The sequence below is a fragment of the Ruditapes philippinarum genome, unplaced genomic scaffold (assembly GCF_026571515.1).
Source record: "Ruditapes philippinarum isolate M1 unplaced genomic scaffold, ASM2657151v2 ctg752_1_1_1_1, whole genome shotgun sequence".
Lineage (NCBI taxonomy): Eukaryota > Metazoa > Mollusca > Bivalvia > Venerida > Veneridae > Ruditapes > Ruditapes philippinarum.
Window position 1 is genome coordinate 38134 of NW_026865967.1, and position 288358 is coordinate 326491.

Sequence of the window (288358 nt, forward strand, 5' to 3'; positions counted from 1 at the left end):
ATAGCCCTGGGGGTGAAAATTGCCCCCCCGCCCCGGGGGTCATTAATTTTCAATATATACATATAGTAAAAAATAAAAAATCTTATTGTCTGAAGGTACAAGGCCTAGAGCTTTAATATTTGTTAAATGATATCATCTATAGGTACTCTACCAAAGTTGTTCAAATTTTGCCTCTAGTGTCAAAATTAGCCCCGCCCCAGGGGCCATAGGTTTTCCTTATATGTTTTTAGTAAAAACTTAAAAAAATCATCTTCTCTAAATTAACAAAGGCTAGAGTTAAGATATTTTTCATGAAATATTATGTAGTGAACCTCTAGCAAGATTATAGCCCTGGGGTCAAAATGGGCCTGGCCCCACCCCCAGGGGTCATTGATTTTCACTATGTACATATAGTAAAAAATTAAGAAATCTTCTTGTCTGAAGGTACAAGGCTTAGAGCTTTGATATTTGGTATATAATATCATCTATAGGTCCTCTACTAAAGCTGTTTTAATTATGCCCCCAGTGTTAAAATTGCCTTGCCCCAGAGGCCATAGTTTTCCTTATATGTATAAAGTAAAAACTTGAAAAATCTTCTTCTCTGAATTGAAAAATCTTCTTCTCTGAATTGACAAAGGCTAGAGGTTAAATATATGGCATGAGACTTTGTGAAGTGAAACTTTACCAAGATTGTTCAAATTATAGCCATTGGGTCAAAATTGGTCCCGCCCAGGGGGTCATTGATTTTCATTATGTACATACAGTAAAAAAATATAAATATTTTTGTCTGAAGGTACAAGGCAAAGAGCTTTGATGTTTGCTATATAATATCATTTATAGGTGCTCTACCAAAGTTGTTTAAATTTTTCCCCTTGTGTCAAAATTGGCCCTGCCCGGGGGCAGTGATTCTCATTATGCACACATAGTAAAAACAGAAAATAAAACAAATGTTTTCTGAATGGGAGAAAGCTACAACTTAGATATTTGACTTGAAATGTTGTTTGGTGGACTGTATCAAGATTGTTTTGAATTAAATCCTTGGGTCCAAAATTTTGCCTTGCCCAAGGGGACAGTGATCTACTTTCTTGTCCTTTGATGTACAGCAATGAAATTTTGACCATGTGCACAGTTTTAGTTGTAAAATTGAACTTTGATATCAGGTGACCTAGATTTTGATGATGTGACCTACTTTCTTGTTCTTTGATGTACAGCTATGAAATTTGAACCATGTGCACAGATTAAGATGTAAAGTGAACTTTGATTTCAGCTGACCTAGATTTTTACAAAGTGTCTAACTATGTTGTCCTTTGATGTAGTCATGAAATTTAGGCTGTGTGAAATATGACCTTCACCACCAAATTCACTAGACTTGAGTGCATTGATATATTCCTACTCTGATCTTTTATTTAGTTAACAACAGATTTAACCACTAATCTGATATTAAGAATTAGATAGGTCCGGGATCTATGCCTTATGACAATCTTCAAAATTGTATAGAAACAAAAAAATCTGTTCCTACACTACTATTTAGTGTTGTATTAATGCGGTGGCATAGCATTTTTCTCAAATGCAATCTTGTTAAGATATTAATTTGATAACCAAAATGTTTTAAGAGAAACAATTTCGTTTCTGAGTTAATTGCCCTTGAATTAGATTTTTTGCTTTTAGGTCATTTTAAGGGATTTTTTTAATCAAAACATTTTTTGACATTTCTGTCTTCTATGATTTACTCAGGTTTTTATTTAGTATTCATTATGAACATTTCCTCAAAATAATTCCACAATTGACAGTGATATTATTTATAGCTGATTTCAACTACATGTACATATTTTTATTTGTGTCACTATTTGTTTTCATTTTTCCAAAGATCCAACTTTGATATTTTCATGTTGAACTTGTTTTTATCTATATTTTCATGTTGAACTTGTTTTTACCTAGTTTTCTTTTTGCACTTCAGAAGTTAAGTTTGTACTAGTATATTAATAAGAGATGATAGAATTGTAGGAATTTATTTCAATGTATATGCTATATATATATATTACAAGCATGTTTACATGAGATGTAAAATTTTCAGTGATTTAATGCTGCACACCTTCATAGTCATTCTATTTTGTTTTTGTGTTGTTGTTGTTGTTGTTTTTTTTTTTGAGAAAAGTTAGAAAACTTCAAAATGAAAAATTCATAAAAAGAACTAACAATCCACATAAGATACCTAAAATGTTTGAAAAGATGCAAAAAATACAAAAACTATCCCTTAGTCTGATAGTATTAGTGTAGAGGTATTATAATAAAATTAAGCATAAAGCATGTTGATGTTTGTGAATATATATACATTTAAAATCTGAAGTTGATTTTTTAACACTTTTCGTGTTCATCTAGAGATGTGCAGCTTTAAGATTATACACATACTAAAAAGTAATAACCCATCTGCTGAAACTGAAAGTTATTAATGTTTTTAGCTCACCTGAGCATATGCTCAGGGTGAGCTATTAGGATCACTCTTCGTCCGTCGTCTGTCGTCCGTTGTCCGTTCACACTTTTAAAACGACATCTCCTCTGAAACCATAAGGCAGATCATAATGAAACTTCACAGGGATGTTCCTTGTGTGAAGCCTTAACAAATTTGTTCAAAGAATTTAATTCCATGCAGAACTCTGGTTGCCATGGCAACTGAAAGAAAAAACTTTAAATATCTTCTTTTAAAAAACCCAAAGAGCTAGAGCTTAGATATTTGGCATGAAACGTCTTCTAGTGAGTGTCTACCAAGTTTGTTAAAATAAAAGCCCTGGGGTCAAAATTGGCCCCGCCCCAGGGGGTCATTGATTTTTCCTATATGTATATAGTAAAAACTTAAAAAATCTTCTTTAAAAGAACTCAAAGAGCTAGGGCTAAGATATTTAGCATGAAACATGTTCTAATGGGTGTCTACCAAGTTTGTTCAAATAAAAGCCTTGGGGTCAAATTTGGCCCCACCCCAGGGGGGTCATTGATTTTCCGTATATGCATATAGTAAAAACTTAAAAATTCTTCTGTTAAAGAACCCAAAGAGCTAGAGCTAAGATTTTTAGCATGAAACATCTTCTAATGAGTGTCTTCCAAGTTTGTTCAAATAAAAGCCCTAGGGTCAAAATTGGCCAGCACCAGGGGGTCATTGATTTTCCCTATATTCATATAGTAAAAACTTAAAAAATCTTCTTTTTAAGAACTCAAAGAGCTAGAGCTAAGATATTTAGCATGAAACATCTTCTAATGGGTGTCTAACAAGTTTGTTCAAATAAAAGCCCTGGGGTCAAAATTGGCCCCGCCCGGGGGGGGGGGTCATTGATTTTCCTTATATGTGTATAGCAAAAACTTAAAAATCTTCTGTGAAAAAACCCAAATAGCTAGAGTTTAGATATATAGCATGAAACATCTTCTAGCAAGTGTCTACAAAGTTTGTTCAAATTAAAGCCCTGGGGTCAAAACTGGCCCCGCCCCGGGGTGTCATTGTTTTTAAACTATATGTGTATAGTAAACTTAAGAAATCTTCTTTTAAAAAACCCAATGAGCTAGAGCTTAGATGTTTAGCATTAAACATCTTCTTATGGGTATCTACCAAGTTTGTTCAAATAAAAGCCCTTGGGTTAAATTTGGCCCTGTTGGGGGGGGGGAATAATTATTTTTCATTATATGTGTGTAGTTAAAACTTAACATCATGAAACATCTTCTAATGGGTGTCTTCCAAGTTTGTTAAAATAAAAGCCCTGGGGTTTAAACTGGCCCCGCTCCAGGGGGCCTATATACAGGTGAGCGACCTCAGGGCCATCATGGCCCTCTTGTTTCTTTTAACTATGGTTATTATTAAACTATACTTTTGTTGAAAACTATCAATTAAAATTCTTGTCTCAGTACAACATGGCATTTCTCTCAATGTCTACATATAGGCATCAAATACATATACATTAATGGCATTATAATTTAACTACAGTTTTTGTCATTCAGAATTACTCAATATTTAATTGTTTCATAATATTTAAAGGATTGATATTATTTGAATAAAAATTGCATTGATTTGTGTGAGTATACAATTTTATGACATTAACTTACCATGAAATATTCATTGTGTTAAATTATAAAGACTTAATAACAATTATACATGTATGTAAAATTTATTGTTTAAAATTCTTTTAATATACAGGTATGGCGCTTGATATTTTCTGTGATATATTTTCAGAATAAAGTCAATATGTTATATTTTTGTCAATTAATACCATCAAAAAATACCATCTTTCAAAGTTAATATACTTTACCTGAAATGATTTTAAGAAATGATATTCATTGCATATGTACATGTTCAGTATTCATGGCATATATACAATACTCATGGCATATATACATATGCAATATTCATGGCATATTAACATTTGCAATATTCATGGCATATATACAATAGTCATGGTATATGTGCATATACAATATTCATGGCATACATTGTATATCCATATACAAATTCATGGCATATATCCAGATACAATAATCATGGCATATACATGTATGCATATACAATATCCATGGCATATACAATATTCATGTCATATATGCATAAACAATATTCATGGCATATATGCATATACAATATCCATGGCATATATGCATATACAATATTCATGGCATATATACATATACAATATCCATGGCATTTATACAATAGTCATGTCATATATCCAGATACAATGTTCATGTCATATATACATATACAATATTCATGGCATATATCCAGATACAATATTCATGTCATATATGCATATACAATATTCATGGCATATATACTGATACATATACAATATTCATGGCATATACAATATTCATGGCATCTATACATATACAATATTCATGTCATATATACATATACAATATTCATGGCATATATACAATATTCATGGCATCTATACATATACAATATTCATGGCATATATGCATATACAATATTCATGGCATATATGCATATACAATATTCATGGCATATATACATATACAATATTCATGGCATATATACAATATTCATGGCATATATACATATACAATATTCATGGCATATATACAATATTCATGGCACATATACAATATTCATGACATATATACAATATTCATGGCATATATACAATATTCATGGCGGGGGCGTCTGTGGCCGAGTGGTTAAGGTTGTTGACTTTAAACCACTTGCCCCTCACCGCTGTGGGTTCGAATCCCGACAGGGACTTTGGAGTCTTTCATGTGAGGAAGCTATCCAGCTAGCTTACGGAACGTCGGTGGTTCTACTCAGGTGCCCATTTGTGCCTGAAATTACACATGGAAGGGCACCTGAGGTCTTCCTCCACCAGTAAAGCTGGAACGGGATATGACCTATACTGTGTCAATGTGATGTAAACCCCAAAACAAACAAACAATATTCATGGCATATACAATATTCATGGCATATATCGCATATACAATATTTATGGCATATATACATATACAGTATTCATGGCATATTCAAGGCATATATACAATATTCATGGCATATATACAATATTCATGGCATCTACAATATTCATGGCACATATACATATACAATATTCATGACATATATACAATATTCATGGCATATATACAATACTCATGGCATATATACAATATTCATTGCATATACAATGTTCATGGCATATATACATATACAATATTCATGGCATATATACAATATTCATTTCATATATACATATACAATATTCATGGCATATATACAATATTCATGGCATATACAATATTTATGGCATATATATACATACAATATTCATGGCATATATACTCTTTCATATACAATATTTATGGTATTTATGACTTAAACAATATTTGTGGTACATATGGCTAACAGTATTTGGGGTATAAATTGACTTAAATAATTACCATGGTAAACTAAAGAATATTCATGGTATATTGTGACTGGAACAATATTGATGTTTACACACCTATACTTAATACAAAATAATAATATTATACATTGAAGATTATATTTGTGGCTTGATTATTATAATATATGTTTTATCCTTACTTTGTTTGATTGGAGGGTTTTATTCTTTGTTACAAGTTTTTTTAATGTTTATCTTATGTTCACATGTATTTTGCCTGATTTTCAATATTAGTCAAAGTCTGAACATTACCACCAGATACCATGATAGTATTTGTCATTAGAATATTTTATTAGCTCAGTTAAGACTATAGAATTCTTCATTTTTCTTGCCAAGTATGAAGACTTTGATATTATCAGATATTTATATCATTGTTTTTGGTTGTTTTTATTTATTTAAAATCAGAAGAAAAAAACAGCATTGAAGCTGTTTGTGTCAAATTGTACAAGTGAAGAAAGAAATTAGATATAAATATAAGGTATAGTGCCCTTAACCTTTTATGAAAAAGAATTTCTTGTTGTTGTTTTTTTTAATATAATTTTCATAATGGTGGTGACTTTTTATAAATTTGTGATGACTGACAAAGTAAAAGTCATCAGACAGGCAGTTTATCAACCAGAGTTTATTAGGGTGATAAATTATGTGTAATCACTTTATTATTCATTACTTTCATTTCCAAAAAGTCAGACGCAATAATGGTATAAGATATTGTAGTTTTATTTGTTTTATCTATTTACCTTGTAACTGTAATCTATGTACATTAATTCTTTTATTATGTCGATAAATTTTTAAGCTATATAGTTTGTATGTTTGTTTTTTTATGTTAATTTATTCTAGATCAACTTTTGAATATTTATTTAGATTTTTTTTAAGATTATAAACTCTGTATTCCATAGTTATTTAATATTTTGTATTTTAAATTTAAAAAGATTTTTTGCGATCTTTTTTTTTTGTTACCTGACAGACTTCAATGTGTGAAAAATTTAGTGAAAATTATTGACAAAAAGCCTGGTTATTTTTTCAGTCCTCAAAACTTCCAACAGCATTTTAAAATTAATAATCCTATATAATCGAATGAAATAATTAGTGTTCTTATAAAAACAATGATATACATAACGAAATATATGAAAGTATTTTTTTTTTGTAACTAAAGAGAAAGTCTTTCATTTGTACTGGATAAGCCAGTTGGCAAGTTATCATATATTTTTATACCATCATTGAGTGTATTTTCCTCATTATTTGTGATAAACATCTGTTATATTATGTTATACAAATAAATCTTTTTACATCTATTTACTTGATGTTCTTTGTTTTACATCTTTTTATAAAACAAAATGGCAATGTCCTAGTTTGATCCTTCCCATTTATTAGGTAATGTTGATGCTGGTATGTGACAGAAATATTTTATGGATACTGTCACATCCTTAATAACCATATACTGATATTTTACCATTCACAATATATGGGGATATAGTGAAAAAAAACGTTATGGGACGTCACTAGAGTATGAGGTCATGTTGGACAATAATCAAGTTATGACAAAGACATTTACAACTCTGCTATTTTGCTGAAAAATGTTTAAAATAAAGATAGCTGAAAAAATGAAATATGTTTTGTTTGTCTGTGTACTTCATGGGCTATGTGTTCGTTTACCGACCAAGCTCACGGTTGCAATTTCAAATTTAGGAGACACGTTGATACATTCATCCAGTTCGATTGCAGTTGTTTTACCCACGTTCTTTGCTAGTGTTGTAGAAAATGCACGGAGTGATTCTGCTGTCAGAAAAACTGAACATTTTATCTTTCCAGCGAAAGATGTGTTAATCAGGTGTTAGCAGTTACTTCATTTGAAACAACAAGATATATGGAATATGCGTTTGATGTTGTTTAAGCTGCTTTTGTACATAATACAGCGCCTCTATTCCACTTCTTTACCTAACATACGAGAAGCTTTATTTAAGTCGGTTTACAAATGACAAGAAATATTAGCTAATAAGCCATTTACCGACAATGATGGAGACATACTAGTAACACATTTACTAACATGTTACAAATCTGAAAAGTAAAATTAATTTAGTGCTAGTAGCTTAGTCATGAATTATGATTAAAGAAGAATATGCAATAAGATGACAATTTAAAAAAAATATATATAAAACAAAATATAGTGACATGAACATTACATATTTTAAGGGACTTACTTCTATCAATTAAAAAAGATACTACACAGTAGTTTCTCTCTGGAATGTAATATATTAGATCCCAGATTATATAGTATAAAATGAGCTGATAATTAAATTAATATATAATATATGTATGTGGCAAAGTGAGAATAAATACATTAAATTAGTAATAGTTTACATCTAAAATATATACATTATTAAGAATATACTAAAAGATTTAAATTAACTTTATTAAAGTAGCACATAAAACAAAAAAATGCATGGAAAAATGTTAGATAAAGCACATAATGGATAACATACAAAGTTAACTAAAAGGAAGTTGCAATCTCGAATCCCTCAATTGTCTATCATAGCATATGCTCATTATATTGTATCGCTAGAATAAAATGGTATTCAATTTGATGTTCAACTACATGTATTGTAATAATGACATGCACTAACTTTATGCTCTTCCTTCAATAATTTTAGGGTATAAACTATAACACATGATTGGTTATTAACACATTAACTTGTTTTTTTGTTCGTTATCTTAGCATTAACTTCCAATACGTTATTACCTGGAAGATAGGAAATCAGTTACAAGTTTGATAACTTAGACACGATCTGACGTTCAATCAGTTAACGCTGGCAAATTTTCTTAAATTAGCATCATTTTTCGACATCTACCAGAAGGTTTACAAACCGTCCAGGAAATAAAGAAAGGTTGTCGAACTCTTAGGAACTCTATAGATGATTCAAAAGAAGATAAAAGTGGATATTTAAAAATCTTACAATACTTTAGAATCAATGATCGCTTGTTCGTACATTCGGACTTCGTGTGGGTCAATTCTTTTGCATCAAAATTCCAAAAGGGGCTATTAAATTGGCGATGAACACCGCTCAGTTAAGATCGATATTGCAACATGTATCCCTAATTCTTCTGATATGATTTGAAAAAGGTCAAACAGGAAAAGATTGGTATCGTGCAAAAGTAAGCTTACAGAAGCTTAGTCATCATCTTCCATTTCTGTAGCCTGTACTGTTACAATAAGATGTGTTTTTTTTGTCATAAGTTATTTTATATACATCACTTTTCTTAATGATATGTTTCCTTGTAACATATCTGTTTGCCCCAAGTCACGTTGTCTCATGTAAGTCAGTCATTAATTTACCTCAATACCGCTGATAGCGACAGGTGGGAGACCTTGCCAGATCACGTTGTATCGTGCCAACATCGTTTATTTTAGCACGTTAACTGGTGTAGGAGGACTGTTTCATAATATAAATATAAAATAAATGATTCAGCGGGAAAACTGAACAACTATCTTTCCCACAGCTTTTTGTGATATTTAAAACGTTAGTCAAGATATTAATATCTAAAAAATAATTTCTAATTGATATTTTGTATTGCAAAAGATCGTGATGTAGGATCTATTTGTCATCATTTCTATGCGTGCGTGCGTTTGTGAGCGCTGCGCGATCGGGTGTATTTGAATTGGTCACTTTTTTATTATCGAATATGTAATTATGCCCATTTTCTTAGTTTATTCTGAGCTTTTTAATTAGAAAACCATACGTTGATATATTTAAAATAGCAATGAACTATGAGAACACATTTTGTGTGCATGGTTAACGCCTCTTAGTTTAAATTTCATTGACAGTACAGTAAACTCCGCTTATGCCGATATTCAGGGGGCAGACAAAATAATATCGATACCTCCGGATATCGTTATAACCGGAACATGTTACCATTGCATCATGCATCGTTCAGAATATTGACAGCATACAGCGGTTTTCAAATGGTAAATGAAAGCGCAGCTATCCCCCAAATGTCATTTTCGCAATACGAGAGGACATAATCAGTGGTCCAAATTGTTGAAATATTGGACAAGCATATAGATACACTGACTTCACTTCCGAAAGCCAGTTGAAAATAAGTGTTCCTAGAAACAATTTGCAACGTCCTTAGTGCAATTGTACCTGACGTGTGATGATGACATGCACAGAACATACCTGCGACTACATACGTTTTCCAAGGAGATAAATTTGTAAAACAGCAATCATACGCAAACAAGTGTGTTTAGTTACAATCTTTATAACAATCTTTATACCTCTAAGTAGCAAGTAAACGATTTAGTTTTTTATTGATGACGAAACTATAATACCGATAAGTACGATGTTATGGGTTCGTTGGTTAGAACATTCATTTTCTTATCATTGTTATCATATATAGGAAGAAGTTTATCCACCTCCCCCAAGCGCCGCCCCCCCGGGCAAAAAGATAGATAATGGCACAAGTATCACTAATATTCTGATATAAAGATCATTGCATATTTCTATCATAATTTACATTCCTACCCTGGCTTGATTCCACCAAACAATGTTTCCGATTCTCTGGCGTTTTTGATGCATTTTCGTCATCAGAATGGTGATATAAACATAGCTTCTAAATGAATACCTGCCAATAGATCTATATATATTTTGCAAAATAAATTTAGTGCGTCGTGTCCCCGGCCGATTATTCCAGTAAAGATCTTTGTGTCTGGTGTCTCCCAGCGTGTATTTACGTAACTATTCTTCCGAAAAGTTAATACAATGAAGTTACTTTTCAGGAAAAGGTTAAAATAATGCAGAATCCAGGAACATAATATATATCCCCATTATGTTAGGGTAGGTTACCCGTAAGGAACAAACATATATACATGTAGCTTGTTATGCAAACAAACTTTACCTTCTAACTTGTATGCAAATTATCAGAAGGTTTGCCCATCAGTTATTTGAGTTTTAGATGTTTCTAAGAAACACACAGATCTTGGCAAAAAATTTTACAAAAAAAAAAAATGCCTCATAGGCAAAAGAAACAAGCACTTCACTTCGTCATAGAACAATTATTGTATGACAATCATTTTAGATATATCTGCTAAAATATCCTAATTTAAGGAGCAACAAAATTTCTTCAATATTATTTAACTATCGATAGTCCAAATAAGCTGTTAAATTCCATGATAGGTATTCGTGTTTTTCATTGATATGCAAGAAAACTAACTCCTTCAATGCTTAAAATTGAAATGTCATTAAAAAACACATTTTTTTTGTAAACAATAACAATTTACATCCATATTCCTATCGTTACCCGTTGATAATTAGTAGAACTTTCTATTCATTTTGCATTTTTCTAACGTCAGTTCTGGTAAATTTCAACACATTGGTCGTCTATGTACAAAAATAGTAAGTTAGTATCTTATTTAGATTTTTATGAGAAATGATCACATATGGTCTTCTGAAGGACTCAGGTCAAATCTTCATTACAGACTTTTTAAACAAATTGATATTTATAAAAAGAATTGACTGTATATTCCGTACAATATTCTAAATTGAACCGATCGAATATCAGGATAAAATATTTAATATGAGAAAAATATATGCAACATACTGTATACCAGAACTACATTCAACCAAATTTCAGAATGTTCTTTATATGAAATTCAGTTATAATTATGATGCAGAAGACGCGAGTTTGGCACGATTTTCTTGTGTTTTGTGAAATTTTACCACAATATCATTTTAAAAGATAATATTAGTTTTAAATTCACATTACACATATGATATCCTAGTGCCAAAAGTCACAAATCGTTTACAATATCTAATCAAACTTGGTCTGTAGCATTCTTTAACAGATCTTTTATCAAAGTTGCTCAATCAATTTTGTCGGCATCTATATTTCATTAAGGCGCGGCTAGAGCAAAGGAAATGGAAAAACATGTATGTTCCAATCACGAAACTGTTACATTCTTGAGAACAAGATATGTGGTTTTCAATGAGTAAAACGAAACCAATGCATGAATCATCATTAAACTTTTAGATGGAACTTACCTAGAATAAAATGTAGTAGAATAAAATGTTGTTTAAATATAAATTAGATTTCATCACTATATCAAACCGCTGAGGTTAAAAATATCGAGAGTCTATTACATTTACAATAAGCATACATGCAAACGTGTTCTTTAAGCTTTACACGGAATATATGAAGAGACCTATATAAGCTGACCATTATGAAGTGGTCAAAAATATTCATAATGAAATTCATTTTATTCTAGTCTAGAAAACTCAAGGTGTATCGTGAACCAGATAAATATAATCAACCATAAATTGTTTTATACCTAAGGAAGCTATCAATATTTTTTTTGATGGGTTTATAAATATTTACAAGCTATTAAACAGTTAGAACTAATACTTTGTTTTCTTCTCTATACATATAAACATAACAAAACAACAAGATTGTTAGTTCATTCAATCGTTTCCCACGATCGCTTTCTCTTGATGCTAAACTTGTATGTAGGTATATGAGTCAGAGTCTATTTTATACCTCAACATCAATCATATAGTCTATATCAATACACGATCTGATAAGCCCATCAGGCTTGCCTACCTGTATGATCTCCATAGAGATACTATTTGACGTAAAACTGAAAGCCTGTGATGCAAGTTGAGTCAGCAATGTTAAAATATATATTAACACTATTTTGGAAGGGTTGTTAAAATCTTTGTTGCCGTTGCATCGCATCTTATTATTGTACCGAATGACATTTAAAATTTGAATGCAAATGGTTCTTATTATTGTTCAAACGTCTGAATTGGCATATTAACTAGCCTCGGCTCTGAATTAAAGGAAAGAAAGAGGTTTTATATAATGTCATGTCTGAATTCCATGTACTATTTTATTTTACATGAAGATTATATGTTCCATTATTGATAAAATAAAGTTTGCAACGGGAATGTATAAGGTGGTTTCGGGGTGGGGGGGGGGATACAATCTAAGATTGGTATACCTACCCATAGTACAAAAGAACATTTAAGGTAGTGGTTCACATGCTTACTGTTTAAGAAGTAGCTGGAATTTAAAGTAGATTAATTTATAATATCAAATCGGGCGAATTAAGATAAGGTTCACATTTTGTTACATGCGTTTAAATATCCCCGACGTAACATTCGTTAGTGTGGTCATTCAATTGACATTTATTAATCAAGTTATTTGACAGTTCAAAATGATCAAACGTGTTCGAGAGATCACATCTAATAATGCCTTATTTACAGAAAATTCAGTCGCCCTGCATTTCATTATAACCGATGTCACCGTCATTGTGTGACCTACACACGGGGGTGGAAACCCATATGAATCTCAAAAATGAGCATCGGTAAAAATGATATGTGAATTTCCGCTGCACCAGATGTGAAGCATAACATCAGATGTGACTGGAAAAATAGGCCGGTCGCAGGGTAAGTTTTCATCTTTTCAAACATTTATATAAAATTCAATCCTTTTTTTTAAGAAAATCGAAATGTCATTCTACCCTCCTGACTCTCCTCTTTATTACCCCTTGTTGTTTTGAATTTCTATGCAGTCTTCATCGAGATATTCTTTCCGTCGTGGGTTCTGGTGTGTCCAAAACATGCAATATGAATGAAGAAAATGTCACTAAACGGACTAAAAAAAACATAGATTTTACGAAATCTCACTACAGGTCGATGCTAAACATTCAAACAAATCCTGGTTTAAATATTTATTGAGATTTGGCTACATACAAGGGAATCGCTGCTCAAAATTGCATTTGAGCTCCAGATGTGCTGAAGAGATTCATAAGTGATGTAGAAAACCATCTACAAAACTACGGACCTCTTCCATATAATCATTGAATAGCCAATGTATAGAAACAATATAGGTTTTGCATCTTTGGCTGAAAGTTTAATTGTAACATTAGTGTGTTTGATTACCACAGTGACAGAGCTTACTAGCTTATACTAGCATTAGAAATACTAAAAGGCTCGAGTACATGAAAATGTTGACGCAGAGCGAATAGTACTCTTATGAGTACCTATCGTGTCATATAATATGTTTCTTTAATAATGTTTACATACATAAAAATATCTATAACTTTATTATTCCACAACTGTCTATCTGTTCATTGCAACTGACTTTATTTTTCTTTGCAAATCCTTTCTGTGGAGAACATTTCATGGGACTTAATAGTTGTGAATTGAATATTAAGCGTTTTTTCTTTGAATTGGAAAAAGTAATACGTGCGCTTTCTGGTGAATTCTTGGACTTTGGAGTCTGCGATACGCGGAATCTTTTGACACATGGGGACAATTTAAAAGGCGAAAAAAGGATATGTAAGCGCTGATGACTTCCTCTTTTCACGATACACATGACGTTTTATTCTTGAAAGTTTTAAACCTTTCTTTTTGTGCCTAGAAAACGACCCATTTTCCTGAAAAATAACAAAAGAAACGAATTACGAAAGTGTTTATAATTTACAGTTCCCACTGAAATAACAGTTATAAAGCGGAGAATAAGTTTAGTGATCTTTTTGCGTACACGAACATTTTCAGGAAACAATCTATGTGCATTATGAGCTACGCATGTCCGCTCAATACGGTTAAGATATGTTAAAGTTTCTTTAAAACCATTCAAAGAATTGAAGAGCAGGCACAAAATTCAGATAGGCATTGACCCATAGTTGCGACTGTGGGCATGAAGTGAACCATGTAAATATACTGCAGGGACGTTTCTTCATGTGGAAAATAAATATGCAAATCTTCTTTGATCTTTTTTTAAAAGTTTATCACTAACTTTCTTACAGCATCATAACAAATTCAAACACGCTTCACATTACTCTCCTATTAAGCAGACAGTGCAATTGAGTGAATAATTAATTAATTTAGTTAATGCATGGTGGCATAAAAAGGGAAAGATTGCAGTACACACAACGTCAATAAGTCAAAAAAGGCCTTCCCACCATATCTACGTATATTAAAAACCTTTCGTATGCAGCATGTCTTATATCTCTTTCTATATGGATACTATGTTATTCAAGCTCGTCTCGTGAAAATGTGTCTATTTCGGATAATAGTATTTATTACAGAATGATACACAATAGAATTAATTCTAGATTGTTGCAAATTTTTAATGCTATGCACATATGAATCTCTTCAGCACATCTGGAGCTCAAATGCAATTTTGAGCAGCGATTCCCTTGTATGTAGCCAAATCTCAATAAAAATATAAACCAGGATTTGTTTGAATGTTTAGCATCGACCTGTAGTGAGATTTCGTAAAATCTATGTTTTTTTTAGTCCGTTTAGTGGCATTTTCTTCATTCATATTGCATGTTTTGGACACACCAGAACCCACGACGGAAAGAATATCTCGATGAAGACTGCATAGAAATTCAAAACAACAAGGGGTAATATAGAGGAGAGTCAGGAGGGTAGAATGACATTTCGATTTTTCTTAAAAAAAGGATTGAATTTTATATAAATGTTTGAAAAGATGAAAACTTACCCTGCGACCGGCCTATTTTTCCAGTCACATCTGATGTTATGCTTCACATCTGGTGCAGCGGAAATTCACATATCATTTTTACCGATGCTCATTTTTGAGATTCATATGGGGTTCCACCCCCGTGCTACAGTAAACATTAGTTATTTGTGAAATCCCGGATTGATACTAGTATGTTCGTATATAAATAATGTACTGTATTGAAAATATTTAAGACTCTTTTAATATTTACTTACAAAAGTATTAACAGAGGTGTTGCTATATTGCATTTATATAATTTAGTTAAAGTGTTTGTTTATTAAATCGGGGTGTATACTTATTTACAAACAAATGTACTACTGCTGACAAATTTATGTATTATGAGTCAAAATTGCCACTTGATAACAGGGTATCAATTACAGTACTGATTATTGACATTTTGCTGTCAGACGTTCATTACGATTCAATTAGTGCTGAAGGTATTTAAATGGCTGTAGTCAGTTCAATGAAAAGTTCACTTATTTACTTAAAAGGCTCCAGGTAATTCACCCAGTCACTTATTTACTTAAAAGGCTCCAGGTAATTCACCCAGTAACAAGTACATGGACTTTCTAGTACCATGAACATACATAATTATATATTGTGACCAGGTAATGCATATCGTTAAGCTAGAAAATATGACAAAGATATAGTTGATAAGGATTGAGGTAATCACAGACAATGAACTTCATGTAGATCATAAGGGTCAGATTTGTTAATGTGACAAGACTCATCACCTGTACAGTTCAGCCACTTTAAATAGATGGATTTTCTAGTTTATGTACCCAATTGTTTATACATTTGCCATTTTCCGTCACCCTGCTGCCCTTCCAGGACTGACAAAACAGAGGAACAGGGTACATCCATATCCCAATGATAGAAGTGAAATATTAATTCCATGACACTTTCAATAACCATGTCGACATCAGTTTTGTCCACAGGCAAAAGTATCGGACCTGGGAAGAAAAAATATGACCAGATTGATAAAAAAAACAACCTGTGTTCATCTTAAAAAGTGTCAAAAAAAACAACAAAAAAAATGTAAATAATGCTCTTAACTTATAGTATATTTTTAAAGGGGTCATTATATACATTTTTTTTTTATTTTTTTCTTCCCAGGTCCGATACTTTTGCCTGTGGTTTTGTCACCAGTAAATACGTTGTTAATTCTAATTGCATTTTTTATGCTGAATAATCACTACTGCAGTAGTAAACTTTCACAAATATGCAACCAACTTGAAAGCTGGTTCTTAGTAATGTATTATTAAGTGCAGTGAGTGTGGGAGTAAATTGCATAACACTTGGCAAGTTGCCATGCAGTATATATTATAACATAACTTGTTTTACATTAGCTGATGTTTTTACAATTCTTTCCTTGTCAAATTTTCATCAAATAATCTATGTTCAACTAGGTATCAATTCAAAAATATGTGTACTCACAGTAACTACCTATACATGTACTGATTCTTAAACTTTTCTTTAGCAAAGTTTTCATTTTTTTCCAAATAAAGATAGATTTAAAGAAAAATACACAAAATAACTGTTTTAACAGTTTAATCATACCAATAAATTTCAACAAATGTTTTAAACAAATATCATTGACACTTACTGGTACATAATTACAATCATCAATCTAAAAACTTAGATTAACTAGCATCAAATAACAGTTATAAATGAAAATAAACATAAATAAAGATTATTGTTACAGGGCAAATAAGCACAGCCATATATGCCTTAAAAGTCAACATAATACATCTACAACAAAATGTGTTTTTTTTTAATTTAACCAGTATCTTTAAAAAATCCTGGTGTATTAATGATTAGTGTTTCTCCTAGGCTTTATGTTATACATTACAACCAACATAAAACTTGTTAATAACTTTTTCAATGTAGATGTAATTCTTTTTTCCGAAATAATGTGAAACAGTTAACTTTATTTTTGAAATAAAAATCAATTTTCTTTTTACTTCAAATTTTTTGAAGTTGTTTTTCGAAATATAGCTTCACTTAGTTTTTTACCATATACAATAAACAAACACTCAACACTAAATGTGTACCTTCTTTAGGCCAAATATAACTTTGGTGTATATTGATACTAACACAAAAATAATATAGTTTATCACATACTGAACATTACATAGAAGGCAGTTAAGTGTGGCATTATGGCACAAACATTACATTGTATTTGCACAATACAATACAATCACTTATCAGTATTTGACATGAATGCCCATTTAAACATGTTAGCAATATTGTCACATTAATTATCCTCATCATTAAATACTATGATTATACCATGGTATAAATGGGTATTTACATTACATGACTTAATGATATTGTATGTACATATATACACTCTGGTTGATAAAGATTACACTAATCTAATACTGATATGCTGTTTCAAGAGTCTGGTAAACAGTCTGACAAAATTTCTTTAGCACTAGATGTCATTTTACTTGGGAATCTAATGTCAAATTCCACTATTAGATCTCCTCTTCTTGCAGATTGTTTTGGTTGAGGTAATCCTTCACCCTGTATTCTCTTCAACATGTTAGGTTTTATAACTTCATTGAGACGTAGAGGTATATTACGACCATCTATTGTTGGCACCTGAAGTGTTGTTCCACAAAGAGCCTGAAATAGATTTAAAAAATATTGTCAGGTTTAAGGTTTAAACTTTTAAATAAAACATTTTAATTTTCATGGATACTGGTGTTAGTTCTTTCAATTAGTCAAGTATCAAAATGGTTACCTGTATATATTACAACTTGAAACATGCACTGACAAAAATTGTTAAGAGATCTATAACCTTGCAGTGTAAAACATATTAATTTGTTGATGAAATTTAAAGTTTAACTACTTAAAATTGTTTTCACAAGGTTAGTTATTGTGAAGGTAGATCTATATGTATTAATAAATTTGAAAGTTTTAAAAGTAATCAATCTAAAGAAATTTCTTAATTTGTCTAGTATACATACCTGCTTTAATGAAATTGAAGCTTTGTATCTAATATCACTCCCATCTCTTGTAAACATTTGGTGTGGCTTGTCTTTAATCACAAAAATTATATCTGCTGGAACATTATTTGGAGTTTGATCACCTTCCTTTGGAAATGTTATTTTTGTTCCAGCTTTCCAGCCTGGTTTTACATCAATAGTTAAGATTTTATCTTCAGTCCTTGTTGAACGTCCATCTGGATTTAAAACTTTTCTAGTAATTTTCAATTTCTTTGTAGTTCCTTTATAAATATCTTCTAATGATACTTGCAAGTCTCTGACAACAGCAGTGTCTTGATGTTTTCTGCGTGGCATACCATGACCAGGCATGCCACCACCAAACCCACCGAAGTGCTGTCCAAAAGGATCATCGTCAGTTTCCATGGATTCTTGGCCACCTCCAAATCTTGCTTGCCTAAATCCTTGACCACCTGGACCTGATCCAAAACTAAAGAAATTTGCAAATGGATCTTCGTCTCCAAAGAACATTTTAAATGTCTCTCGTGGGTCTCCCTGGTAAGTGTAATGGAACCCTCCAGGTGCACTGCCACCCTGGCCTCCACCACCTCCACCTCCTGCTTTAAGCCCTTCCTCACCATACTTGTCGTAAATTTCTTTTTTGTCTTTATCACTTAAGACATCATATGCTTCCGAAATTTCTTTGAATTTTTCCTCAGCGTTTGGTGATTTATTTTTGTCCGGATGGTATTTTAGAGCCATTTTTCTGTAGCCCTTTTTAATTTCCCCCTCATTTGCCGTTCTCGGGATACCAAGAACTTTGTAATAGTCCTTTCCCATGTTGTCAGTTATCACTAATATCCAAAATCTTCAGCTATACTTATTATATTAAACAACAGTCTGTGTTCTCAAACAAATGACGTTACTGTGTATATAACCGCTCTTTAAAATACAACGGAAAGAGCTGTCACTTGCGCGAACGTTCTAGATTATTCTAGACTATGAACGTCACATCCGGATTTAAACCAATCAGAGGAAGATTTATTTTTAACATCCAATGCAATATCAGCATTCACTATGGAAAACCGGAAAAAAGTAGGTCATTGAAGTAAATAATGACCTTGACACTTTCAGGGAGAAATAATTTTATATGTTCATATATCAGATATAGATTATAAGAGTACTTGAGTTTGATACATGAGAGATCAATTTTATTACAAAAAAAAAATAAACAGAATGACTTATTTTACAATCACATAAAACTTTTTACAAATTAATTTTCAGGCATATTACTATTAGGAAGAGGATAATTGTTATTCCCTCAAAATGGCCTCCACATCAAAAACCACGATGGGATCGGAATCTTTGATCCCTAGGCCCAACATTTCCCAGATAAAGAATAAACAATTACGACAAGAAATGTACCGAAAAATGAAGCAAGAGAAAAGGAAGGTTTGAAGTTACATTTTTACGTCTACACATAGAGTATCAGTAAAGATTAAAGTGACATAATATACGAATGAATTTCAATTCGGATATACTAGGTTCCTATGATATCAAGGGTTCTATGATATCAAGGTATTTAAATTTTCTGTCACTGCTAGTAAAAGCAACACATGATGATGCTAATAGTTGTAAAACTTGCACACTAGATTCATTTTCATCTGCCAATAAATTTAATTTGGTGAATAGTGAATGTATTTGTGGCAAGAAAACTATTTTATAAAACCTTCATATTTGACTACCATTTTCCTTAGTGGTTTTTACACAGTCAATTAAAATATGTTATAAACACATATACTGATATATAGTCTGTTCATATAATTTTAATTTTATAGTAAGTTAACTGATGGAAGTTTTCCACAACTTAACTTGAAAGTTTTGACCCATCAATCCTTACATATCTGCTTTTTTTGGGGATTACCTTGATACTGTAGTAACCTCCTCTGAAATGACCCAAAATGGCAGGCATTGAAAATATTCTTAAAAATGTCATTTTTATTGGTTTTTGAAATAATTTTATGACAAACAGTTCTGGAAAAGGTTCAATTTTAAGATGGAAGAAAAATCTCATTCATTTATGATATTTATCTTCAAATATTTTCCGTTAAACGTTAAGTACCTTGATATCATAGAACCCCGGGCTACAATAAGTTTATTAGTATTTTTGTAGAGGGGCAATCAGATATTTGAGTTTTTCACATATCCTGATAAATGAAGTCAATGCACATTGCTTTTCATAGTTTTTTTTTAACCTTAGATATATACAATTGTTAAATGGGGCTAGACTAATGACTCAGTCATGCCTGCAACTATTTACTAAATAGCACTTTGTGGAAAGAAGTTCTAAATAATTTAGAACTTCTTTCCACAAAGTGACAAAATTATTTCTTCAGTCTTAATCAGTTTTTTGTTCTCGGTTTACTTCTAGGGTTACAGTTAAGGGTTAGTGTTACGGGTTAGGGTTAGTGTTATTGATAAGGGTTAGAGGGTTACGGTTATGATTATAACACATGAATTTTGCTGCTTACAGATTATAAAAGTGCTCAGTTAGATGGTTAAATTGTCCTTTTTCTTATACATGTATGAAATATTTATGTGTCTACATCTTAATATGAAAAGGATGTTAACATCAAATTTTCTTTTCCAGGAAAAGATAAAAGAGAAGAAAAGGAAAATGAAAGAAGCAAAAGAATCTGGAGTTGAGGTGTGATATTTTTAAATTTAAGTAACTATTACCTCATAGAGTTTCATATCTATGAACTCAATTTTATCTTGTACAGAATTTGTTTATATTTGATTGATGAATGGATGTTCATTTTATTTATTCCTATAAAGATTTGGAGGACCTTTAAAAATCATTTTCTCAAAATAAAAATCATAAAACAACTGCTACACAGTCATAAAATACTAAACAAATAAATTTGAGAGTTGAATGTATGTTTCAATTTCATTATAGGTTCCTAAACAGGTCCCCAAGACCATTGAGAACATGAGAGTTCCAGATGAAACCATGGTTAACCAAGAAGATGAAGAGGTATGTCTGAACATTTTCTCTGATTTATAAATACTTTCCAGCAATCAGAAGAAAAGAAATAATTTAGAATTTTTCTTTCTAATCTGTTGTTTGTTAATGATTAATTAAGATTTGTTTTATTGTTCTTGAAATGTATACATTATGATGATGATGATAATGATAAAAAAAATAATTATAATAAAATTTAAATATTAGGCACTGAACGTAAAATGTTAAAGCTCAGTTATGATTATAAGAATTTACTCATTAAATACTGAACATATGCTGGGTTATCCAAAAATATCTCTTGAACGTCAACGTGTATTGTAATGAAATTTTATCAGCATACATTGTAGAATATTATCAACACATTTTGAAAAGAACAGTTAATTGTGTCAATAAATAATGATTTTATATTGCTTTTAAATAAGCACATACACGGCACCCGGCGCACGGTAGAAAAGCGCAGTAAGTCATCGTATATTCTTTGTTAAAAAACTAAAAAATTAACGTAGAAAACCCGCTGAACATCGCATGTTTCTTCAATGATATCATTTAAGTAATTCTATAAAATAATGGACGTCATTTCCGTTTATTTTTGTTGATATCGTTAGAAACTCCAGGCGCCTTTATTGTTTACAACGGGAAAATGACGCACACGCGGTAATTAGAAAATCACGCGATTATAAAGCAATCATAAATTTTTGTTGTAATTTGGGAACGACACCTACAAAAACATTTGATAAAAATCAGCAGACGAACAGAGAAAAGAAAATTTCACGATCATTAGTGTTAAAGTGGCATAAGAAATTTAGTGATGGACATTACTTCGAGAAGCAGTAACTGTCTTTGACTGCGTAACGTTGAAGCACAAGTTGTATGTTAATATTATGACTTTGACATCAATAACTTTTTTGGAGTGCGACGCTGTCACCGACATGTGTTTATGTAAAATTGAATAATGTTGTAATGTATGAAGCTACTCACATGAATTTGCCTGTGTTTATTTGTTATTGTGTCGCCTCTACGGAGTAGTGGCGACATATAGGGATCACTTCTCCGTCGTCTGTCTGTCCGTCTGTCTGTCTGTCCGTCTGTCCGTCCGTCCGTCACAAAACTTGTCCGGACTACTCCTCATAAACTACTGGTGCAATTTCATCCAAACTTTACAGGAATGATCAGTACCAAGTCTAGTTGTGCATATTGTCAGGATTTTCCGGTTCAATGTTTTTTGTCAGAGTTATGGCCCTTTAATAATTTTTAATTTTAAAGTTTGTCCGGACTACTTCTCTTATACCACTTATGCAATTTCAATGAAACTTTACAGGATTGATCTGTAGCTCAAGTCCTTGCGCATATTGCACGGGTTTTCCGGTTGAATGATTTTTGGCCGAGTTATGGCCCTTTGATAAAAAGGTTTCTTTTTCTGTGTGTTGCCAGATACACAAAAGCTTGTCCGGACTACTCCTCATAAACTACTGGTGCAATTTCATCCAAACTTTACAGGAATGATCAGTACCAAGTTTAGTTGTGCATATTGTCAGCATTTTCCGGTTCAGTGATTTTTGTTTGAGTTATGGCCCTTTAATAATTTTTATTTTTAAAGTTTGTCCAGACTACTTCTCTTATACCACTTATGCAATTTCAATGAAACTTTACAGGATTGATCTGTAGCTCAAGTCCTTGCGCATATTGCACGGGTTTTCCGCTTGAATGATTTTTGGCCGAGTTATGGCCCTTTGATAAAAAGGTGTTTTTTTCTGTGTGTTGCCAGATACGCAAAAGCTTGTCCGGACTACTCCTCATAAACTACTGGTGCAATTTTATCCAAATTTTACATTAATGATCAGTACAAAGTGGTTAGTCTAGTTGTGCACTGTCCGTCTGTCTGTCCGTCTGTCACAAAATTTGTCCCAACATGAAATTGGCCATCATGAGGCGACACATGTGATTACTGATCGCTCTTGTTAATTCCTCTAAGCAGTGTAAGAATTTCAAATTAATATCTCAAATATATTTTACGCAACAAAGAAAGTCCACGAAAATTTAGATAACCCCTCGTATATATACATTTTGTGTAAAAATCATGTATAAATAAGTTAACACTATTTGAATGAATACAGTTCTAATACAGAAATAATGTACTCATTGTTAGATTACATGTTTACAAAGTACATGTACTGTATGTTTTATTGTCTGTGTATGTTGATATAGAAATAGGCTCCGTCCGTCCGTCTGTCCGTCCGTCTGTCCGTCCGTCCGTCACACTTTCGTGTCCGGTCCATAACTTTGTCATTTATGAAAGGAATTTGAAATAACTTGGCACAAATGTTTATTATAATGAGATGATGTGTCATGCGCAACAACCAGACCCCTACCTCCAGGGTCAAGGTCACACTTGCTCATTCAAGGTCAACATTGCCTATTTGAGGGTATATGTCGTGTCCGGTCCATAACTTTCTTATCTATGAAGGGATTTTGTAAATACTTGCCATAATTGTTCACAATAATCAGACGATGTGTCATGCGCAAAAACCAGTTACCTACCTTCAAGGTCAAGGTCACACTTGGAGGTCAAATATTAACATAGTCTGTTACAGGGTATATTTCGTGTCCGGTCCATAACTTTGTCATTTATCAAAGGAATTTGAAATTACTTGGCACAAATGTTTGTTATAATAAGACGATGTGTCATGCACAACAACCAGACCCGTACCTTCAGGGTCAAGGTCGTACTTGCTCATTCAAGGTTAACATTGTCTATTTGAGGGTATATGTTGTGTCCGGTCTATAACTTTCTTATCTATGAAGGGATTTTGAAAATACTTGCCATAATTGTTCAGAATAATCAGACGATGTGTCATGCGCAAAAACCAGTCACCTACCTTCAAGGTCAAGGTCACACTTGGAGGTCAAATATTAACATAGTCTGTTACAGGGTATATTTGGTGTCCGGTCCATAACTTTGTCATTTATCAAAGGAAGTTGAGATAACTTGGCACAAATGTTTGTTATCATAAGACGGTGTGTCATGCGCAATAACTAGAACCGTACCTTCAGGGTCAAGGTCGTACTTGCTCATTCAAGGTCAACATTGTCTATTTGAGGGTATATGTTGTGTCCGGTCTATAACTTTCTTATCAATTAAGGGATTTTGAAAATACTTGCCATAATTGTTTTTAATAATCAGACGATGTGTCATGCGCAAAAACCAGTCACCTACCTTCAAGGTGAAGGTCACACTTGGAGGTCAAATATTAACATAGTCTGTTACAGTGTATATTTGGTGTCCGGTCCATAACTTTGTCATTTATCAAAGGAATTTGAAATTACTTGGCACAAATGTTTGTTATAATAAGACGATGTGTCATGCGTAACAACCAGACCCGTACCTTCAGGGTCAAGGTCGTACTTGCTCATTCAAGGTTAACATTGTCTATTTGAGGGTATATGTCGTGTCTGGTCTATAACTTTCTTATCTATGAAGGGATTTTGAAAATACTTGCCATAATTGTTCACAATAATCAGACGATGTGTCATGCGCAAAAGCCAGTCACCTACCTTCAAGGTCAAGGTCACACTTGGAGGTCAAATATTAACATAGTCTGTTACAGGGTATATTTGGTGTCCGGTCCATAACTTTGTCATTTATCAAAGGAAAGTTTAGATAACTTGGCACAAATGTTTGTTATAATAAGGCGATGTGTCATGCGTAACAACTTGACCCGTACATTCAGGGTCAAAGTCGTGCTTGCTCATTCAAGGTCAACATTGTCTATTTGAGGGTATATGTTGTGTCCGGTCCATAACTTCCTTATCTATGAAGGACTTTTGTAAATACTTGCTATAATTGTTCACAATAATCAGATGATGTGTCATGCGCAAAAACCAGTCACCTACCTCCAAGGTCAAGGTCACACTTGGAGGTCAAATACTTACATAGTCTGTTACAGGGTATATTTTGTGTCCGGTCTATAACTTTTTCATAGATCAAAGGATTTTGAAAATACTTCGCACAAATAGTCACTATAATAAGAGGATGTGTCATGCGCAACACCTGCATCCCTACCTCGAAGGTCAAGGTCACACTTAGAGGTCAAAAATTAACATAGTCTGTTATAGGGTATATTTTGTGTCGAATCTAGAACTTCTTCATAGTTCAAGGGATTTTGAAATAACTTGGCACAAATAGTCACAATAATAAGCCGATATGTCAGGTACAACACCTGCACCCTTACTTCTTAAGGTCAAGGTCACACTTAGAGGTCAAAGGTTAACAGAGTCTGTTATTTGGTATATTTTTTGTCCCGTCCATTACTTCTTCATAGATTAAGGGATTTTGAAAATACTTGGCACAAATAATCACAATGATTAGATGATATGTCATGCGTAACATCTGTGTCCCTACCTCCAAGGTCAAGGTCACACTTAGAGGTCAAAGATTTACATAGTCTGTTATAGGGTATATTTTGTGTCCAATCTACAACTTCTTCATAGTTCAAGGGATTTTGAAAATACTTGGCACAAATAGTCTCAATAATAAGACGTTATTTCATGCACAACACCTGCTCCCCTACCTCCAAGGTCAAGGTCACACTTAGAGGTCAAAGCTTAACATGATAGATTTTTAAATCCCGTGTTTCATTTTATTTTTTTAACAAATTTATTGTTACATTTGCAGATCTAGCATTGATCATAATTTTGGACTGAATGTCCTGAGATCCATACCTCAATCTTTTGAAATAGCACAATTTTATGCTTCATATAAAACTCCCGGGGCGGGGGACGTTGGTAACTCTGTTACAAATTCTTGTTAAGTTTACATTGCTGTAGTAAATTAGAAAAAGTTAATAACTCATACCTAATCTTGTTCTTTCACGATAATTTTACAGGTACAGCTTGATGAGGCACAGGATGAAATGTCATCATATTTCAATAGAGAGACCACACCCAAAATTCTACTTACAACCTGTGATAGACCTGGTCCTGTATGTACTTTATCAACTGAAATGTTGATCAGATTTATCAAATTATATTATTAACAAACTATGTAAAACTAAAATACTCAGAGCCTAGATATTTGGCATGCAACAATTGCCTGGTACATCTTCACAAAAGTTATTTATGATAAAAAAATGACCTAGTTGTTAGGAAAAGGGATAACTTAATTTACATACACTCACATATAGTAAACTTTGAGTACGTACATTATAAAAAATCTCTTGACTACAATACCTAAAGCATATTTATTTTGATTGTAGCTCCATCTTGAAATGTACTACAATAGTTATATACAAGTTATATTAATCATGACTATGTGGTAAAAACTAGCATAAGTACCATAAGAATAAATTGAAATAAAACATCCTTTGGACAAGTTTCATGAAATGATCTTTTCCCTAATTAAAAGGTTATTTTTGATTTCTCTGAGTTAAACAAATTTGTATTTTAGTGCATTAAGCCTGCCTTTGCAGTGCTCATTTCTTTCTCTTTTAATGGAAAATGGAAATATTGCTGTCACTTGCTAGCTTCTTTATGATAAGGCATGTAACGATCTGATTTTGTCACATGATTGTGATGCTTGCTTTTTTTCCAGAGGACTAATAAATTTTGCAAAGAGTTAAAGAAGTTAATACCAAACACAGAGCTATTGTACAGAAGGGGTCTAGATCTGAAGAAGATAATTCCACAGGCATTGTCAAAGAATTTCACAGATCTTATTGTTGTCAATGAAGATAGAGGAATTCCCAGTATCCTTTCTTTAGAATAAATTGAGATTATTTTGTTCCATCAGCATAGAATTTTGCTACTTGGATCTTAAATTAACAAGCAATTATCATAGTATTGCAAGCAATCCATAAGTCCCCTACCGGTAAGAGCCCAAGCAACATTCTGAAGGGCCATTGGCCATTCACTTATGTTCCTATTTTAAGTAAATTTGTTAAAAAAGTTATTTAAAAGTAATTACAGGAAACAGTTTTTATGTACAGACAGACAGACTGAAGGTCACTCTAAAGTTATTTTTTAGACATCCCTGTTATCAAAATATAACATTTTTAAAATCCTATCATGATTGAAGAAGTTGGAGTAAAAATTACCAATTTCTCAAAAAAAAGTCTAAGTTCAAAAGGGGCATAATTCTGGGAATAGTCTTGCTAGAGTATTGAACACTCACAAATGTTGAGTGATAATAAGAAACATTTATATGAAGTTTGAAGTAGATACATTCAAAAAAAGAAGTTATTAAAAAGAAACAATGTTTTTTTCATGAAAATTTTAAGTTCAAGGGAGGTAATTCTAACAAATTTTGTGCTAGAGTTGTAAACTTTGTCACATATGATGTGGTTGATGACAAGCAACTTAAATTTAAAGTTTGAAGAAAATACCTTAAGAAAGAACTTATAGTGAAAAAACTTAAAAACTAGAATCAGAAATCTTGAAATTCAGTCTATTTGTTGCCATAGCAACCAGAATTTTCAACATAGGAAAATAAGAAAAGGATGTGCATAATTTTCATACTGCCATCTACCCATATGTCAAGTTTCATAAACATATTTTCAGTACTTTTTGTGTTATCACTGGATCTAGGTTATGTGTAAAATTTGCCATATTTTCAGTCTATTTGTTGCCATAGCAACCAGAATTTTCAACATAGGAAGAAAAGAAAAAGATGTGCATAATCTCCATACTGCCATCTATCCATATATCAAGTTTCATAAAGATATTTTCAGTACTTTTTGCGTTATCGCGGGATCCAGGTTATGTGTAAAATTTGCCATGTTTTCAGTCTATTTGTTGCCATAGCAACCAGAATTTTCAACATAGGAAGAAAAGAAAAAGACGTGCATAATCTCCATACTGCCATCTATCCATATATCAAGTTTCATTAAAATATTTTCAGTACTTTTTGCGTTAACGCGGACAGACGGACGGACAGACGGACGGAGGGTAAACCTAAAGTCCCCTCCGGTAAACCGGTAGGGGACTAATAAAATCAGTCTCGTAGGATAAAACTGGATGCTATTTTAAAATAATAATAAAAAAAAATGATACAAAACATATATTTTTCTGGTTTATGTTATGAAATGTGAGTAGGGAGTCGCCTGCCAATGGTGAAGGCAAAGGAAAGATGGAATGTGACTCTTTAATTCACCTGAATGCCTTTCCCTATAATAGAATTACAGATTTTACTTCTTTAAGAAGATCATCTTTGAAAGACATGTAGAGATAATAGTTCTGTTCATTCATCTATCAGTTGATCACAACAATTATGTACATGTTGTATATTTGTGATTGAGTTGTCATACCTTAAATTGTTGTTATAGATGAAATAAAAGACAACTTTGAACAGCTTCAGTTCAGAAACAAGAAGACATTTTCTGTTGTGAATGATTTTCTTTTCACTCTTTCGGTTTGTAGCAAAATTGCTCTAAATCTATTATAGGTGAAACCATGACATTTTGTCAGTTGAGTGATTATTTATCAGAATAAAGTTGTGATGAAATGCTGTAAGTTAAGTGACATATTTTAGCCTTAATCAGTACTTTTTAGATGGTCTTGTAATATCACGTTTACCTGATGGACCTACAGCACAATTCAAGGTGTCTAATGTCAAATTGACTACAGAGATTAAGGTAAAGTTGTTAAACTAGAATTTTTCATACTTATTTGACCTTTAATGTATGCAGTTGGAGAAACAGATATGTTTTGACGTAAATCTTTTGTTTTTTAATAATCTATAAGGATTTTAGTCTTTGGCAAATATATTACTGAAGATGTATGAAAAACAATTCCATTCAGCAACTTATTTCTACTTGCTTTATGCCCTTTTTATAGATACAATGTATTGAACTGTACATTCCATCTATACTGCTAACCTACTTTTGGAAAGAAGGAATTATCGTAACTTTACCTTTGCCAATGACTTAATTTTACAAACATTATGTTACTTACCAATAAAGAAGCCATGTTCCTGGAATGTGACATATTCAATGTATCATTCATTTCCATCACTAATTTCCCGTTAAGCACAATATGATTTACCTATTTTGGCATGTTGGATACCAGTATTTCTAAAGTTCTATCATACTATCCATACTTACTGTCAAATACAAAGGCCATTATCCTGGCATTTAGTATTTTAGCATAATTTCTGCATTTATTTTTTCCCTCATCTCTCCCCTTCATGATATGGCGAAATATTTCAAGTTGGTGTCAATCGCGGATTCCCGCTTACAAGTCAATTCTGAAGCCATGATGATTGACCGGGCACATACTATTTTTTTCTGGAAAGTGAAAATGGCTATAGATGCACTGTCGAATTACATACTTTTGTCAATTTTTTAAATAATATTGACCGTGATATTCAACATGTATGTTATTATTTTAGAATGCAGGAAAACTTTCTAGTCATCAACCAGAGGTTATACTTAACAACTTTAATACTCGCCTGGGTACATCTGTTGGAAGAATGCTGGCATCAGTCTTTCCACATGACCCAGAATTTCAGGGCCGTCGAGCTGTGACCTTCCATAATCAGAGAGATTTTATCTTTGTCAGACACCATAGGTATTGTATTTTAATTTTCAATAATCTATGAACAAAAGTTAAAATTGTCAGTATGGCAAAATAATGTATTCATCAATGAAAATATTACCAATTTCTTGGCAAGCTGATAGATATATCTCATGAGGGATTTAATTGTATGTGAGACAAGGATATCTGTTGTTCTCATGGTTTAATGAAGTATTTTGTTTATGAATTCACACTAAATTATTATCATAGATGTATGTCTATTATCTTATATTACATAATAGGCTCATACAGCTCTTCACCACCCTGTCAATAATCATGTCTTTCCCTACATAAAATATTTGCTTAAATCATCATTTCTTAATACTCCCATCACATTGAAAGGAACTGAAATCTTGTGATAACAAATAAAAAATCTGATTGGTTTATAATACAGATAATTTGTAATTACAGATATGTTTTCCGTAATGCAAAGAGGGTAGGCCTACAGGAGCTTGGACCTAGGTTTACCATGAAATTGAGGACATTACAGAAAGGAAGTTTTGATTCCAAATTTGGAGAGTACGAGTTTATACATAAGGTATTCTATCATAAAATTTCTTTACAGAAATCATGAATCTTATAAACATAAATAGAAAAAAAAGTTTGTTGGACCATATCTAGATAATAATGGTATAAAAAAGAATTAAGTGACCCGAGGGCCACAATTTTAACAAGGTTTTATCATGTTGTGTGAAAGACTTAAAAATTTTTTCTATCTATTGCACAATGATTAACAGTATCTTTCAACCTTTTTCGATTCTTTCATAATTATTTCTTTATGAAAATGGTTTATATATCAGTCATACTAAAGAAAAGACAATATTATTTCATTGGCTACTTTGAAGTTGTGAAATACCTTATGTCTGTTACATAACATGATTACATAGACAAATGATAACATGATAAAACATATCATGTCAGAATCAAATAGGATGGTACTATCTTGATTTAAACATTTTATTGCTCTTTTTTCGGTACATTAATATTAATATAAAAGTAACAAAAGGGTTGAACCACGAGTTCTTACAACATCAGCAAACGGTTCTTTCCAGAAATATGGAATTATCTAAATAATAATAAGACAGTATCAAACAAAAATGGCACAATAGGATGGCACTAATGAGCTCCAGAACAAATCAGTGTTTGTTACAGTATATGTACTTATAGTAGCATATTGACAGGCGATTTTACTTTAAATTTCTTTTTAATGATTTACAAAACATTTATGTTTAACTGTATTATATTTCCGTTATTTCAGCGACATGAAATGGATACAAGTAGAAGGAAGTTCTTCCTTTAACAAACAATTCGTGAAATGTTATATGGTGTATGTTTGATGAACGAATGGCTATGAATAAATGTTTACAGTTTCAAATCTGTTATGTATTCTTTAGTTCAGTTACATTGAAAATAGACACTAAATTATTTGCTTTATACTAAGTTTATTTGAAGTAAAACATAGAGAGCTACTCATCATAGAGTTGGGTGTCCAGATTTATACTTTAACTTTCTGTACAGTAAAATATTATTTTCTCAATCTTCAACATGGCATCAAGGATAAGAATTCTGTCGTCATCATCATTTATGTAAGAATTACTACTCTCTGCAAACCTTGTTAGTGGTGGCGTGCCAGAGTGATTAACACAACAGACTGGTAATCTAAGAATTACTGGCCTCAAGGGTTCAAACTTTGTCAGCGGCAAGCTGTTGTTTCCGTGAGCAAGAAACTTTACATTTTCAAGTACTGGTTGGTTCCAGGAACAGATTAGAGAGTTTCAATAAGCTTATCACTTCCAACACAATCAAACTAAAATAAAATAAATTAAACCAAAGAGGGCCTTGTTACTGCCCAATGGGTATGTACCCATGAGACAGATATTCCGATCCAATGAAATAACTCTGTTGTTACCAAGGCAACCTGTCAGGAACCTAAGATCTATGCCAGCATCATGAATAAGCCTACTTTTACAAAATAACTGCATACTGCACATATTTACATGCACCTTGTGTAGTGTTAGTGGCTACAAGTGCCTACGGACTTTCATAGACTTGCTTATGGGACATTTATTATGCACCCGAAGGGAGAGTATGTAGTCACCCCTTTGTCCGTCTGTCCATCTGCTTTTCTTTTCCGGGACATCTGAAACAACAAGAGGGATCAACATAAAACTTTGTAGATAGATGAATCGTAACTCTGCCTTGCTTTATTTTGGAGTTATTGTCCTTTGTTCAGTTTTTATACTTTGAACTATGTCTGGGACATAACTCAATACTATAAGAGATGTCAACATGAAACTTTATAGGTAGATAGATCTCATTGGGTAAATGTGCAGTGCAAAGAACAGTAACTCTGTATTGCCTTAGTTCGAACTTATCACGCTTTGAACTTTGTCGGGGACATAACTCTGAAACTAGAAAATCTATTTGGGGAACATCATCCGGATCTCAACTGGCTCTTGTTAGACTGGCTATAGTGGTATTCAATTATTGGAGTAACATTTGATTATTTTGTGTTTATGTTTATATTTTAAAAACCCAAAATGAGCGAATAATGAAAAAGAGCCATCTATATACTATTCAAATTGTAAGAATATAAGAACATATGCTATAAAAGCCAGTCTATCCATTTTTTTAAACATTTCTACCCAGTATAAAACATTTAGTTGATGATTAGTTTTTTATATAAATAGCTATATGATAAAGGATAAAATGAATACTTTTGAGCAAAAAAACTTACTGAAGTTATGATCGAATCTGAATCAACAGATACCCAGTCCACCTGCTCTTCTGTACATTATTTCAAGCAATGTGGTTGCTATGGTTACAGAAATGGTAAAAACAATGAATTTTGATTCTAGTATATTAACAAGGTTCAGTATTTGATAACTCCAGTTAACATAAAATTTTGTTCCCATTGTTGATTTCTTCAAATTTGCACAGGCATGATTCCTTCCTGGTTATTTAATATGGGTTGGAAGTTGAGAATCAGACAATTATACTGGTAGGTCACTGCCAAGTAGAACCACTGATCTTGCTGGATTATTTCAAGCTCTACCCTGCCTTGCAGCTGTTTTTAGCTGTAATAAAGTAGGTTTTTTAATGTAACCCGTCTATAACCAAATAATTCCCCTCTTGATTACCAAATAACGTTAGCTTGATATCTAGTAGAATGATGCATTCCATTGAATCCTCTTTGACCCTTGCAAGATCTGTTAAAGTTGTTTATTCCAGTTTGCCGTATGACTAGAATTTTAACCATGTAGTTATAAACGTGCATTAATAACTTCCTTTAACATCTTGATCATTGCAAAGGTTTATAATTCTAAAAACCATATGATTAACAGAATAAAGTACCTTTATCCAAAAATACAACTAAAATGTTTATTTCAAATAATTTTATTTCAATTTATACATTCAATGTGGTTAACTTTTTTTTATAAAAAAACTTTCTATAGTTAGCAGCATATCCAAAAACAAGAGTCTGTAAAATTCTAGCATTACACTTATTTGTGATCTTTACTTAATAGATACTTAAAATATATGAGCTGCGTCACAACAAAACCAACATAATGTGTTTGCGACCAGCATGGATCCAGACCAGCCTGCGCATCCGCGCAGTCTGATCAGGATCCATGCTGTTCGCTTACCAACCCTATTACAAGTAGAGAAACTGATAGCAAACAGCATGTATCCTGATCAGACTGCGCGGAGGCGCAGGCTGGTCTGGATCCATGCTGGTCGCAAACCCACTATGTTGGTTTTGTCGTGACGCGGCTCATATCTGCAAACATTTGACTCTGCCATCCTAATTTAGGCAGTTCTAAAATGTGTATAAAATTTGAACTATGATTGCACAATATTTGTCATAAACAGAAACAAACTACACACATACACACACACACAATGCCCCCTGAGATAAGTGTTTTAGCTAGGGATGGCAACGAGTAACCGGTTAACCGAGTACTCGATCGAACGTCCGAATATCGGTTAACAAAATTGATATTCGATTACTCGAAAAAAATATTTAATTTCTACTTTTTTGCGATTTAGAAAGATTAGTTCAGAAATTCGGAAATGTACACGTATCTGTATAAATACTTGCATGTTAAGTGCAATCACAACATCCTTGCAGAGGTGTGAAAATGTTATCGCAAGTTTAACGAGGCGACGCGTATGGGATTAAACACAGTCCTGTGTCGTTTACGTCATTCGGCCTCTTATGATATTTAATCACCTTTAAATATTAGACAGTTTGTAGCCGAAACTTGTTAATTATAAAAACGTAAATATATACGGAATTTTTAGTTGTAGCTTTGTATTTTGCTACGAGCAGCGATGGAAGAATATATTATTATATACCTACACATACTAATAAATATCTCACGAGACCGAAGGTCGATCGAAATATCAATTTTCCAACATTGCGAGTTATGAATTATAAATGATTTTCATTATACTACACTTCTATAAGAAATTTCAGAAAATGAAATGTAGCTGTCAAGAAATAAATTTATGACCGACGGATGAATACGTAATTTTTGCAAAACCGGCCACGCCTTTTATAATTTTGGTTTCCGTTTCCAATACACAGCTAAGATCGGAACCAACGTCAAAAGTAGTCCGTCACTTCCATATATGGTACAGTATTTGTCACTAACATAATATGGAATTTTCTAACTGTTGAAGCGTGTTTGCGCTTCAAGTTCATCCTGTATTTTAGGGAGAAAATGTGTAGGTATATAATAAATGCTGTCATTGACATTTCTTATGTTTATATGTATTTCTTGCAGTCCTATTTATAGTTACGAATTCTATGAATTAAAATAGAAAACGAAAGTAGCATGCAGACGGTGTTGATATTGTGTGATAAAACTTAAAGATCATTGGAAATCATCCGAGTAACCGAGTACTCGATCGGAAAAATGACCGAGTACTCGAGTATTGATTTTGGTATTCGTTGCCATCCCTAGTTTTAGCACTATAAAGGACAAAATGCACAACCAAATTCATAAAATTAAAAATTTAAGAAAAAAAGCATGGCTTAAAATTTTCCAGATTTTTTCAGTATTCGTTAAAATACTACTGATAAGTGTAGGAGACACAAGTAAAATTAACTTTTCTATACAAGCATTTTAAAATAAAGGCAAATAAAATAATCTCTCTCTCTACAAGCACAATAAAGGCTATCAACTTTATAAAAACTTTTGCAGTTTTAAAAAACAAAGCAATTTAATACAAATTTGTCTTAAAAATATGTGAACTTCAAGAAATCTATATAATACAACTGTTAACTTCTGGTCACAGTTAAAGGAATAAAAGTTAATCAATGAGTGCTTAAGAACAAACCTACGCCAGGATGCCTTTGCAATGTACCTACAAAATCAAATATCTAACGTATCAGTTAGTACATGATGCATGACAACCTGTAGGCAAAGAAACACCATTTTAACACTCCTTGATCTTGACCCAGTTAATCTCAACCCCATTCCTAGAATAAAACATTCATGCAATGTACATACATGTATTTGCCTTTTATCAGTCAATACATGAAGCTCTATGAGAAATAATTTCACAAAAGGACAAACAAGCAACTACTTGTATATACAATCTCATACAAAAACAAATAAGTGAAAAACAAAAATAATAAACAATAATAAATGCAATGTTAAGGCAAGTAAACATTGTAAATGTCCAATTATATATAAGAAACAAATAAATTAACTAAAACCATGTCTTCATATCTCAACAGAACCAATCATTAAACAAACACATTAACATTGGCACATTTTCTCTCTTACCATTTTCTAATCTGTCCTATTGAGTACAAAGTCAGAATTGTACTTCCCTTAGAATAAGACACAAAGAGTCAGTGCCCAAAGGTAGTTCTCTACTTATGAGTTAGTTCCCTTGGTGTCAATGCACAATTCAGTTTGTGACAATTACACAGAAACAAAACTGTATGTGACTGACAAATGCCTGATGCACTCTTTAATTTACACATTTAAAGAGTTGTACTTGTAGTAAATAATCTCCATAATTGTGACTCTGTTTCATACAGATCTGGTACATTATCACTTAATCTCAAGTTAGTATCTATGGAATTACTGAATTGTGTTTTATAAAATAAAAGAGTGCCCACACAAAGATTCACATTCTGTTCACATGTTTATACATGTCAAATTGGAATAGCACAGGGGTATCACAATGTAGAGATCATCTTATCATAGATAATTTTACGATAGAACTGTCTTTGTCTTTCAGTGTTGTACTTTGTGTCTTTTTCTTCTGTGTATCAACAGCAAAACATTTCCAAAGTCTAAGAGTTTCGTCTGCTCCAGCAGACACAACAGTGGTACCATCTGGTGACATTGCCATGTGTAAAACCCTAGATGTGTGACCTGAATGATATAAAATTTATATTAGAGTATGTATATACATATTTCTAGAATAAATAGTACTTTGATTTTCTTGTTTTAAGTTAAGGTGGAAGGAGTGAACATCTGGGGGGATTTTCCAGCTTTCCTAACAGTGTCCCCGCTCTGTGTGCTTATTTCAGGCATTGAGAGGATAAGTGATGTGAAATAAATGTTATACCTAAAAACACCAATCAGAATCCACAACAAATCTGACACCAAAGAAAAAGGAAGATAAATTTCTCATTTCATTGTTTGTTTCATTTTACGCCTTTTCCCAACAGTATTTCAGTCATATAGGCGGCCGGGTAGTTTCCTAACCATTGTTCCTGGAGAGTTACACCAGTACTAGACTTTTTTCCTCCATGCTAAACTACCAAAGCATCTCCCGGGGATTGAACCGACGCCAGAGAGGTAACTGGATTAGAAGTCATCGACTCTAACCCCTCAACCACGGAGGCGGTTCCTTATTCCTTAAAACAGTAACAAATGTTCATTATCAAAGAAAATAAACATTTCGCTTATTCAAAAGACTGCTTTGATTTAATTATTACACAAAACATTTGTAATTGGTAGGGTAAAAAGTCATGTATACATTATTTCCCTTAACACAAAATTGGATAAAAAAATTCCTTTGAATATTAAGTTATGCCGGATTATTGAAAATTTATATCAACAAATATTTTGTTTACAAGATCGTGATTTTTCATTTTTCATAGGATAAATATATTTCCAAGAGACAAATTCAAGATTTGCAAATTTAATCTGTGAGTACCTGACAATTGGATACCCACTTCAACCATGTATGTATCATGTATGTTTCCCTAATAAAAAACAAAACTGGTGTACATATATGTGTATCATTATTGTATTTAATTTTACCTGTCAGCTCAGCTACTTTTGTCATGGCCGGGTACTTCCAGATAGTGAGTTGATTAAGGGCAAAACCGTGACTAGTTATTAATTCCTTGTACTCCTTTGACCACAAAATAGCACACACCTGTAAAGTTTTATAATAACATAAACGACCATACATGCTTTTTATCATACATCAATATTATTGTGCCATTATTTATTTTGCAGGTTGAATATCACCATTGGCCCTACTCTGCCATGTACATGTATTAATCTCTTACTATAAGTTAATAACCATTGACAAAAAGAAAGATTAGAACAAGAGGGCCATGATGGCCCTGAGGTCGCTCACCTGTATATAGCCCCCCCCCCCCCCCCCCGGGCCAATTTTTACCCAAGGGCTTTTATTTGAACAGACTTGGTAGACACCCATAAGAAGATGTTTCATGCTAAACATCTAAGTTCTAGCTCATTGGGTTTTTTAAAAGAAGATTTTTTAAGTTTTTACTATACACATATAGTTAAAAACAATGACACCCCTGGGGCATGGCCAGTTTTGACCCCCGGGCTTTTATTTGAACAAACTTTGTAGATATTTACTTAAAGATGTTTCATGTATAATATCTAAACTCAAGCTATTTGGGTTTTTTCAAAGAAGATTTTTAAGTTTTTGCTATACACATATAAGGAAAATCAATGACCCCCTTGGGGCGGGGCCAGTTTTGACCCCAGGGCTTTTATTTGAACATACTTGGTAGACACCCATTAGAACATGTTTCATGCTAAATATCTTAGCTCTAGCTCTTTGAGTTCTTTAAAAGAAGATTTTTAAGTTTTTACTATATGCATCAATGACCCCCTGGGGCGGGGCCAATTTTGACCCCAGGGCTTTTATTTGAACAAACTTGGTAAACACTCATTAGAAGATGTTTCATGCTAAATATCTTAGCTCTAGCTCTTTGGGTTCTTTAAAAGAAGATTTTTTAAGTTTTTACTATATGTATATAGGGAAAATCTATGACCCCCTGGGACGGGGCCAATTTTGACCCCAGGGCTTTTATTTGAAAAAACTTGGTAGACATTCACTAGAAGATGTTTCATGCCAAATATCTAAGCTCTAGCTCTTACGGTTCTTTAAAAGAAGATTTTTTAAGTTTTTACTATATGCATATTGGGAAAATCTATGACCCCCTGGGGCAGGGCCAATTTTTACCTCTGGGCTTTTATTTGAACAAACTTGGTAGACACTCATTAGAAGATGTTTCATGCTAAATATCTTAGCTCTAGCTCTTTGGGTTCTTTAAAAGAAGATTTTTTAAGTTTTTACTATATGCATATAGGGAAAATCAATGACCCCCCAGGCCGGGGCCAATTTTGACCCCAGGGCTTTTATTTGAACAAACTTGGTAGACATTCACTAGAAGATGTTTCATGCCAAATATCTAAGCTCTAGCTTTTACAGTTCTTTAAAAGAAGATTTTTTAAGTTTTTACTATATGCATATAGGGAAAATCAATGACCCCCCGGGCCGGGGCCAATTTTGACCCCAGGGCTTTTATTTGAACAAACTTGGTAGACACTCACTAGAAGATGTTTCATGCCAAATATCTTAGCTCTAGCTCTTTGGGTTCTTTAAAAGAAGATTTTTTAAGTTTTTACTATATGTATATAGGGAAAATCAATGACCCCCTGGGGCGGGGCCAATTTTGACCCTAGGGCTTTTATTTGAACAAACTTGGTAGACACTCATTAGAAGATGTTTCATGCCAAATATCTAAGCTCTAGCTCTTACGGTTCTTTAAAAGAAGATATTTAAAGATTTTTCGTTCGGTTGCCATGGCAACCAGAGTTCTGCATGAAATGGAATTCTTTGAACAATCTTGATAGAGCTTCATACAAAGAGTATTCCTGCCAAGTTTCATTAACATTGGCCTTGCGGTATCATAGAAGATGTCCTTAGAATATTTAAAATGTGGACGGACGACAGACGACGGACGCCATTTGGTTGGCCATCCTAAAAGCTCACCTGCACTTTGTGCAAGGTGAGCTAAAAACAAACCAAATCATCCACCTATTCAAATGTGTTTCAAGGTAGATTTGTGCATCATCAAATTATTCAATACTATTTTAAAATTATCTTTCTATTAAAAAGCAGATACATGAAAATCAATGTTACATATAACTAAACAGATTTTATTTCTATAAAATATCCGTTATGTTAATTATGAAATTATATTTTCCAGCATTAGGATTATACTTTAGCCAGTTTGAAAGAAAGGTAAAGCTTAACTCTTTGAACACTAGAAGCATCAATGACTTGCCATGTTAGGACATTCTGCATACATGTGTTGTTTGTTTAAGAAAACTCAATACAGGCTTAAGCTAAATAATTTTGATTCTGAAAACCTAAAGACTGAAAATATGACAACAGTTCTAAAATGATAGGAAGTCAAGCCCAATACACAAAATTTAATATAGTAGTTAAAATCTACAAATTTTTACCTGAGATTTTGTATCGACTGCATTTAAACAGCTACCATTGCTCACATTCCAAAACCTGATATGTCTGTCTGCAGTACCTCCTCCACTAGCTAGAACATTATGTTGCCATGGACACCAAGACACTGCCTGAAATACATGCTACTGTTATAAGTACATGACACGTATTTGTAAAACTTTGTTTACCGAAATGCCAATTATTTCAAAGGACATATCATTTGCACAGAACACTTAAGCTGTCTAAAAAACAGCAACTTCAACTTTATACATATTACATTAATAGAAAATTATGACTCCTACACCATGTAATTTTCTTGAGAAATTAAATCATTGAAATTTTAATAGAACAAGAGGGCCATGATGGCCCTGAGGTCGCTCACCTGTATATAGCCCCCCCCCCCCCGGGCCAATTTTTACCCAAGGGCTTTTATTTGAACAGACTTGGTAGACACCCATAAGAAGATGTTTCATGCTAAACATCTAAGTTCTAGCTCATTGGGTTTTTTAAAAGAAGATTTTTTAAGTTTTTACTACACACATATAGTTAAAAACAATGACACCCCTGGGGCAGGGCCAGTTTTGACCCCCGGGCTTTTATTTGAACAAACTTTGTAGATATTTACTTAAAATGTTTCATGTATAATATCTAAACTCAAGCTATTTGGGTTTTTTCAAAGTAGATTTTTAAGTTTTTGCTATACACATATAAGGAAAATCAATGACCCCCGGGGCGGGCCAGTTTTGACCCCAGGGCTTTTATTTGAACATACTTGGTAGACACCCATTAGAACATATTTCATGCTAAATATCTTAGCTCTAGCTCTTTGAGTTCTTTAAAAGAAGATTTTTTAAGTTTTTACTATATGCATATAGGGAAAATCAATGACCCCCTTGGGGCGGGGCCAATTTTGACCCCAGGGCTTTTATTTAAACAAACTTGGTAGACACTCATAAGAAGATGTTTCATGCTAAATATCTTAGCTCTAGCTCTTTGGGTTCTTTAAAAGAAGATTTTTTAAGTTTTCACTATATGCATATAGGGAAAATCAATGACCCCCTGGGGCGGGGCCAATTTTGACCTCAGGGCTTTTATTTGAACAAAATTTGTAGACACTTACTAGAAGATGTTTCATGTCAAATATCTAAGCTCTAGCTCTTACGGTTCTTTAAAAAGAAGATTTTTTAAGTTTTTACTATATGTATATAGGGAAAATCTATGACCCCCTGGGGCAGGGCCAATTTTGACCTCAGGGCTTTTATTTGAACAAACTTGGTAGACACTCATTAGAAGATGTTTCATGCTAAATATCTTAGCTCTAGCTCTTTGGGTTCTTTAAAAGAAGATTTTTTAAGTTTTTACTATATGCATATAGGAAAAAATCAATGACCCCTTGGGCGGGCCAATTTTGACCCCAGGGCTTTTATTTGAACAAACTTGGTAGACATTCACTAGAAGATGTTTCATGCCAAATATCTAAGCTCTAGCTTTTACAGTTCTTTAAAAAGAAGATTTTTTTAAGTTTTTTACTATATGCATATAGGGAAAATCAATGACCCCCCCCGGCCGGGGCCAATTTTGACCACCCCAGGGCTTTTATTTGAAACAAACTTGGTAGACACTCACTAGAAGATGTTTCATGCCAAATATCTTTAGCTCTAGCTCTTTGGGTTCTTTAAAAGAAGATTTTTTGAGTTTTTTACTATATGCATATAGGGAAAATCAATGACCCCCTGGGGTCGGGCAATTTTGACCCTAGGGCTTTTTTATTTGAACAAACTTGGTAGACACTCATTAGAAGATGTTTCATGCCAAATATCTAAGCTCTAGCTCTTACGGTTCTTTAAAAGAAGATATTTAAAGATTTTTCTTTCGGTTGCCATGGCAACCAGAGTTCTGCATGAAATGGAATTCTTTGAACAATCTTGATAGAGCTTCATACAAAGAGTATTCCTGCCAAGTTTCATTAATATTGCCTTGCAGTATCATAGAAGATGTCCTTTTAGAATTATTTAAAAAAAAATGTGAACGGACGACGGGACACGGACCCCCTTTTTGGTTGGCTATCCAAAAGCTCACCCACTTTTTTTGAACCGGTGAGTTAAAAAACAAAACTTTTTAAAACCCTTTCTCAATTCTTTTAGATTCCTATGGAATTTGGAGAAAACATTTTTTACAATCACTGTTTATGTTACCTTAACAGCAGCAAGATGCTGTGAGAATGTGTGTACTGGTTGTACAGGAGACTGTGTTGATAGAGACATCTGTGGTGACCAAACATTGAGCAGGTTATCATTACCACCACTAGCCAGATATTTGCCGTCCGGTGACCATTTCAGACCACATACTTCCTGTGTGTGACCTGATAAAGTTCCTACATGATGTTGAGATACCCGTACATCATGATGATGTATATTACCATCTCTTGACCCACTGCAAATCAACAATATCGTGTGAAACCAAAAACTCACTATTACATATTAATATAATCATAATATTTACAGTAAAAAACACACTTTTTATTGATAAAAAATTCCCATACAATCTGCATATTTTATCTTCTGTTACACAAATTTCATGCAAAGAAAAGCTTGAACATTTTTTTATGTTAACATCAAAGATCTGTAAAGGGCTTCAAATTCACTAGATCTTTTATGTCGCATTTTTTATGAACGGAACTTATTTTAAGGGTTTATGAATTTGCTGTTTTGTCTAAATTGCAAAAAGTACTTTAATTAAGTTGTAATTTTTTATTCCTTTGTTTTTACAAAATAATCCTAAATACACTTGAAACATACACAGCTCTGATATTCCATTAATAAGATATACATGTATGTAATATTTGTGTTAATAAGACTAACCTGCTGAGTATATAGGAATTCCAAGAAAGAGATCCTACTCTGGCAGCATGTCCACCCATGTTACGTAATCTCTTTTGTTGTGCTACATCCCACAACTACAGAAAAACAATGAAATCATGAAAAAACATTTTTGCATGTACCTAATCGTAAGTTTATATGTACTGTCAAAGCATGCCATTGCTACAAATATGCCATAATATTTGAAAATTGTACTATATATTGAATATTCTTTATACAGGGAGTATGGTATATGATTAATTTTTTATTCGGCTAATTGGGTGAAAACATAGGTCTATTTTTTAAGCGCAATATGAAATGTAAGGGCATCCAATTTTCTTATTCTGAAATTAAAGTGCATCGGTACTGATGTGCTAAAAAACATCTGGGGAACTCCGTGATTAATCTTTAATTAATCTGTGGGATTTAAGATTTTAAGCCTTTTCTTTTCCAAAGTAAATGTACCAGATAAAGCGGTCATAGAAATGGGTAGAAATTTAGAATAACGGCAAGATTCGAGCAATTAACTAACTTTTATTCAATACAGATTTTTTTTGTGAGCATATATTGTCTTATTAATAATCATCAAATTTTCTTTTCCCCGGGTCAGAAAGACTGTTTGTTACCTGCACTTCTCCACCACTGGTTCCTACTGCAAGAATATTGCCCTCAGTAACCCAGGATACAGCACCAATATACTCTTCAGGATTATCTAACTGTAATAACTGAGTTATGTCACCTGATGAAGCATTCCACAAATACACATTGCTACCAAGAGCCACTGCCAGATGATTGTTCACTGACCAATCTAATAGATTCAGATCTGAAAATAATAATACAACGTAATTAACATAGTAACTACATCTTCAACTTTAAACAACATCTTTTACTTACTCTGTCTCTCTCTGTTTTTATTGATGTATGTCCTGCTAGTTTATCAACTGGACAGGATGCAAATCATTTAACAATAAGGTTATGATAAGAGTTTTAAAAAAACAAATGTACAGAAAAAAGTAACCCAACAGTGTTGAAGATTAGAATTTGTATTGTCCTAGTTACAAAACACTTTTATAATGAGGAACCATAGAGAGTCCTGATGATTTTGTTATATCTGAAGTGGAGGTATTTACTCTGAAAGCTAAGCTGAGATGTATATACTCACAATAATCATCAAGAATTTCTGGAGCATCTAAAATTCTCTCAGGCACCTGTGGAATGTTCCGTAAAGTTTTCTTTGCTGTACTGGCTGGAGTCTTACATGAGCTGTACAAAACTTGCAGATTGTTTGAATGTCCTACAAATGAAAGAAATGAAACATGTAATTCACCATTCCTTTAAAAATCTAAGCATATTAACACAATTGGTAAACATGGTAAAATGGTCTATCTAGTCAAGTAGGCAGATTATCATAATGTTGGAATAGAAAGCCAAGCTTTTGGATATACATGTATGTAGTAAAAAATCTTCTAAAACTACTGTCAAGTGATACATTTGGACAATTGGAGAATTTAAATAATAAAATATTTCATTCACAGCTAAAGGAACAAATCTTATTATAGAATCAAAGACAGCCAGTTTATTGTCCTCATAAAATCATTACCTTCTGGTGCAGATGGTGCCTTGGCTTTATATGAAATAATTTTTTTGTTGTTGAGATCACCGTTGAGGTTTTCACTCATGACTTTCTGGTACTCTAGTTTACTTGGACTCATCATCTCTGAATCTTCTGTAGTCTGCCCTTGATTTGCTTCCTGCATAATCTGAAAGTGACCGAGTTCAAACTGTGTTGTATTCCTGTTGGGTATAAATCTATCACCACCATTGGGTGTTTTGGCTCCTTTACCAGGCGTCTTTTTACCTAATAAAAGCAAGTAATTTATTGTAAAACATTTTGTTTATGTATAACTTGTAGAGGTAATAAAATGTATTTAGTACAACAAAGAAATAATATCTGCATGAGCTAATAAAGAACCCTCCTGTCAGAAAACTGTTCATGCAGCAGACCAGTAATGCTGAGCAAATTAAGACAGTCAGTTACAATATCTTTTTTTATCTTTTTTTATTATCAAACATGATAAATGAAAACCTGTTTGCAATAAATATTAAAATGCTGTAACAGCGAAGGATATTTTAATATACATCCATTGTTTTCAAGTTTGTCAGTACTGAAATATGCATTTTAATGCTATTTGATTATTTAAATCAGCATCACAATTTGCTTTCACTGTATGAAAAATTGTTTGATAAACAAGAACAAATTAATTTGTGATACAGGTATCAAAGAAAAAAAAAGAAAAATGGCATTGCAGACCACGAAACAATACATGTATCCCTTTTCACAGAAGGAAAACATACCTCCTGACTTTGGAGTCTTGTGACCACCAGATCCGCTAGTTGAAGGTGTTTTAGCCATGGATCTATTTGAACTAGCACTTTTCATTGGCGTCTTTGAAGTTCCACAGCTTACATTAAGGCTAGCATTAACAGACTGGTTCCCATCTCCATTATCTTGTTTCCTCTGCCATCTCATGGCTGGACCCTTCTGCATTGGACCATCCATTCTTAGAGCACTAGAAAGCTCCTTTTCTAAAGCAAACTGTGACATTGGTAGATATCAGACTGGTAGATATCCACTTAAAATATATATATGCCTGTTTTCAAAACTTCAATCTGAAACAAGAAACAAAAGGTCTATTTACTGAATGTAAGACACCAACTATCCGTGTAAAACTAAAAGAAAAAACCCTGTATATCGGTCAGTCTTGATTGCTTATTTCTGTCAAGTCATACATTGCTTGGGAGTATCATGTAGATGTAGATGACTTCTACCTGTTATTGAAAGTAAAATATATAGTCTCCCAAGAAAGGTACAGTGTAGTCCAACTAATTGTACTGTGCGACGAGACATTGTGCTATTTTCATGTCTGGGCAATATCTCACCTCTAAAAGCGAGATTCTGCCCCAGGAAGAAAATATCTCAAAATCAAGCTTTGGCACGTCAATATATTTTGACTAGGTACAGTGACTGAAAGTGATTTCGTTTATAATACAATACATGGAATCATAGCCAACAAATTGTGCGCCTGGGCTTTTTATTATATAGACAATGGTCGCCATTCGCCAACTATATAATAGTGAGCTAGAAGGGCCTGCTCGCAAAGCAAGCTTTACAGTAACGCGAGTACCTGCTAGATAGTAATGGTTTTGAAAACTTTCGTCGGAAGAACTGAATTGACACTAGTCCTATAACATAAGACGTTTCCGTTCGTACTACGTAAACTCCAACGTCTTATCGACTTCTTCATAAGTTCCTTTAGCAAAACCCGTCCACATGTATACAGGTAAAATGGCCGAATGTATATACATGTAGCGGTGAAAGTGGTATAAATTGTATTGGATTGGATTTATTTACATTCCAAGGTGAGTCATTTATTTTTTTTTGCTGCACATTGATGCAAAAATGTTTTAATTTACTGTCTGCATATCTTTTGACTCAAAATATTGTTTTTGTAGTAAATTACTACGGTTTATATAGCGCTTCAAAATCGCTGCGCGTTTTGCTAAAGGAACTTATGAAGAAGTCGATAAGACGTTGGAGTGAACGCAGTACTAACTGAAACGTCTTATGTTATAGGACTAAATTGACATATGTATCGCAACTTTTCAAATTACAAGATAACGATAGAGCCAGGGAATTCTGACTGAAAACAGATGCATAGACTGGTGTCCTGCACACTTTTATAGGAACCATAATAGGACAGGGAACCAGCATAAACGGAAGCAGTGTATAAATTAAAATACTGAATGACAGTTTTAAGACAGAAAATGTAAAATGAAAATGAACGATTATTTTTTACTATTTCAAGATAAATGTAAATCGAGCTCGCTATGAGGCATTGCCTTTGTCATATTATCAGTTTGTAAAATTGGTTGGTCTTGCACTTGAAATAATAAGACTTGTGTTTCCACATCAAAAGTTATTCAAACTCAAACTCTTGATATTCAGTTAGTTTATACTTCCCAGTTCAAAAGGTTTAAAGTAATTATACATGTTTCTTTGTATTTCAACAAAATATGCTTAACTAGTTTAATCAATTGATTCGACATAAAATGCAATTAACCTGTAACTTCAGAACGCATCTCGCGAAAAGCTATTACAATTTGAATATACCCACTTTCTACCATTTAAAATAATGTTCTTTTTGTTTGAATTGTTAAGTTTTTATAAATTCATAAGTGCTCATTCAAATCATTATTAAAAAGATAAATACATACAATAACTTCAACGGCAGAATATAATTGTTTTAAGTAAATCGGGTTTTAACTTGCGACAGTTGTTTTCAAATTTTCTTCAATTTGATTGGTCAAACATGACGTTAGAAAAATTTTGATTGGATAACCAATGACAACAAACCATTCTCGTCGAGTACGGGAATTTCTTTGCTTGTCTGGTTTACAAAAAATGGGCTTAAAGTAAATAAGTTAGTGGTAAAAAAATAAAACCGTTCTAAATATTTGGCAAGATGGCAGCTTCCATGTATAGAATTTTACTTAATAGATTAATTCTTATATTGCTGCAGTTTTACATTGTTGCGGGTTCTCAGAACGACTCATTTTACTCATTTTCCGTGTTAGATTCAGAACAAAACAGCATTTCCTTCAAAAACTACATTGGAAAGGTTCGCTTCTATATTTTTAGAAGAATGAGAACGATTCGCCCCGCTAACCTTTCGCCCCTAAGATTTGTACCATTTTGCATACACGAGTTAATAGTTCAGACCTACATCAAAATTTAAATGATACCCAAATCATGGAAAAATAATTCACAGGAACTTGAAATTTAATCAATACAAGTTACAACACAAAATATATGTTTAATATGAAATAAGGCAAAGCCTATGAACGGGGAAGTCGTTAAAAAATTCCTTTCATTCTTTCTGTTTTAAAGGTGTCATTCGGTATTACATGCACCGCTTCCGTTTTCACTCGGAACACTCGACGTTTATTATTTATCCGAAAAGTTGAGATTTGTTCCGTTATCGGAATACCCCGCCTATTATCATTGAGTTACATTGTAAATGGCGGCGCCCGACTAGAACTGACACTGAAAATTTCATTGATAGGTATAGAATTCTATATATTTTTTAATTGTTTTTTATTTGATTTTCTTTTAAATATACACGTTTAGTCTATAGCCGGGCAAGCCAAAGCCCGGACTCGCTTTGCGGGCCCGGTCTTTGACTTCCCCGTAATATGGCAAAGCCTTAGTCTACATGCACCACTTCCGTTTTCACTCGGAACACTCGACGATTATTATTAATCCGAAAAGTTGAGATTTGTTCCGTTATCGGAATACCCCGCCTATTATCATTGAGTTACATTGTAAATGGCGGCGCCCGACTAGAACTGACACTGAAAATTTCATTGATAGGTATAGAATTCTATATATTTTTTCATTGTTTTTTTATTTGATTTTCTTTTAAATATACACATGTAGTCTATAGCCGGGCTTCGCGGGCCCGGTCTGTGACTTCCCCGTATTAGTGATATAGCCCTTATATCTATATAAAACACACAGTGTTTTTTATATAGATATAAGGGCTATATCACTAATATACGTATATTTTGTGTTGTATTGATTAAATTTCAAGTTCCTGTGAATAATTGCAATCTACATCAAAAAATCTTGGATGAGTCCCTTTAAGATGGTTAAACAGTTTATTTGTTGGGTATTTAGATACATCAATTTGTTAGGTATTTATAGCCAATAGTATAGTATACCTATAGGCAATACTAAGGATACATCAAGTCCAAACGATAAATCATTATTTTTTATTTTAAAAATCTAAATGGCCTAATGTCATTTGGTATGAAGCAGTGTCTAACAAGTTATTATTAGTTATAAGTTATTATGCATATTGCCCATTTACAAAAGTTATGGTCAGAAATTGTTTAACCCTTTACTTCATGAGCATATTGTGAAAAATGGCCGTTTTCATTGAAAAGCCTCCTGTTACAATAAAACTGAAAAATGTTTCATACTTACCAGTATGAAACTTGGCACAAATGTTGACTGGACCATAGCCTCTGTAACAGCAGCATGCTCAATCTTAAATTTCCTGTTACAATGGCACAGAGGGACGTCTCAAAATTACCAAAAATCACTATTTTGCATTGTTTTTTCCCATCAAAACTGATTTCAAAGTGCTGCAACTTCTCAGTGGATTGAGATAGAGTAAAAGGCTTTTCAGTGTTGGTTACATGTTACCTTACGTATCGACCTGAGACCATTTTTAGCCTGTCACATGTCCAAAATTTTCTTGGTGATGATGGGGGTGCCAACCTTCAAACCCCAAAACAGAAGGGGGCACATCCTTTGAACAGTGTTTTGGGAATTTTTTCACTGTTTGAGGCCTCAAGGGGGGGGGGGGGGTTTGTGAAAAGCCGTCAAAACACCTACAGGGCCAAAAAACCCTTTTTTGTAGTGGCCGAATATAGGCTGCTTCCCCAACCAAATTAGCCTCTTTTTTTCCCCAGATTGTTCCTCAAAATTCCCCAGTATTTTGAAATTTCCCATAGAATTTAGAACAAAATTAAATGGTGGTGTTGAATTAAGGTCTTTTACTGCCTTATTAGTATTTCCCAGTGCTTTTTGCTTTTCTATTTTGAAGAACTTGTTAAAAGTTTGAGTTAAATTTGATACCCCTTTTCCAAAAGTATGCCAAAGTCACGTATATTTTCCCCAAGAAAAAGGCTGAGGCCCCATCCCCAAAAATGGTGTTTTGGCCCTGACCTATATGAGGTAAAGGGTTTACCTTTGGAAACTTTTCAATCTAGTTTATGACTATGAGCTGATGTATTTTATGTGAAATATTAAAGAAGTTTTTCAGACATTGTTTTTGAAAATGAAATTGTGATTATTAGATCATATGCAGAGCTTGTATGGGCTTTTAAGATTGAAGTCTGCAATCATTTAAAATGACTTTTAGGTCGTGTCTTGCATAGGTCTCTACCAAAAATTTGTTTGAACGATTCTGATCCATTGCATGTCTGGGTCACAGAAGTTTAAAATATTGATGAAATCCATTAAAATTCTAGATCTCAAAAGTTGCAAGAGAAAGAGCTTAGATATTTAGACAAATTTTTCTGATAATCAAACTTCAATATAACCTCCATTATTTCAAACAAACATTGACATTATCTTTGTTAAATAACAAATTGTAATATACATGTATTTGAATTATCATTATTATTTACATTTAAAGGTAACACTGGTTGTCAATGTTGCCTCAGAATGTGGATTCACAGATGCTCATTACAAGTCATTGATTAGACTTAAGAATGTGCTGCAGCCGACAGGAAAGTTTGAAATTCTAGCATTTCCATGTAATCAATTTGGCTATCAAGAACCAGGGGTGAGTTTGACTTCTGAATTATTGTATTACATTGTATTTTGAATTTCAGACAGATTGATTACTACTGTCTTGACTTTAAAGGTCCCCCAGATGTGTAAGTGTAATGTGTCATTATGTGTATAGTATTTCAAGAGATTGGATTAATTCTACTACATGTACAATACTTTTGTAAGCAATTTGCTTTGACTTCATTTGATAATTCATATTACATGTATTAAGGTTGAGAGTTTACTTCTTATTTGTGAAGGCAAGATACTTATTGTTTACACGTTTTCCAAAAGTCTAACTTGCAATCATTTAAATGGAAAATTAAAAAATATTGTATTATTGCCTGCTATATTGGTGACATTTCTTTTGTATGGCCCCATCTGTCTGTCTGTACAAGGTTAACCAATTAAAACCAGCAAGTTGGATCTATCTTCATACATTCTTTATTTTATCATTGTAGAGTGATGCTGATATTCAGAAGTTTGTGATGGAGATGTACCATGTTAATTTTCCAGTACTTGGCAAGGTAGATGTAATTGGAGAAAATGCTTCCCCAGCCTGGAAATATCTCACCTGTATGTTCTCTCTATCAAACTTGTGTAATTCAATTTCATTTAAAACTTTGATTCCAAATTTTTAGAATTCAGTTTCATAACTTACTCATAAGTTATTGTTTTAGAACTTGCTGACTTGTTTTGTTGGGTTTTAAGTCATATCAACAGTGTTAAGGTTTAGAGCTTATGAATGAAGGTAAAGTTCTAACTTCTGTATGCCACATATGAGTTTTTTGCTTTAGAGTTTCTGGTTTAAAGTTCAGTTTTATATTTCACATATTTGTTTTAGCATTATCATATAACTTTCTTATAGTTATAGTTTAGTTGTGTACCATACTATCTCTCTTGAATTTTTATGTTAACAGGTCTTCGGGTTTTATACCATTAATCCAGCTCTTTCCTTTATATGAATTTCTTTTCTTGCGATTCTGGGGTTATTTATGTTGATTCACTTGGATGTAGTATTTTGTGAAGGACTTTGTGTAAGAATCATAGCAGAGTTCACATATCTGAATTGTTTAGAGCAGCGTTTATTCACCTTTCCTGTATGTTTTATATGCAGCCTCATTTGGAACAGAACCAAATTGGAATTTCTGGAAGTATTTAGTGGATGAGAATGGGGAGGTGGTAAATGCATGGGGACCAAGAACTTCTGTGGAGGACATATTTCATGAAATTAAGGAAAGTATAGATAAGATTGGCTACAATAAACCACCATACAGAGGACATCATCATGATGATAGTCTATGAACCCGTGAATTGTTAAGATAAACTTTATTCTACATATGAATTGGAAATCAAGATTATTTTTGATAATATTTTCACAATATGAATATTTTGTGTTGAATGATATTTGATTTGATATAGAATGTACGATTTTTCATCACAGATAATAATTTCAAAAGACCAGTTTATTCTATACATGTTTTAACAATGGCTAGACTTTTTGTGCCATATTACTGTACAAATATATGTATACAAATATTTTTACGCCAAATGAAAGACACTTTAAGACTGTATTGTGAATAAGGAAGTTTTGTATGTTGAAATAATCAAGATAAAATAGGCATTGAATAAAAAAGTTATTTGACAGTATTTAATACAAAACAGGGATATATTTGGATAAGTAACTTAGCTGTACAAACAATGATTATTAGAAAAGCCTAACAGACTTACTGATCTTAAGTTTATCTCCACTATTAAAAAAAATGTCTGTACACAGTAAACACATACCTTCTAGAAAGAATGGTAAGAATGTGTTTCCTGTCAAAACTTCAACCAATTAATTTCATAAAGTCGAGCGGCGTCCACAGCAGAGTGGTTAAAGTTGTTGTCTTCAAACAATTTGCCCTCACAGCTGTGGGTCAAGTTCTGATGGGACTTTGGATTATTTAACATGAAAAAGCTACCAAGCTGGCTTACGGAACATTGGTGGTTCTACTCAGGTGCCTTAAATAATCCACAGCAGGGCACCTGACGTCTCCCTCCACCAGGAAGGCTGGAAATTTGCCATATGACATATACTATGTTGGTATGACATATTACCCAACAACAACAAAACAAAAATAAAGTCAAAGACCGTATTATATCATTAATTTTGTTACATGTGTGATTTTGGTGCTGCAGCAATTGTCTATGCAAGTGCATATTGCTTTACATTTTTGTTTTATGTTCATAGCATAATGATTATGCTATTTGAATAGATTAAAATCATTTTCTGTTTACATTTTTCTACATTTTTTAGCTCGACTTTTCTATGAAAAGGGGAGCTATCCTACTCGCCCCGGCGTCGGCGTCGGCGTCGGCGTTAGCGTTAGCGTTGGCGTCACACCTTGGTTAAGTTTTTCGTACCACCCCACTTTATTTCAGAAGTATTACAAGTATGGCTTTGAAACTTACCATACTTGTTCACCATCATAACCTCCATCTACAGACAAGAGTACATAACTCTGTCAAGGTTTTTGACAGAATTATGGCCCTTTTTTGACTTAGAAAGTGTATTGAGCTTGGTTAAGTTTTTTGTACCACCTGCACTTTATTTCAAAACCATTGGAGGTATTGCTTTGAAACTGACCATACTTGTTTACCATCACGACCTTCATCAACAGACAAGAGGACATAACTCTGTCAAGGTTTTTGACAGAATTATGCCCCTTTTTGACTTAGAAAATACATTGAATATGGGTAAAATCCACTTATTGCCTTAACCCTTTGAGATATTGCTTTGAAACTTTTAATGCTATTTCACATCATTACCCCCATCTGTACGCAAGAGAAGGTAACTCTGTCAAGGATTTGTTTTAAAAATTAAGGCCTTTTTATCGACTTAGAATCTTGGTTAAGTTTTTTGTACCACCTCACTTTATTTCAAAACCATTGGAGGTATTGCTTTGAAACTGACCATACTTGTTTACCATCACGACCTTCATCAACAGACAAGAGGACATAACTCTGTCAAGGTTTTTGACAGAATTATGCCCCTTTTTGACTTAGAAAATACATTGAATATGGGTAAAATCCACTTATTGCCTTAACCCTTTGAGATATTGCTTTGAAACTTTTAATGCTATTTCACATCATTACCCCCATCTGTACGCAAGAGAAGGTAACTCTGTCAAGGATTTGTTTTAAAAATTAAGGCCTTTTATCGACTTAGAATCTTGGTTAAGTTTTTAGTACCAGTCCACTTTTTGACTGAACTGTTTGAGATATTAATTTGAAAGTTGGAATACTTGTTTACAATCATGATTCCCAAACATGTCCAGGAGAAGGTAATTCTGTCAAAGATTTTATTTGAATTATGGCCCTTAACTGTCAATGTTTTGTATTATAGGCAAGCACTAAAAAAGTCGAGCGCGCTGTCTTACGGACAGCTCTTGTTCATATTGTAGTTTATGCATGGTTTGTGAATATGTTTAAAATAATTATCAGTAATTTCTTTCAGATTCTATCATTGACAGAGCTTTTTGCTTTTTAATTCCACTTGCTGCATCTGTACTAAGACTGTAGATTTTACTAACATAAATTAGGAGATAGGAATATTTTATTAGAGAAGAAAATAGATTTTAACATTTTTTTTTATTTTGGCTAAATATTACTCATGAAAAAAACGCTTCCCAAAAGATTGTTTTTTTTAAAATTGAAATAGTGGTTAATTTCGACTAATAGTCTCTCAAATACTTGTGTTAATCAATGTTATATTATTTTTTTATATATATTGATTTGTTGACGTCAACGACGTCATTTCCTGTATACATAACATAGTGTAAAATAAGACAGGTAAGAAGATAAATATGTGATTTATAAAAATAAACAGAAACTGCTTGAAAAAGAGGGGTTTAACCCCTCAAAACTTTGGAGGTAGAAAAGTAGATAAAATATATATTATTGTTGAAGATTCTTACCTTAAATTGCAACTTTTTTTACAAGGAGTTATTTAGCAAAAGTTCTAGTATATGACATTTTTGTCATTATTGATATATGTTTTTGTTCAAAGTATTTTACACTTATTGTTTTACTTTGATATGTGCCAAAACTTGCTTTTTTCTAGTCCCTGAAAGTGTTAGTGAGTACATTTTTATACATTGTACATTGAAGTTTAATTAGATCTGGGAAATAATATAACAGGACAAACAACTACCTACAGGATAAGTGGTCTTATGTTTGCATCCAACTGACAGCTGATCCATCAATAAACGTAGTGTTCAGATACCATTACATGTATATTTAATTATAATGATTGACAGCTGATCCATCAATAAACATAGTGTTTAGATACCTTTACATGTATATTTTATTATAATAAATGACATTGAAAATTTTTTATGTTGAAAAAAATGTCAAAACAATGAAAATACTAAAAGGCTGTTAAAATCTTACTTTAGTTGGGTTTTATAGGGTATATTTGTTTGTTTTTTAGTGAATATGCTATATATGACACTGAGAAATTGCAGTATCTTCACAAGTGTGAAGCGCGAGGGAAAATATTTCTCACTTTGATGTTACATATATATAGAATATGTAGCATATTTACGAAACACAGCTTTAAAGTTCTAAATTCTGGGTTACTGTCCTGTTGTATTATGTTCTAATTGAATCACTACAAATTGTGCAATTGAATTTATTCTTAATGTCACTTTACATTACAGTTTTACACTGCTTTACTATGATTGTAATTTGTAATAAAACTTAAAATAATGAAAATAGTTAGCCTTATTTATTTATTATTTAGGAAATAGATATCAATTCTGAGTGCATTGTTGTAGAATAATGCACGGTTTGAGTTCAAATGCGTAGTAATATAATCACGAAGGCCGATAGGCCTGAGTGATTAACTACTAAGCATTTGAACGAAAAACGTGCATTATTATACAATAATACACGAAGATAACGTGCATTATTATACAATAATACACGAAGAATTAATATCTATTTCCATTCTAACACGTCAGGAAAAAATATAATTATTATTATAAAGTTGGACTTTATGTTTGGTGGATCAAATTTGTTTTCGCCTCAGAGTTTCCAATAGATACGTTCTTTAAAGGCTGTTTCAGTGGGTTGAAAAAAACTGTCGTTCAATCTTCCGTGTGTAGAAACATTTTCAGAATAACGAATTTTGAAAACGTTGATAAAACTTAGTTTGTTTATTTTATTTCACTCTATAATTTTTCAAGCGAAAAACAAATTATTAAAAGTGGAATAAATGTTAAACTTAACTCGTTTGCGACATTAAAATAGCGTTCTTGATTCAATTGTTTTGCATGTGTTGTTTGGCGCTACATTGTGACGTCACGTAAACAACACTTTAAACATCTGTACAGCGTTAACGACTGAATTAAAGATATTGGTGTTCGGATTCATTTTCTTAGTTAGACCATTTTCTTTCATTCTAGATAGTTTTTACAACAAAATTCGACAAAAAATGTTTTTATTTATCAGATTTTTCAAACAAAATGGCGCCCTCAATGTGAAAATACATGGGAAGATAATAAGAACGGCGAGTGCATTGTTGTAGTATAATGCACGCTTCAGGCCTTCTTTGTATATGTAGAAACAATTAAATCCGATAGTGTTAGAATGTTTATTTTGTAAATGTTGCGATAGATCTACTTGAGTTAACTCTTAAACTAAACAAGTTGAATAAAACTTGTTTTAATCTGATATTTGAGAAAGCATTTTCCAGGAGATATAATATCAGTGATATGGATATTTATTACCCTTCCAGATTTTTTCCGCCTTTTTGATTGGATATTGATCACCCGAAAGAAATTGATATTACCGAGCCAGACGGGTAATATACACATTAAATTTCCCCGATGGGTACCCCACGTTGTAAACAACATGCGCCATGCGATGCGCGTACGGTTTGATTTTATGCGATATAAATTCCGATTTACAAGCACTTTTAAACTGTCAAATGATAAATATTTACCAAAACAGAGTAATGATACATATTCTCGTTAGTATAGGAAACAAATATGACCTTTTGAAAGCTTGATATTAGTTCCAAAAAAGTGCGTTCAACAGACTACTCCTTTTCTCTTGTTTACATCCGTTATGTTCGAAAGAGAATACGTCATGTATTTATGTGACGTCATGTTATGGTAAAGGGGTATCCTACAGGGAATCTTATTTCGACGTTTCATTTGAAGTAGCAATGATTTATTTTAAAATCGTCTTAACTCGGCACGGGAAGGGTGATAAAATTATTATTTTGGTTTTGGAGTGATATATGTGGATATATATTACCTGTCAAGATAAAATATCACCCTCGCCTAACGGCTCGGGTGATATACAATCTTGACAGGTAATATATCCACATATATCACTCCAAAACCAAAATAACATATAATATATAGGCCTACCGTATATCCTCAACATATCTGATCTGATGAAGTTTGTAGGAAATAGACACAAGTCTACAATATGTTGGTTTGTCCAAGTGAGATTGTATTAGCTCAACTATTATATTTATAGATGTTTAGAGACATCCTACTTGCCTAAGTGACTGTGAATAAGTAAGTGTTGACTTTGGTCAAGTGTCCTTTGTACCTCCCAATTTTAGCTTGACATTTTTTAGAAAAAAAGGTATTGTTACTTTCATGGCGTCGTTGCTGTTGCCATCCGCAAAGTTTAACCTTGATCATAACTTTTTAAGTTTGTTTTCATACTTTGCCACAACAACCCTTTGGGTAGACAACACTAACCTTGACCTTCATTTATAAATGACCTTGACCTTCAAGGTTAAATGTCTAGATTTTGCTTGATTTTGCTATTAGTGTCTGTAACTTTGTTATTTTTGAATGGATTAACCTTTAAGTTGACAATGACCTTAAGGTCAAGGCATTGAAATTTCATTTTTTTTTGCTGAAACTGGCTATAACTTTGTTATTAATGAATGGATTGACTTCATTATAAGGCAAAACATTCTTTAGGCTAAGACCTTCATGAATATCAAACTCAAATGGATCTTTGCTCATTATGACCTTGACCTCAAAGTTTAAATTATTAAATTTTAACTGATTTTTGCTTTAATTGACTAAAACTTGGTAATAAATAAATGGATAATAGTCAAACTTGAACAAAACAAAACAATCTTTTTGACATGCCCTTCTTGAAGGTTGAATGACCATAAGCTTTAAATAACATTGACAAGGTCAAATTATTGAATTTTGGTTATATATTCATCATTTTGTTATTTATGTACGGATTTGATTTATATTTGGACAAAGCATACTTGCTTCCAAACAAACATATTGAATAATTTAGATGTGACCTTGATCACAAATTGACTTTGACTGTGAAGGTCAAACTAATGTGACATTGACCTTTAATTGACCTTGACCATCAAGGTCAAATTAATGAAATTCTCTTGTGTTTTTTTTGTAACTGGCTATGACGTTGATATTTATAAATGAATAAACTTCATATTTAGACACAACTTCTTTTAGGTCAGGATCTTCATATATATCAAATTCAAAGTGACCTTGACTCATGTATGACATTGACCTTGAAGGTCAAATTATTGAAATTTCACTGATTAATGCTATAATTTGCTGTAGCTTGGTAATTAATCAATGGATTATCTTCATACTTGGACAAAACAACCTTTTGGTCAAGACCTTCTTAACGGTTGAAATGATCTTGAGCTTTAAATGACCTTGACCCTCAAGGTCAGACCTTGACCCTCAAGGTCAGACCTTGACCCTCAAGGTCAGATTATTGAATGTCAGTTGAATTGTCATAATTTTGTTATTTATGTACAGATTTGATTTATATGTGGACAAAACAACACTTGTGACCAAACGAACATGTTGTATATATAATTTAATTATAAATAGGCTAGAATCACTGTAAAGTGTATTGAAACTGAGGGGCGTGGGTTCAAACCCCAGAAGGGACAACTTTTTTTTTCTTTCTTTTTTTTCTTTTTAACATTTTTTATTAATCTCTCAGATCCCTAATGGAAGAAAAAAGTGTTTTATTTTAATTATATAATTTTTGTAGTTATTTATTTACTAAATAATGCCAAATTTAATAGCAAATATGATACCAGATATTTTCAAAGTTTAATAAAATAAAAACTACACGGTAAAAGTATTTATATTTTGCAAGACCAAACAATATACATTTTAGAAAATTTAGGCAAACTTTGAAAACAGCCCCTCATTGTGGAAAATTTTAGGGTTATTTCAAAAAAGACTTTTACACATGGAAATGGTCAAATAAGTGTTAAAAGTGGGTGGGGTAGGGTTACATTTTTATACATATTTAAAACATTTCGTTTAAAAGCAATCATTTTGCTTGATTAATTTGTTACCTAAATGTCATTATTTGTTTCTTAACAATGAGCAATATACCTTAATGTACTGTAATGCAACAGGAACAGGACACTTAAGTCTTCTAGACACTTCATCCCCCAAAATTATGAGAATACAAGTTTTAAAATATTGTAACTTCTTTTAATTAAAAAAAAATGTAAGTGTTCTGAACCACCTGAAAAATTGACATCTGAGACAAATTTGAGATTATATGTGTACCGCTACGTTTTAGTGGTCGTTAACCGTCGCCGAGCCGGGAAGCAGTCATTTGTCAACAAATAATGGCGGATAGTGGAAAGTACGTCATTCGTTAAAATTGATGATTTATGTACATTATTGTTAACGATTCCAGTAAAATCATATCAGAAGTAAAGATCAGTTAGGGTTGAATATTTCTAGAGATTTATACAAATGCACACTCTTTCATTTTAAGTATATAATGAATTTAATTTTCTTTGTCAGTGAATAATTTATTTCGGATAGCAACTACTGTCCTGAGACAGAGAAGAAAGTTCTGCATTGTAAAATTTAGGGAACATGACAATACCCCGCGGGTAAAAGCAATCCCATCAAAGAATAAAATTGTGATCAAAATCCCTGCCATTATGCCAAAAATTACCCCCCCCCCCCCTTAACTTTTTTATGTAAATTTCATTGGAGGGCTGTCTACTTTATTACCAGTTATATCAATGGGAGAACTTGCATCTGCAGTGTTATGTTTAGATGTGAGTGCTTTGCCAAAGATTGTTGCTCAGTCACGCATATGGTAATTTTTCTGGTTGCAAGGGTAAACAAACAAACGCATACACAAACTCCAGGAGAGCTTTAGTTCTAGTATTCTTGCATATCAGACAGGATTATCTACCTTTTTGGCGGTGCTAGAAAACCCTGTCTAACACCCCCCATGTAAGACAAGTTGCGTGCTTCAAATGACGTCATTGCCGCGCCTTTTATGAATGAATTGCGTTCTATGGATGACATCATTTTATGTTATGAATGAAGTTTGTAGGTTCATACGCTACTATAAGAAAAAAGTGCGTAATGAAAATATCAGTATATTTCTGTTCCGAGGATAAATGACATTTAATATGCAAGAAATAGAATCAAACACTGGCTGCCGGTACAGACGGGAATATCTAGCTCTCGGGTAACTGTTTTGCGGAAACTCGGCAGAGCCTCGTTACCGTCGTAATCAGCTACGCTCGAGCTAGATATTCCGGTCTGTACCGGCAGCCTGTGTAAGATTCTTATACTCATTCACTCGGTAGCTCAGTTCCTAAATTATATTGGAACTTAACCATGTCCAGCCTTTCCCCATCCTAATTCAATGCAGGAAGTCAATAATACAATGAATTAAAATAATCACTCAAAAATAGTTGGCTACATTCCTATTATTTCTTGTCATGCATTTACCAATTAGATAAGCTGTGTTATTTTGGCATATAATTGACAGGCTGACCCATTGATTGTAGTGTTAAGATCATCATTAATTGATACAATTTTTAAAAAAAAAATAAGATAAACTTTCAAAACATTACTTTAAGACCATTTAATTTTAAATACAAAAGGACTTCTTAATATAAAACCTTATGCCAGTTATTACCACAGACACAAAGATACCATTTCACATCAATCAACAAGAGAACCTTTTCAGTGACGTTTCACCTTACATAATACTAGAGGCAAATAAAAGGCCTCTTCCAAACTTTATGCAGTTTTCCCAAGTCAAGTCAATTTTATTTATAAGTCGGAATCATATAACAATAAATACGACTTATATGTGCTAAATAAAAGGTTTTATTTTACAACAGCTTTTCAGTTTCCAAGTAAGCAATATTTAGTGATCATTTTCCCCAAAATTAAGAGGCAACGACATTTTACCAATTAAGTGAGTAAACTGACTATCTTATTGGAAGAAATGATAAAATATTGTTTATCTCCAGTTGCTAGTTGCATTATATTATGTCCCAGTTCATTTTTTTACAATTTCCGTTTAAAGATACTTACGTCTGGAGTTTGTTTCTTTAATTTACTGGTACATGTATATATGTAGTATTTTGAGAAGAGGAAAATATATGATGTTCCAGATCATATCATAATTAAAATCATGCCAGTATCTCATAATGTGAGTTGCCAATTATGCAGTAAAATTGAAAGACCACACAAATTGTGCATTAGTAGACTGAAATAGTTTGTTTTTTCCTCAAATGTAAAACTCCAAGATGTGTCAGACAGCTGTTTCTTGGGTTTATATTTTTTCCTGGTAAATGAGTTATCATACAGGTACATTTAGTGATACTTTGAGGAAGCCTAAAGAGAATCTCATTTCATGTGGATCTCAAACCCATAACCTCTAGATTTGCAGTTTGGTGCTCTACTATTAAACTACTAATTGTACCATTCGCTCCACCAAAATGTAATTATTTATTTAAGAAAACTATGCTTTTAACATCATGATAGAATTGATATATCTGAAATTTATCTAATGATTATTTATATGTTTACAGTAATTCAGATGGAAGTGGCGGTGGATGGTGGGGGAGCTTTATTGCTTCTGCTAAAGAAAAGGTAAGACAAGTCACTCTAACATTGTTAAATTTGTATTATGAAATAGTTAAAGAAATTAAAATATTAAATGATAAAAGTATAGAGCCTGGTTACATCACAAATATGTGAAGACAGTACTCACCAGGTTTCACAGGACGTTTAATTATCAGATATTGTATTATACAAATGTATATTATTGTTTACAAATTCATCAAGTTGTATACATTTTACATCACATGGATACCTATTATATGAAGTTTTACATATTGGACACATTGTATGATAAATTCTAATACAAGAGTTTATAATTTCCCATAAAAATTAATATGTTGCTTTGATGTAACTATGATCAATTCACAATTACAATTACAATTTATTTTATATGTATTTATATTCAAAGGCTTAGAATCAATAGTGAAATTTTTCTCATCTTTTTCAGTATTGCTTTATTGAATTAATTAAGCTGAATATAGATTATACCAGAATTGTGATAAAAGCACCAAGCTTATCAATGTATTTCTGGATTGATTAAATATGGCAAATATCTGAACAACATAAAACAGATATTGTTAATCATTACAGTCTGGGAAAGTATATGAGATGGTGAGCAATGATTTATCAGAATTTACCAACACCATGCAAGCTGACACGAAACAGGTGGTAGAGAAAACAAAAGAAACATTAAAGGTATTTCCATGCTGCTTTTATTTTGTACGTTGCCTATGAGTCAACCTGATTTTGTGAAGTTCTCTTGTTAACAATATCAATAATTTGAAAAGGTGTGTTTGTGCAATACATTTGTAATTTGAAAAGGTACGTTTGTGAACATGCTTGGAGATATTTCTATGATTTTTATTTAAATGCTTGCAAAATATCTAGAATATAGCCTTCCTTATTCTATAGAAGCATGATTTAATTGCTCCATATATAGATGTAGATATAAAGTTGTCAATGAAAATATCCTTTCATTTTATATTCACTAGAAAGCTTTAATATATTCATTGATGCTAAGTAGGGAAATGTTCTTTACCTTTTGCATTTGATGACACCCATTCATTTTGAAGTCATGAGGTCATTACCATAAAAGTGATAGCATCGTAATATTAAATATGCAACTGTTGTTTTCTGTTTGCATTTTGTAGACTAGCGCAGAGGGTTCTGATAACCTGAATGCTACAGATAAAATGAAGCAAAGTTTTCACAGTCTGATGTCCGGTATCACTAGGGTGCTTACAGTAGAGCCCGAAGATACATCTCCTCCCAAAAAGTCTGTGTCACAACCAGGTACTGGCATATTTGATAGGGCCAAGGTAAGTTATTTAAGATACACACTTGTATTTTAAAAGTAAATTGTCTTCAAAAATATACAGAAAAATTATATCAACAATAACATACTGCTCATTTAGGATAATCATAGAGTGACAAGGCAGTTGTGTCCAGTATAATGGTGTTAAACTATTGTGGTACTGTTAGACAAGTTATTCGTCCAGCAGGATTTGCAATTATTGAAACACATACCAACTGTCTGCATAGAACAGGTGGTTCACTTGTTATCTTTTCAAATTTCTAGTTGCAATGCAATGTTTTGGACTGTATTCTTCTCTTTTTTTAATACAAAATTGACAATTTAATAATCTTTTGTGTATTTTTGTTTTGTTTCTTTCTTGTAAAGACTCTAGAAGAGTTTGTTTGTTTTATATTTTTATGCATTTTTCTTATGTTTTCTTTATAAATTTTCTTATTTCTCATTTTTGTTGTAAAAAAAAAGCATTATATTGCATTACATCTATTTGATTTTGTCATTTACAAGATGCCTGTATTACACAATGAAGAATATTTTGTCATTCTGGTAATTTTTATTAATTTTACTATCAAAAGTCAATGTATTTTAAGCCATATCTAGCAAGTCGGTGCGACCATATACTCAAAGGAATGCATAATCATGTATGTACACACATTGCATTAACTATAGATTAGTTGGCACATACTTGTGCACTGTACTTATACTATTTGTACTAAACACTTAGCTGGACAATAATTCATTGTTACCGAATATATTTTTATGTAGTTTAATATTTAGACAATATAACAAAGCTACATAAACTTAGGTATGGCGTTTAAATTTACATCTGATGTAAAGTTGGAAAAAGATTGAAAGAAATGAGAACTTGTGAAACAGGAGCTCATGACAAAATGTTTGATCTTATGCAATCCCAATGAATTTACAAAGTTTGTCATCCATTTATTTGTAAATCTACTGTTATATTTGCTTCTTTTAGACTCTTATCTTTTCATACATTGGTTTTAAACTTTTTTGTACACATGAAATGAAACATCAACATCACATTATCATAGAAAGACAGTAAATGGAAGATTTTTAGCTTAATAATTCAAGAATAGTAGACTCTCCTATTTATCGCAGCTTTGGCATACAACATAGTTTTGCTGTTTCATATCTCATAATCAGTTGAAGATACTCACTTGAAAGCACATGCCTTTAGTTAAGTAATTGTAGGTCAATGTCCAAGACCTGTAACTCTAGTGGGAAGTTTTACTAAATTGTAGCCCTTTTTAGCTCACCTGTCACAAAGTGACAGGGTGAGCTTTTGTGATCGCTTTTCGTCCGGCGTCCGTCCGTCCGTCCGTCCGTCGTCCGTCCGTCGTCCGTAAACTTTTACTTTAAATGACATCTCCTCATAAACCACTTGGCCAATTTCATCCAAACTTCACAGGAATGTTCCTTTGGTGGTCAGCTTTAAAAATTGTTCAAAGAATTTAATTCCATGCAGAACTCTGGTTGCCATGGCAACCGAAAGAAAAAACTTAAAATATCTTCTTTTAAAAAACCCAAAGAGGTAGAGCTTAGATATTTGGCATGAAACATCTTCTAGTCAGTGTCTACCAAGTTTGTTCAAATAAAAGCCCTGGGGTCAAAATTGGCCCCGCCCCAGGGGGTCATTGATTTTCACATATATGCATATAGTAAAACATTAAAAAATCTTCTTTTAAAGAACCCAAAGAGCTAGAGCTAAGATATTTAGCATGAAACATCCTCTAATGGGTGTCTACCAAGTTTGTTCAAATAAAAGCCCTGGGGTTAAAATTGGCCCCGCCCCAGGGGGTCATTGATTTACCCTATATGCATATAGTAAAATCTTAAAAAATCTTCTTTTAAAAAACCCAAAGAGGTAGAGCTAAGATATTTGGCATGAAACATCTTCTAGTCAGTGTCTACCAAGTTTGTTCAAATAAAAGCCCTAGGGTCAAAATTGGCCCTGCCCCAGGGGGTCATTGATTTTCCCTATATGCATTTAGTAAAACCTTAAAAAATCTTCTTTTAAAGAACCCAAAGAGCTAGAGCTAAGATATTTAGCATGAAACATCCTCTAATGGGTGTCTACCAAGTTTGTTCAAATAAAAGCCCTGGGGTCAAATTTGGCCCCGCCCCAGGGGGTCATTGATTTACCCTATATGCATATAGTAAAAACTTAAAAAATCTTCTTTTAAAAAACCCAAAGAGCTAGAGGTTAGATATTAAGCATGAAACCTCTTCTAGTGGGTGTCTAACAAGTTTGTTCAAATAAAAGCCCTGGGGTCAAAATTGGCCCCGCCCCAGGGGGTCATTGTTTTTCCTTTTATGTATATAGTTAAAACATAAAAAATCTTCTTTTAAAAAATCTTAAAAGCTAGAGCTAAGATATTTAGCATGAAACATCTTCTAATGGGTGTCTACCATTTTTGTTAAATTTAGGGCCCTGGGGTTAAAAAATTGGCCCCGCCCCGGGATCATTGATTTTCCTTTTATGTATATAGTAAAAACTGAAAAAATGTTCTGTTAAAAAGCCCAAAGAGATAGAGTTTAGATATTAAGCATGAATTATCTTCTAGTGAGTGTTTACCAAGTTTGTTCAAATAAAAGCCCTGGGGACAAAATTGGCCCGCACAGAGGGGGTGGGTCATTGTTTTTCACTATATGTGTTTAGTAAAAACTTACAAATTTTCTTAGAGCTAGAGCTTAGATATTTATCATGAAACATCCTCTAATTGGTGTTCCACAAGTTTGTTCAAATAAAAGCCCCTGGGTTAAAATTAGCCCCGCCCCGGGGGCCTATATACAGGTGAGCGATTTCAGGGCCATCATGGCCCTCTTGTTATATTTAGTTTATCCAAAGCTTTTGCATATCATGTAAAGTGTTCATTTGAAACCTCTCAAAATGCTTCTGCGTCATAATTGTAGGTCAAGTATTGAAAATAGTCAAGTGAGCTTGTGCAGAAGCTCTGGTTTATTTTGTAGTATCATGTTGAGTTTTACAAAAAGTAGTTGTGAAGTTTGGCATTGAACAATGTCTCAGTAAAATTGCAAACTTCATATTTTATGTGAACATTTGCTTTAAAATGAGTGTAAAAGAAAGGAATAAATGCACTGAAGGCATGTTTGTTTAAGAATGATTAGGAAAATATTAACTATTTTTGATTAAAGTCATTTTTGAAGTTTTAGTTATAAAGTGAAGTTAAGATACTTTGTCAGAAGATGCAGAAGATGCAGAAAAAAAATCCAAGTACAGTTGTCAAAGACTTTTGTTGCAATGTGTATAAAACATGACACTATCTGTGTATTTGATTTCAATGCATTCTTCTTGATAATATTCATGTTTTAAATTAATGCATATAGGGTAAATTTCATATTTTATATTAAAGGCAAGGCTGCGAGCTATCCAGGTAGATACAGGTACCTACCTACAAGAACCAAGTGGACCTTCAGAAAAGTATGCTGATTGGCTGAAAACATTTGACCTTGACACACATAAAGGTGATATCTCTGAACTTCTTGTAACTATGGTGGAAGTGAGGTCATTATATACTTCACTGGTAAGCATGTTTTTACTTATGCATCCACTGAAAAAGTGGAGAGTAGGAATATTTCCCATAGCCAGTAGATAAATGGAAACTTGCTATAACAGCATTTGCTATATCTGAAGTTTACTGTATTACTTACTAAAATAAAACTTGACTGTAATGAAATATGTATCAGTATGTACATATGCCACTGTGATAGCACATGAAGCCAGAGCATGTGTACACATTACTAGTTATTTCTTTCAAGTGACTTCTTCCTGACACCTCACTACCTGGAAAAGAAAGCATGAGCTATATTACAGATACAAATGTAATAACATTAGTTCAGTCTGTTGACCAGTGTTTTCTGTTAGTATGCCATTATAGATAGATGGAAGTTTCTATGTGAACTTTTATTTGAAAAACAAATCAAGTAATTTTTAAATTAGAATAAAGAGTAAAAATGAAAAATATCTAACTTCAGTAAACAATTATTAAGGTTTTAATATTTGGAGAAATATGAAGATGTTTGGCTTAGTTCTATAATTCTTGAAATATGACTCTAAAAGTTTAGATATAAAATAGGTGCCATCTGAAGTGTCACACCAGGATTTTTGGAGGAGATATTTTTACAAGGTTCATCAGCTGAAGATGGATGAAGAAAGAAAACAGGCACTGATGAAGAGAGCAGAGAGAGTAGATGTGAAAGAAGATACAATAGACTGGGATGATGAAGGTATGTTAGACATGATTAAAGTTGAGGATGGGTTAGAAAAAAGTCTCAATTAACTTACATGATGAGGGTAGATCAGAACAAAAATCATACATTTGTGATTGATTTACATGATAAGGGTAGGTTATAAAGAAATCATAATTGATGTAATGGTGAGAGTAGAACAGACTAACATGATTGATGTTCAGAAAGAAGTCATAATTGACAGTGTATTTGAATGTATACATGAATTAGAAAGGAATAATAACAGACTGTGATAATGACTGTAGGCTACAGAATGTTGAATAAAACAAAATTATGTGAAATTTGTTTTTTACTTTAAGTAAGACTCTTTTAGAAAGTTATGATGTATATGACACTGTGAAATGTTTTTGAGTTGGATGAAATGTGAATGTATAATGCAGAAACTTGACATTATGGTTTTAATATATAAAAAGTTTGTAAATTATATTTCTTTCTAGGATGCTTATTACTCAAATTATTGTGCAGTTCAGCTCTTCTGAATGGGAATTTTTAGAATGGGAAATAAGTTTGTACTCACTTAATCTGTAATATTTTCTATAAATTTGAATGTCAAACACATCCATCAATCTGTCTATTAATATTTTTGATAAAGGGTTGTCAACTATTTGTATTCATTGAATTATCATTATTAAAGTAACTGAGGACAAATGAATTTTGTTACACATTATTTGCTCATATTAGATGTGTCTTGGTATATAACTGTCAACAAAGTTATCAGATATCTGGCTATCTTTCCTTGTGCTTTACATTTTATTTCAAGAAGAATCATGGAGTGGTGATGAAGATGCTACAACTAAGGAAAAGTCATCTCAAAATGAAACAAAAGAAGACCAAGAATCAAGATTGCATCCGGAAAATTCTACAACTGTACAAAAAGATAAACCTATTGAAGATGAAAAAACTCAAAAATCTGACTCCATTGTTAATGAACAAAAACTTCCTGCTCAACCAGCAGTTGATGGTGGACCAAATGAAGTAAAATTAAAACAAGATACTAATGCGGAAAGTACAAAAACTGAACCAGTTAAAGAGGAAACAATCCCTATTCTTGAACAAACAGAAAAAGTTATATCAGAAGGGTTAAAGCATATAACAGAAACTGTTAAGACAATGGTAACAGGGACTGATAAAGAGTCCGATAATTCATGTGATAAACAAGATGTAACCAAGTCTGACAGTGCAACAGAAAAGCCATCACAAACTGTTGACAATACTCGAGAAGATGTAAAACAAGAATTAGAGAATATACAACAAAAAGAAATCAGTGCAAATAAAGACAGTGGATCATGTGATACAAAAACTGTAACAAAGGAAAACAGTGAATTGAAGACTAAGGTTAAAGGTGATATGATTGTTGTTGGAGATAGAATTTCTCCCTGTTCCGAGTCAAGTGATGCTAAAGGTAATTATAACACAAGTTTTCATTAATACGATAAAGTTATTTCTCTAACTATAAAGATAATGTGATGCTTTATGTAAATATAAATGCAGTTTTCCTATATATAATGCGTTAAAGTTATTTGTCTTAAGGCATAATCTGATGTTATTTCACATTATGCTTTCAAAGTTATGTCTTCAATTTAAAATAAAGGGAAAATGTGATGCTAATGGTAATTATAAGATACTTTTCATTTATATTATGTGTTTCATAAACTTAAGGTATAATGTTGGTCAGATTGAGCAAAAGTTTAAATAGTGTTTTTTTTATTCTCATTGAGTTTGATAATATTATTGGCTAAGCTTGTCAGGCAATGACAGTATAAGCTCATAGATTACAAACACATTAATTGATATAACACCAGTAATGATGGTGTGACCTGGAAGCAGACTCATATGATTTCATAAAGCTTTAAGCCTTATTTAAATGACAGTGGAAAAATATAGGGTTAAATTTATTTTGAAATTTATTATGCCCCCACAGAGTAGGAGCATATAGCGTTGCACTTGTCTGTCCGTACGTCTGTCCGCACTACCGAATAAGGATAGTGGGCCATCTAACTGTAAACAGAACAAAAGAGAACAATAGAGTTCATTCCGTAACAATAGAGTAAGGGGCCATTGGCCCTCTATTAAACAATAAAAAATAACAAAAGAAATGGCCCCTTATTCCATTTCGGCCGGACGTCCGTCCGTCCGTACGTCTCGAAATCTTGTGAATGCAACTCCTCTTAAACCGGATGGCAGATTTTGCTTAAACTTTCAGGGATGAACAACCTTTATATGTAGATGGCAGTAAAGGAAGGAATTTTCGCTGCGACCAAATTTAACAGAATTATGGCCCTTTGTTGATTTTTTCACTATATACTATGTAGAAATTTTGTGAACGCAACTCCTCTTAAACCGGATGGCAGATTTTGCTTAAACTCACAGGGATGATCAACCTTAATATGTAGATGGTGGTAAAGGAAGGAGTTTTCGCTGCGACCAAATTTAACAGAATTATGGCCCTTTGGTGATTTTTTCACTATATACTATGTAGAAATTTTGTGAACGCAACTCCTCTTAAACCGGATGGCATATTTTGCTTAAACTTCCAGGTATGAACAACCTTAATGTGTAGATGGTAGTAAAGGAAGGAATTTTTGCTGCGACCAAATTTAACAGAATTGTGGCCCTTTGTTGATTTTTTCACTATATACCATATAGAAATTTTGTGAACGCAAATCCTCTTAAACCGAATGGCAGATTTTGCTTAAACTTTCAGGGATGAACAACCTTAATGTGTAAATGGTAGTAAAGGAAGGAATTTTTGCTGCAACCAAATTTAACAGAATTATGGCCCTTTGTTGATTTTTTCACTATATACCATATGATATAGAAATTTTGTGAACGCAACTCCTCTTAAACCGGATGGTAGATTTTGCTTAAATTTCCAGAGATGAACAACCTTAATGTGTAGATGGTAGTTAAGGAAGGAATTTTTGCTGCGACCAAATTTAACAGAATTATGGCCCTTTGTTGATTTTTTCACTATATACCATATATATGTTGTCAGTGGGGGCATCCGTGTCCTTTGGACACAGTTCTAGTTTTTTATAGCCTTGTGCATACATGTATCTGTATTAGGCAGTATATAAAAATGAATTTAATGGTGGTCTTAAGTGAACATTTCTGTAATTTTAGAATCTAGTAATGATGATTGGGAGCAAGATTTTGATGTTGATGTCACACCAGAGGATTTAGCTGCTGCCAGTGAACTTGCCCAGAAAATGAACATTTCTGCTTCTGATTATAGTAAAATAACAGGAGAAGAGGTTTGTCATTGACCATATCTTTTTAAGAATGTAACAATGCTATACATGTGTTGTTTTTATTCACCAAGAATAAGGGTAGTATATTAAAATACTCAATGCAACTTTGTGTCATGAATGGCAAGGTAGATCAAGATGGATCTTCATTTTTCTCCTTGACTCTCTTGATAAACTAGAAAGCAAAGCACTGGATGACTTGTATTTACCAAAGAATCGGTATACCATATTCTTGCAGGATATATGGTTTTAACATCTGCAAATGGGGTGGAATTGACAATAGCTTGCATTAACCACTGCTGTCCATTAACAGGGTTAAATCTGAGTCTGAACATTTTTAGTTTTACAGTGCTTGGTTATGTTTAAGGTTTTCCACGACTCTTGTTTTTCCTTTTCAGGAAGATGATTGGGAAAATTGGGACTAAAGTTATCATAGTGCTTATACAAGTGTAAAGGAAAATGGGACTAAGATCATCATGGATTCATGCTGTCATACGGTTAACTGGCTAAATACTTTGTTGATTACAGAAAATTTGATTAGTTCATCATAGTTCATATTTCAGTTGGAATCACAGTCATTTTGAATGCAAAGTAACATGGACATTACATCATCTTGATGAACATACTAGCTACAATGGAAAAATTAGGACCAAATATACTTTGGGATTTGATACATCATATATATAAAACTTGTGGTGGATTTGTTACATTAGTATGGTCCCATTATCATCCTCACTAAATCTTTTAAACTGGGTCTTGCTAAACGTATTGATTAGGTTATTTGTTATCTTGGTTATTAAAATATATTTTTTATATGACATGGCGTACAATGAGGCAGGCAGGGGAAAGATGTGGTCAGGATGTCTGCATGTCAAGGATAATGGTTGCAAGTCCTACTCTGATCACAACCATGTTTCCTCATATAATACTGGTTAGTTCCAGGAAACTGACTGTAGTAATACAGATAAGCTTCAAGCTTTGAATTTATAAGTTCAAGCAAGTGACACAAATGCAGTATGCAAAATCTAGGATTCTCACAAAGAATAAAAGGTCTTTGTTGATACTTGTATCAAAAACTTGATTTTTGGCTTAAATAATGAATATATTTTATGACTAATGGAATTTACTTGTCAACTATGACAAACCTAACTCGTAAGAGTTGTGAAATTCTGACTTAAAACAGAAATATGTTATAATTATTGACTATACAACTAAATAAATGGAACTGAGTAAGTCTCATCTTTTATCATGTTAAACCATGTGTGTTGCTATAGAAATAGGAATAAACATATTAATAGATTTAAAATGTCATGTTCAACATTAATTCCAAACTTATGCAAATATTAATCATTTGTGGGAATTTACTGATAGACATATTTTAATTTTGCAATTGAAATAGGTAAGTTATGTATTTTGTTGAAGTTTTGTTGTTTTTAATTCTATGTTGAGAATATTGTTTGAAGGTGATGTGGCCTATATGAGATAACACTGTGAACATTAATGAAAATAAATTTAACCAAGTGAACTCCAAGTTCCACAGTTAAATATGATTGTTTGAACTGATTTATTAGTATGTAAGGAACTAAAGTAGTTATATGTTCAATTTGTTGTATTTTTTGTTCTTTATTTATTTGCTTTTGTAAATAGAATATACATGTATTGGGTTTAACACCAGAATTATAGGATATATATATTTACATATAGTGATATACATGCAATACTCTGCTTTATGACATTAACTTACACATGAACAGGTCTTTTCCTGTTTATTAACATGTTAGTTATGTGATAAAATTTTCATTTTCAAAGACACCAACTATATTGTAATTACCACAAAGAAGCAAAGAGATTTGTAATATTTTCTGAATATATGTGCTATTGATGAATATGATGCTTGCAAACTGTTATATAGTCTTATTTAGGAGAAGGGTAAACTAGTCTGCAAGAGCAACAGAAAGGACAGAAAAGTTTTTCCTTTGATGTACCGGTATACTCTAGCTTCTGCCTTCCTATTATGTTACCCCTTGTAGTATATCTAGTTCCTGTTATAGTTATATTTCACCCAGTGCTATATTGTTATTGAGTTAAAAGGTATATAAATTTTTGATAATATTCTGAAAAATGTCTGGGAAAAAAGGCTGTCATGTCATGCATACATGTTTTTAATTACATTTCAACCAACTTTAAGCACCAATGTAAGAGAATATTTCATACTTCTTATTCTTACATTTGCTTTTGTTAACAATTAAAATTGTCATGTGAAATACTAGTATATTGTCACTTAACTTGAAGTGGTGTCATGGCCGAGTGGTTAACACTACAGACTTATTTGAAGCAATCTTAGGATCACTAGCTGTATGGGTTCAAACCCTGTCATGGGCAAGCATATTACTGGAACAAGTCAAGAGTACTGTATATGTATTTGCTATTAGCTTCTTACACAATTGAAGAAAACAAACAAAAACTTCTGTATAAACTATCAATTAATATTAATGCATAATTTTTTTGTTCCCGTAAGGCCTTTAGAATATGCTTGAAAAAATACGACTGTATTATAACTATATAAATTATATGGAAAGGTAAAAAATAAAAATGGAATCTACTTTATGTCTTGTTTTTCTTTCACTATCTCATACACTGTGTTATGAAGTCAGATTAAAAACACCACAATGTCTCCAAGAGCATACTAAATTATAAGGGATTATCTATTAGGTAATCTTCCTGATTTATGTCATCTTATACTTTTTAGGAAAGCCAAGTTGGCTTGTTGAAGACCCTGGTCAAATCTTGCTGTTATTGGATATGTATACTAAAATGCATGAGAAGTGGTAAATTATATATTTCCCCATAGTGAATGGTTCATATCATTTACTGATCATTGACCTTTTACATCTGGACCACACACAGTAACAGGAGTATAGACTCGTTTTGTAAATCCGAGAAAATAAACACACTTTGCCAGATATTTCTTTAACAAAGATCTTAAAGAGTTTGTCAATCATTGAATCAGTGACAAAAAATATTGATGATGTTGCACGCTGATACCAGTCATATGACACATCTAAAAACATCGCCAATGAGAAAAGAGTAAATAATTTCTAGCCAGTATGACCTTTATATAAATGACCTCAAGGCCATGCATGCAAGGCTAGAGGTCAATGCCAGGAACTATGACATAATTGAGATGAATTCACTATGATGAAAGGTAAAATGTGTAAGAAAATTTCATAATTTGTTTGACTTAAAACATATCAAATTATTTTTAAAAGAATTTTGAAGTCTTTTTACTTCTGCTCATTATGTTTAGATCTGTACCTGCAGACCTTTTAATGTCTACACAACACTGTTAACCAGACAATATTCCTTTTTCAGGACACATTCACACAGCCTTGCTTTTACAAAATGACATACATACCATTTATGTAAATCTACAAAAACTAGGTGACCCCCAGGATGGGGCAAATTTTTACTCAAGGGTTATGTAGTTATTTTTGTACAGGTCCACTAAGCAGTGCTATATGCCCAATATCTAAACTTTGGGCATTGTAGTTTCAAAAACTAGGGGCATGATAAAAATCAGTTTTGTGGAGTTAATACAGGCAATGCTACATGCCAAATATCTAAGCTCTGGCGCTGTAGTTTCACACAGTAAGACTGAAGTATTTATATATGTCTATATAAAACAAGTGACCCTCAGGGTGGGGCCAATATTGACCCCGAGGGGCATGATTACAAGCAGTTTTGATAATTTCCACAAAGCTCAATATCTAAGCTCTGGGCATTGTGGTTTCACACAATGAGACTGAAATGTGCTTTTCTATATAGTCTATATAAATAAGGTAACTCCCGAGGCAGAGATCTATGTTCTGCACATCATCTCATTATCAGTTATATTTCTCTCTCCTAAATAGTTTTAATTTTTCTATCGATTTAAAAGATACAGAGCGGATACAAGATTGAAATTCATACATTATGACCATAACCTTGACCTGAGGAAGGTCAAAAACTTTCGCTCTGCCCATTGTCCCATTATGGTTAACATTTCTGCCAATAAGTGTCAATTACCTTCCATCGGTTCAACAGATAGAGAGTAGACACAACGTTGCTAACAAATGGACACTCAGACTGACCAGGTGCCTATCAATATACATTGAAATTCTTTTTGATGTATAAAATTATCTGTGAATTCAGGCTGTTGTTTTTTGGATTAAGAAAGAAAATAGAATGTAGGGTAAAGATAAAGCACGACAACTGAATAAGCTTCTCACCTTTTTAATACAAATGTGTAATAATCATACATTTATATGAAAATATTGCTGTAGAAAAAATAGAACACAATATGGTTAGAATATACATAACTAATGAAAGAATAGAAAAGTCTGACAAATAGAAAATATGGAAAATTGTAGACAGCACAATGAGGGAATACATAACATTTAGAGAAAGATTAGAGTTTTATAATTAGCTTTTAAATATGAAAACTATGTGAGTAATATACAAGTATTACAACATTTTTGTTACCCTATGAGTAAACATTGGCTAATGCCAGGAGTAATATACTAGTACTCAGCATCTCAACCCAGTCTGACAAGAGTCTATACTGTTGTTTGCTTTATTGCTTTATATTGAAAGATTTTATATTAAAGTAAATTGGTCTTAAATAAGATGGCACATAATAAAATATTTTAGAAGAAAATATTTTTGTGTAACATAAAAATGTTTCCTCGTATTGAACATTTTCAACATTTTTTTAAAGAATATCATCCGAATGATACATTTCAGTTGTTCTTATTAATATTTGAAATATTTAACAATTAACAGTTCTAACTTGAATGGAATGTCTTTCATTACATTGAGAATAAGGTTAAGAAAGAAACTTCTAAATGTTAACTATGTCTACAAATCAAAATATTACCCCACACTTATCTGGGTGACTTTATACCCGGTAACTTAAGAGACATCATCTTTAGGTCTTAATAATAAATTCTGTTGGTGATAAAATGTGACTTCCAGATAATATGTTCATTAAACTGACCTAGTAAATAATTAAATTATGTTTGCTGTTACTTTTTTAAGTTTAATCTTTAAAATATAAATTGTTTTCCATGTTATTTTACAGGTGCTTAGAAAAATTCACACAACTAAATCTATTACAAAAGTAAAACCAGACAAAAAGTCTAAAATAAATAAGAGCTGTCACTCGGACAGTACACTCAACCATTTCAGTATCGGATAGTAAATTCTTTATAAAGATACTCATGTACATTGTGGGCCTTGGAAAATGGCCTACAATTATGATCCTTAAAACAAGAAATTAGTTAAATAGAACACACAAGAAAAACTTTTACAAGGAAATATCTAATTTCAGAAAAAAAGTATTACTCTGCAACTTTTAGTTATAGTCTTGAACCATGACGTTGGAAGCAAAACCTTAATCAAGTGTTACATCAACTTATAAGTAATCAGATTATTAAATCCATTGTGCTTTTAATAGTCAAAAGTAAAAATTAAAACCTAATTTTTGATAAAATGTTTATCCTCCCAAACATTATCTTGAAAAACAAAGAGAGCATAAACTCACCACTCATAGAAGAAGTCTGTTTCACTAAAAACATTAAAACAAACCCTTAAGCAGCAACAATAACAAGCTCAAATCATCGGTAATTAGCAGTTACATTGTACACAAAGTTATGTCCCGGATAAATGCAGATGAACAGTTAAAAAACTATATGCTATCCTTCTGCGGCATAAAAAGCCTTATTTTCCAAAGTGGAGTGATGGACCTAATCAATTTGTCATGAACACAAGCAAAATTTGTACAGTATGAATCTATGTGAATGTGATGCAATGTAATGAATGTGTGCCAGTGATAGAAAAATCAACATTACATAATACATGTAATAACCTAATATAATTACATACAGAGTAAGCTTTTGACTGTTTTTTTTTCTTCTTTTTATAAATCTTTTTATTTTGGAAGACAAATGTATCAGGATGATAGTATACAGTTTAAAAGTTATACAATTGTACTTGTTTAAAATGACATAATCTGCATATTACACTGAACAAAAAAATTAAACAGCTTTTTACCTGTGCTGTTATATGATAACAAAATTCGTATAAAATCACTATCATGAAAATGAAAATCTTCTGTTCATTTCCCTATAAAAAAATCTTTAAAATATATATACCGGTACTACAGATTTAACATGATACCTAAAACATATAATGATATATGTGAGCATTCACTTGTCTCTATGTTTCTCTCTTTACATACAGAAAATCAAAGAATTCTTATAATAACTTATGCAATGAAATATTGAACCCAAATATAATTAAAAAAACATGATTTTCACCTAATCAAGTTTTTTACATTTTAATGACTTCTTGTTTTGGAAGAGACTATAACTTTAGTAATATTACTGTAAAATATACCAAAAATCTTAAAACAAATATCTACATTCTGTTTCTGTATTCTATTTATCTATGTCAGTAATGAGATTTATTGGATAATTATAGAAGTAACAAATGTGAAAAAAATACACTTGAAAATTGGTAAAAAGAAAAATATTTACTTTGTGTGTATTTAATGTTTTTAAAATGTCATTTAAACTAACATACAGTAAAAGCTCATGGTTATTTCACACATATATACATAATATCATACTAGTTTACAAATAATCACTTAGTCTTAAATAATCACAAAATTAAACAGGGTTCCAAATTTTACAATTTCCTTAAAAATTATTCAAATTTACCTTTTTAGAAATGACAAAATATTATCTTGCCTTTCAATATACACTGTATTAAATTAAAACAACAAACCATGTCTTATCAAACCTTCTGGAATTCTTCATTTTACCCTCAACCAATGAAGAAAAGAAAAAATAAATAAAATACTAACTAAACTATTGCTCATCATAGAATACCAGACTTTACACTATATATAGGTTGTTTTTGACAAAGCAAAAGTGCTATGACCACTAACATTACAAGAAATGTCTGTTTCACTCTGCGAGCTCCAAGTACTAGTGTTGTCCGAGTATGGCTTCTTTGATAAACCTGAACTCCTTCTCCTTTGAGGTGTCTTCGACTCCTCAGAATTTCTCGACACACTCAACTCTGAACCCGTTGATAACTTAGGAGTACTCATAAATCTCTTCCTACTAGAAAGTTCAATACTCAGTCTTCTATCTTGCCCGTATATTGGTGAGAATACTGGAGTGTTTTCAAGAGCTTTCAAAGGCTGTCTTATCTTTCCTTCACTCAAATCTGCTGTAGTTTGTAGTGAGTTATCTGATTCCTCCCAAGGAATTGAATCCGTGTAGGAATGCTTTGACGTTTGGCTACTACTCTCGTCCTGTAGAAATGTTGGAACTGAGAAGTTAAGAGGAGCCTTACCAGCAAGCTGCAAGTAATTTCTCGGTGATCGACTTACAGAATCAGATAAGCCAGTCATTGACAACATTCCTGTATCCCTCGTCCATTGAAATGACGACATATTTTCAACGTCACTAACATAGTTTGATATATTGGACTGCCTTCTTGAGCTTTTTCCAGAATTTGAACTTGAATCAGTGCTTTCTACCAAACCTTCTTGGTTAGAGTGAACAAACTCATCAGTTTTGTAGTCAATTTCATTTTCAATGTTATATGTTTCATCACTACCACTGCTAGTTCTGGACAGTGGACTTTCTACACTTTTCCTTCCCTTTACTGGTTTAAAAGCACTATTGAATCCTGATGTGTTTATCGGTGATTTAGTCCGTGATAATTCCTGTGATCTCAAACTTTCATTTTCAAACACAGAATCTTGGTATATATCACTATGTCTATTGTTAACAAGATTGAAAGTTTTGTCTCCTCTTCCAAGAGGTCCATGTATGTCATCAAGCATTACAGTATCAGACAAACTCTCTGGTGTGGCAACAGGACAAGGACCCAACAGGTGATCTATGTTAACATAGTTAGTATCCCCTGACAGGGAGTTGATGTTTTCATACTCTCCAGTCAAACTGTCCTTACTTTCACTCTTCATACTTCCATATATTGCTCTTCTTGCAGTTATACCAGATTTTCTGACCTTGAAAGGTGACTCTGTATATTCACTGAGATGTGTTTGCCCTAAACTGTCAATATTCTCATATTCTGAAGGTGCAGCACTGATGTGAGGCTTTCTGAACTTGTATGGAGAATCATTGTATTCAGTAATATTTACTGGAGACATCTTCTTCTTTGGAGGACCATTCTTTGTACTTAACTGATACAATTTTTTTGGAGCAAGTCTTTCAATATCATGAACCAGTCTTTCCTTCATTTCCTTATCTAAACTGGCTCTCCATTTATCCCTGCTAAACATGTCACTTCTAGAATCAGATTCAGGGATACAGTCTGCAATATTGCCATCATTTAACTCATTAATGTTTTCATAATTAGGTATTTTGTCTTTATCAAATGTACGATTGACATCAGATTCATTCTTCACACATGATGCATGTGAAAATTCATTGTACAACTCTTGTAATCTATTCTTCTCTGGTTCATTGTTATATAGATATGCTGAAACAGTTTTACTTCCGGACAGATTTAAACTCGAGTTTGATGCATTTGAACTTTGTTTTGTGTAGTTATTAATGTTTTCGTAATCATGAATGCTGTTTTGCGACTTGTCTAGACTTCTTCTACCCTGCATATTGTAGAACTGGTGAGGCAGACTTGCAGTTAATCCATTATCTGAATGATTTAAACTATATCCATCATTCACTGGCATATATGGTAAACTTTCTGTTTTTCTATCAATCATATTGTCTGAAAGGATTGAATGATTTGACCTCTTTAAAGTGTCTGGATCAGACGCCATTGAAAAATTTTCTTCAGATGTTCGTGTGCATTTACTACTAGACATATCGGAGAGGAGAGCAGACAGACTTGACTTCTCCATGTAGCCATTGTTTGACCCCTGCGATACCAAAGAAACAGTGCATTTAGATTCTCCTGATTTGTTATTCAAATCCTCATTACTACTAAGAGTCGGGTCTTTGAAAAACCTTCCTCCTGAGCCTGAAGACCCTGCTGATGATGAACGACGTGACCATCCAATGGGTGGAAGAACTGGAGAGTCTACATTAGAATTCTCATAAAACAATGAAGAAGGTGGCATAATTACATTAGCTTTCTTCGGTCCGATGCTGGTGATAGGTGTTATGTTGTCTTTTAAATCTTTATCATAAACATGATGATTTTCATCAATAACTGGAGTTGAGTTTTTAAATTTTGATGAATCGGCATAAATATCATCATCTAGACTTACTCTTTTACTTGTAACTGCTCTAACTGAAGAAGGTGGACAGATAGATGAAATTTCATTCTCAACTACTGGTGTGGAATGAAACTTGCTTGCATTTATGTCACAAAAATGACTGTAGGCTGGACTTGTAGTGCTCATGTTTGACTCTTCACTTTGAAAACCACTAGAAGTCAGTGACCTATGACCCGAAGCATCATTTGTAGAATGGGATGAAGAAAGTCCTCTATCAGATGAAGCCAAACCTCTGTCTGACAAATATGATGACTGCCTGTCTGAAGGAGAATATTCCCTACTGCTATAACTATCTTTAGATTTTGACATAGAAAATTTATCTGATGAAGAATTTTTCAATGAATCATAATTTCCATGTGACCTTTTCCTTTTGTGAATATCATCTCTTAAACTTGGTGTACTCCGGTTCACATCTGCTCGAGTATCTGATCTATTTCTAGAGTTAGAGGAGCAGTCTGGAAGTTGAAGAGAAACATCAGAAAATGACAGCATTTCAGACTGATTCACAAGGTTACTACTACCACTGAGTGATTCAATGGATTTATCTACACCATTCTTGAAAACAAAAGAATTTGCTGTCTCAGAAAATCCACTGTTATCTTTGCTGTTGCTTTTATTTTGTCTTGGAGAAATGTTGTCTGAATTCAAATTACTGTACGAGAGGGATAAATGTGTTATTCCCCTTAACACATCAGGTGTGACTTTAAATACAGGATTTCTCTCCCCTGACTGATGTAAAGTTGGGTCAGATCCAGTGTTGTTCAGAAGTGATGTCTGCCGTAATCTGCCTTCAGATTCTTCCCACAATCTGCTTGGATCAAGTGGTGAGATACTTGGAGGACCTAATTCCCCTAGAACGAGATGATTAGGTGAGTATATCAAAGATTTAGAGGAGTCATTAGATGTTCTTGTTTGATTCCAGTTTAAACCAGAAATATCCATTTCAGACTTGTTTTGTTCCATTCTTCCATATTGATTCTCTGGTGACAGGGAGAACTTTCCATTTTTACTTGTAGGGGTATTCTGTTTGAGTGTCTGATTGAACAAAATGTCACTGATGGAAGAATTTGAGACAAAAGATGGGTCCAGTTTACACCGTGCAAACATTTCTACAAGATTATAGTCTGGCATAGAATGTTCCCTATCAGAAGCTCTACTAACTCTGCTGAAATCCATTCTGTCTTCTGTTTTGTTCAATTCTGATGCAGACCTTTCCCTGTAACTTCCATGTTCTTGGTAATTTGACCTCCCTGAAGTATGACAGAAGTACTTGTATATTAGAATGTTTTCATTTAACATTTTTCCTCCTTCTGTACTATTAAAAATAACCGATAAATCATACAAAAACACTTATCTTTGAATAATCTTATATGAAATATATGTTATGTGTATGCATAGTCTTTACTACAAAATTCCTGTTACATCAAGGGCCGTCCATAAGACAGTGTGCTTGAATATTTTTAGTGCTTGACAGTAAGAAATGGGGCATCACGCTGTGAAAAGTAACCTGAGAGTTGTGTTAGAAAATCACAGAGAACAAAAGTGTGAAGTTTCAACCCATTCATTTCAGTACAGAAACTAACTTGCACGCATAAGCTTAACCAAAGTGTGATGGGGACACCAATGCTGGGCAGTGTACAAAAACTCTTTTCTTCAAATAGTCGGGCTAAAATTCTAAAAACAAATTCTTACCAAAGAACATCATATACATTTCTTTAGAACAATATATACCACTGCAATCAAAGCATACGGATTACATATAGAAGTATTGTTATATTTTACCCAGTAATGGTTTAGCAGCACTATTACTTCCTGTGGATCCTAATGGGGAAACATGTACATCTACAGGTGTCTCCCTACAGGACACCTTCCTCTGTATACTGATGTCACCGCCCTGGTTCTGGCTGTTGATTGTCTGGTTTCCCGAAGGTTGTAAGGAAGGATCTAGGTGACAATCTGGATGTTCAACAAGACCTTCCTTACTGAGGTCTAGAGAGGCACTCAACCAGAGATTGATTCGAGCCGACGTAGATGAAACATCAAATATTGATGGATGGTTTCCCTTTGAAGATGTTGTATTTTTCATCTATTGTAAAGAAACAAAATAGTTTTAAACTACTGCTTTTACCTTAAAAATACAACTTTATGAAACTGATAAATATTTGTACAATCAAGGACATTTTGTTTATTCTTGAAAAGAAAGTCACATCAATGCAATGTTAGTGTATCTAAAAGTGAGTATATAATGTCTCCTGAAACAAAATTTGTTGTTTTTATCTGTAACTAAATATTACCGGCTTATCTTGCTGAGGTTTCTTGGAAGCCATGCTGGGCTTATACTGGTGTGGAGCAGTGCCAAATGCCAAATTGCCAGGCTTGAGGAAATCTGGTTTCTGACTTGGAATTGGTGCAGGTCCACTTGGATGACAGCATCCATAGTACAATAACATAAATATAGTTCCTAGTCAAAATAAAAAAAATAAGTAACTAAGCATAAAAATAAAGTATACTGAAGAAAATGTAGTCCCTTCAAACAAATGAAAATTGACAAATCTTGTTCCTTATTGACAATATCATAACCCTCCATTTAAAACTTCAAACCTTTCAAGCTAGACTTAGTCAAGTAGAAGAATGTGATTTTCTAACATGAAAACTTTGCATTGAAGTCTTAAGGTCCACCTTTTTATGACCCTGAAGACACATATTACGTTTTAGTGAATACCTTCAATAGTCTTGAAAACTAATTTGTCAACTTCACAAAGAGCCATAATTCAATAAAAATCTATACAAGAGTTAAAGGTCTTAGATAGTGACTTCCAATTATAATCCAAAAATAAGGGTGTTTCAAGTTATTATACTTTTAGTAATTTTGAAATTTATTTTGCACACACCAGATAAACCAAGAATTTGCAAAGCTTACAAATGGCCATTAATCAGTCAAAATCTATGCTAGAGTTATGGGCCTTCAAAAAATGATTGCCAATTCTGGACACTTGTAATAGGAAACATAAGTGCAGTACCTGTGATAATTAAATTTCGAATTTTCTCAAATTGAATAAGATTATAAATTTTATATATTATCAAATAAGAATAATACATACTAGAGTAACTTTGTAAGAAATTGTACCAAGAATAAGAACTCATTCAAATTATATTACAATGGATTACACATGTCAATTATTTTATTTTATTACAATGTTCAGTTGGCTTTTAAGTTGCATCACAATTGTAAGTTATGGCTTTCTAGCTATACTGTTACAGGCAGATTCCAGTTGCCTATCTGGCTATCTTTGACTAGTAACACCAACCTTGTGTTAGCTAGCTACCTATGTTAAAGGTGATCCAATATTTCCAACGTGAATAAGTGCAAAACAAAATCTACAAAATTATATAAACAGTACCTAAGCCAAAAGCTCCAAATACCACTGAGAAAGCAGTGACATCAAACCAGATCGGTCCACTGTGTGATTTGCACATGTACCAAACAGTCATGTAAGCTGCAGTCTCTATCAATGCTAGGACATAGTAGAACACCATTCTGTATCTAGAATTGCCATCTTTTAAGTTCAGGAAACAGAATATGTGTATAGCCGCAGCAACTACAGTGAATAGACGACGTTCACATGGCGTTGAACCAAAGTCTGGTTGTAGCTTTATAATCCAGACAAACATTACCACAAAGTGGACACCTGTATTTTAAGCATAAATTACATGTTATATCATCTTATTTCAAATGTAACTATTTAAAATATTTTGATTAAGACCAAGTTAATGCACATATATACTATACCAAATTTTTCTTTTAAATGTCAAATTTAAAATATTCTCAGTGGTTTAACATTGTTTTATAGATTGATACTCTTCACTTTATCAAATGAGAAAACAGTCAAACTTATCTACTGATAAGAAATATATTCCATTTAACTTAATGGTATGCCAATATATCCATGAAAGCCTGGAGCCAATAAGAACTCAATAAGTAATAAATTCTGTTTTACCTAATGGTATGCCAACATATCCATGAAAGACTGTAGCAAATAAGACTATAGATACAACACGAGCAGTGACCATTCCTGTCTGCCATATCAAATGTGTTACCATGGAAACAAAGCTTCGCTTGTAAAACTTCTTGTATGCCAAGTGTAAAGCATCTGTATATGCTGTTATTGACCATGACACAGAAAACAGAGAAAACACCATTGAAAATCCTGAAATAGAGGATAAAAATTTACTTAATTAACAAAGCTTTTGAAGTTTAAAAATGAATATTCATTTTGTATGTGTTTGTATCCCATATAATATTTTAGGTATACAAGTTAAGGTATCCACCTGGAGTAGCAAACACAGTTTTATTCTAAATATTTCACAGATATAACACATGAACATGATATCCCTTCCAGTTAAACAGTTGTTATCTGGAATTTTTGGCAAGTGAGTTTTTCCAAGCTAATCCCTGGTAAAAAACAAACTTTTACCATTATAGCTTCTTAGTACATCACTGCTTAAACCAGTTGCACTTATTTTTGAAGTTGTAACTTGTAAGTGTAAAAGTTTGTATCCTGAGATTTGCTGGAAAAAAACCCATATATTCAATTATTACCAGATTTATTTATTAGGCCTAGAACTGTTTCCTTCATGCTTGTAGCCCCAAGCAAGGAAGACATATAATGCTGATCAATTTTAAATTCAATGCTGGACAATTCACAATTCCATCACATAGAGGCAAAGGTTTAAATCTCTTACCAGCAAAAATGAAAAATCACTTATCAAATCATACAATGTCAAAAACAATCAAAAACCAAGAATAATACTGCGCACATAGCTCCTCCACTCACCAAGAAGTGTATTGAAGTTCTGTAGGTTTGACAATACTATGTACAGTTGTAGCACTAACTGTGGAGCAGACTCTATAAATGTTTCCACCAATCGTAAGATGCTGATGTCATTGATGGCCCTGTATGCTGCACCTAGATCCTCGCCATTTCCAGACTTCCGGGATTTACGTCCAAGTTGGAACACTTTGAAATACCTACAAACAGAAATAGAATACAAAATGTACATACATGTTAAAAGTTTCTTCTTATTAAAGTGAATGGTCCATAATGGAAGGTTTGTAATACCATAATTTGCATAAATAATTATGTTGATAGTATTTATTATCATATGTGGCAACAAACTGCAAAAAAAGAATGTACATTGATTTTGTTTATAAGAATGAGATTCATAATCTAATAATTATTACTTATCAACAATTTGAACAAAATGACTAAGTAACTTGGGGAAAAAAATTAAGTAAACAAGAGAACCGCTAGGCGGAGCATTATATGCCCGAAAGTGTGTTTTTTTTAGTAAGGATGAGGCATTTGTAAGACATGGGAATTAGCTGTTCATCCTATAAAATTTTACAGCTGTAGGTTGATTAATACTTAAGTTATTAATTATGACCTTAACCTTTGACCTTGTGACCCCAAAATCAATAGGGGTCTTCTACCTTACATGGACAATCATCCTAAGAAGTTTGAATATTGTGGGCCAATTGGAACTTTAATTATGCTCTAGAAACTGTTTTCAGTATTCAGGTAAAAGTGACTTTGACCTTGTGACCCCAAAATCAATAGAGGTCTTCTACCCAATATGGACAATCATCCTATGAAGTTTGAATATTGTGGACCAAATGGAACTTAAGTTATTCTCCGGAAACTGTTTTCAGTTTTAAGGATATAGTGACCTTGACCTTTTGACCCCAAAATCAATAGGGGTCTTCTACCCAATATGGACAATCATCCTATGAAGTTTGAACATTGTGGGCCAAATGGAACTTAAGTTTTGCTCCGGAAACTGTTTTCAGTATCAAGGTAATAGTGACCTTGACCTTTGACCCCAAAATCAATAGGGGTCTTCTACCCAATATGGACAATCATCCTATGAAGTTTGAACATTGTGGGTCAAATGGAACTTAAGTTATGCTCTGGAAATTGTTTTCAGTATCAAGGTAATAGTGACCTTGACCTTTGACCTTGTGACCCCAAAATCAATAGGGGTCTTCTACCTAATATGGACAATCATCCTATATTTTCAGTATTCAGGTAAAAGTGACTTTGACCTTGTGACCCCAAAATCAATAGGGGTCTTCTACCCAATATGGATAATCATCTTATGAAGTTTGAACATTGTGGGTCGAATGGAACTTAAGTTATGCTCTGGAAACTGTTTTCAGTTCTAAGTATATAGTGACCTTGACCTTTGACCCTTTGACCCCAAAATCAATAGGGGTCTTCTACCCAATATGGACACCAAACTAAATTGCTAACGGACGGACGTACGGACAGACAGACGGACACCAGGGGGTATAACATAATATGCCCTTTTGGGCATATAAAAAGGGGGCATGATTTTGCACAGAATATCTGCCCCTTTGAAATTGTGTCACATTTTAATATTCAACAAGAATATATGTATACCTAGTTTGAAAAGGAACAGCTTTGATTTTTTCTGAGAAAAAAAAGTAAAGCTAAGAAATGAGTGTATAAATAAGATATATCAAATGCTATTTTTACAGGAAAGACATTTATTACAATAGTGATATCTTTTTAATTGATAAAAACTAAATCATTCAAAATTACAAAATTATCATTATGTCCATTAAGTATAAAAAAGTAACTCACCTATGGAGAGGTGCCAGGAAAAGAATATGTACAAAGAGCGAGCCAACAGTGAGTGTTCTGTCGGATACATGCCAGTGAAAGCTGAACACTTGCATTAATAGAGCTGCAAGTGCCACAAAACACAAGCTCAATGACCCCCATACTTGATGTCCTTCTGTGAAGAAATATACCAACAGGGCAATATCTGCAAAAGTAAGAAATGCTATTTCTCTCTCAAATCATATGCTTTTCAGTGTTTTAGAGATTGGGAGTGCAAAAAACATTGGGGACTATGCTCTCAATCAATCCTCTACTTTTGTCACTCATCCTTTTAATACTGAAGTTTCACTTTTTTGGTGATTTTACTCTTTTAGCTAAATACATGTACATCGGAAACTATGCATTAAGAGCTTTTGAGTAATACATGAAATATTTGAATGCATAAAATTTCCAAATCTGTGTTTACATTAAACTTGTGTACTGATAATTACTGCCGATGTAGAAGATAAATTGAATGTTTGCAAAGAAGTTAGGGTGTTTATTTATTTTGATTTGTGAATATGATTGCCACAGCCAGGTGATAAACCCGATTTCAATTATTTTACACATAAGAAGAGAGCCTTTATTTAAGATGACACATCATGTGTTAAAAAACACTTAGGTCTCATAGCACTTTAAATTTTGCATCTATTGTCTAGCCAGATTAAAGGATTAACATAATCCAGACATAAGATTTTGCACTTGGCATTAAAACTGCATCAATAGGCAGGTGGTCAAGCATGAAGGTATCAAAATTTAGATTTTGGTGGTCAACTCATCCTGTGGTGACTAAGTCCTATGGTCAACTTGTCAACTGCTCATCAGCTATTTTTCTCCTTCAAATAGATGATAAATTCTTCTTTTAGTATAGTTAAAGACATTTATGAAGTGGGTTAACCGTTACTAGAAAAATCCCAAATCTGAACACAACTGAAATACAAAGACCCTTCATGCCTAATAATAATATACATGTATATATATATATTAATTACTGTAAATATTTACATGGTAATTTGCCCTACAATATTAAAAGCTACTAAAAGAGATATTTAAAAAAAAGAATACATGGATACCCGTTTTTGTTCCATTTTAATTAGAGGGGTTGGTTGATAACTGTTTGGATAAGGGTGAATAATTCTATTGTCAACATTTAGAAATTAAAGTAGTGTCAATATTAATTATGACTGCAACACTGAGTCAGTGACCGATTTTACCAAGACTTAAAGTGATATTACATAGAAGCCGGTCTGGGCTACCATCGACGTCTATAAAATGAAAATTCCTGGCACACAATTTGTTGGGCTACATTTAGTCCCCTTCACATATACTTTAATCCCTTTCACACTTCCTTTGTTCTTTAATTGACATATACTACTTTGATAGTTTACCATTTATGTTGAAAGTTACACATGTATACATTTCTGTATATCAATTTAAATTATATAGCTGCATATTTATCGATTTTTTTTATTTCTGTGTATTAAACATGTTATGTTTACATGTTGTAATAAATTTAATTATAATTATGTTTAAATGTTATATATATATATATATTATTGAAATACTTACTCTATCAATAGACTGATAGTTCAGCAATTTGTCAATATTAGATTGTGAAAAGGGGATTAAAAAATTGAACAGTGGTTAAATTAAAAAAAATAGCCTGGAACCCCGTTGTATCGATCTATTTACCCATAAATCACAACTGCAGTTAAAAAATTTAAATCTCCCTGAATCTTTATTTTGTATCATTTATTTTGATTCTTTTGTCATAATATTTACATGGCAAACATCACTGATATATAGTTTTAAGCTTTGGAATATACGGATATTTACAGACATGTCAAACAGGTTGAAGAATTAGGTCACGCCATTATATCGATGCATTGTGAGAATCGCTCAGTAAGTCAAAGTTTGGGAAGCCTGACCCATCTTTATGCTAGATTTTTCAGTCAATTAGAATCAAAGATGTCTGTTTTAAAATGTCAGCATAATTTTAGGAACTTTCAACAGACAGTAAATGTGTATTTAATAAGAACACACTATTTATAAGTTTATTTATTATCTACAAAGTCTGACGGTACTGGAAACATGTTTATGATCATTTTTACGGCACAAAACGAATGCGAAAGATTTTCGTGACACTGTAGTAAATGTTAACAATCAGAAGGTGGCGTATTTTGCAAAAAATCTTAAGATTTGTAAATAGATCGATACAATGAATAGCACGATACAATGGGGTTCCACTATACATGCTATTTTAATCGGTCCCATTTTAATAACCTTTCAAAACTTTAATGCCGCGATAGACGAAAGAAAAAAATGCTCAAAACGGCATTTAGGTTTAGAAGACAAAACCTCAGATATATAAATCTTATATTTAGCTCGTTGACAAAACCAATGCAGGCAACACTGCACGGGCCACGGCTTCCTGCATACACAACTAACAAATTATCAAACATACTGTACACGTAAATTACCTGTAGCAACATCTGCAATGTAAGTACAAGTTGAAATGAACGCTAAAAAGTAATCATAAAAAGTAAAACGAGGCATTTTAAAACATTTTCTGAGCAAAGGTTTCACATTTTACACACACGTCATGCCATTTTCGCAAGTATATTTTGTTTTTGAAATTGGCGGATATCACGCCAGTTACCGTTAAAAACGAGATTATCAATTTTGGAATTTGAACACCACTAAATTGGGAGTTCCGATTTTGGACTGACAGAGGCCGGAGACCGTTAAAGATGTTATATGTTGAAATAAATTTGTAACTATTTATCTAATTGGTAACTATTTATCTAATAACCATTAATTCTTGTGAATGATAAATATTTTTATTTGAAACAAGTCGACCTTTGGATGTATCAATTTCCGATTGAATTATTCAATTTGATAGGTTGTCAAGATTCCTATAAAATTTTAATGGTAACTTTTTTATTGCTCGCCATTCTGTTCCTTTGTTTAGATCACCTTTAAAGTTATTTTGTGCAATATAATGAACATGGTTCAAAAGATGATACCCAACCGAATAATCTCACGAAGTTAATATGCCAATGATATCGTTGCTGTCAATTTGATTATATAGGGATGGAATTTTGAGTTTGGAACTGATGCTATTTAAAGCTTGTTCGTGGAGAATATACACATATTTCTTGTTGATGACTTTTTCTTTCCTAGTGTGAAGGACTTGGCATTTTGATGATTTGAATTCCATGTCCTACACTTTTTGCCAGATTTGCACCTCATTGAGATCTACTGTACCAATAATTATTTTGAGTCTGAAAAAGAGTTAATGGTAAATGAGTAATGATACAATCTAGGAAATCATTTCTAAGATTTTGTTGTTATGCCATTTAATGTGATAAATTGCATGAGTGAGTTATTGGCCTTGGAATTTTCTTCTTTTTTTTGCGTGATAGGTGCAGGATATGTTAATATTTACATTTGTTCAAATAGAGAGAAATAAAGATTTGTAAATGTTGCAGGCTCGGTTTGATTTAGCCTGCCGTGGACGTTAATGGAAAGTGCAAGTTACCATCCTTGCCCTCTAGCATCAGTTTTTGCAGAATTCAACATTTTACATGAACTGGTTGTTACATTATGGGTATATTTATTAATATGTGCACAGAGCGAGCACTTGTAATATTAAACACAGACACGTATTGCTAGTTCTATCGTTTAATGACCACTGAATGTTCCAAGTATATAAGTGGCGGGAAGACAATGGACATGTGCATTACAGTATAAGATATTATTAAGATTAAACAATATACAACACTGGTAAAATTTGGAATTTTAAAACATCCAAGAAAATAATACGTGTGTCTCAAACGAGAAAACAATGAATGTATTTTTGAAAGGGGATCAGAGGTTATGAAGCCTGCAAATTAAACTCCAATGACCAACCAAATTTCCATTTTGGAGATCATTTAAAAAGTTTCTGGCATTGTGGCGTGTGCAGAAAATACATACAGTCCAACTTACACTTCTGTAAAAGTAGAGAGGCTTTGAATCATTCAAAGAAAATTATATAAAATCGTTATCACAACTTGGCCGTGATGAACGTCCTTCATGGTTACATCTGCATTCATATAAAAGATATGTTCTGGTATGTCACCAAATATTAACTTTTTTATCAAATAAAATGGATCAAAGATATACAATAATTTGTATCAAAGATATATAATAAATTGTACAATACAGTTAATGCAAAGAACAACCAAGTTGGTTAACCTAAACGGCATATACTCGTATACCGTCAATTTGTGAGTATTCTTAGAAGAACCATGCGAATTGTTCCCTGTTCATATACATACATTTACACAGTGAGTGTTTTAGCATTCTTGTCGGAGGTATTAAAAATTTACATTTTCACATAAATAAGTATTGATTTTCTGTATATTTAGCATTTTCACATGACATTCCATACATTATTTTCACCTAGTCAAACATGTACAATCCACGTTATGCACAAAGAATGCGTACTGACTCAAAATTATGAAGTTTCCATATCTACATATTCAGAATGATGAGTGAAGTAAAATGATCAGAAACAATAATTACTCATATTGTATAGAGATCTGCTAATAAGATTCTCTTTTCCTTATTTATATAAATTAATGATTATTTCAATCTATCAATGATAATGTATTGATAAGAATAAATATGGGGAGGAAAAGTCTGCACATATAGCTTAAGATCTTCAGCGTTCCCCGTTATTTTACTGTGGCAAGACGTCTACTTCAGAAAAAAAGTTTAAAAGCGGCTTATAATGTTTTGGAAGCCAGAACTAGTTTCAGTGTATACCTTGTAAACAATGATCTATGATACAAAAAATATAAAATAAGCACATTGGAAAGATGCATCATGTGATTACTTTATCATTCAAAAGATTCAAGCAATAGTATCTGTGAAATCCAACAAGTAAATGACGAAAAAGACATGGGCGGGATGTTTGATTGCAAAATAAACAAATTTAAGTACATGTAGTAAAGTGAATAAAGCAAACAGAAAGCTAGGACATATAGTAAATTTATTTACGTATATGAACAAAGAAATGTTTCTTCAACTTTATAACTATCTTGGAAGGCCTCATCCTTAATATAGCTCCGTAAAATGGTCACCTAAATTAAAAAAAAGATGCAATCTCCAAAGAAGAGCTACTAGAGTACTATGTGAATTATCTGGCAAAGAATATAGCGAAAGACTGTTACACTTTTGCATCCCAACCTAGAATACAGAATAGAGCAGATACATGTATGATAAACTCGTACAAAATAATTAACAAAATTGATAAAAAAAGACACTAGAAAACATACATTCAGTCATGGAGTTGTAGATTCGTGGAACACGTTAAATCCCGAGGTCGTATATAGAAGCTACATCATTGAATTCATTCAAGGCAAAATAGAATAGCTATGGATTTGTTCAAAATATGTTCAATGCAAAGTGAATTATCAAACCCAGTGACCAAGTTAAAATAATCAGATTGGCAATATATGAACCTGTCGCGTTCAAGTAGTTTTTAACTATTAATGATATGTGTAAATATAATCTATAAAGATGTAAATAAACTAAATCTCGTGTATATAATAAAAATTGATGTAAATACAAATAAAACATTTACAATAAGATGGAAATCCTCACAAAGGAGCTGGAAGAAAATTAAAAAAACAACGACAACTCCAAAACGGCCCAACTTAGCATCCTTGAAGATGTTCAGGCCTGAAAAACTACACGAACTTCGTGAAAAAGAGAGAATTGTCATTTAATTCTGACACACTCACGATTAGTTCTGGCTTCCATAACTTTATATGTCTTTTTTATTTTGACGTTGTGCGACAGTACTTTAAAACCTGTTCGCTGAAGTATCGACAAGACGACCGTCGAAGATTAATCACCGGAGACCGTCGATAAGTTAAATAGGAGTGTTCGACCTAAAAACAGACTCGAGCAATTGCATGAAAACACACGTTTAAAAGCATTTTATTTATTTGTCATTGTACTTTTATGTTTTTAGTATCACCTATTAGGGTTGATTTTTAAAAATAAAGTAATTTATTTTGCTGTGGTATTGGAATGAATAACAAATATTGCTATTGTTATCAGTTTTCGCGATAATCAAATTTGTTTATTTTCTAAATATGAGATTACCTCCTCTACCCACGATAGGAGATGTTGTTCGTCTGCATAAACTTTCAGCTGTTAAAAAACTTTCACAGAACTTCATTATGGACATGTCACTTAACAGGAAAATTGTACAGTATGCTGGTAAATTGGATGGCTGTCACGTATGCGAGGTTGGCCCAGGTCCAGGGGGTATTACAAGGGCAATTCTAGAACGGGATATCGCTCACTTACATGTCATTGAAAAGGATCGAAGATTTTTGCCCGGATTAGAGGTATAGAGTTTTAATTTTTGAAATTCTATCCAGTGTCCTACATGTATATTCTATCCTATCTCCAATATCCTGTCCTATAGCCTTTCCTATCTCCCTTCTTTTATCCTATTTTCTATCTCTTATCATAACCAGTATTATGGGACATGCAACTTAATTCATCAAAATGCCAGGTTATCTAAATCACAAAACGAAAAACAGTCATTCCAACACAATACCTCCTACATAACACCACATTAGAAACAGTTTCATCTGCAAAATACCTTGGCATTACAATATCAAATGATCTAACATGGAACAAACAACAAACACATAAACAGCATCACAACAAAGGCGAATCAAACACTTGGTTTTCTACGCCGAAACATCAAAGTTCACTCAGAAAGGTTAAAGTCAACCGCATACAAGACACTTGTCAGGTCCCAGCTCGAGTACAGCTCCACGGTCTGGTCCCCCTACACAGGAACTCTCATTGATCAGATAGAGTCCATCCAGAGAAGGGCTGCTAGGTGGGCCAAATATTACTTCGGCCGTGTGTCAAGTGTCATTGACATGTTGACTTCCCTTCAACGTATTGACCAATGCCTGGTCGTACGTCTCCCTAAAATACCTATTCTGTTTTTAACCTGTTTTAACAATATACTCATTTCCATTACTTTTATATTCTTTTATTTCAGCTCTTTGACTAACATTCTTGTCGGTCCCCAGCAGGGGTTTGACTATAAAGGAAGATAGATAGATAGATTATATATCCTATCAACATGTATCTTATCTTGTCATGTCCAAACCTTTCCAATTTTATTATATCATATCCTATATTTATCTCATACATGTATGGTTTTATCTCAGATCCTTGTCCTTGATCCCCTTTCCCTTCCCCTCCTACCCACTCCTTTCCCCTCCTTACAGTTTAAGGAATTTGCTTGTCAGACTTGAGTCAAATTTAATATGATTATGTTTTGACAAAATAGGAATTAGTTTTCATAGCTTTTATAGCTGGGCTTTTAGAGGATTAGTAGAGCTTTAGATAGTGACTGCCAATAGTAGGACCTTAGATAGTGACCTCCAATTATGTTGGCATCAGCATAACACTTGGTTACAGTTTTTCATGTAACATCATATCCCAATAACCATTTATGATATTTGCATACACATGTAACTTCACAAACATATTTGATTATATAATATTGTTAATACATTTGTACCTCTAATGGTAATGAAGATTGATGTTGCACAAAAACTTTTCTAAATTTAAACAAGGATCATAATTCTGTCAAAACCCATGAAAGAGTAATGGACCTTGGAAAGTGACCTACATGTACATAATGTAACATTTATTATCCTGCAAACTTGTATTAAGTTTTAAGTAAATATTTTTAGTTCTTCACCTGAAACTTAGTACATGTCTTTGAGATTATAATTGGAGGTCTCTATGGTAAGGCCCACTACTCTGACATGGCCCATGACTCTGACATGGAATGTGCCTGAATTATGGCCCTGTGTGAATTTAGAAAGATTTTGGTTTAAGTTTTGCTTGCAATATTAATCTTTCATAAAACTACTGATTGTATTCACTTGAAACTTGATTTATGCTTTTGCATTACCATTCATGGTCACTTTCAAAGACCCAATAGTCTGGCATGGAATTTTTATTAAATTAAGGCCCTTTGTAAACATAACAAAATTCTTTGGTCACTATCCAAGACTCATTACTATGTTATGTACATTATTTGTATTTTGTGAATGAAATCTTCCTCTTTGTTAATTCCTACATTATCCAAGCTCTGATTATGCTATCACACATTGGAAATAGTCCAGCATGCTGTTCTATTAAAAGCTTTTGTTTTGTTTGCATTTGCATTTATTCTGTATAAAGTTTACAGCCTCTTAATAAATAAATTTAGTAAATGCTGATAGCTATTAAAACCTTTTGATCCGTTTTCAAAAATTAGCTGTTTATGTATTATTGAATGTTAGAATGATAAAGGTAGTTTTTAATAAGAGTAAGGACTAAGGTCATTTTTCTTGTAGCCATACATAATATACATCTGGTTATGGAAATTCCTACATAACTACACAGACAAAAGGAAAATACATATTTTCTCTAATCAACTCATATGTAGGTTCACCGTTGCCATGTAACATTAACAGTTATAATTTTACATGGAACTGAACCAGAAAAAAGTAGAATAAAATGATCTTTAATTCATGAACAATAAATATATTTAGATGTTTCATGCTAATAAAGTATACTGTTTGAAGCATCAACCATTTTATTTCAAACATCTTAAAATGTAACCAATGCACTTCCAGTATTTTCTCCACATGATTCCAATATACATCATTATTCATAGATCCCTGACCTGTCCAATTCTTATTATCAAATTAGTGGATACAATAAAAATTTCACCACAACATATTTGTTAACAAAACATGTCAATGTTTGTGGGTAAATTTATTGTTATTCAAATGAAAGGTCAGAGTAAGGATCTATCAATTGAATCTATTCTTATCAATTTAGCCTTGTTTTCATTTCCAGAGTCCAAACCTGTATTTAATGCATGTTGTACCTAAAGTAACTGTATCTTTAACTGTAACTGCACCTTGTCCAATATAGGTTAGAAATAATAACTAGCTGTCCTTTATATAGAATTCTGCAGTATTGTACTGAACAATGTACATTTTGTATAATAACCTCATAATTTTTAATGTTGTAGATGCTTGCAAATGCATCAGGATGTTTGACTGTCCATCAAGGAGATGTTCTAAGATTTGATATGGGCAATCTTTTTCCTGAGGAATGTGTGAGACCCTGGTCAGATAATGAGCCTCATCTTCATATCATAGGAAACTTACCTTTCAATGTGGCGACACCTTTAATATTCCAATACATGGAAGCTATATCAAACAGAACAGGGGCATGGAGATATGGAAGGACAAGAATGACATTGACATTTCAAAAGGAAGTAGCTGAAAGAATGGTTGCAACAACCCATTCAAAACAAAGAAGCCGTTTGTCCTTGGATATTCAAAATTTATGTGAAGTTAAACTGAAGAAAATTATACCTGGTATGAAAATTTTATTGACTTTCTTTTTTAAACTTGAAATTTTTCTGTTATTTTTTAAATGAAAATACACATATTATATCAAGATCTAATATCTATATTCCACACCATATGACACCCTTAAAATGTGTATTGATGTTATATTGATATGCCTATTTTAAAGAAAATAATAATTCTTTTGTTTTTATTTGTTTGGGTTGTCAAACAAATAATGGTAGCTAAATTTCAGACCCTGATATGGTTATTTGCAAAATCCGCAAGTAGTCCATCACGAACTCCTCGAAGCGGTTACTTCCCTTTATAAGTACACTAACACCGAAAAATTAAGGGGAAATCACTGCGTAAAGATTGTCAAATGACAGGCGCTTTAATTTTCTAACCTTATGATCATGTCATTTTCTGAATAGGTAGTGCATTTGTGCCTTCACCTGAAGTTGATGTAGGAGTTGTTCATCTAGTTCCACGTAAGAAACCCCGGATAGATCTACCCTACAGATTAATAAAAAAAGTGAATAGACACTTATTCCATTACAGGCAAAAAATGTGCAAGAATTCATTGTGGTAAGCAAAAACTCTTTTCATATTTAGATATATAAAATTATAAATTTAAGTTAATATATTCACATTCACTTAAGTATCAATTGAAGGGTCTCTATGGTTGAGTCACCTCTGAGACATTTGCCCCTTTCCATGGAGACATTTGCCCCTCTCCTCAGAGACATTTGCCCTACTTCTCTGAGACATTTGCCCCTCTCCTCGGAGACATTTGCCCCTCTCCTCTGAGACATTTGCCCCTCTCCTCTGAGACATTTGCCCCTCTCCTCGGAGACATTTACCCTCTCCTCTGAGACATTTGCCCTTCTCCTCTGTAGGTCAAAGAAATGTCAGATTCTTTATGTGAGGAAGCAGTCAAGCTAATTTATTCCAGGTTGATGGTTCTAACCAGGTGCCCACTTTTGCCTTAAAATGTGTAAAGCTATATCTCAGTTTACAATATTTTTGTTTGAATTTTGAAAAAGAATAATTCCAAAATGCTTGTATGAAAGAAATATGTTAGTATTTTTGCCTTTTGAGGAAAAGTGGCATGCATGAAATCGTTGCTAAATGGCTAAAAACCTACATGTACTTAAAATAGCAGCATAATATTTTGTTCCTGAAAAATTTCATTCTGTTTACATACACTGACACAAACTTCATGTGTGTTGAATAACAGAAACATTTTAAGCAACAACTCTTACAAGAATCAACCATAAGATTATTGAAACAGCATAATTTTAATGTTTTTAATTTTAGTTCAGTTAACATACATGGAGAGGCTTTTCAGCTGTTCATTAAGTATAGAAAGTATGGTCCATTTAGTTTAAGATGAATTAATGCTTTTTAAACAACTTCTGTTCAGAGAAATAAAATATATCCTCATAAAAAAACAATGTATTGCTTGTTTCCTACAGAGATCCTTCATGTCCAAATAAATTGGCCAGTTATTCAAGCAAATAGAAAATAAGATTCTAAACAGTGACCGTAGCATTTCTTTTGAATAATTTTATTAAAAATGGTGATATATGCCAGTGATTATTTTCAAGGCCAATTTGGGGTCGAAATTCAGCCCCATTGCCCTCTCCAGAAAGTATATATGTTCCCCTATTTCTGAAAAATAAAATCCCCTATTACAATAGTGAGACTGAGTAGGACTTTAAATAATGGTATTATATCACAGCTTGACAAAATTGGACTGTTTTATCTGTTTATAACTCTCCCCTTTTTCCCTTTCACAATACAATTTTCCCTCTTCATTGGCCCTGCCACCATTGTCCTAAAAGTGAAAAAACAAACAAACAAAAAACACAAAAAAAACACAACACTGTATGCATTGCATTGCTTTCGGCTCATACTTTGAGCTTTAAGCAAATTTTATTTTGGTAGCCTTATGTTTAGCAGCAAATGTTATAAATCACAATTTGACTGTTGTAAAAATCTCAAAACATCTTAAAGTTTACAACACTTTATTTTTCAGTACTTTATTTCCGGCAGATCAACCAGAACTTGTGATAGAACTATTGGAGGACGCAAATATCAACCCTGCTAAAAAATCAGTAGACTTTACAATGAATCAAATTGACCGTTTGTGTCATTCATATAACAAAATATGCCAGCGCTTGCCTTACATATATGATTATGAATACAGAGACCCTAAGAGTTTAAAACACTATAAAGAATTGAGTGAACTAGAAAAAGAGTTACAATATAGACCTACATTTGATGATGATGATTTAATAACTGACAGGGATTTATTAGATGACAACGATTTAGAATTTGATCATGTTGAAGAAAGTGAAACTATATAATATTGAAGAGCTAAAAGATGGACTAAGCTGATCTGTTTAAAGGCAACAAGTTTTTGCTAAACTATAAAAGCTAGTGACTTAAAAACTTCATAGGATGATAGATCTCATTGAAAAGAAGTGCAGTGCACCAAAAACCAGTATTCTGTACTTCATGATTTTTGAGTTATTGCCCTTTGTTAATTTTCATACTTTACTTTTATCTGTCTTAGTTTTTTATACACATTACTTTAATAATTAAAGAAATAAAGGGTTTGAAAATAATAGGTCTTACATGTAGGGTTTTTTTTTAAAAAACAGTTGCCATATTATTATACAGATAAGCTTGCCAGTATTATCAGTTTCTGAAAAACATCAGACTAACTTATTGTAAGTCAAGTTTTATAATTTTACTAAAAAATATGTTCGCACTCTTTTTTTAATATTGACAAAGCATTGGTGAAGTTTTTTTGGTTTAATTTGGATAATGTTTATCAACTGTTGTTAACTATAGTGAAATGTAATAAATTACTTAGAAATAAATTTATCTAAGATGCCAGTAACTGGATGTGCATTTTAGCCTTCTCTTTAAAGTTCTATATAGTCTGGTTTGTTGTGAAAGGAGCTTAAATATTTTGTGTAAAGGTTATATGCATATTATCTTATGATGTGCTTAAAATGAGCTTGCAAGTTCTGGATATCAATTGGCATGAAATGTATGGTAAGTAGTAGATAAATATGTTGTTTTTAAATCTAACCTTAAATTCTATATAGGTTAGAAAATCTTTGATCTTACTAACTTTTAATGTTTTCATGACTGAATTAAGTATATATCTTAGATTGTTTTATTATTGAATTAAGTGAAACATAAGGGAGATAATGATGTTAGTCCTCTATCAATACAGGAAATGTGATTATCTTTCCTGTATTGGTTTAATGGGTTATCATCAATATTACAGGAGTGAGAGGTCAAAGGTCATGGTACAAGTGGGTGGATAGCATTATGTAGCAAAAATAAACTTTAAAAGTAAGTTTCAACTGCTTATCATTGACTTCATTCTTTTCTAAATAGTTTTCTTGTCTCCTCATTTGGTCATGTACAGTTTGTACTAATTACTGTATAATTTGTTTAATCTAAAATAAGGAAGATAATATATTGTAACTGTGTGACTTTGTACTGTTTGAAATCATTTTACATTGTTTATCTTCTAGAAATTCTCCACATACGTAAATACATTGTTATACTATTGTTTGAGCATTGAATTAAAAAAGTATCATGCTATTTACCAGTTTTCCATCCTATAGGATGTTTTTATTGTATCATAATAATTTAAATTGAAATTAGGATGTAATTTTACCATCTATACTGTTATACTGAGTTGCATTTTTATTTCAAGGAATCTTTGGCTTTGTTTGAAAAAGTGAATGTGGAATTTACATTCTTTTTTATGTTCTTTTTCCCAAAGTTAACTGTGTTGCTTCGGGTATAACTTGTTCAGTTTTTCTTTTTGTTCACTTTTTGTTCACTTCATGCAATTAAAGGGGTCATTCTTATCATTTTACTTTGTGTATAATTTGTCTAAAGGTAAATAATATTATATGTTGATGAATTATTTCAGTCATTTTACTGTATAATTTCTAGGAATAATTTCTTAAAATTTTTCTTCTTAATAATTTTGATAACTACACATTAACTGACTTTATTGATGTTTTTTTTTTAAAGATTTAAGACTAGTAATGTAATGATATTATGTTATTTTGTTTAGATAATTGGTCAAATAGATACAGAAGATGAGTGGTTCAGAAGAGAATAAAGATTCCATCAAATGTGTCTCAATATCTGACACACAGACCTGGGAGAAGGAGAAAAAGTTTGTGGTATGTACATTTTGTTCTGTCATATGGGTACTGATAAACTGTATTGTGTTTGTGGGTTGTCATATGGTACAGATTACCTGTATTGTGTTTGTGGGTTGTCATAAGGTACAGATTACCTGTATTGTGTTTGTGGGTTGTCATATGGTACAGATTACCTAGATGTATTGTGTTTGGGGGTTGTCATACGGTACAGATTACCTGTATTGTGTTTGTGGGTTGTCATATGGTACAGATTACCTAAATGTATTGTGTTTGTGGGTTGTCATATGGTACAGATTACCTGTATTGTGTTTGTGGGTTGTCATAAGGTACAGATTACCTGTATTGTGTTTGTGGGTTGTCATATTGTACAGATTACCAGTATTATGTTTGTGGGTTGTCATACGGTACAAATTACCTGTATTGTGTTTGTGAGTTGTCATACAGTACAAATTACCTTATTATGTTTGTGGGTTGTCATACAGTACAAATTACTTGTATTGTGTTTGTGGGTTGTCATATATGTACAGATTACCTGTATTGTGTTTGTGGGTTGTCATATATGTACAGATTACCTGTATTGTGTTTGTGGGTTGTCATATGGTACGGATTACCTGTATTGTGTTTGTGGGTTGTCATACGGTACAAATTACCTGTATTGTGTTTGTGGGTTTTCATACGGTACAAATTACCTGTATTGTGTTTGTGGGTTTTCATATGGTACAGATTACCTGTATTATGTTTGTGGGTTGTCATATGGTACGGATTACCTGTATTGTGTTTGTGGGTTTTCATATGGTACAAATTACCTGTATTGTGTTTGTGGGTTTTCATACGGTACAAATTACCTGTATTGTGTTTGTGGGTTTTCATACAGTACAAATTACCTGTATTGTGTTTGTGGGTTGTCATACGGTACAGATTACCTGTATTGTGTTTGTGGGTTGTCATATGGTACAGATTACCTGTATTATGTTTGTGGGTTGTCATATGGTACAGATTACCTAGATGTATTGTGTTTGGGGGTTGTCATAGGGTACATATTACCTGTACTGTGTTTGTGGGTTGTCATACGGTACAAATTACCTGTATTGTGTTTGTGGGTTGTCATATATGTACAGATTACCTGTATTGTGTTTGTGGGTTGTCATACGGTACAGATTACCTGTATTGTGTTTGTTATAAACAGTAAAGTTATATTGTTTCCATGTTTTTCTAGTTGTTTCTCAGTAGAGTTGTAACATAAAATGACTGTTATTTAACCATGTTCAGAGTTTTAGTGATTAGTATTTGAAATACTTTGCAATGTAGAAAGTGTAGTTTTTCATAATGCACTTACTGACTATTTTGTTGTGATATTGTTGATATAAAAATTCAGCAAGAGTTAATATCTAACATGTATAATATTGTATACAATAGCTGTTTCATTATACACATTTTTACTGAGTTATTTCCCTTTGACTTTTATACACAAAATTATACCTGCTTAAAATATTATTCATTGGCCATAAATATCTTTTTAAGTGATTGTGTTAACATGAAAAAGTTTATAGAAATAAATAAAACATATCTGATGTCAAATAATCAGAGAATAGGTTGTGACAAAATTTTATTTGCCTCACAGAAGATGGTTTGTACAGCAGTTTTCAAAATGATTATTTAAGTTTACATTACTTATGGCTTACTGAACCAGAGTCTGAGACAATAAATAAATAGATGAAAAAATTTTACAACCCTAAACTAAGATTTCCGGTATTTTATTGGTCTGAAACCTGCACAGAAAGTAAACAGGCCAATGAAAATCCTGAGATTTGAGACAGAGCTCAGAAAAGTGTTCCATTTATCAATAAAAAAAAAATCAACAAAACTGAAAGCTTTGTATGCCGACAGTAATATATATTTTTTTCATGAAAGCTAGTACATGTATTATTTTTTGCTGGACTCTTCCATGAATAGGGAGAGTTATTGTACCCACTTTTTCAGTGCAAGTTTGTATCTCCAAACTACTAAGGGAATGGATTGATACTGTGAGGCAAAATAGGAGGTCACTTTCCAAGGCCCATAACTCTAACATGGATTTGACAGTATTATGGCCCTTTTTGAACTTCTACATTATCATCAAGACTCTTGTTTTACTATAAAGCATTGAGAAAAGTTGAGCACACTGTCCTCCTGACATCAAAATACAAAAATATTTCATTATTTATTGTACTTCTATATCTAATTACCTTTGAAGTAATTATATAGCACATGACAGCCGCCTACTCTATCGAGACAGACTAATTTAAATATGTTATTTCCTGATTTCATATTAAAATTTTAAAGTTTATATTGAAGGACATTTATTGTGACATTGCGACAATTTAGCTGCAGGTTCTTGTTACATTATATTTAATTGAAAAGAAATTCATGTATTTAATTGGAAAGGATTTTAATCATATTCTATACTGTATTTCACTGAACTTAATTGAATTTTTCTTCTCCCATGCTGAATTGAATTTTTCCTTCCTTGTGCTGCAATAAAGTATAACTTGCTCTTACCAACACTTGTTTAATTATATAAGGACATACTGCATACTTGAGTGAACATTATAACAGAGTGCCAGGGTATGAGCTTTTGATTAAATTCATATACACAAAGGTGATGTCATGTACAAATAGTGTTTCTTGTGAATATATGCAAAATGATCCGTGCAAATAATCCTTGCAATGTTCATAAGTTACTATATACTAGTATGATAACCTCCCATAATTGACATATCCCACTACTAAAAGGCCTTGTCCCAAGTGTTGGTATCATAGCATAATTAATTTTTTACTTTGTTCAGTTTCTTCAAAAGATCAGCTGTTCAAAATTAAACTAAAGAAAAATAAATGGTTTAATGCAAAAGTAAGTCTGTTATAACCATATTTTGTAGGGAAAAACATTATACGAAGTAATTAACGTTGTTGAAAGGAATGAGTCTTTATTTTTGTCAGTTTCTGAGGTATTAGGAAGAGTGCAAGATTTATTTCTCACTTTGTTTTTTAACATCATATTTGTAGATATCTGCCCAAGAGCCATAACTTAAGCTTGAATTTTGACAGAGATTTTCACCTTGACAGAGATTTTCACCTTTGTGAACTTTGAAAGTATAAACATTTATCCATTTGGATCAAACTGCTGGTTATTCCTTAATATTCATACCTCGCAAATAGTACAGATTGAAAGTAGTCCTAACAGTAAACACATGACTTTTAATGTAACAAATAGACAAAATAGACAAAAACTAAGGGTGTAATCTTCATATAATGTATATATTTGCCATCAATTGGAAAATAAAAGTCCATAATTATTAGAAAAATAAAATCAAATGATAATGAAATTCAATTTGAGAATGACGATAAAATTTACCTAATTTTAGTCAAGTTTTACACAATATAATGAAATAAACTAAAAAAAAAAAAGATCCAAGCATTTACTTACTATTTATTGACATTTATAAGTTTGTTATAAAATATAAATACTGTTTCCGTTAATCTATGTAGTCATGCTATTGTGTTTGAAGTTTTTATCCAAAGTTTGACAGAAAGGGTTGTATCCTGTTTGCTGTTTAGATTTATTATTTTAATATAGAAACAATTAACAGTTCATATAGCATGTTCAAATTTAGGATGGTAAATGTTTAATTCAAGGACACTAGGTTATAACCTTGTCATTGCTTCCTACTCACATTGGAAAAAGTTCAAATTGGCTTGAATATGCATTATGAAATATGAAATGTTTCAAGTTATGAAAACAATGCCAAAATGTGTGGTATGTTTTAGAACAATAGGCACTGAGGAAGTATACTAACTTTCCTTGTCATCCTTTTTATGTGCTGTGTTTGGAATTTTTCTTAACACTTTATATAGTAGAAGAAGGAAAGGGGCTTACCGTAACTTATGGCAGGGTCAAGGGAGAAAACCCATGAAAACATTTTACATAAGGTAATTTGATATAATTTTCCATAATATGGATAATTTCTGATTTTTTTCCCCAAATTATTGTGTGAATTATAAATGATGCTTTTATAAGTACTGTTTTTTGTAGTTTGCAAAACAATTTTATATGATTTATAACTTATAAGTTATAACTAATAGAATATTCAATTCATTTGGTTGGATAATGACATATTGTTGAAATAGTAGTGAGGTTTAAAGTCCTGCTTTATAATTATGTCTCCCAAAATTTTTGGGAGACATATTGTTTTTGCCTTCACTGTCTGTCTGTCTGGTTGTCCGAGCAAACATTTTGGGTTTAGGGGCTATATAATGGTAAAGAGAACAAAAAAGAACAATAAGTTCATTCCGTGATCAAAGGGTTTATGGGCTAGTAGCCCCTAAACAGACAACAGAAAATAACAAAGAAAATAACCCCTAAACCCAAAATGTTGGAGCGTCTGTCCCCATAAGGCTTGTCCCGCCTTCATAGGTCAAACTACTGGTGGGATTTCAATGAAACTTCACAGGATGGAACAGTACCATACCTTATTGTGCATATTGCCAGCATGTTCTGCTTCACTGCACTAAATTGCCACAAGAGCTATAAATAGAAAAATCTTGTCCCGGTTTCACAGGTCAAGCTACTGATGGCATTTCAATGAAAACTTCACACGAGTGTTCAGTACCATCCCTTGCCATGCATTTCGCAGGCAATGTTCTGCTTCGCTGCACAAAATGACTGCCAGAGCTGAAAATAGAAAAATCCTGTCCACCTATCACAGGTCAAAATGTTGGCAATTTCCACCATAATTTACAGGATACATAGTTTTGGGAGACATATGTTTTTGTGACAAAAAACCCTTCTAGTTATATTTTCATTTGTCCAAAATAAAATGGTGCCTTATAAACAACTTTTAAAACAACTTTCAAAATTTTTAGAGAAGTTGAATACAATAATGGGAAATATTGTATCAACAAGAGAGGAATATGTACATTGTGTGTTGTAATCAATATACAATTTTCTTTGTGTTCTGTGTTTGTATTTGGCATAGTGGTAACAACTAGAACTTTATTCATTTGTTTCTTGTAAATGTCATCTGGGGATCTGAAAACATTTTACAATATTAAGATGGAATTAAAAATGAATGACCAGGCCTGAGGGGGCAGTGTCTGTTTCCTGAAGGTGTTGTTAACAGTTCATCATTACAACCTTATCAAATAGGCAAATATGTTACTCATTTTCTTGGTTAAAGTTCACATTTAACTGAAATGTTGTAGTAGTTATTAAAGCTTTATATTACATGTTTAGTATAGCATTGATGTTCCCACTTGCATATAAGCATTTTTCTTTAATAGCTGATCAAAAACTTAGCCTGCCACATCATTGTAAGATAAGATAAGATAAGATAGTTTATTAAAGTCTCATCATCATGTACAATATTAAAACAATACAAATATAAAACCTACGACATTATACATAAATGCCACTCATAGATGAGTTATAAGAGACTATACATAACTTTACAACAAAATCTAACATACTGGACATATCTACAAATTTACTTAAAAATAAAACCAAGTAATTTATCTTTTTTTTTTTTAAATTAATGTAAAGTGTTGAGACAACCAGACTGTATTTATTTTGTTGAAAGTCTGTGTAGTTTGTGTTGATATTGCTGGTTGTAAGATTTGAATGGTTTGTTTCTCTCCATCTATTGTTTCAATTGTTACAGAGGCCATCTGCTGCACTGGTAGCAAAATCTGGAATGATTCACTTTTAACAGAACTGCACAAAACTTAAATGATTGTTTAATATTATGATCTTTTATTTTCCCTCTATTAGCCTCTTATAATATAGGGCTCAATAGAAAATGGAAAATCATGCGCGATTCTTTTATGTACAGAAAAGCGGCTCTTTAAAAAATATAGTGTAGAAACAGTTTGCTTGTAATTTTTGAATTTTACCTTGCTTAATCTTTTTAATTATCTCTCTTTATAAAGCTTTATTAACACTTTTGCTTATTAAGCCTTTATTTATTCATCTTATTGTAAGAACATTAAAACTTTTTGTAAAGTAAGGGGTCATATGGTCAAGGTCACCAGTGCTAAAAAAAAGATTTTTTACACTCTAGCTCATACAACCTCTGGTTTTTAACCGATGTCTTTTATGTTTGGTGGGTAAACAAATAGGTAAACTTTTTGTGGAATAAGGTTTCAAGGTCAGGGTCTTTGTCACTAAAATAGATTTAAAACCTTTTACTTCTACAGCTTTTATTTATTGACAAATTTCTCATATAAAGGTTTGTAATAACTGCTTATCTTAGGTGGTTGGTGGAGTAAATGGTCAAGGTCAAGGTTACTAGATTGATAACAATAGATTGTTTAACATTTTCCCTCATGCAGACTTTATTTATTGACTGATGTCTTTCATATTTGGTAGATTCCTTGATTGGTCCTCTTATTTCGTGTGGAGTTTGGGTGTCACTGAGGTTAAGGTCACTAATGTGAAAAGTAATTTTCAAAATTTTTATTTATTGACTGATATACATTGAAATAAATTGATATATATATATACAAGTATGGGGAGCACCCAAAGCCATTTTGGCACTATTTCTGCCAGTTTTTCTTTTAATATATCAAAATTGAAATTACTTTGTTATTTATTGATGGATTTGATTTATTCGTGTACTAAACAACTTTCAGAGTAATTCAGAGTATGTCCTTGACATTTGAAGGAAATTCACAATCTCTATCAATGTCTTAAAAACTTTTGATAATAAGATAAAGTTAAGACTAGCCAGTGGTGGTTTTAGGAATCAAAGCTGTATGCTGTGGGTATTTATCACTATCAGTGATTGTTCTAGTTCTTATTCAATGTTTTTTTTACTGCATGTCAGATGTTGGAATATTTTAAGGTAAAGTTTATAGTGTGCTAATTTGGAGAGTTCTAATAAATCATAATTACATGTATTATAGAACATGATATATCTGTTGGCACTAATTACATACTAACATATACAAATACATATATGGATCAATCAACCAAATTGAGTCACCTTTTCTAGTGAAGGTGTCAATTTAATTTCCGTTTTGGGAAGTCAGTTCTCAAATAGAATGTAGGTTTAGTCATTTGTCAGTAAGCTGTAAGTGCTTGCTGTATGATGTATATTTATTGGCTTCCTGCAGTCTATAAAAACCCCCACAAAACTTGAAGAAAATCCTATCACTAGGCTATCTGACTATAAATGTTTTAGCTCGAGTCAAGATCACAGATATTTGAGGAATAAAGTAGGTTAGAAATAGTCAACACAATGGTAGAACCTTTATAATAGGGGAGGATTCACTTAAAGATGTTTCTTGAAGTGCAATTTTTAACACAAAGGCAAAGAAGGAAAGTTTTATCTAATGCAGTTAATTTTGTAAAACTTTGCATGATTAAAGAGAAAGATAATTAATGTTTTTGTTTCCATTATGTTTCTCAATAATCGACAATTCTCTACACAAGTTTTTTTTATTATTTTACCATTCTAAAAAAGTGCACTACCCCTGGAAATGTCTTTGATGGAACAATGGCCATATGTCAACCTGTAGACACAAAATTTTTGCAGTTCTTTTACCAAACCTGTATGTGAATAACATTCAAACAATAAGTACGAAAATAAAATTGTTTTGTAGAGCTAATGTTTTTAGGTCTTTCTATTAAAATCAATTCTGAAGTTCTGGACTCTCTTAGAAAATACAAAAAGCAATTTGTTTTCACCCATTGTTCTTTTTCGTAAAGATGTTAATTTATCAAAATATATCATAGATATCTGGCAAGTGGACATCTATTGTGCATATAATGCAGTTTGAAGTTGATATGGTTACGGTCAAGGTCAGTTAGACTTGAAATGAATTTGTCTAGTTTTGCTCGAAGGCATTGGCAATCTTTTAAACCTAGTCAGAGCGGAGCCATAAAGTGTCCATCAGCCTCAGTGGCATTCTTCTGTTATGATTTAATAAAGTTATATCAGATCAGAAGCCCAATGTTGGGTTTGTTATCTAATTGATAAATGGACATTGGCTGATGCATTGTAAATGTAATTGCATGCCATTGTAAGTAAGGATTTGTTATCAGGGGTTTATAAATGTTTAGGTTCTCTGTAGGACAACAATACAAACATTAAAGAATATCATTGCAGACAGTGTTTGTAGTGAATGTATCAGTGACATAAGCAATTGAATTGTTCACTATTTTAGGAGCCAATTCTAGCAATGGAATGCAACTTGAGTAATTTATCTGTCAGTCAATGTCAACAATATCATCTGTTCATCAATGGCTACTGTAAAACCTCTGGATTTTCAATCAGCAGACAGACTGGAGATTTCTTTATCTTCAGCAAACATAACTGTAAAAGGTCTGAAATTTGAATTAACTCACTCCTTATATAACATAGAAACTTCATTTTCCTTTTAAATACATGAGTGTGAAATCTGGATTGAAAACATATGCCAAACATTTTTTATCTGTTTTTTATTGAAATTCAAGTTTTTGTTAAACCAGATGACTTAGAAACCATTATACTTTATTTCTTAGAAACCTTTAGGCATTTCTTCCAATATTATCTACTTTATGCATTTAAATGTTTTAATTTCAGTTCTATTTTTAGACATGAAAATATTCCTTAGATGTCCTTAACTAAATTGATTCAATGGAATTCAAGACAGTTTTGTAAATCAGGAATCAGTAGTAAGCTTGAAAATGAGTTATAATTTGTCAACGAAAGAATAATGAGCAAAAAATATTTGGAACAGGCAAGTGGTAATTAGGTGTCTACCAGCAATAATTAGGGGATCTAAATTATTCAAGAATGTTCATTTGACAAATGGCTGGCTGCTAATGTTGTGCTATATCTTATTGTTTTGACTGAAGTTAATGCACCAAATATTTCCACTTTTGCTGAATTTTAGCAGAATTTGCTGTGACAAAAATATTGTAAATATGCAACAGTTAGAGAAACATTGTAAATTTCAGCTGTCAAGGGAAGTTCAAGTTGATGAGCTTGCTAATAAATTGGTGATGATGTCATTACTTAAACTTGTTTGGTCAGTTAATGGCTGGAATGGTCAGTTAGCCACTAAATGGGTCAGTAAGTCACTTACTAGTATTAGGTCAGTTCGTTCATGGGACAGTTAGTCACTAAATGGGCCAGTAAGTCACTAGGTTAGTTGGTCAATAGATAAGTCAGTTAGTCACTAGATGGGTCAGGTAGTCACTGGATGGTCAGTTAGTCACTCAGTGGGTCAGTTACTAGTCACTAGATTAGTCAGAAAGTCAAAGATAGGTGATCAAGATGGGTCACTTATCATTAGATTGGTCAGTTATGTTATTATTGCGCTAGAATTTATTTATTTACACTTACGAAAATGTCATTTTAGTCCCTAGAAATAAAAAATATATATACAGGCAAAGAGTAATTATGAGATAGAAGACGAATAGCATCACAAAATCTGTATCTCTACAATGTTTGGGTACATGAAGAAGCAGAGAAACAGAAAAGCTAATTTATATATTGAATTTTAGGATTTATGAGAGCTGGTCAGTAACTTTAGATATATATTTTACCTCTAAGGAATATAGGAGTTTATAAAGATAGACAAATCAATATTTAACTGTCATAGTATGATGAGGGCAATCGGTGATACTGTAAGAGCAGCTAGAGATATTCAGCAACAGTTACTGCAGTATTGTAATTGCTTTATTTCCCAGGTGCACTAAGTTTAATTGATTGAATTCAATTTAAAATTTGTACCCAATTAGAACATAGATCTATACATAGATTGAACTGCTGAAACAGAACTGCTGGTACAATTTGAATAATTGTAAAATCCTAGCTTACAGTTCAGCCCTGCAATAAGGACATATCTGTGGTAATTTGGTGCCAAAACAAAACAACAGCAGAGCAGGGACAGATGAAAGGTAATAAGTCAGCTCAATTTCCAGATTTATCCCCTGCCATTTACTGAAGGTGGTGTGGTGGTGGTTGTCTGTGGTGCATAAGACATAAATTTATATGAACCTTTATAATATGTAACCTACAGTACAGTACACTAGAAGAGATAATGACTATTGAGCCACTTGTAAATTAAAAAAAATTCAGTTACTCAAAATTTGTATTCCTATTTTATTTAAGAACATTTGTATTTCTCGGTGCATTATTTATTACATATTGACTTCTTATCTACTGGCAACAATCACATGTTGCACATGATAAATGTTTGATATTGAGAAATCATTTATGTTTTATTATTAATAGAAACATTTAATGTGTTTCTGTTAACAATTTTAATTTAATGTGATCACACTAGCCATTTCCATGCTAAAATTGTACATGTATAATGGACAGGCTTGCATTGAATTTGAAATTAAGTCTGTTAAAGGCACATTATACCTCATGAATAATTTGTTTTTCTCCTTTAGAAGTTACAAACTTGTATTTAATAATTATTTTGATAGGGATTTAAAGCATACCAGATGCTTAATTTATCACTAGAAATTATTAGAGTTGAAAGTGAAAAAATGTTATAAAGCTGGCAAAAAGAAAGAAAGTGGTATTTTTACTGTCATACACTGTAACTGTACTTATTGCCAATGAAACTAAAGAAGTTAAGAACATCTCTGAAACTATAACATGACACCGAAAAAAAATAAAATTGAAAATTGAATAAAAGTTATTTTGGGACTAAAAGGACCTTTAATGTAACAGAGTTGGATATCTGAAAATGCTGAAATGAAAGAACGAACTGTCTTGTGCAAACTGACCTTGCTGTTAACTGCCAGCATAGGTAAGTGATTAACACTATGAGCATAGGAAAGACTAGCTAAAGGAAAGTAAATAACACTGCCAGCATAGGAAAGGCCAGCATAGGAAGGTAATTAACACTGCCAGCATAGGAAAGGCTAGCATTGGAAAGTAATTTACACTGCCAGCATAGGAAAGTAATTTACACTACCAGCATAGGAAAGACCAGCATAGGAAAGTAATTTACACTGGCAGCATAGGAAAGGCCAGCATAGGAAAGGCCAGCATAGGAAAGTCATTCACACTGGCAGCATAGGAAAGACCAGCATAGGAAAGTCATTCACACTGGCAGCATAGGAAAGACCAGCATAGGAAAGTCATTCACACTTGCAGCATAGGAAAGGCCAGCATAGGAAAGTAATTATCACCGCATATATTCAAAAGGACATCATAGGAAAGGCCAGTAAAGGAAAGGCCAGTATAGGACTGTAATTAACACTGTCAGCATAGGAAAGGCCAGCATAGGAAAGTCATTCACACTGGCAGCATAGGAAAGGCCAGCATAGGAAGGTAATTACCACTGCCAGCATAGGAAAGGCTAGCATTGGAAAGTAATTTACACTGCCAGCATAGGAAAGGCTAGCATAGGATGATAATTAACACTGCAAGCATAGGAAAGGCTAGCATAGGATGGTAATTAACACTGGCAGCATAGGAAAGGCCAGCATAGGAAAGTAATTTACACTACCAGCATAGGAAAGGCCAGCATTGGAAAGTAATTAACACTGCCAGCATAGGAAAGGCTAGCATTGGAAAGTAATTTACACTGCCAGCATAGGAAAGTAATTTACACTACCAGCATAGGAAAGGCCAGCATAGGAACTGTCAGCATTGGAAAGTAATTAACACTGGCAGCATAGGAAAGGCCAGCAAAGGAAAGTCATTCACACTGGCAGCATAGAAAAGGCCAACATGGGAAAGTAATTATCACCGCATATATTCAAAGGGACATCATAGGAAGGGCCAGTAAAGGAATGGCCAGTATAGGACAGTAATTAACACTGTCAGCATAGGAAAGGCCAGCATAGGAAAGTAATTATCACTGCAAATATTCTAAAGGCCAGCTAACACTGCAATATTCAAAAGGCCAATATTTAACTTCAATAATGGTTGTAAAGTCTCTGTTTCTGTTACTTTAAACAGATATGTTTTTTTTCTTCGATTTATAGCACTACTGGGTAAATATTGATAATGAAAAAGGAGATAAAACTGTCAATATTTATGCATGATCTTCTGCCATGTTTAAGAAGTTATGATCTTGTACATTAATTTACGGATGTTTATGATATTTAAAGAAGGCAGCTCTCCTAAATCTGTATTTGATTAAAATGGGTTTGTGATGAATTTCATTGTAGAAGTTAGTGATGTAATTTGTAAGTTCTATTTCCTGTTATGTTCATGATAGAATATGTTCACCATCTACTGTAAATATTTGATTGTTCAATAACTTGATGTCATGGTTCAGAACTGTTCACTATTTAGGGGAGAAGATGTGTAAGCGGCATGTTAGCTCAGTCTGTTGAGCCGCGGTACAGTTTTCAGAGGGTCCCGGGTTCGAGTCCCTGTGAGAAAAATGTGCATCCTAAGCGGGACTTGAACCTGGAACACTGGGAATACCGTACCGCGGCTCCACCAACTGAGCTATCCGGCCATCTTCTCCCCTAAATAGTGAACAGTTCTGAACCGTGATATAGAGAAAGAATAAAATAAGCCTTAAACATTTCCCATTGCAAGTAGATGACTCCTGTTGACTGTGAGGTCATTAGGTCAAAGGTCAAGGTCTTTTAGTAGAAAATCCCAATCTGCTCCTTAACCTTGAGAAGAAAAAAGCATCATTGGTAAAACTTGTTAGGGGCATTGCCAATGGCCCATTAAAGACCTTTTAAGATTCATTAGGTCATTTGATCACAGTGACACTTAGTTGGTATACCCTTGTCCACTCAATAGCTTGAGAATGGTCAAGCTTAGGTTTGTTAAACTTGGTAGATACATTGCCCATGACCAGTAAAAAGTGTAAAGTCATTGTCAAAAATGTGAGAAGGAATAAGCAAACATGAAACTTGGTAGGGACATTGCAAGTTAATGACCCCTATTGAGAATGAGGTCATTTAGTTAAAGGTCAAGGTCACAGTGACACTTGCATAAAATTCTTGTTTTATCAATAACTTGTTCAGTTGTATTCTGTTAGTTTTCATTGAGTCCTTTTACATTTTAACATTGTATATCTTACAATAGCACATACTTACTCTTGTTCCCAAGTGATTTCCCTATAATACACTTTCAAAATTTGGCATGGCTTACCTGTTTTGGCAAGTTTGATATAATACTTATGTTTTTCTACATGTACCAATGGCTTTAAACTTTTCACATTGCCAAGAATCTAGCAAGTTATATAACTGTGGTGCCTGTTTTGGTAGTTATCTCCCCTTAATGCACTTTGTCTACCTATTTTGACAAGCTTAGATATAATATATGTACACTTCAACAGAAAAGTATTTTCTTCTTTTCTTAGTTTGTCTTTTACCGTATATCCCGAGCATGTGTGTTCACAGAATTTTTTTACTGTTTCTAAAAGAAATTACCTTTAGATTTCAGCCTGCCATGATGCAGTGGGTTCCAACAGTTTAAAGGATACAAGATGCAAATATTTTTTAAGCTTTAATGGGCATTTGATATTTCTAGAATATGATTATCTCTATACTAGTTTTTTACCATAAAATACTGCTTCCTGGGTTTTACCATGATATAATATTGCTTGCTTTGCGGAGGTCTAAAAAGGTTTAAAGACCTAGTTCTTCATAGAGTAGCAAATAACAAACATCCGTGCATAATTTTGTCTATCAAATACATTACTTGCAAGAAATATGACTTAGGCAAAATATGTGCATGAGAACAAACATTCAGAATTGATTTATAGATGCCAAATGAATATTATATACCTTCTAATAACAGCCCCTACTACAATAAGTAGTCCCCTACTATAATAAGTAGTAATTATTTATAGATACCAAATGAATTAAATAACAGCCCCTACCTCAATAAGTAGAATGATTTATAGATTCAGAGTGAATATTATATACTTTCTAATAACAACCCCTATCCCAATAGGTAGATACCGAGTGAATATAATACACTTTCTAATAACAACCCCTATCCCAATAGGTAGATACCGAGTGAATATTATATACTTTCTAATAACAACCCCTATCTCAATAGGTAGATACCGAGTGAATATTATACACTTTCTGATAACAACCCCTATCTCAATAGGTAGATACCGAGTGAATATTATACACTTTCTGAAAACAACCCCTATCCCAATAGGTAGATACCGAGTGAATATTATACACTTTCTAATAACAACCTCTATCTCAATAGGTAGATACCGAGTGAATATTATACACTTTCTAATAACAACCCCTATCTCAATAGGTAGATACCGAGTGAATATTATACACTTTCTGAAAAACAACCCCTATCTCAATAGGTAGATACCGAGTGAATATTATACACTTTCTAATAACAACCCCTATCTCAATAGGCAGATACCGAGTGAATATTATACACTTTCTAATAAAACCCCTATCTCAATAGGTAGATACCGAGTGAATATTATACACTTTCTGAAAACAACCCCTATCTCAATAGGTAGATACCGAGTGAATATTATACACTTTCTAATAACAACCCCTATCTCAATAGGTAGATACCGAGTGAATATTATACACTTTCTAATAACAACCCCTATCTCAATAGGTAGATACCGAGTGAATATTATACACTTTCTAATAACAGCCCCTATCTCAATAGTTGATGCCAAATGTGCATAATATACCTTCTAATAACAGCACCTACATGTACCTCAACAAGTAGAATTGTTGGTGTTGAGTGAATATGATATAGCTTCTTAATGCTTTCTTCAGACAATAGATAAGGCAACTGTTTCTGTGAATATACTTAATATTTCTTTTGGTTTCCTTATAAGATTAAATTTTTATTGAACACCCAAGTTGAAAAGAAGTTGGACTAAAAGTTTCATTCTTTTCATTGTTAGTTACGACTAAAAGGAGTTTCAAGAACCTAGCAAACCTTTGGATGAAAGATTTTCATGTTTTTTTCTGGTAAAAGCCTATAAAAGTGTTTGCCTTAAGTGTTTGACAGTAATGGAATTTTCCTCTCATTTCACACCAAAAATCAACCAATTTCATGAAATACATGGTAATCATAGATTACATGATTGGATGGTTTCTCCGGGAAAATTCTGCTGGTTTGTTATAATGGGATACAATCCAAGATATTGATGAAGTCTGGCCTTCATTTGTATACCTACTTTATGATAATCCAAGTGCTAGTAATTAGAAATACAGTAATTACCACTTTTATTATCCCCCAAAAAATATCACAGAAAAAATATAAGAATTATTACAAAGTTTTTACAGTCGTGTAATTGTCTCCAAAACGACAATAAGAAAAAAATATTCACTAAACATGGCATTTGCCAGAGAAATCATATTGGTGAACAAAAGTGTACTTTGACATTTTCTGGAATATGCAATGAGGTTGTTTTTTTCCAAGCTTTATGCAAATGAAAACAATTGTTTGTTGTTTGCATGCATTAACAGTTGAGAATTGAGGAACAAAGGCATTGGGGTGTAATTGTATAACTAATTCCTTTTAACATGGATTTTATTCAGAATTCGCACTGCATCTAGAGGGGTTCTTAAAGTTTGCAAAATAGTGGATAAAAGTTGTTTTATTGCATAAAGTATATAAACAGAAAATGTTAATCTTGTTTTAAAATGTAATGACAAGCTTTTTTGCCATTTGTATTTATACTTGAGATAACCATTATTTAAAGAGAAGTTGGATGTTACTTTCTAATATATAATATATCTGAGACACTACAGTCAGGCAAATTGCCCACTGTGACGACATAGGAATAGCCTGTACATTTTTCCTAGCTGTGAAAAAAAGTTGATCATTAAACAAGAATAAATATATATAAAAGATGTATCCTGCATGACTTATATTTTACAGTACAGTACACAGCAGCAGATGGTCTTTGATTTGTTTATAGTTCCGCTGACTGCAAAACTTTGTAATAAAGATGCTCTTTTATGTGTTTATTTTTTCCTGTTGATGTAATCTGGGCATATAGATGTTGTATTATTCTGCTTAGCTTTGAGTTTCGGGATTTTAATACAGATATTGTGATACACGACAGACAGGATTTCCCAGTTAAGTCAATTGAAACGATGGCAAATATGTATCGTACCGGATTTCATCTAACTGAATAAATTCAATCTTATGCAGTATCAAACTGCAGTATTTCATCTGAGAGGAATATATTCTCTTCTTTGGGAAAATATTTATGTAACTTTAAGAGGACTGCATGATAAAGCATTGGACTGGGTTACATTATGTGATTGGCTTACTGTCATACAACAATTCTCAGTGTGACTGATTAAATTTAGCAATGGACAAATGAGATGAAATGACTTACTAGGAAATTGTTTGGAATCTATAGATATCATTATATCAGAGATTTATCACTGTGACAGATAGAATTTATACACAGAACCTTTTATCGTATCAGAGATTTATTATATTTAACTGATAAGAGGATTTTAAAAAAGTATTTAGAGATTGATGTTCTACAGAAGTTAAAAAGGATACATAAGTGCTTAGAAGTTTGACAAATTATTTCGGTGCAAAAATGGAGCTGGGACGATTTCAGAATAAATGCTTATGTATAGCTATTTTCATGTTGGATCGTAACAATTTTATAAGGCATTTTTACACTCTTATGATATAATTTGGATATAATTAATGATATAAAATGTTTGCGTTTGAGTCTATGTTAAGAAAAAATCGTACTATTGTGACAACAAGTATTGAACATATTACAAAACACGAGGAGAAGTTGTTGAAGTTTTATGGTGGATCGCCACACCGGAGCCGTTTAATGAAATTATTTAAAGGTAGTTTATCTCTGCAGGTTTACAAGGTGGTTGTCAACAGTGGGGCAAAGTCGTGGTTCATTTTCCGACGATACAATGAGTTCCATACTTTATTTGAAAAGGTAAGTTTAATTTTTCATTTTTAAATATTTTTATTTACATGTAATACAGTAGAACATTGAAACCTTGATCCCCTGAAACCTCAAACACATAGGTCCAAAACATGAAACACCAGGTCCAGAAATCTTGAACATTATATTGTAATATAAACAAACCATTTAGGAAACCAAGTGAAACTTTACATTGCATTAAATTTTGTAGTCCCAATAATCATTCTGTAATGATCAAAGAATGATGGTTCTAGGGTTTTAAGTACTACTGCATAGTAAATAGCTATAGAAATAGTCTGGTTGATTGTCCAATTCTAATTTTAACTAGATAGCTGGTTGACTGACCATCAGGTTCTGAACCTATATTTAAACAAAAGCATTGATATTAAACAGTTCATATGACATGAAGTTGATGCAGTTTGTATAGAACTGCTTCACCAATTGTGAGATAATAGGAATAAAGGTCTTTTTTATGTATAATCCATCAGGTTCATTAAAAGTATTAAATTTTAGTTTGTAGAGTGCTGGGGTAAAGCATGATATTTCAGCTATAACTATGAAAGATTTAAGACAATTTACTGGGAAAGTATTGAAATAGGGCTATCATAGAAAAAGAAAGATCTGGGACCTCTTAATATTCATGTTTAGATAATATGAAAATTATTCAAGTTTTTCACTACTAGGTCTTGTATAATGATAGGGAAAAAAACTCAGAATATGCAAATTATGGTTGCTATAACTTGTAAAGTAGTAATGATGTTTGACAAATACAGTTAAGTTGATGAAATAATATAGGTATTTATATATTGTTAAGACTTTTAACAAAAATAATAAAAATTATACATTTGTTTGATTATTTTTTATATAATTATATGCAGCTAACACATTTGCCTGAAAAATGCAGTGGAGGGCACATTAAAGGTCTTCCTCAACAAGAAATGCTGGAAAATAGCCATATGTCTTTTTTGTGTTGATGTGACTTAACCAAAAAAGAAAAAAACAAAACAATATTGTTTTTCTTTTGTAAATATCCAATAAAATAATGTTACATATTTTATTAGAGATTAACATATTAAATGGACATGTTGTACAAGTTAAAACTTGAAAATCTAATTATTATCCGATTTTCTGAACACTACTTTAAAGAATTTGAAATACAGTGTATAGTTTTATATTTATTGTTTCTTAAATTGAATTATACTGAAGAAACACATTCATTAATCACCCATTTTAAGTCAATAAGAACATTGAAAATTCATAACAATCGGTTAAAGAAAATGTTGTTGGAATGTTCAAACATGTTCCAGAGTATTTTGGAGAAACAATGAGAAATGGTCACTGATACAAATTACAGGGACCATTTCATAACTCAAGTTCTAGAATTGTCCAAGACTTGTATTTCTTGAGCTTTGTTTGACGTGTGCTAGGACATCTTTCTAAAAATTTAAACCAAGAAAGGTTGTTGCACTTACTGAGGAAGCAAATCTAAATTATGTCTCTGACTCATCAAGTATTTTCATTAAAGAAGGCATTGATTTGTAAAAAGTTGTGTCAGTTATTATGAAAGTCAATGCACCTACTCAATATTATAAAAATGTTTAAGAAGAAGTTTAAATATGCATTATCAGATCTTTTGTAAATGTTGAAAAAAGTTTAAAGATTCTTTATTTGTTTTCTACATTTATAAAAAGATCTTATAATATTGCATGTTTCAACATTTTTTTCATCTAGAAAGGGGAGACAATTAGAATCAATGAAAACATAAAATGAAAGGCAAAAAAGGAAACCAGAGTCTGTTCATGAGGGTTAAGGGACCTTTCCAGTTTTTTGTAGCCGAACATTTAGCCACACCTTTTCCATTCATTGCTAGGTCAACTGCTCACAAACAGTATCAGAAACATAATCATGTGTTCAGGTCAACCATTGACTATGTATGAATCTCAGTGTAGCAATTGGATAAATTTACATAAAACTGTAAACACTGGAAAGATCCAGAAAAAAGTGCTTGCCCCTATAGCACTTGCTTAAGCAATATTTACTGTTTATTCTTAAACTATTGAACCTATATTCCAAAGGACCATAAAAAATACCAAAAATGAGATAAACTTTTTAGTTTTCTTTTGATTACACAGTACTGTTAGAAAGTCGAGCCTTCCTGGAAAAGATATACCAAGTTTAGTGACTATTTTTATAAACTTTCAAGAGAAGAAGTTGTTTAAATTATACTTTATGCTATTTATCACTGATAGCCAAAACTAGAATATGCTGACAACGATATTTGAACAATCTCGTGATTTGAAAAGCTTTTAATATTAAATTTGTTATCATTTCTGGTGTTTATTGGTGCTGTATTTTCTGCAGTTATAGACATAGAAAGGCTGCAGATATTGATTTCAATGTCAGATAATTAATATATCACTTTTCTAATTACTTTGTGAGCATTCCCCCAGTCTTAAAGTTAATTTAAGAAATGCTTGTCTTCCTTTTGCTATCCTGATTAAGGAACAGCATTTTGTAGTTTAAGTTTCTGTCAGCAATGAAGCCCATAACTAGATGACACCTGACAAATGTATCTTTGAGACTTTTCAAAATGACATAAGGATTGTAAAGTATTTTATTACATGCTGTTCTGTAGATTATTGAAACATCAAAATTAATTACATTTTTGATAATATCACTGTGAAGTTATCATATTATAAGTTTATAGCTGCAGAACTGTATAATTATATGAATGTGTTTGAAAAGCATATAATAATGAGCCGCGCCATGACAAAACCAACATAATGTGTTTGCGACCAGCATGGATCCAGACCAGCTTGTGCATCCACGCAATCTGATCTTGCTCCATGCTGCTCTCTTACAAACCCTATTACAAGTAGAGAAACTGATAGCGAACAGCAGTAATCCTGATTTGACTGCACGGATGTGCAGGCTGGTCGCAAATGCATTATGTTGGTTTTGTTATGGCGCGGCCTATATCATAAATGGAATGAAATTTCAGCAGAAAAACACAACATGGTAATTAGAAAATGTACAGAATTACAGTAACTGGAAGCACTTAAAACTAATTTTAACATTTTGTGTGTTTATTTGTCAAACCGAGATATTATAAAATGATTCATTTCAATGTTTTAAAAGCAAAATCTTTATTTATAGCAAAATTATACTCAAGTTTAACAAGCTATTTTAAGAATTAAAATTAACGTTTTGCAACCATCAAGTAATTTATAAAATTAAATGATTTTTAATGAATGTAAAATGTAGTACAGACACAGATTAAATATTTATGTAAAAAAAAATTGTGATTGATATAGCTTCTTTACTTTTCAACATATGCAATTTGAATAATCTGTTAACAGCTCTCTACATAAGAATATGCTTTTGGCAAATATACATTGTTAATGCATTTTTGCTTAAGGCCAGAGCTCTGTTCTTTGTGCTGAGTTGTTAAAAAGCAACCTTTTCATGTTATGTTAACTATTAATGGCAAGTTGACCTTGCCATTTGAAATATAATGTGTATTTTCAAACAAAACTTATAGCTTAAAGGTGGGAGTTTGATATTTACAAACTACAAATGTTGTTGCCAAGTCACCTGCCTGAATGGCAATAGGTTGAGATTTGTGTTTGCTACGATTTTACTTATTATAGTTTCTTTACCATACTTGGGTGTATGTTACAAAAAATTGCAAAATGGAGAAAATGATAAATAATTTTTGCACAGAACTGGTTCTTTCTTTCTGTCCTGCATTCTCCATCCATCACCATACTTCTTAACCTTTTACCCCATGAGCATAATTATTGTGAAAAATGGCCGTTTTCATTGAAAAGCCTCCTGTAACAAGTTCAAACTGCTATGAAACTATGGAAAATGCTTCAATACAGATGAAACTTGGCACAAATGTTGACTAGACCATAGCCTCTGTAACAGCATGCTCAATCGTAAATTTCCTGTTACCATGGCAACGCGGGGACGTCTCAAAATTGTCAAAAATCACTATTTTGCATTGTTTTTTTTTCCATCAAAACTGATTTCAAAGTGCTGCAACTTCTCAATGAATTGAGATTGAGTAAAAGGCTTTTCAGTGTCGGTTACTAGTTACCCTAAGATCGACCTGAGTCCATTTTTAGCCTGTCACATGTCCAAAATTTTCTTGGCGATGAGGGGGACTACCGCCCCTCTTCAAATCCCCCGAACAGAAGGGGGTACATCCCCCTTCTGGCAACCCCCTGATATAACATTAAGATGGGGGCGGCGCCGAAAAAGTGGTCACTTTTTTTAACAGCATTTCTCATTGGGGCCTAAATAGGGCATTTTTTCACTGTTTGAGGCCTCAAAAGGGGGGGGGGGAAGCCGTCAAAACACGTCTATATCAGGGAAAAGGTTAAGAAAGACTAGTAACGTTGTGCTTCTTGTGCCTAAAATAATGTAGAGAGAGGTACCTGAGGTCCCCCTCAATCAGTCAAGGTGGAAAGGCACATTTTGACATTTACAGGGTCAGTGAGACATAAAACTCAACCAATCACCCACATTTTGACACTTACCTAGATATTCTGACACCTTTGGACTAAAAAAGTTTGCCCTGTTTCTGTGGACTTCAGCCAAGATTTTATGGATTGGATGCCAAAGTTATCTGCTATATCACATATTGGTGTAGGTGTTTGAACAAATAATAAATCAAATAGCTAGTGTTAATTAACAATGAAAGGATGTTTCCTATCAAGTTTTTTTATAGTAGAGTTCCAAAAATATTTATGTAAGATAGCTATTATCGCATCTGTATATCATTGCTTATTCATATTGGTGCCCATCTTTATCAGAAATGTGTAAATTCATTCTTAATATTTGACAGCCTCCAAGACATAAGTCAATGATGCCATATCTGATAAACTGAATTCAGGGGAAGTAACTGTTTTATAAAATCAAGACTTTATCAGTCTGTACTGATCATAATGTTTAAAAAGAAACTAAAATATCATGGAATGTTTACCCAAATATGAAAATCTAGCTTGATGTTAATCTTTTTATGCATACAGTTTTTCAGTCAGTTTTCATCCCTTAATACCGGTATACTTTGTCATATTGTAAATGCAGACATACCATTTAAGGTTGTAGGGCTTCTTTTGCAAAAAAATTGTGTTGAAAATAGCTCTTGTCAATTTTTGTGTTCTTCCTCTGTCTGTCCTATGATTACTTTTGCACAATATTTCAACCAATTTCAGTAAGTAGTATGATTAATATTGGCAGCTATAGCCCTTGATTTGTCATGACTTTCTGAATCTTTCTTTTGATTTCCCTATTTCTAAGACTGGAAACACATCACAAGTTTTCACTGTAAGCTTGCCTACATGATTGTTATTAGTCCCCTACCAGTTTAACCGGAGGGGACTTAAGGTTTACCCTCCGTCAGTCTGTCCGTCCGTCCGTACAAACCAGAGCTACATTATGGGGTTTGGTCTATTGTTCTCATAACAATAGATGTCTTTGATGTAATTCATTCCGTTTCTCTTGTGGGGTTATTTTCTGCATTGTGGGGTTAAAAAGAACAAAAGAAATAACAAAAGAAAACCCCATAATGTAGCTCTGGTAAGAATGTCCGTCCGTCCACAAAACTGGATCCCGCGATAACGCAAAAAGTACTGAAAATATTTTTATGAAACTTGATATATGGATAGATGGCAGTATGGAGATTATGCACATCTTTTTCTTTTGTTCCTATGTAGAAACTTCTGGTTGCTATGGCAACAAATAGTCTGAAAATATGGCAAACTTAACACATAAACTGGATCCAGTGATAACTCAAAAAGTACTGAAAATATTTTTATGAAACTTAAAATATGGGTAGATGGCAGTCTGGAGATTATGCACATCTTTTTCTTTTCTTCCTATGTTGAAAATTCTGGTTGCTATGGCAACAAATAGCCTGAATTTCAAGATTTCTGATTTAAATTTTTCCAGCTTTTTCTCCACAAGTTCTTTATTTCTTAAGGTGTTTACTTCAAACTTTAAATATAAGTTTCTGGTCATCAACCACATCATATGTGACAAGGTTTACAACTCTAGCACAAAAATTATCAGTATTACCTCCCTTGAAAAAAATGTTGTCTTTTTTAAATAACTTCTTTATTATTTTTAAATAACTTTTTTATTTCCTAATGTATCTACTTCAAACTTCATATATATGTTTTTTATTATCACTCAACATTTTTGAGAAGGTTAAATACTCTAGCAAGACTATTTCCAGAATTATGTCCCCCTTGAACTTAGATTTTTTTCGAGAAATTGGTATTTTTTACTCCAACTTCTTCATTCCTTATAGGATTTACTTTAAAATCCCACATCATAATAATATGACAAGGTTGTATAAACATAATTTCCTTACTAGGCAAAGAAACTTAACACATTACTGTGATATAGACAAACTTAGAACTCAAAAGATTTAAGTTTTTTCATTTCATTCATTCACTGGTAAAATTGAATGGCCAATGGCCCATCAGAATGTTGCTGGGGTTCTTACCGGTAGGGGACTTATGGATTGCTTGCAATACTATGATAATTGCTTGTTTTCCTTTTTAATCTTGAAGTAATTCTTTTGTAATGAATTTAACAAATAAAATGATAGTTTTAAGTATGTATGCATGTATGACAAAAGTTCAAATAAAATCTATGTATGATACTTATAAGTTTGTCAGGAAATTAGAACATGACCATATATCAGAAGATTGTCAGCAAGACATAACAAGATTTACAAAGATCAGTTAATTTCACAGAAACATTTAAAGGTCAAAAGTTTATTTTTTTTGCTTAATTATTATGCTTCGTGAAATTTTGCTCTGTTAAAAAATCATATTACTTATTTAGTTTAGATAAGTGCTATTAACATTTTTTGAGTTTTTTTTTAAATTCAAAATATAATTAACCTTAGTAATAATAGAAACATTTAAACTGGTTCAAGGTTGCTCCTGTAGTTAAATGTTTAGGGCTAAGGCATTACTATAGCTTTTAAAGTTGAAATCTTTTAAGGCCCATTATGCATCAGAATTGCTTTTATTTTTATTTGTCAAAAACTTTTTATTTTTGGTACCTTGTTACAGTTTCCCAAAAAATACTCATTTGTCATATAGATAAACTATCTTTCTCCTTTTGTATTGTTGGCAATTGGTATAATTATAGTGAATAAGTATTTTATATGGAACTCAAAATACTACTTAGTTTACATTTTGCTATTTATGAATTTAAAAAAATTAATTAAATATGGATTTCTGAGGCATAATGTGCCTTTAAGACAATAATTTACAGGATACAAGACAAGAGTTCATCATATTTATCATTTTATCTTGACATACAAAACAAAACAATATATTTCAAATTTGATCTTTATTTTAGAATCAGCAGAGGATTTATCAGACCAAACAAATAATGGTAGCGAAATTTCAGAGTCTAATGCTGTTAATTATAAATGCCGAAAGTAGTCCACTTTTTTGAAGTGGTTACTTCCCTTTATATGTAACACTAATGCCGAAAAATTCAGGGGAGATTACATGCGTAAAGATGGTCAAAGACAGGCACATCTATATTCAAGCAAAATAATTCCCGAATGTTCGAATATTTCTAATATTGTTTTATTGTATTTTCTGATTGAAAATAAGTAAATACAAAGCGGACATTCAATCTCTGACACAGAAGTTTACGAAAAACCTAACAACAAGTAGTTCTCAAAACAGCTTTAAACTAGCAATTTAAAATAAAGAAATATTTTTATTTTGTTACAAGTATCCAACAAATTACAACACATTCAAAGATTAAAAATAGCTTTGGCTTATAGAATTGTCAATAAATGCACAATCACAAATTACGCGGATGAATATGATTTTATCAATGAAAATACTATTTTTAGCGATGTCGATTACCGAATACTACACAAACCGAGTAGTGGAATATATAGATTCTACATGTCGGACTGCTTGGGCGAGAAGATTTTCGCTAAATTATTTACTTTAATTTTAAACAACAGGTTTATCCTGAACAAAATACCTCGAAATTAATAAGGATTACAAACCCGAAATGCAATGGAAGTTCTAAATTTAGAATGACTTGATGTTATTCAGACATCGTTTGTATAACTTCTCCGTGGTGCAGGGGTAACGCGCTCCCTTAGTGAGTGAGAAGTCTGGAGTTCAAATCCAAGTCGAGGAAACTTTTTTTTTTTTAAATTCTTTTTTAAGTGTCTTTGTTAAGGAAGTAGCCATGATATGCAAGGATAAAGTGTGGCTGTCGTAAAAAATGAACATAAATGATTTTTTGATGCAACTCTAGTTATGTAGAATTCCGTATGTATCAAACTCTGGTGCCTTGAAAAATGAATTATAATACATAAAAATAAACTTATACAGGAAAATACATTACAGTACGATTTAGATTGCAAAGATCAGAAATACCACAGAACTTGCAGCCCTTTGATTCTTTATAAATATACATGCTTATAGTAAGCTCCAGGATTATTTACATCTGTGATAAACAACAGTTAAAGTCGTTACAAGCCCTAATTTAGATAGAATAATATGGTTTTTTCAGGCCGTTCACATATAAATTCAACGTAGCTGAAGAGTTTTCACGCTCGCTTAGGAAGCGAGAGGCCTGGAGTTCAAATCCCAGTAAAGGCAACTCATTTTTTTTTTCAAATTGTTTAAGTCAAATAAACATTGGATTGAATATCAGTGTTGCAATCAGTCTTATAGCCAATTTACTACAATTAAAACGCTGGAAAGCATTGGTGGCACTATACATATAATCTCACAACCTGTACCTTTCTTACATTCTGAGACCCAAACAAATTCAGCGCCTTCTGTGCTTTGATTATGTATAGTAATGTTAACCATTCACCATTTGTCATCTTGTACGCATGTCTTATCTTGAGTTTGTAATTCCATAACAAAGTTTTTAAAAAGGCCTGTAAAAGTATTCAGATAGTTCATTGTTTGAACAATGAATAATTGATACATTTTTTCTGGGAGACAAAATTTTGTGTGTATGCTGTAAAACATTATGTCATTTATAATATAAACAAGATAATTTCCTCTGAGACTCTTACAAATTTATCTACATTTGTACTTAAATTGCTGAGGAAAGAGGTCATAGGATTAACAGACATTTGTATTTCAAGTTTGAATCTCAAGTGTGACAAAACGTTTTGCCATTTGATGGTTACATATTTAAATATGTTTGTCTTGCACTACTAAAGGAAATATTAATTTTGTCCTTCATTATAAATGATGATAGGCCTTATGTTGTTTTTTCCTCAACCAATGTCTAAAGTCATTTTCCCCCCCCTGCTAAAGGTTATTTGTCTAAAGCCATTTGTACGCCTTTATATAAGGTAATATACATAAAGCCATTTGTCCTTTGCTATTGAAGGCAACATGTCTTAAGCCATTTGTTCTTCAATACTTTTGGCAATATGACTAAAGCCTTTTGTCCTACACTGCTAAAAGCAATTTGTCTGATGCCATGTGTCCTACACTGCTCAAGGTAATGTGATCAAAGCCATTTGTCCTGCACTACTGAAGGTAAAATGTCTTCAGCCTTTTGCCTGCCACAGCTTAGAATAACATGTCTAAAGCCATGTGTCCACCACTGCTCAAGGTAATGTGTTCAAAGCCATTTGTCCTGCACTACTGATGGTAATATGTCTTCAGCCTTTTGCCAGTGCCACAGCTTAGGGTAACATGTCTAAAGCCATGTGTCCTTTACTGCTGAAATTGATATGTTCAAAGTCCTCTATTAATTATGGTTATATATCTAAAGCTATATGTCTTACTCTGCTGAAGGAAATGATTGTAAAGTCTTATCTGCTGCAGAAAATGTTAGTAAAGTCATGTTACATTCACTATAGGAGTAATTTGTCCTCCTGTGATAAAGGTATTTGTTGAAGCCATTTGTTCTTCACTCTTAAAGATAATATGTGAAGATCCATCTGCCCTCCACTGCTGAATGCCATTTGTCAAAATCTTTTGTTTTCCGTTCTTAAAAGTATTATGTTTTCCACTCTTGATGACAATTTATATTAAGTCATGTGACCGCCATTGATGAAGGCAATATGTCTTAAGCCTAGTGTCATCCATTTTTATAGGAAATATGTCTGAAGTCCTCCATTGATGAAGGCATGTTTGTCCTCTATCTTTAAAGAAAATATGCCTTAAGCCAGAAGTCCTTCATTGCTGATGGCAACATGTCTTAACCATTTGTCAAGCTTCAGCCTTCTGATTATGAACTGAATTGCTGAGACAAACCATTGTTATATTCTTGACAATTGACAAAACTGTCAGCTTCCAGTGACTTTTGCAAGTGTTGTTTGAGTAGAATTATTTGATGCTTTAGAAATAATATCAGTCATAACTAAAGTACAGATAGTGATATTTCAAAATAATTTATCAAAATTATTCAGCACCAAATGTCAAGATGATATGTTGCATGCTTGTTATTTCAAAGGTCAAGGATATATTTAGCTATTGGACTAAAGTGTATTTTAAGCTATGGTATTTAATCAGGTAAAATATTTGGCTCACATTTTAAAACCATTTATGATGCATGCAAGAACCATAGCACAAACTGGGACAGCAATAGAAACTTCAGTTATCAGCATCTTCACATCATTCAGAGTGTAGGAGGTGGTGAGGGGGTGGGGTTGACATTTGTCAAATGTTTGAAGTGATGATTATGTACTTAGATATGACTATGCCCATTGCTGAAACTCATTCATTTGTCTATATAATCAAATATTATTTCTATATGATAGCTACTTTATTGACCTTAAATTCTGGTGTTTTGTCAAAGAACTTTTTTAACTGTAAAGCAAGTTTAGTGTCTTTGATTGCTCTTAACCAAGTCAAAACTATTTCTAAAAGAGGGAACTCTGTATAATCAACGCCATTTACTATAGTTTAAGCAACATGTTTCAGATTCATGCTAACTTTCATGAAAATTTTAAAAATGTATTTAAAAGTAATTCTTGTGAAATGAACAAAGATGTTAATTTACACATTGCAAAAATTGTGTTTATAATCCACATAAATTACCACAGAGGTCAAAGTATGCAAAACTGGCCCTTACTACATAAGTAATGCAGCAGAAATATGGTGATAAACACTACTAAGTCAGTCATTAATCACACATATTAACATGTAAATTATTAATTGAATGTGAAATCTTTTTATGTGTACTTTTCTTAAAATCTTAGTAAATTTTTCCAAAGTTTGATTTTCTTGAAATATTTTGGCTGACATCTGGAGGCATGCAGCTTAAAATTTCAGAGGTTTATGGTTTAGAAATTACACATGTAAATATAAATTAGTTTTGGGAAACAAGATGTGATCCCTTCTTAAATCTCCATGATATTGCACATAATATTTCTTTGCACAGGAGCTGCTGTTTGGATTCTAGCTGCAACTTTTATAAGAGTTAGTTAATTTTGGTGAGATAAGTTACTTTTTGCATAGTCGAGCATAAATCAAGGTAAAGGTGAGTGTTCTACATTTCAGATTACAGTAGACTGTCTTATCTTTCAGTAAGAATTAATCTTATCTTTTGGAAAGTTTGAAAAGGAGATTCCTTTTCTTTTAAAGTATTATGTTAGGTTATGTAAAAAAGTGTGTTTTTTTTTTATCAATTTCTTGAATTTGAATTAGTAATGTGAAAGTTGAAGACGAGGTTAAATGAACAGGAAAAGACTTGCAACCTGTATCACATGATCAATTTAATGCATTTTGATTGGATAAATTGTGATGACAGTTTATTGCCTATGGCAACAGTGCACTGACATTACTTTATGTTAATGAACAAAATTCATTCATTAACAGCGTGAAAGGTGTACACTAAGAAGTCATACAAAATTTATACTGAGACAAGGTTGTTTTTTATATACAAAGGTAAAGAATATCTAAAAATGGAAAAATATTTGTCTTGTTTAAAATTTTTGCTCCTCTTTTGAGGTTTTAGTAATTTTGAACAACAGGATATTGTTAATATAACTTTCTTTTATTTAAATATCTTTGTAAAATTTTGGAAAGTGGATTTATCATTTTTATAATTAAAAAAAGTGAAACTTTCTTTCAAAAGTAAGATAATGGAGAAAGTAGAATGGACAATCAGAAATTCTCTTGTGAAAATATTAAAGTATGGATATATTATGAATTGAAAGTGTTGAAGCAAGTCTTAAAAGTTTCTTTCTTCTATTATCATATGTTGAACAACCAGTGTTTGTTGCTTTATATAGAAGGCTATATTGAAATTTAAGATATCATATATTGACATTTCAAGGAGGAATGGAATTTTACTTATGCTTATGATTTTGTCAAATTATGTGTCTTGTTATCTGCAAGGCATGGTAATGTTAAACTAGACTTCTACATTGATGTTTCAAGTCCTCAAAAATGTCAAATCAGTTGATTGTACTGTCTGTGAATCTGTGTGTCTGCAAGTTTTGTTGCTGGACTAGAATCATTCTGTATATTTAGAATATGCAAGTAAAAATGTAGGAGTTACTTAAAAGAACCCCACTGAGATCAAATTGCCTAAAACATAAAATTTGAACTTCTTACATAGATCAAGCGAGACACTTTTAATGGAAAAATCTGCAATGGGTTATACAGCAATAATAATGGTCATGATTAAATGGAAAATTGATTTTTTGTGTGTGATTCTTTGCCTAATTTCAATGAAAAGCATTGCAAAGTTTTCATTTTTGGGTCATTTTGCACAATAAAAATGTTGATTCTGGAAAAACGGTTATTGGCCGGACCTGTACAAATGGTATACAAATCTCAGAAAAATATTGCTTGTCCAGTCATGTCCAAAAATCTCAGTGAAGTCCCTTTCAATATTCCATCTTTATTGCTCTTCTGTCATTGCTTAATTGTGGAATTATATGATATTTAACCCTTTAAAATATGAAAAGAATAAATTAGTTTCAATGACACAATGACAGTTTTTATCATAATTAAAAAGAAAAAGTGTCATAATCAGGTTTTCAGTATAGGAACATTATCAGAAAGCCAATGAAGTTTGTTGAAATTACTAAGATGTTGGTTTCTGTCCGAAAGGTGCACCTGATCATACCAATGTGGATTTAAAAACTGGATCATTTTAAGAGGGAAAAGAAGAAAATTAAAGGATAGAATATTTAGGCCTTCTGGTCATAATAGTATTTCCAGGAAATGTTACAGTTAGTGGGAGTTGCTTAACTTAAAGACCTAAATATAAGATTGCTGATCCCTTAATTCTTTAAGTAGAAAGTTGATGGCCAATTATGACAAGGCTTAGAAATATATTATGTTGTGATTATATAGATAATCTTAAGTAAGTATGGTATACAAGTAGTTTAGTGTGTTAAGGAATATGATTAATATGATATATGTAAGAAAAGAATCAAACAACGGATGTGGTCATAGACAGGAATATCTAGCTCTCGGGTAACTGTTTAGCAGACATCAGCAGAGACTCGTTACCGCTGTAAACGGTTACCTTCAAGCTAGATATTCCGTTCTGTACCGGCAGCCAGTGTCACTGTTTGCTCCAGTTAAATTTCTGCTATGTTGATATAATATATAAATGCATATAGTATGTAAATGATAAACAAGTAAATATATAAAGCAATAAAAATAACCAAGTATCATAATATACCACTATAATGGAATGAATAGATAGAGGATATTCAAGTTTTTTCTATAAATACATGATTTATTTTCATCGAGTGGTATGAAAACAAATATTTCAAGAGTGGCGGTAGCCACGAGTGAAATATGGTAATTTTCATGCCACAAGATGAAAATAAATCATGTATTTATAGAAAAGAACTTGAATTTTCTGTTTATTATATACATTTTTCTCTTTTTTGCGATAAAATTTGAAAGACTTTCCCTTAAATTATGTGTACTTGCAGAATTTAAAAGAAAGTAGTCCGACAAGACACTAGTGAAAATACGGAAAATATGTTTCACTGCAGTGAAAAATAAATAGAAAATGAAAATATGCATTTTATTTCATCAATATTTCTCAATATTTCATTTATAAGTATATAATAAATTAGTATAATGAATAAATTAATTTGTTGTTAATAAGATTCTTGTTTGTAATAATATGCATCAATTAGCATTTCAAATCTGTAAAGAAGATACAAGATACAAATTAATATTCATCTATATATTAAATATGTAAAAAGGTTCAAGGCCATTAAATTCCAAAAAAAAATGTTTGAATTACAAAATGTTGACAATATGCACCAGGGCACTTGATGTTGAAGCTTCTGTGAAACTGGCAATAAGAAATCTTAGTTTCATCCACCGCATGACAAAGTTAATCTGCCTCTATTTTCATCATAAGGTTTTTTGAAAATTTGATACAATTAAAGTTTCCAGATTATATTATATGCATTGGTAATTACTGCTGAATTTGATGATAATTTTGTTGACAGCCAAGTGTTGATCAAGTTATTTAACCAGGGAACAAACCAGCAGTTTGAATCCCTCTAGGTATGATAAATTATCTAATGGAAGGAAATTGTCCTAAACTAGTTTATGGATACATCTAGTTGATGGTTGGTTGATACATTGTAGTTAATTATCTGTCTTTTTGTGACTAAAATAATGCAAGGAAGCACTTCTAGGAGTCTATTGGTCAGCAATTAAGCTAGAAAATTGTCATATTATATGATTTGTCTTACTTGTCAGAAATAAAGTCTTTTAATGTTGAAACACCAACTAATCATAGAAATGTGTTGAAATATCTAATTTTTTTCAATTTATGAATTATTGAATATTTATTAAAGAGTTTTATTTCATGAAAATTTCATATAATACTATTAAACATTTAAATGTGATAACGATTTGAGCCAGGTCAGCTTGTTAGTCCCCTACCGGTTTACCGGAGGGGACTTTAGGTTTACCCTCCGTCCGTCCGTCCGTCCGTCCGTCCGTCAGTCCGTCCGTCCACAAAACTGGATCCCGCAATAACACAAAAAGTACTGAAAATATTTTAATGAAACTTGATATATGGATAGATGGCAGTATGGAGATTATGCACGTCTTTTTCTTTTCTTCCTATGTTGAAAATTCTGGTTGCTATGGCAACAAATAGACTGAAAATATGGCAAATTTTACACATAACCTGGATCCCGCAATAACGCAAAAAGTGCTGAAAATATTTTTATGAAACTTGATATATGGATAGATGGCAGTATGGAGATTATGCACGTCTTTTTCTTTTCTTCCTATGTTGAAAATTCTGGTTGCTATGGCAACAAATAGACTGAAAATATGGCAAATTTTACACATAACCTGGATCCAGTGATAACACAAAAAGTACTGAAAATATGTTTATGAAACTTGACATATGGGTATATGGCAGTATGGAAATTATGCACATCCTTTTCTTATCTTCCTATGTTGAAAATTCTGGTTGCTATGGCAACAAATAGACTGAATTTCAAGATTTCTGATTCTAGTTTTTAAGTTTTTTCACTATAAGTTCTTTATTTCTTAAGGTATTTTCTTCAAAATTTAAATATAAGTTGCTTGTAATCAACCACATCATATGTGACAAGGTTTACAACTCTAGCACAAAATTTATCAGAATTACCTCCCTTGAACTTAAAATTTTCATGAAAAAACACTTTTTTTTTTTTAATAACTTCTTTTTCTGAATGTATCTACTTCAAACTTCATATAAATGTTTCTTATTATCACTCAACATTTGTGAGTGTTCAATACTCTAGCAAGACTATTTCCAGAATTATGCCCCTTTTGAACTTGGATTTTTTTTTTGAGAAATTGGTAATTTTTACTCCAACTTCTTCAATCATGATAGGATTTTAAAAATGTTATATTTTGATAACAGGGATGTTTAAAAAATAACTTTAGAGTGTCCTTCAGTCCGTCTGTCTGTACATAAAAACTGTTTCCTGTGATCACTTTTAAAGAACTTTTTCAACAAATTTACTTAAAATAGGAACATAAGTGAATGGCCAATGGCCCTTCAGAATGTTGCTTGGGCTCTTACCGGTAGGGGACTTATGGATTGCTTGCAATACTATGATAATTGCTTGTTCTTTCTGTGGACATTTTGTGAACTTTCTGTGGACATTCTGTGTGTTTTCTGTGGACATTTGTGTATTCTGTGTACTTTCTATGAACATTTTGTGTACTTTCAGTGGATATTCTGTGTACTTTCTGTAAACATTTTGTGTACTTTCAGTGAACATTCTTTGTATATTCTGTGTACTTTCTGTGGACATTCTGTGTATTTTCTGTGGACATTCTGTGTACTTTCTGCAGACAGTCTGTGTATTTTCTGTGCACATTCTGTGTATTTTCTGTGCACATTCTGTAAACTTTCTGTTCAAATTCTGTGTACTTTCTTTGGACATTCTGTGTACTTTCTGTGGACATTTTGTGTACTTACAGTGGACATTCTGTGTACATGTACTTCCTGTGTATTTTTACCAGACTGTCAACAAAATATCTCATGTTTAATAATAGAAAGTTCCAAATTTATCATACAAACTTAACAAAGTAAACCTCAAGTTATTGCTGGCCAAGCTGAAAGGAATGTGGGATCTTTGTAACATTATAAACAGAAGAACCATTGTTTTAAAACAACCTGCTCAAAAGTGTAATTAGCAAGTGTTTGTTTAAGACTCTACAAAAGATTTGAATTTATTTAGATAAGATTGAAATAATTCAGACTGGGTGTTTTTATTAATTGATAAAAAATGATGATAAATTGATATATGTCATTAAATTAAGTCCGTAAAAAGTAACAAATCATCTTTAGATTTATCATCATCATCATTGAATTGCAACATCTTTAACTATCTTGTACATTTTAGTTAATGCCTTAAGGTTTGATCACACTGAATCACAGGACAGTGTTGAATATGGCAGTCTTTGACAAAGTGTGACTGATTGATGTATCACAATATTTGTTTGAAAGTTGATGTACATCATTTTGTCTTATATGACTTGGGGATTATACATTCTTTGCCAACACACGGCAACTGACATCTCATTTGAGTCATATGTTGTGGCAACCTTGCTTTAATTGTGTGTCTGCAGTTCTTCGCCGAGGCAAAACTGTTTGCCCCAAAACAAGTTGCTACTAAAATCACACATGTACACAGATCGTACCTTGATATAATTATTATTTGTGTTGTCTTGTTAAGTGTATGGTATATAATCAAATAAGGGTAAAATGGGAGGTCATTCTCAGTTTTGAATTTAATTCAACCAGATACAAGATCACTTTTACTTTTAGTCTTTCAATTTCTACAAGCACAGTTGGTTGACAGTATTTTATTAAAGAAAGTATACCCCCTAATATTTTGCACAGTTTTGTTCAATTATGTTACTAAACTTTGGCACTGTCTTTTCTTTTGTATTAACTAGCAATGTCATCGGATGTACACAAAATGCATTGTCATCAGGCATTCCCTATCACTACTTTCTTGAATGTGGATATTGCCTCCTATTTTTTGAGCTGTTTTCATGGCATCTTTGAATTTACTTAGAGCAAAACTCATTAAATAGCATTAATTGCATTTTATATACATGCATAAAATCAAAAGGTCAAGTATGGATATACCAGTCCAAGGCCATTGCACAAGTACCCATGCTGACTTGACAGGACTTGTTAAACAGTCGAGGCATGTCATAAAAAAGACAGTAAAGATGATGGGTGATTTAGAGCATCATTTAAAAACAGATCAACTATTGCACTTACTATCATCTAGTCAGAGTTTAGAGTTATGTAATGATGAAATTCCATGTTGCATCTACATCATTAAATCTTTTAAAGAACATTCGAAGATAATCCGACCAGTTCAATCACTTGTTTTGCAAGTATTTTCGTCATAAATGTATTTTTTATTTTGATGATTTCTTTGCCAGAAAGCCTTTTGATTGTCTGATTATGATGAAGAAATGTTGCAAGCTACTCTTTTTTTCACGCATCTGATTAACACTTGTTTAACAATGCACTTGTGTGCATGAAATACCTCAAATAGAAAATAATGGGACCTTTTATTATGTTGTTGGAAATGAACAATGCAGCAGTTAGATGATGGATACATGGAAATTCTGACAGTCTTAAATGTTACATACGTATGATTTAATGATGTCCTTCATTGAGGTCAAGCCCTTAACGTATTTATCTGTTCTGTAAAGATTTTGAAATGAATATAGTTAAGTTTATACACTTTCCATAAAGAAAGTTTTATGTCATCCACTTTGACATAGTTAATTACTCTGTTCATACTAATTAGGATAAATAACAAATGCACCTGAATGTATAGGGTCTTTGTTTTGTCTGAATTCATTAAATATTTTATGCATTGCAAGATGTTTTGATTGGATGGTCCGGATTTTACGTTGGGGCCTATGAAGTTTATAACAGGATACATGGTCCGCAATAAAAACCGCAAATTTGTAAAGTGACTTGTTTTTAAAAAAGTTTTTTAATTCCCGTTAGGTAACAGTTGATCGTTTGTAGTCATTTACAGAAGCGCTGTAGATTATCAGAAATTCAGGTGAAATTTACATGCTTACCTAATTTACAAAACCTGTAGTCACAATAACAGAGACTTTATTCTTTGTTTGTTATTCTATAATTAGAATGACATTAAAAATAACATAATTATTTTTATTTTGTCATGATTTTCCTTGAAATGATATTGCATATCGTCTAAGTGTTGACAGCAATTGATCTTTCATTATAACAGTTGTGTTATTGTGTTAACTTTCATTGGTTTGAGGTCTGAGATTGTTCATGTTTTATCATATCATATAACTATGTTAATATTGTCAAAAAGGCAATTAGAATTGTTCAGAAACAAAAAATTAAATTGATATGAAACTTATATGAATAATTATGATTTCTTAATGCATTGATACCAATATTCTACTGAGTATTTGAAATTTTTAGACTAGATCTAAAATTTATTTTTCGAGGTAAGTTTTTGCTGAATGGACTATTTCGATATTTTTGCTGAATCTGTATTTTGTTATTAATTGAAACCAGAAGTCTCTGTAGGCTTGGCTTATCAAGAACTAACATTCAGGATGCTGGCTGAACAAAGTTTTCTATAGCTGTTTTCAGTTGTTATGTCTATAGGTAGAAGGTTCTCTGTTAACTTGGATTTTAAAGAAATTTGGAATGTTAGTTTTGTGAACTGAAAAGTATTTTATTTATATCTATTTTAAGGTCAAAATTAATGTAAATTAACTTAAATATTTTATTTATATCTATTTTAAGGTCAAACGTATATGTCCCGAGGCAAATCTGCGATTGCCGGGAAAGAAAATATTTGGGAACTTGGATCCTGAATTTATTCAGCAGCGGAGGGAAGGCCTCGATGATTTTATCAAGAAATTAATTCAACACCCGAGACTGTCTCAACAGTGAGTAATAGATTTGTTTACCTTTTTAGCTAATCTTAGGCTCTAGCATCTTATTTGATATGCCACAGTGATGGATTTCCTGATACTTGTGTGTTATTAGGAAGCAAATTTATTTCATCCCAGCAATTTTTCATCCTGGTCTTATTGTATTAACTAAAAATGGCATGATTTTTTTCAAAGACCTCCTTGAACAACTGCTAGCAAATGATGAGAGTACATAGAATGTATATAAAATGAGGAAAGATGTGTGTTGTAAGCTGAATCAAATAAAAGAGTTTCTGTAAAGAAGACTTATACTGTACAGAATTAATTATTTTTTTTTTTGAGTAGCCAAAGCCAGTAAAGTGCATTTGTATAACTGTAGACTAAAAGTGTAAAAGTTGTATACATTCTAATTGAATGAAGTTTTAGAGGAAGCAGAAATACTCTGTCCATTAACATACAGTAATTATATTCTTCCAGCACCTGGGCAAATTTTTAACAGTGATTTAAATAAGTATATTAAATACTTTATTTGTGTAGTCTCTCAATTGCACCAATAAAAACTGCATAATACTGTTGATGCATACAGATTTGTGGTATTTCTTCAACCTGGAGCAGCATTCTTTATGATTTTTGTATGTTTTTTTATGTGGATGTCAGTGTGTTAAATTTGATTTTTTGTTCATATAAAAGGATAAAGCAGTATATTTTTTCAGAAAGTTGACATGTCTAGAGAGAAATTGATTATACTTGTATCCCTTTGAGAATTTTTGTATGGTAATTGTTGAATATCTTTAACAAAATGTTTGGTAAGAATTGCCTTCAGTCAAGATATCAAGTTTAGAGATAATCTTAAGGCTTTTATAACACCAAATAAAAAAGATTGCTTTAATGTAATTTAGCTGTCTAAAGATGGTATTGACGTCACAGTGTCAGGTAATTGTCACTTTGTCCTGCAATGTTGACCTAAACAGTTAATTTATTGCTATAATATCATCAACACACTTGTCTTAATTATTATTATTATTATTATATATGTTGAACTAGATATGTTTATAGTTTTACCTTGGCCTAATAAACAAATTTAGTTTCTTTACAAAATTACACAATAATTTATAGCAGTACAGAAAAATTAGCCTATATATACAATTTCCCTAGATTCAAAATACTTGAATGCGTTTGCTGTTTGAGAAAAACACTGTTTTTGAACAATCAACCAAGAACTGTGAATGTACACTGGAGGATATAATAATTTCCTGTTGCAACTGTTACCATTTTATTAATGCAAAAACAGTTTCAATTTTACAATTCAAGGTCACAAACTCTATAGAACAAATAAAACATTTACTCATATCAAATTTAGATGAGAATGCAACATTGTAAGCTTGTAATTCTAATCAGCAAACATCATGCAAATGAAATAAATGTTATGTTTTGAAAAAAATGGCTGAACCTGGTGCATGCATTACTATGATGCGATAAAGATTAGGTATAAATAGCAAACTTGTAACTAGATATAGAGACACTTTGGATCTGGCAAATGTGGGATTTTTCTCATCTAATCTGCATCTATTATGGTAAAAGTTTTTTTGACACTGCTGTGACCATATAAACTTCTGTTTCCATAGGGTCTCTTTGATATTGCTTATAAAAGTTGTGAACATTCTAAGGATATCAGTTTTCCACAGAATGTGAAGGAATCAAATTCTTGAGTTATTAAAATGACCATTTTAACCTGCATATTTTATTGATAGACGAGCATTATAGCTTTTATTAAAATCTTTTTTGTGGGAAACAACATTGCTCAAAACTTTGGTTTTTGGCATGTATCATTGCCTTGTGGATTTTTACATAAGTTTATATAATGACATGCCCTTAATTGTGAGTAAAAAAAATGCTCCACCCAATTACTTAGTTTGCATAAACATATACAGTTAATCTTTAATTTTCTTTCTCCAAAACTTTAGTGCCCAGGGCTTATAATAAGATATGTGTCATGTAGCATCACCTTGTACCCCTCTACAAAAAAATAAATTGTATAAATGATGATGCCCCAATCGTCAAAATGAGATGTTTTTTCTAAGAAACAATATTAGTGTTGCTTGACATGACAGTGACCTAACTTGTTCAATTTAGTTTGTCAATTGTTATCAGTCAAAAATCCTTGTTAATGAATCCAGGGAAAGAAAATCGTAAAGAAGCCTCGACTCCTTCACTATTTCTGTGACAAGTTTTATCACCATGGTGATAAAAAAAATAATATAACTACAGAAATATATTATTGTAACAAACCATTTTGATTTTTTATGACTATAATTTTTTTTCAGCTGGAAAAAATACCAATAATTTAGAAACATATACCTTGTCTTGCAGATTAAATAAATTGCTAGTTAGCTGGTAAGAATTACTTATTGGCATTGGTTACAAGAATTCTGTGCAGCATTTACGTCATTGCTACAACAGAAAACTCGTACCAATTATATATGATCATCTCTGGTTTGCTTTTCTGTCAGATTTACTTATAAACAAATTGTTTTGAAAGTTTTAAAAGTATTTTTTTGCTTTCTCTAGGTCTGCATTCTATCTATTACTATAAAAAGTTGTATAAAATCATGTAAAATGTAAGTTAAGGAGGAATTTACAGGAATTATAGAACGAGGAAATATACTTCAGACAATGTTTCTTTCTCATATATTTGCATTGATTTCCTGCATTTAATTTTAGTTAGACCTGTATAAATGCTGTTTTTTGTTGTTTTTTTAGGTTTTTTTTGTTCAGACAAATCTTTGTCAGAATAATTATATTACAGACTTGAGGAATTAAAGGAAAAAGATACGGGGAAAGTTTTCATAATGTCTACCATATCATTGATTTAAAATAGGCTTAAATGCTAACTATAATTGTATCATGATAGATTTTTTAGTTGACAGTGGTTGATAATCAATTTGGGTATGTGCTTTATATTGTAAAAGTTTACTTAGTCAATTTCAAATACAGCTTATATATGGTAAGGAGTTGAAGTTAAATTTATGCCTTGATTAAGTTGTCGTTAATCCCTCAAAGTAGACGTCCTTAGTATGTTTTCTGATAAGAAACATTTAAAGTGGAATAGAACTCTGGTAAATATATGTTTATTTATATACCTTATTTTATTTCAATGTTGTGTGGTGATATTTAGTGTATGATATCAGGGTCATTAGAGTTCTTTAACAATATAAATGTACTAAAAAAATGAGATTTATAGTCATTTATTGCTGTAAAATCAACAGATGTTTGAATGTAGATCATGGTGTATAAAGGGAAGTAACCACACTGGATTACAGCTGGAAGATTGAATCTTGGAAATAAATCATTCTGGTAAATCTTAAAGATCACACTTAGTTAGGTAACCTTTTTTTCTCTTGTTTGTTAAAAGCTTTTAGAACCACCTTAAAGTAGAGGCAATCAGTATGATTTTATACCACTTATTTTAGTATAAATACTATCCAAAGTAGATAGAGAGATAGACTACTTAGTAATTCAACATTTAAATACCAGGGATCATTAAGCTGCTTCTGTGTTTTTCAAACATCCTTTTCCCCACCAGCAATGTTTGTGTGTTAGAATAGCAGAAGACATTTTGTTAAAATACCAGAACATAATTTACTGTGAAAGTATGTTTATAGAATGATTCCTTCTGTTCTTGCTGAATATATTTCAAAGATTCATTATAACACTGTTAAATCTCAGTACAAGTTACAATAGTTTTGTGCTTATAACGTTTGTTTATGTTTGATTTTCATGTCTTGAAAATATTTTCCTTTACTGAGGCATATACTATTGTGATATATTATCTGGTCAATAATAAAATTATTAATTTAAATTTTTCACATAATAATAATATATATTGACAATTTATAATGGTTTTAGATATGGAAGTGGTTTTTGTTGTGTCTGCTTTTAGAAACTGGCTTTTTCTTCAGGGAAATTTACAGGCAATGAGGTTTGATAAATAACAGATGTCTATGACTGAAATGGTGTCACATATGATTAACAATAATTTATGATACTTGTGGTGTTCAATAATGTTATAATACTTTTATACAGCAGTCTGTAACATACGCCAACAGCCAGTCTGAGAGACATAAATTACAATGTATTTGTGGTGCCTGTTGATTCACTTAAAGTACAAGCTCCAGTCTGATTGCATATTTTCAGCACCATTTATAATATTATTTATTTGCTTCCGTTTGTTATTTAAATGGTTTTTGAGGAGATAGAATCTGCTGTCTGAAGAAATATTACAAATCTGAGAAATGTTATTCATTCTCATTTTATATAACTATTGAAGACAAATAATGTAATGTTGATTATCTATCATAGAATAGGTCTTTCTACAACCTCTCGGCAAACTTCAATGTAATTATTTACTTTCACTGTTTGCTAGAAGGTCGTAATAATGGACAACCATCTGTTCTACCATTGTCAATAATTATTGAAAGGTTCTGGCTTAAATGTTTTGTAATATAAGATCAAACTTCAGTCTTTCTCTCAGTGTTTTATTTTAGTCATGACCAACATTCAAGGTAGGCGTATTAATTCTAAAAATGAAAATGATGCAATTTTACTGATGGCAAGAAAGTCATAATAAATTAATACAAAATGTGCTATAATTTTTAGCTCGACTTTTCTATGAAAAGGGGAGCTATCCTACTCGCCCCGGCGTCGGCGTCGGCGTTGGCGTCACACCTTGGTTAAGTTTTTCGTACCACCCCACTTTATTTCAGAAGTATTACAAGTATGGCTTTGAAACTTACCATACTTGTTCACCATCATAACCTCCATCTACAGACAAGAGTACATAACTCTGTCAAGGTTTTTGACAGAATTATGGCCCTTTTTTGACTTAGAAAGTGTATTGAGCTTGGTTAAGTTTTTTGTACCACCTCACTTTATTTCAAAACCATTGGAGGTATTGCTTTGAAACTGACCATACTTGTTTACCATCACGACCTTCATCAACAGACAAGAGGACATAACTCTGTCAAGGTTTTTGACAGAATTATGCCCCTTTTTGACTTAGAAAATACATTGAATATGGGTAAAATCCACTTATTGCCTTAACCCTTTGAGATATTGCTTTGAAACTTTTAATGCTATTTCACATCATTACCCCCATCTGTACGCAAGAGAAGGTAACTCTGTCAAGGATTTGTTTTAAAAATTAAGGCCTTTTATCGACTTAGAATCTTGGTTAAGTTTTTAGTACCAGTCCACTTTTTGACTGAACTGTTTGAGATATTAATTTGAAAGTTGGAATACTTGTTTACAATCATGATTCCCAAACATGTCCAGGAGAAGGTAATTCTGTCAAAGATTTTATTTGAATTATGGCCCTTAACTGTCAATGTTTTGTATTATAGGCAAGCACTAAAAAACTTAAAAAATCTAAAAAAATTCATTCCTATCCACTTGTTCACTTTACCATAAATTATGTCATATAAACATTGCTGTAATATTCAAGGGTATCAAACAACTAGTTCACTTTAAAAATACAGAGATTCTTGTATTGCCTTTTACTGCAAAAACTTTTTTTATTGGCAAGCAATAAAAAAGTCGAGCGCGCTGTCTTACGGACAGCTCTTGTTCTTTAAACTTATCAGGTACGTATATTAACGTATTAACGTATATGTTAATATACGTACCTGAACTTATTCAGGGGTTTTCCTGTTTTGATTTTGGGAAGAATTTTCTAATATTGCTGATTTTGAAAGTAAAAAGCTGGTGTGAGTTTGAATTTTTTGGGAAAACTGCATGATTTTAAAGAAATTTCTGTTGGGAAGATGCCTTTTAGAGGCCTTTGCTATATAAGGTAGAAAAAACCCTGTGATTGGATTTTTTTACTCAGAAATGAATTAAGGAAATATATTTGTTTAACAAATAAGATTAACAATACTTGAATGTGACAATTTCTTGTCTATTGTTATTATATATGTAGTTTAGATAAAACATGTTTCAAATATATTTCATGAACAAATTTGCATTTGGACATTTATTGCTCTGCCTTTTGAATGCTTTTGTTTGCTTTTGTTTGTGATAGATATTTTTGTCTTCATTAAAAACATGTGTTTAGTTAATGCAGAATTTGTTTTAGTTTGATTGTGTAGAAAGCTAGAGTCATTCTCTAATCTGCTCCTCAACGAACATTAGTCCTGAGCTATGAGTGTAAAGTTTTTTTGCTTATGGAAACAATGCATTGCCATTGACCTATTATTGAAACAGTCCTTCAAAACTATGTCATGACAGAACAATAATTTACTTATTGCTTGTTACCTAGAGATACTTTCGTAACAGTTTTGTAACACCTTGTTATACACATGTTCTCTCCATTACAAACATACACTGATTAATTTTTGTTCACATTTTCAAAATGTTTTCACAAACAAACATGTATTTGAGTTGTACAATTACATTAACGTTGTTACACTGGAATGTTAAAATCAAAGCTATTTTTTTTTTGAAGCAATGGTCCTAACTATGGAGCTATTTTCTGCACATTAACATCTTTAAAAAAAACAACAAAAAAAACAACTTAAACAGCTTTTATTCCTATATAAGAGCCACCACAAACAGGGCCCACACTCAAAAAACACAATAAACAAGGTTTTTCAAAGGTCAAGGTCATACTTGAATTACTCATTGTGTAAGTTTAGATCCTCAAAGCCATTCATTAATATGTTATGGCCAATTTTTGCAAAATACAATTATTTTACCATAAATGTCAAGATCATAATTATGAAGGTAAAGGCCAAGTTAAGCTGACCTTCTCGAATATATATTTTCCTATAGGTTGTTGTCCAAGAATAAATACAATATAAACATTTATAACAAAATTATGACCAAATTCAATAATTTGACCTTGAAATTCAATGTCATTTTAAAGTGAAGGTCATGCCTGAATCACTAGACATACAATGTTATTATGAATCAAATATATCCTTTAATAACAAAGTAATGGCCAATTTTAGCAAAATTCAATTAATTTACCAATAAAGTCAATATTATTTAAAGGTCAAGGTCAAATGCAGTTTGGCCCTTTAAAGGTTATATTGAACACGTTGTTATGTCTAATAATGAAAACAATACATCCATTAATAACAATGATATAGCCAACTTATATAGTCAATTTTAGCAAAATTCAAAGAATCATTTTATTGTCAAGGTCAAATTCTTTAATATGATATATGCATGAAGACTTCATGACAAGAAGTTTTATTATACATATAATTGGTTGGGTGGTTTTGGAGAAGATTGTGTCTTCAGTCTAACCGAAACAGCAAGGCATCCAGTTGGACAGACAACCTTAACCAGTAAACTTTGGTTTTGTAGGGGGTTTATTAAGTTATTATACTTGTAAGCAGATCGGAGTCAGTCTTCAACCAAACTTTATTATACAGTAAGAAAAAGGGTATTAAGTATGACAGGAAATATCAGTTTTCAGTAGATATACTACATGTTATATTATATGTTAAAGTTTCTAATTACTGGATTTTTTACATGGTCATATTGCAGGTATGATGTGTGAATGTTGTCAGGTTAAGTGATGGTTACTGTCAGTATAATAAACAATCAATCATATATATATATATGTAGATATATGATGGTCAATACAGTTATTTGTCACATGATATCATGTGACTTATATAGCTTACCATTACCTTGTGGTCAGTGATACAAAAATCAGAAAAAAGACAAGATACTGGTTTATTTTATGTCATAATTGTGAATAATGGATCTAAGAAGATAACATTTAAGTGTAAGTATTATTACATAGTACTTTAGCATTTTAGCAGAGATAGTTAGTTAGTTAAATTGTCTTTAGTAAAGATGCAATGGACATTTATTTTGTGTTGTGATTTTTCTTTGTTTTTGGCTGTACTTTTGACTATTTCATCAGTATTTAATTTGAAAGTGTCCATGAAAAATAATGAATGGTCTTGTCCAAATTGTACCAGTTGATCTTGGTTTGCACTGGTTTTGTCACTAGCTTTTGATGCTGCCAGCAGGCTTAGGGTGAAACTTAAACATACTCAATTGAAAATAAAACTTGGAGCCACTCTCACACATCTGCTTCTTGAAAATAACCAGTACTGGTACATGTATTATATGAGGAAACATTTTAGTGACCCTAGTAAGGTTCCAGGATCTTGTGATCCCTGTGTTTAGAGGAAAACACCTTGACCACTTGTCCACCTCTCAGAATGCATTCAAAGTCAGTTGCATCTGCCTATTTAAATTTATTAATACAGTCTGAATCTAAATTTTGCTTCAATTTAAAACAGTTGACTAGTTACTGAGCCGCTGGTTATGGTCACTTAATTGCTCCCGGTTTCAATATATTCAGTAATTCCTTGCTAAATGTTTACATTAAGAAGAATTTTTGTTTTACCAACATATATTATTTACCACATCCAAAGGATAGATAAAAGAAATGGTCCCTCTGTTTCTGTTTACAGTCATATCTCTCTGTTTAGAGTCATATCTCTGTGTCTCTGTTTACAGTCATATCTCTAAGTCAGTCAATTATCACTTTGTCTCATTTACAGTCATATCTCTCTGTTAAGTCAGACATATCTCTGTGTCTCCATTTACATTCATATACATCCCTGTGTCTTGGTTTACAGTCATATCTCTCTGTTTAGGGTCATATCTCTAGTAAAAGTAATATCTCTTTTCCTCTGTTTAAAGTCATATTGCTGTATCTCTGTTTAAAGTCATATCTCTCTGTTTAAAGTCATATCGCTGTATCTCTGTTTACAGTCATATCTCTCTGTTTAGAGTCATATTGCTGTATCTCTGTTTAAAGTCATATCTCTCTGTCTCTGTTTAAAATAATATCTCCCTGTTTCTTGTGTTTGGAGTCATACCTCTATGTTCAAAGCCATATCTCAACATTTTAAATTAAACAAATTAAAGTTAAAAATGAGGCATGTATTTATGTATCATTCTTACAGTTTAATCCTTTCAGTTTTCATCTATTTGTCAATGTTTTATATGGTTCTTATCTGCAATTATAGGTCTCTTGTAAAAAATTTCATCTTACATTCGTGATTATAAAAGAAACTTAAAAAAATTGTTAATCAAGACTAATTTTCAGTATGTATATTTTACAAGTTTCTCTAGATTTAAAGGCCTGAAAATAGGAAAAACTTTTGAGGTAATTTAAATTTATTTGTTAAAGACGAAATTAAAATATTTTTCTTGGCATATATAACAATCTTTTATCAAAGAGTAATATGTTTATGTTTTCCCAACTTTGTCATTGTATATCATGTATACGATCCCAAAATGTTTCCTGGTATGAAATAATAAGAATCATGACAATCTCTCCCAGACAGTTCCCTGCTGCTTTATTTTGACTGTGCTTCAAAAGCAGTGCTTATGTTACCTTGAACATTTCCTGGCTGGTAATTTTGACAGTGTCAGCTCAACATATATTATCTACTCATATTTTTTTGACATGCGAAAGTTTGGACATACATACAATAGATTTGTTATAATGGAAGTTTGAAGCTTGTTTGAACCATGGTTACGACTCTAGTTAGGCTTGAATATTTTAAGTTTTTGCCGAGAGGCAGACTTTTTTTAGAACTAGCCCATCTCTTCCTCATTATTCAATAAAATACCTCTCTGATTAAAAAATCTATAGGTTTAAGAGGATGGTCAGTCAGAAATCTAAGGATATTTATATGTACATTGTACCAGTATTTTTACAGCTGGTCTGAGGTCAGTTGACTAATCTGTCATCTGTACTGGTGTTAAAGCTGATAGTAAATTGTTTATGCATTTTCCTTAAAGGCATTCAGGGTTTTATAATGAATACTTATTATCATAACTTACCTAGATAGTGGATGATTATAAGTCAATGCATTAATAATACTAATACATGTATTGTGATAGGAACATGAAAAAGTTTCACTAGGCTATAAGTTTGTTATTTTAATAATTTTATTAACCCTGGTGACAATGACTTATTTATGCCACCTGCAGTATTATGCAACCATACACTTCAACAGATCTTCTACTGTTAGCAACTGTGTGATAGCACTATTGTCACAGGGTGAGAAAAATATGCAGCCTGACCGGGACTGGAACCCGGGAACGTCGGACTACCGTTCCAATGCTCTACTGACTGAGCTATCCGGCAGATTACACATCTTCTCCCCTAGATAGTACACAGTTCTGAACTGTGACATGCTTCTCCGAAATATTGAAATTGGTCCTCGAATTTCACAGAGTTTCAGAGCAATGCTAATTAAACTCTGAGCTATATGCAGTCACGGTCCCCCATTGGGTGCCAAATGTCACAGGGTGAGAAAAATGTGCAGCCTGACCAGGACAGGAACCCGGGACCCTATGAATACTGTTCCGCGGCTCTACCAACTGAGCTATCGGGCCTCTTACACATCTTCTCTCCTTAATAGTGAACAGTTCTGAATTGTGACACTATGATTTTGAAATTACTTAAATGAACAAAGAATAGACCAAATTCAGGGATAGGTCTAGGATTTTTTACCAGAGCAAGTTGCAAAACTTTGACAAGGGGTATGACATATCCAAAAAGTGGTAGACATTATAGTTGTTTTTCAGAGTTTCAGAGGTGTCACAAGTTTGCTGATATTCACTAGTTTCACTTGTTGTATAATTTGCATGATTTTCGCCCACATTCTAGCCAGATCACATCATGGGGTTCATAACCCCTACCTCCACAGCCACCCCACCCCATTCTTAATTCAATGAATGACAATTGGTGCAGATATAACAGAATATTAACTGCTGAGGGAAGGGAAGTTACTTTGTGTAAATTGAATGCAACAAAAAGAAGAGAGACAACTTTTCTGAACAAAAAAGTATTATAACTTATAGAGGTTGTTTCCCTTGTTTAGGCATATATGCATACATCTTAATTAATTTACAGATTTAATTTATGAATGTAAATAAAATTATGTTATTCATAATATTATTCCATTTTAATAATTTTTTGTTTAAAGCAGCACGCCTCCAGATTCATGTTTATTATCATGAAAATTTTGGATATGTACTTAAAAGTAAAATATTGTGAGGTGAACAAATAAAGTAATTTACATATTGCAATCGGCACTTTTACAATCCACGAAAATTAACAAAAGTAGTCAAGATATGCAAAAACAGCCATTATTGCGTTAGTAACACAGTAGAAATATGGTGATAAAATACTACAAATCAGTTTTAAACCGCCCATAACATGTAAAATATAACTTGGATCTTGACTGTTTTTATCTTTCTTAAAAGTTTAGTGCATTTAATTATCAGCGTACAGCTTTAACATAATTTTTATTTGTTTGTAATATTTAGCTATACAACTTTGTATTATTATCACATCCAAGGGTTTTTACTGATGTTGTTTTTTCAATTTATCAATTTACATTAATATTTTACAGTATGGATTTCAAATTCTAACTTCTGGTGATTTTATTTGGTCTTTCCTTTCATTGTTACAGTATCAGTGGTAAGGAAGAAAGAATGTTTCTTTTTCATTACTTTTAAAATATATGATTCAATAGGATTTCTGAATCTATCTTTAAAGGGACTCCAATTAAAAAAAAATTGGCATGACTGGATTGGAATTTTGTTCTTCAAATTTTTATTTCTATTCTCTAGTGGTCACATTTTTGACCCAATTATTAAGAAACCTTGTCAGGATGCTTGTTTAGTCAATTGTTTGGATGAGTTCGAACATGGGTCATCTCGGGTGGAAAACTAGGTCACAGGAGCTAAAAATAGAAAAACCTTGCGAACAGTCTAGTGGTCACATTTTTGACCCAATCATCATCAAACTTTGTCAGAATGCTTGTCTAGTCGATGCTTGGATAAGTTTGAACATGATTTATCTGGGATGGAAAACTAGGTCACAGGAGCTAAAAATAGAAAAACCTTGTGAACACTCTAGTGGTCACATTTTTGACCCAATCATTATCAAACTTTGTCAGGGTGCTTGTCTAGTTAATTGCTCGGATGAGTTCGAACATGGGTCATCTTGGATGAAAAACTAGGTCACAGGAGCTAAAAATAGAAAAATCTTGTTAACACTCTGGCGGTCACATTTTTGACGCAAGTGTCATTAAACTTGATCAGGATGCTTGTCTAGGTACTTGCTCGGATGAGTTCAAACATGGGTCATCTCGGATGAAAAATGAGGTCACAGGAGCTAAAAATAGAAAAATCTTTTTAACACTCTAGTGGTCACAATTTTGACTCAATTGTCATCAAACTTGGTCAGGATGCTTGTCTAGGTAATTGCTCGGATGAGTTCGAAATCGCATGTGAAACTAGGTCAACGGAGCTAAAAATAGAAAAATCTTGTTAACACTCTAGTTGCTACTGTTTTGATCCAAGTATCCTGGAAATTGGTCTGAAAGTTTGTTTTGATGATTTCTAGGTCAAGTTTGAATATGGGTCACCTGGGTAAAAACTAGGTCACACTGCCATACAAATATGGATAATCCTTGTTAACACTGTAGTGGTCACATTTTTGACTCACCTGTCATGAACCTTGGTCAGAATGCTTGTCTAGGTAATTGTTCGGATGAGTTTGATGGGCCAGGTGAGCGATCTAGGGCCATCATGGCCCTCTTGTTCATATTTTTAATGTGCACAAGGTGATCTATATAAGATTTTCAAATGTTCTGTTATCAGTTTTTTTGGACCTTAGTGTAGCCCCTTTAAATGGTATATTATTGTGCTATATGGTCATTTGTTACAAGTGTATTGAAAATGAAACTATTGAATATACATATATTATATTTCTGTTACAATACTTGGTAATGATGTGACAAGGACCAAACACTTTACTGTTCAAGTCGAGGATGTTGATACTAAATTTCCCTTTAATAAGCAATGTACATGGGCAAGTCCATTTCATTAAATTAGTGATATAAATGTTACATGACTTGATAGGTTGAAGCATTAAAGCACTCCTCAAATTAGCTTGTCATACAGTAAGTGACAATATCATGTCCATGGTATGCTTTTTGTTTTGGTCAAGTAGGTGCACATTGCCTATGGGATATTGGTAATGTAATTTGGCTCACTGGTCACAAACTTACCTCTATTGTTCCCTCTGGCCTAAATTTACAGTATCTAATTCTTATATGGCTAGTTAATGTAAAAAAAAGTGTCTGTGAAGTAGAGCATCTTTTTCTCACAGATATGTCAAGTGTTAAATGTTTATTATTTAATTTCTTTTCTGCTCTATGGATGCAATAAATCATATTATTTGAATCTGCATAATGCTTAATTGTTAAAGTTTTGTGTGTTTTATGTGAAAATATTTTATTATTAAACAGAACTTGACAGCAGTTATTGTGCTAAAGGTTGACAAACTGTTAAACTGTTTGTTTATTATTATCAAATAAGAAGATAATAATTTGATAGGTTACTGCAGTGAGAAATCAGCTATATGGATTGTTAAATAATGATAACAATTTATTCAATTGAGATTAGATTTTTATCATACACATATGGCATGCTCAATGTGTCAAAAATATTAAGATATAAATCTGTTCATGGGGATATAAAACATATGTCTTTTGTTCAGACATATTCTAATATTTCACAGCTTTCAGTTTTAGAGATGTTTGATTAAAGGTGTTTTTATTGATAACTTAATTGAACAATTACAAGATTAAAGAATAGTGTGATATAAATAGCTTATTGACGAGTGATTGTTTACATTCCGCACGGACATGATTGGCGTCCGCGCCGAAGCGCGGCGCTCTTATGGAATGAGATCAGATTTTGTGAAAGGGCGACAGCAACTTCTCGAGCCTTTTAGTCGGTCATAATAAAAGCCGAAAATTCCGATCGGTATGAGGGTGCTTGATTATTAAATAAGAATGAAATGTCGCGATATGTTACTAAAAATGAATTTTTCGCAATGCAAACATTTTTCAAATGAAATAACCTTTTCCGTCAATAAATCGCGCTCTTCGGGGTTTTTTATTTATCATTTTGTAGTACACAGTCGGTTATCATGGTATGTTATTGTTGTACATGTATCCTAGAATGATCAGTTGATGACCTAAATATTCCAAAAACCTATTTATAGATATATCTGTTTATCAACTCCTATCGGTAAATGCCGGTCTCTCCCGGTCTATTTTGACCAGGATTTACTAGTGACCGGCGAATAGTACCACAGGTTTTATTGTCCGGTCTCTTCCCGGTTTTGGAGTAGATGTTGATATCGTTACAATTAGAAAAAACAACAATAGCATGTTTCATTTTATCTATATGAGATAAAACAATAATATGTACACGGATTTATATGTAATATAAATCCGTGATATGTACAATAATTGAGAAAAAGGTACATTTTTTTATGGTATTAAAATGACCATTATCAACTTTGAAACATTTTATTTAATTATTAATTTGTTATCCGTGTTTAGTAAAGAATGCCGAGGAATTATTCAAAGTTACAAATTAGATTTTATGAATTATTCAATTTGATCGATAATTTAAAAAATGATAAAGAAAAATACAATGTACATGTACATGGTTTAAGAATAAACAATATTATATATTGAAAGATAAACCATAATTTACTGACTTTTTCCAGTTAAGCTTTGACTTATATCGTCGGTCAATATGACAATTGAATTCTTAAAATTTATTTTACAATTTTAATAAAAAAGAGTAGTAAAACTCAGTATTAAAATAGCACATAAAACACAAAAAAGAATAAAAGAAAACAATATTCATAAAATTTGTATTTTTTTTTAATTAAAATTAATAGATATTACAATTATTGTATAATAAACAATTATGCTTCAACATGATCAACATGGTAATATAACCAGTGTCATATTTTACTAACTTAAAGTGTGAAACAGATACTTAAGGGGGTCTTCGCTAATAGCGATAACATAATAAGGGACAAATGTGTGGTACGTGTTGATCATGCGTTACACATATGGATTATAAATGATTGCATACATGTATATCCGTTGCTATTAATAATCACGATCATAAAGAAATAACAAGTAATATTCTAATCTCTAGCAATGCCAATCAAAAGTTCATAATGAACAATGTCTTTCGTCCGCTCATTCATAAGTGGTATACATTTCTGGTAGTTTATAAGAATATCTTGTCATCATATGTGTACTAGTTCATCTTCACTTGCTGCATTTCTTGCTTGGACGCCCTTTGATGCTTTGCATCAATGCTTTTCTTGTATATTACTACTATATAGTTTACAATATAAGCTGGTAGTTCATACTCTACGCTATTCATTCATACTATCGGTTTAAGGTAGACTAGACGGTTGTGCAGCTTTTAAGGTTGTGTGAACAAATTACAATTATCGTGTCATAATAATTTGTTTTAAGGAAATTAAGAAAATTCTTCTTGTGATAATTAATAATGGGATATTTTCAATATGGATCGGATTTATGAAATAAATTGTAGAACAAGTTTAAGAACTATATTTGTTATAAAGAACTGCTGTGATTTAAGTTTAAGTTATAAACATTCTTAATGAAGGAGATATTTAAGAGAAATAAAAAGGAAGGGACTGCGTCTAAAAGAATGGGGGACCGTCCAACTCCTTCAAATCTATTTGGACGGTTGATGAAAAAATTTATAATTGTGTAAGTTTTTACAATATTATTTCCATACTTTTATTTATATTTATTTTTACTATTATGTTTTGGACGATTTTTTATTGTTTCTTTTTGTTGAGGAAACTTTAATTTTGGTTATTGTTGTTAGGACAGTGAGACGGCATCTGATGACTGAAAATTAAACTTTCTACAGATTTTATTATACATTATGACATCTCAAGCCAATGTGTATGAAAAAAATCCACTGTTTTGATTTCTTTTTTAAAGTTCATGAAAATAATTCAAATAGTTCAAAGGTATACATAGATTATCGTAGGATAGAATGCTTTTAAATTAGGATATCTGTACCCAGCTACCAATATTCAAACATAATCAACAAGTTAGATCAACAGGATATATTTACTCAAAAAGTTCAAGAGCAAGTTATATGCCATTATTTTATTTTATGAATGAACCTAAAGGAATGATCATTACCCACACCCCCTATTACTCAATGAATTGTTAACATAGCCAGACAGAATAATTCTATATCAGATTTACAATCTGTGAATGAAACATTTAAAAACAAGATTTGATCAATGCATCTATTGTGTTATCAAGATTTTTTGTGTAATATATCATTATAGATTGTATTAGGTGATTAACTTTTATTTGGTCATTAAAGTTTGTTTATTCATTCATTAGGTATTTGATACTGTTTCATTATTTTACTGTATAACATATTCCCTGAGTCTGAATGAAATTCACGTCATCAAAACTTTTTGATTTATTGTAAATCAATTTGTCTTTGAAATCATTATAAACATCATCAGTGTTGTTATAATTAATCATCATCATCATCATCATCATCATCATCATCATCATCATCACCATCATCATGATCAGCATCATCATCATCATCATAATGTGGTTATCAATCATCATCATCATTCTGATTATCATAGTCAATTATGATAATCTGTGGTTATTGTTATCATTTAAATTGTTAAAATTATCGTCATCATTATTTTTAAATATTCATCATCATTGTTGTAATTTTCGTCATCATCATTGTTTTAATCATCATTACCATAGTTGTAATTATCATCATCATCATGTTCAGTCAGGACTGTAATTATCATCATGACTGTAATTATCATCATCATGACTGTAATTATCATCATGGCTGTAATTATCATCATGACTGTAATTATTATCATCATCATGGCTGTAATTATCATCACTATCATAGCTGTAATTATCATCATTATCATGGCTGAAATTATCATCATCACTTGTTGTCACTTCCATTATCATTATCACCAACACCATGCATTCTATCACAATCATTTTGTGATGTATTTATAAGCTCTTTACAAGATAAACTTTGAAACAGTGGAAACCTTGTCATTTGTAATAAAACATTATAAAAGTAAGAAGGTTTCAGTTAATGGATATTTTTGACAGTTTTTGATAGATAAGAAGATAATGATTTCAGTATATCAGACTTTAATATTTTCCTATTTAACAGCTTGTGACACATTATGTCTGCTTTTCATAATGCTTGAAACATTTCAAGTTTTGATGACATATCAAAAGTTGTTCTGACAATGTCATGTTGCATTTTGATATAACATAATGCAAGAAAAATAATTAAACAGGAAAACTAGTGGGTTTTACCAATTAGATGTAAGAATGTAGAAAATACTTGAGATGTGTAATTACTGCCTGTACTGAATTGTATGACGAAAGTAAAAGTACTTATGTCAAACATTCATATGAAGTATACAAAGAGCAATTCAGTTTAAGATTTCTATTTACAAAGATAAAAGGCATTCTCATAATCCTTTGTTTAACTGACTAATAAAAACTTTTCCCAACCTATGTTTCTTTAATATGTGGCCAATGTTGACCATGACTATATTCAAGTCAAGTGTCATCAGGATAGCTGAAAATTTTATTTTTCAAGCTTTGTTGTAGTGAACACAATTACTGACCTTTTAGATATGAATGAAAGTAAAATGATGGACACAGTGAACAAACCATGAAATTGTTAATAAATTCCTTGTTTCTGTAATAATAAATTCCTTGTTTTAGCATTAAAAAATAGGCATCAGAATGCATAAAAAATGAAGCAAAAAAATTGTCATTCTTTATATAGGATGCTTCCATTTGTGTGTCTTATAAATTACAAGAAATTAACAACTTGTAGTAGAATGATATAGAATTCATAATTTGTATAAAATACAATAACAGAATGATATTAGACAGATGGTATGTATCCCACTCATCTTAACACTCTTACTTGAATTCCTTGAAATTATTTTTAGTACCATTGAGAAATCAAATTAGTTTGTCTTTGTAAACTGTTGAATGAATGACTTTGAGAATTTTAAGCTAGACAAAAATACAGTTTTCCTCTGTAGAGTTATTTTAGGTACTAAGTCTCTATTAATAATAAATGAGAGAAAGTCCGGAGTGTTTTGTAATTTGTTAACCTATCACCTGCAGGTACCGGAAGTGATTAGCTTATATTGTCAACAGTGAGGTGCCAGACCTAAGCCTGCTCTTCCATGCAGTCAAGCTCTATACTGTCAATATTCAATTTATATACTTTGTAGTTGAAATCCCTTAAAGTTTGAATAGACTGTTCCAAATTCAAAGTAGGGCAAATCCATTACTTGAATTGAGGTGGTTAAGGGGTTAATAATAAAGTACTTACTATGATCTTTTATCTTGATATTGGCCTCCATATAGGACATTAAACATCATATGAGTACCTGTGTAGTAGGTGGTACAGTATTATATCTAGATTCCAATTGTGAATAATAAATGATGACTTATGAAATTTGAGATAATAGTTTGATGCAATGATTGTGTCTCTTTTTAATACTTTTTAGCTCGACTATTCGATTAGAATAAGTAGAGCTATTGTAGTCACCCGAGCGTCGGCGTCTGCATCGGCGTCGGCGTAACCATCATAACCCCAACCTGTAGACAGGAGGAGGTAACTCTATCAAGCATTTTCACAGAATTATGCCCCTTTTTTGACTTAGAATTTACGTTAAAGCTTTTGTATTAGTTCAAATATTTTCAAAGTCCATTGACATATGGCTTTGAAACTTTGCACACTTGTTCACCATCATGACCTCAACCTGTAGACAGGAGGAGGTAACTCTATCAAGCATTTTGACAGAATTATGCCCCTTTTTCGACTTAGAATTTACGTTAAAGTTTTTGTAATACTTCAAATATTTTCAAAGTCCATTGACATATGGCTTTGAAACTTTGCACACTTGTTCGCCGTCATGACCCCAACCTGTAAACAGGAGGAGGTAACTGTATCAAGCATTTCTTTTTACTATCAAGCACTAAGAATAGTCGAGCGTTGCTGTCCTACCGACAGCTCTTGTTTATCCTTTTTTGGGGGGAGGGGAAAGGGGGGGGGGGTGTGGCGTGGAACTTTTGATGAATGATACTGTGATATTTAGTATTGTAGAAGTTTTTCCCTAAACAAAAGTTTACAACACTAATATTGACTGATTAACTGAGAGAATTTGTTTATCAATGTTTACAAAGTAATATTATCGACAGTATTTAGAATATTTTAATATTTTACATTCAGTTTATGAATTGGTTAATTAGGGTGTGCCCACTGAATGATATGTTTATTAATGTAGTGCTTTATTTGCACTTTCAAGCATGAATGAAGTCATGTTGTTTATTTAACCACCCCTTTTTGTGAGTTTTTAACTGGATTATCAATACAAGGTTTTAAGTGGTTATGAATATCATATTAGTAATGGACAGTTAATAAAGGGTGTGACATGTTGTTATTCTGCAGTGAAACACATGTACAATTGTATATAAAAATTATAGGCGGCAATTTAATAGATATTGGTGATGAATCCAAATTAAGACTAGATTCTTCTTACCAAGCACATCAATAGCCATTACTTAATAAATGTATTACCTGTTATGTAAAGACTTAAACTGCTTGGACCAAAACAGATCAGTTTTTGCCACCGGTATAGAGCCTGACCAGCCTGCACATCTCTTTAGTCTGACCCAACTTTATATTGTTGGCAGAACATTTTGATATCTAAAAAAATTGATAATGAACAGTTCAGAAAATGCAAGCTGAGTAAGTCAGAATATTAAAGGCATATTATGCCTTAGAAATCTTTTTTTTTTGATAATTCTTTTAATAGGAATGTCAAATAGGTGTTTAAATGTTTTGATAATGGATTTAGAACCTATTAGATGTTTAACAACCGAAGAAAGTTGCACTGAATGTGCAGTAATGTGTTGCAAAAGTAGGAAAATGTAAACAAAGTAGTAGTTTGACTTCCACAAAAAATATTCATTTACTATAACTATACTCATTGCTATAAACAGAGTAAAAGAAGTAAAAGATAGTTCATCTATGTGGTAAATGAGTATTGTTTTGGTTTTGGAAACTGTAACAAAATACCAATAAATAGAAAGCTTTTGAGAAATAATATTTAAGCATTTTGGAGGCATAATGGGCCTTTAAGCAGATTAGAGGTTAAATCCTCATAGTTTAATCCTCATAGTTGTGGGTTTTAAACCCATCTGCAGGGAGTAATGTGAATTATTCCATGCTAATGGGCTCTCTGAGCTTACAGGTTATCAGCATGACCAAGCCATGTATTGCGAATGTGTTGAAGTATATTTGGGTAGTATAGAGGGTCTTGGGGGTGGCACCCTGGGGGTAGGGCTTGGTCCCACGCCAATAACCTATGTCTGAGCTTGAAGGATGATAATTCAATTCAACTGCCTGATTGTTTCTGAAATAATGAAAAAAAGAGAACATGATGTCTTCCTTCTGCAGAAATTTCATATTATCTTTACAGTGTCAGCATTGTATATGATATTGTACTTTATAGAATGACAATTATTGCAAGGTTGCATTTTGAAACAAGTTTTGTTTTACATCCCAAGTCCCATTGTATGTAATTAGTCTGCCAACTGATTAGTCTACTTCATAATGCATATTAATTAACAATTAACACTAGCTATAATGTTATGTTAATGTGATATTTTCTGATATTAATGCATAATTTATGTACCAATAAAACATTAACCAGCTAGTTGCTAGGACTTGATGGGGGTGAAATAAGAGTTGAAACAGTGTCCAAAAGTGTAATATTTTGTGAATTACATGTAGCCCAATGTTACAGGTATAGATGTTGTTTGCTGGACTTTTAAAAACTTACCAGGGATTTATAAAGCTGTAAAACACAACATTACTGTTTCTTTAAAAGTTACAAATAATGTTGCAAAGTTGTATTGACACAAGGAGCTGTTGTCTGAATATTTGGTTAACACAATTAGTGTATATTAAATGTCACAAGTAGTAATGTTATCAGGTTGTCTTTTTTCTCTTTTCAGTCCTGAAGTGAAATCTTTCCTATCATTAGACAACCCAAGAAATGCCCCAGACTCTTCAGATTCTGACCTCAGTATTGATTCCAGTGACAGTATGGTAAGTCAATATATAAATTAAGTGGTATATAGCAGTTTGACCTAGGCATGGGTGTGTTATTGGGCATTTAAACATTAAAAGATGACACTTTTTCAGGCTTGAAGCTTACTGTAGGCAAGTAAGGGTAAAAGAAAGAATTTTTGTAAACTGAAGTGATCAGGTAAATTGCTTGTGCGTTTCCTAAATAAGCAGAAATCTGATTAGTACTGGCATTAGAAAATCAGATTAAGCCTGTGTGTAATTAATTCAGTGTCTGTTACACTCTTCAAAACAGAATAATTGTTTTAAATGGGATTTTCCTCCTAGAATCAACACTTTAGAAAACAAATTAAAGAAATTATCAATGAAATGAAAGTCTTAATTTAAAGCTGTATTTTAAGTGTAGTACTACATTGATTTTATATCCCAGTTTTAAAACTTTAAAGCCAGTAGATAGCTGTTATTTAAGGGGAATGAAAATCAAATAAAAAAAGGAATACATGTAAACTAATATCTGACTAGATAAGTTACTAAGTTACAATGAAAGTTCAACAATAAATAACTTAAGTTATCCAAATGATAATGTAGTCATTCTGTTAACCTACAAGTGCTTAATTATGCCTACTTGTTGCACATGGACACTTTAGTACTTTTATTTTCCTCTTTATTAAGTATAATTTCTTTTCTTATTGTTGTGAAATGTGGTCAGAAAGTCACAGATGTTGAGGTTAGCATGCAGGACCTATGTGCTTGTGATCTAAGGGTCATTCTACAGTCATGGTGAACCCTTACCACACATAAATACATGTATCGTAAAAAGACTTGTACATTAAAATTATTCATCCTTTTTAGGGAAAAATTTCATAATATGTACTGACTAAAACATAGCTACCAGAACAGACCATGATCAGATGACAGAGATGTGCTGGCTGATCTAGGGTCTGTACTGGCTATATTCAGTTGCCACCAGCAGGCTTAGTGTTAATACGGGGAAGACAAGTCGAAGGGGGCCCAGGCTTTGGCTTGCTCGGCTATAAACTGCATGTGTTTAATTAAAAGGAAATCAAATAAAAAACAATAAAAGAATATATAGAATTCTATACCTATCAATAAAATTTTCAGTGTCAGTTCTAGTTGGGCGCCACCATTTTCAATGTAACTCAATGATAACTATAATAAGAGGGGTATTCCAATAACAACAGTTGCAACCTTTCGTATTAATAATAATCAAAGAGAAAATGGAAGTGGTGCATGAAATACCGAATGACTCCTTTAAAACTGAAAAATGAACAATTTTTTTAACTGACTTCACCGTTCATAGGCTTTTCCTACTTTCATATTATCTGTACTGTTGTACAGTAAAGTATTTGCTTTGTTTATTATGGTCATATTTCCATTATTCATATGAAATAGTTACTTTAGAAAGCTTTACTTGAAATAAATTGATTCACCTGAATACATCATGATATTTGGTCTATTATCTACGTTACACAAAATGATTGTTCTTTGGTCATCATGGTTTAATATTATGATACTGTTTCGAGCAATGATATCATTTTGAAGCATTATCAGTCTGTTAACGAATAAATGGATATTTTTTTATCAGATATTATGAATTTTAAGTAGCAGTTATAAAATGCATGGGGTATCAATTTTGAGCTGTGTATATTAAAATATGTGATACTAATATTTACTTATAATAAATTACTTATTGGCAGTGATAATTGAATTTACAGGACAATATATATTCCACTTATATAAGCCAATAATTTATGATATGACACACTTATGGCAAATTCAATATTTTGTCCCAGGATTGAACTAAAAGCATGATTTAAGTAAATAAACAAAACAGTCAAGTCCGATAGGATAGTAAGAGCCGATAACTGGAACATTTTTTGTCATGAATGTAGTCCACAAAAACAGTGAGATGATAACCGATATTGTTCTATTTTTCTTAACTCATTGTTTAATTTTTCCCAGGGAAAATGGTTCTTTTTTATGTTGTTTGTTTGATTTAGTCACAGTTCTTTGTTAAAGAATACATAACCTTGACATCTGTAATAATTGTCTGACAGGAAGTTGGATTTCCGTAATTATTGTCAAATGTGAAAAGCATCAAATTCTATATGACACTTTAGAAAACATAAATGTAAAATTATGTTAATAGGTGTTAAACTGTAGAAAGGTAAGCAAAAATAGATGAACCAGATATAAAAAATGCAAAGCCATCCTAATTTAAATAATCTGTTGCCAATATAAGTTTGCATTGTGCTGAATACAAGTTTAAGTGTGGACAGTTTGGTCTGTATTTGGTCTCATGAATATTTTATTGGGTATTTAGATAGGTTTTAGGGTTGCTTTTGTAATGAAGATACATTGTGACAGCCACTTGAGAGTAAAAGTCCCAGTTTGAAGGACAATAAAGTCAGCTGTAACAACTATTATTGTCACTTTTATGGGAACAACTTTTACCATAGCGGGGCATAGTTTGATGAAGTCTGTCTAATAAATGTAGATCAAATTTTCGGAATGCTTCAGTTTCTGTACCAAAATAACTGTAACCCCACCAAACTGACCTCATTTTGTAACCCTTGTTAAAGACATTACCTGATGTATTTTATATCATTTATAGCCAATGTAAGAAAATTTTGTAAAATTTTTAATCATTGCTATTAACTGAAGACAGCAGATATGAAATATTCTTAATGAACTTTCTGTATTACAGTCTATAGGTACATCAGTTGTCAATATTAGGACTATTTACATTTTGTTAAATTTTAATCGGTCAGTAAACACTTGTAAGATTAATTTTATTTTTCTTTCTTTTCAGAGTAATAAGGACAATAACCCAATTAACCTTGGACCCAGTGAAAAGAAAAGGTATGTCCAAAAGAAATTCGGTATCAAAATTGTGTTATCTTGTTTAAACAAATGTTACTAAATATAACATAACGATTTTTTACTTTAACAAAATAAACATGGACTGACAATTTGAACTTAACCGTTAACCGAACTTGTATGAACCTTATAATATGAAACATGCGCAGTAAAAAATAAAAATATTTACATACATGTATTTACAAAAGTCTGATCTGATTATGATTTATTTACAATTTTGTTTATTGTCCATATTTGTCTTATTTTGCTGATTTTGTTTCAAATTTTTTTTTTATATTTATACATTGTTAGTATTGAATTTTTATGAATAATAGAGAGTTTTACTATACACAATGAGAAATGGACGTAATATACTTGTGTTAGTGGGTGGGTGTTGAGAAAGGTTAAAGTAAACTTGGTATTTATCACAAGATGGGTGCACCCTATCTTAACCATGAAATTTGTTTACTACTTCATTGAAGCTGAATCACAATTTGTTGTTAAATAAGATTTTATTGAGATTTTTCTCTGTTTCGCCTGTTTTCATTCACTTAAAATATATTCAGTATAATTTCACACCCACTTAACTTTTAATTTCTTTTTGATTATCAGTTTCGATATCTATTGAATTCATTAAATAATAATATACGTAAATGTGAGACGTAAACATTTACGCCATGGCAATAGTAATATTGTTATTGAACCATTTGTTATTTGAGATTGAGTGATTACAATCTTAATGATATTGTATATAATATACGTGTGCATCTTTTATATTGTAAAAAGGAATGCAGTATGTTACTTTGTGGAGGAGTAGAAAAAAACACCAGATGGCGTTCATCAAATACGTATATGAATGTGAACACGTTTCACTATAAAATTAACATATCTGTTTATATTGATACATGATTAAATTGTTTGACATTTACCTGGCAAACACTTCTTGCTGTATTCATATGTCTACATGTAATTTTGTGATATTGTAAGATAAGATTTTGTTTATTTACAGTGTTAAACCCAGCGACTTTGAATTCCTGAAGGTCATTGGCAAAGGAAGTTTTGGAAAGGTAAAGCATGTTCGTAATTTGAATCTCTTACGGTCAAGGACAAAATCCCCAAATAATATAAGTTCAATAAGAAAGTCTATATGTACATGTATTTCATCATCTATTCCATAACACGTGAAAATAAACAAGCGTTTTATTCACATATTCAACACTGAGAAATATAAGGCAGAAAAAAATTTGCAAACTGTTCAAATATTATTCCTTTTAAAGAATAGACCTATATAAAAAACTCTTGTTCATATTTACATAAAACACATTATAAGTGAATAAGCAAACATGTTGTCTCTAGAGTAGTTATATTTATGGGTGATATATGACAGAGATATACCAGTATAGCACATGACATGTCATATTTAGGTAAAGAAGGAAAAACATTAGTTGTTAATTTTATGAAGTATTCCATTTATAACACAGATTACTTAACTTTATAGCAGCGGAAATTTCAAAGTACATAAAAAAAAGTGGGAGTACACGTTATGATGTATCTACAGTGCACATAAGTGACTGTATAACTAAATACATGTAGGTTATTTATAATTGAAATAATGTTGATAAAACAGTTGCATAAAAATCATTGGCTACATCACACTGATAAACTATATCAGATGCCTCTGCTATATGCACAGTTGATACGTAACTGTTTTACCAACAGTCATTGTGACAAGAAAGTATCAACCATGAGTTTTATCCTTTAGTCTGCTGAATTTATGACATGGTTTTGCCCAGCATTGAATCTGGAACAGTCCATTCACATTTAAAGGGGTTTCAATATTGAAATACAAAAATTGACCTACCAACAGTTTATGGTATACAGCCAGTACATGAAGGCAGGCCTGGCTATAATATTACTGGTGGCAAAGTCTGATCACTTTTTCCAGTGTGACTACATGTATTTATATTAGCTATGTGGACATGTCATTTGACCACAATATAATATTACTATTGTGGTTTTACTGAAGAATGTGGTGGGATTTTTAAATTCTCCCTCTAGTAATATGACATCATAATTAATTTAATTACTTTAATGGTGGGTTAACATTAACTTTTAATGTTGGGATAACTATCCAAATGTTGCACCCTAAAACTCTTGTAAGAACTGATTACATTAATGTACTGGAAAAATATTTTCAATTTAGATTGTCTTTTAATCACTATTTCAAAATAACAGTCACTAGAAAACAATAGACATTTAGAATTTAATTGACTGAAACAAGAATGGATCTAAGGGGATCGGTTGCCTAATGGTAAAGGTGTCTGCCTCTCCACACAGGGATCATGGGTTCAAGCCCTAATCAAGTAACAACCATGTTTCTTCATATGAGACCAGTACTGGTTGGTTCCAGAAAGCAGACTCGAAAGTGATTTATATAAGTTGCAAGAACTTGTTTTGCAAGCGAGCTTAAATAAATATGTTTAAACCAAACATTAAGAATGAGCAAAGTTCATAAATAGTGCAGTACTTTTGTATATATTGTGACCAACCAAATATGGCTTAATCTAGTTTAAACTTACTTTCTTATCATGTTAATGACCTTAAATAGTTTACGAAACAAACAGTCAAGTTCAAAAATTTGGTCAAGTCTGTGAGTGAGATAAATCCTTTATGAACAAGAATGTTGAAACTATTCCACTCATTCATTTACAGATAATTTCACCACAACTTGACAATTAATTTTATGTGTCTAAAATTCTTAAGATGCATTTTATCTGTTAAGGCGACTCTATATTTTCAGAGATATTAAAATATTGAAATGAATTCATGTTGACTAGACATCATTAACATTAATTTACACTGTGTTATTATACTCCTAATTGTTTACAATTTACCAAACTGTCATTCGAATATTTGACAATTTGACAGTGTTTATGTAATGTCTTATTTATATCTTACTTCCTTCTATTTTGGCAGTTTAAAATTTTTTGTAATGATGAAGTAGCATTTTGAGTATTTCAAAATGATATTGTTGTTTACTGACATCAATATTAGACTAGAATTAAAGCCACAGTATGTCAGAGCCTGTCAAAAACATTATGTATTTGTTAGTCATGATCAAAGACTTTATGTCTGACACCCCGGTCACATATTCACGGAATACGCCCACGGAAGAGCCACGGATTAATTCCGGCATCGTCCGTAGCTACCCGTACTGGTCAGTAGCTCTCCGTATTGTAACCGTAATCAATCGTAGTAGTCCTTGTATATCTGTAGCGATCCTTGACAATTTTTGAACATGCACAAAAATTTGCTACGGAAAAATCAACCGTAGCGTATCCCTGCTAGTCCGTATTAAACCGTACTGACACGTACTGGTCCGTACGAAAGCCGTACTAGTCCGTACTGATTCGTAATCCACCAACTTGTCACGGATTTCCATGGTTTGGTACGGAGAACTACGTGTTTGTACGGTTACCCTACGTATAAGCTACTGTTTTAATACGGATTAATACGGCATTGTCACGGAAAGCCACGATAGTAATACGTTGCACTACGGAGAGGCAGGGAATAGCACGGTCTTATACGGTTTATTGCGGAACGGTACGAAATGGTACGATCCACCACTGTTTAGTACGGATGAATTAAGTATCATGTACTTTTTCAAGGGTATAAATACTATCTTCTTGTTAAAAACAGACATATTTGCGAGAACATTCAATAAATGATAATTAGAATTTACTGGCTGCAACTTTATTTTGAAATGGTTCAAAATACGGAGGCAGTGGTCGAGCTGCTTGATGACATGATATGGGTCAAAATATATTAATATCGTACTAGAATTCATAAGTAATAGAATATCATTTAATGTTACATATTTTGCAAACATTGGATCGTGAAATTGGAGTAAATATGTACATAAAACGAAGTGTCTCATAAGCCTAGGACGCTGGCCCTTAAGTGATAATAAGATTAATTAACAAGCTTTTAACATATTGTAAAACATTAACATTCACGATAATTAATGTAATTATAAAATGAACAGCAAACGTTAAAATTTAAAGAGAAGCAGTATTGATCAACATTCATAATTGATTACTAGTCCATATCTTATCAGGTAACAGAAGACAGACGCGATGGTGGACTAGAGATGGGCTTTTACGAAGACCGCTTCATGTTTAGTATGAGGCTCTCATGTCCGTACTTGTTATTTTAGAAATTCACTTTAATCGGACCTGATGTGTCTCGGGGGTCGGACGCGATTAGGCCGAATCCTCTCCGTCAAAATCATTGAACTCTGCAATCCGTTTTCTAGGTGTTCTTGTCTTGTGAGGCATTTTGAAAATGAGCAGGCAAGAGCTTGTTGACGGATGAATTAGGTCCGTATAGATCCGTGGCAATTCGTTCTTCTCCGTATCAATTCGTTCTTCTCCGTATCAGACCGTACTTATTCGTACTGACCCGTGCTTATACCGTAGCAGACCGTTGTGTATCCGTAGTGCGCCCGTCCTGATTCGTGTCGCTCCGTATTAAACCGTGTCGGTCCGTAACAATCCGTGTCTCTCCGGGGGCTTTTGGTGGTAAATCCGTCGGACTCCTAACTCATACCGTTGTGTGTCCGTACTGGAACCGTAGCGGACTACTAAATTTCAAATTTCCAGAGTAATCCGTGAACGATTAGACCGTAGCTCTTCCGTGGCATTATCCGTGAATATGTGACCGGGGCATGAGGCAAACATAACATGGTCTACAGTTTATTAGTACTAAATGCCAAATTCTAAGGTCTAATGCCAGTAATGGTCAAACAATTAACAAAGACCAATTACTTAACGACATGTTAATAACATGGCCTGTCATCTGCAGTCAGTTTCATGCTATGTATTAGGCTGTATGCCAACCATGGTCAAAGTACAAATTTATATGCTAATAAACAATTAATAATTATCACTTAGTATTTCATATGTTTAAAATTTATTTATATTATGAAAGTGTTGGAAATACAATTTCTCAGTTTAAGCAGAAATATTATATGTTGAATGCTGGCTGATGATTTACTATAAATCTGTTTATAATAACTGGATTATAAGTTATTACCAGTATCTTGCTGTAAGGAGATATAATTGAGCCACATCACGACAAAACCAACATAGTGCGTTTGTGACCAGCATGGATCCAGACCAGCCAGTCTGATCAGGATCCATGCTGTTTGCTTACAAACCCTATTACAAGTAGAGAAACTGATAGCGAACAGCATGGATCCTGATCAGACTGCGCAGATGCGCAGGCTGGTCAGGATCCATGCTGGTCGCAAATGCATTGCGTTGGTTTTGTCGTGACGCGGCTCATATAATTGTCTGTAACTAGAGTCAATAGTTCATATCACTTTCAGACTTCTGTATTTTCTAAGAAAAACTCATCCTCCCACTTAAACTTGAAATAACATCACCATATATAGCTTAGTAAGTGAAGTATGTAATTGTCTTTATGATTTTGAAATAGGTTCATGACAAGTCAACAAAAGATAATGATATTTGATTGAGAATGGCAGGCTCTTATTGGTAATCCTCGATAATACCATGTTCTCAATATATGTCGATTTTTTTCTGCCAGTTTGTGCCAGATCTTGTATGAAATTATCCAATCACTGACCTCTTGGCCATGTAGCTTGTCCATTACATTATTGTTATATTAGATCATTAGAGTATACAGCCCAATGTACATGAGAAGTATGTCAGTTTCGATAAAACTGTCTCTTTAATACTGTCTAAAATTATCTCCCTATCTGTACATTAACATGTACATGTATGTCAGTAGTTGATACATGTACCTACAGATTATATAAATAATAACAATGTAAACAATGATTGCTATTGACATTGGCTACTTGATAGTAGAACTAAAAATCACTTACATGTATGTCTAAGAAATATTAAATATTAAGTTGGAAAAAAAACAAAACATAAAATTTATATACAATGTATAATTTTCTTGAAATAACTACCAACAACAAATTAATTTTTGTATTGAGTCAGTGAAATCATAATTGATCTACGGTATATTAATGTTTACACTTGTAAATCTATGGTAAAGAAACTGCTTAATTTGAAGAAGCTTTTGTAAGTTATTTCAACCTCAACTATGAAACGAAATCTCTACCCCATGGCATTCCTGTAACCACAAAAAAGAAATTTAAAAAAAAAAGAGAAAAAATTCTTGTTAGAAATGACTTTTAATCTTTGAAGGAAAGAAAAAGAGAGCAACTTTACCACAAATAAGAGAGTTTTTAACCACTAACAAAGAAGTTTCACACTGAGAAATACTTCAAGTAACCTAACCTTGATTTGATGAAACTAAAGCGATCATAAAATTGATATTTACATGAGAATATGAGCATGTTTTCATGATTAATTAAACCATAAAAAACATGATCAGAGCTGTTGCTATGATGATATTAAAGTAGGATAGTAAAGTACTTTATTTAAACTCCTTTACAGTTTTCATTACATTTGAATGAACTTGATAACCTTTTGTTTTGGCAACAGAAATATGTGAATGAAAAATTCAAATGGAAATATTGAATCATCCTTTGTTTATGTTGAAAGAAGAGTGTTAACCTTATTTAAATATATCATTGAAAATTGATGCACACTGTATAATGCCACACCTGCTTACTCAATATAAACACTGAATGTGATAGGAAAAAAAAGAAGAAAAAAAAGAAAAAAATGGTATAAAGGTAATATACAGGTGTAAAAATATATTAAGACACTTCAAAACCTATTTATGAATACCGGTAATCATTTTTTGGTGCCCATGTTGAATTTTACCTTATCAATCTCTTTACAGTAACATTTTCTTCACAATAAGAACTTCTTTGTACTAGAGAAAGTGATTTGTCATGATTTAAAAATTTCACAAATGCATGTATGTTTTTATAATTAGGATATTTCATTCAATCTTAACAAACCTGTATTTTCATTTGTATAAATTATATATACGTTGCATTTTCAGGTATTGCTAGCCCGACACAAGAATGAAGGGGGCGTGTATGCAGTCAAGGTGTTACAAAAGCAAGCTATCATGAAACGGAATGAAGTAAAACATATCATGGCAGAAAGAAATGTCCTGCTCAAAAATGTTGTTCATCCATTCCTTGTGGGACTCCATTACTCATTTCAGACCCCAGATAAACTCTATTTTGTCTTGGACTATGTGAATGGCGGAGAGGTAGATTTGATTTCTTAAAATTAAATATAATGTTTAAAGTAATATTATTTTACTCATTTACGAAACAAATGTTAAATTTATAAGACCATACATGTATTGCATGAAGTAGCTTAAAATTGTTGAATATTTTTATCAACTTGGGCGTTTCATATTCTGAATCCTGCTTTACTCATTGGTCATATTTTATTTAACCCTTGTATGACTCTTTAACTGAAACTGCAAAGCCTTTTCAATCAGAATAGAATCAAGTTACTCTGCACATCTATGCAGTTTGACCAGTCACAAAACTGACTTTACAAGTCTATATTTCGACCTTACCAAGTTTAAAACACTGATCAATTTCTAAAGCAAAAATATAAAACTCGCTATAATATTATTTAATTTCATCTTTCTAAATAACAAGAAAATCTTTAGCTTTTATACAAGGTGGCAGCAGAATGTTCAAAAATGCATCATGTTTATTGTAATTTCAGTTATTCTTCCATTTACAACGTGAACGTTATTTTCCGGAAGTACGGGCAAAGTTTTATGCAGCGGAAATGGCAAGTGCAATAGGGTATCTTCATTCCCTCAACATTATTTACCGTGATCTCAAACCAGAGAATATTCTCCTCGATTCTAAGGTAACCATTTTATACAAAAAACTATATATAAACAGAACTTGTCTTTTCTTTGTAGGCTTGAAACTAAAAGCGTGAAAGCAGTCCATAGATTACAAAAATTTGCTGTTCAATTGTTCAAACATTCAAACTTCCCATTCATGCAAGACATTGCATTCATACACCTTGTGGGTTTTTTGCTGATCTCTACCCATGAAATTTGGACATAGAAAATAACAGAACAAGTTATTGTTGCTGGTGTTTTTAACATTTTTTGGATAAAAAAACCGTAAAGATTAAATGCTACAGCATGAATTTGAGTTGGACAGTTGGTGACACTGTCATGTTTGCAAGGTGGTATAAAAAGTTAGAGATAGTGGCTAAAGTTTAAATGAGTGTGACAAATTAGTATTCAAGAATACACTGTTCCTTTCTTACTTAGTTCATACGCATTTATTTTACATTGCTTGTAACTATAATTCATTTACATAGATAAAATAAATCCTGTTTTTAAACTTCTAATTTTAGAATTTACAAAGACAAGATAGATTGCTGATGTTGTCATTGAATAGATTATTTAACAGTTTAAGCAAATGCATTTAATTTATACTGAAAATAGAAAATGTCATTTATGTTGTCTTTAAAGAAATAACTAATCTTTAGGTTAAAAAATAGCGACAAAATGAGATGTTAGGTACTTAAACATTGCATATTATCTACTGATTTCTTAGTTCTATAGTCTACAAATATATGTTCAAACATTTGAATAATAAACATGTATAATTTTGAAAAATTATTCATTTATATTTCTTAACATTTAAAGACCTTGAGGTTAACCTGTACATAATGTACATGTCTGTGATAAAGCGTTATATGTGACAAGCTATTATGCATAATTCAATAAGATTTCAGTCTAGTCACAACTTAAAGAAGTAAAAAAAAATGTCCACAAAAAAAAAAAATATTTTGCAGAAAAAGAAAGATATTATTTTAGTCATATACCTCTGCCTTTTTTGTACTAAGACATAAACATTTTGAAAATGTATTATTCCATGCAGAAAGATAAAAACAAAAAGCCAGCAATATGAATAACTTATGATCGAGTAAAATAAATTTTGCTCAATTAAATTTCATTGTGCAAAAAATCTGCTTTATAGCTACAAAGTTTTATTGCATGACATTTAATTTTAGAAACTTCTACTGCAAAACATTTCAGGAAATGAAATCCCCTGTGAAAAATGATTATTTGAAATATGTACCGACTAAACATAAATCTATCAATGTATTATAATAATGCTATCGTAAAAACATCGTCAAAATGCCAATCTTGCTTTAACAGCATCTCTATTAAGAAATGGAAAGCTATTTTCATGCCCATAAGTTCATTACAGTTTGATTGCTATTGATGTATTAGTGAAATGAAAGTTTTCAATTAAATAAGCAAAATGTTGAGATAGTTTATTTCTGTTCTGTTTCACTTATATATCATGTCTAGTTTTAAATTATTCATGAGGAAATGCTTACAGTTCATGCGGGGAAAGTGTGATATTATAATATACAGTCTATGTGACAGTCTGATATCTTTCAAGTAACGATGACCCAGATATCTAAATCTTACATTCGATTATATCACTGCATTACATCGACCCAAATATTTAAATGTTACATAAGATTTTCTTTTGGCTTTGTCAACCAAAGTTTGACATGATCATTTCCTGCCAGTAGAAAGGTTTTTACAAAAACAATAATGATTATTTACATAAAGTTTAATGTACACGTAAAATATCAAATTGCTGTATACAGCATAATAGTTACATTAATCCATACGCCGATAATATCTAAAATGGACTCCAGAAGTTCAGACAATGATCTCGGAGCATTTGCCGGGTGATCTTGGTCTGTGCTGGTTGCATCCGTTGACACTAGCACACTGTGGGTTAATTAACATAAGTAATTGTTTGGTCCCATGCTTCTTGTACATGCCCTTTATCACCATCACTAGGGCATTATGACATGGGATACCAATACATCCTTTTGTATTATATATTTATGCTAATAAGCATAATATAAACTGTTACTGAAAAATTTCCTGTCATCCAAGGACAGATGGAGAGGAAGTCTATTCTTTAGTTTAACCTAGGATATCATGTAACATGTATATATTTGAATTAATTACCAGCATGTTAATGGCCTATAAAACACTTTTAACAATTGTCAAATAAATATATGGTTTGTACTTAGATATTAACATCTTGAAATTATTTTACTTCATATGGAAAGATAAAAACAGTTTAAAGCTGACGCCATTTTTTTGTTTTCTTTTGGAAGGAATAAATTTTACTTTTGATCATCTCTCCATATTTACCTGTAATTTAAGCAGGTGACAATGAAATATTCTTGGACAATGCAAAAGTGTATAAAGTATATAGCATTTAAAGCGTGGGGAGGAGCTCTGTGGACATTGGTTTATATCATTATATGTTCATTGACATTAAATCACTGGCCACTCAATGCTGTGGGTTTAAATCCTGCAGGACTTTTAAATTGTTTGCCATATGAGGAAACTTTAAAGCTAGCTTACAGAATGTATTGGGTTTTATTGCCTGAAAAAAAATCTATCCTGTTTGTTTGGGTTTTTTTATAATCAATTTAATTCTATGGTTAGGAAAACTTTGACAACCATAATTATAAGAATTATCGAACTGCCATGATATCCATGTGATATTGTTTCAAATTTTATGTTAAAATGAAAAAAATTACATTTTCATAGCGATTTAAGTTTGTGCAGATTGAATGATTGACAATGTTATTTGTTTGCTTGAAAATTTTTTATGTTTGGTTGTATCTGAGCCTCAAAGTGGATCAATTGCATTTGAAGTTAACAATCAGTTACAAAAAGTATGAAGTTTCCAAAATGAATTAACAGACATTTATAACTCTGCAAGATGTCAGCGTGAGGCATTGATCAGTTAAAATACTTTGATGTTTTTTAATCCAAACTCGGAACAAATTCCTTGATTAGTTGGTTACATTTTAGAGAAGAACAGGAAATATCCATGAACTTTTTAACGGAATTCTAATTGAAACAGTTTAAGACTCCAAAAAAACTTTTACGGTAATTACAGAAAAACTATTGATTTATTTAGAAATCAAGAACACAAATATAATTAAGGAAAATAAGAAAACTTAGAAGAAAAAGAGAGATTGTCTGATTGTGACAGTATGAAGGTAAAGAGATGGACAGAGACGGTCAACATAAGACAGTTAAATGACCATGGTTAATTACTGATGACATATCTTCCCCTGGTTCCCCGTTACTTTATTACGTTATAAAAACACACAGACATGACTCTTTTTTTACTTCGCATTGAATACTCTTAAAACACTTTTGTCATATAACTGTCAGTAATTTTTGTTTTTTGTCCACTAAATATAGTACTGTAGTAACAGTAGGTCAAAATGTGAATATTTTATGACAGGTTGAACTCTCTTATTTATTCGGACCTAGATCGTTAATGATAAGCTTGAGGGCCCCCATTTTACACCCCATTTTACCATGAGAAGGTGAAAAACATTTAAAGCGTGGGGAGGGGCTCTGTGGACATTGGTTATGTTCATTGACTTTACCAGCCACTCAATGCTATGGGTTTAAATCCTGCCTTTAGATGTTTTGACATATGAGGAAACTTTAAACAAGCTTACAGAAAGTATTGGGTTCTACTCCGGTACCTGTTTGTGCCTGAAAAAAAATCTGTCCTGTTTGTTTGTTGTTTTTTTTATAATCAATTTAATTCTATGGTTAGGAAAACTTTGACAACCATATAACAATTATTGAACTGCCATGATATCCATGTGATATTGTTTCAAATTTTATGTTAAAATAAAAAAATACATTTTCATAGCGATTTAAGTTTGTGCAGATTGAATGATTGACAATGTTATTTGTTTGCTTGAAAGAATTTTTTTATGTTTGGTTGTATCTGAGCCTGAAACTGAATCAATTGCATTTGAAGTTAACAATCAGTTACAAAAACTATGAAGTTTCCAAAATGAATTAACAGACATTTATAACTCTGCAAGATGTCAGCGTGAGGCATTGATCAGTTAAAATATTTTCATGTTTTTTAATCCAAACTCGGAACAAATTCCTTGATTAGTTGGTTACATTTTAGAAAAGAACAGGCAATATCATTAGCATGACAAAACTATTTAATTGAATTCTAATAGAAACAGTTTAAGACTACAGAGAAACTCCTAGAGTTACAATTAAAGAAAAGATTTATTTACAAATCCAGAACACTAAAATAATTAAGAAAACAAGAAAACTTAGAAGAAAACGACCAAGTGACTGATTGTGACAGTATGAAGGTAAAGAGATGGACACAGACGGTCAACATAAGACAGTTAAATGACCATGGTTAATTACTGATGACATATCTTCCCCTGGTTCTCTGTTACTTTATTACGTTATAAAAACACAAAGACATGATTCTTTTTTACTTCGCATTGAATACTCTTAAAACACTTATGTCATATAACTGTCAGTAATTTTTGTTTTTTGTCCACTAAATATAGTACTATAGTAACAGTAGGTCAAAATGTGAATATTTTATGACAGGTTGAACTCTTTTTATTTATTCGGACCTAGATCGTTATTGATAAGCTTGAGGGCCCATTTTACCATGAGAAGTGAAAGATAATAGTTTTATCATGCCTTAATGCAGAATCTTTGCTGTTTAAATGAATGAAATGGCCGGTCATTGACCATTTTTGACCACTAAAGTTGTATTACTGTAAAGGTAGTCTTGTTAGTGATTGTTTTATTTACTTGGTATTTGGCCTTAGTAAGGTTTGAAAGTCCAGAGAATGTATTGTCTTCATAAAAAAAAAAGAGAAAAAGATGAGAAAAAAAATAAATCTAAAATTTAATGAATTTACTCAATTTATGACAGATTGTATTTTTGAATGAAATTTGAAAGAGTTGCATAATTATGTAACATTAATCAAAATAAAAATGCTTACTTAATGATTAAGGTTTACAGTAAAATCGATGTTATGAAACTTTTTCTGAAAGGTCAAGTTTAATGTTGAAGTTTATTTATATCAGTGTTTCTTTATTTAGAATAAAAAAATGCTGCAGGTGAACTTTTATGTTGATTTATCTTTTTGATTGTTTTTCTATCTTTAAAATACATGAATAAGCTTAAATATTGCTTTTCATGATGAATTGGATTAAAGGTTTTTACACTTTGAATGCTTGCAGCAAAATAAGGTTACAGACCAGTGTCACCAGCCTATAAAGACAGGACAGTTTTTGCATTGTTGCAGTCCGACTGGGCTTTGGATCGTTGGCTTAGCAATTTTGAAATTATTATTTTATTACATACTTGAAATATAAAAAAAAAAGTAAAAAAAATATTTTTTACAATTTTTCATTTTTTGTATTGTTCAGCATAAACAGTGACTTGGCAGTAAGTTAAATTATGCCGCAATGGAGTTGTAATTCAAAAGTTACAATAAAGCATTAAAATAATGAATCTGCTTGCAACATAAAAGCTTTTTTTCTTCACTTTTTTTGGAAAATATTTCACCAGGACAAAAAAATTTTTTTTAAATGTTTGATTATATCTTGTTTTGGTAATGGTTATTCAGCAGAAAGAATTTTGCGCTATATTGTCATAATATATCTTAATATAACATGAAAAAAATCCCATTTGGGAATGAGTGAATTTGGTACAGTGACATTCACTTGGTGCCTTATTTCTCTGGAGTTCAGTTTTTTTGGCAAGCATAATATTCTTAGAATGTTGATATACACTTAGTTCATCCCTTAGGAACCAGCCTTTCTATGTCAATAGTTTTCTTTGGCTCCATTTACTGTGAAAATTAATCATTATAGGTAAAAACTGGAGACCATTTGTTACTTAAGTAGCATGGGAATGAAAGTTTATTTACAAACAATTACTCAATGTTTTGTAGGTGAAAATTGACTTGTCTGTCCCAGATATTGTATCAGGCTGACAATTCATGTAAATCTTACGCTGTAGTTTAATCAACTGAAGTTGAATCAGTTCAGTTAAGCAAGATTATAAAGTGGCGAAATTTTGATGAATGCCAAGATAAAAACTTCAAAAGAAAAAAAAAAATCACCTTTTAGGCTTCAACAGTCTTTGTTGATAAATTTGTTTAAGTACACCAATAAGTTGACTGAATGTTTGAAATCATTTAAATGTTAATATATCCTAGAGCCAGTGCTTGTAAGTCAAGTTAAATGTTATATAGTATGTGCACACAGATATGCTGGTGATTAATTGTTGAATTTTGTTTATATATTTTCAGGGTCACGTAGTTCTTACAGATTTTGGTTTATGCAAGGAAGGTATTGAAGGAATGGGAACAACAAATACATTCTGCGGAACACCAGAGGTATGCATAACTTCAATACTGTATATAGTAGAACATTGTAAACTGTGACACATATTGACCTTAAGGCAGTAAATGTATTTCCTTGGTGCATACTTGTATAAGAAATAATTCACAAAGCAGTAATTGGGAGTTAATTGGCCACCCATTACTACAAAGTTTCCATATAAGCTATTGTAGTATATGTGTAAAATCCTACATGTATGATTCCAAGACTTCTAATCCAGTTACCTCTCTGGTGCGGGTTCGATCCCCGGGAGATGCTTTGGTAGTTTAGCATGGAGGAAGGTAATCTAGTACTGGTGTAACTCTCCAGGAACGTTGGTTAGGAAACTACCCACCTATATGATTGAAATACTGTTGGGAAAAGGCGTATTTAATAACAAACAAACCTACATATATGATAATATATATGTGTATTATTTATATTGACTGCCTTTGAGACCTTGCTGGTCCTAACTTCCACAAATCCTGATTTGCCTGATAGGCAAGAATTGCATAAACAAGCAATTACTACTGTAAGAATTAACCTATTATGACTCAAAAGTGGTGAAGAATTAAATCAGGAAGGAAATACATCTTTTTTTTTTGGAAAAAAAAGAGTTTGTTATGCATCGGACATATTTCTTGTTGGGCTATATTTTGTACAGAGAATATTGTAATATTATATTGCTTCTTATCAAATGTTTTTTATTTACATTAAAACACATTGCTAGCCATGGTCTTATAAATCAGACAATATGTGTTGTGTCTAGTAGAGTTTATGCTAACATGCCAATATTTTAAAACCATTTGATTTGAAACATATTCTCTTGTTAGCAATAACTGTAAATACAGGCAAATGCAGTCAAGGTCACTATCAATTTTTTATATAGATCTTTTGTAAGTTTTAAGACTAATGATCGCTTTTTAAGTTTATAGTTAGTACAAATTTGGCATGGGTCATTAGATAATTGTAAAGCATTGATTGATAGTAATTGATCTTATTATATAGCTTATATCACGTCCTTTGTCTTGCTTACAAAGATTTTACTTTTTATGCAATATTATATGAAGTACAAGGGCACTTAATTTATTTTGAGTTTCTTATCGGAAAATGTTTGACGTCAATTGTGTTAGGATTTGACAGCTAGAGCGAATGACAGCTCTTATTATAATTATTATTAACAGGACATGAATTTTAAACAGCTATTGTGGTAATATAACTGAATAAATCCTGCTCACTAACATTTGTATGATGTCAACTCCTAATGATTATATTATAAGAATAAGAAATTACTTGTTAAAACTACTCTGCTCTTAAGTGGTCATAGTTTACCAAGTAAACTTTAAGTTGAAAAAAATAGTACCGAAATAACATAATAGAATAATGGTATCTGATACTGCCTTGTACTTAATTATTCATGTAGATATGATAATTATATTTCAGTATTTGGCTCCTGAAGTGTTACGTAAACAACCGTATGATAAGACGGTAGATTGGTGGTGCCTGGGGGCCGTACTGTATGAAATGATGTATGGACTGGTAAGTTCATAGGTCCTCATTTATGCTTATGAATTAATTTTCTTTACAAGCCCACAATTTGTCATAAACTGAAATGAAATTATATATTTTAACTTAATATCGTTCTTTAACGGCAGGTACAGTTTACCTACAGAACTTTTAGGCAGAAAAATCATAAATATAACAGACAAATCAATAGCATCTACTATATTTTTACTTTCATTTCTTTTAATTGTAAACTAACATGCTATTGTTACATAGCTAAATCAAACCAAACTGTGTTTTACTTGATTTAGAATCACTGCCCTCAACCTTTGTAACATTTTTCTGAACTTATATTAAAAATGCAATGTAAAATCTCCTTTGCAAATGACTTGAAAATGTTGAAGTTGGATTTGAACCACAAAGTGGTCTGCTAAATTTTGACATGTTTGCTGTTGTAGATTTTAGTTATATAGCTGTATATTTTGATATTATTTCCAGCCGCCATTTTATAGTCGGGACACAGCAGAGATGTATGACAACATATTGTATAAACCTTTACGTCTCAGGACAAATGTTTCTGCTTCAGCTCGATCATTGTTAGAAGGGGTATGTATTTATTTGAACGGTTTATTGTTACCTTTAACTAATATAGAAGCAGTCCAGTCTGATTGTCTGTGTAGTCAAATCAGGCTGTCCCCTGTTTCATGTATAATTTTAGCATTTTGATATGAAAGCCATACACATAAAAAGTAGGATAAGTCCTTTATACAAATATTATATAGCATTAGTGCTTATATCCAGTTGCTGGCAGTAACAATCGCAGGTCTATACCACCAGTGTAATGTTAGGTCAGTGTATATCTCTCACTATTTGATCTGATTAAGACCTATTTGATCTGACTAGACCAATTGTCGGCAGCTCCCTTATACTGTACAACCTTTATACAGCAACACCCTTTGGGAGACCAGCAATTTAGTTGTAGCCAAGAGTTGTTGCTCTAGTGAAGTTAAGTTTGTTGTAAAGTCTTTCTTTTGGAAAGGGTGGAAAAAATTGATAATGTTATTGTAAAGAGGTAATTGCTGTTCAGGGGGTTACTCTGCTGAGGTAACATTCACTCTGTACTCCTTCATATTAACAACAGACAATTCCAAACTCATTGCATAACACAAGTCCATGACACAAAAGCAGGAAGACAAGGTTGAGATAATTTGTCTGGCTTTTTGTTTACACATGAAATGGTTGTCCATCATAATAAGATTTGAGGGATTCTGTATTTGGAAACAGTTTTAATTAAAATCTAAATTCAGACAGGCCTACACTTCAGACTTATTAAAAAGACATGATATTCTAAATTAGGTAAACTCGGTAAAGTTTAAGGCAAAAAAAGTTAAGGTGTGTTTCAAACATGTGTTTAAATTAGAAAAATGTTGTAAACAGTCTACTTCTAACTTGTCTTTTCTATTTTTGGTTTGATTTTATGTTCTGAAAACTTCAAGGAAAACTTTTTAAAAAAATTCACAGTATTACATGTTGTTTAAAAGAATAACATCAGATTTTTTTCTGTGTAAAACTAATTTTAAGTTGTCACTGTGAAGTAGATAAATATTGTGTTAGGCAGTGTTTGACGTAGTTCAATTAAACATACATTGAATCCATGTTCATATATTCAAGATTGTTATTACATTTTGCATTGTTTAAATATTGGCCTTTTTGGCATTTGAAATAAATTTAATCTGTTATCTATGAAAATAATTACAATTACAATCTAAGAGACTGAAAGTGCAATGTTGGCTTTACTCAGATTATTGAAGATTCCGATTCTTGAACTTAGTTAATGACTCAAGCTAAATACCTTAAAATTTTCTGAATTGACTGATATTGACTGAAATACAAGGTACCACTTGCTATCAATAAAGCTATATATCTGTTGCAAAATTTTTTTTTTTTTACTTTTATCTACATACATGTAATTTGAATTTTGTGATGGTACTTTAACAAAGAGTTGGCGTCTGAATATACTGATAAAAAAAGCATAATGTTTTTTATACATTGTAATAATACAGTCTAGGAACACCCACATACACAAGACACCTGCCAGATTTCAATTTTAATTTATAATAGACAGTATGTTATTTAGTTTAATAATAATAAAAAAATGATAAAAAGCTTTAAAGGATTTATAATTAAATTCTGAAATTTATTATTATTACAGCTGTTACAAAAAGAAAAAGAACAGCGCCTGGGTGCCAAGAAAGACTTTCAGGAGATCAAGAGTCACAGTTTCTTTGGTGATATAAATTGGCAGGATTTAGATGCCAAGAAAATTGATCCCCCATACAACCCTAATGTGGTAGGTATTTTATATATATTATAAATTGGTTTTCAAGAGTATTAAATCAACAGATTGTCAGAGGTGTTGTGACCTAATGATCATGGTCCTTCTCTGAGTCATTTTAATGTTTCCTAATATGAAATCAGGACTTGTTAATTTTAAGAAATGAACTCTAAAGTGATGAAGTATATATTACCAAAAACTTCTTATATAATCTAACAAAGAGCAAAGTGTTTGTTCTCATAAATGTGTATTTTTTCACTATCTACATTCTGTCAAATGTGAAATCTGTATTAGCAGAAGGCAACACATAGTTTCTTTATAAACAAGATGATATAGATTTTGTAAATCAGACAAATCAAAATCAAGTTAAATAAAAATGTCCCTGTGGTGTCCCGTTATGATATAATTATTCATTTTAAGTAATGATATTGTTGGTTTATTTTATATTGTTTAATGTCTGCATAATAAAGTGATTGTTTTTGTACTTCATGAAAACAGTCTTTTTTTGTACTACATGTAGATCTATACATATTACAATTTCCCCTGTTTCAGAGTGGACAGTTAGATTTGCGGCACTTTGACCCTGAATTTGTTCGAGAGCCAGTACCAGGTATGTAGAATCAAATATGTTTCAGTAAATCTTTGTTCAACAAATTACTATTGCACATGAATTTATTTAACAAATTACTATTGCACATAAATTTATTCATTTAATCTATACCTTGAGTATAATGATAAGACAAAAATAGACAAAGGGAGACAATTTTATACATTGATGATAATTTTCAGTTTTCTTATTTCAGCTTCAGTTGGGAAGTCCCCTGGCTTAAACAAGATGGTTAGTGCAAGTGTTATGGAAGCAGACTGTATGTTTCAGGGATTTTCTTATGTCCCACCAGCAGAAGATGCATTTAGCTGAAAATATCTGGGACCAGTCTAATTTTGTGCCAGTCAGTTTTATTGCCAAAAATTAGAAAAACCAGTCTTACGCCTATGCAAAATTGTGCTAAAAGAGACAGCATTATGGGTAAAGTGACAATGACACTCTTTTGCCAAAGTGAGGCTCATGGAGTTTTAGTTTTAAAAGGAAAAGCATGAGAATCAAAATGATTAGCATTTTGTGATATTGACATCATATGTGATGATGCAGTTAGTTGTGTATATAGAAATGTTCTTATGCTGGTGAACAATGGACAGATGAGCAAACTATTGACAGATTTATGTTTCTTCAAACAACAGATTTATTTTTAAAAGTTAATTAGTCATATCATGATCAGATGGTTTTTGTTGTTGTTTTGTTTCTTTTACAAAGTTTTTCTGCATATTTTCCCTTGTGTTATGTTTTTTTGATATGCTGTGATTTTGTTTTAAAACTGAACTGATTGAAATCATAAATGATAACACACATAGTGTCAATGTCTTTCAGAATACATCAGCACACAAATCACTCATTGTTCATGTCAGAATGTAATAATCGCCTTTATAATGATACCAACACAAAACTTACATTCTGTGAGGCTCTCGTAAAAGCATTGTATTCAAACATGTATTTTATTATTACTATTACATGTAATTCTGTTAATTTTGAATAGAAAATACTAGAGATAATGATACAAGTGGAACAAACAATCAACACAGAATAAGTTTTATTTAAGTTTATTTAGTGATAATAATAATGATGAAATGAAAATATTAAATATTTTTTACCTTTACTAGAAAAAGTTTGGGGTTTTTTGTCAAAGAAAATTTACTTTAATAGACATTTTGTACGCATTTGACTGAGATATTATCATATCAGGTTTATATATCACCTACTATGTTTAAAAGTTAATAAGACAAATAAAGGAAATTCAGTTAAACGTTAGCAAGGATATCCCTTTTTGTCATTATTTCTATTGATTATCAAAACAGCTGTATTATGTGTTATGTTAACATATGCTGAATAATAATCTTCATGTGTTATGTTAACATATGCTGAATAATAATCTACATGTGTTCAAAATGAAAACATTTTAACATTTTTTGAAAAATGGCTGAATAATGTTCATGCATGGTGCTATTTTTAATGGCATTGTTCAGTGTACAAATGTTTGATTTAAAGAAGAATTAACTCACCTTTTAATGTTTTATTCTTAGCTAAATTGTTACAGTTTGTAAGTGCTTAATTAATAATTCTACTTGTGAATTAAAGATAGGGAAGACATTTTATATTATTGTCCACTTTTCTTTCTGGAAAATAGCTGATAAAATACCTAGGCATAGTTATGGCCCTTTAGTTTTTAAGAAAGGGAGGTTGATTATGACATTCCAGATTCATTCACATTTTGAAATACATTACATTCCTGAAAGATCATATTGTAATTATATTATTGTGATGGTAAACAATGTTTATGGAAACACATACCTCATTTTAAACTATAATGTTTTATTGTATATATAAGCATCACATTGTATCACATGTGTGTACTCGTGTAGTCATCATGTAATCATCATATAGTCATCATGTATCCAGTTTGTATGTGTGAAATCTGTATTACATGAATACATGGTTTTATATGGGAAAATTATGAGAAAAAAATTACATTTTAAATATTCTTCGTGCAAAAAAAATATAGATAGCATAATATATTTTATTTATAAAAAAACATTTTTTAATGAAAATTATCCCTTTTATTGCAATTCAATAATAGATTTGAAAGTATCTTTGGAAGACATAATTTTTTATAAATTACTTTATTAATTTTAATAAATTTTAAAAAATTATTTAAAATCTGTTTGTCAAAAATGGTTTTGTTCACAAAATGTAATATATGCCACTAGTTAGTGTGTGTAGTGGCTTGAGGGGGTTATATGTGTATCATCTTTTAAAAGCATAATTGTATTTGTTTAATTATATGTACATGTATGTATATACGTGTATCTTGTCCAAATACTTGCAATGCAAGCATATTGCATAGAGATGTACAACTAATTGTGAAGTTTTTCTGAAATTATCCTTATACATTTACATACAGTTGTTTGTTTCACACAAGAAACTAAGTAAAAACATCCATCTTGAAGATTTTTCAAGCTATTTGACTACAACTTTTTTGCAAAGTGGAACATAAAGCTTCGTATTGTTTATATGAATTATTGTAAAATCCATTTTTTTCAGTTAAATGAAAGTTTAGATATATTTATTTTATAGAAATTACATGTACCATAAGTTCAACAATGAATTCAGTGAAAGTCACCTTTGAAATGCATTAGGCTTCTAGTTGTGAGCTGTTACCCAAACTTAGTGGTTAGTGGTTAGACCAATGCTTGGTGCATTACTTGTAAAAAATGACAAAACATTGATAACATAACTTATGAAAGTTAATGTTTCTAGAGTAATTTATGCACAAATTTGGGGAAGTGTCTACATTCCAAACAACATGATGTTTTACATTGTTGGCCCTATAAATAGAACAAGTAAGACAATTGTGATTAAGGTATAACTAAACCAATACTCAGCATATTGTTAACGATCTGTTTGGATCTTGTATATATAAAAAGTTTTTGTAACAGTATACTGAATTAAAAAAAGTAAAAAAATATTTAATTAATGACCTTCATTTTCTTATACAAGTACCCATTTAGCAGCAGTAATGCAGTTATTTTTTTCCACTAGAGTTACTCCCCTTTATCTTCTGTGGTAGGGTCACATACCCATGCTGACCCTAAAATATTAGATGGAGAATTATAAACTGAAAGTAAAATGTTTTTTACTCAAATGCTTTTTTAGTAGGATATTTTATATTAAGTTTACGCCAAGCATTGATCCAATCATTCAACTTAGAATTTGAAAACCAGAATTTTTTATCCGATTTTATCACTTGCAGTGTTCAATTCCGAAATATTTTTTAGAACAAGGGTTATAATTTGTTTTATTTAACTTGTTGACCATTTTTAACTTGTTAATGTATTTTTAACTTGTTAATGTATATATTGTTATTAAGACAGTAGAGTATTATAAAATCTGTTGTATGATAAAATGAACAATGCCAGTCTCTCACTGTGTCAGAACTGGCTAAAATATGCTAGAAATAAAATTGATAAAACTAAACTGTTTGTTGTTTTCCTCTTATAGATATATATTATTAAAGTTACATTAAATAAATATGTAAAAATATATTGCCGTCGGCCTAAAAAACAAGCATTATACAGTTTCATAAACCTTTTTAACAGTTATGTTGTAAATCTCATCAAATATTGTTCATAAATTAGGATTTTAAACGGAAAACCCCACGGTAACACTAAAGTTCGTATACGAATTTTAACATGCAAATGAAGACTATAATCAGTTCGTGTATGCGCTACGTCACATTGTTATAGTTGCTATCCGGAACACAGTAAATATGAGATTTTCTTGTGCAAACACACTTTAACCGTTTTAACTTCACGGTGCACTAGGCCTGTGGTTCAGAAAAAAGTAATCATCTCATAAAAAGGATTAAATTTGTATGAAAACATCCGTTACAATGCGGAAATATACCGTTAGATTAGAACTGCTGCACATAGTCATGTTTGTTGATTTAATATTGATGTACGGATGAACCGAGGGCGGAGTTTCTCATGCAAATAGAAATAATTATTATTGTACTTCCGATTTTGCCACAATGAGGTTGCCCATTCTTTATGCTTATAAAACTTATTTTGGTTGTCTTAACACCAAAATAAAATCTGGAGTGGATATGAAACCCAATTTATTAATAAAATGTCGCCATTTCTGTTTTATGAAATTTATTTAATGTAGCTTTAATTTATATGAATTTTAACAGTTAACTTTAATTTTTTAAAGCACGAGTGTTGTTTAGTTTTAAGCTTTAATACCTCAAGCTTTAATACCTCACTAAACTAAGGTAATAGACTAACCTAGCCTTCATGAAGGATTTGTCTATTTAAAACAAGAGCTGTCAGAGGACAGCAAAGCTCGACAATCCGAAAAAGTTGTTGCAAGGGAATTTCATTGAGTATAATAATGCTTACCTATATGAATACATAAAATTGTCCTAAAAAGGTACAAAGACTTGTTACAAGATGTTTTATCCGGTAAATCACTGCTTTATTATTATGAATGCATAAAAGTGTCACAAAAAAAGGCACAAACCCTTCAGTAGTTATGGAGATACCAGCTTACATGCAAAAACTTAACTAAGAATTCCTAAGTCAAAAAAGGGGCATAATCAGAGTTATTGGAATTGTGCCAATCATCTTAGATAATCACAGAGAACAAGTGTGTGAAGATTCAATCCATTCCCTTCAGTAGTTACAGAGATACCAGTTTAAATGCAAAAATTATAAGTCGAAAAAGGGGCATAATTATGCAAAAAAAAGCAAATCAGAGTGATAGGACTTGTGCCAATCATGTTAGATAATCACTGAGAACAAATGTGTGAAGTTTCAATCCAGTCCCTTTAGTAGTTATGGAAATATCAGCTTACACGTAAAAGTTAACCACAGGGACGCTGACACCGACAAATGGGTGACTGTATTAGCTCGATTATTCTGCAAATAGTCAAGCTAAAAACCAGATTTCAGCAGTAAAACCCTTCAAATGGTTATAATGAAATAGCAATTGCATGACCTACATTTCAGAGCAGGCACTGGCAACTGTGCAGTGCTCCCACTACAAATAAAGGGGTTGTTAGAAGACCCCTCTCCCACAAAACTAAAACTTAAAATCATTCAGTGTGATGAATGCCCTATGAGTGCTTTGATGAAGAAAGGGCAATGAAATGTTCTATATTTTTGAGGTGTTAAGACTAGGAAGGTAAGGCAGTTTTCAAATTTCCATCTAATGATTTCTAATCCATTTCATTGTTTCAAGATAAGCTCTGAACAAAATTAGAATTTTGGATTAATCTTAAAAGTTATAATTACAGCTAATAAAGTTTCCAGTAAATCCCTTGTATAGCTTTTGAGTTATGCTCAAGACAAGAAAATTGCAGAGAAGGGAGATGATCCAATAAATTAGGACCAAGTAAAGTAATGAACCTGATTGTTCATACTAATTGTTCTTAGACACTGAATTTTACATTGATATTTCATGGGTGCAAGCTAAAAATATCAGAAAACCTGAAAACCCGGAATTTAGTATTACTTCAATTGGTTTTATATAGAAAATAGAGAGCTTTCAAGAGAAGAAAAAACCTGAAGTTCAGGCAAATGCCTGAAAACTTGTACCCATGAATTATTTTAGTTTGACATGAATTTTAGCTCAGTTGTGAGGAAAGCTGAAAACTAATAGTCAGCTTCCTGGAGCTTACAAATACTTTTATATGCAAAAACATGGGTCATGACCCCAGAAGTGCTCAAACCCATGATCCCTGTGTTGAGAAGCAGACAACTGGGTCATTGCTTTCCTAAGACTGAACTTTCAGCTGATATTTTTCACTTTTCATTTATAAACATTTTTGTGGTGTAAAAGGTTTTCTTAATAATATTATGGATAAAGCAAAGAATGTATTATACATTTACTATTAATTATATTCTTGTTATTTTTTTCCAAACCAGTATCAAATAATTTGGGTCTCATCCAAGAACTTGCACCAATAATATTATCATTATCTCAATCTTAATTGCATTAATGAAAAGACAAAAAGTTTTTTTTAATTTTTTTTTTTTGAGAAATTTTGACCCTACCTCCATGAAAGATTTTTATATATTACAATAATTATTTAACACATGTTAGCAATAACATTTACTTTGATGACCATGACCCTATGTTGGTCCATTGAAAGGAAATCCAGTTAGCTTTCAAAATAAGCTACTGTCTTAATACAAACTTACATGCAAATATTGTTCCTAAATAAGTTGTAACTCTTCATGCATTTTTTTACAGCCCTTTCACCTTTTTCAACTTCCACTTAAGGAATACAAAAACTTTTGTTGCGAAAATATTGTGTCCGATGACTTAACTTCATCTCACTCAATATATAAACTTGAAATATAACACTCAAGTGGTTTCATTTGATCAAGTTTTTTTCATGGAATTACTTTATAACATCCGAAACTATATAGCTGTATACCTATATCACTTATATATTTTTTTTCAAAGTATCAATTACCACACAGTTATGAAAATACTCAATTCAATTACCTCCCTTTTATTTAAGCATCCACCTTCATAATTGCATGGCTTTATGCAACTCTTCCTCGGCAAGTAAAATAAAAACCAATATTGTAAATGTAATATTATTTGCATTCACATCACTCTATTGCTAACTTTTCTAAGCTAGAAATCTCTTAACTGTATTACAATATAAGAAGGTAACATTAATGCATTATAAGCATCTGTATTACAAGGCCAGTTTATAAAATATTTTTTTTTTAAATATTTTTTTAAATGTAACTTAATCCAATATAACCATCAAATTGTGAACTTAACAATAATTTGGATTTTTTTAAGTGGGGTGCAGATACACAAATAGCAGATGATATACAGATAAATGACCTATATTTAAAAAGAAAAGAAAAATATATTTAAATTTTAAGAAATGTATGAATCCTCATAATTTAGATGAAACTTTGGATGCATTATCTAAAATATGACAACATTAGCAATGATTTATTTCTACACTGTTACTATTGTCCAAGATAAGGAGAATTTTCTTCATACTTTCACAAGTTATAGATTATTATTGTAAATAGCAAGTGTAAAAAACTAAATTAGAATTAATTGACACATATACAAATGAAATACACATAATTCAAAGATTTTTAAAATAAACACAAATTTTGAGGCATGCTGATTTAAGATGTGGTTTTAGACATTTCTGTTCGAGTGGTTTTTTACCATTTCCGTTCGAGTGTTTTTTTTAAGTCATCAGTATTCAAATAGAAATAGCATTGAATTTGTTCATGTTGTTTGTACAGAATTTATTTTAGTTCCATAGGAAGCTTAGAGTAGCTTACAGAAATACTTTCAAATCTGTTCCCGAAAACTAAACTGTAGATCTAATGAGCAATGAGTAGTTTCTTGCTCAAGGAAATAACCTTTTAACCCTGACAGGCATTGAATTGTTAAATGTATATACTAAACAATATAAATGTCATTGTTTTGTAGCCATATACTCTACTAATCTATGTTGTTGATTTTATACAGTCCTAAAGTTGAACAATAAAATTGACCAGTGCTTGCCCTCTGGAGTGATATAAAGAATATTAGTACAAAATAACACAACATAATTATGGCCTATAATTTATACTCAAGACAAACCCCTTCAATATGCATATTAAAAAAAAAAAGAAATACAAAGACGAAATATAATTTTTTCTGTGTTTTAATATAACTGAAACAAAAACATATTTCCATATGATAAGACTATTAGAATACAAGAGCCATATATACAGCCATTTTCTTTAACTACATTTCATTACAACCATTTCAACATATAAAACCCAAAACAAAAACTGTCTATCCGCAGTAAACCAGTCTAAAAGAATTATTGAATCAATATTTGAATAAAAAAAAGTCTTGGACCCAGTCTATTTAACAATAATAATATTTCAAGAATTCATGTCATTGTGTAATTGTTCACTTTTATTGATATATTGCACACAAATTATATGCCGTCTTTATTATCCACATAATATTAAATTTATGTTTAATAATAAGTTATAATCTAGGCAAATATGATCCTTCATATTCTGTTCCTGCATAGTGCTGCAAATATTTTTTAAATTAAACACCAAAAAGCACAAACAAAATCCTTTATAAATCTTGGAAGAAACCATTCTATGTAATGCAGATACATACATTTACCCTACACAGCTGGATTTGTACAATGTACATGTCCTTGGAATTTGAAATTAAAAGGATTTCATTATCATAATAATTTATGAACATGTACTAAACTTAGCCTCCAACAGTATAATAGAGCCAAGTCAGACTGCAGGGACGTATAATACACCGGTACACTGGTCTAATATAAAGACTTGCAGTTTCAATTCCAGGATTGTAACAGTTAAACTAAATATACACATACAAAAATGGCACTTATGATATACATTATAAAACTGAAATTATTAATATACCTAAATTCCTTCTTGCTAAATCGACATCAATGTATCTTACAATAACAATAGCTGTCGGTAGGACAGCAGGCTCGACTATTCTAAGTGCTTGATAGTAAAGGAGCCTTGATAATGTTAAATTTTTTAAGTTCACAAAAGGGCTAATTTTTTTTTATAAATTCATGTTATAGGCCTTAGAGAGAGTCTAATTATACAGTATTGGCTTGACTATTCGGAAGGTAATGTCACAAGGGTGTTTTATTGAGTATAATAATACTTATTACCTATGAATACATAAATTTGACAGAAAAGGTACAAAGGCTTGTTATTAAGATGTTTTATCAAGTAAATCACTGCTTTATTATTATGAATGCATTAAATTGTCCCAAAAAAGGCACAAACCCTTCAGTAGTTATTTAGATAACAGCTTACAAGCAAAACTTTACCATGAATTTTTAAGTTAAAAAAAGGGAGAAAAATCAGCCTAAATGCAAGATAGAATTATGGATCTTTGTCAGTGACCTACAATTATGACCCTAAATGCATATGTGAAGTTTTAAATAAATATCTTTAATAGTTATTGAGATATGTAAAACTTGCATGTAAACATTAACCAAGAGACTAAGTAGAAAAGGGGATATGAATCAGCCTTAATGCAAGATAGAGTTATGGAAATTGGTCAGTGACATACAATTATGACCCTCCAATTATGACCCTAAGTGCATGTGTAAAGTTTCAAGTAAATATCTTTAACCTTTAACCAAAATTTCTAAGTTTCAAAGGGGCAAATAATTCTGCAAATATTGCAGGCAGAGTTCTGCAATTTTGCAAACTGATGTCCATTGTTACTATAAAAAAGTATTTTAAATTTCAATTGAATATGCCAAGCAATAATTGAGATATTGTACGCAACTTGTCAACCTGATGTCACGGGGGGGAATCACGTGACTTTGTATAGTAATACCCACGAGAAAATGGCGACTGCTGAGCCCCGGTAAGTACCTTATTATGTTAAATTAAGGTGACAAACGTTTCTTAAATCAAAACAAAACCTAGCGTATCATATGCGCGTTAATTTTCTTCAAATGGCAATACAAGATGCATTATCCTACGTTTTGTGGTTTTTGAGAACATTGTTTGAATTGTGTGAAAATTGCACATTCAGCGATAGTAATTCGCACGAAGCGATATAATTTGGTACCAAAATAAAGGAAACTAAGCCTTCTTTTTGCACTTAAGACACCAAATCAATCATTTTATTGACATCTGTTCTTGTAGAATTCCATATAAAATTTTGTTCGAAGGTCTGCAGCCTACAAATGTTCTTTACAAGTGTTTAGTAAGTAAAACGAACAATTTCTGGATAGTAAGTTACACGAAAACAAAATAGTAAGTTTCACGCACAGTTTCCAATAGCATACTAAAATGTGACGAAACTATTTTATAATTATTTGGTTTCAAATTTGCAAGTGTGTTCCGTCTACGGTGACAGAGAAAAAAATATCGAGAGAGTATTTTAATAATTATTCATATTATTTCATAATACATGTATTCATATTCATATAATTTCATAAAAGATTACTTAACTTAAAAAAAAACTAAATTGACATTGATACTCAATAATGTATGTTACACTTGGCCCCTTTTCACGTTAGACTGGACCCACATCCGTTATCCTTAGAACTAGCTATATAAAGAAATAACTGTACAGAAGGAAATATTACAACACCATCATTTACTTTTCAGTTACCTGCAATTTGGACCAAAAACGCAAAGGAGAAGAACATTCGCCATATCACATTGATATTTAATGCCATCATAAAACTGGTTATACCAAGTTTTTATTAAATTTATTCTTTTATACACTGGCAGATTTTATAAATAAACCCAAGAAGTTTTGTTAAAACGTTATGTTTTACTATACGCTTATTTTCTTATCATGTGCAAATGTGTTGCGTCGTAAACTCTTACTTTTTATGATATTCAGGGCGTCCATGGCCGAGTGTTTAATGACCCTGATTTTTATACACATGCTTCTCACCGCTATGGATTATAGTCCGACCAGAGTCCTTGAATTCTTTCATCAAACTAGCTAAAAAAAAACATCGGTGCTTTTAGCTCAGGTGTCCCGACATTGACGGTGTGATTTGAAACCCAGCATCTAAGATTGTTTTATGTAAATATTTTTTTACTCCACTTGCCTTCACTCTAAAAAGTGTAAATATCTTTGACCGTTTGATTTCAAATATTCGTTTTTCTTTAAAGGTCAATTATGCCTCTTAAATGATATCATTTTTATTTTTTTAAAAAATTCTGTTTATTTTTGGTATCTTGTTACAGTTTCCGAAAAACATACTCATTTGCTAGATACTCAAACTACCTTTTGCATCTTTGGTTCTGTTGGAAAATGGTATACCTTTAGTGAATAAGTATTTCGTATGGAAGTCAAACTACATGTACTACTTTGTTACATTTTGCTACCTTAACGACACATCACTTAATGTTCAGCGCTACCTTTTTCAGCTGTAATAAAATTCTATCATGCGTTTTATCCATTATTTAAACATTATGAAACACATGTTTGACATTTCTAAAGAATTAAAACAATATGGATTTCTGAGGCACAATGTGCCTTAATCATAACTTGTATCACTGTATCATTGTTTTTTTTTTTTTTTTTTTTTTTTTTTTTTTTTTTTTTTTTTGTTTTTTTGTTCTTGCGAATTCTTCAATATATTTTCATAAATTAAGTAACATAGTGACTAAATGTAACAATTACCGCCATATAAAAACATCAGCATTCAGTTAATAAACCATCATCACCGTACCAAATAACAAGCAATTATATTTGTTTCATCTTTTTTTTTCTAGAAAAAAACTTACAGTAACTATGAGTTCGGCAAAGACACACCTGAATGTCAATAAAATGATTGATTTTGTGTCTGCAGAGGTCAATTTTTCCTTTTATTTTGGATTATATCGCTTCGTGCGAATTACCTATCGCTGAAAAAGTGCAATTTTCAAACCAATTCAAACAATGTTCTCAAAAAACCACAAAATAGGATAATGCATTTGTATTGTCATTTGAAAGAAAATTAACGCGCATAGATACGCTAGTGTTTTGTTTTGATTTAAGAAACGTTTGTCACTTAATTTAACATAATAGGTACTTACCGGGGGCTCAGCAGTCGCCATTTTCTCGTGGGTATTACTATACAAAGTCACGTGATTCCCCCCCGTGTGATGTACATTGTTACTATAAATAAGTATTGTAAGTTTCAATTGAATATGTCAAGCAATAATTGAGATATTTGACTTTACAAAAACTCTAACCAAAATTTCTAAGTTAAAAAGGGGCAAAATTCTGTCAATATTGTAGGCAGAGTTATCCAACTTGTCAACCTGATGTACATTGTTACTATAAATAAGTATTGTAAGTTCAATTGAATATATCAAGCAATAATTGAGATAATTTGACTTTACAAAACTTTAACCAAAATTTTAAGTTAAAAAGGGGCAAAATTCTGTAATATTGTAGGCAGAGTTTATCCAACTTGTCAATCTGATGTACCTTGTTACTATAAATAAGTATTCGTAAGTTTCAATGAATATGTCAAGCAATAATTGAGATATTTGACTTTACAAAAACTTTAACCAAAATTTCTAAGTTAAAAAGGGGAAAAATTCTGTCAATATTGTAGGCAGAGTTATCCAACTTGTCAATCTGATGTACCTTGTTACTTTGAATAAGTATTGTAAGTTTCAATTGAATATCTCAAGTAATAATTGAGATATTTGACTTTACAAAAAACTTTAACCAACGCAGATGCTGACGCGACTACAATAGCTATCATATTCTTCGAATAGTCGCGCTAAAAATTATTAAATTTTATATAATAAACCTATTCCAATATTGCTCTTAAAATACATTTAAATCAAACCCTGAAGTAGCACTTTTATTTACCTGATTATTTAATATCAATATTATGTTGTAACTAAAGGTTGGACATGAAGTGATTACAATGCAAGACTCAAGTAGGCAAAATGGTTACTAACTTGACAAAAGTTTATAAATAATATGAATAGACAATTAAAATCATCAAATATCAAACAAACATGACATTCTTATAACATGTTTTTCCATTTTAACAAGTTTTCACCAATGTTGCTCGCTTGATGGAAGTTTGAAACCACTTCAAATCATTCCCCTTATAACAGTTCTTCATGATTTCATTTTATTTGCTACATTTCCATAAAACGTCTTAAATTGCAAAAGCAACCAACAAAATTTAAATTCAAGTATTTTTATAACTTCTTTTATAAAAATTACTATTCTAAATAATGTCTTCATGATAAATTACATGAAATTCCTAACTATAATTGTGTACCAACATTAATAAATAATAACCATTATTGAATAGCAATCAAATGTCCCATTTGATTGTCCCAATTACAATAATTACTTGCAGGTTACATTTATATTGGCAATAATTTATATTTTTTTCCTTAAGTCTTTGAACAGCAATTAAGGCTGAAAAAAGCAATAAAAAATCATTAAATTTACCATGAATTAGTTCAATTACGACCTAAATATATAGATCTATTTAAAGGGAAGTAACTACGCTAAGAATGTACTTAAGACTGTTGTTGGTATGTAACATGCTGGACAGGTGTTACAGTGTGTGCAAGACTAACTACATTCTTAATATCCTGTGGAGTCAATTGGACAGCTGTGGCTCCATGTGGGTGCTGTATTGTAACCACACCCTTAAATTCTGCCTGATTTAAATTCAAAATATTGCCACCACTGACAGAGTTATATGCCCCTGCTGGTACAGCCGGTATAATTTGTGCGGTCTGACCTTGAGAAATGTCTACATTTAAAGCCTGCAGCTGTTGAAGTGGTATTGTGCCAGTATTATTAGTTGGTAAGTTTTCAAGAAACCTTAACGTTTCCATGTAACTAAGTAACCGTGAGTCAACAGGATTTGCCATCAACAATTGTGTCTGATTATTCTGGTCTGAAACAGAAACATTTGACTGACCCATGTTTGCAACTGGTTGCGCTGTGGCAATTTGGTATTCAGGAGGTTGTTGTAATGCAGCAGCAAGACCATTAGCACGAGTTAGTTCTATTGCCTGTGTTTCAATCTTGCCAACTGATAGCATTGTTTGGTGTTGTTGTGGTTGAGTCTGCTGTAGTTGGATATGCTGTACTTGCTGTTGCTGCTGTTGTTGCTGTTGGTGATGATGATGTTGTAGATTGGACGGATTGCTCACTGCTGTTATGAACATATTGCTTTGTAACTGCTGAGCTATGTGTTTATATTCAACATTTGGTGAAACCTGAATCTGACGAACAATAGTTTGCTCTGGTTGAGAATTATGAAGAACATATCCCTTTTCATTAATCTGGTACTGCATAGGCAAGGTAGAGTGTTGGACTGTCGGCATTCCTGGAGGTGGCTGAATGCTATTCATTGAAGCTGCAGCAGCTATTTGGTTAGCTTGGGCTTCTTGTTGTTGATGGTGTTGTTGCTGTTGCTGTTCTTGTTGTTGCTGAGCACTTGCTGCAGCTGCAGCCTCATATAGTACTGCAGGTATCTGTATATCTCTAGCTGCACCATGATTACCAGGTGTCTGACTTATGGCATATTGTAGGTTTTGAAGAATGGTTGCAGATGTAGCAGACATATTACCAGATTGGCTGGCTGCAGCAACACTACTCATCAATTGTTCTTGTAGGTCATCAGGTTGCATTGTAGGAATGGCCATTTGTAATGGCACCATTGTTGGTTCTATTTGTGTGTAGATCTGCCTCTCCCTCTTTTGTTTTGATGGAGAAGCCGTCGTGCTGTCTCCAGTACTTCTCCTTTGTCGCCCTGATGTTTGATTATCGCCTGTATGTGTTGTTCTTAAATGACGAGTCAAGTGATCCTTTCTACCAAATCTTTGGGGACAAAATTGGCAGAGGAAATCTTTCTTTTTGGTGTGAGTAATCATATGTCTTTTTACATCTTTTCTAGTGAAGAATTTTTTTGAACACTCAAAACACTGATGCGTTTTTTCAGTTGCATTTTTAGCAGCTCTTGCACCAGTATGCACTTTTAAATGAAACAGAAGTTGTTCCTTGTTTTCATAGTTTTTCTTGCAAATACCACAAGAAAGAGTTTCACCTCTATCAGCAGCATGGAAGGCCATATGAGTCCTGTATGAAAAACTATAGGAATATTCCTTCCCACACAGTTCACATTTCCAGATTTTCTTATGTGGATCATGAGTTATCATATGATTTTTTAAATGATCTTTACGATTAAAACTTTTGTCACAATATGAGCACTTATGATGACGTGGACTAGTGTGTATCAGTCGATGACGTTCTAGTTTAAACTTTGACAAGAATCCTCGTTCACAACCTTCAACATCACATATAAAAGGTTTTATACCAGTATGTGAATAAACATGTAAATAATAGGCTGCCTCAGCTTGAAAACTTTCACCACAATGTGGGCAAGGCGTAGGTGCTTTGGAAGACTTTGGACCTCGTTTCTTTTTTGGTCTATCTTCAGTGATAACAAGTTTCTTTTCCTCAAACAATGGATCGTCATCATTGTTAGCATAACTTTGATCCTCAATATCATTATGACTATCGTCTACATCGTCATCATTGTCATCATCAGGCAAGATGTGATATGGATTGTCTATTTCTAATTGAAATTGTTGTTGATTTGTATGATGCTGGGGCTGTTGTTGGGACTGTTGTAGTGGTTTTTGCTGATGCATCGGTTGGACAGTATGCTGTACGGGAACTAATATCACATTATGTTCAGTCTTAACAAACTGCTCTTCATTCTTTACAATGGCAGCTTTTGTCCTTGGTCGACCTCGACCTCTTTTAACGGGTGGTGAGGTTACATTTGTGTCAGCACTCGTACTTATGTCAATGTTTGCCTTTACCTCTAAACCTTGCTGAGATTCCTTAACTTTAGTTTTCTCCATTTTTGCTCTCCATGTTTTTGTAGGTTTAACATATTTCCTTGGGCGTCCTTTCCGCCTAGCTTTGATTTTGCTTACACAAAAATGGTTTTCCATTTCTTCTTGATCAGAAAACTTCACTTCACACTGAAGGCACTGCAGTTTATTGTCATCAACTACAAACAAACATAAATAATCATTATTTATCACATATAGTGTTTACTACAGATATTTCTATATTGTGATTCACTGGTACTGATACTTAATTACTTCCTAAGAAAAAGTACTGGTACTGCAGTACTAAGCTAAAATCTAGTACTGGTACTGCATAACTTAGCAAGTAATGGTTCTTAAGTAATACACCCTTAGTACTGATGCAGCTCTGATTGTGAATATAATTTGACAGACACATTAAAAAAAATGCTTTCTATTCAAAATCAGTCAAATATGTATAAATACTTAATTCAACTTCAAATTTTTATTGCAATTAAGCATATACATACCATAAAGTAAAATAAAACTTACATGTAAACATTGTAAAATACACATGTAAACATGGAATTTTCAAGAAGATAAGATATACAACTATCTAAAATAATAATAATTGTACAAAATTTTTGCAGTTATTCTTAATGAAATTAAATACTATTTTTTAGCTTGTTTTCATTTTACGCCTTTCCCAACAGTATTTCAGTCATATAGGCGGGTAGTTTCCTAACCATCGTTCCTGGAGAGTTACACCAGTACTAGACTACCTTCCTCCGTGCTAAACTACCAAAGCATCTCCCGGGGATCGAACCCACGCCAGAGAGGTTACTGGATTAGAAGTCATAGACTCTAACCCCTCGACCACGTAGGCGGTCCTAGAAATGGACAGTTCTGTAACTTACACTGTCTGATAACTGGTTCAGTTGAAAGCATCCCTTTATTTATAGATTTTGCATAATCTTTCGAGTACCACACCTTTAACTCTGTGTTTGTCTGTATTGGCTGAAATTCAGTAAGTATGCAACTATATACAAGACTGTAAAAGCTGTTTTGGTAAACTTTCATAATAATCAACAGGAGACACTTGATTGGGTGTTGGTGATGGTGTCTGTCAATAAATTGTACTTGAATGAAAAATATTAAACATAATGACTGTATATACAAAAGGCATAAAGCTCAATACCATTTACTGTTCTCCCTTATCAACATTTTACTGAAACCTTAAAGAAGTTAAACTGTTTCTGGAAAAAAACTTTCAAATGCCTATACTTTCACAATACAGTAAAAACTAAGCCCTAATAAAAGTGAACTATAACCTCATTTTCAACATAGAAAATCATTGTTACACTTTCCAGTCTTCCTTACCTTTAAAGACACAAAATAAATTTGGCCATCTTCTTGGTATGCAATGAGGTTTTGTTCTTTTACAGATGTTGCTGGTCGCACAAATATCATCCAGTTAGAATGGTCCTCATCAGTAGTATCATACAACTCGGCACACCCATCATCTGTTAGCACCTATAATCAGCATAAATTATTATGATAAGGAAATGATTCAAACAAAGTTATTTTTTAACTTTTAAATTTACCACTTATCATCATAACCCTTGTCCAGCTGTATGCTTTACATAAATCATTGCTGTTCATATATTCACGGAACACGAGGCTATTTCTAGAATTATATGCATGATCAAATATGATGTTTTCATTAACACAAAATAGAGATCGAAAATGCCACTTGTCCGCTAGTAATTAAAATTTGTTGCAGGACGAGCACAAAAAGTTGCCTGCACACCTGAAGCTACTTGTCCTGCTCTGAAAATATTATTTTAGGCCTGCAAAAGCAGTATGAAAACCATATTGGGAAAATTAACAAGAGCTGTCCGTAAGACAGCGCGCTCGACTTTTTTATTGCTTGCCAATAAAAAAAGTTTTTGCAGTAAAAGGCAATACAAGAATCTCTGTATTTTTAAAGTGAACAATGGCCATGAGCATTAAGATATTTAGTGAAGAATTATTTTACTGAATTGTGTGATACCCTTGAACACTGCAGCAAAGTTTGAAATGTTTAAGTCAAAAGAGGGCTGGTAAGAAAGAAAAAAAAACTAGTTGTTTGATACCCTTGAATATTACAGCAATGTTTATATGACATAATTTATGGTAAAGTGAACAAGTGGATAGGAATGAATTTTTTTAGATTTTTTAAGTTTTTTAGTGCTTGCCTATAATACAAAACATTGACAGTTAAGGGCCATAATTCAAATAAAATCTTTGACAGAATTACCTTCTCCTGGACATGTTTGGGAATCATGATTGTAAACAAGTATTCCAACTTTCAAATTAATATCTCAAACAGTTCAGTCAAAAAGTGGACTGGTACTAAAAACTTAACCAAGATTCTAAGTCGATAAAAGGCCTTAATTTTTAAAACAAATCCTTGACAGAGTTACCTTCTCTTGCGTACAGATGGGGGTAATGATGTGAAATAGCATTAAAAGTTTCAAAGCAATATCTCAAAGGGTTAAGGCAATAAGTGGATTTTACCCATATTCAATGTATTTTCTAAGTCAAAAAGGGGCATAATTCTGTCAAAAACCTTGACAGAGTTATGTCCTCTTGTCTGTTGATGAAGGTCGTGATGGTAAACAAGTATGGTCAGTTTCAAAGCAATACCTCCAATGGTTTTGAAATAAAGTGAGGTGGTACAAAAAACTTAACCAAGCTCAATACACTTTCTAAGTCAAAAAAGGGCCATAATTCTGTCAAAAACCTTGACAGAGTTATGTACTCTTGTCTGTAGATGGAGGTTATGATGGTGAACAAGTATGGTAAGTTTCAAAGCCATACTTGTAATACTTCTGAAATAAAGTGGGGTGGTACGAAAAACTTAACCAAGGTGTGACGCCAACGCCGACGCCGACGCCGGGGCGAGTAGGATAGCTCCCCTTTTCATAGAAAAGTCGAGCTAAAAAATTAAATTTTTAAATAACAGAAATGCATTTAGAAATCATCCATAGCTTTTATTATAGTTCCTGTTCCTATATACAGTAAATTCTCTCTATTAAGACCACTAACGGGTCTGACTCAAAGTGGTCTTAATAGTGAACTGGTCTTAATAGTGAATAAGTCACTTTAACAGCTGACGAAGTCCAACTTAACTTAATGTATACCTTGTATAGTTTTATGCACATGGTAAATGTACTTAATTAAATGAGTAAAAAGAAACACATTTTTTTAAACAAAAAACATTTTTAATGCATGATAATAATTATTATACTGTACATCATTAATATGATGAAAACATTAATTTACGACTTCCACTTAAGAAGAAAAATATGAGGTATTAATATAGTATGACTCTCATTATGATTTATACATTAATTACTAGCGAAATAAAGCACACATGAACTGATAATTTGGTGTAATTAGCAATTTTTACCATACTTGCTATAAATTGTGATGCACAACAAACAATTTTACATGCTATTTACTTGTTTATCACATCCTAATTACGCTGACAAATTAATCGTTCTCGCACCATAGCTGCTTAGATTTATTAGCCAGAAGTGGTATAAACTGATCATGTTGACGCTTGAATGCTAAAGATACATGGTAAAGCAAGCGTCTAATCAATTGATGTATATTAATGACCTCATTTGACCCGGTGTATTTGTTTACGCCAGAGGGAAGATTAGGACAATCAATTGGGGGGCAATTAACACGCATGGTCGTTATACAGGTTAATGTTTTGATAAGAAATACACACAAATGTCTGGCAGAAGTGGTCGTTATGCCGGATTAGAGACGTGGTCGGTATACCGGTCATTTTTCTCAATGAATAAAGAAGGCAAATATTTTGTACTTTTAAAAAGTGCCCGTAATAACGGCGTGGTCCTATTTGTGACGTGGTCGTTAGGTGGCATTTTACTGTATTACTGTTTTATTTACCTTAAATTCAAATGACATGTCTTGTTCCATACTATCTTCTAGCTCTGTATCAGAGGTAGCATCTGTCGCAGTACTGTCACTAACATTAACATTGGATGTGTCACCAACTCCAGAATCCTCAGTTGATTGGCCATCAGCCTCTATGGGCGGACCTAACAATAAACTGCCGCCCGATTGGTCAGTTCCAACTGAATGTTGTAATTGAGTTGCAGCTACAAAATCAGCAAAGTTCAAGTGTTGCTGGACTGATGAAAAGTCTGGATGTCCGCCATATGATGGATATTGCTGGGCTAATGAGTGCAGATTTTCCTGTGTAAGTTGAATACTATTGGGTGTTGATGGAAACCCAATGGACTGTAAGTCTTGCAGGCTATGTTGTAACTGATTAAGGCTGGCATGATTATGGATGGGACTTGAATGGAGAGGAAGTTGATTAAGGCCTCCCTGAAGATTTAGAAGTCCACCATCGCCCATCCCTGACTGACTGATTGACTGATTATTTACTGACATTAACTGTTGTGGTATACTTGATATTGCCACATCATTCCCTATAGAGTTATTACTCTTGGTCTGCAAACTACGGACACTAGCAATAATTGGTGACTGTAAATCATTTGAAGATTGATTTACATCTGAATTGTCCCCATTTTGAGTAAGCGTTGAAGTTTCCATTGACTTCTGCATTGCATTTTTCTTCTTCCATACTGTGGTTTCTTTCTTTTGCTTAACTTCAAGTTTGGATTTAGAAAGTATAGGTGCATCCAATGGACCAAATTGTGACCTCACAGGAATTACACGTTTAGAAAACACAGCAGTGTCTGAAACACAAAATCAAATTTCTACGGTAAACTTCGGTGATGATTATAACTAATTAAACACTTTACAGAATTACATATCACCGTAGATATGAAAATTACATAGAACTAAAAATACATTTCTTTTGTGTATATCAAAATATGAAATTAAAAAAAATAATTAATAAATGATATTCTATGAATGAGTTTTAAAAGTCATTTCCTATATGTATTGCAGTGAACACAGGGCAGACAATACTGTGTTAGTTGATGTATTTACTTCAGAAACATTTTGCGAATGTCAAAAGTGGACTGTTTATGTGCCGAAATATTTGCAAAAAATACTGTTTCTATGAATTCTACGAGTCTTCAGCAACTGCATAAAATAGACCTCATCAATGGTATATTTTAATTTTATCAACCTGGTTTGTTATCATTTCATTGTGTGTTCAAATGCTAGTCAATTATAGATTTATTATTGTAATAAACAGACGTTTTGTAACTGCCCTTGCATTAAAACCGGAATGCATCTGTGTCACACATTTTTACACTACATAGGGCTAAACAATGTCTTCAAATAGAGACAACTTATGTGTGCTCATAAATTTGTGAAAAATTTTCAATTTGCAAATGGCAAATATTTCCATGTCATATATAAAGAACCACTTCTACAATAATTAAGAAAACTTACGGACAGAGCCATTTTCTTTCACAGACTTCAAAGTAAGAGATGAGGGGAGTGTAAGGCGTGCTCTTGATGGGATAATAGCATCCTGAACTTTGTGTAATACTCCATGTTTCTTGCACATCCCTTCATGACTCTTGCCACAGTCACCACACCCTGAAATTATAAATACATGTAAAACACTACAGTAAAGAGATCTCCTTAATTTCTTTTTTTCAAACAGGATTTATTCATGTAATATTAAAATAAGTCTCAATTCCTTAGTATGCAAAGTGTCTGTAATGAAATCAAATAAACTTTAATGACAAAATTAACTACAACTGGCTTGGGTGCAATACAACTTTGTTCAGTACTTGGCCACAGATTTTTCTATGTTTCCAAAGAAGATAATAATCAAACAAGAAACATGGCAATGCCACGAAACCAGGTTTTCAATTATCACCATTGTAGATAAATATGTTGTATTTGAAATACAAATACAAGCAACAAACAATGTATATATGTGCAATGTAAATCATGAATAATGTAGGAGGAATTGCCACAGAAGAAGTGTTCACTATATTTTCTGTATAAGGAAAAAAAACAAAAGGCCATAATTAGGTCAAAAATTATCCAATCACAAAACCCCGACAATATGCGTCAGGGCACTTGATGACAAAGCTTCTGTGAAAGTTTGAACAAAATCCGTTGAGAAATGTAGGAGGAGTTGCGCACAGAAGAAATTGTTCACTATATATTCTATATAAGAAAAAAACAACAAAGGGCCATAATTAAGTCAAATATTATCCAATCGCAAAACCCTGACAATATTTGCCAGGGCACTTGATAACAAAGCATCTGTGAAAGTTTGGTCAAAATCCGTTGAGAAATGTAGGAGAAGTTGTGCACGGTAGGAATTGTTCACTATATATTCTAGATAATGAAAAATAACAAAGGGCCATAATTAGGTCATATATTATCCAATCACAAAACCCCGACAATATGCGCCAGGGCACTTGATGACAAAGCTTCTGTAAAAGTTTGGTCAAAATCCGTTGAGAAATGTAGGAGAAGTTGCGCACAGAAGAAATTGTTTACGCCCGCCCACCCGTCCGCCCGCCGACATACCTCAATCTAATAACCAGGTTTTTCCTTCGGAAAACCTGGTTAATAAAAATCTTTAATGGAATAAAAATCTTTGATGGAGTGAACAATCATGACAACATGTTTGAAGTCTCCAATGGTCAAGGGTACATTTATAAAATTGCATTGAACTTAAAAAAAATCATTGATATGCCAATGAAGACATTTAATAGGATAGCCCAATTATAAAAAGGTCAAGCTAAAAGTTTTTATTAACAATGTTATAACTAGGAAATTAGTTCATACAAATTAAGTCATACCACAATTTCATCCTGTTCCAGACAAAGTGGCATGCTATAGTCTAGTAAAAAACTATAATGTGAATTCATGTAAAAACTGTTATGTGGAACAGACAAAACTGTTATGTGGAACAGACAGTCATTTCTTAGCCAGTAAATTTATTATTCTTACAATACAGGCTTATTTTCTCCTGATGTTTTATCAGCTGAAAATTTTTTTATAGTCAATCAAAAGAATTACCATATTAATATAGCTGCTATTACTTATGTCAAAATTGAAGTAAATTTTACTTTGTACATAATAAGTGTTTAATACTTGATAACAATTACAAGAAGTCTGGTTTCAAATTATGCAAGTTAATGTACAAGTTACTATCATATGCTAAATAATCAAATATAAGATTTGTAAATCTACCTACACAATTCATCAAAAGAGCTCATCTTTCTTCAGATCATTGGTCACACGGTAATTCAACCTGAAATAAGGCAAGTCATTTTAGCTATATAAAAGAACATACATATAATAATCACAGGTAAACTTGTCTAATAATCGCAATTCCACATTTCAAGATGGTTTCCATTTAGGCCAATGGAAAATTATAGAAGCCCAATAAGATGTAACCAATAGTGCACATCAAAAGTTTTAGTGTTTGTATTTCAAATGAACAGTTACAAATTTACTTTGGTTAGTCAGCTAGGTAACTTAAATGTACAACATCAGTCTGGTATTTTAATCAACTGTTTTTTTTTTTGATGTTTTTTTTTTTATAATTGGAACACTAATTGGTTAGTATTCATTAGTAAGATTTTACCAAATTAAATTGGTAAAAAGACACACCCATTTAATTTTGTAAATGCTTAATAATTAACTCTCACCTTAACACAAAAAACAGTGACCAAATATTTTCAACTTTCTATATACATTGGTACAAGTTAAAATATCAGAAAAAAAACTTAAATACACAGAATTTTGTATAAATTATTACTTCAATTGGTTTTATGTTTATGTAGAAAAAGACAGCTTTTATGATTAGGAGAACCTGAACTTCAGACAAGTGCCTGAAAACTTGTACCCATGCATATAATTATTAACTTGTATTGTATTTTATATTTAGCAGAAGATGAAATCTTCACATTGCATAACAAATTAGTAGGCAAAAATAAGACAGAATTTAAAAGGCTAACAAATTTTTCAGCTCATGTTTGGTTTCCCGAGCCCTCAATATATTAGCAGTGTTTTTGTTTTCCTTTTGTAATGATTGAACATATTATTCTTTTATACTCCTGGCTTCTTCTTAAGAAAATTCTTTGAAATCATGCAGTTTCGAATTAAAATTTTAATTAACTTCAAGTTTGTCTTCCCTTTTTCCAGAAATACCATGTTACCATGTTTAAGTGAATTTAGGCCGGGATTCCCCTTTCAAGGGAAAATGCCTTGAATGGTCATATATATATTATTCACCATGCAAGTTTATTTTTATGGTTCAATTGTTCAAGTCAATTAATTAATTATTATAGTCAATATTGATTATTGCCAGATAATTACACTATAATGTATTGCTTTCGACTGACAAACAGCTCATAACTCATAATCTCATTATTGATGGAATTTGTTGCCAAAAATATGGTGAGAGATCTCATTGTTATTTTATTAAACAATGACCTTCCATCTAGTATAGATATTATCAATTTTCAAATTTAAATAAAGTCCTTTGAGTTTGAACATCTCTACCTGCCAGTGTTCAAGAATTAAAACTAAATCTCTGTAATATAAATTTAAATGTGTGAAATTGATCTCTGAAACTAGGCATTTGTCACCAGTGGCAGTCTAACTCAATGAATATAGTATGAATAATGATAAATTTAAACAGCAATGCAGTTTGTAATTCAAACACTAAAACACAACAACAAAAGTCAAAGAAAACTAGAATTTAAAATAGGCCTCCTCTTAAGACTTGAACTTATTTGTTTACAAACACCACGTGAAACTTACCCAGGGCCAGAGTAAGGGCAAAACATGAGGGGCCTCTTCCCCCGTCATGTTTGCAAAACACTTTAGTTTTAAAATGGAAGATAAATTTACAATTTTCAATCACAATTGATTCAATAGGTCTAAATATAATGGACTGACGGTCGAAACACCTTTAAACAGTTTCCGTATCTTTGATTAATTAAATGACAAAGTCCATTATTATTGTCCAAAATATTTGTTGTATTTCTTTCAAGATTCACGTATTTGGCCCCCAGAATTGAGCAACTATCGCGAGGTGCGCGAAGGGTCGAGGTCATAAGTTTTTCGAGCTGTAAACGTGTCAGCTTGAGTAGAATGACATGCAATACGTAGCTAAAAATGTGTATACAATTTGATACAATTGTATAGAATAAAAAATACCTTGAAGATAGACAAACTATAGCTGTTATAACCGAGAAACTTGATAAAGCAAGTAATTTGTCCCATTGGAAGCCATTGCTGATTTGCATTGTGGGAAGGACTTTCCCCGCATTCCCTTTACGTCATAGAGGGAAATCCGACAGCTATGTCAACGACTGAGGAGATTCGACGCCAAAATTTTGAAAGATTTGAAAGGAACAAGAATGATTTCAAACAGCGTATGAAAGATGGTTCAGAAAAAAATCCTTGTTATGAGGTAGTGTTTTACAATTATGTATAAGGTTGTCATCATTCGATAATATTGTGAACAAGTAAAGAGGTCTTCATACTGCAGGGAATCCCTCCCTTGCCAAAGGCAAAATTATAAACTTATATAAATTTCATCTGATAACCGGTTAAGGTCTGTCGCAACAATTTTATTGCTGTCATGTTGGAATATGGGCTGCGACTAGGGGATAGCGGTGAAAGTCAACTGGTCCCAAGTCAATCCGGCCCCAGGTCCTGTACCAAAATTCATCTTAAAATGTCTTTTAAAAGTGTGTTCACTGCCATTTAGGTGGAAACAAATCAATTGATCTAAATGGCAGTGAACCCACCTAAGACTTTTTAAGATGAATTAAGGGATTAAGTGTGATTTAAATAAAGTATCTTATTTGCAAATTAATCAAGTAACAAGAAACATGGCAATGCCATGAAACCAGGTTTTCAATTATCACCATTGTAGATAAATATGTTGTATTTGAAATACAAATACAAGCAACAAACAATGTAACTATGTGCAATGTAAAACATGAATAATGTAGGAGGAATTGCCACTGAAGAAGTGTTCACTATAATATTATGTGTAAGGAAAAAAACAAAGGGCCATAATTAGGTCAAAAACTATCCAATCACAAAACCCCGACAATATGTGCCAGGGTGCTTGATGACAAAGCTTCTGACAAAGCTTCTGTGAAAGTTTGAACAAAATCCGTTGAGAAATGTAGGACGAGTTCAGCACAGAAGAATTTGTTCACTATAATTACATTGATAATTCTGTATAATGAAAAACAAGTTACAAAGTAGACATGAAATAATATATCATATCTTTTTTAAATTACCTCCAAAGATGATATGACCTTTGACTGCCAAATCAAGTTAAAATCATGTAAACAGGATTTTCAATGTTAATGTCACTGTGACCTTGACCTTGACCTGCACGTCATCTTGATGTGGTAAACATTTGTCTGAAGTTTCATCAAAATTCTTCAAAGGGTTGAAGAGTTACAGAGCGGACAGGATTTTCAATGTTAATGTCACTGTGACCTTGACCTTGGAGCCAGCCATGCGGAACATGCGTTCTGCACGTCATCTTGATGTGGTAAACATTTGTCTGAAGTTTCATCAAAATTCTTCAAAGGGTTGAAGAGTTACAGAGCGGACACAATTTCGTTTGACGCCCGCCCGCCCATCCGCCCAGCCGCCCATCCGCCCGCCATACCCCAATCTAATAACCAGGATTTTCAAAATTGAAAACCTGGTTAAAAACATGTACATGTATATATTTTGAAACAAAATTGCTCATTCTATTATAGTTTGTAATTGATTGCATTTTACTCATAGACATCAGTGCAGTGATTTACCTATTGTGCAGGATCCTGTCGTAATATACCCCTAAAAGCTTACTTGGAGCACAATTCTTATGCATTTGCATCCAAGTGGAGGCATAAAGAATATAATGCTGGCCCCATAAATCTTGCTTGACATCATTAAAAGTTTTTACTTGATTAAAAAAAAAAACGTTTCAGTGTACAATTTTTTTTATTTATAATTTATAATAAGTAAACATTTTCATTAAATAAGTGGTTGGGTTGTTGAAATTAGCTGTAGGATATCTTGAATTATTGATCCGACCCCCACTATACTACATGACTGGAACCCTTATATTACAGAACCTGCATTCATTGGACCACTGAATATTGACAGTGATCATGATGTAAATCCCAGAGTCTGACATATTATTAAATATTTGTTCACTTGACATTTGTATGCAAATCTATTCTTTGCAAATTTAAAAATCCATGAAACTTTGTTTGTTCATGTTTAATTATGATCATAATATGATTTATTAGGAATTTATATTCAAGTGGTTAAAAAAAAAAAAAGATCTCTTAACAAAGGATCAGTACAAAAATAAAGTTGTAAATTCTATGTGGTATCAGTTGTTGCTAATGTTGTGTCCAAATATGAATTGTTATTTGACTCTAAAGGTCAAGGTCATTCAAAGGCCAATGCATACTTTAAGTGCTTCACTTGATGGTTTTATCCTAGGTGGGGCTTAATTAGCCTTAATCCAGGCAAGGAATCAAATCATGCCATTAATTACAAATTATTTAAAATCATGGAAAAATTTTAATTCAATGATTTAGCCTTTAATATCAAGGTCATTTTAAGGTCAAGGTCATATCTGAATTGCTCTATAAAACAATTTCATGTTCTAGTAGTTTGTTCATTAAAAGCACATTTTTAAAAATATTCTATAACTTTACTATAAAGGTCAATGTTATTAAAAGGTCATGGTCAGGTTGATCAGCTGAAAGTAAACACAAGAAAGCTACTTAAGGCCAATATTAGCAAACTTCATACAATAATTTAATGGTCGGACTGATGGATAGCCTCAAACTAGTATTTCCCCCTTATACAGCTTTTGTTGTCTGTTAAGTACAATACCAGCAAGGGTTGGGAATAATGACTACGCAAAATAAGCTTATTTTGTTTAAAATTTGTTTATTGTCGTCCATTAAAGAAAGGGTTTTATGCATTAAGTGAAGGAACTTATAGGAATTTCCTGTAATTCTTTGAAATGTTCCAGGCAATTAATACTGGCAGTCATTATGTTAACCAGCAATCAGTAACTGTTGTCATCTGAATTTCTCTGTTTTGAATATTTTGTATTGTTTGACCTCATATATTTTAACTGGAAAACACATAAAGGGACACTATTGAGGTTTTTGACATGACAGACATAACCAAAAAATGCTTTTTCGAGGTTTGAGTACCATTTGATGTAATTTAGGACTAGTGTGCGGATTTTCTGATCATTCCATCCCCCTGTGTTTTTCAGAACAATATATGTTTTGCGCATAAAGACCCAAAAATGAAAATCATTGCAACACAATTCAGGCTCAAAATTGCACATAAATCAGTACCCCATATAATTCTGAGTGTATTTCTTTATTATCCAAAGCAGATATTTCCCTTTTAAGTTGCTTTACTTGATCTATGTAAGAATTTCTAAATTAATGTTTTTAGGCTTTTTGACCTTGGTGGAGCTCTTAAGATATCACCTAGTACAATTTTCAATTATCACTCAGCCTCACGGTCTCTATGCAAAGATAATTAATTAGACTCTTTCCTTGGTATAATGTAGCTTTTTTGTAGTAAGTCCGCGAATCATCATCATATGAGCCGTGTCTGGATATGAGCCATGTTGGTTTTGTCGTGACGCAGCTCATATGCTTTTTGACACATTTGATAGCACAACCTGAGACATATGACATTTTATGGCTTAGGCATAACATAACATGGATTTTATATAAACGTATTTTATGCAAACAGTACATTGATCAAAACAATAATTTTTACATTAGGCATAAAAAGTATGTAATGAGAGCATAATGATGATGATTGCATTAAGATACATAAACAGTAATTTAGCAGGATTAAATGAAGTGTTATTTGTTTAATTATTTTAATGTTATATTTTCAGGAGGGCCAGTTGACACTTCGCTGTTTACACAATACAAAAGATAAAAGTGAATGTGAAGAATATGGAAAGAATGTAAGAATGTGCAGGTATTTTTGGGTAAGTTATTTTTTTTTCTTGATTAGCCATAGCATTTTTATGCCCTGGGCAAATATTAATTGAACAATCCATTTGTCTGTCCCCACACTCTCTTGAAAGTGAAATTATGGGATGATGTCTGTGTTAAATTCTGTGCAAACTTGAACTGTGGGTAAAAATTTGCTTATGGGATGAAGTGAGCTCAAAGAATATCAAAGAAATAACCCCATAAATTATACATGTATAGGAAAACACATTTAAGTTTCTTTGTGTATTTTTGCCTTGTATTAACCATGACGCTTGGGTCAATGTTGGCCTGGCTCCCAGGTCAATTAAATTGATATTGTCTTGTATGAGGAAACACATTTCAGTCTTATTTTGTAAAACTAAAATGCCAAGAGCTACTTAAAGATATTTAGCATGACATAGCATTACCTTGTGGATGTCTGCAAAATTGATATTAATCATGACACCTAAGGTCAAAATTGGCTCTGCCCAGGAAGCCACTTTGCTTGTATGGTAAAGGAAAACACATCTTATTTTTTGTGGATAAATATTATGCCTCTATATCTGGCATATATACTGAACCAAAAAAGAAACTTTTGCAAAGTATGTGCCAGTTGTTCAAGGGTACCACTTAGATGTACACACATATATACATGTAGTAGCTTGTAAAACTTGTTTTGTTTGCAAAATCGGTCAGCTAATCCCCGTATAAAAGCCCGATATGTTTATTCAACGTAAAAATCGAGTTTCAAAAGGATTGAAAAACTGTACTAACATATCTACATTCAAACTTGGAGAAAATTTCTTTTTTGTTTCAGTATAGCATTGCCTAGTAGACCTCTGTATTGTAAAAAGTGCCTCCAATATGGAGGTCATATAGTATCATACGGATGATTTGAGACAAGTTTCTTGATTGGGTCTCTACCATAATTGAAAGATTACTTTTGATTACTCAAACAAAATTACGCTTGGGCATATATTGCCTCGCCTTTGCAGTGCTCTTGTTTTGTAAATAAGTTATCATAAAATCACTGTAATTGACATAAATCACAAAATTTTCTTTTAATTAGATATATGTAGGAATATTTTGAAGTCATTCATGGTAATTTTCGGTCTCAGTTTTGATCAGGTTTTAATAAAATTTGCGAAATAAAATGTTAATTGATTTTGAAATTAAAATTGAATATGTTTCATCATTGATCATCAAAAACAAGAGTCCTTTGATTATTTAAGATAAATTATGAAAAAGGATGAAAGTTTATATAAGAAGGACCTTACAGTGGTGAATTTCTTGAATGGATTGTCTAGCTTCTGGTTTTGGAACTGCTCATTGTTAATTTTTGGTATATCAATAGCTCTTGGTGGTAACAAAGGGTAAATACTTTTGGTTCCTGCAGGTAAAGGAGTAAATTAAACTTCTACAAAATAGATTAACTTTTTGTAAACTTTCTTTTTTCAACTTTCTTTTTTCAGAGAACAGTCATGAAAGATCGAAAGCGTAAAGGAATCATGCCAGTTCTACCTGCTGTAGACGACAGAGAAAAAGTGATGGAAGAATATAAACATTTACTAGAAAATTCCTGACATCTTAATACTGCCTTTTTATAAAAAAAAATAATTTAAATGTTAAATCATGTGTTAATTATGTTTGATGTAAATAAAATGTTTTTAATGATAATTTTGTTTGAAAATTTAAACACATTTGGATTATTGTCCTTGAGAAAAGATGTCAGACTCATAAAGCCCTTTTTACTCGACAAGTCCATGACTCATTACTTGTTAAGTCCTGAACTCATTACTGGTTAAGTCCAGTTCTCATTGCTTGACAAATCCAGGATTCATTGCTTGTTAGTCCAGAATTCATTGCTTGTTAAGTCCAGGACTCATTACTTGTTATGTCCAGGATTCATTGCTTGTTAAGTCCAGGACTCATTACTTGTTATGTCCAGGATTCATTACTTGTTTAATCTAGATTCATTACTTGTTAAGTCCAGGACTTATTACTGGTTAAATCCAGGATTCATAGCCTGTTTAATCCAGGAATCATTATTTGTAAAGTTTAGGACTTATTGTTCCCCACCCTTTTCGAAGAAAAAAGGGGGATATAGTAATAGGCTCCGTCCGTCTGTCCGCACTACAGAATAAGGATAGGGGGCCATCTAACTGTAAAGAGAACAATAGAGTTCATTCCGTAACAATAGAATAAGGGGCCATTGGCCCTCTATTAAACAATAGAAAATAACAAAAGAAATGGCCCCTTTTTCCATTTCGGCCGTATGTCCGTCACACTTTCGTGTCCGGTCCATAACTTTGTCATTTATCAAAGGAATCTGAAATAACTTGGCACAAATGTTTGTTATAATAAGACGATGTGTCATGCTCAACAACCAGACCCCTACCTCCAAGGTCAAGGTCGCACTTGCTCTTTCAAGGTCAACATTGTCTATTTGATGGTATATGTCGTGTCCGGTCCATAACTTTCTTATCTTTGAATGGATTTTGTAAATACTTGCCACAATTGTTCACAATAATGAGACGATGTGTCATATGCACAACCGGTCTCCTACCTCCAAGGTCAAGGTCACACTTGGAGGTCAAAGATTAACATAGTCTATTACAGGGTATATTTTGTGTCCGGTCCATAACTTTTTCATTTATCAAAGAAATCTGAAGTAACTTGGCACAAATGTTTGTTATAATAAGACGATGTGTCATGCGTAACAACAAGACCCCTACCTCCAAGGTCAAGGTCGCACTTGCTCTTTCAAGGTCAACATTGTCTATTTGATGGTATATGTCGTGTCCGGTCCATAACTTTCTTATCTTTGAATGGATTTTGTAAATACTTGCCACAATTGTTCACAATAATGAGACGATGTGTCATATGCACAACCGGTCTCCTACCTCCAAGGTCAAGGTCACACTTGGAGGTCAAAGATTAACATAGTCTATTACAGGGTATATTTTGTGTCCGGTCCATAACTTTTTCATTTATCAAAGAAATCTGAAGTAACTTGGCACAAATGTTTGTTATAATAAGACGATGTGTCATGCGTAACAACAAGACCCCTACCTCCAGGGTCAAGGTCACACTTGCTCATTCAAGGTCAACATTGTCTTATTTGATGGTATATGTCGTGTCTTGTCCATAACTTTCTTATCTATGAAGGGATTTTGTAAATACTTGCCACAATTGTTCACAATAATGAGACGATGTGTCTTGCTCACAACCGATCTCCTACCTCCAAGGTCAAGGTCACACTTGGAGGTCAAAGATTAACATTGTCTATTACAGGGTATATTTTGTGTTTCCGGTCATTTTCATTTATCAATGTTTGTTATAATAAGACGATGTGTCATGCGCATCAACCAGACCCCTACCTCCAGGGTCAAGGTCGCACTTGCTCATTCAAGGTTAACATTGTCTATTTGATGGTATATGTCGTGTCCGGTCTATAACTTTCTAATCTTTGAAGGGATTTTGTAAATACTTGCCATAATTGTTCACAATAATGAGACGATGTGTCATGCGCAACAACCGGTCACCTACCTCTAAGGTCAAGGTCACACTTGGAGGTCAAAGATTAACATAGTCTATTACAAGGTATATTTTGTGTACGGTCTAGAACTTCTTCAGGATTTTGAAATAACTAGACACAAATAATCACAATGATAAGATGATATGTCACGCATAACACATGTGTCCCTACCTCCAAGGTCAAGGTCACACATAGAGGTCAAAGATTTACATAGTCTGTTATAGGGTATATTTTGTGTCCAGTCCATAACCTGGGATTTTAAAAATACTTTACACAAATAATCACAATAATAAGATGATATGTCAGGCACAAAACATGGGTCCCTACCTCCAAGGTCAAAGATTGACATAGTCTGTTATAGGGTATATTTTGTGCCTGATCTATAACTTCTACATAGTTAAAGGGATTTTGAAAATACTTGGCACAAATAGTTATATTAATAAGACGATATGTCATGCACAACACCTGCACCCCTACCTCCAAGGTCAAGGTCACACTTAGAGGTCAAAGGTTAACATGATAGAATTTGAATTCCGTGTTTCATTTTACTAGTATTTCTTTAATAAATTTATTGCTGCATTTGCAGATCTAGCATTGATCATAATTTTGGACTGAAAGTCCTGAAATCCATACCTCATAATTTTGAAATTGCACAATTTTATGCTTCATATAAAACTTCCCCGAAACTTACAAATTCTTGTTACTTGTTAAGTTAAGGACTCATTACTCGTTAAGTCCAGAAGACGTTACTTGTTATGTCCAGGGCTCGTTATTTGTTAAAGATCCTGTATGTTGTAATTGAGGTTGTACAACACACTGAAATTAAATTAAATATATGTATATAATTATGCTTATAAAACAATTTTCAAACATCGTAGAATATGTTAAATATGTACTGAAGCATAATTCTTTACATTATATAAAATTTCACTCAAGTGTGGTAACAACCTTACTTACAACATACAGGATCTTTGAGTCTTGGGCTCATTACTGGTTAAATCAAGGACTCATTACTTGTATATCAAATTTGAATAAATTATGGGTTGTCTGGGGTCAAAAACCAGGTCACACAGTCCATATAATTAGGGGAAATCCTTGTTGACATAAATTTGCACAATTTTAGGAACAGATGTAACATTATGATATCAGTTTAACCTTTTCCCTCATATAGACGTGTTTTGACGGCTTTTTGCCCCACCCCCCTTTTTTAAAGCTTCAAACAGTGAAAAAAATGCCCTATTTAGACCCCAAACACTGTTTTTTTCGTTTGACAAATGTTGTTAAAAAAAGTGACCACTTTTCGGCGCCACCCCCCATCAAGGAGGTCAACAGGGTGTTGCCAGAAGTAGGATGTGTTTGGGGGTTTGAAGGGGGGGCGGTAGTCCCCCTCATCGCCAAGAAAAGTTTGGACATGTGACAGGCTAAAAATGGCCTCAGGTCGATCTTAGGGTAAGTAGTAAATGACGCTGAAAAGACCTTTACTCTATCTCAATTCATTGAGAAGTTGCAGCATTTTGATGGAAAAAAAACAATGCATAATAGTGATTTTTCGCAATTTTGAAAAGTCCCCCGTTGCCATGGTAACAGGAAATTTACGATTGAGCATGCTGTTACAGAGAGCTATGTGTGCCAAGTTTCATCAGTATTGAAGCATTTTTCATAGTTTCATAGCAATTTGAACTTGTAACAGGAGAGCCTTTTCAATGAAAATGGCCATTTTTCACAATATGCTCATATGGGGTAAAAGGTTAAAGGCCCATTATACACTAGAAATGCTTGTTTTTACTGCTTATGTTCTTTTTTTCTTCAAACTTTTTATTTTTGTTGTACTTATATAGTTTCAACAAAAATACTCATTGCCCAATTTCCAAAACCATCTTTTTCTTCTGTTGCTTTTTGGCAATTAGTACAGTTATGGTGATGTTGCATGGAACAGAAGCAAAAGATGGATCAAGTAAATGGCAAGTTAGTAACTTTTTTGAAACATAATAGGACACCAAAATAAAAAGCTTTTGATTGCTGGGGCATAATGGGCCTTAAATATTTAAATAAATGACCTTGAGGGTTAAAGATTGGACAGCTTTGATTCATATTTTGACTAACTACCACCTTGGTATAACTGTCAGTTGGAGGAATTCAGGTATGACCACTGTCAGTTGGAGGACTTCAGGTATGACCTTGACCTTCAACATTAATTTATTGAATTTTTATCAAAGAGGCCAAATCTTAGTTATTAATGAATGATTTGATTCATATTTGTCCATAACAACACTTTGTACACAACATTCATGTGATGTAACTCAAGTATGACATAATGGTTTAATTAATTGACATTGACCTGGAGGACAACTTTTTACATGAAATTCATTGACATTTTGTAAAATCTTGAAAGACAAAGTTTTTCTCCTAATACTGCACAGACTTGACTTATATTTGGATGCAATGACATGTTGGATAAAATCATCATAGTGCCTTAAGTAAATATTATTAAGAACTTTAATTGATCTTTAACATTTTTTTTACGAATGACACAACCAACATGTTGAATAATTCAAATATGACTCTGACCTTTAAATGACCTTGGCCTATATATATGAAATTTTTAAAAGTTGTTTTATTGGAAATTGGATGTCTTAAAAAACATTTTGAGTGATAAAAACATTTTATTTATAAAAAATAAGTGGGCGTGGTCATATGCACATGTATATAATTAAATATTTTTTAATATACTAGTTTACCAAGACACACAGGTGCTATGTTCTATATGGGCTATATACTATAACGTTATATACATATATAGGCCGATTGTGTAATATTTGATTATGTGACTAGCGCCTGTGGTCCAAGACACGCACCGACTGCCTGTGGTTTACAGTTGTACTTTCGTTTTCACACTTGAACTTTCATTTTATAACGAGGCCAAAAAGATGGCGGGACAACAGCCTGAACTGCGGGTATCTAAGATATCTGAGGAAGAAATAGACCAGCTTACTATGCCAAAAGCAATGAAAAAGTGCAGAGAATATAAGATTTCTTTGGGAGATAACAAAGAACTTGACAAAATAAAATGGCTTATCAAATTTCATCTGTTATGTCAAACAAAAAGACAAGCGGTGAGGGCGTAATTGTCTACTTTCGTTTTCAATACATTGTAATTGCCAAGATTTTTTTATGAAAATGCATAAGTTATTATTATAACGATAAACGGATGAAAGCTAAAAGTAAATCTTAAAGACATTTCTCACCTATATAAGAAATAATCAAGGGTAATTAAAAACGAAAGTTGAAACACCTGTTCTGTATGGAATTAGTGTAACTGTATATTTGTTTAGACATATGCAGTGTTTATCCATATAAATCTTCAAATTTTACTTGAAAACAGAGGATTATTACTGATAGGCGATACAGAAAAAATAATAGTTATCATAAGATTGCTATCCACATGGGTTCAAACCCCTTCAGGGATGAGCTGAAAAACATTACCAGTGTTTACACTCATTGCTCAGTACTGGTTGGCTCCAGGAACACGTATACATGTCTTTATTTAAAGCTTCCTAAACAATCTAATTCTGTATAAACCAAAATAGAAACCCCTGAACTGCAAAGTAGAGAAATGCTAAATTTAATTATATATCTATTTCTACATGTATGTTTGTTTTCAAACAAAATTATTTTTGACATACTGAAATATGATTACAAAATGTATATAACTGAAGACATACCACATCTCTTCATCGAGGCATTTAATACCTTTAAATGTATCAATTGTAGAAGGAATCTTTGATATCATTGTAATATGCTTAAATTGTCATTTGCTTAAATAATATATTTTCAAAATTATCAATAAGTAATCTGTAGTAGTAATGATAAATTCAATTTCATTTATATTTGAAAAATTATATTCTCTGCTTATTACAGGAAATAAATTTTCTTTCCGTAAGTGGAGACCATGACAAGACACGAAGGAAAGCGTTGTCTGATTTGTATGATGAAACCATTAATTATGCTAGCAATGTGATTAAAGATAATGATGATCCAGTTATAGAGGAGCTGAATAAAATGTTCCCAAATATTTGTGAACGTTTGGATCAAGAGAGGAAAAAAATGTTGAGTGATGTAGCGCCAGTGCTTGTTTTAGGTATTTTCATTATTTTGGACACATACTTTTCACTCTAAAATGCACCCTCTATGAGTTTATCGAATAAAATTTTGAAATCATTACTTCTAAATATTCTCTTTTAAGACTAAAGTGTTATCCTAGATTTTAATCTACATTGTTCTTAAATTCCATAATTCTCTAAAGATAAGTCTATCATAAATATAAAGAAGATCCATGAATATAAACAAAAGGCTAAGGGCAGTCAGTCTTACCTTTTGCAATATTAAATACCAAGATTAATAATTCTCTTACAATTTTTTTCCTTTTTTTTCTATTTTTTTTAGGAGAAACAGGTTCTGGGAAGTCATCGTTTATCAATTTATTATTAGGAGAGGATATCCTGCCATGTTCATTGCTAAGCAACACTCATGTGATCTGTGAGATACAATACTGTGGGAAAGATAAAAAATCATGGGCTGAACTTGTAAAAGCTGGTAATATGGAATGTTCATATATAATTATGTATTTCAGCTTAATATGAATATCTAAAGGAAATTAATTTTTTATTAATTTGTCAATTTTGCTATTAACATGAAGCTTTTATTCATGTAAGCATAAATGTTTCAAATGAATGAGTTAAAATTCTCTAATATATATACAATTTTGATATACAACCAAATTGTAATATGTGGTTGATAAGATTATATCTGGTTAGTATAATAATAATTTGAGGGTTGACAGCAAAAGGTCCTTCTTTATTTCATATAAGTTACTGCAGATTTGCAATGTGATCACAATGTTAAGAGCATGTGCTAGGGTCGTGTAATACTTTACTTTTGAAGTATCAGCCCACAGTAAAGGCCCAGTCATACTGGAAAAAGAAATTTATGCTTGTGAGTTAAAAATACATCGTACCACCTACTATATTGGTGCCTAAAACAAACCATCCTATTGATTGCGCAAGGTGGGACAGACATACTGTATGTGTAGAAATATTCGCGGGCTTTAGTGTAGAAATATTCGCGGGCTTTAAATTTTCGCCATCTTCGCGGTGACATTCGATCCGCGAGTTCATGTTCAGCGCGAATATTTCTACACCAATAATTTCTTAATAGTCATATTTTCGCGCATCTACAGAAAAATGTATATCTGTGTGTTCACGGCTGCCATAAGTTTGGAATCCGTGGCGCTTTCAAGAGGGCTTTTACTGTTGTATAAACTGTATATGTAACATTCAGTTCTGTATATAAATCAGTTTGCTGGTGTATTATTGTTTGACTGACATGATTATCGGATTCTTGTATAAGTATATACATGTTTGAACAATACCATTGCATCACCCTATTTATTTCATAACCTGAGTCATAAACGTCTTGGCATCTAATCAGATTATATTTTGTTTTTTCTAAAAAAACAATACAAACAACACATACATTAACGAATTTAACTGATGAAAACATGGAAAAGAAAACACAATTACTCATTCAACATTTTAACAAAATCAGTGAAAAGATTATGGTCTCATTCAGTGCTGTTTAAAACTGTGAAAAATCAAGCACGTTAACGGACATTCATATGTTTGCCATAATCTGTCCGCTAGACAAATTGAATGTCTTTTTTCTGTACAATACCGTATTGTGTGACACCAGGTGTTGAAAATAACTGTGAAGTCCCACAATGATTACAGTAAAAAGTATGTAAAATGAAAGAAGGCTGCTTGCGAAAACCATTGCCTTATCGTGTAAGAGTAATTTCCCTCATTTTTTAGCTCGACTATTCGATAAGAATAAGTAGAGCTATTGCAGTCACCCGAGCGTCGGCGTCGGCGTAACCACTTATGTTAAAGTTTTTGTAATAGTTCAAATATTTTCAAAGTCCATAGACATATGGCTTTGAAACTTTGCACACTTGTTCACCATCATTACCCCAACCTGTAGACAGGAGGAGGTAACTCTATCAAGCATTTTGACAGAATTATGCCCCTTTTTCGACTTAGAATTTACGTTAAAGTTTTTGTAATAGTTCAAATATTTTCAAAGTCCATTGACATATGGCTTTGAAACTTTGCACACTTGTTCAACATCATGACCCCAACCTGTAAACAGGAGGAGGTAACTCTATCAAGCATTTTGACAGAATTATGCCCCTTTTTCGACTTAGAATTTATGTTAAAGTTTTTGTAATAGTTCAAATATTTTCAAAGTCCATTGACATATGGCTTTGAAACTTTACACACTTGTTCACCATCATGACCCCAACCTGGAAACAGGAGGAGGTAACCCTATCAAGCATTTTGACAGAATTATGCCCCTTTTTCGACTTAGAATTTACGTTAAAATTTTTGTAATACCTCAAATATTTTCAAAGTCCATTGACATATGGCTTTGAAACTTTGCACACTTGTTCACCATCATGACCCCAACCTGTAAACAGGAGGAGGTAACTCTATCAAGCTTTTAGACAGAATTATGCCCCTTTTTCGACTTAGAATTTACGTTAAAGTTTTTGTAATAGTTCAAATATTTTCAAAGTCCATTGACATATGGCTTTGAAACTTTGCACACTTGTTCACCATCATGACCCCAACCTGTAAACAGGAGGAGGTAACTCTATCAAGCATTTTTTTTTACTATCAAGAACTAAGAATAGTCGAGCGTTGCTGTCCTACCGACAGCTCTTGTTAACCTGATGGGTGTACGCGAATTTATGATTTTCGGCAGTCACCTCCGCGAATTCAAAATAGCGCGAATATATGTATGTACCCCCAAAATGGACCTTTCCGCGAAAATTTGCTTCCGCGAATGTAAATACACATACAGTAAAAAACATGGCTCATTTTCACTGCTTTAAACACTTTTTTTTAAACAAATTTTTTTTGTAACAAATCTGAGAAAAAATAATTGTCTCAGATATAATACTTGAAATTGAATTTCAATGTAGTTTTTATGTAGAATTTGAATATTTCTTTTTTCCATTGTTGGTATGAAAGCCTTTTAATTTGACGAGAGAGATGAATATTTTCTTATTTTTCCAAGTCTGTATAGACTATATACCTATTTTTTGTGTGTCCGAGTATAATCTGTTACTATTGTATTAGCACAGCATAAGAATGTGTTTGTTATTTCAGGTAGCAGCAATGAAGTTACAAAAATTGAGGACCCTGGAGATGGTAAATTTACAGAGATGTTAGCAGAGAGAATACAGGCTTTAGATGGCAATAAAAGAGCAGTGTATAGGCTTGCAAAGATATACCTACCATGTGATATACTTAAAGTAAAATATTTGATTGTTTTCCTAGTTTATTAAGTGTTAATTTATACTCAATCAAATTAAAACCACGAAACAAGTGATAGACTTATAAATCTTTATTTTTGGCATAACTGGCTAAGAAACATCAGACCAAATGAATGATTATATGATAAATATAACTAAAACTGGAAATAAGACATAAAACATGTTAAAACCATTAAGTCTGGTGTAGTCCGAGCCAGTATGCCTCCTTCTTTCTTGGTATTGGCTTACGAGCCTAATCCCCAAAAGAACATGGATGATAGCAAAGTGTTTGCAACCATCCAGTGTTTATGCCCAAGAACTTTAAAATACATCAATATGAGTTATATACATGTATGAAATAAATGTGATTCGTATGTAGCCCTTAATATGCTACATTTGAACAGTAAAAAATTGGCGTATTCTAACACTTATATGGATAGAATTGAACAGAACACAAATGGGATTTTCTCATAGCTTCTGGTATGGTTAGAATTGAACTGAACACAAATGGGATTTTCTCATAGATGAAAATTTTAAGGTATGTGAATAGCTGTTTTTTTTAGTATTTAAACCAGAATATTGTTTGTTTAACTAATTGAAGAGTAAGATAAAAATGTAGTTTCAATGTTCTTTATTTTCAGTCAGGTTTGATGATAGTTGACAGTCCCGGTATAGGAGAGACAAAGGAAATGACAAGCATGGTTCTCAGTTATATCCTCAATGCTGCAGCATTTATATATGTCATTGACAGTACCAATGCTGGAGGTATGCAAGCTAGGGTAAGTTTAAAATACGTCAATGACTGTACCAATGATGGAGATATGCAAGCTAGGGTATGTAAACTACTTCATTGATAGTACAAATGTTTGAGATTGATACTACAAATGTTTGAGGAATGCAAGCTCGGGTAAGTACCAGTGCTGAAAGCAAGCATTGTAGGGTTATAAAACATCATTCACAGAACCACTGTAGAGGCAATGCAATCTATGGTAAGGAATGTCATTGTCAGTACCAATACTTGAGGAATGCAAGGCATCGTAAGTAATTACATTGTTGACAGTACCACTGTTGGATGCATTCAAGCTTTGGTGAGTTAAATACATTGTTGACAGTAGCATTGTTTGAAGCATGCAAGTTAAGTTAAATAAAAAACTTTAAAGAAAGTACCAGTGCATGGTCCGTGCAACCTATGCTATAATAAGTAAAGTATATCACTGACAATACCAGTGCCTGGAATCATGAAAGCTAGGGTAAAGTAAACTACATCATTGACAGTACCATTGTAGAAGGCATGCAAGCTAGGGAATGTAAACTACATTATTTTGACAGTACCAGTGCTGGAATGCATGCTAAGAAAAAGCTGGAAACAAAAAAAAACTTGTTTTATATTGTACTCTCTGAATATACTTTTTACAGGTCAAAGAGTTGGTGCAGAAAGTTTATAGACAGGCGATGGAGGACCAGAAACTATGCCGTCCAGAGAGTGCCATCTTTGTTTGCAATAAATGGGATGAGGTATAAACACTATACATATCTTGAACATATCAGTCTTGCTAAGAAAAGAAGCAAATACTGAAATGATAAAACATAGGATATTTAATATAGATAAATGTTTTAGAGTCGCCCCTTGAAAAAGATTAAGATTAGTATTTTGAGGCGGCCCCTCCATTATCGATCATTCAGTCCTGTGATGTTTTTAGCATGAACGCAACAGAAAGATCATCCTTAACAAAATTTTTGTAGCAGCGAAAGTTGTCTTTTTATATTACTGTAACACATATCTGATTATTTTTACACTATGATCTTGCAAAATATTGACAATCTGCTCAGACATGAGTTATTTACAATTAACCATTTAAACTGGTACACAGGTTAGTAGTAAGGACAGGGAAGATGTGTGGGAAGATACACAAAGAAAAGTAAAGGAAGCCTGGCCGGAATGTAAAGAAAATCAGCTGATACGGTTCTCCACTCTAGAAGCATTGTTTATACAACAGAAGGGAGGCCTGGCACCAAAGTTTGAGATTATCTTGAAGAATATTAATGCATTGGTTCCTATAGGTCAAGAAAATCTTGTTCTGAAAGGTTATAGGTAAGTTATTCAACAGTAAACTGTAGTCAGACTTATTTTACTTATTGTTTTCAATAACATGTTTACATGTTTTAGGTTTAAACATTATAACTTTTGAATATGATATTTTTATTTTCATTTTACAATGCTAAAGGAAAGTTGAGATAAGGAAAGACCATCCTAGAAAACAAAATTTTGTTTAAAAACAAGGCTTTATGAAACTGTCAGTGTGCAATTTAAATTTTATTGAAAATTTATGTAATCAGATAATAATATTTTTAAAGTCCTTACAAGAAAATCTTTGCAATTGTTATGGGAACCAGATCAAACTGTAAAGAAGTAACTTGATTTGAAGAATACCCTTTTTGCTTTAATTTAATAAATAGTTTGATGAGATACATGTAATGTTTAGTTAGAATTACATGAAGCAGAAGAAACATTTGACTTTGATTGTTTTTGCTTCCTAAATACCAAGGTCATTGTCATGAAGACATGTATAACAGTATTATACAGGAAACCTTTACAGTATATGAATATCAAATAATGGATTTGCCTTTGGCTTAACAAGCAAACAAAGGCATTGCTTAATAGTACTTAAACTTATATGTAATTTGTGGGAAAACATGAATTGATGCTATGAAATTTTGTGAGAACATGTTAAACTATTTCTTTCAAGGTTATTTTGAATTTTTAACTGAATGCTTTTGTAAAATTTAGAGAAAATGGCACTGATAACTTACGTGTAACAAGGTTTAATTAGTCCTTGATGAAATTCGTTCTACAAAATAGTTAACAAATGCTATGCTATTGGTTTTAAATAATGCCAATTTATTCTCTTATGTGTTTATTTTATTGCCTATTTATAATGCCAAATACTCTCTTATTAGTTTTAAATTATGCCAAATACTCTCTTATCATAAGCTATCCTAGTCAGTAACATTTGGTGAAAAGAATTGTCTAGAAATAAAATACAAATAATCATAATAATTTCAGGTACTTAGAATGGTTTATAACAAGAAGTATCACATGTTTTGGTGCACATTTGTCACAACTGAACCTGTCACAAGAGGATAGAGAACAAAAACGGAAAGAGACAAAAGACCGACTGAATCAGTTGAAGTCAAGGATATCAACTTTCTTTGATGAACAGTTTAAAACATTGAAAACTGATATAGAAAATATTGCTGACAACTTGAAACATTTCATCACTGAAAAAAAGAACCTAGCTAAAGTTTGCAAGTATGTAACTTGCAGGAGATTAAAATGATTTATCACAATTTTAAATCTTTGACCTCCATTTGTACAGCCATTCAAAAGGTTTTCTGTAATTTGTCTGGTCATCTGACATATTAGACAAATTTGAAGCTGGTCTGGTAATTATTTGGTCAGTGAATGACCAATGTGTCTGATTTATTTCAGCATCTAAAGATGAATGTATATAGAATGTGTTGTGAGACATGACTCTGTCTGTCAGACAAAAAGATAATGTTTGAGTTACACAATATCTAGCGCTTTTACTTAGTCAACTGGAAGACAGTTTAATAGAAATTTAAATCTTGTGTTATATAAGTCATCAATTTCATAATATTGAAGACTATTGTTTAACTGTAGTTTTAGCAGTATTTAAAGCTCGTGTAAAATAGGGTACTGAAATTCTTGTAACATGAATATTTTAACCTTATCACAAACAAAAATATTGAATGTCAACAATTCACTTTGCAATGGTATATAAATTTTAGTAATACTAAAATTTGTTACTGCTTATATCATAGATGCTATTAAATATTTATAGTGACTTTAAAATTTTCAGGTTTTCTGACAAAGAGCTTCCCAAGAGAAAGACTTGGAATGAAGCAGCTGTGGAGGTGAGACACAAAGTTTACGGAAGCATGCGCACACTGATCAAAGAATGGGAATCTAAAGAAACCCAATTCGGAAACATAGCTAAACACATTGAGGAAAGTATTGGAAAGGAATTTCCTGCCTTTGATAAGGAAATCTATCAAGCTGAGAAGTTAATGTCTCAACCGCAAAAAACACAATCACTGGCTACTTATGACGATGAAATCGATTTGGTTCCAGAGTTTATCCAGAATAAATTTGGAGGCCTAAGTCTGGGTACTAAAGTTGCTTTAGGAATTGGACTTGCTCCTGCTCTACTTGTAGGAATGATTGTAAGGTTACCAGTGTTTGGAGTTCAGGCTTTTGAGAAGTTTTACTCGAAATACAGTCTTGACAAGGACTTTAAAGAAGCTTTAGGAGATAATGAGAAACTCAAAGTAGTGTGTGAAAAATATGCTCAAAGGACTGTTGAAAACATTACACATAAAATAAACATGAGACAGATCATTGAGGAAGATATGCAGCCTCTTATGACTTATTTGAAACAACAACACAATAGGATGGAGACACAGATTCAATGTGACCTTGACCTTCTTAAAAATCTTAAAGATGAAGATCGGAAAGATGAAGATGTGAGGAAAGTTTATGAACCCATGAACAACAAATTTCTGATATTACGAGAGTGCCTGAATCATTTCATGCTCATACATTTGCCAGCAAAATTTGCGTCTTGGATTGAAGAAGTTCCGTTTGCAGATATTCAAGTCTGCAATGATAAGTTGATATGTGAAGGGTTGGAGGCAGAGATATTTGAGGCAAAGTCGAAACCTATGAAAATAACTGAGGGCAAAGACATTGTTTGTGTGCGAGCAGCCAAACAAGAAATTAAAAGAAACAAGATGAAACAGTTCTTAAAAATTCTGGAAGCATACAAGTAAGTAAGCTTAATAAAATTTGATATGATATTGTTGATGTGTCCCATTTTGATGTGTCCCATTTTTATCCCACAGTTATCATAACTTGTGCAATTATCATTTCTTTAATTGAATCAATCTATAGAAAAGTGCTAATGTAAACCTGTATGAATTTAGTTTTGAAATGCATATATAAAATTCAAACCTATATTGTTTTATTTTTTTCAGAATAATTAAGAAGGAGAATATTGCCAAATGTTATGGTTTCTGGAATCCTGGAGTTGGGAGTGGAAAACTCTACCAGATTCTTGAACCCCTTCAGTGTAGTCTCCGACAGTATACCACAAGAGTTGACTTCACAAATAACAATGACAACAATTGTGTACGCACTATGATCCAGTTGGTGAATGGCCTAGACTATCTACATGACAAAAAACTCATACACTTAGATCTTAGTATGGACACAGTAGCGGTATGTTTAAGAAATAATATAGGTCTAAGCGGTGTTTATCGGCTATTAAACACCAATTTGGAGTTTTGATGCGTAGGAATTGACCAAGAAGGCGCAGTCATGAGTGCTTAATTTCTTTTCATCAAAATGGCAAAACCGGTGTTAAATTGCCGATTAACACCGCTCAGACCAATATTGCTTCGATTCTAACAAGACAAAATAAGGTAGATCACTTAATGCTATATTTTCTAGCGGAGATTCTTTCCGGTGACGATTTTCGTATAACGCTGTTCTATTTCACACTCAACTGTTGCTAAGATATAGAAATTATTAAACAAAAGAAATAACAAAAAAGTTATTTTATCAAGTTTTCAACAATTAGAATTAACTTGTCAGACTGGAATGTATTGTGTTTACATAAGTGTTTGATCAATCATTCTTGTCAGTTTAAAATGACGTCATTATTTACGAATGAGTTGTATACTTAGGATGACCTCACTGCGCTGCTTACTAATTGGTGATGATTTGTCATATAAATTTTATGAACTGGTATGTCCCACAAAAATATCATTTCATGTATCCAAATCAAGGTCACAGTGACAAGTTAAATCTTTGGGCCAGCAGTTTGTGTTTAGGCCAGTAATTGTTAAACCATTCTATGAAAGGGGATATTTATGATTTGACAATGGTTTGAACCAGCAAATTTGTGTCTGCTCTCTTTTTAACTACACGAAAGATGTTTTCCTAGGGTCAGATCTTTATCTGTGTAAGACAACATATAGACTCCTCATTTCAAGACGAGTGCCAACTCGAATTTAAAAGTGAAAGCGGTTTTGTGTCTGCTGTATATATTTTGAACTGCTTGAGGCATATTAACTATATTTTTGTCAAATGTTTATCACATTGGGACAACATCCAAAACTCACATTTAAGAAACTCTATTACTCAAGGTCTAAGATACCAGTCAAAGATTTGAGTCAACAAATTTGTGCTCTCTAATGAAAGGCTTGAAAGAAGTTCATGATTCATAGGTTAACTATTCATCGTATTAAATGGTCTGCAGAACCTATATTCCTGTAATTTAGGACAATACATGTTTCTGAAAAAGTTCATGTTAAAGGGCATACAGTTGCCCAAATAAGATATTATTTTGGTTTTCTAAATTTGATTTGGACATATTTCACCCAATCTATGGACTCTGGTTAGTAAAACTTGGACCTAACTGACATCATGTGAATTGTGACTTTCTTATCAGTAAGTTTTGTTAATGCTTTATTTATAGGTTGATGCCAATGGTCAAGTCAAGTTGACAAACATAAGTCCAGAGGTGAGAGTAAATCTTGAACCAGTTGTCACAGATGGAAAAGTTTGCCTTTCCAAGTATATTCATCTTGAGCCAAAATTCTTCCAGAACAAAGATTTGGTCAAATACAGGGTCAGGGATGATATGTATGGGGTTGGGATTATAATGTGGGAAATGTGGGCAGGGCAGCCTGTTGTGGAAATAGGAAGGGAGTATGAAATTCCTGATGAATATTTTAAAGGGTCATCAAAAGAGTCTTTAACAGATGAACTTGAGAAAAGCGGATCATCTGGGAAATTCAAAGGGATGAGTGGCAGAGAGCAGAGAAATTCTGGCAAAAGTAAAAATGAAGATAATGACTTTGAGGTGGTTGAAGATGAAAAATGGTTCCAGAAATATCTAGAAACATTCAGACCAAAGAAAACAGAGAAGTTTAGTGATGAAACCGACCAGAGATTACATCTTTGTAATGAATGGTGGGGCACAATAATCTATTGTCTTGATGGGAATTTGGATGCAAAGAAATGGCTGAAGAGTTGGAAAAATTATCCAAATTTTCCTGAAGTGTCAATCCATTTCCAAGAGAAGCATTTTTCAAGTGATGGTAAGAACTAGAGTTAAGAGTGAACTGGTACAGAATTCTTTATGACCTTACATGCAATAACAACATTGAAAACTGGAGCTATCTCTGAAGGGAATAGTTATAAATAGACCTAGTTATTGTCTGGAAACCATTTTCTATTTTTAATAACAGTGATCTTGACCTTGACTCTATCTTTACATAAGCTTGCTATTTACCAAGTTTGATCATCATATCTCAATCTAACTTTAGTTATTAACAAGAAACCATGAAATGGACAGAGCGATCAACAAGCTCCTATATATCCCAGAAAATTTTGTTTAGGGATATATATATATTTTATTATTTCATGCTTTCCAGTGTTTTATTGTAATATATCAGATGATTATATTCTGATAAACCACTAGTGAAATTTATGAAATATAATTTTCACTGTAGCCGGACTATATCTGAATGCGGATGAAAAGAAAATCATAACTAAATGGAATAACAGGCAGAAATTAATGCCGTCGTGCGTAAATTTTGCTTCTTTAGGAAAAGAAAGTCGATGTCATCATACATCATGTTAAAAAACGTAACAAAATTAAAGAAATTTAACAGACCTATATTTCAAAATTGATTATGTGACGGCATGATGTGAGGACGTCACAAAGGAGAATGCGTGACATTACGCGGCAAAACCAGTAAAAAAATACTTAAAATCACTTAAAAAGCATGAAATAAAAAGAAAATTTATTTGTTTTACATATAAGATTGAAAAATATTTCATTCGTGAACAGCAGCTATTATATTTTCACTCGTGGCTACGCCACTCGTGAAAATATTGCATCTGGTGTTCACTCAGTGAAATTATATTTCAATCTTACATGCAAAACAAACAAATATCCTCTATATCTTGTAATATGAGAAAAAGTTACAGTTTTTAGCTTGCCTGAGCACATGCAGTTTATTGCTCCATTGATCTTTTGGGCCTGATGGAGATTCAATTTTTATGTTTTCTTCTGTTGCCCACAATTACTTAAAATCACATATACACAGAAACTGCTTAGCCAACGTTCAGGGAATGAAGCAATACAAAAAAAATAATAAAACAACTACATTGTATATTCCATTAAGTTATATATCAGTGGTTTTATAGAGACTTGTGATAAAAACACTGTCAGATATTACAAGGTCATGAGATATTTGGCATGCAGCGTTGTGGAATGGACCTTTATTGAGTTTGTTCAAAAAATGACTTAGTGGTCAACATTGCCCAGATCTAACAAAAGTTTCAAATACATAAATTATGCCCCTGGGTGTCAAAATTAGCCCTGCCTTTTTTTGTAGGACACTTTTTAAAGAACTTCAATGTCTAGAGCTTACATGTAAATGTTCAGCAGTGGTCCTCTACTGATGAACAAATAAAAATATCCACAAGTTTACAGTTTGCCCAACAGGCCACTTATTTTGCCAATAAAGATAAATATGTGATACTTTTGGCATGTTTCATTGCCACATGAATTTATTGCCAAGTGAGCCTCTACAATGTGTCATTGCCATGTTAACTTGGACAATATTTCATTGCAAAGTGTCAGAATACAATGATTAAGTGCCAGGTGAACCTTAACAAAAATTATAGGAATTATATCCCTGTGGTTGCACTTGGTACAAGATCCCTGGGTCACTGTTTTCATAGACATTTGAATCATCTTTTCTGAAAACATTATGCCTAGAGTTTAGCTTTTTAGCATGAAGAATTAGGTAATGGTCCTTTACAGGTTATATTATATAATATACGAGTACAACTTTCTTGGATCTTAAAAGGCCATGCCTTGGGTTATTTTTGCTATGTAAAAGCAAAAAGTTAAATTGTTATGTCCAGTGTACTTATACATTTAAAGAAAAATGGTTATGTTTAAATCACATTTAAGTTTTGGTGTTTGGTGTACAATTCATTTCCTCATTATGGTTAGCATGTGTGCCATTGTTTAATTTCAAAATTTAGCATTGATTTTAAGCCATTTATTCTGACAAATTAAGACCAGTATTTGACATTTGTCCTCTAAATATGACCTTGACCATTAAGGTTCATGTTTGGTTCCTATACCTGACATACTATCTCATCATACTCAGCCTTTGTTAAATCATTATTCCAAAATCACCCATCAAATGGTAGAATTATCGAATATATTGTTTACACAGTCTGTGTTAAACCAAACTTTTACCATTTGACCTAAGTTTTATTCTTGGTACTTATTCATGATAATATGTCTCATTTTACATTACATTGGTGTCAAGTGATTTCAAAATGACAAAAATACAACAAATCACTATTCTGACAGGTAACCAAAACCGGGCTACACTAACTAGGGGGAGTTTAATAACAAGAAAATCATAATTTATTTTCATGTGTACAAATTATTTAATTTTTGTATAACATTTTCATCTGTAGTGAATAGTTTTAACATGTCAAGTTCTAATGGGTGCATATGCCCTGGTATAACCAATGAATGTAATGGCTCCCCAAGGTCACAGGAAGTCATACTCTTCAGGGTGGAGGTACAAATTGTCTGTGTGTCTGCTCCAACTCTGGCCACACCCACACATATACTGTCTTCATCTAATACTGAAATATTTATGCATGATTTTTAATACATTCCAAAATTTTCTATCAAAACCAACTATTATCATTTTTAAAATCATCTTAAAATGTTTTTAACTATTTTTATGGGTGAACATTTTTGTTAATGTTTATCAGTTTATTGATTCATTTACATGCAGATAAATTGTGACATACATTTTATTGTGAATTATTTAATAATGCTTTTTGTTTTAAAATGAAATTATTTTATATTATTTACATAAAAAATATGACATACTCAATGTATGTATTTTATGGTATTTACAGAGCTTGTACATTCCATGTGATAATATATGTAGCTTTTATATTGCAATAAAGTTAATCAACTCTATCAGTATTTGAATTGTGCATTTAATCTAGTTTGGATGATCGATTATAGGTCAATCAAATTGATACATATTGCCGACTTTTATACCAGAATCCTATGTACCGCCTTTAATGAAGATAAAAATTTTGACACAGATGGTAAATATTTATGATTGTACGCCAATATTATTTGTCTCAATGTTATTGTAGTAGACCCATTGTTTTAGAAGCAGTTACATAGAAAAATAAATTCTATGTTAACCTTAGTTGAAAAAAAGAAAAGAAAATTAGCCTAAATAATATTAGACACTTTAAAAATTAAATAATTTTTTGAGATAAATGTTCCTTTTGATGTAGGTCTAGACCAATGATCATTCGCTAACTCTGAAATTTTTCCCGGAAAATTATTCTATTTTGTGAACTAAGATCCAAAACTGAAAAGCATTTTGCAGTGCTTTTCACTCAAATTGCGCTAAGAAGAGCACAAATATTTATTTTTAATGTACTTGCGAGTATATTTTGTTATTAGCACTTTCATACCTTTTTGTTTTACTGCCCTAGATGATCAATGTAAGGAATTCAAATATTATGTTTTAAAGCTTTTGAACCTCAGTGGAGTTCCTACATTATTTTATGTCTGACATAAAGACTTACATAAATCAGTCTGTCCGTCAGATTTTTTGTTTTGAATTATCTCAACAAGTTGTTCAGCTGCTAAACTAACAGACATGTAACGAGGTGGCTCATATATTTTTCTGCCTCTGAAATGTACAAGAAAGGCATGCTTTAAGATGATAACTTAGAACAGTAGAAAACACATGTACGATATAAATATATGGGAAAGACAAGTATTTATTATAAAGTTAAACAAGAAATTTCATGCCAAATTAAGTGAGTCCCAAAGTAATTACCTGTATAACATATCGAAAAGAGTGTTGATGTCAAGACGGAACATATGTCATTTAAAACTAAATATTAATGTACTTTGTATAAAAGTTCATCTTTACAGAAAGAAAATGATTAAAACTCCAAAGCAGGCATATTCCAAAATTTTTGATTTATCTTGCTTAATCAATTAGAAAATGTACGTCCATAAGCTAATCAGAAAGATCAATATTCATTAACAAAAATATCTTACTTCATAAGATTTTCTATACTTTGTTCTTTTACTTTTATATCTGAAACAAAAAGACAACACCAACATGTAACATTTTTAATGAACAGCAAATAATAAAATGTTCCCATACTTAATATTGGACATGTAAATATATCGGATTCCTGTTTTAATATTGATTTAGAGGGCTATAAAATGCCTTTGTCAGCATTATAGAGCCACTCACTTTCTGCACATGCAGTGTGATCAGGTTCTATATCAATATGTTCTGCTGCCTAATTTCATAAGTTTGACATCAGCATAAAGCACAATGGACAGAATCAAATTAATAAAACGGCAAGTCAATTATGGTACACACAAGTTTTCCACTACATTAAGGATTCATCTTATGAATCTGACAAAACTATTTTTCACTCATTTCATACTCTGATTTGAGGCCCAGCTATGTAATAGCAGACCATTATTACCAATATAGAGCCAGACTAACCTGTTTACTCATTTAGGCTAACAAAAGTCGTTTTTAAAAATGTTAATTCAATAACTTTATTATTTACTTTTGTTATAAAGATACATGTTCCTTGTCATTTACTTTTACATGAAGATACATGTTTTTAGTCCACTAAGTATAATATTTTTAGTATATTTCTAATGTCAGCTTTGATAATAAAACTGATTAAACAACCAGAACTGTTTAAAATTTAATGCAAGGGTAAGGGTTAACAAGGGGATATACCTTTTATGTACACTAAATACAAGTATGTTTGAGCTTCAGAATATGAAATAAGTATCATTGATTACCTAGTAGACACAGTGTGTGCATGCCTCTCTGTAGGTTTGTACATATCTTATCAATAAAAACTGTCTGGTTTCCAATATCATCCCAGAATACTATTGAAAATGGTTTCACCGAAATTGTAAAAGCTGAAAATTACTAACCTGGATTATAGAAAATATACCGTGTATTGCAAAAAATCGAGCATTTTTAAATAACTAAGTACTATATATCTACCAGAAAAGAGATAACACACATATATTACTTATCATTATCACTAAATCAGTAAATCTTATCTTTTGAGAACAGTTATAGCATCCTATAATGATATCAAATGTGAATTTTCTGCAAAATATCATACTGTTACCCTTAGTGTCAATGCATTATTTCTAACATGACCTGACGCAAATAGCTATGTCTTCTTAACTTTCCTCAAGAAAGAAAGATAACTTCCTCATATGGACAAATTCAACATCTCTTGTAGGATTCAAAATCTACAAGCATTGAGGATTACATGATTTGTAAATATTTATTAATATACCTGAAGACCACAACATCCAATTGCATTCATGATGGAAGCATTATGGATCACTATGTATTGAACACCTTTCTGTTTCGCTCGTAACACCAGATCAGTGTGAGTGGTAGCTCTATAATACAGTACATCAAATAATATTGAAGAAAAAAATACATATATAAAACAATATTGCACTCCACTTTATTCAACATCAATCTATTAAAAAGTGCTTTCAATACTTCTTGGGGAATAAGCAGCAAATATTTTCACCTGACAAAATTGTACATGTATACATATATTAAAATATCTACATGCAATTACAGCACTATACTATCAGACAATTAAACCTTTTAACAATGATCTTACCTATAAAATCTCAGACCAAATCCAGCCTTAAACTTCTTTATTTGACGAAAGTTTGATGTTTGAAAAAATAGACTATTAGAAAACACAAAGCTCAATTCCAAGCAAAGCATAAAATATAATAGAGACAATCAGATAGATTGACAATATCACATAATGTGGCAACAAAACTTTAAGAAATGCTCTGATTATTTAATTTAATCAATTCCTTAAAATATTGTAATTAAATAAGAATCAATATTCTTACCCAAATGGATCACCAACTACAAGGAATACTATGTCTTCTCTTTCAGAGTCAGCCAACAATGTATCTATATATAAAAACAATATACATATAAGTTTATATAAATTGTTCAAAGCATCCCCTGTATTACAGTAATTATAATTTATTGATAAAAATACCCATAAAACTGTATCAAATACAAACAGATATAATAAAATTATAGTTTAACTAACAGTAACATAAAAATATAAAACATAAAAATATGTTTTTGCTTCCTTCAAAAAAGTTGAAGGATACCTAAAAATGGTTTATAAACAGAATAGTAATTGCAATTATTCTCTTATTTCATTAACATTTTACAACTCATGAAAGCAATGCACTAAACTCCTAGGTAGACTTTAGGAAATGATGAATTTTTATTTAAAACCCTAAGAAACATAAATTCAGTTAAGTCACCTGACTCTGTCTCTACCATATCCCTGTCTGCTAGGATCACATCTCTACCATAGAAAGTCTCCTGAAATGACATAAATCGTCATCTTAGTGCAGTAATAATTTAACTCCTTATATAATTTAATGGGAGTTAACATGTTAATGCACTAATGGGATGAAATGTTCATTTATGAATGTTAGAAATTTCTCTGCATGTGACCTACTAGGCTACTACTACATATTCCACATGATTTCTGAATTAGTGGTAAGAGACAAATGATTGTTAGACTCATTTAAAGACTTAAAGAAAAACTTCACCTTAGTTTTCATTTTAGTTGTTTAGTTATCTATTTTTTCACTTATTTTCTACTTAAATACTTATAATCCTGAATTTAACCCTTAATATAATTCTACATATAAAGTTTCCACAGAACCTACTGAAATACATGTATAACAAGATATGTTTGTAAAACATGTATGCCCCCTATCAGCAGCCAATTAGTCATGTGATAAGGTTATAATGCATGACTTCTGACCCAGTGATCAAACAATTAATAAGGGTTATAAAGTATCTACTGGTCATGACTTTGACCCCTTGACCCAAAACTCAATAGGGGTCATCTGCTGGTCACGACCAATCATCATACAAAGTTTGAAGTTCCTAGGCCTAGGCGTTTTTAGTAAATTGATCAGAAACCGTTTTTACCTACAAGGTCAATGTGACCTTGACCTTTGACCCCTTGACCCCAAAATCAATAGGGGTCATCTGCTGGTCATGACCAATCACCATGCCTAGGTTGAAGTTCCTAGGCCTAAGGGTTCTCTTATTATTGATCGGAAACCGTTTTAACATACAAGGTCAATGTGACCTTGACCTTTGACCCCAAAATCAATAGGGGTCATCTGCTGGTCATGACCAATCACCATGCCAAGTTTGAAGTTCCTAGGACGAACGTTCTTTAGTTATTGATCAGAAACCGTTTTTACTAAAAGGTCATTGTGACCTTGATCTTTGACCCCTTAATCCCAAAATCAATATGAGTAATCTGCTGGTCATGACAAATCACCATACCAAGTTTGAAGTTCCTAGGCCTAAGTGTTCTTGAGTTATTGATCAGAAACCGTTTTTACTTACAAGGTCAATGTGACCTTGACCTTTGACCCCTTGACCCCAAAATCAATAGGGGTCATCTACTGATCATGACCAATCACCATACCAAGTTTGAAGTTCCTAGGCCTTAAGGTTCTTTAGTTATTGATCGGAAACCGTTTTTGCTTACAAGGTCAATGTGACCTTGACCTTTGACCCCTTGACCCCAAAATCAATAGGGGTCATCTACTGATCATGACCAATCACCATCTCAAGTTTGAAGTCCCTAGGCCTAAGGGTTCTTTCATTATTGATCGGAAACCGTTTTTACCTACAAGGTCAATGTGACCTTGACCTTTGACCCCTTAACCCCAAAATCAATAGGGGTCATCTACTGATCATGACCAATCACCATACCAAGTTTGAAGTTCCTAGGCCTTAAGGTTCTTTAGTTATTGATCGGAAACCGTTTTTGCTTAAAAGGTCAATGTGACCTTGACCTTTGACCCCAAAATCAATAGGGGTCATCTACTGATCATGACCAATCACCATACCAAGTTTGAAGTTCCTAGGCCTTAAGGTTCTTTAGTTATTGATCGGAAACCGTTTTTGCTTAAAAGGTCAATGTGACCTTGACCTTTGACCCCTTGACCCCAAAATCAATAGGGGTCATCTACTGATCATGACCAATCACCATACCAAGTTTGAAGTTCCTAGGCCTTAAGGTTCTTTAGTTATTGATCGGAAACCGTTTTTGCTTACAAGGCCAATGTGACCTTGACCTTTGACCCCTTGACCCCAAAATCAATAGGGGTCATCTACTGATCATGACCAATCACCATACCAAGTTTGAAGTTCCTAGGCCTTAAGGTTCTTTAGTTATTGATCGGAAACCGTTTTTGCTTTCAAGGTCAATGTGACCTTGACCTTTGACCCCTTGACCCCAAAATCAATAGGGGTCATCTACTGGTCATGACCAATCACCATACCAAGTTTGAAGTTCCTAGGCCTAAGGGTTCTTTAGTTATCACTCGGAAACCATTTGGTCTACGGACCGACGGACCGACAAGTGCAAAGCAATATACCCCCTTTTCTTCGAAATGGGGGCATAATTATAAAAATAAACTACACTATCACTAAATATGATGGATACTCTCAGCACTATGACATCTGTCACTGTATATTTATTATAATAAATAAAACTGCATGAGCAATAAGGTAAAAATCTATCTATTTTAGACATGACCTAAATTATGTTCTCACCAAATTTGAAAGAATCACTGGTTAATAGATTATGACTGTAGAATCAAAAGCATTATAAATGGAATTCATTCAAAAACAAAGTAAGCTACAGTTATGATTCATGGACAAATCACTGCCACTCACTGGTCTCTATCTGTATCACTGTGTCAAGATTTCAATACTTTTTCAAATTATTCTCTCCATAAACATTATTAAAATTATAATTATAATAAAGGGAGATAATTCAATCAAAGCTCTATGAGTACTGGCAGAAAGCAAGTTAAGTGTGAAGAATAAATTTAAAATTGTTAAAATATTGTTATATTTACATTAGTTTACATGTTGAGCAGATCTATCATTTTTACATAATCTCAGAATGCACATCTAAAGATATGTGTACACAGATGTAGAGTTTCTTGCTCATAGAATATTATCCACACAAAAACATGCTTCAAAAGATGATTCAAACTAAATAATTGACATTTGTTTAAAAAAAAAACAACATTTTTTTTATATCCACTTCATGTCAGTGAATCAGTCCTTGATATAACAGAAAGACCTGCATCCATTATCATAGCATAAACAGTTTTAAAGAAGTTGCAAATATTTCAATTTGTATAATAAATACTATGTAAGCCGAGTTTAAAGATAGAAACCAGTGTATGATGATCACTAAATGATTGTTAAACTGGTTAGTTCTTCTGCTTAATCTGCCTTTATCCCATACTTTTAAAATCAACAAAAATTTGAAATATATCCTACTTTTAGAATACTCAATTACCTAAGGGCCAAGAAATAGTGACTGTTTCAATGCATAGTAAGTTTTAAGTACACAGATTTTTTGGCTTATTTTATAGCCGACACATGGTCATATTCCCAATTGAAAATAGTATATGTCACAGGGTGAGAAAAAATGTGCAGCCTAACAGAGACTCGAACCCGGGACCCTCGGAATACTGTACTGCGGCTCTACTGACTGAGCTATCCGGCCGCTTACACATCTTCTCCCCTAAATATGGAAAAGTTCTAAACCGTGACATACGGTACTCCCCACTATATTAAAATTTGTCCTCGAATTTCTAATGGGTAAAGAGAACAATGTGAAATTGAACTTGGAGCTTATACCATCACGGTCCCATGTTGGGCGCCAAATGTCACAGGGTGAGAAAATGTGCAGCCTGACCGGGACTCAAACCCATGACCCTCGGAATACCGTACCGCGGCTCTACCGACTGAGCTATCAGGCCGCTTACACATCTTCTCCCCTAAATGGTGAACAGATCTGAACCGTGACATATATTATTTTCCCAATCTACAGGAAAAAATTCCAAAATTAAAAGTTATGAAATAAAAATATTTAATAAAAAATTGTAAAATCTTTGAAAATAAAGGCTTCTTCACGGTTATAGAGCTTAAATGTTTGAAGATGCCATCCTGATTGGTGACTGTTTGCATTCATTAAATCGAGACAGTTTTTATTGTTCAGGTTTCTATTGGGTGTCAGATGGTGATGGTCGACCCTCACAAGATTGTGTTGGATTTTGTAGAGAAGGGTAACAGAGCTGATGTTGTGTCTCTGTTCTAGGTTTTGCCAATTAAGTTCACTTATCATTTTAGATACACTACTGGTGTAATTGTAGTCGCTGTATACATATCTGGCAGCTGACCTTTGAACTTCTTCTATTTTGTAAACCAGATATTTTTGCCAAGGATGCCAAACTGTGGAACAGTTTTCTAACTGGAGCCTTACATAAGTTTTGTACGCAGTTTCTTTGACCTTTTTGTTCGAAGTTTGACATTTCTTTTTATAAATCTGAGTGAATGATTTGCTTTTGCTGTTGTTATTTACGTGATTGGTCCAGGATAGATCTGTACTAATTGTTATGCCTAAATATTTTGCAGCCTCTGTGGATTTTAGTTGCTGACCATGTAAATTATAGAGGAATGTTACTGGATGTTTTTGCCGCTGATACTAAGGACTTCACATTTATCTGGGTTAAATTCCATGGACCAATCAGATTCCCAGTTTTCAAGTCTCAAGACTAGATGGTAAAAGGTAATTTTTTCAGATATGTAAAAATTATTTGAAAACCAGTTGTATCGTTGTAGCAGATGTCCCGTTCATGTTTAAATATTAAAATATTTTTGATAGAGTGTTTACGGGGGCGCAGGATCTGACCCACAAGCGTCTGGTTTACATGACTGGTTTAGACTTAATGGTTGAAGCGGGAGAAGACAGACTCAAATTGTTTATTCAGTATGTAAATTGTGTTTATCTACATATATAATTCAATATTCACAAATCGAATTAAAATTTCTAGAGTGGGTGGACCAACGCTCGGCGTAAAAATACTTTATTTGATATGTCAAATTCAAATCAACGTCAACAAACCTCAATGTTATATGTCCATTTTCAAGACCGATGATATTGTTTTAAATAGCCATTGTGTAAAATTCGCTAATCATAATGATGTGCATGGCTGGAGCTATAGATAGTCCGGATAAACAAAGAGTGGTTTGCGTGAAATTGTACCATAGCTCGGCGTACAATACTATATGATGCAGGATTGTTTTTCGAATAAAACATCTTTTTTATCTTATGGAGAAAACATATTGAATAAATTGTAACAACCAAATTAGGTTTATACATTTACAAGTACTCAACTTTTAGTTTAAATTTTACAGCCCCAGAACTGTAGTGTTAAAAGATTTTAATAGCGAGCTCGACGAGCTGGCCAGAAGGGCCTGCTCGCAAAGCGAGCTTTACGGTAACGCGAGTACCTGCTAAGTGATGGTTTTGAAAACTTTCGTTCGAAGTACCGAATTGGACACATCGCAACCTTTCGAATTTAAAGATAACGATAAAAACTGAGGAATTCTGACTGAAAACGGATGTGTAGACTGGTCACCCGCGCACGTCTATGGGAACCATAATTGGACAGGAAACCAGAATAACGGAAGCTGAACGAAAATGAAAATTGAAGGCGCCATTTTGTTTGAAAATTCTGATAAATTAAAACAATTTTTTGACAAATTTGTTGTGAAAACTATCTAGAATGAAAGAAAATGGTCTAACTAAGAAAATGAATCCGAACACCAATATCTTTTATTCAGTCGTTAACACTGTACAGACGTTTAAAGTATTGTTTACGTGACGTCACAATGTAGCGCCAAACAGCGCGTGCAAAACAAACAAATCAAGTACGTTATTTTAATGTCGCAAACGTTTTAAGTTTTACATTTATTTCACTTTAAATAATCTTTATTTCGCTTGAAAAATTATAGAGTGAAATAAAATAAACATAGTTTTATCAACGTTTTCAAAACTCGTTATTCATTTCACGACAGGGGCGGAGCCATATTAAACACAGTACGTGTGACGTCACACGCACTCGTCACTGCATTTGAAATAAAAATGAGCGATTATTTCATGCTATTTCACGTAAAAAGTACATCGAGCTCGCTTTGAGGCTTTGCCTTTTTCATATTAATTTATATGTTGGGGATTACATACGGTTATTCGTCTGCTATTAGCACTGTCACGTGACTTTACCAGCAGTGAACCACACCAGGATAAAATGGTGAAAGATGTAAATAAATGCACCAGTGACCTAAACCAGAGATAACTCGAGACATTTTCAGATATTTTAAAAAAAATATTTTTTTTACGCCGAGCATTGGTATGCGCCGAGCATTTGTCCAACCACTCTGTATAATTGTCTGGTTCAACTTGCAACTTCCATACCAAAGCATCTTTGCCAACAGTCAAAATTGATGTGTATGCCTCCAAATAAACACGTTTAGCATTCCTCACTATTTCTAAACCTTTTACTGTTATGTCTTTTGCGTCACCTAACCCAAGTCCTACTAAATAAAACATATTTTTCTTGTTTACTTCTGTCAGACTTCACGTGTGGTTAATTACTAGTACGGAAATGACGTAACGGAAGTCATGAAGCAAGCATATGGGACAACACGGACATGTAAATTGGATAAACCGGTTATGATACTATTTTTTCTTCTGAACAAAATTCCACATTTAAAACATATTTAATAACCTTTAATTACGGTTTTATATCATAAATATAATGCTCAAATGAAGATTTATCAATATTGTCATTCCATACTGTAAAGCATTATCTTTAAAGACATAACATTAAATTACAGCTAGGTAATTAGAAATTTATTTTGTATAAAGTCTAAGTCTAAAATTGAATGCATACATGTATATCTTAATGATTACATATAATGTGAACAAATATTTGCAGTACTTATTTTACATATTCTTCGATGTTTGAAAATTGTTTTAGAAGCATAATTAGATATACTGTACATGCACATATATAAAATTTCACTTAAGTGTGGTAACAACCTTAATTACAACATGCAGGATCTTTGCCAACAGTAAAATAATAAATAGCTTTGACATGAATAAATTCGAGACCATTATTGTATAATCAAAAGAAGAGCAGTGACATTTACAGCACGTACATATATCGGAAGATAACAAAATATAAATGTAGCAAAATAACAACCAGACATCTAGATTATATGCATGCAGAGTATGTTAATTAATTGAATAAAACAAGCAATCACGTATAAATCGAAATCTGCATGAAGTAATAAGAGGGCAGATAAATTGCATAATTGTTATGAAAAGCAACACATGTGCGAATGAAATAAAAAGTAGGAGGCGCGCATACACAATCAAATGGAGGGAAGAATAGCATGCATGAGCAAATAAGATCAAATTTAGAAGAAAGCGAAGAAATAAACATACATTAAATACAAAACTTATAGGAAAATAACATATACAGCATTTAATGCACAAAAATTAAGAAAAGCGGAATCTCTCAAGAACGGAATTGAAAATATTGCAGACTCGGTTTGATTGAATCTGTTCATGGACAATTAGTAGTAATTGCATGCTATCGTCCATGCACCCTAACACCTGCCTAAGCAGAATTCTATATTTAAAAATGAACAAAACTAAAAAAGAAAAAAAAACATAATTTAGATTTAATACACATACATAGCACTTTAACAGATTGGGTTGCTAAAGGTCTGGATCAGTCTCCTTTGGATTGAGATAGAGTAAAAGGCTTTTCAGCGTTGGTTACTCCTTACCTTAAGATCGATCTGATCGAGGCCATTTTTAGCGGGTCACATGTCCAAAAGTTTCTTGGCGAACCCCCAAACAGAAGGGGGCACATCCCCCTTGGGGGGGGGGGGGGCGAAAAGCCGTCAATCTATAGCACAAACACTTGTTTAGAAGCGAATATAAGGCATTAATACTGGCATTACTCCAGTATATACATTCATACTTTTTAAGCATTTTAAGCTTAAAGTTATCTTATTTGAAAATCGTATTCCATTTTATCCTGAATTATTGTGTTCTCTGGTAGTTTAACTTAAAAAAAATTGGCACTAAATTTATTTACGTATTTTGGCTTTCATGCATCGGGAACCAGAAGGTAGAAAAAATAAACTTGTTCTCTTTAAATTTTTATCGACTGCTGGCGTAGTAATATTCAAATCGCGTAAAGCAATGATATATGTAATTTTGTGATAAAAGGAATTGAAATTTAGTAATTAAATGACCAGTCAATTTTGAAATAGATAAGGTATTATGATTTTATGAATATTATAGCAAAATATTGGAACTATCTTTGCTCCGCGCAGATAGCCTAAATGCGTTCAAACCATAGTAAGCCCAAAAACGATATAAATCAAAGCACAGAAGGCGCTGAAATTGTTTAGGTCTCAGAATGTCAGAAAGGTGAAGGTTGTGAGATTATAAACCAATTTGTTTTTGTATAGTGCCACCAATGCTTTCCAGTGTTTTAACTGTAGTAAATTGGCTATAAGACTAATTGCAATACTGATAGTCAATTTAATGTTTATTTGACTTAAATTTTTAAAAAAAAAAATGAGTTCCCTCAACTGGGATTTGAACTCCAGACCTCTCGATTCATAAGCGAGTGTGCAAACCCCTCGGCCACGGTGAAGTTATATGCTAACGTCTTGAAGAAAACCATATTATTCTAAATTAGAGTTTGTACATGTAACTCTTATTATTTCGACGCTAAACCTGTTGTTTAACACAGATGTAAATAATCATGGAGCTTAATTACTGTAAGCATGTATATCTATAAAGAATGAAACAATATTAGAAATCTTCGACCATTCGGGAACTACTTTGCTTGAAAATTAATGCGCCTCTCATTTGACAATCTTTACGCATTGATCTCCCCTGAATTTTTCGGCGTTAGTGTACATATAAAGGGAAGTAACCGCTTCAAAAAAGTGGACTACTTTAGGCATTTGCAATTAACAGCATTAGACTCTGAAATTTCGCTACCATTATTTGTTTGGTCTGACGACCCAAACAAATAAAAACACTTAAATTTGGCGTGACGTCATTTGCGCTATATAGAAACATAGCGTTATTTAAAGCGCGCTAATGTTAGCTTTACACTATAGGCGCGTCGTTGAAAAATTACTCATTTTTACAGATTATTGTTCTTATTTTATATTATGTGATAAAAAGAATATTATATTCGTGTAGATTCAATACTAAATTTATTGAACTCGTTGAATAAAACAATATTATGCTCGCCCGCAGAGGCTCGCATAATATGATTTTATTCAACTCGTTCAATAAATTTAGTATTAAACTACACTCATTCAATATCCTCTATATATGAATTTTATGTACTATGTTTGTTTACAATTGTAAATGTGAGAATCTAATTAAACAGACTTAAATAAACGAACAAACTATACTGTTAAATAGTTGTTGATATTTAGAGTATTTACAGTAGGCCCTATTAATTACTTAACACATTGTAAATACGCAATTGTAATATATGATAGAAATTTACTGTTGCGAAATGTTCATAGACAATTTATATTATAGATTACATATTGTAAATATTGTACACTCTACCAACTAGTTCACGATTATAAACGCCCTCAATTCTTCTTCGTCCGTATTGTTCTAGGCCTTAAACCGATTTGTCTGAGTTCAAAAGGAATCCCCGTATCTCGGAAAGCCAATCAAATTTGTCGTTACAAAAATAGTATTGGAACATTTGACAGATAGTGATAAACGAAAATAGAAATAATTCTCTCGAATTTTCTTTCATATTTAGGTTTGTAAAGATTATAAGATAAAAAATACAAATCAGACATGTACAGTTTTGAGGGAGATTTCAGGAGGAAACCACAGCAGTCCTTGAGAGGGGCTAGCAAAAAGGCAAGTTTCACTTTCAGACGGGAACCATTGTCTGGCTGCTTGATCATTATAAAAAAAAGTGGGGGTGGGGTATTTATAAAAAGTATTTTTAATATCTGGTAGACATATGCATTGGGGTATAAAATCCAATTACATTTGTGAATATTAAAAATGGTGTTACTTATCTTAAGTGAGTTATAGACTTTATATCATCGGCATGAATCATCAGAATTGATTGTTAAGCAGATATAATGTAGATGAAGTTTTAAATGTTCAATGATGTGGACTGCAATGAACAAATGAAATGCTGTGTTGGGGTAGGGATTATAAAAGGCAACTTAGGTGATGACTTTGTTGTTCCTATGGCATGCAGTCACAGGACTGAAAGGGAATTTAAAGATGTTGTTATTCACCTACAACCTTGTGGATAGCTGTGTCATAATCGAATCAGGAGAAGGGTGCAAGATATTATATACTTGGTTCCTAAGATATCATGGGATGGGTTCTATGATATCACAGTATTTACATTACTTAGCTAGTAAAAGTAAGACATGATGATGCTAATATTTTTAAAACTGGCACACTAAATTTAATTTTCATCTGCCAATTGATTTAATTTTGTGAATAATGAATGTTTTCGTGGCAAGAAAACTATTTTATAAAACCTTGATATTTGACATGTCTACGTCCCCCAAGAGGGGTTTGACATTAACGGAAGATAAATGGATAGACTTCTATTTCCCTTAATTGATTTTACACAGTCAATTAAAATATGTGATGATTACATATAGTATATACTGACTTATCACATAAACTGCGGAGTTGGAGTGTAATAAAGCCATTTAATTAAAACGTTATTACACCAGTGTAATAATACTTTGACATGATGTCATTTGCTATATATAGAAACATAGCGTTAAAGCGCTTATGTTAGAGATACCATAGAATCCTCCTCTGAAACCACCCAAAATAGCAGACATTGGAAATAGTTTAAAATATAACATTTTAATTGGATCTTTTGTAGGGCTGTCATTGATCGAAAATTATGTATGGATATATTGAGAGACAAATATTTTGTATAGATATTTGAAAGTGTTTATCAATATTGTCTATCAGATGATGAATATCGTTGATATATCAATATTGTGATCATCAATGACAGCCCTAATGTTTTGAAATAATTTTTCGACAAACAGTTTTGGGAAAAGTTCACTTATTAAAAAGAAGAAAAATCTCATACATGTATGATATTTATATTTCACTATTTTCCGATAAAAGTTAAGTATGTGATACCATAGAACCCTGGCTACATGCAATAGCTTGCTTTGGAATGCCATAGCTTGCTTTGGCTAAAAGAAACTTATCTTAACATCTTTGATGATATTCTGATGTTCCTGTCAACTTCATGAACTACATGGATTTCATGCATTCAAAATAACCTTATGATGTTTAACAGCATAAAAAGGGAAAACAAGTAAAATTAACATGTAGATAAAATTCTTATTAGCTCAAGGTACTCCCACAAGATGAAACTGTTAATAGGACCTTTATTTTGGTTAGGATTAAAATGTTCTTTTAAAGGCCATGTTATGCCTCACATTGATATTGTTACCAGGTGTGACCAGTTACATGCCCAAGGGTCTTTATTCGGTCACTTTTCTGGAAATGGCTGTTGGACGGGAATTGAATATATAACAAATACTCATATAAATATAGTAAAACAACATGAACAATGTCATAACACAGTGATTTCTTTCCCCTGCATTTTACAGCGGAATAAAGGTTGTTTCCCCTAGCCCTAAATAGGTATATTTTCCCCTAAAATGCCCTTTGCACATTTTTCACTAGAGCCATGACTTAACAGCAGCTGACTTATATCAGTTTAAGACAGAACGCTGTCCCTACAGATAGCCCCTGCATGTATCATGGATGTTTAATTGAATTGAAATTGAATATTCTAAAACATGTGTGGGTAAACCATTCTCAGTTGTTAGAATTTGATTTTCCCCTTTTCTGATTTATCACGCTATATTTTCCCCTTCAGAAAGCCACATGTTGTTTTTAAAATTGAAAAAAAAATCACTGAAATATAAGATTAGAGGAAGTTGACAGATAAACAAGATGTAGGACCTCCTTTTCTCATACAACCCATAGCATATTTATATATAATCTATTTTATGAAGAAAAATTCTGCATTTAATCTGTGGTGTTTTAATGGAATACTCTAACAGATTATTTATGTTACATGTATATTATACTTCAGATATATAACTCCTTTTTATCACACTCTACTTTTAAGTTTGTTTAATATCTGAAACAACATATTTTGCATGTATTTTTAACTCAATTTTAACAATTCTTTTTTTATCTAGGAAGATAAAAGCACACTCCTGAAGAATGCCCAACAGCAGCGAGAAAAGAGAGAAGTATGTTATTTTATGATGTTATTTTATATATACAATATGCTTAAACGTCTTTATAAGTATTTACAAAGTCAATTACAAATACTATTGGAGTGTCAGTCAAGTTTTATTTGAACTATGCAGGTATATACTATCATTTTTAATGAAATACTGTGAAGACTATGATTTTGGAATAATTTTATTATGTTGGCACAGACCTGGTATACATGTAGTACAGAAAAGACTTGAAAATTTCTTAGTTTTCACAACCATATAAAAGGTATTTCATGTAATTTAAAGGGTTTAAAATCCTGAGCGGTGATACTAAAGTTAAGTTCAATTAGACCACTTGATTACTTTTTACTGTAAAATCTTTTAAGACTATAATTAATTATTATTATTACATTAAATCCTTCATTTTAGGAGCAACGTCTGAAACTTGAGAATGCCATTAAAATCCAGAGTTTCTATCGAGGTTATAGGGTCAGGAAAAAACAGGTAATCAAGTTGGTATTTCTTACAAAAGTGTACTGTTCAGATATTATATACTATAATAATGTAGATATACAAACTCTTAAAAGAGAAAATCCCTCTTGAAGAAAATTAATTTGGAAAATTTCAGATTGCGTTTCTTGGAATTACAGTAAACTTCAATTATAGAGAACACGGTTATAGTGAACTTCCGGTTATAAGGAACAATTTATTTTGGCCCGAATTTTGCCCTTCTTTATTTAATATAAAAATGTACGGTTATAGGGAACACGGTTATAAGGAATTATCGCTTATAAGGAACTAATTTCTTAGTCCCAATTTAGTTAAAAGTACAGAAAATTACACTTTTATAACAAACTGCAAAATATCGGCTATCCGTAAATAGAACCCGCATTTTCAACTTTCGTTTTCATTGGAACGGATTAAAACTCGGCGGAATGTACCGTTTATTGTTGTATGTACTTCAAGACATCGATTATAATAAATTTGTATAGCAGTATAGTTTTCAATTTAGGATATTTTTAGCATGAGTTCTGTTATTCCTTTTATTCTATTTTTTTTTCTTTAATAGTTTTGCTTGATTTTCATTTATAATCGGTACGCATGCTTGCAAACATAATCCATTGAAAACTACAAAGTACGCTTGATTAAAATGAAAAGAAGTCTGTATCTTTCATTAGTAAGAGTCACCCTTAAATTGGAAGATATTAAATATAACAGGAAGGAAAATCGAAAATCTTGTTTATTCTTAATGATGGAAAGGAAACGAAAAGCACTGAGTTTAGAAACAAAATATGATATTTTATGAGAATTGAGAAAGGAGTAAAACTAAAACTGAAATAGCAAAGGATTTTCAAATTCCAAAGTGTATGCTCTCGTGTATTTTGACTAAAATAGAAAAAATAGACTAATTTTTCTTAATCAAATGTTTATCAAAATGGCTGACCATGGTAAACAATCAGTTCGTTATTTGTAAATCTGTCCGCTATAAAAAATCCTGATACAAGGAACTAATTCGCTATATGCTTACAAGGAACTCTGGATATAAGGAACAGATTTTGAATGTCCCGATGAGTTTGTTATAAGCGGAGTTTACTGTATCTCTTAAGATAGGACAGAGAAGGTAACATCTCTCAAGCTCCCTTGTGTATACCTGTAAAAGTTGTTTCAATGTTTCATGGAATTTAACCAGAGACTGAAATTTCACAACAGAAAAGGAATGGAAAGAAGTAAGAAAAAAAAGGTGATGAAAGCTGAGATGTAAGATGTTGGAAAATGTTATTATGAAACTGAACTTTTAAGTGTTAAAGGTTCTGCCATCAATTCAGGTTTATTGTCTGTAAGGTTTTAAATCAAACCAACACTAAAGGTCATGTATGACAAATTTCCAGCTTTAGTGGTGGAGAAAGACCTGAGTAGAACCACTGATCTTCTGTAAGCTATCTGGATATTTTCCTCACATCACAGCATCAAATGTTTCAGACAGAATTTGAACCCACGCCAGTGAGATGCAGGTCATTTATATCACCGACCATAACCACACTTATTTCTAGCTAAAATCCTTAGGCATTGTTTAAGTAAAAGTTTTATACTTGAATGGTGTTTTCTTTTGAAAAAAACTGTAATTCTAGTTATTTTTTCTGAATTAAAGATTGAAATACCAGTATATAAATTACATACACTGTTATATGACATTGTTGAAATTCTCATCAGAATGATCTTATTTGATATTTTAGAGAGAAGGGTTACGTCAGGAGTTTGATGTTCAGCAGAATTCTCTCCAGAAAGTGGCACCAACAGTGGAGGCTCTTTACACATTGGTGTTGAAAATTAGTCATTTCTATTCTGACAAGGAAGATGGCCCAAGATTGGTTTGTTTTAGTTTAATATTCATATATTACAAATCATATACAAACTAAATAATATCTTGAAATAGAATTAGAAAATAAGGAACTACACATCAACACTGAGAAAGGGTATGAGTTTTATTATTGATTACCGGTTTCGAACCATTAAATTTCTTCATCAGGATGTATAAAGTCATTAGTTTATAATGAAAGAGAAATATGATATTGTTGAAATAAAGATAAGGAAAAAAATGTTCACTTGAAACAGGTGTGATGTTTGATTATGAAATTGTTTTATTGATTATGATGTAACAGATTAAATGCATATGTGTATTCATTATTATGAAATGTTATATAAGCATTATGTATATCATGAGAAGAAAATCTAGAAAAGTGCATTTTTATGACCCCAAAAATGCTTTTTATGTCCTGTTATATTTCAAGAAAGTTATTCATCAGCCAATTACCTGAACCAAGTGATAGGCATCTAAAATGCTCTAAAAACCATTATTTTATATTTATTAATTCCTGAGGTATAGTGTGCTTTTAAGAATGCAAAGACTACAAATTTCGTTTATCTTAATTTGTTTTATTTTTGTGTGCCACAGGTATGGTTAAGTCAACAACTAGTAAAATATAAAGACCCCTATCTAAAGTTGTTATCTGGAGACTCCAAGGGTCCACAACAGGTGAAGATGCTACTTCTACTGTGCTTAAGGTAAGTTAAAACTTATATGGCATCATTATGCTGTACCTTATTTTGATGAAATATTACCTTTTACAAGTAAATTTGACTTGTCCTTCTGTAACTGTTTTTATGCTCCCCGAAAAAATTTCGGGGGAGCATATAGTCGCCGCCTTGTCCGTCTGTCCGTCCGTCTTTCCGTCCGTCCGTCCGTCCCCTTTTCTTGTCCGGGACATAACTTTAAAACAACAAGAGGTATCAACATGAAACTTTGTATGTAGATCGATCTCATTGAGTAGGTGTGCAGTGCACAAGAACCGTAACTCTGCCTTGCCTAATTTTTGAATTATTCCCCTTTGTTTATTTTACACTTTGAACTTTGTCCGGGACATAACTCTAAAAGTATAAGAGGTATCAACATGAAACTTTGTAGGTAGATAGATCTCATTGAGTAAGTGTGCAGTGCACAAGAACCGTAACTCTGCCTTGCCTAATTTTTGAATTACCCCCCTTTGTTTATTTTACACTTTGAACTTTGTCCGGGACATAACTCTAAAAGTATAAGAGGTATCAACATGAAACTTTGTAGGTAGATAGATCTCATTGAGTAGGTGTGCAGTTTACAAGAACCTTAACTCTGTCTTGCCTAATTTGTGAATTATCCCCCTTTTTTTATTTTACACTTTGAACTTTGTCCGGGACATTACTCTAAAAGTATAAGAGGTATCAACATGAAACTTTGTAGGTAGATAGATCTCATTGAGTAGGTGTGCAGTGCACAAGAACTGTAACTCTGCCTTGCCTAATTTTTGAATTATCCCCCTTTGTTTATTTTACACTTTGAACTTTGTCCTGGACATAACTCTAAAAGTATAAGAGGTATCAACATGAAACTTTGTAGGTAGATAGATCTCATTGAGTAGGTGTGCAGTGCACAAGAACCATAACTCTGCCTTGCCTGATTCTTGAATTATTCCCCTTTGTTTCTTTTACACTTTGAACTTTGTCCGGGACATAACTCTAAAAGTATAAGAGGTATCAACATGAAACTTTGTAGGTAGATAGATCTCATTGAGTAAGTGTGCAGTGCACAAGAACCGTAACTCTGCCTTGTCTAATTTTTGAATTATCCCCCTTTGTTTATTTTACACTTTGAACTTTGTCCGGGACATAACTCTAAAAGTATAAGAGGTATCAACATGAAACTTTGTAGGTAGATAGATCTCATTGAGTAGGTGTGCAGTGAACAAGAACCTTAACTCTGTCTTGCCTAATTTTTGAATTATCCCCCTTTGTTTATTTTAACACTTTGAACTTTGTCCGGGACATAACTCTTAATGTATAAGAGATATCAACATGAAACTTTGTAGGTAGATAGATCACATTGAGTAAGTTTGCAGTGCACAAGAACTGTAACACTGTCTTGCCTACTTTTGGAGTTATTGCCCTTTGTTCATTTTGACACTTTGAACTTTGTCTGGGACATTACTCTAAATTTATAAGAGATATCAACATGAATCTTTGTAGACAGATAGGTCTCATTGGGTGGAAGTGCAGTGCTTAAGAATCATTACTCTGCCTTGCCTTATTTTGAAGTAATTGCCCTTTGTTTATTTTTACTTTTTGACTTTTGACCTGGACATTACTTTAAAACTATTAGAGATATCAACATGAAACTTTGTAGGTAGCTAGATATAATTGGATAGAACTGCTATGCTTAAAGAACCTAAACAAAGCCTGGTCTAATTTTGGAGTTATTGCCCTTTGTTCATTTTTACACTTTGACTTCAGGACATCAGGAAACTTTATAGATAGATAGATCTCATTGAATAGAAGTGCAGTGCAAAAAAACATAATTCCGCTTTGCCTAATTTTGGAGTTTTTGCCCTTTGTTCATTTTTTTTATACTTTCCTGTGTCCAGAACCTTCTCGGGGAGCATCACCCGGTTCAACCGGTTCTTGTTTACTGTCCATTGAAAATTGAAACGGTTTCAATTTCAAAATATCCATATAATTTTATTGTGCAGCTAAAGATATTGAATCTATATAGAATGCACAGATGCTCAAGCTGTCCTGGCTCTACAATGAATGGATACACAATAATTTATGTTGTAAAATTTCAGATATTTATGGAGTATAGCAGAAAGTGGACAGCCTATAGCTATACCAATGAGAATGCTGGAGGTATTCACTTCACAGGCTGTATATAATAACAAGGATATTCTTAAGCTTGTATGGAAATGTCTTATTGATTCTGGTAAGTTTATACAGTATAATATGATATTTTCTTTCATGTGCAGGGAAATTGTTGTCTGCGTAAAATGATGTCTGATTAAGTTTCTTAATTTTCTCTTCTTTTTTTTTTGGAATCTCTCCACCAAAAAAAAAAAAAAAAAAAAAAGGTAATTGCTTGTCAAACAGCTTCTTGTTCAGTCGGATAAGTTACTGATGTACTTGGCATCTAGTCTAGTATTAAGCTATTAAAGCATTTGCAAAGGGTGTTGTGATTGCTTATCTATGAATTTGTAGTCTGGACCATGCTAGTTCCATTGAATCTGTGACTGTGTGTAAGCTTTCCAGATAATTTACCTAGATACCTGCTAAGACATGAAATCATGGTATATTTAATACTACCTGCTAGTCAGTGTCACACAAAACAAAGCGTCAATTCTGTCATAAATCGCAATTTCAGTAGCATTTTTTGTTGTCATTAAATTGAAATAGAAAATATTTGAATATTAACTATGTAATAATTTATTTGAAGGTTATTTTGAGTGCATGCGGTTGTTATTAAACAACAAGGTACCATCCAGCCTGGAGAGAAGTCATGTTCCACCAACCCCAGTAGCTGCCAGTATATATGAACTAGTTATGAACCCTATAAGTTATGCTGCAACCTGTAAAGATACTCAATTTAGGTCAGTACTTTTTGTTTATACTCAACTTTTTAATTCACTAAACATGAACTGTTGTACACCTCATACTAATATTTGTTTTGCTTTTATTGATAATAAGATACATGTGTATGTTTATAAAATGGATGTTTTCAATGTTAATACATAAAAATCAGCTTAAATGAAACAGTAAATGATAAAAATGTGTATTTTTAACAAAACCGATACAGTTTGTTTTCAGATATTTAATTTCAATAAAATTTAGACTGTTTCTATATATTATGATACTTAGGCATTTCATCTAGCTCTGATTTAAGGGAGAGTTATTTTTGAACCCCTGTATCAGGATTTGAAAGGATTTTTGTTTTAGAATTTTAAAGGGTTGTGCCCAAATAATTGAGCTTGAACATGTATAGAAATCATAAGAAAAGTGTTTCAACCTTTCTTGGGGAATTTCCTATTTAGGGCCATTTGAAGGTTTCTAAGATTTCATTTAGTAAATTATAACAGTTCAAGTTGAAGTAATCTGCAAAAAATTGACACTGGAAGCTTCCTTTTTGCCTTTTTTAAAGGAAATTCATTAAGAAACATTTCAATTTATTCTGAAAGTAAATAGGAAAATGTGGAATGGCTGCACTAATTATTTATTTTAACTAACATGAGAAAGTATTTTTTTCCATTGCTTAACGAAATGTTAATATATTTCAGTAAGCTTGTTTTAACATCAGTGTGTCGATCGTTACTGTGTCCTGCATACACAGAACAGATTTCACAGTTTCTTCTACCTGCCATGGCATATGGGAAATATCCATTCCCCTTTGTAGACCTCATACAGACCCTGATAAGTCAGTGTAGAGAGGAGGAGGTAGGAGAAGGGAAGAATAAAGGGTATGGTAGAACAAGTTACAAGAAAAAATTGAAGACAGACATGACACCGTGGTTACTAAGGGCATTCCTTATGTTAGGGGAAAAGTTTGTTGGTAAGATTTTTTTGTCATACAAATATTTATTGGTAAATAACCTAGCACTTTAGTCAATATGTAAATGTTCTTTGAATTTAGAACTGTCCTTTGTTAGTTAAAGGGATAGCAAAGTAAAATAAGTATGCAGCATAAAGTCTTGTCACACTGTTTAGTTTTGCAGGCCCCAATTTTCCAAACTTGTGTCAGTAATTGGTTATATAATAGATTCCTTCCTACCTTTTATTTTTTTGCCTGGGACCACAGAAAAAAACAACACTTTTATGCCTGACAATATAAAAAGATCTGCAACCTTAAGCTTAACCATCCATGTTATTCTTTTTATTTATACAGTAAACTTCACTTATAGCAAACACGGTTATAAGGAACAATTGATTTTGGCCCGAATTTTGCCCTTCTTTATTTAGTATAAAAATATACGGTTATAGCTAACACGGTTTTAAGGAATTATTGCTTATAAGGAACTTATTTTTAGTCCCAATTTAGTTAAAAGTGCATAAAATTACACTTTTATAACGAACTCCAAATATCGTCTATTCGTAAATATATCCCGCATTTTCAACTTTCGTTTTCATTGGCACGGAATAAAACTCGCGGAATGTACCGTTTATTGTTGTATGTAATTCAATATATGAAAATGAATTTGTATAGAAGTATGTAATAGTTTTCTATTTAGAATTGTTTTAGCTTGAGTTCTTGTCACAAAGATAAAACGGTAATTCCTTTTATTCTATAATTTCTTTTCTTTAATAGTTTGCTCGAGTAAAATAATTATCGGTTTTCAACATAATCACGCATGCTTGCAAACATAATCCATAGAAAACTACAAAGTATGCTTGATTGAAATGAAAAGAAATCTATATATTATTAGTTAAAGTCACCCTTAAAATATAATAGAAGATACTCAATATAAAAGGAAGAAAAATGGAAAATCTTGTTTTTTCTTATTGATTGAAAGAAAACGAAAAGCACAGTGCAGTGAGTTAAGAAACAAAATATGATGTTTATGAAAAATTGAGAAAGGGAGTAAAACTAAAACTAAAATAGCAAAGAATTTTCAAATTCCAAAATGTACGCTCTCGGGTATTGTGTCTAAAAAAGAAATAAATGATTAATTATTCTTAATCAAATGCTCTTAAAAATGGCGGACGATGTTTACCAATCAGTTCGTTATATGTAAATCTGTTCGCTATAAAAACTCCTGATACAAGGAACTAATTCGCTTTATGCTTACAAGGAACTCCGGATATAAGGAACAGATTTTGAATGTCCCAATGAGTTCGTTATAAGCGGAGTTTACTGTATGCTTGTACAATATAGTTTCATATTCAATATTATGGACTGGATGACTGTTTTGTTGGCCACTATATTTTAGGTTCTGATCCTGCAATAGTTATAATTCTTTTATGTACAAAAACTGTGGCTGGTCTGTGCTTCTACCCAGATGCAAGATTTTACCTGAAACAATGCTGACTTCTAGAGTGGTCACCAGTAAAGCTTAAATATCTTCATATGATCTTGGCATTGTTGATATGACCTGAGGCTCCAACCTCTAAATATTCTGTTGCACTAAATTCTAAATACACAATAAATAATCTGGTTATGAGTGATATTAAAGATAAACGACATTATAACTATATATCCCTATTTAAGATGTATTCCACAGTTTTGCCATTTAAATATCCCACATATTTTTCAGAAACAATGTCAGCAGAATCATTCAGTATGTATATCCAGGTATTACAGAGGTTGCTACCAACGTTACCAGCTTCACGGAACTTAGATGATGATGATTCTGACTCAGAAGAAGATATGGATTATGCTGCCAATGTAAGATATAACAAACATTAACATTCATACATATTTAAAGAATTATGAAAACCATATACAAAATGTACAAAGCATTTAATTGATAAACTGTGCAATATTATATATGATAATGAAAAATTATACCTATTTCCATTATTATATGTTCATGGAAAAAGAATTATGAAAAATTATAGGATTACATTCAAGAGAAAAACATTTTGTTAATTGGTGTCATATTCCTTTTACACATTCTGCTTATATGATAAATAAAGCTAAGTCTTTGTTTTAAAAGGAAATAGTGAGAACCATGTTAGAATGAACATAATACAAATAACACTTTCACATTTATGGATAATATGATTTAAAGAATTGTTTGAAAATGATTATCGCATGTGCTTTTTTAAAAATACAAAAATGCGCTTTATTTTAATCAAATAATTTCTCAGGAAGATCTTTAAAGCGGCCTGTAGTTACTAAAATATATAATGAGGATCATTTCAAAGCTTCTCTCAGTAATGCTAGAATTTGTAATATGGTTGTCATAGTCTTACAGCTAGTGTGGTTTTACTAACAACTACAAATAGCATCATTCCAGTTGTGTTAACACTGAGATTTTTAAACTTAGCCAGTTAGTAAGATAATTCCCTAGGTTTGCTTTGCAAACTCGTTTACATTGTTTTAATGATTGAGGGAATTAAATTCTAATATATCTCTTTAATACAGAAGAAACTTATGTCAATAATGTTACTTATGTCAATTAAGAAGTGGAAAAAGATATATGTATGGTATGAAAATATTTGTCATGTTAAAAAAGTAGTGAAATGTAAACTTAAGATTCTAGTTCTGTTTAGTTTCTATTTGGAATCAAAATTCAAGAAAAAGCTTTGAAAACACGACATTTATACCGTATTGCGAAAAGAGGATATCAATGTTTGAAAGAATTTGGAGCAGAAAAGCAGGTTATAAGATTGCACCAGCTTGTATCAATCACCCACTGCTATTGTTTGTTTACAATTTTTAAGCTATGAGCCCCCAACTGCAGCTGCCTACATTATTACTGCCTACAAATAATCTCTGTTCTCACAAATAAAACTTGTACAGCACAAAATAATCCATAGCCTCCTCTTGCAGGATGATTAATCCTTTTAAATTCTTCCCTCCGATACTATTATTTTATAGAAATATTGTGAAATAATATATCCCAACACTGATTTTGTCGGTAAATAAAATCACTGTTTGGAGTTCGAATGTGAAGAACTTTATTACGAGGATGTAGCACGAGTGATATGATGCACATCCAAACAACAAACAGTGATTTTATCAAGAGATCCTTCTATGTTCAATAGGAAAAAATGCGGTTTGTGTTAGAATGCAGCATAACATAATATATAATTAACATGCCTGTCAACTAATTTCTTTGTTTAATCTTTGCTTCGTGATTATCAAGATGCTATAATAGACACATGGTAAATAACGAAAACAGAGTTTAATTAACTACATAATTATTTGGAATTATATAAGATTGATATGCTGTTGACAGGGTGCAGATGAAGACAGACTGGAGGAGGTGAGAGAAGAATGTTTAGGTGTGATAGATTCACAGGCACATGTTCACAAGATGGTTGCTTTAGTTAGTGGGGAACCAGACACCCATGTTATGTTTGCTGTATCAGTCATATGTCATTGTCTGATGAGTCAACATCGATTCTCTATACATAAACGAAGGTAATTATTATCTATACATAAACGAAGGTAATTATTATCTATACATAAACGAAGGTAATTATTATCTATACATAAACGAAGGTAATTATTATCCATACATAAACGAAGGTAATTATTATCCATACATAAACAAAGGTAATTATTATCCATACATAAACGAAGGTAATTATTATCTTTACATAAACGAAGGTAATTATTATCTATACATAAACGAAGGTAATTATTATCTATACATAAACAAAGGTAATTATTATCTATACATAAACGAAGGTAATTATTATCTATACATAAACGAAGGTAATTATTATCTATACATAAACGAAGGTAATTATTATCTATACATAAACGAAGGTAATTATTATCTATACATAAACGAAGGTAATTATTATCTATACATAAACGAAGGTAATTATTATCTATACATAAACGAAGGTAATTATTATCTATACATAAACGAAGGTAATTATTATCTATACATTAACGAAGGTAATTCTCTAGATATAAGCAAAGGTAATTCTATAGACATAAAAGGCAGTTATTTTGTATACATAAACAAAGGGTAAACTAAGGTAATTATTATCTATACATAAACAAAGGTAATTCTCTAAACATAAATGGAGGTAATTCTCTAGAAGTAAAGGAAGGTAAATCTCAAGATATAAACAGGTGATTCTCTAGCCATAGATGGAGACTATTCTTTAGACATACACCAAGGAAATTCTCTAGATATAAGCAAAGGTCATTCTCTAGCCATACTGTTACAGGGATAATTCTCTGGATATAAATGACAGTAAATCTCTAGACATTAATAAAGGTGACTTGCTTGACAGAAAAACAAGTAATTCTCTATTCATAAATTGAGGTAATACTCTATGCATGAATAAGAACTCTTTATGGTAATTCTAGTGGAGCGGGAAATAAGGTATCTCCTGTCAAAATAGTGCAAATTGTGATACAAGCATGAAACTTTCAGGAAATCATCTTTAAACTATAGAGATTCCAAAAGTGAAGTGGGCCCAAAAATATCTCTGCTCATTCAAGATGGCCGCCATTTTCAAAATGGCCACCTTATAAATTTGACGAACATAATAGCTCATTCTGTGAAATTTTTTGTACAGACCTAAAACTTACACTAAAGCATATATTATGTTTTCGTTTCATAAAAATTAAAATCTTGAACAAAATCAGCGTTCATTTCTTTTCAAAAATCAAGATGGCGTCCAATATGGCGCGGATTTTATGCAAAACTGATGTATCTCTTTTGTCATATAATTTGTATCTCAAATTATGCATATTTCAATAAAAAGTGTATAAAAATATAAAAAATAATCAAATTATATGTAAACCACAATGTAAGTCAAGCTTTTAAGTTATTTATCCAAAAAGTATCTTTAGAAATTTTAAAGAAAAAGTGCCAATATTTGCAGATTTCTCTAACATGGTTTTTGTGTCGCCTCTACGGAGTAGTGGCGACATATAGGGATCACTTCTCCGTCGTCTGTCTGTCCGTCTGTCTGTCTGTCTGTCTGTCTGTCCGTCCGTCCGTCACAAAACTTGTCCGGACTACTCCTCATAAACTACTGGTGCAATTTCATCCAAACTTTACAGGAATGATCAGTACCAAGTCTAGTTGTGCATATTGTCAGGATTTTCCGGTTCAATGATTTTTGTCAGAGTTATGGCCCTTTAATAATTTTTAATTTTAAAGTTTGTCCGGACTACTTCTCTTATACCACTCATGCAATTTCAATGAAACTTTACAGGAATGATCTGTAGCTCAAGTCCTTGCGCATATTGCACGGGTTTTCCGGTTGAATGATTTTTGGCCGAGTTATGGCCCTTTGATTAAAAGGTTTCTTTTTCTGTGTGTTGCCAGATACACAAAAGCTTGTCCGGACTACTCCTCATAAACTACTGGTGCAATTTCATCCAAACTTTACAGGAATGATCAGTACCAAGTCTAGTTGTGCATATTGTCAGCATTTTCCAGTTCAATGATTTTTGTTTGAGTTATGGCCCTTTAATAATTTTTATTTTTAAAGTTTGTCCAGACTACTTCTCTTATACCACTTATGCAATTTCAATGAAACTTTACAGGATTGATCTGTAGCTCAAGTCCTTGCGCATATTGCACGGGTTTTCCAGTTGAATGATTTTTTGCCGAGTTATGGCCCTTTGATAAAAAGGAGTTTTTTTCTGTGTGTTGCCAGATACGCAAAAGCTTGTCCGAACTACTCCTCATAAACTACTGGTGCAATTTTATCCAAACTTTACAGGAATGATCAGTACAAAGTCTAGTTGTGCACTGTCCGTCTGTCTGTCCGTCTGTCACAAAATTTGTCCCAACATGAAATTGGCCATCATGAGGCGACACATGTGATTACTGATCGCTCTTGTCTAATACTAGTAGGTCGTTGTACAAAATTCGAAAGTAACTTAGTTTTTTATAGTGTATTTGATATTTAATTAGCACTATGTGTTTATTGCAAACATAAAATCTGTGGGTTTTATATTTTGCCAAAGTGGGTGGGGTAAATTTATCTGATAATTGAAAAACATAAACAACGAAGTTGTAAGTTAATTTTATTTCTTTGCTTTTTGTTAAACTTTCTATGAGTTCTTAGGAAAATAGTCACTCTTATTTTTTTTCCAGTAATTTGTGTCTTCATTCAGGTCTAGAGGACTATGCTAAAATGCACATGCATTCATGTGTATACAGTCAATTGTAAAATTTGTTTTAGAGATATAACTCGTTTCAATATTCTTAATTGTAATGATAGTAGACTGAATATACATTAACAAAACATATGTAAAATATTGTCTTATTTACGAATACAATTAATTCCTTCACAATTTCATTACAAAAAGATATAAATCGCTTTTAAGCCAGCACAATGAGAAAAATGAATTTTGCATTAGATACCATAGTCTTACTGAAGGCTTGTTACAGTAAGATTCAAAGTTTTATCTACTTTCTTGTCATTGTAATTAGGTAAAATTGAATTAGCACTGTTTATAGAATAACATATCTAGACATGGTATTTTCAAAAGATACAAAGTAAAATTAAGGTGACTGATACATGTACATCATATGATCTATGTGTAGTGAAATAATCATAATCAATAGTATCGCTTGACCAACATATATTTGATGATAATTTGAAATATAAACAAACTGTCTGTCAAAGGTTATTCAAATTTCATGTTCCATATAAATCAATCCTTGACCACTCACTTTACATCCACTGCAGGATGGAAAATTGCCATAACTCTTTAATACAGAAGTAAGAAAAGATTATGTTAGGAGTATCATTTTTTTCTACCACATACAGTTATGATTTATGAACTATTTGTGAAGGTTTGCTTCAAAGGAAACATGCCCAATATCTAGGTACTCATAGGAACTGTTTCACACAAAAAGACTCATATAGTTATATTTCTATACGAGTCAATAAAAAAACTAAGTCCTATGCCAATAATTCACAATTTTAAAGAGTATCACAGAGTGAATTTTTAAGACAGTTTAAGTCTATGCAAACATTAGTAACATACCAGGGAAAGCCATTTTAGACTGCAGAAGCATGATTAAAAGGCCTGCCATGAAGGGCACTTAGATTTGAAAGACTTATATAGGAAATCACATTAAGTCCTCTTTTGGAGAACTACAATGCCTTTAACTTAGATATTCAACATACCAGTATAACATTGACCTCTTTAATTTACATAAAACTCTCTGTTCGTAACTTAGTGTACAAAGATTTTACATAGTAAAAATGTTTTTAAAAATCTTCTAAAAAGCAGAATGCACAAAGCATACAGCATAGACACTAAGCATGTACCACCATCTTGTGTCTTTAACATATTGAATGAATCTTGCTCATAGAGCCAACCGGGTTTATAGAATTGTGTAGGGAAACACAATAAGAGAACTTCTAGTGTTAAACTAAATGCATAAAATTGTATGATGTCTTGCAGTCAAAATGGCTTTGAAATGGGTATCACTTATTTTACACAGACTTAATATGTAATAACTTTGTATTCTCTAAAACTACAGTAACCGAATTAATTATGTATCATCATAATCTTGTAATACTCTAAAACTATTTAAAAAATCATGGACATATGGACTCATATAGGAATATTAATAGTTATTTAAGTCCTCTCATGAGAAAGAATTCTGAGAAACTGGATATTAAGCTGTTTCTTTTAAAGCATCCTTACAATATTTCGCAAATCATATACTGTTATGACAAAACTGAAACACCCAATTACCTACGTTTATAAATAATTGTGACACCTTTTCCCAACAATGGTGTTTGATTTAGGGTCATCATTGCCCTGTTATTGAAATAAAAAATATATATGAATAATTATGAATTACAGTTATTGTATTTTAAATAATCAAAAACTGTATATGTCGGTCAGGTGATATCATTGATATATCTGTTTCACAACACATAGAATGAGATGATGTGATAGTAGTCTTTTATTTTATATATGCAAAAATTATTATCTCATTGAGTTAGCTTTAAAACCATTTAAAGCCATTTTCATATTTTTCATAGTGAAGGAGTTAATAATATGCGTTAATGGACAACCTTATTCATGTGCGTGTTTGCTATTTAAAGCGTGTTTGTTGATATATTGTCTTCTTATATATCTTTACAATAAACAATTAATAAATAATATCAAGAAATTGAAACAAATTATATCACGCAACCAAATTTTATAACTGAGTGTATACTTATGAATGTAACTATGTTCATTTATTGATATTTTCGCTCACCTACTTGACCCAAAGAAAGACATATATTTTATAGCTTCCTACACAATCAAACTAAAATAAATTCTGTATAAACCAAAGAAAGACAAAAAAACATTCGTCTAATAAAGAATACTTTTTAACAGGGAACATTTGCATAATAAGTAACAGAAAAAGCGAAGAAATAGAAATAACTTACGGTCAGTGTGAATTTTTTTGTTTTTCTATTATATTATATATAATTATAGGATAAATTTACCCCATCCACTTTGACAAAATATAAAACCTACATTTTTAATGGTTCTCTGACATGTTAACAACAAACACCTATTTTTTAATTGAATTACATATTAGAAATATTAAAAGTAAGTTATTTTTTTTTTAATTTTGCATATAGAGTTAGAAAACTAAATTAGATAAATAATATTTAATATGCAAAAAAAATGAGATTTTTTTTTAGGATATCTTTAAACATATTTTTAGACATAAACTTAAAAAGCTTTTCTATCATTATGATTAACATATGATTTAATTATTTGTGATATGTTTAAACACTTTTTTTATCGAAATAAACATAATTTGTGCTACAAATTATACTATAGAAATTATATAACAGTTTTGCATAAAATCGGCGGCCATATTAGATGCCATCTTGGATTGAGAAGAGAAATGAACGCGGAATTTTGTAAGATTTAAAGTTTTGTAAAGGAGACACTTTATACATGCTATGGTGTAAGTTTCAGGTCTTTACAAAAATTTTGACTGAATGAGTTATTTATGTACGTCAAATTTATATGGCGGCCATTTTGAAAATGGCGGCCATCTTGAATGAGCAGAGATAATTTTGGGCCCACTTCATTTTTGAAACCTATGTGGTCTAAAGATGATTTCCTGAAAGTTTCATGCTTGTATCACCATTTGCACTATTTTCTCAATTTCCCGCCCCACTATAGTCCTCAATTAATATAGGATATACACTGCATAGTTTTCTATTTTCAAAGAAAAATTGATGAAAAAAAGAGCAATCTATTTATACGCTACATGTGTTTCCATATTAAATAAAATTATACATGTATATCTTATCTTTGAGTATAGATATATTCTACACTTGAATTAACTTAGTGACTTTAATAAATTAACTTTTTTATTCACTAGGTTATTATACAGTTTGGCTTACAATCCGAAGTTTGTGCGTAGTTTATGGCATTGTTGTGTCTCTGTATCAACTATAACAGCAACCAGGTAATCTCTTTCTGACAATTATCTTTTGTTTCTTTGTAATTTGTTACAACATTTTGACCAGGTACATTTTGTTTTTCTGTTCATGAAATATATATACAGTTTATGTACATGTATAGCCCAAACATTTTAACAATTTTGTACATTTGTTATTTACTTCTTTCTAATATTACAATATATATGCATTTGTTTTGATTTTTGTTGGTTAAGATGTTATGATCACAGACACACAGTTAGCTAAGAACTGATCAAATTTTATAATACAGTCAAATCTATTGAAACAATGTTGATGTAGAATTTCAGTAACAAATGTTTCTTAATACTTTATATCATTTTAAAGTGTTAGAAGTCAGCTTCTCCTTTCCACTGTAAGCTGGAATCCTACAAGGGATATTGTATTATTTCATGTTAGCCAGGTAGATTATATAAGTTTGTAGCACTTTGTAGGTGTCTACTTACATCTGCTGTTTTGCTTGGAGGGGCATCTGACATTTTCCAGCATGTTAAATCCGGAAAAACACATTTATGTGCTTGTATACTTCAAAACAAATGAAACAATGAAAATTAATGTTGCAGTAATGAACTGGAAATAAGAATGAATGACTGTTTTTATAAGGGCTTTTTATTTAAAGGGAAAGACAAGGTTAGAATAAAAACTTGATTTCAGAAAAAGAATACTATAAATAATAAATCTGCAAATTTTCTGCCACCAAATAATAATATTAAACGAATGATAACAAAATTTAAATCGCTAAATCACCGATTTCTACAAATCAGTAAGCGCGGCCATGTTTGTGTATTGGCCGTATAAAAACAGGTGCGCGTGATGTCATTTCCCCACATCTTTAGATTTATGATAAATCTAGTTGAATCGTAGGGAAATATTAATATAATAAAGTATTGACCAGACAATTTAATTTTCACAAGAGGTGTAGAGGAGATTTTTTTATTGTTCAAAATACGTAACAATATCAAAAAAAAATAATAAAAAATAAAGAAACAAAAACAAAATCAACGTCTACCGGTCGCACCACTTCAGGCCAGTGATGCCCGTTACTCCAAACAATGCTATGTTCATTAAAGTCTCATCTTAATGCAATTAAACAATATTTCACAGATTTAATAAATACACATGTTATTATTTAACAAAGTTTCACAATCAAATAATGCAATTAAATAAACGCACCAACGAATAATTGGCTGTTAATTATTGAATGGCGATAATTATCATTAATATAAAAATCCTACTAAAACGTGTTCTTAATAGTACATGTAATTAAATTTTTGCAGTTTGATTCTGACTTTCAAATTAAAAGGTGTGAACACATGTTATCATTGATGTACACATTTCAAAAATATAAGCAACTCTTTTGAAAAGTAAATTGTTAACATGTCTGTCAACATATGATGCTGCGCATCGTAATCGTAGCCTAATATTAACTGCAGGCAAAACATTTTTATTGGCTGCTCAAAAATCTAATTTGCATAATTTATTCACACAATAGCTGGTTCTTACTACTTATGTCTAATACTGTGCATTGTCCATTTTAATTGTTCCTAATTTGCACCAAATGTTCCTGTCACACTGTGTACTGACGATTTTAATTGCTCTTTGTATGCCTCTGTGCCGACATACCTTTTGATCATGCACAATGTTGCCCTGATTGGTTAATCACCCTTGTCAAATATTCTAATGACGAAATTGCATCTATTTTTTGTTACGCTTCATCAGTGAACTGAATGACCTTAGGGGAAATTAAGTTCCACACCTGTCAAATTATACTGTAAATTACAGCATGTCATAAAATAGCAACACATTTTTTTTTCAGTTACCAATAATCATTTTAAATATTAAGTAGATTTATGATTTTTTTGTTTTATTGGATTAAATTTACGGTAGTAGAAATGCGTATCTGTGTGGAAAAGGAATTGGGTTAGTAGATAACGTGGAAAAAAGCTATAGGGAACTGGATAAACCCGAGAATATGCGTAATTACAGGGGAATGGGCAACCTGTTGCTGTTGGTACCAGTTTTGACTGGGTGCCTAAATAACCTAACGGACAGTTTTGTTTTCATACGATATTAGTCCTCAGCAGATCTCTGCATATTGGATTTAGTTGATATTTTACGCTGAAAAAAAGATACATGACCGGCGATGTACCCTATTCGGACAGCTTGTCTAGTGAAAATTAAGTACAAAATAAAAGGATATATCGTCAATTTGAAGAAGTTTCTCATAGTACCCAAATTAAATTGATGGTTTATCTTTGAAAATTAAGCAGTCATTGCTTAAATCATGTGGTTGGATCATCAGCAAGCTTGAAAATCGGACAAATGATAATTAAGGTCGAGGCGTCTTCAATTAATTAATTAAAGCAATTCAGTTCCATATGATGTTTTCATAAATAATATATAATGTACGCAATAAGATTAATAAGTTTTTCATCAAGATATATTTCAGATGTACCAGCGTGTACACCTATACCGGAAGTGGGTGTAACACGTCACAATCTCGGTCTCGTCTGTCTCGCAAGAATGACAGAACGCCAAAATGGCGGCGCCCATGAACTTATTTCTCAAGTAAAAAATAGTGTCTTAAAACACGAATTTCTCACTTATAGGGTTGATGTCAACAGAAAAACTGTCATGGTACCTCTTTTTAAATGATGAATATTTATATTAGACAGACATCAATCCATCCATTCCTATTGACCTTTTCGAAAACCTAGCTAAACACCGTTTTCCGGTACGTTACCGTTTTAGCTCTGGGGAATTACATCAAATGAAGTACATAACACAGTTACGTGATATTTCGATTTTTCTATCATTATTTAACCGTTTAAGGTGAAAAAATTGATGTTTTTGAAAATTATCAATATTCCTTTAATATCTATTCCAAATTATTCAAAAAAATAAATTGTTTATAATGAAAATCAATAAAATTCAAACAGACGTAGTGGAATCTTCCATAATGAATAAGGTTATTTTCTGCGTTAACTTGTGTATTTACTTTATTTTTTGTATGGAATTATTCATACAATGATATCTAATTATTTTCTTATAAAGAAATAATTACTTTATTTCAATTTGATTTTAAAAAAGGCCGAAAACATCGAGTTCGCTATTACACTCCATTGGGTGAATTCCCCAGAGCTATGTACAGAAAGTACCGGAAAACGGCGTTTAGCTAGGTTTTCGAATTCGTGAATTCCTTTAAGATCTTTATCCAGAAATTTGGTTTTTGAAACAGGTTTTACTATCTGATTTAAATTGATGAATTTTAGAACAGAGACGGCATTAATCATGATGTTGAGTCGAGGATTGACTATGTCTGATAGAGATATAGGCAGGATAGTTCCTTTACTTGCCACATTCTGTTCTATGTTTAGTCACTCACTACATACACTTCATGATGCTGACTTTTACGAGGATACTACAGGTAAATTACAAGCTGATTTAGAATCTTTGTTTACTTTTGATATATGATTGCATTTTCAATTATAGAAAGTTATTTTTTCAGTTTCAATCATATAAAATTTGTTTTGAAAACCTAAAGCATAGTAGATGATAGAACATCATAAAGTAAGTCCTTGTTGCATATAGAATAATATAGTTATTAATGTTTTGCAGATAAACTACAAAACAGATATAGAAGACCATGTTTTAATGAATTCTAATTTAAAGTTACATACTATGTACCACAGTATCTAATACTAAAAACTTAAATGATTGTTAGTCCCCACCTTTTGAAAGTATATTTGTGTCAAATAATATTCTGTTAAAAGCTTAAGACTGTAAAGTGACATACTTTATAAACTTTATAAAATAATATATAAGAATTGTTTCGTAACCAGATAAAATGTATTTCAGGAAGCATGCCATTCAATCTATTAGAGATTATACAAATGGTGATAGCTTTGAGAGATGTTTGTCTGGGTATAATAGAGTTGGCACATCCTGACGCAAAACCTACAGTCAACGAGGACTACAGGCAGGCACTGAGCAGGGTCGGTGTTAAAACCAGGAATAATAATGTTAAAGAGTTGAATCAGCAGACATTACAGTGGGGATACTTATTTAAGGTAAGATATACATTGCTTGTGTTGTTACATCATGATTTTGTGTTTATGTTATATTTCAATGTCTTTACTATCAATATATCAGTAACCTTTGGGATAGTCTGTTTATAAGGAAAACTATCGGTAGTTCGTTCACATTTTTCATAATGTATATAATAAAAGGAAAATTACACAAGTGTTATTTTGGTGGACAGTATGACTCATGTTGAGTGTGAAAAGTTGTATTTACAATTTGCTCAAAGGAATTGCACAATCAACTTGTGTGATACATCCCATGCATCATATGTTCATCATTTTTAGATTGTACTGAGTAGCATTCATTACTTTAAGGATAGTCACTGGCTCATGGAAAATTAAGTGTTATAAAAAATACTTGTTCTTTGTACAGATGAAAACTATTCTTTGTGTACAATATTTGAACTTTGGCTGTTACCACTGACATGTTTGTATTATTATCATATCCTTCAGGTGACAGCAAGTTTAGTGAGGCAGATTTATACACGTGATGCACGGAGATCATTTTGTCCTAAAGATCTGTGGTTATCAGATAGAGTCAAGATACAAGCCGACGGACCGTCACAGATTTGTCAGTCTAATATGTCTATGTTTACACAACGACCATTCAGAACGATGCAGTCACTCTCTAAATACCAAGAAGATGAGGGACTGCCACCTTTGTCTAACAGGGACGTCAAAAACCTTGTTATCCTTACAGAACTACCATTTGTAGTTTCATTTCATGAGAGGGTCAAGGTATGTTGACTTCATAAAATACATTAGGTGCAAAGAATTATATGACTATGTAATGATATACAGTATGTGTTTTTATTGAATATTTTATACATACAGTATGTGTTTTTATTGAATATTTTATACATTTTTTAAACTGCTATTTTATTGCCATTTATTGTCCAATTTGCAAAATTTTCACACCAATGAAAAGCTATTGATCCTAGCTTTGTATCAATACCAACTTTCACATAATGATTTATACAGAGAGTTATGTAGCCAGTTATCTTTACACGAAACACAACTGATAAGGATGGCCTGTCGTCTGCTAGTTTGGAAACTGTTTATGGGTGTATTTGAAGTACATTACTGATTTTGAATTTTCAAATGTTCAAAATTTGAGATGTAAATTGTATATTCAAATATAACAGTTTAGACACATATTTTTTTTCTTCAGATATTACAGAAGTTGATAGGTAAAGACAAGGAAGAGAATCAAGGTGGACAGCATCAGTTCTTGTCTGGACCAAGTATTAATGTAATGATAAGAAGAAACTACATCTATGAGGATGCTTTTGAGAAATTGTCTCCTGATAATGGTATGCTCTGTTTCTCTATAACTGAAATACATTAATATATCTGTCAGAATGACTTGCCTGTTACATTAGTATAGAGCTTGTTCAACCAAAGTTTGCCGGTTTTAACCATCCTCAGTTTTAATTGCTTAAAACTGTCCCAGTTATGACAACGAGTTTGACAAACAGCAAGGTCAATACATGTATAAATTATTTCATTAGCATCCTTGTGGCTAACCCTGTAATTTTGTATACTTTCTGCTGCTCAATGTTATCCATTTTTTTTGCTGATCCTCCTAAGTTATGATGGACTGTTCCATTAAAGACATGCCTTTTATACAAATTTTGCAGAATAAATGTTAAAAAAACAAAAATGTAGCCTGTGATGCTTGAGAAGGTTTTGTTAAATCTCAGTTTGTCTCTCTATTATATTTGTATTTTAATCTTTGTTTTAATTGTCTTTACCTCCTTTGTAATTTTAACTTTATAGGAATTGTGAATTATAATTTTTTTAAAAGTATAAACAATATTTTATTATCATATGTTTAGGGTCAACTTATGTGACAGCCTTAATGTCCCTAATCTTTGACTTTATTATACCGTAACATAACTGGAAGGAAAAATTAGCACTTTCTATGTCATGATACATTACGAAGTTTTCTGTTCATTTAAATTTAATGATGAATTTTTCAAAGTATTTAATTTAACTTTGCGTGTGTATTTGTTATATTTTACAGAAGCAAACCTGAAGTTAAAGATGCGGGTACAGTTAGTCAATGCAGCAGGTTTAGATGAGGCTGGTATAGATGGAGGTGGAATTTTTCGAGAGTTTCTTAATGTTTTACTTAAGACAGGATTTGACCCTAACAGGGGATTCTTTAGTCAAACCACTGACCGTCTACTATATCCAAACCCACAAGCAGCTGTTCTTACCAATGATTACATGGATCACTATTATTTCCTAGGAAGGATGCTCGGAAAAGTACTTACTGAATTATTTTTAATGTATTTAGTAAATTTTGCTGTAATTAGGAAATTAGGAGACTATTCAAGATAACTTAATGTTTCAGTACACTGGACTGAAATTTTATATTTCATCTTTATGTACATATGATCGTACAGAATTAAAAAAAGAAACAATTAGAGATGATTAAGAATTAAAGGTGAAGTACATTTTCATTTCCAGGTTGTATTTAAAATCTTTTAAATCATAATAATTCAGGGTTCTCGGTGACGCTTATTTCAGCATCCCGGTACTCATGTTTGTTACGACTGGACACATATATTTCAAAGCAATAATTCTGCGTACGCTTAATTTCACCCGAGGACTCATAAACATTACTGATTGTACACAACCACAAATACATCAGCGCGTGTTGATCTATTATTATTTTTATGATATTTTCTGATTAATATATATAAGAACATTTTATTATTATTCATTGTGCATTAGTTTAGTATTCTCATTTGACAAAGTTTTTGTTTACATTTTTAGGCTATATATGAGAACATGTTGGTAGAATTACCATTTGCTTCATTCTTCCTGTCAAAGATTTTGAGTCGTCATAGCGGTTACCTTGACATTCATCACCTTGCTTCACTAGACCCAGAAATGTACAAAAATCTTCTCTTCCTTAAACAATATGATGGAGATATCAAAGATCTAGGGTTGGATTTTACAACTGTGAATAATGACTTTGGTGAAACAAAGGTATAATTTCTTATTTCCTACCTGTATAACTTAAAGGTAATAGCCATGAACAGTTATCATGAAACTGTGTTAAATAAGACTGTAAGGGAATTATTTTAGTCGTTACCCTTTTGAATGTATGTAATGATTGTATAAAAATTGAACGGACCACAACAGCAGCAACATATAGCGAGACTTTACACTGGTGGCACAGGCTTCTTAGTGCTCAGTGGGATGATACATTTAGCAGTGTTTCATCAGGTATCTTATAAATACTCTTTAAATATTTTAATAAACATTAAATTGATAAGATTTCTTTATATAAAAAAGAAGTTGGTTAATGTAAAATTCTAGTCAACATATTCATGATTTGTTATAAAATGCAGTCAAACTGTTGTACTATTATATGTATTGTTTTATGTATCGTATCTTAGTTGATCAATGAATTTGTTTGTATAACAGGTTGTAGAATTAAAGAGAGATGGACATAATATTCCAGTGACTGCCCAGAACAGAATAGAATACATTCATCTGATGGCAGATTATAAACTAAACCAGCAGGTAAGTAATCTATTTATAGTATCAAATGATTTGTTTGTTACTGTCCTGAATTACTAAATATATTATGTCTGTAACAAAAGCATATGTATTAACAATATAAAGTAGCTTAGATATTTTTGTAAAGTCCGATTTTTAAAGTGTATACATCTATTTATAAATTTATTGAGGTCAAATAAAAACTTTTTTTATATTTCAGATCAAGAGGCATTGTACAGCATTCCGTGAGGGTTTGTCAGATTTAATAAACCTAGAATGGTTGAGAATGTTTGACCAGCAAGAGTTACAGGTCCTTATATCTGGAGCAGCTGTCCCTATAGACATTGAGGATCTGAAACAGTATACAAATTATTCAGGAGGTTATGATGCTGATCATCCAGTGATTAAGATGTTCTGGCAAGTTGTAGAGGAGTTAACAGATGAACAAAAGAGACAACTTCTCAAGTTTATAACAAGTTGTTCTAGACCACCACTTTTAGGCTTTAAGGTAATGTGGTAATACCATAATGTATTATGTCCAGGTAATGTGGTAATACCATAATGATTTATGTCTATGTAATGTGTTAATGTAGTGTATTATGTCTATGTAATGTGGTAATGCAATAATGTATTATGTCTATTGAATATGATAATGTAGTGCATTATGTCCAGGTAATGTGGTAGTACCATAATGCATTATGTCTAGGTAATGTGGTGATACCATGATGTTTTATTTCTATGTAATGTGGTAATGTAGTTTATTATGTCTGTGTAATGTGGTAATACCATTATGTATTATGTCTATGGAATGTGGTAATGTAGTGTATTATGTCAATGTAATGTGGTAATGTAGTGTATTTTGTCCATGTAATGTGGTAATACCATAGTGTATTATTGTGTCGCCTCTACGCAGTAGTGGCGACATATAGGGATCACTTCTCCGTCGTCTGTCCGTCTGTCTGTCTGTCTGTCTGTCTGTCTGTCCGTCCGTCACAAAACTTGTCCGGACTACTCCTCATAAACTACTGGTGCAATTTCATCCAAACTTTACAGGAATGATCAGTACCAAGTCTAGTTGTGCATATTGTCAGGATTTTCCGGTTCAATGATTTTTGTCAGAGTTATGGCCCTTTAATAATTTTTAATTTTGAAGTTTATCCGGACTACTTCTCTTATACCACTTATGCAATTTCAATGAAACTTTACAGGATTGATCTGTAGCTCAAGTCCTTGCGCATATTGAACGGGTTTTCCGGTTGAATGATTTTTGGCCGAGTTATGGCCCTTTGATAAAAAGGTTTCTTTTTCTGTGTGTTGCCAGATACACAAAAGCTTGTCCGGACTACTCCTCATAAACTACTGGTGCAATTTCATCCAAACTTTACAGGAATGATCAGTACCAAGTCTAGTTGTGCATATTGTCAGCATTTTTCCGGTTCAATGATTTTTGTTTGAGTTATGGCCCTTTAATAATTTTTATTTTTAAAGTTTGTCCAGACTACTTCTCTTATACCACTTATGCAATTTCAATGAAACTTAACAGGATTGATCTGTAGCTCAAGTCCTTGCGCATATTGCACGGGTTTTTCCGGTTGAATGATTTTTGGCCGAGTTATGGCCCTTTGATAAAAAGGTGTTTTTTTTCTGTGTGTTGCCAGATACGCAAAAGCTTGTCCGGACTACTCCTCATAAACTACTGGTGCAATTTTATCCAAACTTTACAGGAATGATCAGTACAAAGTGGTTAGTCTAGTTGTGCACTGTCCGTCTGTCTGTCCGTCTGTCACAAAATTTGTCCCAACATGAAATTGGCCATCATGAGGCGACACATGTGATTACTGATCGCTCTTGTATATGTTATGTGGCAATATCATAATATTGTATTTTGTCTATGTAATGTGGTAATATCTCAATGTTTTATGTCAATGTTATACTTTATTGTATATTGGCTATGAAATGTGGTAATACCAATGTATATACAGACTATTGCTCTAAGCTCTTTGGCTTTCAGTTAGATTTAGGAAACTTTATAGTCATGTTATTGAACATGTGAAGCTACCCTTTAGAGTTGAGCAAAGGGGTTGATCTTGATTTATAAACAGTTAAATGTCCTTTGAATAGTTCAAATTTTGCATTTTATTGTGAGCAGAGTACTAATCCCGGCTGCTAAATGTAAATGTATATCAAAACATATCTATTATTGTATCTTCATGCAGTGATTGTCATAATTATGTTTTATGCAAATGTCTTAATTTGAGTCTGTCTGTTTTTGCATGGACAAAAAAATTAATATAATATTTATATAAACATTTCAGGATTTGTACCCAGCTCTGTGTGTTCACTATGGTGGTAATGAGCCAGACCGGTTACCAACAGCAAGTACATGTATGAACCTTCTGAAACTACCTGAATGTAAAGATTATGCCACACTGAAACACAAACTCTTGTATGCCATAGAATCAGGTGCTGGCTTTGAACTGAGTTGATCTAGAGTGACAGAATTTATTCCAGGTTTATTGATATGTGATACAGACTTGTCTGGTTTGTCAGAAGTTGTAAAAGTCCCGAATGTATTTTAAACATGTTTGGAAACAAGAGTAATGGCAGCTTAAGAAATGGTAATAGATTCTGAAAAAAAGTTAGTGTAGGAAATCTTGGAGTTGCCATGCTACCATATTGTGTGATTTACAAACAACTTGGTTATGATTGGCTGCTAGACCATTCTTCATTGCTTAAATTACATAATATTTATTATTAATTTGTAAAAAACATGCATTTGATAATAATATTTTCTACTGAACTGATGAAATTGAATGTTCAATTTTCCTTTGAGTTTTAATAGGGAGTACAACCATTTGCATACACTAAATAGAAGTTAAAACCTACATGATTGTATATGTCTAGTTTGGTCAGAAAAGTGTAAGATATATAACTATGAATTTAATATTTTTTATAACCTTTTGTTAAGCAATAAGCAATGTATAGACTATATAATATGATGTTAAGTCACATTAGAGGGTATAAAGCTGTACTAGGTTGTTTGTCATCAGCAGAGAATAATTGTTAGGATATATGAATCATATTATTGAATAATTGTTAGGTTATATGAATCATATTATAGAATAATTGTTAGGTTATATGAATCATATTATAGAATAATTGTTAGGTTATATGAATCATATTATAGAATAATTGTTAGGTTATATGAATCATATTATAGAATAATTGTTAGGTTATATGAATCATATTGTAGAATAATTTTTGGGTTATATGAATCATATTATAGAATAATTGTTAGGTTATATGAATCATATGATCCCTTAACCTGTTGAATTTCTAAAATACATGTATATTTGAATATTTGTCCAGTTATCATATTTGGAAGTGTGTCAAATACCAATCTCGGGGATCTCTAATTAAATTAGAAATTAAAAGGAACAGTCAATAATTAAGATAACCTGGCCAGACTTGACTGATGGTAGCAAAAGTTAATTACTTCCAGCAGGGTATGGTTTTAAATATACCATGATTGAAAGGATTATGTTTATGAATTTCTAGGAAAGCAATCAATCGGTGTATTGAATCGTTACTTATTATAATTTAAAATTGTAAATGAATATTTTAGAGGGAAACATTTTATATGAATTAGGGATGATATATATTGGGTATGTATGTGTGATGTAACAGAATGATGTGCATGACAGTGATTTCATTATTTAAAGTGTTATTATATTGGTGGATGAGGGATTAAGTTACAATGACACAGAGACTTTCCAGGTGAAGGAGTTTGTGCATTGTTCCAAGCACAAGTAGACACCTGAGTAGAACCTCAGGGGCTCATATAGGTAGCTGGATAGCTTCCTCAAATAATGTAATCCAAAGTCGATGACTGGGTTCAAACCTGTAGAAGTGAGAGGCAAGTGGTCCTTAATCAGGGACTCTTTGCCATGAAGCCCTCTGATTGAATATCTAGAAGCAACCAATATGAAGTGATAGTATAATATTTTAAATATACATGTACAATGTACATGTATATCAGTATATATATATATACAAATGTATATACATATTACTCTGTGTCAGTTATAGCTTTATACCCTTTATCAATTTTAATGACAGTCAATTGATAGTCTATAAATACATTATTGGATCTTGGTTGTGTAAATTAAACAAACAGAAATGTATAAAAAATATATCATAATAATGTTGATATTTTACAATGTGTGTGTGTGTGTGTCAGGATTAAGTATAATGTTATCCCTTTTCAGCTCACCTGTCACAAAGTGACAAGGTGAGCTTTTGTGATTGCAATTCATCCAGCGTCTGTCAGTCTTTAAACAACATCCTCATAAACCGCATAGCCAATTTCATTCAGACTTTACTTTCAATATACAAGTTTTACTAATATTGTTTACCCGTGCCCATATATGATTCAGTAATGATGTTTCTTGTTTGCTTTGGTTTCATAAAGATTTCCTGATATACAGAAAGCCACTAGTGTCATAGTGTCAGAGTTCGTACTTTGCTCTGAGACTATGACAGTATGATTAACAAAAGAAAAGCAAGATGACATTATTAACTTTTTATGATTTTTTTTTTCGCAAAAAGAGGATAACTATATGTGAGTTTGCAAAATAAATAGAAAAACCAACAGCCCGCATCACCAGGAGTTTGTTACGCCACTTTATACATGTATATCAGACCATTAGAAAAGGTTAAAGAAAAACAACTCAAAATTGATTATGGGAATTTCAACTTGTTTATGTCTATTCCAAATATCATAGTTGATACCATTCAATGGTGACTTGAAAATACTCTGAAATGTTTAAACACAATAACAATAACACCTCCAACAGTAAATATCTACAGACACGTCACTTAAAATGTATGGAGCTCATGATAAAACTAATAATCTGAATACCCAAGGATACTGGTTTGTTGACAAACAAAAGATGCATATAAATGTTTTAGAACTGTATGCATGCAAAATTGGACTAAGGCCATTTGTAAAGATATCATGAAGATGCACATCTGCCCTCATGCTGATAATACAACTAGCTGTACATATATAAATTGTTTTGGTGGTAAAATGAAAAAAATAGGTTATATTGTGCAACAAATTTGGTTTTGGTTTATTGTAAAGAGAATACATTTATCCGTGTGTTACCTGCCTAGAGTGGATAACACTGGTTTTAATATTTTTGTCCCGATTTTTGGACTAAGAGAATAATCCTTAACCAGAATGGTAAATTGATACTTAATTCCGTCAAAGAAAAAACAAAAATATTTACAATCATTTTCCCTTATACTAGTACTAATAGAAAAATATGCATCCGACAAATTGACCGAAGCCAAGTAACAGGCCTTTCTCATTAAACACAATGCTGATTGTAAAGTTTCCATTTTAAAATGTGATTTATCAACATAGTTAGTATTAAATAGTTTGAGATTTAAAATAATTCTAATGCGTCTATCTTTTTTTGGTTTAATAAAAATGTTTGATTTAAAATAATTTTCAATGTCATTTGTGCTAATTCAGTTATGCTGCAATTAAAGAAAAGAGACAACTCTGCCTAATTTCATTACACTCATTAACAGTTAGATTGATTGGTTTTGGGTATTCTACATTGTACTGGTATCAAATTTAATGTTATTTTACATCCACAGATTGTTTTTAAAATCCATTTGTCGGAGGTAATACTTTCCCATATATTTATATTTTCTTTAGTTTTCCCGGCTTTAAAATTATTTAATTTCAATGAAATTATTAAATTATTTAAACTAATTAATTTTTCTGTATCCTTTTTCCAAGTTGTCTTCCTGTGTACTTTTGATTTGTTTGTTGAGGGTAGGTCGTTGTTGTTGAATACTGATAATTGCTGAATGGTTGGTTTGATTAATTGACCCCCTCCCCTTTCGCCTTAAAAAGGCTTCCTATTTGCTGATGTCTGATTTGTTCTGTTCTTTCAATTGCGTAATACAATGTATTCTCATTCAATTTATCTTCAAACAAATTGAAGCCGAAGGTGAAAAGTGGTTTGGAAGTTGGAAGTAAATCTTTCTTAATTTTTGCCATGCGGCTTTCATTTGAATGCACAATGGTTTATGCTAAACATTTAAATATGTCCCCAACTAAATCTTTCACCGCCATATCTGTGACTGAGGTTGTTTCAATAATTCCAGGGCTTTCAATTTTGGTATCATTGCCATTCTCATGCCCAGTTGGCATTTTTGAACAGCAAAATCATACGATTTTGTGTCCTTTTTTCATTGTTTCCATACTTGTTTGTCAACTCTAGGGATTTGTAAGTTCTCAACATTTATAGGTTTTTTATGAGTCCCCTACCGGTTTACCGATGGGGACTTTAGGTTTACCCTCCGTCCGTCTGTCCATCCGTCAGTCCGAGCAAACATTTGATTTTTATGAGCTTCATTCAGTAGTTAAATAAAGAACAAAAACTCATAAAATTCAAATTAAGAGCTATTTTTTTGTTTTTATGAGCTAATTTTGCTTATGGACGTTGGTCAAGGCGGTGTTTATGAGCTGATTTGCCTCATAAATGTCAAAAATTGGTATGTCCGTCCGTCTGTCCGTCAGTCCGTCCGTCCATCCACAAAACTGGATCCCGCGATAACGCAAAAAGTACTGAAAATATTTTTATGAAACTTGATATATGGATAGATGGCAGTATGGAGATTATGCACGTCTTTTTCTTTTCTTCCTATGTTGAAAATTCTGGTTGCTATGGCAACAAATCGACTGAAATATGGCAAATTTTACACATAACCTGGATCCAGTGATAACGCAAAATACTGAAATATACTGAATGAATATATATGAAAATGAAAATATGAAATGAAATGAAAATATGAAAATACTGAAAATATTTTTATGAAACTTGATATTTGGATAGATGGCAGTATGGAGATAATGCATGTCTCTTTCTTTTCTTCCTATGTTGAAAATTCTGGTTGCTATGGCAACAAATAGACTGAAAATATGGCAAATTTTACACATAACCTGGATCCAGTGATAACGCAAAAAGTACTGAAAATATTTTTGTGAAACTTGATATTTGGATAGATGGCAGTATAGAGATTATGCACGTCTTTTTCTTTTTTTCCTATGTTGAAAATTCTGGTTGCTATGGCAACAAATAGACTGAAAATATGGCAAATTTTACACATAACCTGGATCCAGTGATAACGCTAAAAGTACTGAAAATATTTTTATGAAACTTGAAATATGGGTAGATGGCAGTCTGGAGATTATGCACATCCTTTGTTGAAAAATCTGGTTGCTATGGCAACAAATAGACTGAATTTCAAGATTTCTGAATCTAGTTTTTAGGTTTTTTCACTATAAGTTCTTGGTATTTAAGGTATTTTCTTCAAACTTTAAATATAAGTTTCTAGTCATCAACCACATCATATGTGACAAGGTTTACAACTCTAGCACAAAATTTATCAGAATTTCCTCCCTTGAATTTAGAATTTTCATAAAAAAATATTGTTTTTATGCCACCGCAGCATCTGCGATGCGGTGGCATATAGCGATTCACCTGTGTGTGTGTGCGTGTGTTTGTGCGTGTGTTTGTGTGTGTGTTTGTGTGTGTGTTATATAGATTATATAGTGAACTTAAAAAATCTTCTTGTGAAAAACCACTGGTCCAATTTCAACCAAACTTGGCAGGATTGTTTCTTGGGTGAAGGGCTTCCAAAGTTGTTCAAAGAATTTAATTCCATGCAGAAATCTGGTTGCCATGGCAACCAAAAGGAATTATAAGAATAAATTTAAAAAATCTTCTTGTAAAGACCCAAAAGGCCTAGAGCTTAGATATTTTGCATAAGGCATTGTCTGGTAGACCTCTAAAAAGATTGTTCAAATTATAGCCCTGGGGTGAAAATTGGCCCTTCCCCGGGGGTCATTGATTTTCATTATGTACATATAGTAAAAACTTAAAATACCTTCTTGTAAAGACCCAAAAGGCCTAGAGCTTAGATATTTTGCATAAGGCATCGTCTGGTAGACCCTTACCAAGATTGTTCAAATTATAGCCCTTGGGTCAAAATCGGCCCCGTCCCGGGGTCATTGATTTTCACTATATGTACATATAGAAAAAACTTAAAACACCTTCTTGTAAAGACCCAAAAGGCCTAGAGCTTAGATATTTTGCATAAGGCATTGTCTGGTAGACCTCTACCCAGATTGTTCAAATTATAGCCCTGGAGTCTAAATCGGCCTGCCCCGGTGGTCATTGGTTTTCCATTATGCTATATTATATGTATATAGTAAAAACTTCTAAAAAATTCTTCTAGCAATTGACAAATGCTAGAGGTTAGTTTTTTTTGCATGAAACATTGTGTAGTAAACCTCTAGCAAGATTGTTCAAATTATAGCCCTTGGGTCAAAATTGCCCCCCGCCCTTGGGTCATTGATTTCAATATATACATATAGTAAAAAAATCAAAAAATCTTATTGTCTGAAGGTACAAGGCTTAGAGCTTTAATATTTGTTAAATAATATCATCTTAAGGTACTCTACAAAAGTTGTTCAAATTTAGCCTCTTGTGTCAAAATTAGCCCCGCCCCGGGGACCATAATTATGTTTTCCTAATATGTATATAGTAAAAACTTAAAAAATCATCTTCTCTAAATTTACAAAGGCTAGAGTTAAGATATTTTGCATGAAACATTGTGTAGTGAACCTCTTGCAAGATTGTTAAAATTATAGCCCTGGGGTCAAAATTGGTTCTGCCCCGGGGGTCATTGATGTTCATTATGTACATATAGTGAAAAAATAAAAAATATTTTTGTCTGAAGGTACAAGGCATAGAGCTTTGATGTTTGATATATAATATCATTTATAGGTCCTCTACCAAAGTTGTTCAAATTTTTCCCCTGGTGTCAAAATTGGCCCTGCCCGGGGGCAGTGATTCTCATTATGTACACATAGTAACAAGAGCTGTCGGTAGGACAGCAACGCTCGACTATTCTTCGTGCTTGATAGTAAAAAAATGCCTGATACAGTTACCTCCTCCTGTTTACAGGTTGGGGTCATGATGGTGAACAAGTGTGCAAAGTTTCAAAGCCATATATCAATGGACTTTGAAAATATTTGAACTATTACAAAAACTTTAACGTAAATTCTAAGTCGAAAAAGGGGCATAATTCTGTCAAAATGCTTGATAGAGTTACCTCCTCCTATCTACAGGTTGGGGTCATGATGGTGAACAAGTGTGCAAAGTTTCAAAGCCATATGTCAATGGACTTTGAAAATATTTGAACTATTAAAAACACTTTAACATAAGTGGTTACGCTGACGCCGACGCTCGGGTGACTGCAATAGCTCTACTTATTCTTATCGAATAGTCGAGCTAAAAACAGAAAAAAACAGAAAATAAAACAAATGTTTTCTGAATGGGAGAAAGCTATAGCTTAGATATTTGACTTGAAATGTTGTTTGGTGGACCTGTATCAAGATTGTTTTGAATTAAACCCTTGGGTCAAAATTATGCCTTGCCAAAGGGGACAGTGACCTACTTTCTTGTCCTTTAATGTACAGCAATGACATTTTGACCATGTGCACAGTTTTAGTTGTAAAATTGAACTTTGATATCAGGTGACCTAGATTTTGATGATGTGACCTACTTTCTTGTCCTTTGATGTACAGCTATGAAATTTGAACATTGCGATGGCATAGCATTTTTCTCAAATGCAATCTTGTTTTTTTAAACTTTCTTTTACTTCAAATTCAAAATAAACATTCATTATCAATACCTTCATTACTAATTGTTCTTTGTTACACTGACATCGTGTATGATGTCTTGCATCTTTATTTCAAGTGTTATCTCCTTTTTAAGAATTTTGCTTTTAAAAATGTTATATTTTGATAACAGGGATGTTTAAAAAATAATTTTAGAGTGTCCTTCAGTCCATCTGTCTGTCTGTACATAAAAACTGTTTCCTGTGATCACTTTTAAAGAACTTTTCAACAGATTTACTTAAAATAGAGACATAAGTGAATGGCCAATGGCCCTTCAGAATGTTGCTTGGGTTCTAACCGGTAGGGGACTTATGGATTGCTTGCAATACTGTGATAATTGCTTGTGTTTCTCTTGTAATTGTTTTGTTTTTTTCCGGTTTTGATTGTGACCGTAATGCTTTATTTTCAATATTGGCAAGGTCCTCGTGGATAGCATCCTGTGTTTCATCTGCATTCTGGAAAAGTCAGACCATTCTTCCCTGTCAGGAGCCTCTCAAGTTTCCTCCAGAATTGCTATCAGAATCACTGGAATCAGTGCTTTAACTAATTATCTGTGAAGTTGAGGTCAATTTTCCGTTTCTTTATTCCCACTGGTGAATCCTAGTCCCTATTTTGTTAATGTTTTAAGTCATTAACCTTATCAAACGTGCCTTGCTTTTTGTAGCTTGGTATGCTATCGATATTGCGCAAGCCCACTGGAGTTCTGAAAAACAATCAAGTTATTAAATATCAAAAATATACAAGTGATATTGATATACAAGAGCTGAAATACGGAACAGTTTATTCTTCTTTTCTTAGTTAAAAGCTGTTGTATTATGGGTCTATTCTGGCTGCATGCCTACAGTATAATCACAATCTTTGATTAAAGTTTTCAGTTCTGTAACTAATTGTTCAAACGGTTCGTTTTCCTGTTGTGCTCTTGATTTAAAAAGATATCTGTTGTATATAATGTTACTTTTCGGTTTGCAGTATTCTTCAAATTTGTCATAATATGACTTAAGTTTCTTTCTCTGATCCCCATGTTGAGTATATCTGTTGGCCCTTTTCACTGACCCATAACATCAAAAAGTTACATTGAATTTCTTCCGTTTCAATTGCCAACGGCCTTTTAAACATGAATTCTGAATATTCTTTAAATCTTTTAAACGCACTGTTTAAGATCTTCGAATCCCAGTCCATACAAGGATTTTGTTGATGATTTTTCTTCCATATTCTTATAACTCTGTTATAAACAAACAATTATTAAGCGTTTTACTGCATAAACTTCTGACACCATGTTGTATTATGGGTCTATTTATTAATAAGTACACAGAGTGGGACTTGTAATATATAACACAGACATGTATTGCTAGTTCTATCGTTTAATGACTACTGAATATTTCATTAAGTATATAAGTGACGGGAAGATAATGGTCATGTGCGTTACAGTATATAAATAACACATGGGTTTGTGGGTAACAGTTAAAATATCACTCAAGGAAAATACTGGGTAACGCCTCGGGTAACATTATTTTTATTAGGGATGATGTTTTTACTCTTGCCCACAAACCAATGTGTTATTTATTTTATTATCTTGAACAAATACTGTGATGATCTGATATTGTCAACTAAATCTAACTGTAACAAAATTAAACCAAGAGTAACAATAACTAAACTGTCCTTACCTTGCATGAGGCCCACAGGGAAGACTGGGCTTGCCCAACTGTGTTGCCTCATTAAATAAAGTCATTACTTACTTACTTACTTACTTACTAAGTATATTGTACTGTAGGCCTACTTGAGACATTATTTTTCTTTTATTCTTTAAGCAAGTGATGATATCTACCAGTCATAAGCATACAATAAGCTGTGTTTTATTTAGAAAACAAAACACAAACCCATATATCATAACAGTTATGATCTGTGAAATCTGATTCTTCTGTGTCCAGAATATTCCCCTTTGCTGGACACGTTTTGCCCTCTTGGTGTGTTGTCCCGCATCTGGAACAGGTCACTTTCTCGTCACTGTCTTGTGGCTTTTCCCACCTTCGGACTAATCGTTTTCTAGGCCTCGCCACGTGGTGAACATCCTTGTCCGCCAAACATGCCATGGAACTCAATTGCTTTTTTGAATACTCCATATTTTGAGAAATTTGCACTGCATTGTCTAAGGTCAATTCTGCACCCTCATTTATAAGCTTTTCTTGAACTTTGGAAGAATTTGTTCTGAATACTTTGCGATCCCTTATCAATTAATCTGTTTTTTCAAAACTTCAGTCTCGTGCACAGATTTTTAATCTTGTCAAAAAAAAGAATCAATGGTTTCTTCTTTCTGAGTCTGATTGTAGAACTTATATCTGACAAATTTTGGGTTTAAGCTGTGATTGTACATATTTTCTGAATTTTTTGTAGTATGTGTCAATCTTTTTTGCCTCTTCGTTGGAGATATCTTTCCATGTGCAGTGGATATCCCGCCCTTTATTGCCTATCCATAACAGAAAGTAGGAAACGATTTCTTTTTTAACGGTCCTGTAAAGATCAAAGCTTTGCATGATGTTCAAATTTATAATATGCTTGTAATATATAATAATTATTATATATTATAATTTGTAAATTCCCAGTCCATTTGGGGCACTGATAATCCAGATAATTCCATTTTTCAAACTTTATTTGAATTGTGTAACATAATTTTTTTTAGATAAAATATTCCAATTTTCTTTTTGTAAGTCCAAGTTATTTATAAAACGTTTTTATTCTGACACCATGTTGTATTGTTAGTTTATTAATGAACAATAATTAATAGATATTAAATCAAGTGCGTTGATACAATGAAGTAAAATAACAACACGATTAGTGTTCAGCACAAGATATAAATTTAATCTGCCTAAAGTCTTAACATGTGATCTTAGATATTCACTAGAAACACTGACCATGCACAAACAAGAACTAAACATAGGGTCAGTTCAAGTTTGTCATGTATGATAATACTACATTTGTTTGACACAAAAAATGATGCTTTTATGCATGAAAGGAAGTTTTCTTATTTTGTTATTGCTATGAAACAAACTAAAACAACAATTGCAAATAAAAAGAGAACTTTATATGACAAATTTACCACCAGTTAGCACTAATAAGCATTTTCAGAGATAATTATGGTAAAAGTTGAACAAAATTACAAAGAGATATATATGTGCATACAATGTCATATAAGAATCTATATTAAACATTAAAAGTGATATTACGGTCATTTTTACATTGTCGAGTTCAGTTGAATTGACTATAAACTTCCAAGGATTGACTGTTATAATCGTGACTGATTAAAAGTTCGTAGTGGAAAAAATTCTTTAATTTTTCTTGAAAATATGTCTTGTGAACTGCGAATTCCAATAGGTAATCACAAGTACGGTATCATCCAAATGGGCTATTGAAGGCAGTCAGATATGATGATTCGTGTGTCAGTTTAATGGACCAGTAACCTTTAGTGGCATCAAGCACACTAAAATATTTTTTGTCCTTCTTCCTCAATTGTACTCATTGGGTAATACGTATTTGAATACTGTCATCGAGTGCTTTTAGATCTAAGCATACTTTACTATTTTTCCTGTCACGGGTTTTTCTACATGTACTAGAGAATTTACCCATTCAGTTGGTTCTGTATCTTTTGTAATAATGCCTTTTCCCAGAATAGATTGTAATTCTTTAGTAGTGCTCAGGAACTCGTCTCAGTGGACATACTACAGGCACTGCAGTTTCTTTTAAATGCAAGGAACGTGTCCCTGAAAACAGGTCAATGCCTATAAACAGGTCATTATATTCGGAAAAGTATCGTTTGTTTTGATAATTTGATACCCTATTAAATTTTATCAACAGAAAATGTTAACTTAGTAAGCTCAAGGTCAATTGATGTCTGTAAACTTAGCAGATCATGGGATTTTCTGTCTACTACATAGAAGGTACTTTTCACATATTTCCCTTTATAACTGCATGTTAAACATAACACTCCCTATCACCTGGTAATTGGCTCCAGTATAGGATAACAGGTGAGTATCTGGGGGTAACAAGGGTGTTTTAAGCTGCAAAAGTGAATATTGAGATAATGGCAGTATGTTGGCTTGTGATCCAGTATCCACTTTGAAATTGATAGGCAGTGCATTGGGGCCTAGATTTAATAAAACAAAAGCGCAGTTTGGTAGAGAAGAATGAAACTTATTTACCGTGTGAAGGAATTAATCCATATCTTCACTATCATTTTCACTGTGAATGTCATTTTGCTTAACATTTTGTTTTTGTATTACATGTACACTGTTTGATCTACACACAGATTTAAAATGATTGAGTTCCCGCAATTGTTACATTTTGATTGAGTTTCCTGCAAATGTAATGTTTTTTTCTCTTTTGCTGGGCAGTTTTGATATTTGGTATGAATTGCTCCGGATCTAAAACACTTGATTTGTTTTTCTTTCTTACGTCTGTCTTCTTGTCTCAGTTTGTTCTGAATGTGGTGGACATCTTCCGTATCGTTGTGCCCCATGATCATCATTTGATGTTTAGCATATTCCATGCTTTGAGCTATTTGTATTGCATTATCCATAGTAAAAGTGGCTCCGTCGTTTATAAGTCTTTCTGTTAATTTGCCGGATTTGCAACCGAACTTTAGGCGGTCAAGAATCATATATTGGTTGTTGATTGTCTTTATATGTATATAGTAAAAACTTCAAAAAGTATTCTTTTAAAACACCCAAAGAGTTTAGACATATTTAGCATGAAACATCTTCTAGTGAGTGTCCCCTGTCCCAGGGGGTCATAATATGTACACATCTTTTGGAATTGTAATGATTTCCCTTAGCAATAGCAACCTGTAATGTTTTTTTACACATGCACTATTTCAGATACTTATGAACTTTGTGATAACAGTTTAATATTTAGATTTTATATCTGCTTTTGTTTATAGTATACAATCTAACTTGTTCCTTGTCATTGAGTTTTTTATATTCAGGTGAGCGATTCCAGGGCCATCATGGCCCCCTTGTTTACCGTTTTTTTCTTTGTGTATTTGTCAGTCTTTCTAAGTTTAAGACAGATTCTAACCATCTAGAAAAAAATCTGTCTGACATGAAAGCCATGTCAGTTTAAATTTATCATCTGTTTTTGCAATAAAAAAGTTTTGTTATGCTTATTTATATATAGGTTTAATTTAGACACTAAAATGAACATTTTCTATACCTATTTTTACCATTATGTTTGTTTCATTTAGTGCTTAAGATATTAACACCAAGCCAAGATGAAGTATTTTTTATTTATGATTCCAATATTCATGTTGTTTTTGTTTTTGCAGGTCAAGCAATGTTTGTATATCATCATTTTTTTGTTTGTAAATATACCAATTTTTATTATCAAATTGTTTCATTTGTTTATAGACATTGGTTTGAATAGAAAATACAGATTATTGAAATAAAACCCATTTTTGTCTTCCTTATTTTCGATTTCATCTCATTGGATGATAAACAATGTATCTAGATCTATAGTGATGATGGTAATAAAGCTTTAAAGTCATAGACAGACTAACGGAAGTTATGCTCTGGTGCTCTGGACAAAAACACCATGGACATGCTGATTCAAGTATATCCTCTTTACAACTTTGTTGAGTGCGGGTTATAGCTATAGTAAGCGGTAATTTCAATGAAAGATTAGTTCCATATATCCCTGATGGTAATGGTCTTGATATACATTAACGTTTGTAGTCTGTTTTAATTCAGCCAACTTGAGTACTGTCTAAAGCTAATTTAAAACAATAAAATACAATTAATGATATACAATAAACACTGGTTATTAATTTTAAAAATTTAATGTAAAAAAGAAAGAAATATGATATTACATATATCACAAAGCATTAGTAAAATTACACTACCTTTTCCAACAACCAAAACAAGTCTTGTAAAATGGTTCTTTTGCAAACTACTTGTATATTTACATACAACATTAGTTCTATACTGACATCTTAATCTAACGTATTATAGTTATATGCTAGGAATTAAGCATTAGAGAGATTTGAAAATAAGATTGATTACCCGAGTCATACTCTATTTATTAATACATATTTATACTGATACAGAAGTATCTGCTAACAAGTAGTATTAGTAAATCATGGTTTTGAAAACTACTGAAATCTAGTTTCTGTGACCAAAAAGGAAATGAAACCTGTTAAAAAATGCAAAACAAGATCAACAAGGAAGGGCGGCATTAAATGAACACCTTTTTATTCCACTTTCTGAAATATTTTTCAATTCCCTTATTGACAATAGTAAATAGTACTTTTCCCACCAAATCTATGTAAACATCAAATATTATTGTTATTGATGAAATGTTAAAACATATATTTTATCTCGTTTTCACTTTTGAGGTCTGAAAACAATCTTACACCAATGGTTTAACATTAATTAATATTCAACTGCTGAAAAAAAATTTATGATTGAATTCCCCTTTGGAGCCCTATTCCTAATGCACAAGCTAAATTAAAGTATTGAGTTTTAAAAAACATGGCACAGCTCAATTAAAGTTAATATTGTGGATGTTCTGTTGAAGATAAACCCCCATTTTTGATGGAAACAAAATATTGTTATATTATATTAAGTAATTAGTAAAATTTGTTATTTTAAAACATAAGCTGGAATCTTGGATATGTCCAAAATATTTTTCACTTTAACACCCTGTATTATTAATCAATATGTATTGTCTTGTAAATTGCAACAAAAATTGTCATACAGACATTCAGTATCATACAGGAAAACAAATCATAAATACATGTACAAATAAACAAAAAATAACACAATAAATATTCAAACCAATAGAAAAAGTATAATATATATCGCCAGCACTTATAATGAATAAAATATAATGAAACAACATGTCATAAAAGGCAATTATACACAAGTAAGGGCTATGCCATATACAATATTTACACAAACATATTTCATATGTGTATACACAACACATGTAAACATCTAATGAACATCCTACATAATTAGCACTATAAAACACATTTTAGAGTTATAAACAACAGTCAACAGCAATTATCACAAAATGTACAAAAAAGCGAAAAGTTTAACAGTAAATTATGTTCCCTAAGAGAAAAATAAATCAGTTTTATTCATCTTATGCACTGAAAAAGCATGTTTGAATATTTAGTATCTTACAGTTACTTGCTTACTTTAGACATATAACAGCTAATTTGCTTTAGCCTTATATATGAAAAATAATCAGTTTGTATGTTTTAGTAATTTAACGTTGGATGTCATGTGGGTTTTTTTTTATATATTTTATATATTAGTTTGAGTAATCTAACCTTGAAAAACTTCATATGCCTTAAATCAGTTCACAAATCTAAATTATTTAACATTGAATCAGTCCCATTTGTTCAAGTCACAGCCAATATACTTTTGTCTTAATCTTGAATCAGCCAATATACTCCAGAATTAACCTTGAATCAGCCAATATACTCCAGAATTAACCTTGAATCAGCCGGTAAACTCCAGAATTAACCTTGAATCAGCTCTTCATCACTATCATCAATGTCATCACTCTCCACCTCACCATCTATAGATGACTTTGACTTCTTACAGATAGCAACCAGGAAACCAATCAAGATAAACTGAAAAATAAATAACAAATGTCAATTTAACGAGAAGTACTCGTAAGATATATGTCCCCATTCCTAAATCTTTATCTTTACAGTACCTACCACCCTATTCAACATTAACCAACCACCATAATTTCTACATAGTTTACTTGATTCAACAATGGAGAAAATTTTTTATCAACTAAATCAAGCAAGGAATGAACTCTTTCCCACGATATACTATATATGTTAGGTCCATACACAAACATGTGCGAGCGCATGTTTTCCAGTTGAAAGGATGTAATCCTGTTTATCTTGAAATACTTACAATTTAAAGATTTAAATTACAATATACAATTAACTGACCAAGAGAAAGGCCCAGGTACACCAGTAATAAGCTGCTCCAAAGAACCACATCTTGTAGAAAAATCTTGTTAGTAATAGTGACATCCTGGTGATTATACACTCTTCTGCAAGGATAGAATAAATTTTAGGCATATCATCATATAATAACAATACATGTACATGTATTGTTAAGACATACATAACAAAATATAAATAGCAAACTAAAACTTGATACTTATTGACACAGATTTCGTAATAATAAAGAACTAAAGTATTTTAAATGATAACGGTGAATAAAAGAGATAAAGTAAAACAAAATGATCTAAACAGAAAGGACATATGAAATTCCACTTGATTTATACAAGTTATAAGTATCCAAACATCATAATGAGAAATGTTGTAACTCTTATTACCGGCATTATTTTAAATAAAAGATGTACAAATGTACGTCTCAATTTCAAAATTAGTGAAACATATGATGGCAAAATTCATAAATGAATTAATACTTTATTACATTTGAAAATCCAAAATTTAATGTATTGATTAACACTAATTTCAAACAAAATCTATGCATGAATTCAGTACATACCCTCTCCTTGGTTTGTACTGCATTTCTCTGTCTTTGTACTGTTAGATTCCTAAATATTTAAAAAAAAAAAATTTTTTTTCGAGTATTGATCAATGATTGATAAATTAGTAGATAGCTGGAGGTTATACATATCACTGACACTGTTAAAATTTTGTCTTAAAGTGACTTCAAGTCTTCAACTTTGGTGGAAAAAGATCTCAGGAGCCCCTCTGTGCATTATTTCAGACACAAGCTGGCACCTGAGTAGAACCACTGTCTTTCCTAAACCTAGCTGGATAGATGAGGTAAATATCATACAGAGATTATCTCATACAAATGGGCAGAGTAAACCATTCTCAACAATCTGACATTATGTAAGGTTAACGTACATGACAAAAGAAACTTACTAAGATGCCTTCATTTCTCAGTTTTGTAAGATCTTACATTAAGAAACATCATATTTCTATGACACGGCACTTTTGCATAAACTTTTATATCATGTAATTTTACTGGTACAAAAAAGAATGTTTTAATATTACCAAACAACTGATTATTCATAGTAAAATCGAAAGCAACAAAACAATATCTGTCACTATACAATGATGAAGATAATTACCTGAAAATGTTGACTGCCATAAGAGGAGTATTGGGGTGTAAGTTCATACAGAATGATGTTAATTCCAAGCTGTATAAACATCAGTATCATACACATCATTAAAATACCCTGAGGTCGGGTACGCCGGGGTCGTATCTTGTACATCTACAAGCAAAAACAAAAACTAAATTTAATGTGAAATTTGAAGCGCAATAAATATAATTTTACTTCTTAGTATGTATATAGAATAACTGCATATATTAATAATCATAAAGCAAAACCAAGGGACCAGTCTAAAAAGTGACAGTCATAAATAAGAAACTTTGGACCATTCTAATAATGTAAAGTTATAACAAGGAAAACTGCAGAAAATTCTAAAAATTGTTATATTATAATGAAGAAACTGAAGACTAATTCATCAATATCAAATGAATACCAGATACAGCCAATTAGGGCTTTAAAATATTTAACCTAGCATTAAATCAACTAGTTATATCAAAAAGTAAAGCTTTGAAATCCTCTGAAAAATAGTTACAAGTATGTCAAACAAAAGTTTAAAAAGGTATAATGATAAGAATACCCTCAGACAGAAGAACCATATTCCAATGTTCCGAATACCAGCCATAGAACTTATCACCAGGTACAAAACAAGAGCTGCAAACAATATGTAGTCCAATGGGAATGCCTGAAACATACATAAAATATACAATAAAACAACATGTGGCATAAATTCAAATATACTATACCGGTATATAAATGTACTAGTAAGTACTTTTACTAATCAAAATGAATAATCAAAACACCTTTTAACCTTTTAAGTAAGGCATTGGTTGCATTTTACATACATGAGTATATCATTTAAGTTTTCTTACAGCTATTCTATATCATGTATATTTATGAATACGGTAATTACTATCTATATTATACAATGAGTATTTGCACACACCTTCTGACAGAAGACAAGCACTATATCAACAGGGTTAGGTAATGTTGATTTAGGCAAGGCATACCCTAATTTAGGGCCTAGACTGTTCATTGTCTTGTCAATACTGAAAAAAAAAAATGTCATGAATGTACATTTTTTAAAAACATCAAAGACTGACTAAGAAAAACAAATATACAGTTATAAAACACTGCAAGCTTTTAATAATCTAAAATTGGACTATGCTTTTGATTTGAAGTCATTCTGTACTTCCTATTGTTTAAAATTAGGTGAGAACCAATTTCATGGAAGCAAACACCTTAATCTGTAAACTAACTGCCCTAGCGTTCAGCTATCGCAAGCTTTACCTACATATATACCTCTTCTATGGTGCTAGTCTTGCTTACTTTCTAAAGGTAAGCTTGTAACTTAAGTAAGCTGATAACCTCTACTACAGTAATATTAATAAGAAAAAGAAGCAAGAAAAATGGGTTTTTTTCTAGAACCCAGCAATCTATCTGTATATGTATCTTACAATTTTACTTACATTCATCTTCTCAATTTTATATTGAGCAAAAAATAAGTCAGAAATAGGAAAACTTTAATCTATTGGAACTTACTTGGTAAGAAGTAGAGAAAGGAAGACCAAGATGGCCACCAATATCAACAAGATACCAAACACAACAGCAAATGGTCGTAAAACAAGCCAACATTTCTGACAACAGGTGTCTCTTGCTTCTAGGTGGCGCTCTTGTCTCTCCATTAATGCCCCCGACTCTTCAAGATCTGACACCCTGGCAGCATCCCGACTTGACATGCTTCGACCTCCAGAGTACTAGAAAATATACATGTATCTTTTTTTCATAAATGACCATCCAAAATAATATATCTTTTGTAAATCATTTATTCAATAATCGATTCCCATACATTATTAAATATTGGAGACCATTTCTTAGGCATTACCTTGGGGATGATGTTCTTGAAATAGGAAATATCTATTATATCAAGATTTTGCAGAAAAGTAATGAGCGTTTCCTTGTTACATTACATGTATAAAAGACTTTATCATGATACTGTAAGGGTTTACTGTCACTTACAAACTTATTGTTGAACAGGGAATGCTAGCATAGTGGTAAAAATGCCTCTCAAACCAAAGACTGTGCACTTCATACCATGCATCCCATAGGGCAACATTACTTGTTGGTTCCAGGTTTGAGGCTCAAAGTAATTAAAATAAGTTTCAAGAACTGTTTCACTTCAATAAATAAAAAGAAAACATAGCATGATACTAAAAAGTAAAAGCTGGCTACCTTGTTTTTAATGGCTTGAATCCTATCTCTATTGTCAGAT

General features: G+C 32.2%; 14 protein-coding genes and 2 long non-coding RNA genes across 22 annotated transcripts in view; 8 read left to right on the forward strand and 8 right to left on the reverse strand.

The window, feature by feature from the left end:
* Positions 1-16956: 16956 nt before the first annotated feature.
* On the reverse strand, positions 16957-19320 carry LOC132730906 (dnaJ homolog subfamily B member 5-like). The gene is made up of 2 exons (XM_060716991.1): positions 18398-19320; positions 16957-18053 (listed from the first exon to the last, which is right to left on the reverse strand). Exons 1-2 carry the CDS (start codon positions 19211-19213, stop codon positions 17820-17822), a joined length of 1050 nt encoding a protein of 349 aa, XP_060572974.1. The 5' UTR covers positions 19214-19320; the 3' UTR covers positions 16957-17819.
* A 338-nt stretch (positions 19321-19658) lies between these two features.
* On the forward strand, positions 19659-31338 carry LOC132730907 (ribosome production factor 1-like). The gene is made up of 9 exons (XM_060716992.1): positions 19659-19825; positions 21024-21080; positions 21333-21410; positions 26282-26377; positions 26986-27139; positions 28941-29023; positions 29779-29957; positions 30375-30501; positions 31222-31338. The coding sequence occupies exons 1-9, from the start codon at positions 19700-19702 to the stop codon at positions 31261-31263; spliced, it is 942 nt and encodes a 313-aa protein (XP_060572975.1). The 5' UTR covers positions 19659-19699; the 3' UTR covers positions 31264-31338.
* Positions 31339-34830: 3492 nt separating this feature from the next.
* LOC132730894 (cell division cycle protein 20 homolog) lies at positions 34831-46983 on the reverse strand. The gene is made up of 10 exons (XM_060716978.1): positions 46862-46983; positions 44942-45256; positions 44187-44444; positions 43749-43880; positions 43213-43409; positions 42590-42684; positions 41924-42161; positions 39734-39859; positions 37259-37376; positions 34831-36361 (listed from the first exon to the last, which is right to left on the reverse strand). The coding sequence occupies exons 2-10, from the start codon at positions 45189-45191 to the stop codon at positions 36177-36179; spliced, it is 1599 nt and encodes a 532-aa protein (XP_060572961.1). The 5' UTR covers positions 45192-45256; positions 46862-46983; the 3' UTR covers positions 34831-36176.
* Positions 46984-47067: 84 nt separating this feature from the next.
* On the forward strand, positions 47068-52569 carry LOC132730895 (glutathione peroxidase 7-like). The gene is made up of 4 exons (XM_060716979.1): positions 47068-47265; positions 49852-50001; positions 50450-50564; positions 51106-52569. Exons 1-4 carry the CDS (start codon positions 47110-47112, stop codon positions 51291-51293), a joined length of 609 nt encoding a protein of 202 aa, XP_060572962.1. The 5' UTR covers positions 47068-47109; the 3' UTR covers positions 51294-52569.
* Positions 52570-53744: 1175 nt separating this feature from the next.
* Positions 53745-54145, reverse strand: LOC132730896 (uncharacterized). Its single transcript, XR_009625809.1, has 2 exons — positions 54004-54145; positions 53745-53959 (listed from the first exon to the last, which is right to left on the reverse strand). It is a non-coding gene; the product is annotated as an uncharacterized LOC132730896 (long non-coding RNA).
* Positions 54146-58610: 4465 nt separating this feature from the next.
* On the forward strand, positions 58611-72356 carry LOC132730897 (BSD domain-containing protein 1-like). 2 transcript variants are annotated; one of them, XM_060716980.1, is made up of 9 exons: positions 58611-58664; positions 60874-60934; positions 61496-61600; positions 62056-62223; positions 65612-65782; positions 66335-66485; positions 67267-67908; positions 69630-69760; positions 70153-72356. In XM_060716980.1, the coding sequence occupies exons 1-9, from the start codon at positions 58648-58650 to the stop codon at positions 70177-70179; spliced, it is 1473 nt and encodes a 490-aa protein (XP_060572963.1). In that variant the 5' UTR covers positions 58611-58647; the 3' UTR covers positions 70180-72356. The 2 variants fall into 2 exon arrangements, with proteins under 2 accessions (XP_060572963.1, XP_060572964.1); XM_060716981.1 differs by having other exon boundaries at positions 67270-67908.
* Positions 72357-74010: 1654 nt separating this feature from the next.
* Positions 74011-88419, reverse strand: LOC132730886 (uncharacterized). Its single transcript, XM_060716967.1, has 8 exons — positions 88237-88419; positions 85739-85922; positions 83909-84102; positions 83072-83281; positions 82475-82762; positions 81368-81534; positions 80856-81159; positions 74011-80323 (listed from the first exon to the last, which is right to left on the reverse strand). The coding sequence occupies exons 1-8, from the start codon at positions 88310-88312 to the stop codon at positions 76695-76697; spliced, it is 5052 nt and encodes a 1683-aa protein (XP_060572950.1). The 5' UTR covers positions 88313-88419; the 3' UTR covers positions 74011-76694.
* A 3244-nt stretch (positions 88420-91663) lies between these two features.
* Positions 91664-98115, forward strand: LOC132730889 (dimethyladenosine transferase 1, mitochondrial-like). Of its 2 annotated transcripts, XM_060716972.1 has the most exons (5): positions 91666-91734; positions 91911-92163; positions 94878-95229; positions 95634-95787; positions 97241-98115. In XM_060716972.1, exons 2-5 carry the CDS (start codon positions 91993-91995, stop codon positions 97569-97571), a joined length of 1008 nt encoding a protein of 335 aa, XP_060572955.1. In that variant the 5' UTR covers positions 91666-91734; positions 91911-91992; the 3' UTR covers positions 97572-98115. The 2 variants fall into 2 exon arrangements, with proteins under 2 accessions (XP_060572954.1, XP_060572955.1); XM_060716971.1 differs by having other exon boundaries at positions 91664-92163.
* A 341-nt stretch (positions 98116-98456) lies between these two features.
* LOC132730887 (serine/threonine-protein kinase Sgk1-like) lies at positions 98457-181857 on the forward strand. Of its 3 annotated transcripts, XM_060716968.1 has the most exons (15): positions 98457-98574; positions 99314-99425; positions 116208-116291; positions 135579-135724; positions 156745-156838; positions 159651-159700; positions 160707-160764; positions 166709-166924; positions 167398-167547; positions 173863-173949; positions 175376-175471; positions 175934-176041; positions 177648-177785; positions 178323-178380; positions 178574-181857. In XM_060716968.1, exons 2-15 carry the CDS (start codon positions 99339-99341, stop codon positions 178687-178689), a joined length of 1488 nt encoding a protein of 495 aa, XP_060572951.1. In that variant the 5' UTR covers positions 98457-98574; positions 99314-99338; the 3' UTR covers positions 178690-181857. The 3 variants fall into 3 exon arrangements, with proteins under 3 accessions (XP_060572951.1, XP_060572952.1, XP_060572953.1); XM_060716969.1 differs by lacking the exons at positions 98457-98574; positions 99314-99425 and adding an exon at positions 103229-103373; XM_060716970.1 differs by lacking the exons at positions 98457-98574; positions 99314-99425; positions 116208-116291; positions 135579-135724 and adding an exon at positions 151000-151377.
* A 4203-nt stretch (positions 181858-186060) lies between these two features.
* LOC132730902 (uncharacterized) lies at positions 186061-190270 on the reverse strand. Its single transcript, XR_009625810.1, has 2 exons — positions 190212-190270; positions 186061-187730 (listed from the first exon to the last, which is right to left on the reverse strand). It is a non-coding gene; the product is annotated as an uncharacterized LOC132730902 (long non-coding RNA).
* Positions 190271-190469: 199 nt separating this feature from the next.
* On the reverse strand, positions 190470-203085 carry LOC132730903 (PR domain zinc finger protein 10-like). Of its 3 annotated transcripts, none has more exons than XM_060716987.1 (7): positions 202554-202790; positions 200980-201036; positions 199206-199355; positions 197721-198538; positions 195138-195290; positions 194675-194774; positions 190470-193960 (listed from the first exon to the last, which is right to left on the reverse strand). In XM_060716987.1, the coding sequence occupies exons 2-7, from the start codon at positions 200999-201001 to the stop codon at positions 191445-191447; spliced, it is 3759 nt and encodes a 1252-aa protein (XP_060572970.1). In that variant the 5' UTR covers positions 201002-201036; positions 202554-202790; the 3' UTR covers positions 190470-191444. The 3 variants fall into 3 exon arrangements, with proteins under 3 accessions (XP_060572970.1, XP_060572971.1, XP_060572969.1); XM_060716988.1 differs by lacking the exon at positions 202554-202790 and adding an exon at positions 201757-202209; XM_060716986.1 differs by lacking the exon at positions 202554-202790 and adding an exon at positions 202953-203085 and having other exon boundaries at positions 190471-193960.
* On the forward strand, positions 203074-208459 carry LOC132730904 (coiled-coil-helix-coiled-coil-helix domain-containing protein 7-like). The gene is made up of 3 exons (XM_060716989.1): positions 203074-203208; positions 206701-206796; positions 208255-208459. The coding sequence occupies exons 1-3, from the start codon at positions 203098-203100 to the stop codon at positions 208363-208365; spliced, it is 318 nt and encodes a 105-aa protein (XP_060572972.1). The 5' UTR covers positions 203074-203097; the 3' UTR covers positions 208366-208459.
* A 4767-nt stretch (positions 208460-213226) lies between these two features.
* Positions 213227-227807, forward strand: LOC132730899 (uncharacterized). The gene is made up of 11 exons (XM_060716982.1): positions 213227-213433; positions 214239-214458; positions 214764-214913; positions 217547-217692; positions 218334-218471; positions 219109-219207; positions 219564-219784; positions 220757-221002; positions 221574-222539; positions 222748-222991; positions 224253-227807. The coding sequence occupies exons 1-11, from the start codon at positions 213248-213250 to the stop codon at positions 224886-224888; spliced, it is 3252 nt and encodes a 1083-aa protein (XP_060572965.1). The 5' UTR covers positions 213227-213247; the 3' UTR covers positions 224889-227807.
* On the reverse strand, positions 227234-237481 carry LOC132730900 (diphthine methyl ester synthase-like). The gene is given in 9 exon segments (XM_060716983.1): positions 227234-227461; positions 228437-228543; positions 228921-228960; positions 229695-229796; positions 229941-229959; positions 230210-230318; positions 230796-230859; positions 231228-231288; positions 237281-237481. Coding segments are annotated over 9 exon segments (858 nt in total). The 5' UTR covers positions 237416-237481; the 3' UTR covers positions 227234-227240.
* A 3116-nt stretch (positions 237482-240597) lies between these two features.
* Positions 240598-272269, forward strand: LOC132730901 (ubiquitin-protein ligase E3C-like). The gene is made up of 20 exons (XM_060716984.1): positions 240598-240797; positions 243149-243198; positions 243598-243672; positions 245403-245537; positions 246122-246231; positions 248322-248455; positions 248963-249116; positions 249801-250072; positions 251772-251902; positions 253422-253606; positions 259524-259610; positions 262893-263047; positions 263479-263690; positions 264156-264440; positions 264874-265015; positions 265729-265973; positions 266487-266702; positions 267144-267242; positions 267439-267726; positions 269534-272269. The coding sequence occupies exons 1-20, from the start codon at positions 240728-240730 to the stop codon at positions 269702-269704; spliced, it is 3216 nt and encodes a 1071-aa protein (XP_060572967.1). The 5' UTR covers positions 240598-240727; the 3' UTR covers positions 269705-272269.
* A 10520-nt stretch (positions 272270-282789) lies between these two features.
* Positions 282790-288358, reverse strand: part of LOC132730891 (probable lysosomal cobalamin transporter) — a 16764-nt gene continuing 11195 nt past the window's right edge. Inside the window, exons 8-15 of the mRNA XM_060716975.1 lie at positions 288319-288358; positions 287629-287843; positions 287033-287135; positions 286667-286771; positions 286108-286251; positions 285513-285561; positions 284945-285048; positions 282790-284611 (exon numbers count right to left, since the gene is read on the reverse strand). The exon at positions 288319-288358 is cut by the window's right edge and continues 86 nt beyond it. Coding sequence (XP_060572958.1) covers positions 284498-284611; positions 284945-285048; positions 285513-285561; positions 286108-286251; positions 286667-286771; positions 287033-287135; positions 287629-287843; positions 288319-288358 — 874 coding nt within the window. The 3' untranslated portion in view covers positions 282790-284497. The remainder of the gene's footprint in view (positions 284612-284944; positions 285049-285512; positions 285562-286107; positions 286252-286666; positions 286772-287032; positions 287136-287628; positions 287844-288318) is intronic.

Coding starts and splice junctions, on each gene's coding strand:
- LOC132730906 (XM_060716991.1), bottom strand. CDS start 19,213: ATGGGAAAGGACTATTACAAAGTTCTTGGTATCCCGAGAACGGCAAAT. Junction 18,054..18,397: donor CTTCAATTTCATTAAAGCAG/GTATGTATACTA, acceptor AATCTATTTCAG/GCTCTTTGTGGAACAACACT.
- LOC132730907 (XM_060716992.1), top strand. CDS start 19,700: ATGGCCTCCACATCAAAAACCACGATGGGATCGGAATCTTTGATCCCT. Junction 21,081..21,332: donor CAAAAGAATCTGGAGTTGAG/GTGTGATATTTT, acceptor ATTTCATTATAG/GTTCCTAAACAGGTCCCCAA. Junction 29,024..29,778: donor AATTGACTACAGAGATTAAG/GTAAAGTTGTTA, acceptor TTATTATTTTAG/AATGCAGGAAAACTTTCTAG.
- LOC132730894 (XM_060716978.1), bottom strand. CDS start 45,191: ATGTCACAGTTTGCTTTAGAAAAGGAGCTTTCTAGTGCTCTAAGAATG. Junction 43,410..43,748: donor AGAAATTCTTGATGATTATT/GTGAGTATATAC, acceptor TATTATTTTCAG/ATCTGAATCTATTAGATTGG. Junction 42,685..43,212: donor CCAGTGGTGGAGAAGTGCAG/GTAACAAACAGT, acceptor GTTTTTCTGTAG/TTGTGGGATGTAGCACAACA.
- LOC132730895 (XM_060716979.1), top strand. CDS start 47,110: ATGGCAGCTTCCATGTATAGAATTTTACTTAATAGATTAATTCTTATA. Junction 50,002..50,449: donor TTGGCTATCAAGAACCAGGG/GTGAGTTTGACT, acceptor TTATCATTGTAG/AGTGATGCTGATATTCAGAA. Junction 50,565..51,105: donor AGCCTGGAAATATCTCACCT/GTATGTTCTCTC, acceptor TTTTATATGCAG/CCTCATTTGGAACAGAACCA.
- LOC132730897 (XM_060716980.1), top strand. Junction 62,224..65,611: donor GCATATTTGATAGGGCCAAG/GTAAGTTATTTA, acceptor TTTATATTAAAG/GCAAGGCTGCGAGCTATCCA. Junction 66,486..67,266: donor AATAGACTGGGATGATGAAG/GTATGTTAGACA, acceptor TTTTATTTCAAG/AAGAATCATGGAGTGGTGAT.
- LOC132730886 (XM_060716967.1), bottom strand. CDS start 88,312: ATGCCTCGTTTTACTTTTTATGATTACTTTTTAGCGTTCATTTCAACT. Junction 85,923..88,236: donor CATTGCAGATGTTGCTACAG/GTAATTTACGTG, acceptor TTACTTTTGCAG/ATATTGCCCTGTTGGTATAT. Junction 82,763..83,071: donor ATATGTTGGCATACCATTAG/GTAAAACAGAAT, acceptor CTTAAAATACAG/GTGTCCACTTTGTGGTAATG.
- LOC132730889 (XM_060716971.1), top strand. CDS start 91,906: ATGAGATTACCTCCTCTACCCACGATAGGAGATGTTGTTCGTCTGCAT. Junction 92,164..94,877: donor GATTTTTGCCCGGATTAGAG/GTATAGAGTTTT, acceptor TTAATGTTGTAG/ATGCTTGCAAATGCATCAGG. Junction 95,788..97,240: donor ATGTGCAAGAATTCATTGTG/GTAAGCAAAAAC, acceptor TTTATTTTTCAG/TACTTTATTTCCGGCAGATC.
- LOC132730887 (XM_060716968.1), top strand. CDS start 99,339: ATGAGTGGTTCAGAAGAGAATAAAGATTCCATCAAATGTGTCTCAATA. Junction 167,548..173,862: donor ATATTCTCCTCGATTCTAAG/GTAACCATTTTA, acceptor ATATATTTTCAG/GGTCACGTAGTTCTTACAGA. Junction 178,381..178,573: donor TGTTCGAGAGCCAGTACCAG/GTATGTAGAATC, acceptor TTCTTATTTCAG/CTTCAGTTGGGAAGTCCCCT.
- LOC132730903 (XM_060716987.1), bottom strand. CDS start 201,001: ATGAGCTCTTTTGATGAATTGT. Junction 195,291..197,720: donor ACATGTCATTTGAATTTAAG/GTAAATAAAACA, acceptor TGCTGATTATAG/GTGCTAACAGATGATGGGTG. Junction 193,961..194,674: donor TGAACCAGTTATCAGACAGT/GTAAGTTACAGA, acceptor GTTTGTTTGTAG/TTGATGACAATAAACTGCAG.
- LOC132730904 (XM_060716989.1), top strand. CDS start 203,098: ATGTCAACGACTGAGGAGATTCGACGCCAAAATTTTGAAAGATTTGAA. Junction 203,209..206,700: donor AAAAAAATCCTTGTTATGAG/GTAGTGTTTTAC, acceptor TTATATTTTCAG/GAGGGCCAGTTGACACTTCG. Junction 206,797..208,254: donor GAATGTGCAGGTATTTTTGG/GTAAGTTATTTT, acceptor TTCTTTTTTCAG/AGAACAGTCATGAAAGATCG.
- LOC132730899 (XM_060716982.1), top strand. CDS start 213,248: ATGGCGGGACAACAGCCTGAACTGCGGGTATCTAAGATATCTGAGGAA. Junction 221,003..221,573: donor AACCTAGCTAAAGTTTGCAA/GTATGTAACTTG, acceptor TAAAATTTTCAG/GTTTTCTGACAAAGAGCTTC. Junction 222,540..222,747: donor AAAATTCTGGAAGCATACAA/GTAAGTAAGCTT, acceptor TATTTTTTTCAG/AATAATTAAGAAGGAGAATA.
- LOC132730901 (XM_060716984.1), top strand. CDS start 240,728: ATGTACAGTTTTGAGGGAGATTTCAGGAGGAAACCACAGCAGTCCTTG. Junction 263,691..264,155: donor AGTGGGGATACTTATTTAAG/GTAAGATATACA, acceptor CATATCCTTCAG/GTGACAGCAAGTTTAGTGAG. Junction 267,727..269,533: donor CACCACTTTTAGGCTTTAAG/GTAATGTGGTAA, acceptor TAAACATTTCAG/GATTTGTACCCAGCTCTGTG.